This window comes from Mustela putorius, unplaced genomic scaffold (assembly GCF_011764305.1).
Source record: "Mustela putorius furo isolate JIRA1106 unplaced genomic scaffold, ASM1176430v1.1 tig00000788_pilon_pilon_pilon, whole genome shotgun sequence".
Taxonomy (NCBI): domain Eukaryota; kingdom Metazoa; phylum Chordata; class Mammalia; order Carnivora; family Mustelidae; genus Mustela; species Mustela putorius.
The window spans coordinates 11,064,065-11,319,172 of record NW_025421481.1 but is presented as its reverse complement, the minus strand read 5'-3'; the positions used below and the strand labels follow the sequence as shown (position 1 = coordinate 11,319,172).

The following is a 255,108-nucleotide window of genomic DNA, read 5'->3' as shown; positions in this document are numbered from 1 at the left end:
ATTAGTTTTTCAAGTAGCCAGCATTTTAGATTAGATAATTTCCTTAAGTCCCTTCCAAACTGTAGGATCTTTGATTCCATTCAGTGCTTTTGTATCTATTGTGTGTGTGAAAATAAAGTATGGGTACTCATTCTTGATGCATTACATAACACATATTAGGAAATTTTCAGCACAATTTTGATAACAACAATAAAATACAATTTAAAAAATCTTTAAGAGATTAGACATCAGTCATCACTTGCTGTTAACCACTATAGACTCAGACAAATGCTACCTATATCACAGATGGCAAGATATGGGTCAAAAAGAAAAAGAAAATGATTTCAACTTTCAATATTAGTAGAACACACACACATACACGATACAGTGTGTGTGTATGTGTATGTGTGTGTGTGTCTAAAGTCATGTGAGCTATACAGCATCTTGGAATGAGAACATATTTTCTGCAATCAGAAACATCAAATCTAGGAAATGGCTCCAGTTTCCAATTAAGATTTAAAGGTCATATGGTAAGTCTTTAAGAGACTTTCGGAGGTATAATTTTGGGAGATGAGCCCCTGATGTTTGCTGGGTCACTGGGACCAGGAATAGTTCAAGTGTGGATGGCCCTCAATTCTTAGGATTATCATCAGGATAGACCACAGGGTGGGTTATAGCAAAACTCACATTTACTGCTCAGCTCCTAGGAAAAGAAGAGGCTCTTTTCTCAATCAGACCCTGGATTCTGTAATTCACCAAGTCACCGCCCTGGCGTTATGCAGGGTGATGGTGGTGATATGATAAGGACCCAGAAAGTCCCTGAACTACAGCTGGCAACCAGGTTGTCACCTGGGGCTTCTACCATGTTTGTAGTTTCCTGTATGAAACAGGAAGGGCAACAGGTCCACTCCTCTTGGAAAGCCTTCCGCAGGGGCTGGTCTATAGACATTTGCTGGGCCAGCTTTTCTGGGTTGTCCAAACTTCCCTGGAGTGAAGTCCAGTCAGGATGTGGTCTGAACTGAGAAGCAGTACCAGTCTGCCTGTGCTACCGCCGAATCTACTTGGTCAGAGACCAAGTCATGGCTGCTCCCCGAAGCTATGAGAGTAAACACTGCCTCCTATTTTTAGTAGTTCACTGCTTGCAAAAATAGCTCCAAATCCATGGGGCGCCTGGGTGGCTCAGTGGGTTAAGCCGCTGCCTTCGGCTCAGGTCATGATCTCAGGGTCCTGGGATCGAGTCCCGCATCGGGCTCTCTGCTCAGCAGGGAGCCTGCTTCCTCCTCTCTCTCTCTCTGCCTGCCTCTCTGCCTACTTGTGATCTCTCTCTGTCAAATAAATAAATAAAATCTTTAAAAAAAAAAAAAATAGCTCCAAATCCAGACCTTTGAGTGTCGACAGCCTTCAGCTTCAGAGGCCATGCTGTGGTCACAAGCACCTCAACAACGACAATGTGGGCCGCCATTAACGTCTGCGGGAGTGGCGATGGGTGGGGAGTGTAAGTGCTTCACACACACTAGCTTGCTTCATCCTCGCACAGAGTAGTCACTGTTGTTACCTCTGGTTTTCAGGTGAGAAGACCAAGAGTCAGAAAAGTCAGGCCACCTGCCCTAAGTCACACAGGCCTTGAGATGCAGGGCCTGGTTCAGAACCCCAGTCAGTCCAGCCCAACGACACGGTTCATGTTTCTGATCCCTTCTTCTTCCTGCCTTCTGACGTTCCTAGGCATCTGTGGTGGGATGTTAACTCTGTGGGATCTGGTCCAGGTTCTTCAGAGAACTTTAGTCGATAATTGGATTCATGTGAAATAATCCAGAAATTATGTCCATCTCAATGGGAGATATTAAATACCATTTTTCTTATGGTTTTGTTATTCTTTTTTAAGCTGTTGGATTTACAAAGTTTCCCTATTCCCATCATGTTCTCTTCTTACGGAGAAACCTAAGTATTTTTCCAACACACTGTTATTTGGGGTAATTGCTTGACAGTTTAAAGGGCACCCAGAAGCTGTGGAGATCGGAGTCTTAAAATGGCCAGTGAAACCATCTGAGTGTGAGCGAGCTCCAAGGGCGGAACCCAAAATGTGGCTGCCTGTTCCTTGTTGACTGCTTTAATAGAAAAATCAAATTCATGATCTTGTGTTTACTGAGATGATTGGTGTGCATTATCAGAGAAGCTGCACATGGAAAATTTCTGACTTCCATCGGTTGATCTTATGTAAGTGGCATATGGAAAACAATGTGTTGGTTTGGTTACCAAATGAAAGTTTGGGGAACACCCACATGGAGACAGTCTACTTGTTTCTGATTTGACAGATCTCATAGGGAAAACACTGTGGTGCTGGCCATTTCCTGGCGAGTCCTCATTGGTGGCTGCATGTATAAAATCTCCACTAATTACATGGTGAGGTCGGGTAGCGGGCAGTGGCCTCAGAATGCCTGCCCTGGGAGTTGTAAGAGCCAAGCCTCTTCTGCTTGCAAGTAACAGAAACCTACTTGAGACTAGCTTAAGCAAAAATAAATGAACAATAATCATATTTGCATATATATGATGTACATATATTACATATGTATATATTATGTATGTGTATACATATACCATGCATACATGAGATAACACAACTAGGACAAGAGTTTTGCTCTGAGGATACAAGGTTAGCTCATGGAATCCAAGGATCGAGTGCTGGGGGCTTTGGGAGAGACCCGAATGCCTTTGGTCCCAAGGCAGCTGTCCTTCTGGGCACCTCCTCTCTGGGACCCACGGTTGCTTGTCTCTGCTTCTGCACCTTCTTATTTCTCTTTCCTTCTCTGTGGGTCAGCTCCACCCGTTTCTCTGTGCCCGACTGCCTCACAACTCACCATGTTCTCTGTCCTCGGCTTAAATAACCAAGAGGCCCTGACTCCGTACTTCAAGTCCCAATTTCGCGTCAGAGAGTCAGCCCAGGTCAGGTCAGCAACCCCAGTTGTCAGCTCTGGCCTGGGAGGTGGAACAATCGGGCTCACATGTGGCCTTAGGGGGGCTCTGCCTGTGGGAGAGGGGCCGATTTCTAAATACATCCCCTTCTTTCTGTTCTGAACACACAGATTCTCAAAAAGAAGTTGATTTTTTGTCACAGTGACTCCTCTAATAGTGGGGGAAGGTGTGAGGGGTAGATGTTATCCTTGCGCAAATAGGCCATAGATGAGTGAAATATGGGAATGCCTATTTTAAGAATTGATACCTCCAATAATCTGCATTTTTATTCCTCAGACCAACAAGAAATTACTCCTTTTATCCTGATCCAGTATTTTATGTTTAAAAGAGTTTCATTTAAAAAAAAATAAAAGAGTCTTATTGATCACCTATCAAAATTAACTGTAATAATTGTAATAAAGAAGTCATTTTGTCAGACATACTATTTTATAGGTAGTTATGCCTGGCAAATATACTTGAGTGTTTTATTTTTTTTTTTTAATTTTTTTTTTAAAAGATTTTATTTATTTATTTGACAGAGAGAAATCACAAGTAGATGGAGAGGCAGGCAGAGAGAGAGGGAAGCAGGCTCCCTGCTGAGCAGAGAGCCCGATGCGGGACTCGATCCCAGGACCCTGAGATCATGACCTGAGCCGAAGGCAGCGGCTTAAACCACTGAGCCACCCAGGCGCCCTACTTGAGTGTTTTAAGGAAAACTTATTATTGGGTACTTTAGAAGGTTATACTATACTAATCACTTAAGGTGATTAGTCATGTATGACCATATCACCATATCTATCAGCTGGGTAAGCTTAGAATATTTGCTTTTTTTTTTTTTTTTTTTTTTAGATTAATTGATCACACATACAGGGTAGAATGTTTAGGAAATGACCACTCCTACCTACCACTCCTGCCCACCACCCAAGTGGTCTTAGTGATGTTATATGTCAATACAACTTCTGAGTAATTCATTTAAATTCTCTTACTTTTTATTTAAAATTATGTTTATAATGTATTTCAAACACATGAAAAACATGGAGAATAAAATATGATTCCAGTGTTTCCCCCACATTTAACAAAGATGATGGTTGTAGTATTGTTTTCCTGTCAACCAAATGAGATAGTTACCAAATGTTAATGTATTATATAAATAATATATCAGATTAAAAATTAGCCAAAGCTGTACTATATATTATGAATACATATACTTATTAAGACATAAATATACAATGGGGAGGATACTCAACTACTTATGAAGGGTCAATACATATGAGAAGTTGGATGGGTGAAGTCAGGGGCTTCAACCATATCTGTGATGCTTTATTTTAAAAAATCATCTAAAGCAAATATGGAAAATGCTAACAATTGTTGATTCTTGGAGGGCTTGGGATAAGGCATAGGGTGAGACAATTTGACTTTCTAAGTAGAAGCTGGCCCTTTAGAAATGTTCTTCCTTCCCCTCAGGTGCATTTGTAAGTAACAAAGAGGCATTACATGAAATTGTCCTGGGTAGATGTCCTTTGTAAGCATATCTACTGAATGACTGTCCCTTGAATCAGAGAATGGAATCAAGGATAGGAAAGGAGATGTGCTTCCTATTTTTTACTTCTGGATTTTGTTCTAATTGTGTGATGGTCTTCTGAGGGGTGATAGAGGTAGAATTTGTATCCGCCACCATCATCATCACAGCTAGCATTTACTGCAAGCTTTATATTGTGTCTGTCCCTTGCCAAATATCTTGAATGAGATATTCATTAGGTTACAGTTTTGTTCACCATAACAGAGACCCGAAGTAATGGTGGCTTAAACAAGTTATAATTTTTTAAAAGATTTCATTTATTTATTAGAGAGAGAGTGAGAGAGAGCAGAGGGAGAGGGAGAAGCAGGCTCCCCACTGAGCAGGGAGCCCCACACAGGGATCGATCCCAGAACCCTAAGATCATGACCTGAGCTAAACTCAGATGCTTAACCAAATGAGCCACGCAGGCACCCCAAACAAGATATAACTTTGTCACTCACAAAAGAGTCTAGACATCAGCAGTCCATGGCTGATATGATGGCTCCACGAGGGTCAGGGATCCAAGCTCTTTCTATCTTGTTGTTCTGCTACTCCTACAATATTGCTCTTATATTCCTAGTCTATGATGGTTTTTGGTTCTCTCTCACTAGAGCTTCTCATCTACCCCCCCCCCACCCCGCCCCACCAGAATTTAACCCCATGAGCACATCTGGCTGCAAGAGAAGCTGGGAAGTGTAGTGTTTATTCTGCACAGCCATGCAAGGTGGCTGTAAATATTGGGGTTTCTATTCCTGCAGAATATTGCATATGGTGGGGGTGGGGCATAAGAAGTCTGTGCCGCAGTGAGTAGTTTCTGTTTAACCTTACAGCAACGTTGGGAGTCAAGCCCAAATCGGCCCATTTAACACCTAGCAAGAGAGATTGGATTACCTGCTGAAGGTCAGGGTGTGGAGCCGGGTGTGGCTATGTTTTTGTTTCTTTGTACATTTACATCTACTTTGCCTGGAAGTTCTATTACTAGGAACTGAGCGGGGAATTTTCTCCGCTTTCTTGGGACTGCCACACCTCATCAGTGTTTGGTGTTTCATGACACGGTTTAAAACAGTCATCCAGGAAGGAGTTTGTGTGCCCTGTGTGTTAGAATTGAAAGCAGGCACACATTTAATTTTTTCCAAGGTATTCTGTGATATTTATTGAGCAATGGGTAGTATATTGGGTGTTGTCTAATCAGAACTGGGAACACAGGGTGCCTGGGCAGTTCATTTGGTTAAGTGTCTGTCTTCTGCTCAGGTCCTGATGCCAGGGTCCTGGGATCAAATCCCAAGTGGAGGTCCTTGCTCAGCAGGGAGTCTGCTTCTCCCTCTGTGCCTACCCCTGCTCGTGCTCTCTCTCTATCAAATAATTCTTTAAAAAAAAACAAACAAACTGGGGGAGGAGTCAAGATGGTGGAAAAGTAGCAGGCTGAGGCTACATCAGGTAGCAGGAGTTCAGCTAGATAGCTTATCTAAACATTGCAAACACCCACAAATCCAACGGGAGATCGAAGAGAAGAAGAACAACAATTCTAGAAACAGAAAATGAACCACTTTCTGAAAGGTAAGACTGGCGCAGAAATGAATCCAAGGAGATGGGAAGATAGGCTGTGGGGGGAGGGGCTGGCTCCCGGCAAGCAGAGGCACAACGGAGCACTAAATCGGGACTTTTAAAAGTCTGTTCCGCTGAGGGATATCGCTCCAGAGGCTAAACCGGGTGAAGCCCATGCGGGGTCAGCGCGGCCCCAGGTCCCACAGGGTCACAGAAGGATCAGGGGTGTCTGAGTGTCACAGAGCTTACAGGTATTAGAACAGGGAAGCTGGCTATAGAGGCAGAGACGAGGAGTGAGCTCTCAGCTCAGGGTTACCTTGAACCAGTCGCAGCCTGGATGAACTAGGAGCATGGCTGGAGGCCAGGGAGACGGGAATTATTGGGCGCTATTCTCTGAGGGCGCACTGAGGAGTGGGGCCGCGAGCTCTTGGCTCCTCTGGGCCAGAGACTAGGAGGCCGCCATTTTCATTCCCGTCCTCCGGAACTCTACAGAAAGCGCTCAGGGAACAAAAGCTCCCGAAAGCGAACCCGAGCAGATTACTCAGCCCGGCCCCTGGTAAGGGCGGTGCAATTCCGCATGGTGCAAAGACACTTGAGAATCACTACAACAGGCCCCTCACCCAGAAGATCAACAAGAAATCCAACCAGGGGGGCGCCTGGGCGGCTCAGTGGGTTAAACCCTCTGCCTTCAGCTCAGGTCATGATCCCAGAGTCCTGGGATCGAGCCCCTCATCAGGCTCTCCACTTCTCGGGGAGCCTGCCTCCTCCTCTCTCTCTGCCAACTTGTGATCTCTGTCTGTCAAATAAATAAATAAATTAAAAAAAAAAAAAAAGAAATCCAACCAGGACCAAGTTCATCTACCAAGAGGTGCAGGTTCAATACCAAGGAGAGCAGCAGAATTCCAGAGGAGGAGAAAGGAAAGCACTGAACTCATGGCTTTCTCCCCGTGATTCATTAGTCTTGCAGTTCATTTAATTTGTGTGTGTGTGTGTTTTTTTTTTTTCAGTTTTTTTTCTCCCTCTGCTATGTGTTTTTTTAACTTTTACTCTTTTCTTTTTCAACGTTTTTTAACTAGTATATCTAATATATATATATATATATATATAAAATTTTTTCTTTGTTTTCTTTTTTTAATTGTTTTTTTTTTTTTCTGAACCTCTTTTTATCCCCTTTCTTCCCCCCACTATTTGGGGTCTATTCTGATTTTGTTAAAGCGTATTTTCCTGGGGTCTTTGCCACCCTTTTAGTATTTTACTTGCTCCTTCATATACTCTCTCTCTCTCTTTTTTTATACTTAAAGTATTTATTTATTTATTTATTTTCAGCATAGCAGTATCATTATTTTTTCACAACTCCTTCATATACTCTTATCTGGACAAAATGACAAGGCGTAAAAATTCACCACCAAAAATAAAAGAGCAAGAGGCAGTACTGAAGGCTAGGAATCTAATCAATACAGACATTGGTAATATGTCAGATATAGAGTTCAGAATGACTATTCTCAAGGTTCTAGCCAGGCTCGACAAAGGCATGGAAGATATTAGAGAAACCCTCTCGGGGGATATAAAAGCCCTTTCTGGAGAAATAAAAGAACTAAAATCTAACCAAGTTGACATCAAAAAAGCTATTAATGAGGTGCAATAAAAAATGGAGGCTCTCACTGCTAGGATAAATGAGACAGAAGAAAGAATTAGTGATATAGAAGACCAAATGACAGAGAATAAAGAAGTTGAGCAAAAGAGGGACAAACAGCTACTGGACCACAAGGGGAGAATTTGAGAGATAAGTGACACCATAAGACGAAACAACATTAGAATAATTGGGATTCCAGAAGAAGAAGAAAGAGGGAGGGGAGCAGAAGGCATATTGGAGAGAATTTCCCTAATATGGCAAAGGGAACAAGCATCAAAATCCAGGGGGCACAGAGAACCCCCCTCAAAATCAACAGGAATAGGTCCACACCCCATCACTTAATAGTAAAATTTACAAGTCTTAGTGACAGAAAATCCTGAAAGCAGCCCGGGAAAAGAAGTCTGTAACATACAATGGTAAAAATATTAGATTGGCAGCAGACTTGTCCACAGAGACCTGGCAGGCCAGAAAGAACCGGCATGATATATTCAGAGCACTAAGCAAGAAAAAGATGCAGCTAAGCATACTATATCCAGCTAGGCTATCATTGAAAGGAGGAGCGATAAAAAGCTTCCAGGACAAATAAAAACTGAAAGAATTTGCAAACACCACACCAGGTCTACAGGAACTATTGAAAGGGGTCCTCTAAGCAAAGAGAGAGCCTAAAAGTAGTAGATCAGAAAGGAATAGAGCCAATATACAGTAATAGTCACTTTACAGGCAATACAATGGCACTAAATTCATATCTCTCAATAGTTACCCTGAATGTTAATGGGCTAAATGCCCCAATCAAAAGACTCAGGGTATCAGAATGGATAAAAAACCAAAACCCATCTATATGTTGCTTACAAGAAACTCATTTCAGACCCGAAGACACCTCCAGATTTAACGTAAGGGGGTGGAAAACAATTTACTATGCTAATGGACATCAAAAGAAAGTTGGGGTGGCAATCTTTATATCAGATCAATTAGATTTTAAGCCAAAGACTATAATAAGAGATAAGGAAGGACATTATATCATACTCAAAGGATCTGTCCAACAAGAAGATCTAACAATTTTAAATATGTATGCCATGCCCCTAACGTGGGAGCAGCCAATTATATAAACCAATTAATAACAAAATCAAAGAAACACATCAACAATAATACAATAATATTAGGGGACTTTAACACTCCCCTCACTGAAATGGACAGATCATCCAAGCAAAAGATCAACAAGGAAATAAAGGCCTTAAATGACACACTGGACCAGATGGACATCACAGATATATTCAGAACATTTCATCCCAAAGCAGCAGAATACACATTCTTCTCTGGTGCACATGGAACATTCCCCAAAATAGATCACATCCTGGGTCCTAAATCAGGTCTTAACCAGTATCAAAAGATTGGGATCATTCCCTGCGTATTTTCAGACCACAATGCTCTGAAGCTAGAACTCAATCACAAGAGGAAATTTGGAAAGAACCCAAATACATGGAGACTAAAGAGCATCCTTCTAAAGAATGAATGGGTCAACCAGGAAATTAAAGAAAAATTGAAAAAATTTATGGAAACAAATGATAATGAAAACACAATGGTTCAAAATCTGTGGGACACAGCAGAGGCAGTCCTGAGAGGAAAATATATAGCGGTACAAGCCTTTCTTAAGAAACAAGGAAGGTCACAAGTACACAACCTAACCCTACACATAAAGGAGCTGGAGAAAGAACAAGAAAGAAACCCCAAACCCAGCAGGAGAAGAGAAATAATAAAGATCAGAGCAGAAATCAATGAAATAGAAACCAAAAAAACAATAGAACAAATCAATGAAACTAGGAGCTGGTTCTTTGAAAGAATTAATAAGATTGATATACCACTGGCCAGACTTATCAAAAAGGAAAGAGAAAGGACCCAAATAAATAAAATCATGAATGAAAGAGGAGAGATCACAACTAACACCAAAGAAATACAAACAATTATAAGAACATAGTATGAGCAACTCTACGCCAACAAATTTGACAATCTGGAAGAAATGGATGCATTCCTAGAGACATATAAACTACCACAACTGAACCAGGAGGAAATAGAAAACCTGAACAGACCCATAACCAGTAAGGAGATAGAAATAGTCATCAAAAATATCCAAACAAACAAAATCCCAGGGCCAGACGGCTTCCCAGGGGAATTCTACCAAACGTTTAAAGAAGAACTAATTCCTATTCTCCTGAAACTGTTCCAAAAAATAGCAATGGAAGGAAAACTTCCAAACTCATTTTATGAGGCCAGCTTCACCTTGATCCCAAAACCAGATAAGGATCCCAACAAAAAAGAGAACTATAGACCAATATCCTTGATGAACACAGATGCGAAAATTCTCACCAAAATACTAGCCAATAGGATTCAACAGTACATTAAAAGGATTATTCACCACGACCAAGTGGGATTTATTCCAGGGCTGCAAGGTTGGTTCAACATCCGCAAATCAATCAATGTGATACAATATATTAATAAAAGAAAGAACAAGAAACATATGATACTCTCAATAGATGCTGAAAAAGCATTTGACAAAGTACAGCATCCCTTCCTGATCAAAACTCTTCAAAGTGTAGGGATAGAGGGCACATACCTCAATATTATCAAAGCCATTTATGAAAAACCCACCTCATATATCATTTTCAATGGAGAAAAACTGAAAGCTTTTCCACTAAGGTCAGGAACACGGCAGGGATGTCCATTATCACCACTGCTATTCAACATAGTACTAGAAGTCCTAGCCTCAGCAATCAGACAACTAAAGGAAATTAAAGGCATCCAAATTGGCAAAGAAGAATTCAAACTATCACTCTTTGCAGATGATATGATTCTATATGTGGAAAACCCAACAGACTCCACTCCAAAACTGCTAGAACTTATACAGGAATTCAGTAAAGTATCAGGATATAAAATCAATGCACAGAAATCAGTTGCATTTCTCTATACCAACAATAAGACAGAAGAAAGAGAAATTAAAGAGTCAATCCCATTTACAATTGCACCCCAAACTATAAGATACTTAGGAATAAACCTAACCAAAGAGTCTAAGAATCTATACTCAGAAAACGATGAAGTATTCATGAAAGAAATTGAGGAAGACACAAAGAAATGGAAAAATGTTCCATGCTCCTGGATTAGAAGAACAAATATTGTGAAAATGTCTATGCTACCTAAAGCAATCTACATATTTAATGCAATTCCTATCAAAATACCATCTCTTTTTTTCAAAGAAATGGAACAAAGAACACTAAAATTTATATGGAACCAGAAAAGACCTCGAATAGCCAAAGGAATATTGAAAAAGAAAGCCAAAGTTGGTGGCATCACAATTCCTGACTTCAAGCTCTATTACAAAGCTGTCATCATTAAGACAGCATGGTACTGGCACAAAAACAGACACATAGATCAATGGAACAGAATAGAGAGCCTAGAAATAGACCCTCAACTCTATGGTCAACTAATCTTCGACAAAGCAGGAAAGAATGTCCAATGGAAAAAAGACAGCCTCTTCAATAAATGGTGTTGGGAAAATTGGACAACCATGTGCAGAAAAATGAAATTGGACCATTTCCTTACACCACACACTAAAATAGACTCAGAATGGATGAAGGACCTCAATGTGAGAAAGGAATCCATCAAAATCCTTGAGGAGAACACAGGCAGCAACCTCTTCGACCTCAGCCGCAGCAACATCTTCCTAGGAACATCACCAAAGGCAAGGGAAGCAAGGACAAAAATGAACTATTGGGATTTAATCAAGATCAAAAGCTTTCCCACAGCAAAGGAAACAGTTAACAAAACCAAAAGACAACTGACAGAATGGGAGAAGATACTTGCAAATGACATAGCAGATAAAGGGCTAGTGTCCACAATCTATAAAAAATTTAGCAAACTCAACACCCAAAGAACAAAGAATCCAATCAAGAAATGGGCAGAAGACATGAACAGACATTTCTGCAAAGAAGACATCCACATAGCTTACAGACACATGAAAAATTGCCCTCAACACTCGGCATCAGGGAAATACAAATCAAAACCACAATGAGATATCACCTCACACCAGTCAGAATGGCTAAAATTAACAAGTCAGGAAATGACAGATGCTGGTGAGGATGCAGAGAAAGACGAACCCTCCTACATTGTTGGTGGGAATGCAAGCTGGTGCAACCACTAAACAGCTTGGAGGTTCCTCAAAATGTTGAAAATAGAACTACCCTATGACCCTGGAATGCACTACTGGGTATTTACCCTAAAGATACCAAACGTAGTGATCAGAAGGGGCAAGTTCACCCGAATGTTTATAGCAACAATGTCTACAATAGCCATTGGAAAGAACCTAGATGTCCATCAACAGATGAATGGATAAAGAAGAAATGGTATATATACATAATGGAATACTATGCAGCCATCAAAAGAAATGAAATCTTGCCATTTGCGACGATGTGGATGGAACTAGAGCATATCATGCTTAGCGAAATAAGTCAGTTGGAGAAAGACAACTATCATGTGATCTCCCTGATATGAGGAAGTGGAGATGCAACACGGGGGGTTAAGGGAGTAGGAGAAGAAGAATAAATGAAACAAGATGGGATTGGGAGGGAGACAAACCATAAATGACTCTTAATCTCACATAACAAACTGAGGGTTGCTGCGGGGAGAGGGTTTGGGAGAGAGGAGTGGGATTATGGACATTGGGGAGGGTATGTGCTATGGTGAGTGACGTGAAGTGTGTAAACCTGGCGATTCACAGACCTGTACCCCTGGGGATAAAAATACATTATATGTTTATTTTAAAAAAGAATTATGAATAAAGCAAGTGGAATTAAAAAAAGAAAAAGAAAAAGTAGAAACAATCAAACAAACAAACAAACAAACTGGGAACATATAGCAAGAAATGTTATTCTTTAGTTTAATTCAGGTTATACCTGGCTTTGGGGTAGGCTAGAAAAAGTACGTCTATTATCTTTTTTTTTTTTTTTTAGAGATTTTATTTATTTATCAGAGAGAGAGAGGGGAGAGAGCGAGCACAGGCAGACAGAATGGCAGGCAGAGGCAGAGGGAGAAGCAGGCTCCCTGCTGAGCAAGGAGCCCGATGTGGGACTCGATCCCAGGATGCTGGGATCATGACCTGAGCCGAAGGCAGCTGCTTAACCAACTGAGCCACCCAGGCGTCCCTGTCTATTATCTTTTTAATAAGAAGGAAATACTTAATAAAATATGTGTTCTAACATCTTTTTCTCTGAGCTCAATGTTAAGATGATGGACTATCTCTAAGCATTAAATAAAAAGTAGCAAATTTAATTTCAGGGTGCCTGGGTGGCTCAGTTGGTTAAGTGGCCAATACTGTTTGTTTTTGTTTTGTTTTGTTTTGTTTTGTGTTAGTCACCATACAGTACATCATTAGTTTTTGATGTGGTGTTTCATGATTCATTGTTTGCATGTAACACCCAGTGCTCCATGCAGTCAGTCCCCTAATACCCATCTGCCCCTTAATGCCCATCATTGGGTTCACCTATCCCCCAACCCCTTCCCCTTTAAAACCCTCAGTTTGTTTCCTGGGGTCCATGATTTCTCAGAGTTCATCTCTTACTCTAATTTCTCCCCCTTCATTTTCCCCTTCCTTCTCCTAATGTCTTCCATGCTATTCGTTATGTTCTACAAATACGTGAAACCATATGATAATTGACTTTTTCTGCCTGACTTATTTCACTCAGCATAATTTCCTCCAGTCCCATCCACGTTGATGCAGAAGTTGGATACGCAATCTTTCTGATGGCTGAGTAATATTCCACTGTGTATATGGACCACATCTTCTTTATCCATTCCTCTCTTGAAGGACATCTTGGCTCTCTCCACAGTTTGGCTATTATGGACACTGCTGCTGTGAACATTGAGGTGCATATGGCCATTCTTTTCACCACATCTGTATCTTTGGGGCAAATACCCAGTAGTGCAATTGTAACTACTGGTTTTGACTCAGGTCACAGTCCCAGGATCCTGAGATTGAGCCCACCTTGGGCTCCATGCTCAGCAAGGAGTCCGCTTGAAGATTCTCTCCCTTGCCTCTCCCCCAACTTCTGCGGGGGGCACACTCTCTCTCGATAAATAAATCCTTTTAAAAAAAAAAGCAAGAGATTATCTAGAAGTGATTTTATTTTGAGAAACAAATAGCTGTGAAACCAGATATTGCTTCTTTACAACGCATCCAACCACCAGCATCTTCCATGCAACAAAATTTGGCAGGTGACCCTTTTCTTTTACCCGGGTCACAATTTCCAAGAGTTGGCATGTGCCAAAAACAGAATTTCACAAGCGCGGCCTGGTTCCTGAAAGTTCACATCTGACATTATTCAAGCTCATGCTGGACCAGAAGTCTGTATGGTTCAGGACCAGGGTCAGGATCAAGGTTAGGCAAGTGTGACGTTCACTCACTGGCAGCAAACTTTACAGAGGTGTCAAAAAAACTTAGTACAAGATCAGTAATATTTTAATACAAGTTTTGAAAACAGAAATAAGTATAAAATCAAGTTGTGATGAACAAATATCCAAATTTTTAAGTAAAGACAGGCCGTTGTTTGTGTTGCCACACTGCATTGTTGTGTGATGGGAACAGTCATTTCCAATCAGCCCCACGTTCCTGGCCCCGAGCTCCTCAAATCCTGCCAGGCAGGTTTATGAGGATTGACAATATGTGAGAAGAGATTGGGCAATGAATGTGGAGCTTTATATAGGGTCATATTTTGTTGCCGATAGAACGTTTATTAGTTTTTCTCCCTTGGTTCAAAAATATTCTGGAGGATATTTTGATGAGTGTATACAGGTGTGTACATTTTCCCTTTGTCCCAGGGTCCAGTAAGGCTCTACAGGGCATGGTCCAGGACTTCTGGGAACCCAGCTCTCCATGCTAAGTGAGCCACTGCTAGAGGAATTCTCAATTCTTGCGAACTCTAGTGGTTCCTTCTCTGAGACCATTTGCCCAAGCCTGTGACTGCTCTCCCTTAGAACACCAGGCCACAAATGCCCTTAGCCTTTTACATTTACACTGGATGGGAGCCTCTGCTTAGTTTGTCCCTCTGTCTGCATGAATACCATCTAACCTATACTGGAAAGGCCCTGAGCCCCATCCCCTAGTCCTTCCCTTCATAAATTTGGTTCCTCTTTTTTCTCTCCCTTTTTCATTCCAATTCCCATTTATCATTTGCATGGGTGTGTTTATTTCACATCTGTCTCCCCTGCTACAATGCCGGCTCTATGAGGGTAGGGAGCATATCTGTCTAGCTCGTTACTCTGGCCCTAGGACCTAGCATAGTGTCTACATATCGTAGGGATACATATAGACCTTTTAATAGGTCAATGAACTCATGAGTGCTTGGTCAGCATTATGCAATTCTCAGTGAAGCTTCATGTACTTAAAAAATGTTATTGGTAATGATGCTACAGGATTCTTTTTTTTTTTTTTTAAGATTTTATTTATCTATTTGACATAGATCACAAGTAGGCAGAGAGGCAGGCAGAGAGAGAGAGGAGGAAGCAGGCTCCCTGGGAGCAGAGAGCCTGATGTGGGGCTCGATCCCAAGACCCTGGGATCATGACCTAAGCTGAAGGCAGAGGCTTTAACCCACTGAGCCATCCATGTGGCTCCACCCATTGTACACCCACTGTAGCCCCGTGCTACAGGATTCTTTTAAAAAATTTAAAAATTTAAAGATGCCTTCAAATGTCAGAGAAATGAATCTCATTTTCTCTCTCTCTCTCTTTTTTTTAGAAGATTTATTTATTTAGGGGCGCCTGGGTGGCTCAGTGGGTTAAGCCGCTGCCTTTGGCTCAGGTCATCATCTCAGGGTCCCGGGATTGAGCCCTGCATCAGGCTCTCTGCTCAGCAGGGAGCCTGCTTTCCCCTCTCTCTCTGTCTGCCTCTCTGCCTACTTGTGATCTCGCTCTCTGTGTCAAATAAGTAAATAAAATCTTTAAAAATTAAAAAAAAAAAGATTTTATTTATTTATTTGAGAGAGAGAGAATGGCCAAGGGAGTGGCAGAGGGAAAAGCAGGCTCCTCACTGAGCAGGACGCCCTATGTGGAGCTTGATCCCAGGACTCCGGGACCATGACCTGAGCTGAAGATGGACCCTTAACTGACTGAACCATCTGGGTGTTCCTTGTTTTCTCTTTTTCAGTGAGGTCTTGAATAAGCAGTGTTTCTCCTCCCTGACAACTACGTTACATGTCAAGCCATGTTTTGCAATATCTGGAAGAGGAGTACTGCAAAGGTAGTTTGACTTAGTGGAAAGAACATTGGATTGGGAAATCAGGCAGCCTGGGTGTGAAGTGTAACTCTAAAAGAGAATGGGATGCTTTCAGTAGAGTGGGCTGGATTTTCCCCCAAACAGCCAAGTGGGCCACATTCTCCTTCTCTTTTAGGTCTTTGGCCATGGGTACGTTCCTGAAGCCGAATTCCCTGTTTTCTTTAGGTCTAGCCCTTCCCACTGATTAGATCTGACCGCGAACCCCAGTAGCAGAGGCTTCTTCACACCAGAGCCTACCCCCATCCAGTCTATCACTGTGCAGCCAGCCAAACCTCAGTGTCCTGAGTGCCTTCTCTTTGGAGTTTCTGGCTAAAATCAGAGGAATCTGGAAGCTACGTCCTTGAGGAGGCCAGTGGTTCAAAACATTTGCCTAACTCAGGTCATGCTTTTGCAGTAGGTACCAGACCAGGAGAAGAGTCTTGTAGCACTGTGTTCTCAGGTTGGAAGAGGCAGGATGGTGAGAGGAGGCCTGGATTTGGGGTCGGACAGACTGGGCTCTCCTCCCAGAATGATATTCACTAGCTAGGTAGTTTCAGTTTGAAACAGAGTGTGGAAAGAGAATCATAGCTCTACTTCATCAGTCAGAATTCTTGGTTCCACTCAACAAACACCTCAAGTGAACTCAAGTGAACGTAAATGGTTGTAAATAACTTAAATGGCCTAAATGGGAATTGACCAGCAGGGCTTACCTGATTTATTTCATAAAAACCCCCAAAGGGTAGGGTAGAGCTGGATTTCAGTGACACACGGAACCAGGCTCTGCAACATTGTTGGGGCCCTTCTTTCCATCTCTGTTCTCTCCTTGTCCCTCTGTGGAAAGACTATAGTTCCTAAGGAGTAACCGTTCTTCCAGGGCTGGAGAACACGACCCCCTATTTCACAGCTTCTCCCCCAAAGGGAGATTGTTTCTCTCCCCTGTGATCTCATTTGAAAAATCCTTGGAAGGATCTGATTGGCCTAAGTTGGATCACACTCTGACCATCGGACCAATCAGCTCTGGCAAGGGTGGGTGGTTTACTGTGATTGACAACCTACAGTAGAAGCACATGTTGGAGGGGCACCTGGGTGCTTCAGCGGGTTAAGTGTTGGACTCTTGACCTCAGCTCAGGTCTTGATCCCAGGGTCATGGGTTCAAGCCCTGAGTTGAGCTCCATGCTGGGTGTGGAACCTGCTTTAAAAAAAAAAGAAGAAGAAGAAGAAGAAGAAGAAGAAGAAGAGGAAGAGGAGGAAGAGGAGGAAGAGGAAGAAGAGGAAGAAGAAGAAAGAGAAAAAGAAAAAGAAAAAGAAGCAGCAGCAGCAGCACATGTTGGAGAAGTCCTCAAAGAAGGGAGGTTGCTTTTCCCAGGAAATGCAGCCATACCAGGCAGACTAAATCATAGACGTCTACCACACACATATTTCCCTCTCAGGGTTGTTGGTGAGGATTAGACATAATTGATATAAAGCATGAGTTGGGAAATGCTGCTGCTGCTGGTGATGATGTTGTATCCAGCGTCTGGATACTCGGGCTCCACATTTGGGGCCATAATATGTCACAGAAAGAAGTACACTTTCTTTGTTACTCTTTTGATCTTGGGACAGTCATCGGAATAGACTCTTACAAAGTCCCTTAGTTACAGATGGAGACCTAAAAAGTTATGTTTGCTCAAGGACATACAGTTTGTGGTACAAAGAGGCCTAGACCCAACCCTCAAGGCTCCCAGTCAGTACCCTACATTTTGTACACCACGTGGTGATTAAGAGTGCTGGCACTGAGCCAGCCTGCCTGGCTTTACAGCTCAGCCCCTCTTACCGTATGATATTGGGCAAGTTCCTTAACCTCTCTGAGCCTCAGAGATTCCCCCTGCAGAGTTGTTATGGGGATTAAATGAATTAATATGGGTTTATTGTTTATGATGATGATTCTGTTCTCAGAAACCATCACCTGGGTCTCCCGCCCTGGAGCCAGTCACCTCCAAGTAGGTCTGGGGACATGCCAGGCATTCTTATGGGGCTGCAGGTTGGTTCCACTGGTCACTGGGATTGGAGTGGGAGCAGTGTTTCAGATCCCCTCAGACTCTTGGTGACAATGAAGGCATCCGCTCTCTCTTTCCATCCTAGAGGTAGTGTATTATCAGGTGGTTTTTAAGATAAACAATTTCCCAACAGAACAGTGCTTCCTGAACCACTGATGCTGCAAGGCTGTCGCTGATGTCACAGAGGATGCTCAGGAAAAAACTCAATCCCCTTGTGTCCTCTTCTTTGAAAGAGAGCTGTGGCACTGCCTGTGATCCCAGGATCAGCCCAGGCTTTGGAGTCAGACAGGCCAGGGTTTAAATCCCGCCGCTGCCACTGGTTAAGTATGTGCCTTAAGCAAGGCGCTGGACCCTCTTTAGTGTCTAAATTGGGAACAGTATCAATATCTGCCTTGTAGAGCTGTTGAGAGGAGTCCCTGGAGGGCAGGCAAAATGCTTAATACAGAGTGTACTTGGTAGATTTTGGCTGTCATCAAAATTAAGTGTCTTGTGATGTGTATGTGTTTGAGAACACACAAAATCATTGAACGAATATAAAACCTTCTTTTTATAAAATAAACACACTTGCATGTGTATTTTTGCAGAAGGCTTAATTAGAGAGAACTTTGGGTATGAGATTTCCACCTGATTTTAAAAACAAAAACAAGAAAACATACTCTCAAAAATCGAAGTGTCTTCTTCTGTTATGTGAAAGGCTGCCAGGTTAATTCTGACAATAGAAACAAAAAGAACCCCTCCCAGAGCATTGAATGATTCCCACCCCTGGTTTAAGAGAAGGGTAAGGACTCCCACATTTATCTACCAGACTCATGCTGTGTCCGTCAATCAACCATGAAGTTGGAGGTGGGCCGGCTTTAAGCAAGGGATAGCTTCTCTAAAACAGAGTTGGAGGCATTCTCTCAACTTGCATTTGTACCCTTCCCATCTGTCCCTCACCAGCCCCCCCCCCCCATCCTGCGGGGGTCCCACTACACAGGGAGGACTTGCAGAAGGCTCAGGTCCTACCGTTTCAAGTAATCCCTGTTTACAACATCCTCTCGACCACTTCAGAGAGTTCCTTCATACGCCAGAGAAAATGACTCCCTGGCATGGACAGCACTTTCTAATACAATGAACACTATCTTGATGAGATATACTCATATTGCTCAGGATAGGCGAGATTAAATGGTAGGAAACCAAGTCCTGGATCCTCAGTGTGGCACAGAAAGGTTATTTTTTGCCCTCCTGCTCTGGATCCACCTCAGGTCTGATGCCTCTCTAGGGTAACTTTTGTCTGAGTGGGAGCTCAGAGACGGAATCTTCATCATGTGAGCGCACCATGGAGCTCCCAGGTCACTAGGACAGATGGAGAAAGCTTGGGGAAGGCACATTCCCTCTTACGTGTTACACATCACTAGTATTCTTGAGTCAGTGCAGAAGTAGGTCTCGTGGGCCCCCCTAATTTTAAGGAAACTGGGAAGCAGAGCTCTTGCAAGTACCCAGAAAAGAGAGAGAAGGAAGTATGAATGGACAGAAGTCTCTGTGGCAGTGTTTCCCCTTTTCAAATGCTGGGATTCTGGTTGTTGGATCAGGGCTCCTTGTGAGAAAAACCTGAAAAAGGCTTGAAAGAGCAGAAGGAAACATGGAGAGCCAGTAGTGAAAGGGGAAGATATTTTCTTAAGAATGCCGAGGACCAGGGCGCCTGGGTGGCTCAGTGGGTTAAGCCGCTGCCTTCGGCTCAGGTCATGATCCCAGGGTCCTGGGATCGAGACCCGCATCGGGCTCTCTGCTCAGCCGGGAGCCTGCTTCCTTCTCTCTCTCTCCGCCTGCCTCTCTGCCTGCTTGTGATTTCTCTCTGTCAAATAAATAAATAAAATCTTAAAAAAAAAAAAGAATGCCGAGGACCTCCCTGTCCTTGGTTCAAGGTTCCTGAATGTAACAAGGGAATTTAGAGAACCAAAGCAGCTTGAGAATGGAGACCAGTGGAAGCATCACGCTCAAACTGCGGCCACCTGTTCATGGCCTTAACATCGTGTTCCCTCATCCGGGTACCCTGCTGCCATGTACCACCATCACAATCCTCTCGGAATGACTATTACTGATGTAAGTTCTTTCTCTCAATAACGTACTTTTCCGTAGTGAAGAGTTCGGTATCATTTACCAAAGATAGAAGGTATCCAGAAGAACAAAAACAATGGCACCAAAACAGAGGGTTCTGAACCTGAGGTTTGCTCTCTTGGTTACAAAGAAAGACTAGCAGATGTTGGAAGGACAAAAAAGACAAGCCAGCTCTACACCTGAACTCCTTTCATGGAATCAGACAGATGGAAAGAATGATAAAGAGAGAGGTTGATAGCTCAGCAGGTGGACTGTGCCCCGATGCCTGGGTTCTAATTCTGGGGCCCCATCATTTACCAGTTGTGTAGCCTGTGTGCCTCAGTTTCCTCATCTGTAGATCTGAGGGTAATATTTCCTGTTTCATATATGGAACTCCTATAATAGGGTCTGACCACAGTGAGGGCTCTATAAGGAGCATTAGCAATTTTTAGTAGTATTTCTTACAATGTGATGTCTTGCTTAATGCCATCTCCTCTGCCTCTTAAAATTACTTCCTCTACCACATTAAATTATCTCTTACCCCTGGTGAGATGCTTCCTGCTCTTGGAGAAACATACATCTAATAACCAGCCCAGGCTCTGCAAAGCGACAGCCCTGAACTACAAGCCCGTTGGCTTCATTGGCGATGCTATTGGCAGGTTACTCAGCTTCTTTAAATCTCGGTTATCTAAGAGAGGTTAAAGATATCCGCCTCCTAGAAGATGCTGTAAGATCCAACAGGTAAAACAGAATCTATCCAAACTTTAGAACTAAAGCAGATGTTCAATAAATATTGGTTTACCTTAAACCAGTCATTCCTAGCTGTCCCCGAGGGATCTGTGGAAATCTCTGGTGGAGTCTTCAACTATGTTGCCCACTATATTATAGTAATTTGAAAACATGCTTACATATGTGAGAGCAGCGGTTCTCAGACTCAAGCAAACCTAAGAATCACATCAGGGGAGAGTCAGAAGGCACCGACAGTCCCTCATCCTGCCGTGCTCCTCACTCCCGGGCAAACCTGCAGGGGAAGGCTCTCCGCCTGGAGAATTGTTGGAACACGGATTCTTGGGCTCCCACCTCCAGAGATCCTGCGGCAGCAGCTGAGGGTGTGTGTGTGGTGGGGGCGCGGTGGGGAGGGGATATGGAGCCTGAAGATTTGTAAGTCTAACACAGCTCCCAGGTGCTGCCTTACGTCTGAGGACCACACTTCCAGAAGCTCTGTTTTCACGCACTTCAGCCTACCAATGCCTATGTTTCGTGTTCTGTTTCTGAACGTTGCTAATTGCTCAGCTTTTAGAGCTTCACAGATGTCCTTACCGTGCTCTCAGGTTGGTGAGATATATATATATATATATATATATATATATATATATAAAGATCTATGTTATTACCCAAAAAATTTTGAAAAAAAAAATCTTTTCATTATGATGTATTATTGGCTGCCTCAAGAGTCATAGTTGATTGATTTTTTTTTTAAGATTTTATTTATTTATTTGACAGGCAGAAATCACAAGTAGATGGAGAGGCAGGCAGAGAGAGAGGAGGAAGCAGGCTCCCCGCTAAGCAGAGAGCCTGATGTGGGCCTTGATCACAGGACCCCGAGATCATGACCCGAGCCGAAGGCAGCGGCTTAACCCACTGAGCCACCCAGGCGCCCTAGTTGATTGATTTTATGTTTCAGTACAGTTTACTTGATTTCTGTAACTCCCAAAATGCAGTATGGCTGAGTGAATGTGTGAATGAACCAAATCTAATATTTTGTTGAAGTCTTGTTACAATGATCAGCGCTATTATGTGTAAATCTGGTAAAAACTTGTTTTGGTGTTTGGTTTATACTGATTGTGTTTTTTTTAGGGTTCCCATGAAGGAGCCTAGTTCAGTTTGCGTCTCTATGTTCCTGCGAGTCCTCTCTCTGCTCAGAGAACTTGCTGGTTTGATCTCTGCCTCATTGCTTGGCTGTGACTTTGACTCAGTAGCCCGTCAGGTCTGTCATTTCTGGCTTCAGAGGGCTCCAGAAAATGATGTGTTTTGATCTCAAGAGATACTAGAAGGACCCTGGGAACAAAATGTACCTGGTGGGTTGTCATGGATCCAAACGAAGAGGCTGTGTCTAAAATGGGGAACGTGGGGCACCTGGGTGGCTCAGTGGGTGAAGCCTCTACTTTTGGCTCAGGTCATGATCTCAGGGTCCTGGGATCGAGCCCCGCATCCGGCTCTCTGCTCAGCAGGGAGCCTACTTCCCCCTCTCTCTCTGCCTGCCTCTCTGCCTACCTGTGATCTTTCTCTCTGTCAAATAAATAAATAAAATCTTAAAATAAATAAATAAATAAAATAAAATGGAGAACGTGGGTACCTGGGTGGCTCAGTTGGTTAAGCGACTGCTTTCAGCTCAGGTCATGATCCTGGACTCCCAGGATGGAGTCCCGCATTGGGCTCCCTGCTTGGCAGGAAGCCTTCTTCTCCCGCTGACCTCTCTCCTCTCATGTGCACGCTCTCTCTCTCTCATTCTCTCTCTCAAATAAATGAAATCTTAAAAAAAAAATAAAATGGGGGCGCCTGGGTGGCTCAGTGGGTTAAAGCCTCTGCTTTCGGCTCAGGTCATGATCCTAGGGTCCTGGGATCGAGCCCCGCATCGGGCTCTCTGCTCAGTGGGGAGCCTGCTTCCACTTCTCTCTCTGCCTGCCTCTCTGCCTGCTTGTGATCTCTGTCTGTCAAATAAATAAATAAAATATTAAAATAAAATAAAATAAAATGGGGAACATGGTAGGTAGCCGGCATGTGTGGGCGCTCAATCACGAACTGGCTATTTTACATTCAGAGACGCTCCCTGTCTCTTTCCCTTCACCCTCCCTCCCAACCCCGGGCTCTGTAGGTGTGCTTCCCCTAATCAAGGTTGCACTGTTTCAGGGTACCGTGTCCGTCTGCCTTGTAGCACGAGTGACAGTGCCTTTATACTTCCTTTCCATGATGATTTCATGGCAGGTTGCCTCTCCACTAAAGCATGGACTCCGTGCGGGCCTCGCAGATCCGCCTTCAGCGTGAAAGTCTGCCAGTGGGTCTCCACTGCTAGAAATGTGGCCTGTCAGCTGTCAGCCCCCGTGGCCCAGCCCCAGCTGAAGAGAGCTGCCCTGCCAAGACCCCAGCCCCTTCCCATGACTGATCTACATGGGGCTCTGCAGGCGTGGCTTTCTCCCTCATCCGGGACCAGCTCTGGCAGGTCATCCTATCCTTAGAACCCCCTGCAGGGCTGGCCCAAGCTTCTCTTGAGACTCTTTCATATTTTGACTGCATCCTCTGCTCAGTCCTGCTTCCTTCCCTTGCTTCCATGGAAGTTAATCCTAAGGGGACTCTCTAGTGCAACGTATGCCTTCTGATCGCCGCCTCCGAGGCAGCTTCCCGGGGAGCACAACTTGCCCTGTTGCCCCCTGTTTAAAGGTAGGAATTAAATTGTTGCTGCCAACTCTGCGTGTTCTCGGAGCCGACGGTAGTCCCTGGTGCGGGTAGAATCTCAGTAAACGCTTGTGGAATGAAAGAATGCATGAATGAATGGTAATAGCACGTTCTTGTAACTTCTGTGTTATGCTCCACCCCCTCTTCTTTCTTCAAAGGGAATGGGACTTTCACACAGGAATTTCTTGAGTTTCTATCCAGGGATCTGTTTGCTTCCTCCTCCTTCCCTCTCCTTTGGCTCTCCAGTCCCCTTTCCTCCCACCCCTCCCCCTTTCTAAAATCTCTGCCTAATGATGCTCTTCCTTAGCACTGGGGAGGGAGGAGAAAGCCTTGGGAACGCAGCTGAGAGACGGTGATGGGAAACAGCTAAATTAGTTTAGAGGCCAATTTAGTGACTCCAGGTTTTCTGGCTATCGGGAGTGTGTGTGGAGCCCTGGGAGAAAGGCTAATGCCAAGAACCGAGGAAATCAATATCTGAAGGCCCTTGCTAATTGCAGGGCTGTCAGAAGGTATTTTCTCATTGTGAATGAGAAGGGCCTTTCACAACAACAAAGCTCTTGTATAAGTAGGAAAAAAGAAAGGAGAACTCACATTTGAGCCCTTGTGAAAAATGGCTTCTTTGTTACCAATTTCTCATCCTCTTGGAAAGCCTCCGCGGCAAACGCGTTCTGTTCTGCCCTCGGCTTTTTAGTTTCGTTTCATTTTTTTGGCCTTTTCCACCCGTCCTAGAGAGAGCACTGTATTCCCGTTAGAAGTCTGAGTGGTGGGGCGCCTGGGTGGCTCAGTGGGTTAAAGCCTCTGCCTTCGGCTGGGGTCATGATCTCAGGGTCCTGGGATTGAGCCTGCATCGGGCTCTCTGCTCAGCGGGGAGGCTGCTTCCCCCTCTCTCTCTGCTTGCCTCTCTGCCTACTTGTGATCTCTGTCAAATAAATAAATAAAAATCTTTAAAAAAAATAAAAAAGGTCTGAGTGGGGGACCTCGCTCTGCGGCTTTGGTCACTGTGTCGTGGCTCTGGGCTTTGTCCCTTGTCTGGAAGGTGTTTGCTAGGCGACTCACACAGCAGGAGACAGAGACACTCAAGCGAGACAATGGATTCGAACAAGATTTGAAAACGCAAGGATGCTTTAGTGATTGTCCTTGTTGGTGCTATTGTCATTCAGTCTTTGGTGAACCAGAGCTCGAAAAGTCAAAGCTAGTCTGCCGTCCCAAAAAAGAAGGCACTTTGAAGCCAAATATGAATGTCTTTAAGAAAAATTATTCCTCGGGGTGTCTGGGTGGCTCAGTGGGTTAAGCCTCTGCCTTCAGTTTGGGTCACAGTCTCGGGGTCCTGGGATTGAGTCCCGCATCGGGCTCTCTGCTCTGCGGGGAGCCTGCTTCCTCCTCTCCCTCTCTGCCTTTCTCTGCCTACTTGTTATCTCTGTCTGTCAAATAAATAAATAAAATCTTAAAAAACAAAGAAAAAGAAAAATTATTCCTCCCTTTGCATGACATGTAGCAAAGGTCTCCATGGTTAACCCACATGATTACGATATGACTGTCAGTGCACTGAGAGTGTCAAATTTCTGTGTAAAAGCCACTTTTCATGTATTTTCATGTATTTGTGATTTCATGGCAGAATCAGGAAGCCACTTGTTCTCTAGACCAAGGTTTTGGGTGGATCAGGTACACGTTATTTTCGCAGATGCTTTAGTACTTTTCCTTGGTTCTCTCCCATCCAAGGCAGCCCTGCTGTTCCGGGACATGTCTGCTTTTCTTCCAGATATGTGAGGCTCTGAGGATTTATGCCATCAGGAATTGTCTCCTCCCCTCAAGCCTAGGCATGCAGGGACCCATGATTCCCTTTGCGTAGAGCAATTTTCTATAGAAAATTGGACTTTCTCACTTCTATAGAGGCAGTCCAATGAGGTGCTTTGAGCAGCCAGCAGAGGGTCCCAGATCTTCCCCTTTACTACCGATGGATTATAAAATCCTTATACTATCTGGGGTCTGCAGACATCTCGAGCTGTTCTATAATCAGATGTGAGATGTGGGGGATAGAGTCCAATTTTCAGCAGACACCTAGGGAGTATCTCTAAGCATTTTGGGAACAGGAATGGACTTTCTAAGTCTTCATTTCAGGTGCCAGCATTTTTCTGAAGGGTAAACTACATTCCACATGGAAAAAAGCAAAGCGTGAGTGAACAAACATACACAACACAAAAATGACAAAAGCAAGTGGACAGATATTGCACATGAAGTCCCTTTACCGAGAAGATGGCCTGATTATAGACTTCGTGAAGACAGCAACCTGGTCCTAGCTCTCTCAGATCTACAGAATACTAGCAGATCCTTTGATGATGTGTGGTCTTGCTCTCTTGCTGATCCTTCAGTGGCTCCCAGTACCTCCATGATTAATATTCGGTCTTCTTGGTTTGGTCCTTCAGTTCCATCATGATCAGATCTGGCCTCCCCTCTTGCCATTTCCCCCATTAAACTCCACAAGGCCACCGTTCAAAACATGTCTCCGACTATCCCCTCATCTCTTCATGCCTTAAACCCTGTCTCCTAGTGGTTCGGTGCAGCTTATCTGAGCAGCCTTATCCTGCCTTAGCCCTTGACACTCTAAATTGCTAATCAGTGGTTTATGTGTGTGTGCCTACCTCAAGAGTGTTGTCTTAGAGAACAGGGCTTATACCTTGTTCACTGTTCATTCCCAGAGCCTTGTAGAGTGCTTGGGATCCAGGAGGTGCATAATAAGTGCTGATTGATTTAAATCTTTTAATGAATGGCTAGTTCAAATTCCATCCATCCCTCTCCAGGGAGGCACCAGTCTTTCTGGCTTGCTGTTTCTTCTTTTTTTTTTTTTTTTTTTTTTTAAGATTTTATTTATTTGAGAGCAAGCGAGCAAGTGAGAGAGCACACAAGCAGAGGGAGAGGAAGAGGGAGAAGAGACTTTTCTGCTGAGCAGGGAGCCTTGATCCCAGAACTTGAGCTTGAACCAAACCTTGATGCTTAACCGACTGAGCCCCCCCAGGTGCCCCCTCTTGATTGTAGTCCCCCCAGCCCCCCAGGCGCCCCTCTTGATCATGACCTTGATCATGACCGGAGCTGAAGGCAGATGCTTAACTGACTGAACCCCCCCCCCCCAGGCATCCCTCTGGCTTGCTTCTTTAAGGGTCATTGGGCAGGGTTCCTGCAGAGTGGATGGAGAAGGCATGCACCGATAGTGGGATTTGTCTTCTCAACAGGCTTACCCTCTGCTCCGCTGTGTCTCTATTGTTCCCCCTTTTAATTGGATTAAGGAGTTATCTTCTGAGAGGTGAAAACACTACCTTGCATTCTCGTGAGGAATTCGGTAGAATTCTAGAATGTGGAAGTAGAAGGGTCCTGAGAGGTTATAAAACCCACATCCTTCTCATTTTGCAGGTGAGAAACCAGGCCCAGGGGTAGAAAGATTTGTTAAGCTTTCATGATCAATTAGTAGCTAAAGACATCTGTTGCTTTCACCTGCCTCAGTCCCTTTGAAGAACCAGTGCTTGCCACTCTCAGTCCCAGCATTTTGTGTTGTGCTGACTCTACGCCCAAATCCAGAGTGAACATGTGACTAGGGCTGGCCAATCAGAGCATCAAGACCTGTGTTCCTGGGAGGCAAATCAAAGCTGACGAGACTTGATTTCAGAATACTGGAAAAGAGAAGTTCGTATGATCAAGTGGGGTTGCTAAGAAGAGAGGACCTTTGGCAGCCACCTTGTCACCATGAGTGGAGAGCCCAGGAAAGCGGTACTAAGAGATGGAGAGGGTGAGTCTGTCCTAATGACATCATTGTAGATCCCGATATGACTGTGTCTGATCCTTGATCCCTGCAGGAACTCATTAATTACAGTGTGTTTTTATTTTTTGCTTAAGTTAAATTCTGTCACTTTCAACCAGCTAATCTAACTAACATAATGTTAGAACTAGAACCAGGCCTTTTAACTCCCAAATGCAGTGCTCTTTCCACTGAACCACATGGGGCATTTCTCGGATTAACCCAATGCCACCCATCATCACATAACAGAAGGCGGATCTGGGAAAGAATGGAAAATGACAGGGCTGCATTTTGATGGCTTGGGGGGTGGATATGCTTCCAGTGAGGGACCCTGGGGACTACTAGTGGGCAGTCCTTGCAGTAACAGGAGGGGTCGGGACTACTAGAGTGAACAAGAGAATACCTCAAAACCGGATTTTGCCTGCTTCCCTGGCTTGACACTGGGGTGGGGGACTGGTGGACTAGAAGCAGGTTCAGTGGGGTGTTTCTTCTAGATGAATGAAAACGCCTTTCAGGCTGGGACCTGGGGAAGCAGCTGGGGGTACAGACTAGAAAAGCAAGGATAAAAGTCAAGATATCACCATTTTACTCTCAACACGTCATGACTTCCCTAAGGTGTGGGAAAATACCGAGTTGCAGAACAGGCACGGGCCACAACGCACGAACATTCCCTAACCCAGCACTACTGATGGGACATGATGGAGCTGGCCGCATCTGTTCATGGGGACCCAGGCAAGCAGCGACACGGCTGTGATATGCTAATAAGATGGCTTCACCCCTTGAGGATAATTTGGTTTCTGTCTCTGAGGTCAGATCTTCATTCAGCAGAATGCCCAGGAAACATGGACTAAAACTGAGGGTCTGTCCCTGGTGGGAACCCCCACACTGCCCACACACGAGGATGGGAGTTTTAGAGGTCAGCTTCCTCGGCTCATGTAGCTCTCTTCTCTGCATTCACATAAAACTCAAAAGCACGAAAAAGTAAATTATGGTGTTAGAAGGCAGGGTGCCAATGGCTACCCTTGGCGGGTGGGCTGGAGGGGCTTGGAGAGTGAGGGAGAGAGGTTCCTGGAGTGTTGTGTTCGTTCTTAAACTGTGTGCTGGTTCCATGGAGAGGTTCAGTTTGTGAAGATTCGTGGAGCTGTATACTTGGGGGTGGTGTACGTTTCTGCATGTGTGTTGTCTTTCAGTGAAAACGTGGGCAGCTATTTGGCAAGGTGGAGATCTCAGGAATGAAATGACACGAGGCCACTGAAGTTACATGGTGACACTATTCTCTTATAAGGTGGGTCATACGCATGATCCAGAATATGTTCCTATTAATTTTAATGTATACAACAAAAATGAAAATACAAATTAAAAAAAAATATCGTAGAGGGCTCACCATCCTCCAGGGGCCTAGGAGGGGAAAACCGAAGTATTACGATACTTCAGAATCTTCTCCAAACCATTCATGTCTCTCCGCTTGGACTTCCACCACTCTCGTTCAAGCACCAGCAACTCTAGGCTGGACTGTGGCAATAACTTCCCACTCTTGCTGGTGTGTAATCCACAGTCCACACAGGAGAAGACTATAGCCATAAAAAAACAGCTCACATAACTCCCCTATCTGAAGGCCCTCCCAGAATTCCTTACAGTCTTTAAAAAAAAAAGATTTTACTTACTTATTTGAGAGAGAAAGAGAGAGAGAGAGAAAGAAAGAGAATGGGGGTGCGGGGAGCAGAGGGGGAAGTAGACTCTCTGCTGAGCAGGGATCCTGGTGCTGGGCTTGAACCTGGAACCCTGGGATCGTGACCTGAGCCAAAGGCAGGTGCTTAACCAACTGAGCCACCTCAGTACCCCCAGAATTTCTAACAGCCTTAAAGCTCAAATCCCAGCACACCAGCACCGACTGGTCCCTTCTGCTTCCCTGACCATCCTCCCAACACTCCCCCCCCCCCATCACCAATTTCCAGCCTTCCTGATCTTTTTTCATTCTTCCAGCACTCCACGCTTGTCCTTGCGCTAAAGCTTTCATATTTGCACATCTGCCCAAAAGGGGTCTCCCAGACCCTGGGACTGCTGGCTTCCCCTCGGTGTTTACATCTTGGCTCAAATGTCACCCCCTCAATTGGCCTCTTTCCGCCATTGTGCAATCACGTAACCTGATTATTTTCTTCATGGCACCTGTGGCTATCTTGTATATGTAGTTCTTTACCAGAATATATACCCCAGGAGGGCAAGGATTCAGCTGCCTTCTTCATCATTTGTACCAGTCAGTGTCCCAGCGAGTGGTGGATGGCATATTCAAAAGAGTATAACGAAAAAGAATTTATAAAAGGGACCCCATATAGAAATGAGGGCAGGGCTAAGGGATCCAGTGAGGCATGGTGAAGGTCCCAGGGAAGACTGTCCCTGCCCCTAGGTCTGAAGGGGCAAGACTCTCTTTTCCCAACTTTCTTTATCTGTAAAGTGCAAATTCTAACTATAGCTGCCCATGAGGTGGTTGTAAGACTTGGTTATACATGCGGACTAGATGGGTAGAGCAAGCAGAATAATGCCTGGGACGTATTAAGTGCTATGTGAATGTTTGCTATTATTACTGATCTTATTTTAAACTCATTTAATTTAGTTCCTATTACTGTCTGAGGTAGATCAGGGGTTGCAAATTGTCCGCCTATGGGCTGAACTTGGCTTCTAAATGTGTTTTGTTTGGCTTGCCCATATTTCTTTAACTTGAGCCAACAATTAAAAATCTGGAGTTTTATACAAAAATCTGGATTTCTGGCTCTTCTTGAAAACTCCTCATCTGGCAGCAACCGACAGGGGCCACATGCCACCCACTTCCTCAGAGGAGGAATGCATGTGGTAGCGCACCGCCGAACCAGCAGCAGGTAAGGGACACCCAGCTAATAGTCATTTCGAGTAAGGATTTATATCCTCAGTGAAGTCCCACGTTAGGGTAGTTTAAGTTCAAGGTTAACACCGTGGCACAAAAAAAGTTGTCCAGGACTGCTGCCTCACCCACACTGATGTTTCCCACCTTTCCTCTCTGATACCTTTTAGCATGTCCGCTGTGATGTTTCTCCTCATTTCTACCAGTGTTCCAAAGTCTCATCTGTCACCTGGAGACACACACACACACACGTCCAGAAGAGGAGAACATGCCCTTCCACTGGTTTCTTTTTCTTGTAAAGGAAAATCTTGGTGCCCCTGGGTGGCTCAGTTGGTTAAGTGTCTGCCTTTGGCTCAGATCATGATCCCAGAATCCTGGGATGGAGCCTCACATCAGGCTCCCTGCTCAGTGGGGAATCTGCTTCTCCCTCTCCCACTCCCTCTCCTTGTGCTCTCTCTCTCTGTGTCAAATAAATAAATAAAATCTAACCCAGCTCCTCCCAATCCCCGCTCCCACATGAGGCCAGGACTGGGTAATATTACCAATACCCTCGTGGCAAGGGAGCTGGGAAGCAAGTCTCGCACTTCCGGGTGTTCTAAGTGGGAAGGCAGGATCTGTTGGCAGGAGAGAAGAGGCATGGCTGGTGAGTAGGCTACCCCGAGTGCCAGGTACAGCTCACCAAGTAATTGCTCAAGTGCATTTACCCAGCTCCCACTATTTACTTAGCTACCAGTGGGCAACCAAATTTGTGATTTTTTCCCCCCCCAAATTTGTGATTCTTGAGGAAGGCTGTTTAACCCATGTTATAGATAAACTCAAGCTCATGGAGAGTACATAATCCACCCAAAGGGTACAACTAATCATGCTTAGAAGACCGCTTGCCATGTAATAGGCATTCAACAAATGATAGCTACCAATTTTCTGTCTTGTGGGAGGTTTGAGGCATGATTAATTTAGGCAAGGTTTTTCTTATTGTCATTGTTTCAAGTCACTCTGAGTTCTTTAGAAAGGAGCCCTATAGAGCTTGAAAGTGGCATGATGACTTTACTCTTCAGAGTTTGAAATTAAATTAAGATATTTACTCCTGCATGGATACTCCACAGCATCACGCCATATTTATTGTGTCTCCAGGTACACACACATGTAAGAGGCCATTTGAGATCCTACCCAGGCACATGGGTATAACCTTCCAAGTAGTCATCATCCAAACAACTCTGGAGGGCGTTGTTCTCCAAGAGAATACCAGAGCAAGGCATGAACGGTGGCAAGCAGCAGAGATTGTCAGCATTTCTTAATGGGGCTGGCATACCATTTCATGAACCAAGGAGAGGAAAAGCTGTAGTAAGAAGAAGTTTTGTAGGTCAAGTTGTTTCTGATTCCAAGCTAAAGGCAGAACCCCAAAACAAGACCCAGCAAGAGGTTTCTTGTTGGAAAGAATCTTCTTGAGTTTGCAATGACAGTGACAACTGTCACTTCTTACTGTTCTTTTCCAACTGGATCTTCTAAGCTACCTTTAGAACAAGCAGGTTAGAACCCAGCCCTTCGCTAATCCCCTGAGATCATCCTTTTAAAATTCTCAATAGCAAGTGGAGGTCCCACTTTTCCCCACCTCTGAGGTTGCTTTCAGCTCCTTTCACTGTTGGCATTTGCTCTTTCTGGTTATTTCCCATGCTGAATCACTCGCTGGCTCTCGGGCCATCTCCTGGGGGAGCCACATACTTTAAAACATCCTCAGTGACTCATGTGTCCTTACTAGTTCTTCTATTTATTTATTTTTGTGTGTGGATGTGTCACACACACATGCAAAATAAGACTCCAACAAAGAATTTGTATTTACTTAGCCACAGAATAGCAAATCTCTGCTTTCTCCGAGCGTGTCTTCACTTGTAGCTTTCTAGTTCATATAATTGAAATAAAAAAGGGATTATTTCACCTTTAACCAAGTCCTAGGTTTAGCCAAGAGTATTCAGTTCAGGATTCGGCTTCACAAAGCTTAAGAACCCCTTGATGAGAAAGAAGGGCATATTACTATTCTTTCACCCACTAGATCAGTCGTTTTGCTACCTTCTGCTCTGGCGGCGTCAAAACTCTATGTCTGAAATCATTCGGTAATGAGACTCACGGAACCAGTGGAGCAATCCCATTTTAGTATTTTAAAAAACCCTGAAAACAGGGGATGCTCAGTAACTAAAAGAAGAAATCCTGATAAAAGCAACAAGAGGCATGAGAGTCACCCAGGGTAGACACTCTAGCAAATGCTTAGCCAGGCTGTTAAGCTGTTCTGCCAGACTTGGCTCTTTCCGGCTTGAGATCATTGCTTAAGTCTTCCTCAGGAGTATTTAAAGTAAAACGAACCTCTTTTTGTTTATTGCATGGCTGCCATTTTGTCCTAACAACAGGATTCCTTGCAGGCTTCTTTAGGTAATACTGGGCTCTGCTGAACGCAGACGTACCTTTGCAGAGGAGGCTAAGTCCTAACTCCTTAGCATGGTGTGCCTCTCCAGCCTTATCTTGCGGACTTTCCTCCACCCCCACTGAAAACATTCAGCATACTCTGGGTTCCAGGCATACCTAACCAATCATGAGTTACCGAGCAGACCCAGTGTTTTACGCATCAGAGCTTCTGAGCATGCCCTTCCCTTCCTAGTATGCCCTTCACCACCTCCTCTACTAGGAAAACTCCTACATATACTTCAATAGCCCATCCAATTCAAGCATTTTTTGTTTTTTAATGTTTCTGGACTTCCCACCTCTCCAAATTGCCCTAGCTCTTTTGATCCACCACTGCACCCTTGTATGCACCTCTGGTATACACTTAGTCTCTCCACCTTGACATCAGGCTCTCTTGTGTCTGGAGGCAATCATTTATCTATGCTTTGCCTCTCTAGATTAGGCTCTTCTGGGCATTTCATATACACAGAATCACACAGTATCTGAACCACAACACTTTGTGTCTAGCTTCTTTCACTTAGACTGTTTTCAAGATTTATCCATGTTACAGGATATATAGTACTTCATTCCTTTTTATGGGTGAATAAAATTCCGTTGCATGAATATACCACATTTTATTTACCTGTTCACCAGTTGACAAATATTAGAGTTGTAATCACTTTTTGGCTGTTGTGAATAATACTGGTGCACACGTTTGTGTCCACCTTTTCCTGTGGACATGTACATTTCATTTCTCTTGATTGTAAGCCTAGGTGTAGAATTTCTGGGTCATGTGGTAACTCTGTGTTTAATCTTTTTAGGAACTTCTAGACTTTTCCAAAGGGGTTATACTGGTTTACATTCCCATCAGCAATATATCAGGGTTCCAAATTCTCCACATCCCCACCCACACTTTTTGATTATAGCTGTCTTGGCAGGTTTGAAGTGGCATCTCATTGTGGTTTTAATTTGCATTTCTTTGATGGTTAATAAAGTTGAACATCTTCTCTTGTGTTTATTGACCATGTATATATCATATTTGGAAAAATGCCCATTCAGATCCTTGGCCTATATGTAACTGGTTTATTTGTCTTTTTGTTTCTGAGTTATCAAATCCTTTTTATATTTCAAATACAATTTCTTTATTAGATATATAAATTGCAAATATTTCCTCCCATTCTGTGAGTTGTCTTTCCAGTTTCCTGATAGTGTCCTTTGAAGCACGAAAGTTTTAAATTGTGATGAAGCCCAGTTTATCTGTATTTTCTTTTATTGCTGTGCTTTTGGTGTCACCTCTCAGAAATCACTGCTTGATCCAAGATAATGATGATTTCCACCTATAGATTCTTCCAAGGGTTTTATAGTTTTAGCTCTATTTTTTTTTTAAGATTTATCTATTTATTTTAGAAAGACAGAGTACAGAGGGCAGGGGAAGATGGGCAGAGGGAGAGGGACAAAGAAATCTCAAGCAGACTCCCCGCTGGGCTTGGAGCTTCATGTGGGTCTGGATCTTACAACCCTAAGATCACAACCTGGGCCGAAATCAAGAGTCAGACAACTGACTGAGTCAACCAGGTGCCCCTAGTTCTTATATTTAAAGTTTTTTGATCCATTTTCAGTTAATTTTTTAAAAGATTTTACTTATTTATTTGACAGAGACAGGTGAAAAATAGGCAGAGAGACAGGCAGGGAGGGCGGGGAAACAGGCTCCCCGCTGAGCAGAGAGCCCCAAGCGGAGCTAGATCCCAGGACCCTGAGATCATGACCTGAGCCACCCACGTGCCCCAGTTAATTTTTGTAAATGGTGTGATACAGAGCTCCTTCTTTCTTCATGTGAATATCTGGTTGTTCCAGTACCATCTGTTGAAGAAATTATTCTTCCTCCATCTAATTGTCTGGACATCCTCATTGCAATTCAGTTGCCTATAAATGTAAGAATTTATTTCAGGTTCTCAATTCTAATCTGTTGGTCTATATGTCTGTCCTTGTGCCAATAACCACACTACCTTGCTTATTGTAATTTGTACTGTTTCATAATCGAATTTTCCACCTTCGTTCTTCTATTTCAAGATTGTTTTGATTATTCTGGGTCCCTTGAATTTCTGTATGAATTTTAGGATCAGCTTGTCAATTTTTGCAAAGAGGTAAGCTAGAATCTCAAAAGAGACTGCACTGAATCTGTGGATCAGTTGGGTTAGGATTGCCATATCCAACAATATTGTCTTTTGATCAATGAGCACGGGATGTCTTTCCATTTATTTAGGTCTTCTTTAATTTCTTTCAGCAGTATTTTATTAATACTTTGAACTTCCTTTGTTAAATTTATTCATGAGTATATATATATATAGGGTAAATACTTTGTACTTCCTTTGTTAAATTTATTGATGAGTATTTATTCCTTTGGTATTATAAATAGTATCATTTTCTTTCTTTTCTTTTTCTTTTTTTTTTTTTTTAAAGATTTCATTTATTTATTTGACAGAGAGAGACACAGCGAGAGAGGGAACACAAGCGGTGAGGTGGAGAGGGAGAAGCAGGCTTCCCACTGAGCAGAGAGCCTGATGTGGGTTCAATCCCAGGACGCTGGGATCATAACCTGAGCGGAAGGCAGGCACTTAACAATTAAGCCACCCAGGTGCCCCTATTTTCTTTTTTCTTTTCTTTTTTTAAAGACTTTATTTATTTATTTATTTTGAGAGAGTGAGCAAATGAGAGAGAGCATGAGTGACAAGGAGGAGCAGAAGAAGAGAAGCAGACTCCCTATTGAGCAGGGAACTGGACATAGGGCTCAATCTGGGACTTCAGGACCATGACCTGAGCCAAAGGTGGATGCTTAACCAACTGAACCACCCAGGTGCCCCTGGAATCATTTTCTTGATTTCATTTTCAGTTGTTCATTGCAAGAATATAGAAATACAATTGGTTTTTATATACTGATACTCTATCTTACAACCTTACTAAACTCATTTTTTAGTTCTAATAGTTTTTTAGTGGATTCCTTAGGATTTTCTATATATAAGATTATATAATTTGCAAATATAGTTTTAACTCTTCCACTCCCATCTGAATGCTTTTATTTTCTTGCCTAATTGCCTAATTCACTGCAGTACAGTGTTGAATACAAGTAAGAATGGATATCCTTGTCTTATTCCTAGTCTTAGGGAGAAAACATTCAGTCTCTCACCATTAAGTATGATGTTAGCTGTGGGTTTTTCATAGATGCCCTTTGTTAGCTAGAGAAAGTTTCTATTCTTAGTTTATGGAGTATTTTTTCAACTAATGAAAGGGTGTTGGATTTTGTCAAATGTTTTTCTGGATTTTTTGTGTCTTTATTCATAAAGGATATTGGTCTGCAGTTTTCTTTTGTTGTTTTATCTTTTTCTGGGTTCTGGGTCATACTGGCTTCATAGAATGAGTTGGGAACAATTCCTTCCTTTTCTATTTTTTGGAAGAGTTTGTGAAGAATTGGTGTTGATTCTTCTTTAAATATTTGTAGAATTCAGGGACACCTGGGTGGCTCAGTAGGTTAAGTGTCTGCCTTTGGCTCAGGTCATGATCCCAGGGTCTTGGGATTGAACCCCACATCATCAACAAACCCCACATTGAGTGAGCCTGCTTCTCCGACTCCCTCAGCCCTTTCTCATGCTTGTGCTCTCTCTCACTCTCTCTTTCTCTTTCAAAGAAATAAATAAAATATTTTTTAAAAATTTGTATAATTCACCAGAGAAGCCATCTGTATGTGGGGTTTCTGTGTGGGTAGTTTTAAAATTTCTAATTGTTTTAAAACATAGGTAGTATTATCATTCAAGTGTGGTAAGGCTAGTAGATCAAGAGATAATTGCCATTGAAAAGATAGTTTGTTACTCATAGTTCCCAAGTTCTTACACACATGAGGAAACAACAGGGTCAGTTGGGAGACAAAGGGATCAAGGGGAGCACTTTGGCAAGAATTTATTTTATGGTTTCCATGGAAGTCAGTGGAAGCAGGTGTAGGATTGGCTAATTTGAATAATTTCAGCTGGTTCTGGGGAATAGGGGTTGTTCCTAGTCACCTGGTACCCCTAACTACCCCTGGTAGAATAGTGAGAATAGTGGCCCAGAGTATGAGAGTCCAGTAGCAGAGATGGTGGGGGTATGGGCTTTGATTCATTAGTTTGCACTCACAGGTGAATAGGTTATTATCTGTAGGAACTGGCTGCTCTGGAAGAGGCAATCTCTCTATAGGTTCACAAGGCTCCAGATATCAAGGCATCAGACATACAGAAAATAAAAACACATGATTAATACACAAATTCCATATCTGTATTTATTATAGGACTGTTCAGATTTTCTTTTTCTTCTCAAGTCAGTTCTGTAGTTCGTGTTTGTAGAAATGTGTCCATTTCATCTATATTACCTAATTTCTTGATATTCAGTTGTTCATAATATTTCCTTACAGTCTTTTCTTAATTTGCTGGTATTCAGTTGTTCATAATATTTCCTTATAGTTTTTTTTTTTCTCTAATGTCCCTCTTTTCTCTAGTGTCCCTCTTTTCACTACTAATTTCAGTTAAGTTAAGCCTTCTCTCTTTTTTTTCCTTGGTTGGTCTAGATAAATATTGGTGATGTGGTTGATTTTCTCAAAGAACTGAGTTCTGGTTTTGTTGATTTTCTCTATTGTTTTTCTATTCTCTATCTCATTAATTTCCACCATGAGGTCTTAGTTATTTCCTTCTTTCTACTTGGCTTGGATTTAGTTTTTCTTTTTCTGGTGTCTTTAATGTGTACATTTGGGATGTAGCTTTGAGATGTGGTTTCCCTTCTTTCCAATATGGGTGATTATAGCTACAAATTCCTCTGTAAACACTGCTTTAGCTGCATCCCATAAATGTTGATATGTTCATTACATTCTTCTGAATATTTTTTTCACTTCCCTTATGATTTCTTCTTTGACTTGTTATTTAGAAATATGTTGTTCAACTTCCACATATTTGTCAAATTTACTAAAATTCTATTATTCTCTCTATTATGGGTATCTATTTTTATTCCTTGATGGTCAGAGAGTATATTTTATATGATTTAAATCCTTTTTATATTTATTATGACTAATATATATCCTGGAGAATGTTGCACAGTGCACTTGAGAAGAATTCATTCTACTATTGCTGAATGGTGTATTCTATAGATGTTAGGTATAGTTGGTTTATAATGCTGTTCAAGCCTTCCATTTCCTTGTTGATCTTCTGCCTAGTTCTGTCAATTATTGACAGAAGGGTACTGAAGTCTCCAGACATTAGTGTTGAATTTTCTTTTTCTTTTTTTTTTTAATTTATTTATTTGACAGACAGAGATTACAAGCAGGCAGAGAGGCAGTCAGAGAGAGGAGGAAGCAGGCTCCCTGCTGAGCAGAGAGCCCGATACAGGGCTCGATCCCAGGACCCTGGGATCATGACCCGAGCCGAAGGCAGAGGCTTCAACCCACTGAGCCACCCAGGCACCCCAGTGTTGAATTTTCTATTTCCTCCTTCAATTTTATCAGTTTTTGCTTTGTTTTTTTTTGTTCTTTTTGTGTTTTTTGGTTCTGTTGTTAAGTGCAAAGATATGTTTATAATTATTATAACTTCTGGTGAATTGACTCTGTAATTGCTATAATACATCCATCTTTATTGGTAATAACATTGTTTTTGGCTTTGAAATCTGGTATTATTTATTAATTTTGACTGGTATTGGTGCCTGATAGTAGCCACTCCAGCTTTCTTATGGTTGTCATTTGTATGATAGATCTTTTTCTATCCTTTTACTTTCAGCCTCTTTGTATCTTTGAATCTAATGTGTGTCTCTTGTAGACAGCATGTATTTGGATCTTGTTTTTTTTTTTTATTCAGTCTGACAATTTTTTCCTTTTGATTGGATTGTTCAATCTATTCACATTTACTGTGATTATTGAAATAATTGGATTTATGTCTGCCATTTTCCCTTTTCTTTCCTGACTCATGTCTTACTTGTTCCTTTAGTTTCCTTTACTGCTTTCTTTTGCATTGAGTGATTATTTTCTAGTATAGCATTTTAATTCCTCTAATGGTTTATCTCACTACATTTTTTGACTTATTTTCTTAGTTTTTGCTCTAGGTCTAACTATATATACTTTAGCTTATCGGAATAGACTCAAGATTGTCACTTAATTATAGTGACAAATAGAAAATGTACTCCTACATGACTCTGTTCCCTTCTTCCCCTTTCTTGTGCTGTTTTTGTGTTATATATTTATATATACTTCATATATGTCCAAATATTTTATAAGTGTGTCTTTCAACTTTTTTTTTTTAAGTTATATTTACTTAGAGAGAGATCACAAGTAGGCAGAGAGGCAGGCAGAGAGAGGGAGGGGTGAAGCAGGCTCCTGAGCAGAGAGCCCAATGCGGGGCTCAATCCCAGGACCCTGGGATCATGACCTGAGCTGAAGGCAGAGGCTTTAACCCACTGAGCCACCCAGGTGCCCCTAAATAATTTTTTTTTTAATTTAAAAAACAAACCCATAAGATTTTATAAAATAACAATGATAATGTATTGTTGAGTTTGTACCATATAAGATACATTTAAATATGTAATATATACATATACATATTATGTAGAATATGTTTATACCACAACTATGTATTTATAGAATTTATTATGTTAACCTTCTTATTTATCCTTTCTGGTTCTCTTCATCTCTTCACAGATGTGGGTTACTATCTTTACTCCGGTACAGCTTTGTTCCCATTTAGCTCCTCTGTGCTGTTGTTATCCAATATGTTATGTTTCTATATATATAGATATATAGAATATATATGTATATATAGTTTTATACAATTGCTTTTCAAATAAGTTCAGAGAAGAGGGTTGCCTGGCTAGCTCAATCAGAAAAGCATATGACTCTTGATCTCAGAGTCCTGAGTTCAATCCCCATGTTGGGCATGGAGCCTACTTAAAACAAAATAAAACAACAAACTTAAAAAAAATAAAATAAGAAATATACATTTATCCTTTCTCTTATAATTACCTGCATAATTACCTTACCTGCTTCTCTTTGTGTTTTGGGATCAAATTATTCTCTAGGGTCCCTTATTTTCAGCTTGAACAACTTTCTTTGGTGTTCCCTGTAAGATGAGACTATATATTTTGTGTTGAATCTTTGTTATTGGAGGTGCTGTTGTTTTTACTTGAAAATGTACCATGTCATTTCCTGTCAACTCTTCCTCAGAAAGCATCAGTTTTTATGCCTACATGATATTCTATAGCTAACACGTATCTAACCATTCTCCTAAGGGGTTATTTTCAGCTTATTATTTGTAATGAATGATGCTATCATTAACATCTTTACACACATCCTTTAGGAAACTTTCTTTTTTAAAGTAGGCAATTCATCTGAGAATATATTTATATCCAAAACCACTCAGACAACACAAAGCCCCCTTCATAGGGCATCCACATCTCCTTCTAGACATAATCCTTTTTATTGGCTTGGTGTATATACCTTCCATGTACTTGTATACATATTTATAAATATTCATTCACATACACGCATGCACACACATGGACAGAGAAACAGAGACACAGACAGAATATGTTTTTTATTTGTTTGGGTGATGGTTTTAGTTTTACATCAGTGGATGACCCTGTATGTCCTGTATACTTAACATATGTCTAGGGAACCTTTCCATTTAATAATTTGAATTCAGTCTTTTCTTAACTGTCACATAGAATTTCAGAGTCATTTAACTAACATTTGTTGAATCCCTGCTGTGTGGCAGGCCTGGGGGAGGCAGAGACTATGTTCTCCTGGAGTTTTACTGTCGCTGTATGGATGTACCAAATTTAGGATTCCCATTTTGATGAATGTGTAGATTTTTTCCTAAAGACAGATACTTTGGAGAGGAATTACTTAGTCAAAATATATGAAAATTTAAAAGTCTCTTGACATGCACTGAGAAATTGTTTTCCAGGAAATGGGACTAGTTTATATTCCCAAGAGGAATATATGAGAGCACTAGCTTGCTTATTTAGTAGATGGAAAATTTCAGTTTTAATTTGCATTTTTATATTGCTACTGAGATAGAATATTTTTTTCATGTTATTAACCAATTATATATTCTTTGTGGAATAAGATTTTTTTTCCCAACTCTTAAAAAGGGTTATTTTCCTGTTTGCCTAGCTATTTAACATACCGTGGATGTTCTTTTGTAGTTTTTGCTGCAAATATTCTCTTATTTGCCTTTGGCATCTGATTTGTCTAATATTTCCTTATTGGATGAAATGATTTTTCAAGGGTTTTATTTTAATGAAGTCATGAATCCATTTTTTCACTTTTCATATTTCTTTTACTGCATTTTATGCTTACAAAGTCCTTCCCTAAATTAATATAAGATAAATGATCAAACATTTACTCAGCTATTTGGTTTCTTTTTTTTTTTTTTAAGATTTTATTTATTTGACAGACAAAGATCACAAGTAGGCAGAAAGACAGGCAGAGAGAGGAGGGGAAGCAGGCTCCCTGAGAGCAGAGATCCCAATGTGGGGCTTGATCCCAGGATGCTGGGATCATGATCTGAGCTGAAGGCAGAGGCTTCAACCCACTGAGCCATCCAGGCACCCCTTTAATTTCATTTTTAACATAAAACGTTTTAATCTACCTGAAAAAAAAATTACCATAGGGAGTGAAGAAGGATTTGATTTCATTATTTTTCTCCCAAACTGTTCTTACACAAGTTCCAGAATGACTCTTTCTTTGCTCATTGTATCTGATGCCACAGAACTGTGTCGCATTCATCCACATGAGACCCGTCTCTTGATTTACATTTTTCACTTTCATCGCTGATCCCACTCTCGTGTCTTATGCATCATAGACCCCCACCGTCGTATGTTTGATATAGGTCCTCAAATAGCATGTGCATCCTTATGAGATATGTATTGTTTGTTTTGTGTGCTTACAATGCACACTCAGTATAAAATCCCACAGATCATTGTGTCTATTTTATTCATCTTTTCAAATAATTTGTTGTTGATTTATTAGCCTTCTCTATTTTATTTTTATCCCTAGCTTTATTACTTCTTTCTTCTTTTTTTCTTTCTTTTCTTGAGACTGTAGGGAGAGGGACAGAGGAAGAGGAAGAGAGAGAGATTCTTAAGCAGGGCTCATGCCCAGAGTGGAGCCTGGCTTGGGGCTCTAATTCAGGACCCTGAGATCATGACCTGAGCCAAAATCAAGAGTCAGCTGCTTAATCGCCGTGCCCCCACCCCGGGTGCCCCTCTTTTCCTTTTATTTCACTGGGCTTATTCAACTTCTTTCTTTCCAATTTCACAGATTAAGAGTATAGCTCATTTTCTTTCTTTCTTTCTTTCTTTTGTTTTGTTTTACATTTATTAATGTATTCAAAGCTCTAAATTCTCCTCTTGGTACTTCTTCATATTTCTTTCATGTAGTATTTCTGATGTTTTCAATTCCAAGCATTTTTAAATGCTCCTTATAATTTCTGCTTTAACCTAAGAATTACTTTAGTAGAATATATTTTACTTTTGAGGCATAAAGAATAATTTTTAATATCTTTTTGTTACAGAGTTTTTATTTTATTGGAATACGATTGGTAAGATATCAACTGTACTTTATTAAGGTTGTCTTTGTGATTAACTTTTGTGAGTGTTCTGTTTGCCTGGCAAGAATGTGTATTCTCTGCTTGTTCCTTGTTTGCTTATTAATTGGTTTTTCAAACAGTCCATACATTTGTGTATGTGTGTATATGTTGCGTTATTTTTTTTGGGCGGGTGATGTTTGCTTGAACTCACAGCTTATGATGAACATATGTAAAATATCCCAGCAACATTTATATCTCTGTTTCTTCCCATAATTCTTCCAGCTGTTGTTTTGTTTAGTGGAGAGGAGTCCAGAGTCATTATCTCATACTGAACTTGGTCTCTTTCTCTCAGGCATAATGTCCCTCTTTATCCCTTTTACTTTTGGTCTTGAACTCCGTCTTGTCTGACAACAAATATTTCTAAGTTATTTACTTTCCTTTATCTTGTAGCAGCCTTCTGTATTTCTCTTTCAAGAGTTTTTTCAGAAAGAGTCATTCTAGGATATGCTTCCTGAGTCTTTTTATTGTACACTCAGTTTGATGAGATACTTTAGCTGGTTATAAATTCCCATGGTCTTGTGAACTGAAAAGACTTTCTTCCATCTAGTAAATTCTGTTATCCTTTCAAACATTTCCTCCCGTCTATGTTTTCTCCTTCTGTGTTTCCCATTATAAAGCATGTTGACATTTCTATGTCTATCCTCCTATCTCTTAATTATTTTTTATATATTTTTCATCATTTATCCCTTCTGTGTGTTGATACAGTAGAGTTTCTTCAACTTGATCTCCCAGCTCAGCAACTTGGTCTTCAGGTGTATTTGTTGAGTTATTAATCTCATTTATTGAGTTATTTTGTTTCAACTATTACATCTTTTGTAACTAGGTATTCCACCTCGTCATTTATCCTGTTAGTTCAGTTGTCATGTTACCAATATTAGCTCTTATTCGTTTGAGGATTTTTATACTTATTTAGCATTGGTTATTTATTTACTCCATTAATTCTGTTTCTTCTCTTTTTGTTGTCTTCTTTAAATGATGATTCTCTTCTCTTTGGGTTTCTATTCCCTTGGGGGGGATTTGGCAAAATATACTTGTACTGGGGAGCTGTCAGGTCTTGGGGTGTGATGGGGTCAAGTCCTAGGAGGGGCCAGTTCTCCTCCCCTGGGATGGAGAGTTTCTTGTCTCCCACTCTCAGTCCCACAGTATGGGCTTGAGTGATCTTGGCCGTCTCCTGCTCATTGCATGTAGGGCAGGTCACCTGTTCCTTAGGGAAACTCCATCACTTATACCCCATCTGAGCCTTTTCCAAGAGTTTTTCCTCTCGTGGGCATGGGCAGGAGAGAAGGAGGGAGTACCTACTGCTGGCCAGTCCACCTGTACCTGTTGTTTGCTTCTTCTCGCCCAGCAAGCTCCAGGGCCTTCTGCCAGTGTGTTACCCTGCCCACGCTGGCACTCTGGGGCTGGTGCTACTGTTTTTCTGTTTCTCTACTGGCATCAGGCAGGCAAAAATCCACCCAGGGTCTTGGGAGAGAAAGAAGCCAACTGCTCCCAAGTCCTCTCTTCTTCCAGCTGGCCCATTCCCTCCAGAATTTCTTACCGTGTTCACATGGGTTTCACAGAGCTGCATAGGCCCCTCATGTTCTGGCTATTGCAAGCTCACACCCTGCTGCTCACCAGCCCCAGCCCCCCAGGCCCTTCTAGTTCCTTGAGGCATCAGACACGTTCCCTCCCAGAGTCTCTGTGCTTTTGCATTTTGCTCCTCTGCCTGGAGGAGTTTTCTTCCTTTAGGGATGTCTTCCTTGCCTCCTTCAGTCTCTGCTCAATGAGGGCTTCTCTGGGCATGCCCCACCAACACAGGCCTGGTAATCTGCCATCTTGCTCTGCCAATATGCTCCGGATAACATGAAGCGTCAACTTGTTAACTTGTTATCTTGCCCATTGTGCCAATCCCACTGAGGTTTTGAATAGGATGGCGGGTCTTAGGTTTTGATTAGAATTACATTGAACACGAGTTTGGGCTGAAGTAGCCATTTTTACATTAGACATGCTCTTGGTGAAGGAATGTGCTTAATGTGTTTGTTTCCCAAGGCTGCTATACCCAAGGACCACAAATAAGGTGGCTTAAAGCAACAGAAATTTATTCTCTCACAGTTCTAGAGTCCAGACATCTGAAATCAAAGTACTGGCCTGGCCATGCTCCCCCTGAAGGCTCAAGGGAGATCCTCTCCAGCTTCTGCGGGGTTACCTGTAATCCTTGGTGTTGCCTGGCTTGTAGCTACTTGACTCCAAACTCTGCTGCTGTTTTCAAGCGGCCATCCTTCCTCTGTGTGTGTCTGTGTTCCAACTTCCTTCTTATTATGATGCCAGGCATTGGATGACAGTCCATCTAATCAGTATGACTTCATGTTAGCAAAGACTTATTTTCAAGTAAGGTTCCATTTACAGGTTTCTGGTGGACATGAATTTGGGAATGGGAACACAAGCAGCACGGTTCAACCCAGTACAATGAATCTTTCTCTTCTCATGTCTTTGTGGCTGTTTGGAATCGGATACAGACATATATTCTTTAACCATCATAGTTTGGAGCTGGTAATTACTACAAAATAAATGCTTTTTGACAGTGGAAGTGGAAGACCCCACTAGATTCCTGTTGAGCACCCCTGTTAGTGGACTTAACATTCCTCCCAGTAGAGTCAGTTGTTAATAAAGACAGGGCTGTTGTCTCTACCCTGCAGGGGATTTGTTCTTTTGTCCTCTTCTGTTAGTTGAGAACTATGCATTACTCGATCAGATAAATTCTCTTCTAATGTGGCACACCAAAGTGCCTTTCTGGGCTTAATAGAAAGGACAAGTAAAATAATTTTGATGTGAGCTACTAAGAGTCAGGATTAGGTGGGGGGCAGGCCCTGGAGTATGAAGTTGACCCTGCAGGTGATGAAGGGAACAGTAGTGGGATGAGGGATTCTGAGATAAGGGGTTGTTTGCATCTCAGTTTCTAGAGCCATTCATTCTGCTTCCAGGCAGAGAGAGGAACTGGCTGTGGAAAGTAATGCTAAAAACACTTGCTAGTACTTAACTCTGACACTCAGCTATTGACCTCTGGACAAGGGTCTTACTGTCATTGAGCCTCAGTGTTCTCATCTGGAAAGCGGGGCCATAGTACCTCAGAATGTTGTTGTTTTGAAGTTTGTGATCTAATCTATATAGAGTTTCAAGCACCATGCTTGGTCCATAATAGGTGTTAAACAAATGTTAGTACCTTCTCCAAAAATACTTCCTGATTGATTCTATTTCCTTTGGAAATTGAAAACAATGGTCAAGAGAATGGATGCTCTAATTTTCAGGGAAAGTGAATATATATATTTTTTAATTTTTTAATTTTTTAATTTTCAATTTTTTTATTAACACATAATGTATTATAAGCCCCAGGCGTACAGGTCTGTGAATCACCAGGTTTACATGAAAGTGAATATCTTGATAATCCATTTACAATTCTTTTTCTACTTATAAAGCAGCTATGTATCTTTAAGTTATTTTTTTTTTTAAGATTTTATTAATTTATTTGGTAGAGAGCACAAGCGCAAGTTGGGGGAAAGAGCAGAGGGAGATGGAGAAGCAGACTCCCCACTGAAGTAGGGAGCCTGACCCTGAGATCATGACCTGAGCCGAAGTCAGACATTTAACTGACTGAGCCACCAGGCGCCCCATGTTTCTGTATGTTATTAGAAGCCAGGAACACAACCTTGAATTAACGTGGTGCAGAGGTGTCTGAAACTCATGGAAAACCAGTCAAAGAAAACACACCATATTCTTTATCTGCACAGCAGCCCAAGCCTTTGCCTTTCCCAGACTGTCTCATTTGGTCACATGCCCTGGTCCTAGGGTGTAAGCAGGTGGCAGATAGAGGTAATCCCCTTCATACAGAAATATGGCTTCTATTCAGAGTGCTGCCTGGTGTACTTCCTCTTGTTCTTTCACCTGTGTTTTGCGCTTTTGCAAAAAGTCTACTGTTGTTAGTACTTCTCAGTGTCCTTGTGAACATGGGGAGCCAGGCTGCTGTTAAAGTCTGTGCCGCTGGCTCCTGACTAGTATTTTATAATCTGTTCTGAAAAATGTACTAACCCCTGGTTTTTCAGGTGCATGTGTTCCCTGCCTTAGAGATAATTGTGAGCAACGGTAGAGGCTTGGTTGGTTCAGCAATGCCCTTTTCACATGTCTTGAAGAGGCACTTGGAATTCTGATTTTTAAGGCTGTTTCTATTTGGTATTATGACTTCTCTCGAAGGTGCTGTTATTTATTCTACCTCTAAGCACAGATTTGCCCTTGAAGTTTGTGCAATTTAACCTTCTGATATGTATAGGTATTTGCTCAGTTTTCTCCTTTGTAAAATCTGTGAATGACTCTTAAAGTGTTTTGGACTTTTGAATGGGTACCAGACTTCTCAATTCCATGGACCAACAAAAGAGACAACAAAAAACTTGAGAACTGAAATCCTCTGCCAACGTTTTATTTTGCCAGGAGTCTATATTTCTACAAATATAATTTTCTATCACTATCAGTTCATAAAAGGACATTTGAACACCAAAGCAAGCGAGGAAGTAATCTCGCAATACAGAACAGTCCTTGAAATGGAAAGCGTTTAAGAAGAAAAATGGGCTACACGGTCTTTTCCTCTTCTTGCCCGGGACCAGGGAAAACCTCTACAAAGACATGTGTGCACGGCAGCCTGAGGAGCCCTGTCCACCCTCTTCCCAATAGGCTCTGAGCACTTTCTGAACAACCTTCCTTTGTCAAGGTTATTCCTACCTGGCACTTTCCTCCCTCGCACAGCAGCGTTCAAATGCCCTTCCCTCTGGCGGAGGCCTCCCTGCCACACCGGAGAGCCTCGATCATCAATTCTGGGAGGCTGGATGTCCATGTTGCTGCTGGTAGAGAAAGCCCAGCAGAGGTGGCAGCTGTTAGCTCCGAGGAAACCAAGCAGCTGTTGACTGTCATTCCGGAGCTGGATCATCATTTATTGTGCACGGAGATGGATTTATAGTTCTCCCCCATCCTTGTTCTTCTCACCCAGGCTAGAAGAACCTGATGCCTTTCATCTTGGTGCCACGACTCAAGGACTTTGCCATTTGTCTTGCTCTCCTTCTGGGATGTTGATAAATATTTTATGTCATCATCTGGACAGTGTTCCAACACCAAGCACAAAATGGAGGCCTGCGTACCACAGGGGTATACAGCAGGGATTTGGCTTGGATCAGATTTTCTTTCCCAATTTGCAGTACAGCCTCTGCAAAACTGGGAAAAGCCGGTGTGTCTGCTGTTCCTGGGCTTTCCTCTTTGCCTCCCTTCATTTCATTCTCATCCAAGCATTCTGAGTAAGCTGCTAAAAACCACTTCCGGTAAGGAGCCGGGAGTGTGGTTTCCTTCCTCCCAGAGGTTCTTACTCCCAATGAAGAGGAGAGAGCTCAGCATTGGCGTCAGAAGGATTTGATTCCAGTCCCGACTGTACATGTTGTGGTGGAACTTGGGCAATGGATAGAATGTTCCCGAGACTCTGTTTCTTCATGTACTGTTACTTTGTTTCCTTGATGTAAAAAAATGAGATTGTGAGTGGTCAAAATGCTTTGTAATCTGAAAAGTGTTTTGATGATTTATTAGTCTTTTCCTTGGGTTGTAAATAGTAGAGACCAACTGAGTGAACCTGGGTAAGGATATTGGGTTTGACTAGCGAAGCCTCGGATAAGGCAAGATTGAGGGGCTCTGGGAAACCAAGAAGTTCTCTCTCTAGCAGATCCAGTGCTGACCAATATCTGGTTTGGCTCTCCTTCAGAGATGTGAAGTGAAGTTCTATTTCCTGGCCCTCCTGGCATCTGGATCGAAGTCATGTATGACTGAGTCGTGGCCAATGGATTTTGGAAATAACTGAGAGTATGCCTCTTGTAGACCTGGTTACAAAATGTCCCACATGAGTTTTCATGTTTTGTCTCTTCAATACTGGGATGGGATGGAACGATGCCAGGGGGACCTTGAAACCACCAGATTGTGGAGATGTGACGTGGAGTGTGTCCCTAGGCACCACTTGGAGAGGGCTATGCCTGAGAGCTGCCCAACAACATTTACATTGGACTTTCTTTGTGTGAGCAAGAAATATACTTGCATTGTGTTTATCCACAGAGATTTGGGACTGTTTCTTATTTGTAGTCTACCCTAATGCACCATACCCTGAGTCTGCTTCCCCCTGCTCCTGACTTGTCCGTCTCTCTAGCTGAAAACCAGCTTTCTCTGCCTTCTTATTCATCATGAGGGAAAAGGGCCACCAGCAATAGTAAAAAAGGTGATCTCTCTCCCTTTCAAGGGAACAAATTCTTTGCAACTAAAAACGTTTATTTCACATTTCAAATTCCTTTGAGAGAACTGGATTAAGTCTAGTTCATAATGGGTGTCAAATTTTTGAATAATCAATATAGGATATCTGTGTGATAAGAAAGAGGGGCAATTTCCAGAAAAGTGGTGCTTGGCAGCCAACTCAAAACATATTTACCCAGTACCCCATACTTGCTGTTAATGTGTAGGGTTTTTTAAAGGTTTTATTTCTTTATATTTTGAGGGAGGGAGGAGCAGAGTGAGAGGGAGATCATCTCCAGCAGACTCTGTGCTAATCACAGAGCCTGATATGGGATCCCAGGACTCTGAGATCATGACCTGAACCGAAAACAAGAGTCAGTTACTTAACTGACTGAGCCACCCAAGAGCCCCTTTAAAGGCCATTCCTAATTTGATAGGTGACAAATAGTTTACTATTGTCATTATAAATATCTTTGATTACTAATGGGAGTGAACATTTTTCAAGTATTTATCATTGTGTTTCTATTGTGATTTGCTGAATCACATTATTTCATATATCACACATGTATGTATATCCTTTCAAAAGTAACTTTTATTTTCTAAATCCTGGAGAGCCCAAGACTGTGTCTGCATATAGTTGGCCCCAAATGAAAGTTTGTCAGACAAATGAATGCCCACATATATATGTGCCTGCACACAGTTTGGTATATGTACTGTAGTAATAATAACAAGTAAGAGTAGGGGGGAGAGTAGTTCACAGTGCACTTAACCTCTAGAGACTGGAAAGTTAAGGGTTAGAGAATTAAGGCAGCCTGGGAAGAGAATAAGATTTTCCCAGGATAAGTCAATCAGTCATGTCCAAAGCTCAGCTTACTTTCTATTAGTTCAATATATTTTTCATTGGCTAGCTTTTGAGTCCGTTTTCCAAGGAACATTACAATGTCATCATTATTTAAGCAGAAAGTGGCTATCGAGAAAAAAATTCATCACCTGGAGAAAAAAAGCAACCCACATATTAATTATAGAATTGTTCATCTTGACAGTGATCCTTATGTTAATGAGTCCTTGTATAATTCTCATCCAGTTTCATGAGAATGAATTTGCAGTTGGGAGAAATTCTCATGGTCTCTTACAGAACTCGTGCGAGCAACAGCAAGAAGTATCAGTCTATTGCTGAAGAATTAATATGGTGAGTCATTGCTTTGAATCCTAGGTTTATGGGAACTGAGTAAGTGTGGGAAGGACCTTTTGAAAGCTTGTTTTGACAATGGGAGGTTTGGAAGTTTATCTTTCAAACCCAAGAGATTCAAGATCTGAATGAGAAAAGTACAGGTTTTTATTTCATGATTAAAAATTTTAAAAAAGAATCTTTGTTTAGGGACAAAAATTAAGAGTTGCCTTTTATGGAGACTTAAATAAATGACCAGGTGTCCTTTTTTAATGCAGTTAATGATGCCCATCCGCACAATTACGAGCAACATCATCTCCAAGATAATGAAAAATTTTGCACCCTTTGGTCCATCAATAAACCACTACCTGGTTATGTTAACATAACAACCTTCATGTGGAAACAGGTATTTAGATTTGTAAGTATTGACAATTCTATTAAATTGATTTTTACACTCATTTATCTAAATTTTTTTTTAATTTATTTGACAGATCACAAGTAGGCAGAGAGGCAGGCAGAGAGAGAGGAGAAGGAGGCAGGTTCCCTGCTGAGCAGAGAGCCCGATGTGGGGCTCGATCCCAGGACCCTGAGATCATGACCTGAGCTGAAGGCAGAAGCTTTAACCACTGAGCCACCTAGGTGCCCCAATTTATCTAAATTTAATGCTAACAATTTATGCTTATGGCAGGCTTTTTTTTTTTTTTTAAACCACAGGAAATGTGTGTATCAAATCACTTTTTCTTCGCTTTACAGGATTTTTCAATAATTAAAATATTGCATGAAGGATATGTGGACCATTGAAGGGCTGTGTAATTGATTGTGAATTCTGTAATTGAAAGCCAAATTCTAGAATTCTCCATCGTCTAGACATGAGAGCAATCAATGACAAGCCGATGAGAATTATGAGGTGAATCAATAAGTGTAGTGTTAAAATCCATTGGCACTCAGGTGTGGAAGAGATTTTAGAAATGTGTTACCAGGCAGAAGAAAACATACAGTTCTGCCACTGTTGGCCTTCCTCTCTCTGCCTCACCCAGACATGAGACTCTGAGCATGGTTGGTAACTCCCAGAGCCCACACCCTGCCGGCTCACTTTGTGATAATGTTCACAGGTGGAGTGTTATGTTTGGAATGACATTATGGACTAATGTTTGTGTCCATTCCCCTGCCATCCATCCCCAAATTTGTATGTTGAAGCCCTCACCTCCATGGTGGTGACATTTGGAGATGGGGCCAATTAGGAGATAATTGAAATTTACTTAGGTCTTGAACATTGGCCTTCATAATGGGATTAGTGTCCTTACAAGAAGACTGAAGAGACACCAGAACTCTGTCTCTGTCACGTGAGGACACAGTGAAGAGGTGACCAGGAAGAAGGCTCTTACTAGGAATCAAGTTGGCCTGCACCTTGACCTTGGACTTCTCAACCTCTGGATATGTGAGAAATTAACCTATCTGGACGTTTGTTGTTCAAGGCACCCAAGTCAAGACAAGCAGACTCCCTGCTGGGCAGGGTCCCCCCCGGATGCGGGCGAACCCAGGACCCTGAGAACATGACCTGAATCGAAAGCAGTCACTTATGGTGGCCTGAGATAAGACAGATTGAGATCTAGGCTTCTGCAGATCTGATAAATAAATTCGATTTCTCAGGTGTATTGTCACATGACTATACCTTTTTGGTATTAATTTCTTTTTCTTTTTAAAAAATTTAAAAAAGTAACATATGATGTATTATTTGTTTCAGGGGTACAGGTCTGTGGTTCATCAGTCATTTATACTATCCGTGCTCATTACAATATCATTACATCACGTGCCCTCCTTAATGTCCATCATCAGTTACCCCATTCCCCACCCCACTCCCTTCCAGCAACTGTCAGTCTGTTTCCTAAGACTAAGAATCTCTTATGGTTTGTCTCCCTCTCTGGTTTCGTCTTGCTTCATTTTTTCCTCTCTTCCCCTGTGATCCTCCGTCTTGTTTCACATTGTTTCCTCATTTTTATGAGCAGCCATTTCACACTTCATTAGCAATTATGGAAAATGAAATTTAGCCTCATTCTATAAATGCATGTGGAAATTAATATTAGCACTCTAATGTTGTAAACTATGAAACACATTAAATATACACAAAACACAGAAAATACTGTAACAGACTTCTGTGTATCCACAACCCAAGTGTAATAGAGTAAGCTTTGTTTTAAGCTTTTGTTTTAATTTAGGGAATAAAATGCAATAGTTACAGCTTAAGTTCTATTTTTCATTCCTTTATTTTTTTCTTATCTATCCTTATCTGTTAGAAGTAATATCCACCCCAAGATTGCTGGGTATCACCAGGCATATTTTGGAATGCTTCCTGCATAGGTAAGTACATATATAAATAATTTTTCCATGTATTTTCAAAATGCACATCATAGTATTCTTCTCAAATTTACCATCTTCAGGTAAGCATATGTATTTCAGATTTATGCACACCTAGAATGGTCGGTCTCCCACTCTTCTGGGAGGGACAGTATCAGTGATATAATAAACTTTCACATATATATCTCATTTGCACTTGAAAGAGTCTTCCCTAGTTTAGATGCCTAGAAATGGAGTTTTCAAACACCATCTTATAAATCGTATTTATTTATTTATTTGAAAGACAGCTTGAGCAAGGGCAGAGCGGGGCAGAGGCAGAGGGAGAGGAGAGGGACAAGCAGACTCCATGCTGGGCGGGGAACCTGATGCGTGGGGTCGAACCCAGGACCCTGAGAACATGACCTGAACCGAAAGCAGACCCTTAACTGAGCCACCCAGGCAACCCTCAATCACCATTATAAAGAAACTTAGACTACAGTTTTGTCATTTCAAGAGAGTGTTGTTTTAATCTAGGACATTGTTTTGTTGCTTGAACATAAACTGCTAATGCGAGCAGGAACAACGCAAACTAACACAGTCATTGTTTACTGAACTTGCTGTGTGCCAGGCACTGTTAGTATGGGGTTTCCATGAATTACATCTTTCACCTGTTCTTCTTCTTCCATTCTTTAAATGTATTTTTATTTCTTTATAAACATAAAATGTATTTTTAGCCCCAGGGGTACAGGTCTGTGAATCGCCAGGTGTTCTTTTTTTTTTTTAATGTCAACTTTAATGTAATGAAAATCCTTGTCCCTCGTTAAAGGATTTTAAATTTTAATGAAATCTAACATCCATTTTCCTTGCATGGTTCATGTTTTTAAAAATGACTACTGTAAAAAATGTGTAACACAAAACTATAACCTTCTTTAAATGTACAGCACAGTAACGTTAACTCTATGTACAATGTTGTACAACAGATCTCTAACATCTTTTCATCTGGCAAAACTGAAATTCTGTATGCATTGAACAGCTCCCCATGTCCCCCTCCCGGTAACCATATTCTGTTTTCTGTTTCTATGCATTTGGCCAGTCCATACCTCACTTAAGTGGAGTCCCTCTGTAACTGGCTTATTTCACTTAGCATAATGTCTTCACAGTTCATCTTGTTGCAGTATTTGACAGAATTTCTTTCTTTTTAAAGGCTGACTAATATGACATTGTAGGTAAATACCACCTTTGGTTATCTATTCATCCATTGTTGGACATTTGGGTTTCTTCCGCCTCTCTCCTATTGTGAATAAAGCTTGATGAACATAGATGTGAACATATCTCTTCAAGATTCTGATTTCAGTTCTTTTGGATATATACCCCAAAGTGGGATTGCTGGGACATAGGGTGATTTTATTCTTAATTTTTTGAAGAACCTCCCTACTGTTTTCCACAGCAGCTGAACCATTTTACATTCTCACCAACAGTGCACAGGGGTGACAATTTCTCTGCATCCTTGCCAGCACTTGTTGCTTTCTATTTTTTTGATGTCTGCCATCCTAATTGGTGTGGGCTATGATATCTCATTTGGTTTTGTGACCTCGAGCATTTTTTCATATGCTTGTTGGCCATTTGTATATTGTCTTTGCAGTTTGCAGTTTGTTCAAGTCTTTTGCCCATTTTTAAAAAGATTTTATTTATTTACTTGTCAGAGGGAGAGAGAGAGCACACGTAGGAAGAGTGGCAGGCAGGGGACAAACAGGCTCCCTGTTGAGCAGGGAGCCCGATGCAGGCCTCCATCCCAGGACCCTGGAATCATGACCTGAGCCAAAGGCAGAGACTTAACCCACTGAGCCACCCAAGCATCCTGTCCTTTGCCCCTTTCTAAATTCAGCTATTTGTTTATTTTGTTGTTGAGTTTTAGGAGTTCCTTACATATTCTGGATATTTCACCCTTTGTAAAATACATAGTTTGTAAATATTTTCTCGCATTCCACAGACTGCCTTTTCACTCTGTTGATGATTTCCTTGTTGTGTAGAAGAAATCCATGGGGTGCGTATGAGATTTTTAATTTCAGTGTATCCCAGACAGCACTGGACACTGTCAGATTTCTTCATTCTTGTCCCTTGCATTAGACTCTGAAAGCCTCAGAACTTGGACAGCAACAGTTCTGGAATCAAGATTCTTTATTTCCAACGCAGGGCTCAGTAGTAGCTTAAATATTAACCATTTATGCTCTTGTATTTCTACTTTCTACAGAATTTTCAGAGATATTTTAAGCTAATTGACAAAGCAGTGGGCCTGGAGTTTAGGTTTGCCCTGAGAAGCTCCCTCAACCTGTCTGGCCAAGAGGGGATGCAGCCATTTTTTTTTTTTTTTTTTAATTTGACAGACAGAGATCACAAGCAGGCAGAGAGAGAGGAGGAAGCAGGCTCCCCGCTGAGCAGAGAGCCCAGTGTGGCATCGATCCCAGGACTCTGGGATCATGACCTGAGCCGAAGGCAGAGGCTTAATCCACTGAGCCACCCAGGCATTTTCATTTCCAAAGCCTTCTGCAAAACATGACTACTTATCTTCTGTGTTTTTCTAAGTGTTTATGGGAAATAGGGGCAGAGTGTTGGGGGTGGAAGGGTACACCATTATTTGGAGAGTTCGGGCACTTTAAGACATATCTAGAGATAAAATTAAAGGAACAGTTAAGTTGGAAAAAGTTCATCAGAATAGGTCCGGGGAGTTGTTGATGGGATCAAAGAGAAACGTTGTTTGGACAGAGATGTTGAACAATTCAAATCTGGAAGGCTGATGGGATTCTGCTGTTACAAAAACATGGGGTGTGCATTTATAGGTCAACGTACTTACTTCTATGCAAATTATGCATCACTCTATGGAACTGATTGTTCAAAGACACTGTAAAAAGATATCCGTCTTCTATTACTGTTGTCCCAGAAGACTTTATTTTGGCTGCAAGGATAGGTATTTACAGTGGTTTACAGGCATAGATTAGAGCTCAGGTCTTTTCCCTGAGGACATAGGAATTGAGTCCTGCATTTATGAATCATGCAGAGAGAAGCTAGGGAAAAGGCCTGCATGATGGGTGAGCTTCTATCTAGCCACACTCCACCAAGCTCTCCTCTACTTAACCGAGACCTGGGTTTGTTTACTCGGAGCAAATTAACCTTAGTGTCCTCATCTGAAAATGAGGATAATAATCGTTCTGACTTCACAGGAGGTTGTAATCGTTAAAAGAGATAATGCTTTTGAAGTGCCCAGCATATAGGAAGCACTCCATAAATGCGAGCTCTTCCTATTAGTCTCTACTCTTCTCTGAGTCCTTAAAAGGCTTCTGGAGTGTCTCATAATTTAGTAGCTAATTGCGTAGTTTTATATAGTTCGCTACTGTTTCTTCCAAGCTAATCATCTCTTTCTTGTGCATCATGAATTTCATGAAGGAAACACCTTCTTTGTAATATGCAGACCTGCTCCTTTCCAGAATGTGTCCACAGATATCCTTTTATGTGTCTTTTGAATCTCCCACTTGCTCAACTCACAGATGAACATGGGCAAGGCCCTCTACAATGTGTATTAGCGGACTGCTCTTTGTCGGAAAGATAAATCTCTCCAGAAGTTACTTCAGTGATTGTGAATCAGAGAGCTTCACTTTGAAGAAAGAGCAAAGTGCATTTAAACATTCTAAAAGGAAGCTTCTCAACTTGAGAATTTTTAGGCTGCTGGGTTAAATACAAAATGATTATTAATCCTTCTTTGTGGGAGCGCCCTGGTAGAGGTTAGAAGTACCTGTGGCATGCTGTCCCTTTTTGAAGAGGAAAACACAATGCTGTGATGGTACGTGAAGCCCATTGCTAAGCAACAGAACCAGGTCTGGCCTGCACAGGAGTGAAAATTCTTCTGTGTTTGGTCTGATGAAGAATTATGAAGTGGAAAGTGTTTAATAGGATCTAACCTGCAGCAATAACACTCATCATCATCATTCTTCAGAGCACTAATCAGCAGTTGATAACTGATTTTCACAGAGCCCCTGACAGCAGCTTCCATTTTCTGTTGCTAAATGAAGGAGTTCAACAAGGTTTTGCATATTTGTTTTTGTGGAAGATATGGATCTGTGTTCTAGGTTTAATCCAGGAATATAAAAATCCACCTCGATCAATTTTGGGGGAGATTTTATTTATTTATTTGAGAATGAGCGTGCACACAGCAGGGGGAGGAGCCAAGGGGGAGGGAGAAGCAGGCTCGTCCCAGGACCCTGAGATCATGACCTGAGCCAAAGGCAGATGCTTAACTGGACTGAGCCACCCAGGTGCCTCTCAAGTAATTGCAATTCCAGTTAATATTCATGTATAAATGTTTATTGGAATAATTTAACAAGGGTCTCACCTGGAAACCTCACCTGGAAGTTACTAGAAACGCAAATTCCCAAGCCCCAGCCTGATTCCCCTCTGAATCAGAAATCCAGGCAGCAGGGCCCAGTGCTTCCCCTGCCCCCCCCCCAACCCCATCAGTAGCCTTCCTGGTGATTCTGATACCCATTAAAATTTGATAACCAGAGGCCTCAAAGGTTGGGATTACTGGGTGAGACACATCAAAGTTGATAGTAAAGGGCTAAATTCAGTTTAGATCAGCTGGAACAACTGGGGCACCCTTTGAACTGGGGAAGAAGTTAATTCAGAAAGTAACCATAGAGGGGAAAAAAAAGAAAGCATGTGTCATGGAAGAGATTTTTCAAGATAGCCTCCCTGTTGAAACTGGAGCCACTTACAAACACCTCTTACCCATTGTATCTATGAACAATCAGTTTTGGAAGAAATCATTTATCAAGAATATATAGTAGTTTCTTTGTTTTTGTTTGTTTTCCCCCATCAGAGGTAGTAAGGTGAAATGATCTCTGTTGCTTATAACACCAGAGACTGGTACCTGAGAAGTTTCAAATAAGTTAAGATATGAAGTCTAGAACAAAATACATGCACATCAATATCATAAACTTGGCCACATTTTGAAAGTTTGAAATAATGGGCATTCACTCAGCCAAAATGACTGACAAGGCCATTGCTCAGTTTCATATTGAGAATTAAATCTGTTCAGTGATGTAATTTCATTCCATCAGCTACTAGCCCTGCAACCCCAAATCACTTGTTCCTCCTGGGCCCCCTGTTCTACTTTTTGAAATCAGAACCATGTCTTAGTTCCTTTCCACATCCAGAATTCTGTAATGGGATAAGACCGCACATTCTGTGAAAGAGCTCATGTTGTTGTTGTTTTTTTTTTCAAAGAGATAGACTACCCACTAGCTCACTTGCCTTTTATGAGAACACAATCCTTTTGTACGGCAAAAGAATGTTTCTCTTTGGACAACTGTGTCTTAGAAAGCATGCAATGATCACTGCTGTACGTTCAGGAGAAGGTCGCACATTTGATAATGAACTGACTCTGGTAAATGCTGTTTTGGATAATGTAATCCTTGAAGGTTGGTCCTTGGGGGAAGAATGCTTTTGGGAAGCCAAATCTTGAGCTCCATGTGTTGTCTAAGTGAACTGCAACCTTCTAGGAATGATCTATGAGCTCTAAATGGAAGCTAAGCTGCCTCCGTTGGGTGAGTATTTCCAGGGAACCTGGCCAATCTGAAGGGAGCATAGTATCACTAGGGCAGTAATTAGTACTTAAACTTTGGTATCAGACTGACTGTTATTTGAATCCTAGCTTTGCCACTTAGCTGGTTGTACCTACTTCTTAAGACTGCAAGGATTGGGGCGCCTGGGTGCCTCAGTGTTAAGCCTCTGCCTTCGGCTTGGGTCATGATCTCAGGATTCTGGGATGGTGTCCCACATCGGGCTCTCTGCTAGGCGGGGAGCCTGCTCCCCCCCCCCCACACACACACCCACGCCTGCCTCTCTGCCTTCTTGTAATCTCTGTCAAATAAACAAATAAAATCTTTAAAAAAAGAAGACTGTGCAAGGATTGAAAAAAGTTAAATAAGATGATACGTGTAAAGAATGGCCACAGTTCCTGGGAGGAAGTAAACCTTCAATAATTATTAGTTTAAAAAGTTAGGTTTAGCACTGTTGAAGGAAATTGGCTCATTCAAATTGGTCTTGGTGAGTAGGTTATTTTATGTAAGAACCTGTGTTGTTTCGCATTTGGCTTATTCTTCATGTACGGTTGTGTCTTATTGGCTAATTGATTCACTGACTTCTTCATTTAGGAACTATTTAGGGACACCTGGTGGGCTCCGTGGGTAGAATGTGTGACTCTTAATGTCAGGGTCATGAGTTCGAGCCCCACGTTGGGCATGGAGCCTACTTAAAAGAAAAGAAAAAGGACTATTTATTAAGCACTGATGATGCATCAGATTTTCTTCTAGACATTGGAAGCACAGCAGCAAACAAGACAGCAAAGGTCCCTGCTCCTATGGATATGCATATTAGTGGGGAGAGACAGAAAGGAAAAGAAATGAGTAAGAAGTAGTAAACAGACAACAAACAAGAAAATTAACTGATGGTGATAAATGCTGAGGAAAAAAATGAAACCAGGTGTTGTGATAGAGTCTGAGGAAGCTTTAGATCAAGTGTTCAGGGAAGGCCTCTCTTGAGACGTGACATTTAAGATGACATCTGAATAAGAAGATGGAGCAATTTTCTAGAGTCTGAGGAAGATATGATAGTCATGTAGATGAGGGTAGAAGTGGTTAGGATGGAGAGAGATGTGATTGGGTTAGATGTGGCAAGAGAATCAACAGAATTCACTGATGGGTTGGATGGAAGATATAAGGGAAAGAGAGGAATCAGGATGACTCCTACCTATGGCCTTCGGGTTTTGGGGGTGGTGGTACCATCTGCAGAATTGGAGAAGTTTGGGGAGGACGGGACTGGCGTAAGAAGAAGAATCAGATGTCTGGATTTGGAAAAACTGAGTCGCCTGTTGAACTCTGAGTGGAGTTTTCAAGTAGACAGCTGGGTACATGACACCAAAGTTAAACATTTGGGAGCTATTTTATTTTGCCTTTAGATAATATTTAACGGAGTGAGCTAGATGAGAGTACTTAGGAAAAAAGTACAGTTAAGAGAAGAGATTGTAGGAGTATCCTTAAAATGTCAGGTACTTAGGACTTATAACAAAACTTGATTTTTATTTTTTAAAAAAGATTTTATTTATTTATTTAAGAGAGAGAGAGAGAGCACAAGCAGGGGGGAGCAGCATGCAAAGAGAGAAGCAAACTCCCCTGGGAGGAGGGAACCCCTTGTGGAGCTCCATCCTAGGACCCTGGGATAATGACCTGAGCCAAAGACAGATGCTTAACGGACTGAGCCACCCTGGTGCCCCATAACAAAACTTTAGAGTAAAAACATATAACTTATAGAATTATCCACAGAAAAATGAACTGAAAGGAATCTTTAACCTTCTTAGACTTTTTAGTGTATAAAATTGGAGACCAGAAAGAAGACTGGTTGTAATTCACTGGTCTTATATGCATTCATTTGACCATATTTTTGAGTGCCCACTGCCAAGCACCCTATTAGGTACTATATATAAAATGAAATCAAAAGAACCAGTCACATTATCTGCTAATTCTAAAAAAAAAAAAAAAAAAAAAAACAACAACAAAAAAAAACCAGTCATGTTGGCCAAAATATTTTCTGAACACATGATGTGTTCATAGTGCTAGATTATTTGAGTAGAGACCACAAAAATGGAAAATCAATTCTCCGCTCCCAAGAGAAGATAGTCCAGAGCTACCACTGAAAAGCAGAACAAACCTCTCAAGGTCACAAGGAAGGAGTGTTTCCTTTTCTTTCTGCATATCTGATGTTCTTAAATCGTTGACCATTAGGAAATCTATGTGGGTCAAAATGAATTTGGTGAAGTAGACCACAGTCTAAAACCATTTTGTCTTTTCCCCTCCCTTCTACTTCTGGTCAAAGGGAGGGCTTCCATGGGCAGTGAGAAGCTTATTTCAGTCCATCTCCTACCTGTAGCTGACTGGTGCTCCAAGCGCCCCAGGATTCACATCTCATTATCTGGGGAGAAAAGATGTAAAGAATCTATCATCACTTTAAAAAAAATTTTTTTTTAATTTATAAACATATAATATATTTTTATCCCCAGGGGTACAGGTATGTGAATCGCCAGGTTTACACCCTTCACAGCACTCACCATAGCACATACCCTCCCCAATGTCTATAACCCCACCCTCCTTCTCCCAAATCCCCTCCCCCCAGCAACCCTCAGTTTGTTTTGTGAGATTAAGAGTCACTTATGATTTGTCTCCCTCCCAATCCCATCTTGTTTCATTTATTCTTCTCCTAGCCCCTTAGCCCCCCATGCTGCATCTCTACTTCCTCATATCAGGGAGATCATATGATAGTTGTCTTTCTCTGATTGACTTATTTCGCTAAGCATGATACCCTCTAGTTCCATCCACATCGTTGCAAATGGCAAGATTTCATTTCTTTTGATGGCTGCATAGTATTCCATTGTGTATATATACCACATCTTCTTGATCCATTCATCTGTTGATGGACATCTAGGTTCTTTCCATAGTTTGACTATTGTAGACATTGCTGCTATAAACATTTGGGTGCACGTGCCCCTTCGGATCACTACGTTTGTATCTTTAGGGTAAATACCCAGTAGTGCAATTGCTGGATCATAGGGTAGTTCTATTTTCAACATTTTGAGGAACCTCCATGCTGTTCGAGAATCTATCAGCACTTTTAATGGCTGATTTCTTTTCCCTATTAAATCCGACACAGTCTCCCTGAAAAACAGTTCTAATGCTTCCATATTAATATCCACTATTTGTTCAAAATTCTGTGCTTCCTGTATAGCTGGTGGATGGCTTGGATGTACGTCCACTTATCAGTGCAAATGGGATGATGGAAGGGAAGCACCTCTTCAGGGCTAATGGTCGTATCTGCTTTATTAATGTTTTGGTGGATTGTTTTCAGAAAGAACAGCCTGGGATCAATTATGGGGAAACAAAAATCATTATATTTAGTAGTCATTGTCTAATTTTTAAATGGGCCTTATTAAATAAGTCCAGATAAAAGCTTAGTTTGTTCAAGTGCTTGGTACATTCACTGATCAATCATCCTGGCAGAACCATGACAATGATGAAGTTCTGCTTGGAAACAAACACTCAGGAAGTTCCACATATTTATTTATTTGTTTGTTTGTTTAATGTGGGCAATTGGTAATGGAAATACTTAGGGATTTTTTGGGGGGAGGTAAGGTCAAAATAATTTCTTGGTGCTTTAGGATGTCAAAATCTGTCGTCTCAGCCAAACGCTTGGCTATGTGCTTAACCAGCTTCAAATGTGTGGTTTCAGTATTGTTCCTTGAGCCACATCTTGACCCTTTTCCCGGCTGCCAGCATAGCTTGCTTCTATGTCACTTTCCTTGAACAAAAATAGAAGGTTGGTTACGAAACGTTGAGTTAATCCCTTACGTCTGCTATCCAAAGTGTATGGATTTCTCTTCAATCAACAGTACATAATGTGAGCCCAGTAGATACTCAGCAGGGAACTTAGCTATTAAGTTTTCCCATTCTGTAGACTGAGGTTCCGTTGTTAGCTAGTACTTGACAAACTCAAGGGCATTCATTTCTGGCTTCTGTAGGTCAGTGCATTTAGTTACCCCACCAGAAAGTAAGACCTAGATTGTACTATCTTCTGCTTTCTGTTGGGTTAATACTAGGGAGGTACATTTGAACATTTTGGTATCTTACACAAAATAACAGAAAAATCATGGGATTAATTGATCTAACATTCCTTATATAAAGAATCACATGATAAATTCCTGCTTGAAACCAGCATTGGAGAAATGTTAGCCTTTTTAGATGACTCAGTGTATTTTCTGAGATGGGAACTAAACACTACAAATGATTTTCTCTTTTTATTGTGAATACCATGGAACTGAGAGCTTATTTTAGCATGCTCTAATATCTTTAGGTGTCCTAATATCTTAAATTCTTTACTGGCTTCTTATCCATCTTTTAAGTGTATCTAGTACAGTTTTACAACTACTGCAAGCTTTTTGAATAAAAATAGGGGAATTCGCCTCCTTAAAGAGGCTCTCTGGAAACTCAGTTGAAATCAACTCCTCTCCCCTATCCCCCTGACTAGTTTTTCTTTTCAAAGCATGCCTCCTTCATTGTAATTGTAATTGCATTGTATCGTAATTATTAATTATTTTTTATTTCCTTGTTTATGTGTGTCTCCTCTAGACTCCAGGCTCTGTGAAGACAGACGCTATCTTTTCAGAATGTTAGCCCTAGCTGATCATAACACAGCAAATGTTCAATAAAAACTTGTCAAATTATTAATAAATAGCAGTAATTCTAGTACTATCAATCACTAAAGTGTTATAATACTTTAAACATCCAAAAATATTGTTGGGATATTATGTCAGATTGTGATAATTTGCATAATAATGCATGTGGCTCTTTTAAAGACGTGCTTATTTATATTTTATTTTATTTTATTTTTAAGATATTATTTATTTATTTGACAGACAGAGATCACAAGTAGGCAGAGAGACAGGCTGAAAGAGAGGAGGAAGCAGGCTCCCCGCTGAGCAGAGAGCCCAATGCAGGGCTCGATCCTAGGACCCTGGGATCATGACCTGAGCCAAAGGCAGAGCTTTTTTTTTTTTTTTAAATTTCTTTTCAGCATAACCGAATTCATTGTTTTTGCACCACAGCCAGTGCTCCATGCAGTATGTGCCCTTCTTAATAACCTCCACATGACTCCCCCAACCTCCCACCTCCTGCCCCTTCAAAACCCTCAGATTGTTTTTCAGAGTCCATAGTCTCTCATGGTTCACCTCCCCTTCCAATTTCCCTCAGCTCCCTTCTCCTCTCCATCTCCCTATGTCCTCCATGATATTTGTTATGCTCCACAAATAAGTGAAACCATATGATAATTGACTCTCTCTGCTTGACTTATTTTGCTCAGCATAATCTCTTCCAGTCCCATCCATGTAGCTACAAAAGTTGGGTATTCATCCTTTCTGATGGAGGCAAAATACTCCATAGTGTATATGGACCATATCTTCCTTATCCATTTGTCCGTTGAAGGGCATCTTGGTTTTTTCCACAGTTTGGCGACCGTGGCCATTGCTGCTATAAACATTGGGGTACAGATGGCCCTTCTTTTCACTACGTCTGTATTTTTGGGGTAAATACCCAGTAGTTGAAGGCAGAAGCTTTAACCCACTGAGACACCCAGGTGCCCCTCTTTGGCTCTTTTAAAAGATTTATCACTTGGGTTTTTACAAACTCTCCCAGAATTTTTACAATAAGCAATAAGTAACCTGAGAGCAAAACAAAATATTAGAGAACTTAAGGAATCATTAGAATTCATAACTTAGTAGAGAAAAATTAATTAGCATACATGATTCAGGTAATATTATTTACAGCATAATCCCTTTATCAGGAGTTATACAGAAAGAGGGAATATTCATGGCTGCACATTCCAAGTATAGTTTTAGGATTTACAGTTACAGAGATAGAGGCCTATATTTCCTTTAACAGATTCTGTCCCTAAGTCTTTTGGGGAATGGGGGAGGACGGGGAAGAAAAGCTACGTGAGACTCCTACTGCACGCTCAGAAAACAGCAAACGTGAAATGGGTAATAAGGATTCAGGTCCAGAAGTCTTCATATCTACCTGACATGGGCATGTCCTTTGCCATCTTCCTCTTCTGCTTCTTTCCTCCTCTCTTCTATTCCTTTCTTTGTCCTTTCCTTTAGTTGTCAGATCTCCTTAGTCTTCTCGGGTCTGTGACAGTTTCATGACTTTGACACTTTGTAAAAGAAATTGTCAGATATTTTGTGAAAGGTCTCTCAATTTGGGTGCGTCTGATTTTTCCTCACGAAAAGACTGGGATTAAGAATTTTGGGGAAGGGGGCGCCTGGGTAGCTCAGTGGGTTAAAGCCTCTGCCTTCGGCTCAGGTCATGGTCTCAGGGGCCTGGGATCGAGCCCCGCATCGGGCTCTCTGCTCAGCAGGGAGCCTGCTTCCTCCTCTCTCTCTCTGCCTGCCTCTCTGACTACTTCTGATCTGTCAAATAAATAAAAATCTTTAAAAAAAAATAAGAATTTTGGGGAAGGATAGCACAGATAGCCCTTCTGTTCACATCATATCTGGGCACATGATGTCAATATGATTTATTTCTGGTGATGTTAACATCAATCATTTAGCCCAGGTGGTGTCTGCCGGATTTCTCTGCTATAAAGCTTTTTTATCCCCCCTTTCTATACTCTATTGGTCAGGAGTGTGTGACTTTTTGTACCCATCTTTACTGAGATATAATTGAAGAATAAAAGTTGTTTACATTTATGCCTGTACATGTGATTTTCTGATATACGTATACATTACAAATTGATTTCCACAGTCAAGCTTATTTACATAGCTATCCTTAACATAGCTACCATTTTTTTTTTATGTGAGGTGAGAACATTTAAGATCTACTCTTTTAGCAGATTTCAAGGATGCAACATGCTATTAATGATAGCCACCATACTCTACATTAGAGACCCAGAACTTACTCATCCTGCATAACTCAAACTTTGTAGCCTTTGGCCAACATTTCCCCATTTTCCCCACCCCCAACTCCTGGCAACCATTGTTATAAATTCTGCTTCTGTGAGTTTGACTTTTTCAGATTTCACATGTTAAGTGCGATTATGCAGTATTTGTCTTTCTGTATCTGGTTTACTTTGCTTAGCGTAATCCCCTCTGTGTTCATCCATGTTGTAGTGTATGACAAGATTTTCTTCTCTCTCTCTGTCTGTCTCTCTCTCTCTAAGACTATTATTTTTAGAGCAGTTTAAGGTTCACAGCAAAACTGAAGAAAAGGTATAGAGATTTGCCATATATGCCCTGCCCCATACGTGTACAGACTTCCTCATTGGCAACATCCTCTAGCAGAGGATAATGTAATATTTGCTGCAATTGATGACCCTATATTGACACATCATAATCACCCAAAGTTTATAATTTACTTTTGGGTTCATGCTCGCTGTTCAACATTCTTTGGGTTTGGACGAATGTATAATGACATGTATCCACCATTATGACATCACACAGAGTATTTTTACTGCCCTAAAAATCCTCTGTGACTCCCTATTCATACTCTCCTCTTAGTCTCATGGCAACTACTGAGCTTTTTACTGTCTCCCTAGTTTTGCCTTTCCTAGAATGTCATATAGTTGGGACATACAGGGTAGTCTTTTCTGATTGGCTTCTTTCTCTTAGTAATATACATTTAAGTTTCCCCCATGTCTTTTCATGTTTTATAGCTCATTTCTTTTTTCAGGGATGAATAGTATTCCACTGTCTACATGTGTGATGGTATAAATATCCATTCCTTTTCTGAAGGACAGTGTAGTTGTTTTCAAATTAGGCAATTATGAACAAAGCTGCTATAAACATTTGTGTCAGGTTTTTGTAAACATGTTTCTGACGCCTTTGAGTAAACACCAAGGAAGACAATTGCTGGTTCATAGGATAAGAGTATATTTTGTTTAGTAAAAAACTGCCAAACTATCTCCCACTAGCAATGAATGAGAGCTCTTGTTGTTCAATTCAATGTCTTTATCAGCATTTGGAGTTTTCAGAGTTTTGGGTTGTGATCATTCTAATAGGTCTGATTTTCTTAAGAGCCAAATAGATGTATATTCAGAATTATATAGGCACATATACATATAAGCTCATATTTTTTTATCCATTCATCTACTGGTGGACACTTTTTTGTTGATTCCATATCTTGACTTTTGTGTATAATTCTGCAATGAACATGGGAGTTCAGATATTGGTTTTGGATACTGATTTAATTTCCTTTGGCTCTATACTCAGAAATGGGATTGCTGAATCATTAAAAGATCTACTTTTAATTTTTATTAATTTTAATTTATTTATTAATTTTAATTAACAAATTAAAAGATCTACTTTTAATTTTTTTATGAATCTCCATACTGTTTTCCATATGGCTGTACCAATAGAATTGATGTAACTTTTTTTAAATCAAGAATTTAAGAGTTATTTTTTATTTTAAAAAAGATTTTATTTTTTATTTATTTGACACAGAGAGAGAGCACAAGCAGGAGAGGGGCAGAGGGAGAGGAAGAAGGAGAAGCAGATGCCCTGCTGAGCAGGGAGCCTGACCCCCACCCACCCGAGGACCATGGCCGGAGCCGAAGGCAGACACTTAACCGACTGAGCCACCCAGGCACCACTTACGAGTTATTTTATTTAGTTTCTAAGCTTATGGGAATTACTGAAGCTATCGTTTTGTTAAAATTTCTAATTTTACTGTGAAATGGTGGAGAACATAGTTTGTAGTCTGTTGATTTTTGGAATTTATTGGCGTTTCTTTGTAACTTAATTCATGATCTATTTCTGTAAATGTTTCAAGTATGCTTGAAAAGAATCTGTTTTTCCCCATGGCTTAATTTCCACATTCATAAAACAGGAAGAACCAAAAATGTCTGACTCCTTTGATTTTTGTTTTGAAGTTTCCAGAACTAAAGACCAAACTGAATGACAGAAAAATAGTACATTTATTCTCTTCGGCTCTCTATTTTGCAACCTAACAATGGGTATACAACTTGACACAAGTAAACACCATAGGGGAAAGAGAAAAAGGAAAATATCTGTCCTTCCTGAAAATAGATTTGTTACCACTGGGTAACAGGTGCTTAATCCTCTGTGGGGGCACATTTCCAGCCTACAGAGAGCAAAGAAACACAGTGGAGGCGTAGTCCTCTGTGATAGTGATTCTGATCTGTGCTTGACTTTTCAGGCCCCTGGCTTTAGACATTTATATGAGTGAAGCTAAAGCTTTGTTGAGCTGCTCCGAAGTATCATTGTATGGTAATATGGGATGTTGATCCTGCAGTGAGTTGTCTGTGGCCACATGGTTAGTCGCTTAGGGACACCATAAACGCTCATCTAAATTTGCCATTGGAAGAGGAATTTAACGATCTTATGGGTTTAAGTCAGATCCTTAATAACCAGCCTCTTAAGTTGCTCCCCATCTGGACTCCATACCCCTCTCCTCCTGCACTAACTCTTCTCTTGCTGCCTCTTACACTCCTTTCTTCTCTTCTGTGAACTCTCATGGAACTCACTGTTGGTTCCCCTGACCTTCCTTGGACATCAGCAATGTCTCCTTCTAGTTCCCAGAAGATCTCAAGATTTCCAAATAGGACAAGTCATTAGGAAGTGTTTTAAGCTAGGTAGTTTTATATGGATGTGCTTTGTGCCATTTATTTCAACTTTGGTAAATGTTTGAAAATCACCAAAGTTTATAGCTGGAAAAATGACACCCAAAAGTCTATAATCTCAGGTATTGCTAGGATCGCAAGAGGTCTGCACTTTATCTAGATGAAGGCAGAGAATGTTGCTAATACCTGTCCACATACAAATGATAAATCTTGCCCAGGAAAGGAAAGCAGTTCCAGAGGAGAAAAAAGAAAAAAAGAGGAAGAGAGGAAAGAGAGTACTGGAACTCAGGAGTATCAAGTGGGAGGTGGCAACAGAATGATTTGCCAATGTTTTGACTGTCATTAGAACAACAGACTCTTGGGTGCCTGGGTGGCTCAGTGGGTTAAAGCCTCTGCCTTCAGCTCAGGTCATCATCCCTGGGTCCTGGGATCAAGCCCCACATCGGGCTCTCTGCTCAGCAGGGAGCCTGCTTCCTCCTCTCTCTCTGCCTGCCTCTCTGACTACTTGTGACCGCTCTCTCTGTCAAGTAAATAAAGGAAAAATCTTTTTAAAACAAAACAAAACAAAACAGACTCTTCACCACACATGTATGTGTGGTATACGGTGTATTGGAAAGGGCATGAAATTAGAAGGACCTGGTTAGAATTCAGGTTTTGCTATATAGTAGATGTGAAATTTTGGTTAAGACATTTGTCCACTTTGATTCCACAATCTTCACATATGTAAAATGCTAATAATAGAGGCCTGGGTGACTCAGTCTGTTAAGCTTCTGCCTTTTGGCTTGGGTCATGATCCCAGGGTCCAGGGATCAAGCCCCAGGTTGGGCTCCCTGCTCAGTGGGGAGCCCGCTTCTCCCTCACCCTCTGCCTGCCACTCCCCTTGCTTGTGCACTCTCTCTGTCAAATGAATAAAATCTTTAAAAAAAATAAAATGCTAATAGTAATAATTCTTGCCACCCATGTAAAAAAAATTGTCTCTACTGGCATAATAAAATGGTATATTGGTGTAGTAACACATTAAACTGGTCACAAAAATTAGGTTTTGAGGAGTGAGGTTTAGAATCATTTTCCATTGATTTGTTTACAAAGACTTTCATCCACCACTAGAGGTGTTGGTTAAGAAAACCTTCACAGAAATAATGATATTTGAGATATTTTTTCCGTTACCATCGACCAATTTTTTTTTTAAAGATTTTTTTTTTTTAAAGATTTTATTTATTTATTTGACAGAGAGAAATCACAAGTAGATGGAGAGGCAGGCAGAGAGAGAGAGAGAGAGAGAGAGAGGGAAGCAGGCTCTCTGCTGAGCAGAGAGCCCGATGCGGAACTCAATCCCAGGACTCTGAGATCATGACCTGAGCCGAAGGCAGCAGCTTAACCCACTGAGCCACCCAGGTGCCCTCCCTCGACCAATTTTTATCAGGTGTATGACTTTCGGCAGATATCACCCAATTGATTTAAATGTGAATCAATGAATGTGTTTATTGATTGCCTCATTTCATAAAGGCATTCAGGAATGACCCTCCTTCTGATATTCTGATATGTCTCTATATTTGGGTCCTGCATTTGTCTTGCCTTCTGAATGAAAAATGTGAACTCAGCAGGTCACTCCCCAGTAACAGCTGTTCTCTTTTTAGAATGTCTTTCTGTACTTCAGAAGCTGGAAAACTGCAAACTACATGCCCCAGACACCCTTGCTGCACATGGTCTACGTGCGAAATAGGTTTCACCAACTGCATACATCAGAGTAAGATTTGAGGTGCTGTTTTAATGCTGCTGGCAAATACAGCTGGGGAGACCTTGGTTTTTCTGCAGCAGTGTTTCAATGTCCAGTCACTTGATCTGTCAGTGTCAAGCAGTGGTAGGGACTGTGAAGTGATGGCTTCCCAACTCTGCTTTACCGATTGTGGTCAGTTAGGTGGTGGTGTGTAGGGAGCAATTCTCAGATGCACAGGCCTCTTCCAGGCTTTCTAAGGGTTGTGAATGTCCTCAATTCCTCATGACAAATCCTTTTCTTTCTAGAGTAGTTAGGTGGTTGCTGCCACTAAATCCTTAGGGACTTGTATTCACTTTGTGGGTAGAAACTCTGTGATATAAAATGATATAAACGACCCTGCATTTTAGCGGAGGGAAGCAGATGGCAGATAATTCAGTAAAAGTTTTAATAAGTTTAAAATTCAGTAAAAGTTTTAATGAGATGGTGTTAACTTTGTTATAAACAAAGTTGGTAAAGGGAAGGGGAGCGCAGGAAATGAATGTTTCAGTTTTAAATAGGGTGCTCGTGGAAGTCTTCTCTGATAAAGTGACTTTTAAGACCTATTATGTCAGTTGTGCGCAAGGCTGTGGCGGAGTTGCTGTGTTGATACTTCTTTCCTTAGGGGCGCCTAGGTGGCTCAGTGGGTTAAGCCTCTGCATTTGGCTCAGGTCATGATCTTGGGGTCCTAGGATCGAGCCCCACATTGGGCTCTCTGCTCAGCCAGGAGCCTGCTTCCCCCCACCCCTCTCTGTCTGCTTCTCTGCCTACTTGTGATCTCTGTCAAATAAATAAATAAAATCTTGAAGAAGAAAAAAAACAACAACAACAGCAGAAAAAACCCAAACTTCTTTCCTTAGATAACCCCCTAAGTGATGCTACTATTTTCCATCTCTAGGCCAGTATATTGTTTACCCACAGCAAACATGGCGGAAAAGGCTTCAGTTCCACACTGGGTTTCCTCTCCTCCCATAAAGATGGCTACAGCACTTCCTGTGTTTTGCCCTCAATAAAGATGGCGACAACACTTCCTGTTGAGGGCTTTCGCCTTCAACAAAGATGGTGGTTATGGTACAGGTTCCCTAACAGTCTGGATTCCGGTTGCGGTTTCTTTCTTTCTTTCTTTTTTTTTTTTTAAATATACGTGTTTGCAGACGTAAGTAACAGGAAACCAGCAACCCCGTATCCATTTTTTCACGAAGGCCCGCACCGTGGCGTCTGCGGCCTGGGCCCTGCGTGGCTCCCCCCGCCCCTTCCCCCATTTCCGAGCCGGCCGGGGTTGGGGTGGCGGTAGGGATGGTGCGGGGGTGGGGACCGCTCCCCCTTCGGTCCATTCTGAAATCATCCCCGACACCCACTTTTTAGCTTGTCAGATTGCCCCGAAAATCCCTCATAGTTCTTCCTGTTCGTAACACAACAGGACTTCAGCTGGCGAGGCAGGGAATAAAAAGTTCCAAATGGGCGTTGGCGGCCCAACGTGCACACCCTACCCCTCACCTGCCACCTCCCGGACTTCACCGAGGGCTGCTCAAAGGAGTGGGGTCGGGTCGCTGCAGGGTACAGCCCGATTGTACTTTCTGTGGGTTCCCGGAAGCCCCATCTGCCCCCCACACCCTTTCTTTGCCTTCATAGCCCCCACACAAGCGCTTTCGAACTCGCGCAGTGATCTTGAAAACAAGCCTTAAAATCGTGCCTGGCCCCTGACCACGACTGGTGTGTGGACATTCTTTTCTTGTAAAGAAAAAAAAAAAAAAATCCCCATTAAATGTCCCATACACATGTAGTCCGGGCGGTATTGTGAAAGAGATTCGTTATTCTTGGAAGCGGTTGAGTCTGTGACCATATATAAAGTTTATTGCAGAGGCACACACAATAAATATTTTTTCTTGGAGGTGATGGTATATAGGGCTTTTATCTTAGGGAGGAGAACCTCAAGCTTACTGGTACTTACCAGTTTCTGGCGCCCACTCCCATGGCTATGCTATGCAGGTTCAGCAAATGCCAACGGTCAGAAGGGCACCTGCATGCATGTTGGCCGTTTCTCTGGTATTGGGGTGTATCTGATGAAGGCTAAGTTAAAGCCACTGTTTCTTTTTAAGTATGTTAAAATGAAATGCTGCTCTGTAATTCTAAGATAATAGCTTCTTTTTAAGCAGGGTCCACGGCCCAGTTTTTTCCAAATCTCTTTACCAAGCAAGGAACGGTGCTAGGATTCCATTGTATGGAAAGCAAAAATAGAAAAGATGGTTCACATTCAGGTGGTTCATTATGTTTGGAAACATTCAAAAATTAATTTGCTTTGGCTTAACAGCTGTGTACTAAAACACCATGGCCTGGACTCTGCTGAGGTTCAAAGTGGTACCTGACCTTAAGGATCTTGCATTGCCTGTGGGACGCTGTGTTTAGGGGTTGATCAGCTCCCTGTAATCTGAGCTCCTATTTTGTCTCTTCCCAGGGAGAAATGGAGGCTAGAGACAAGCAGGTGCTTCGCTCCCTTCGGCTGGAGCTGGGCGCTGAGGTCCTGGTGGAGGGACTGGTTCTTCAGTATCTTTACCAGGAAGGGGTCTTGACAGAAAACCACGTTCAAGAAATCAAAGCTCAAGCCACAGGCCTCCGGAAAACAATGCTGCTGCTGGATATCCTACCTTCCAGAGGTCCTAAAGCATTTGATGCGTTCCTAGATTCCCTGCAGGAATTTCCCTGGGTTAGGGAGAAGCTTGAGAAGGCCAGGGAAGAAGCTGTAACTGAGCTGCCTGCAGGTAGGCATCAAAAGATCACTGCAAACCAGCCGCAAAATTGTTGAAACGGTGTCCTTTGGATGTGAAGTTGGGGTGTTAGGCTGGGAGTCGGGAAGAGTTTGGACTGAAGGCCCACGACATTGGAGGTACAGGATGAGGAGGTGGAATTAGGAAGTGCAGGGAAGGAAGAATGAGCCATGATCCCAAGGGTGAGGCGCGAGGTCATGGAATACACTTAGAAATGCTTCCAGGGAAACTTGGCAAGTCACTGGGGAGGCATGTTCTCATGTGAGAGCCAGGTCATATCTCAGCCCTTGGCATTGGGCGCCATTTGGAAAGTGCAGATAGGAAAGCATGCATTAGGCTTACTGGTAACTGATTTGTGGGGTGCCAGAGAGGCCGGATGGAGAAGGTCAGCTTCATGAAGGAGGAGACAGCCTCTAGGAAGGCATGCCTTGCACCTGTTCCCTAGGCTACCCTGCACGGCCAAAGGGGATTATTTAGAAAGCTGGTTAAGTAAGTTTTTAAAGGTTATTGATTTCAAGTCAGTCTTTTTAGTTTGGCTTTGTTCAGACGCCCAAAGCATTCAATGTTATAGGACTAGTAGTTTGGGGAGGGTTGCATTTTGACTTTAAAGAATGTTGGATGGGGCGCCTGGGTGGTTCAGTGGGTTAAGCCTCTGCCTTCAGCTCAGGTCATGATCCCAGGGTTCTGGGATCGAGCCCCGCATCGGGCTCTCTGCTGGGCAGGGAGCCTACTTCCTCACCTCTCTGCCTACTTGTGATCTCTCTCTGTCAAATAAATAAATAAAATCTTAAACAAACAAACAAACAAACTCAACATTAAAAAAAAAATAGAATGTTGGAAGCTATGGAGAAGAGAAACAGTCCCGGTGCAATGAGCCTGGCTTGTCTCAGGGTAGAGATGTGATGTGAAACATTTTCCCTCTTAAGAACTCCATGACTTTTACTGTCTTAAAAAGTTGGAGGAGCAGAGAACTGAGTTGGTTAATTAATTAATTAATTAATTAAAAATAAATACATAAATAAAAGAATAAAACATCTTTAAATAAAATAAAATTAATTTAAAAAGACATAAAATTAAAAAAAAAATTGCAAGTTGACTTGCAAATTTGGAACAGTTAGGAAATGAGCACGCTCCGGAGTGTTTGAAAGCAGTGATAGTTAGAACTCCTCTGGGACAGTGGTCCTCCGACTTCATTGTTGCAGTTGTAAAAATACCACCATAACCCGTTAGAAAACAAATGCCAGTAATAAAAGACCAGTTTTATTATTTTTGCCCCATGGAACCTCATATTTATTTTCATTTGGGGGTTTTCTTTTTTTATGGACCTTATATTTTGAATGATTTTTCAGACCCCAAGTGCTAACTAATCATGACGAATCCTTCTATTATTAACGACAGATGTCCGGATATCCGCTCTGCACGAGGTAACCCCTTAACTTAGGAAAGCTTGGTTAAATCGCAGGGGAAAAAACAAACACATTTTCATTTCCTAGCATGACCGAATTACAGGTAAATGTGTTTTAGGCTTTTTGAAATATTGAAAATAGCTGTCCTTTCAGGGCCCCAGGAATTCTCAAGTTCGAGTGTCCTTCCAAAATTAAGTACTTCAGATGTGTGAACAAATCCAAACTAAAGGAGCTAAGACATTTCTACCATTTCCCTGAAAGCAGAATAAATAGTGTAGAGCTGGGGACAGGTTAAGAGAAGTATTAGGGTACCCAGTGTCTTTTCCTGGTATTTGACTTCGAGATTCCTCTTGGCACCAGATAGTTGGAAAAAAAAAAAACAAAGGAAGCGAATCTAAACACCGTTACTACCAAGATATTTCATTTAATATTACAGTCATTTTGGATGATGTAACTAGTCCTGTTGTACGTTGTTCACAGAGGTATGACCCCCCCCCCATTTTCGCTTTTTCAGATTTATTCAGAGAATGAGAAAAAAAATTATGATTTTTTTAACCAAACAGTGAAAGTTACACAGAAGTTGAGGGAAAACTAGTTTTAAAGTAAACAAAATGAAACAGCGAAACATGAGAAAAAATAGTGTGTGTCTGTATGAAAAATATTGATTTGTTAGTTCTGTGGAAGTGTTCAAAGGGAAGGATAGGTTTGTTACCGTACGGATTTTAAGTACTCTTGCTTTACTTTTTGTCGGAGTAACTTGGCTATTGAAAAATGTTTTGAAGAAAGAGTTCGATTTACTCTTTATGTTTTCTATATACCTTTTGCAGTGATAATAACATAAACTTACTTTTAAAATAAGTTTTGTTGGGGCGCCTGGGTGGCTCAGTGGGTTAAAGTCTCTGCCTTCGGCTCAGGTCATGATCCCAGGATCAAGCCCCGCATCACGCTCTCTGCTCAGTGGGAAGCCTGCTTCCACACCTCTCTCTCTCCACCTGCCTCTCTGCCTGTCAGATAAATAAATAAAAATCTTTAAAAAAATTAAATATGCTAAGTAAAAAATACTTAAAATATTAAAAATATTAAATATTTTAATATTTAATTTAATTTTAATATTTAATATTTAATAAAAACATCAAATATTTAAAAAATAAAAAAAGTTTTGTTAATTATTGAGTATTTTCAGTAAGATTATAAAATACAAGTAAGGTATGGGGAATAATAGTGCAGGGAACACCTGTCTCCCCATCGCTAAGTTTTTAAAAAAAATATTTTATCTATTTATTTGTCAGAGAGAGAGCACAGGCAGGAGAGTGGCAGGCAGAGAGAGAAGCAGACTTCCTGCCAAGCAGGGAGCTTAATGTGGGACTCAGTCCCAGGACCCTGGGATCATGACCTGAGCCAAAGGCAGACACTTAACTGACTGAGCCACCCAGGCACCCCACCATCACTAAGTTTTTAAAAAAAAAATTACCATTGCCTTTGAGGACCCTGGGTGTTCCTTCCTAGGCCTACCTTAGCCACAACCCCTACTTATTGGTAATTCCTGAATTTGAAGTTTATCATTCCCTTCTTCACTTTGTATTTTTCTCCCTCATAAAAATCACTTTTAAAATCCACTTACGGAAAATCTGCAATACCTTAAGTTTTAGGAAGATATATAAAGATACAAGTAAAAAAAATTATAATGTGTGTGAGAGACTAAGCGATGGAGGAAATGATAGACTTAATTAAATTCATTAATTATTTGGGAAATGATACATTTTAAAGGAGTTTTTAGTTAACATCCTTCTCTTATTTGGGACCTTGAACAGTGTTTATTTAAGTTGATGGTGATATTTTAATTCTAAAATTTATTGAGACTTAATTAATTGAAAACCTAAGGGCTTTTTTTTTGGTGGTTTGTTTGTTTTGTTTTTAATGCTGGAAAGAGTGGAGTTTAATATTCCAGTACAAAATGCAGATGGATGCAGAGGTCTATTTCCCAGGACTCTGTGCTTCTCTAGTGTTTTAAGAGTAATTTAAATAAGCTTTTAAAAAATCCATTTATATTTTTGTAAAGGCATTTTTGAATTTTGAGGAACTAAACTGTAGGAAGATATGGTGCTTATATATTATGTGCATATATTAACCTTATCTGATCTTTTACTCGTTTTGATTGTCATTATTTATTAATTTGTGTAGGTTTCGTGGTCCTTTTTTGGGAGGTCTGAGAACCAATGGGCAGGAATGGCTTTCTCTTTGGCCAAAAGGCTGAAACTTCTCCAAGAATGAATTGATTTAATTTTATTAAGAAGTGTTCTTATTTTGGGCTCAGAGAATCATGGTTTCCTCTTTGCTTATTTAATTTCTGTGTTTCACTTGTAAATTTTGAGTTGTCTCATCAGGCCCTATTTGGTGACAGATTCTAGTTAGTTGCTTTTTATTAGAGAAGAATCCACTTGTATCTTAATCCTCTCTGGTCTCTTAAACCCTACACCCAGGAAATCCCAAAACATAAAAAACACCTTATACCTTTGTTTCTTTCAGAGTCTACCTAATTGATGGGCCTTCCTATTTATGTTAAAAAAAAAAAAAGTCTAAGATGTTAATGGATAATTGATTTTGTGTTTTTCTCACCCTCTAAAATATAAAAGGACTCTTACATTTTAGAAGAGAAATTCTGGCAACAATATTACTTAAGCCAGCTTGGCACTGTGGAAGGGACACTTCATAATGTGTGGCTTTCTGGCCAAGGTCACATAGTAGACAGTAGATCAGCTGGCAGTCCTCTCTGGGCTCCTGTTCTGTCTTTCAGGAGATGAGAACTGTGCTGGGTCTGGGTGTAGGCAGCATGTGCCCGCCTGCCTGGCTTTCTTATGCTTATGGGCCCTGTCTGTTGGCAGGCTCAGTGCCTGAGCTAATCTGGATCTGGAAAAGAGGTTTATGGGAGCCCAAGTCTCACCAGTTGGTGGGACTTAGCCTAAGTTCTGGTGGGAGTGATTCCTGGGCCCCAGGACTCCCTGTTCCACTGTGTTGGCCCTGTTTGTGGGACCCGGTCTCTGCTGTGATTCTCCCTTACCAGTCAACCTGGTGACTTTGCCTTTTACTCCAGTCTTAGGTTATGCTTGGGAGTTTTTTCCTCCTCCCTCCTCTGTAGGCTAGAGTCTGGCTTTATGTCCTCTTAGCCACTGGCAAGGATGAAGGACAGATGTCTTGGAACGCAGCTTGGTGCCTCATATGTTAGCATCAGACGCCTCGACACTCTAGCCTCCTGAGGCTCTTGGCTCCAGCTTTGCCTGAGCTTAAGCCGGTCCTCACCATGGACCCTGTGCCCTGACACTGGCTGCCCTCCATGGCGCGGGATGCAGGCCTGGTCTGCTTCCCCTCTGTACGAGGGCTCCTGGGCTAAGCCTGTTCCTTTTGGAGCTGGCCTTGTGTAACCATGCAGAGGCGTATCAATTACTATCTCAGGATCTCTTCTGGTTCTCAGATGTATACTTGGATGCATCTGAAGTTACTGAGCAATAATGGCAACAATCTTGGGGATTGTAATAGGTTTACTGGAGAGATTTCCAGCCTGGGATTCTCCAGTCATACCATGAATCAGCCCTACTCTGCATGTAATAAGTTTGGTGTTGATCTCCCCTTACCCAGCTTGTGGTCTCTCCAGGAGCTTCCACTGTGGCTGGGTAGAGTTCACTTTGTGGCATCCTGTGTGCTTGAGAGGGAGTGGTGGGTCAGCGTCCATGGTGAGACCCTTCTCTGTTGTAAGGGCAGGGGCTGCAGAGAGCCCCAGTGTGATTTCTCATACACTGCCTGGGGACCAGCTTGATACTGGGCACTAGGTAAGAAGGCCTGTGAAAGCCCTCCAGATCGATCGAGGGGATTCATTTATTCATTGAAGAAATATTGAGTATTGGCATTAGGTGCTAGGATGTCAGGGGAGACAAAGCCCCTGTCTTCTAGAGTTTACCAAATGCTGTAGTCTGGTGGGGACAGACAACAAGCAAACGAGTGAAAGTTAGCGCTGATGGTGAGGAAGGTCTCCGCACATCGTGCAGGGTGGCCAGAGAAAGCCTCTCTGCCTGAGGATGCGGAGCACAGACCCGGGCTCTGCAACAGAGAGGATGCTTGGAGGAAGAGCGTTTCAGAGAAAGGGGACCGCAGAGGCCCAGGGGCTCCAGCGGGAGCCTTCAGTGACAGTGTGGCTAGAGCCCAGTGTGGAGAACCTTCCTCACAGAGAGCGGATTCACACTGCACGTCAGCCAAGGCCCAGGCTCCACCGCTTGTTGCTGCACTTCCCAAAATGTGAGATGTGTGCACAGCCATGATTCTGGGTGGTTCTTAAAATGATTTCAGATGAAATGCAGCTACTGGAGTGAATCACGTGGTGAGAGAGTCATTTCCTGTTTCTTTGTGTTTCAATTGTGATAACCTTCAGGTGAAAGCTTCCCTTTGCTGTAGCATCTTTCTTGACACTGGCAGTTCCTTGACACTGGAAAAGTTCCTTATGCGTAAAGCCTTCTGTGGACAACAGTATTTAGCTGGAGTTGAGTTGTGTTGCCTTCTAATGATTTCCTTCCATTTATGGCAAGTAAAACTGTTTTCATTTATGAAGCTACTTTTGAAAATACATTGCTTTTATTTAGGTAAAAATGAGTCACATAAAAAAATACTATGAAAATAGTGGTATGAAGATGTGGCAAAAATTGTAAAGATGCTTTTCATGCATTTTCTTGTTTAAAAATACAGGAGTTTGGGGCAGGAGCCCCTGGTTGCATAGTTGGGGGAGGAAGGCTCCAGCTCTAGTTCAGATAGAAAAGGGTGCCAAATTCAAGGTCCTTTATTGTTTTGCTTCTTCAGATTATGCACAGTGGTTGGGAATTGGTTAAATTTAATAGTAGAATTGCCAGAATGATTTAATTTTATGTTTTCTAAATTATAAACATGTTCAGAGTCAGCAAGACAGAGACATATTCTGGTATCCCAGAATTTTAGGCCACGAGGGACTCACAGATCATCTAATTTTTCTCCGAAAAAGCTGAAACCTATGGAGATTAAGTCAACTTGTCCATGATTACATAGCTAGTTAATGTAATTTAATGCCAACTAGAATCCAGGCCTCCCAACTCTTGATTTAGGATTTCTTCTGCTGTGCAATCTTGACTTCCCACTGGGTTTGAAATGGAATTATATTATGCTGTAGTGTTAATAATTGAAATAAGCTTTAAAAAAATTGTACTAATGCTTTTTTTGTTTGTTTGAAGAGGAAAATTTTCAAGGGCTTTTAGAGTATACTGGGATAAGATTTTGCTAAAATATTTTATTTTTATTAATGCTAATTTTAATCATTTAAAAGGAAATTTTGATAGTTTAGTACTGCATTTTATTAGAAGAGTCCCGCCTGACCTCCCTCTCCCCACCCGGCTTCTGCAAGGCTGACATAAAGGAAGAGCGGAAGACTTTTATCAAGTATTTATGGGACTGATGAAATAATGCATCTGTTGGCAGCTAATTGTAGCTCTTTCTAGGAATAGCAAACCATGTGACAGGCCTCTCTCCAGCAGGGTTGCCTCCATTTCACTTTAAAAAATGGATTTAATGTTCTTTTCTCTTAGAAATTCTCACTGTGACTTTTTTCTTCCTTGGGTCGACATACACACCACTTGGCTACATTAATTACCCTACTGACTCTTGTGGTTGATTTTGCTTAGTCTTTCTCAGTGCTGGCTTTAGAAAAACTACTGATCCCTTGACTTTGACACAGGCCAGTTCATGCCAAAATCTGTGGAGGTGTGATCCTGGCTGTGGTATTAAGATACACACACACACACACACACACACACACACGGGCACACATGCAAGCACAGAGACATGCACAAACACCTCATAAAGTTATTTTAAAGTGCAGCCAGGGTTGGGAAGCTGGAACTCTGACCAGCTGATTAGGGGCATGGCTCCTTTGTCACTTGTTGCTCCCCAAGGATGAGTTTCCCATTGTTGTGTACTTGCTTGAAGAGTTGTTCTTGTTTTCTGATGAAGTGAAGAGCAAAAGGTGGTAGGAATGTAGATACAGATGGATACGTAGTTTTGTTTTGATTCTGTAATCGCAAGTGTTTTTAATTCTTTGAATGTTATTGCTCAAGAATGTTCCAGAATCCCAGACCCCACACAGGTATGACTCCACTACCAATACAAAAATCCATTAGGGCTCTTTGGGGATACACAGGCTCAATGTACACACAACAACATTGACTGGAGCGTTTTGAATTAGCAGATAAATTTGGATTTGAGGGAATTATTTTCATTGCCTCTTTACATTGTTAGGTAATTACAAACATCTGGAATATTTGGTGCTCTGTAGATCAAGTTGTCCAAATGGAGATAAACCTGCCCATGGAGAATGAGTTGGATGCTTCGTATCACTCAGATACGAAGTGAGTTGAAGATGGCTGGAGGATGGATGAGAGAGGAGAGAGACAATGTTGGGAAGACTGAAGATGGCTTAGCCAATAAAATAACTATCACAATATTTATTGGTGGCTTTACTTTGTGCCAGGTACTGTCCAGGTGAGACAGGTGGTCTTATTACTGTTACTGCATAGAGGAGAAAATGGAGGCACAGAGATGTTCAGTCGCTTGTTCAGGGTCATTCAACCCAGGAAAGCCAAATTTGGAATTTAGGTTTTCAGAGCCTGCTAATTCATAGCCTATGAAAACACATTTTCAAGGTGTGCTTTTCTTCCCCTCCTACTTCTGACAACCCATGGCTGCTCCAGAACCCATCATTTACCAGCCCCCAATTGTCTTCCTTCCCCTACTTCAGTCATTCCCAGATATGCAGCCCAAGAGGCTTCCCTGTCTTTCTCTTTCCTGCCTATTGTCAGATGAGTAAGTCCTGGTTGGTATCTCTCTCTCCCCCATCTCTTTTTAAAAATTATTTTTTGGGGGGGGGCGCCTGGTTGGCTCAGTGGGTTAAGCCTCTGCCTTCAGCTCAGGTCATGATCTCAGGGTCCTGGGATCGAGCCCCGCATTAGGGAGCCTGCTTCCTCCTCTCTCTCTGCCTGCCTCTCTGCCTACTTGTGATCTCTCTCTCTCTGTCAAATAAATAAATAAAATCTTTAAAAAAAAAATTCTTTTTGGGGGGCCAAGGTCTAATGTGGGGCCATTTGGGGTCAAGGAACAGAACCCTTGGGTTGCTTCTATTCCAACTTGCTTCTTGAGAGTAGAAAAAAGACTAAATCTTCTTGGCTGTGATTAGGAGCGGTGCTGGAATCAGGTTCCACTTTGGCAGCTGTTAAATCTTCCTATCGAAAGCCGAAAGCCATCAGTTCTAATAACTAGCTGTTCCGGTGGCACAACTTCAAGAGTTTAACCGTGCACTTAGCAAGGTAGCTTTCTCTTTTTATGGGTGTAGTTGAAACTTGTAGGCTGTTGTTGTAGCTAGCTGCAGGAATGTTTGCCTTTGCTTAATTTTAATAGGCAGCTGTGTTTATACTTGTTCCTCAGCTTGAACAGTAAGGAGTGTACGTATATGATTCTTTGGAGGACTTTTTCCCCAGAGGGAAAAAAGGGTACATTGTACTTTTCCAAACAGTAAATTTTAATTGAGAAGGAAATGTGACCTCTAAAAGAAGTTTAGTCCTAGGCTTTATTTTTGTTAATGTTACAAAAGAAATCTTAACTCCTTGTAAGAAGTGCCAAGTTGACAATTCCTGGAAATGTTCACGTTCTATTTATGCTCAGCACCATAGCAGAGAGCGTGGTGATGCTGTTACCAAAATAATACTGCTGAGATATAGTAAGTGGCAAAGGAGAGCTTTGTGGTTTCATAACCTAAATGTAAGACTTTTAATGCATCTCTCAGCTCCACCATTTGTGTATAAGGTGTATGGCTGCTGGGTGGTAATCGTTGTTACGGAGATCTGCAGAGTCAGCTGAGCACATCTGCTGGGACCTGCCCTGGGGTTAGAACTGTAGAAGCTTAGAGGTGGAAGGGACCTCAGAGACCCCCCACTGCACAGGTGAGGAAGCTCGAAGACATAAGTCAGCCTAACAGCGAGTATGTGGGCTCCTTTGTTCAAGCAGTAGATTTCTTGCTAACATAAGCAAAAATAGGAATTCCTCTAACATATATAGGGCTGTTCACAACCTTGAAGGAATTGCTAAAATGCTTGGGCTTGGTAAAGCAGGAATGAGGCAACTCAAGATCTCTGGCGACTGACGACCATCTCCAGCCGAGTTCCTCTGCTGTGCCTCATCTCTAGATTCAGCGTTTGACTGGCCTAGGTTGAGTCATGGGCCTTTCTTTAGGACACCAGAGTCACCTGTAGTGGGGAGGGGACAGATCTAAAAGGAAGAGGTGAAAGCTGATTAAAGGACAGCCTCTATCATATATCACACCCATTCTTTTTATATGGAACAGGTTCCACACTTGTGGGCCTGCAAAAAAATGATAGCCCTTTAAAGAGGGAGAATGTTCCACCTCTTAGTACAGCAAGGCCCTGGTCAAAGGTCAGACGTGATAGGAAAATTAGAAGAGGGCAGTATTTAGAGCAAGATAGGTATTCTGAAACCTTTCCAAAATCAGAAGATATTGGGGGAAGAAAACAGAATGAGGATGTTGAAGTCAAGAGGTGGTTAGAGAATTTAGATTGGGTTCTGGCTTTAGAGCTTTATATCCATAAACTCACTTTATCCTCATAGACCTTTGAGGTCAGTACTATTACCATCATTTGCATTTTACAAATGAAGGTATTAGACAAATTGCCCAAGGTTGCATAACTTGGTAGTAGCAGAGCTGAGATTTGAACACTGACAGTCTGGTCGACCAGTCTATGCTATATTAATTGCAAGGCTCTTCTGGGTCCCTAATACCAGTTCTTGGTTCTGGTCAGTGTCACATGTTTCAGAGCACCTGACCTGGGTTCCCTACAGCTTCTTTATTTGCTTGACCTTTTGTTTCCTTGGGTCTCACATGTAGCCAATGTTTTCACTGCGTTTTTAAAAACAGTTTGCCAAATGGGAGGTTAAAAAAACACTGAAGAAGATAAAAAACATTTTCTAAGAAATGTGATTAGACAAAGTAAAGATTCTGAATGAGATTGACTGGGCAGTTTTTCTTTGCCGAGTCTTTATCTCTTCCCTTTCAATTTCTTTTTATTATGAACCAGCCCTTTGATGGTGCTGTTGGCAATTGTCCTTTTTTGGGCCCCTCGTATTTGACCCCTTCTATTCTTTCGAGGGCCAGTCAGGATCCATTCAGGAGACAAAAACCACACAGTAATGTGAACAAGGAAATCTTAATATAAAGAATAATTAACTAGTAAAAGGTTCATTATGACTAACTACTGAAGAGGTGAAGAGGTCTGCTTTTTCTTGGGCTATTGGAGAAGGTGAAGGCACTAAGAACTTGCAAGAGTTTCCCCCCAAGACAGAATTTCAGTCCACTTTGGAGATGAAGTGACTGCCGGTGGCCAGTGAAGTTGCCAGAGGGTCCAGGCTGGGAGCTGGTCAGCCCACTAGGTGGAGAATCTTGGTAGATCATGTGGGTGGACCAGAGTTGTTCCTGAGCAGTCTGCTGAATGGCAGGGAAATTCCTTGGCGTAAGCACCCAAATGCCACTGGCAGTACACTTTAGAGGGGATAAAGCAGCCCAAACCCAGCGAAAAGCCCCTTCCTCTGCTGTGGCCTTTCAGTGTCCTTCCAGTGCCCTCTTTTGATGAAAACGAACACTGCATGATCTGGCAAAGGAGAAATGTTCACAGGGTCCAGCCCCAGTGTCACAAAGCAGGGCAAAGAGGGTGAATGTAGAGCTCAGAAGTAATACATCACTAATCAGTACACCTCATCTGTAAAAGGATGGTAGTATCTAATTCGCAAAGTAGTTCTGAGAACCTGATCCGTTCATTCATTTATTTAGCCAACATTTATTGACTCTCTACCACTGCTGGCTCTTCTGCCAAAGCTGTGAGATTATGGTTGTCATTGTCTATTTTTGTTTGTTTGTCTGTTTATCTGTCTGTCTCTGAAAATAGACTGTGAGCATCTCTAAGGCAGAGACTTTTTCCCTCTGTACCCGAAGCACCTAGCTAGCATAGTGCTGGCAACCCATTAGTCCCCGCATGCTTACAGAGCAAATGAAGGCAGGACTATGAAGATGAACCTAAAGATGGAATAATACCCTCAAGGAATTTAAATTAGGTAGAGGTAAACAAAATAGGATTTCTAGTTATCTGTTGTTGTGTCACAAGCTACTACAAAACTTAGTGGTTTAAAATAACATTTATTTTTACATGAACGTGCAATTTGGGCAGGGCTCAGAAGGGGGCAGCTCATTTCTGCTTCACCTGGTGTTGGTCACAGTGGCTTAAGTGGGGCTGGAGGGGCCACCTCCCAGATGTGTCACTCATATTTCTGGTAAATTGGTGCTGCGTGTTGGTTCCTCTCCATGTAGGCCTTTCTGCAGGTGGCTGGGGTTTCCTTACAGTGTGGTGGTTGAGTTTCAAGATGCAGGAAGTAGAAGCTGCCAGTTCTTAAGGCCTGGGCCCAGAGGCTGGCATAGTGTTAACTCTCACTGTATTCTTTGGTTAAGGTATCCCAGAGCCCAGATTCCAAGAGATGAATTAGAGACCTCACATTTTCTTGGGAAGTATGTCAAATTATCTTGGGCCTTGTGGCACTTATCAGATGTAGTGACTTTAAGTACATATATTTGTTATCATAAATGGAAAGTTAGCTGCTGTACATGAAAGTGACTTGTAAATTAATAACAAATGTTCTTATTGTTTAACAAAACATAGGTTTTAAAAAGTGAAAACAGCTCTTTTTCTCCCAAATATAAAAGCAGCACATATTTGTTGTTTTAAAAGGAAAGGCTCTAGAAAGATACTAAGAAAATGGAAGTCACCCATAATCTCATTGTTCAGAGCTAACACAGTTCATAACAAATGAGGAGTGAAATGCAGTATTTGGGTTTTTACCCTAGGATGTTGTTTTAGAAGCTCTCTCTTTTCTGAACTCCGATCGTTTCCAGAGAGTTGTTACTTACTTGATACCAACTCTTAAATCTGGAATTTCTCAATGTGATGCTAAATAAACAATAAAATTCAGAAGATTGTGTTTAAAAAATATATATATATGTGTAATATATATATATGCACAGACATACACACATACACATTTTCCTTTGAGAGTAAAACTTCCTGAGTCAACTTGAGGTAGTCTTTTCAAATTATTAAAGCTAGCCCTAGTTGTTTCATTTCAGTTAGCAGGGGTGGGGGAGTGGTGGACTGGACTGGTGAAATGACCTTCTCCAGTTACTCTTAAGGAACTAAGAGGAATATTTTTCACTCTGTTGTTTAAGGTATTTTTCTGTTTATCTTTCTATTAGTATTCTATTTCAAAGTGTTTCACTAAGCTATTATATAACCTGATTTTTTTCTAAGTCTCCTGTTTGTATGCTTTTAAATATTATGTTTCTAAATCTTTTCTTTGTTTTTCCCAAGCTGTTCCACTATAGGTGATTAAGCCTTTGCCTGTGGCATTTTAAGATCTATTTATATTCCTCAAATTGACTAGATTTGTAAATATGTGAGTGTTCTGGATAGTAGATTAGATTTTTTTCCTCCTTGCATTCGTAAAGACATTACTAATGACTTTTTTCACTAACTCATGGAGTGTATTTCAAAGAAATTGTTAAAACCTTTGGTGGATCATCATATCTCATCCCTTTCCTTATTACCAGAGTAAAGACCATAAACCGTTGTAGGAGGGGCTGTGTAAGTCAGAGGAAAAGAGCATACACGAGAAACTCTAAAACATTGCTTCCTGCATTATTTCAGGAAGCATTTATTGAATTTCCACTGTTTGCTGTGAGTTAGATACAGAAATTAATAAAGTTTAATACCATTGCTCCAGATAAATGAGATGATACATGTAAAGTGCTTAGAATGGAGCCTGGCATCCATTAAACATTCAATGACTGTGAGTTGTCATTATTATCATTAGAGGTAACCGAAGGGTTGTGACAGAGAGGTATGTGCAAGGGACAGGGCAGCTCCACACAGCTTGCAGTAAGATGGAATTGGGGAAGGGTTTAGAGAACATGTGTACAATACCTTCTGTTTGAGTTTTAAAGGGGAAGTAGGAGTTCATAAAGAAGGCAGAGGGGAAGGGCATCCTAGGCAGAGGCAACAAAGTGCCAAGGTGTGGAGGTGATGGCTGTACATTGTGGGCACCTAGTGCCTAGGGGCGGGGTGGGGTGGTGGCAGCCAAGTCTGGGGGCACAGGCCCAGGACTGCTCAGCAGGGGCCCTGAGTGCAGTGTAAAAATCCAATCTATGATAGAGCACAACTGATGACATTTGAGAAAGGGATCAACATGAACAGACTTGCATTTAGAACACCTACTCCAATGGAATATGGATGGGAAGCGGGCTGAAATAGGGGCAGGGAGCCCAGTTAGGAAGCTGTTGGAACAATCTAGATGAAAAATTGGGAGGACTAGATGCTGGCATTGAGGATAGAGAAGAGGGGAATGGGTTTAGAGAGATTTAGGAGGAAGGATTATTAAATGTGTTCTGCCTAGGGGGGATATGGTCCCCACAGGGCAAAAACTGGTTGGGGGGATGGTGTGAAAAAAAACTCAGATATTAAGATTCGAAAGGGCCACAGTACATAAACACATAAGCAGTTATCCATGCAATTAAAATTTCATGGGAGGGATGCATAGGGAAAAACCTGTCTGAAAAGTTGTAAGGAGATAATGATGACACGAAGTTTGAGAAGCACGGGCTTAGGTTGCCTGATTGAGCTGTGGCCAAGGGAGAAGAATTCTAACATGATACCTAGATTTCTGGTTTGGACAGCTATTCATAGGCACCCAGAATGGGTACCCAGTGTGTATGGCTGGCGTATGTGTTACGCTCCTTGAATGTAAGCCAATAGTGAGTCATATTCGTTGAGCGCTTATGGTGAGCTCGCCCTTTTAAGTGCTTTACTTATACCAACAGTGAGAGGTGGGGGCTGTTCTCATTCCCACTTGCCGTATGAGGAAACTGAGACCCTGCCCAGAGCCGCAAGCAGTTCACTCTGTGAGAGTGCTGGGTAAGCGTGTGGAGGTACTGGGTCTCAGCTCAGGACGGAGTCCGACTTCTACCTTTTCCTGCCGTGTGATGTTCGGTTAGATTATTTTGGTTAGTTTTCCTCTAAATTTTAATTTCTTCACGTGTGAAACAGCTGCCTCTGCTCTTCTCTAAGAGGAGTTGTTGAGATTAAATGAGAGGCTTTACGGCTGAATCTCTAAAACATACAGTGCCGTGTGAATGTAGGTGGTATTTTTCACGTAGTCAATAAATGCCAGTTTTCCAACTAAGTGTCCTGCTCTTGGTTTTGGCTCAGGCCATGATCTCAGGGTCGTGAGATGGAACCTCTGGACAGGCTGTGCCTTCAGCCCAGAGTCTGCTTCTCTCCCTCCCCTCCCCTCCCCCCACTCCACACTTTCTCTCTCTAAAAAAATAATAAAAATAAATAAATGCCATTTATTTATACCCTCGCTTCTGTCCTCCTCAGTCGGTGTTCAAGCAGCTCCCCGAAGACTGGGAGAGGAGAATGAGAGCCCCCCACCATCGTTGCTGCCACTGCCTCTGTGTCTTCTGCTCCCCCCACCCCCACCCCGTGCTTACCGATCCCAGAAGATGACTCAGGCAGCTTTTATTTCCTTGGGTTTTCATGCATGTCCTCCCATCAGAACATAGTGATTCACTTCTCAAGCTGTGGTCATTTGCTGCTCCTTGCAGCTGTTTTCCCAGAGGCCACCAGCGACCTTTGGTTAAGTCCAGTGGCATTTTTCCGGTTGCCACTTGCTGTCTTGGCGGCATGTCGGGGGCGGGGCAGGGGGCTCCTCCCTTCCATTCTGGATGTTGCCCCCTGCCTTGGTCCTGTTTTTCCTCCTGCTCCTCCAGCTCCTGTTTCTCAGCTTCTTGCCCTGCTTGTCTCTTCAGTGCTTGTCTTCTCCGGAGTTCCGTTAAATTCTTCTTCTCTTCTCACTGGCTCTGTTCTCCTAGGGCAGCGCCCATCTGCGCCCTTGCTGGATGACCTCAGTGTGAGCGGCTTCTGGATGGCTCTCTCTGGCCCCGAGAGAGAGCTGTGTTTCTGTCCTCTGCCTTTACGCGGCCACAAGAAAACCTCATGTTGCTCACAGCAAACACCCTCTTCCTCGAGGATATTTATTTTGTCCAGTTTGAAAATACAGTCCCAGTCAAATAATCCAAAGAAAGTGGTGGGTTTTTGGGTTGTTTGATTTGGTTTTTGGAAGCATTTAGCCCAGATATCACCTCACGTCTTTCTTGAAGCTTTGTGTACCCCTTTCATGGCTGGCTGAGAAAACCCTCTTCTGTGTTTCCAAAGCCCCAGGGGAATATTTCTCTTCTGGCACATCCAAACTATGGTAGACTTTTGTCCTCAAGTAGACTGGGAGTTCCCGGAAGGCAAGAACTCAGCTTTCCATCCTTGTGGACTCAGAACCTAGCACATGGCCAAATGCCTCCTGGTGCCAATACGCGTCGGCTGAGCGGGTGAATCTGTGGTGGCCTTATTTGCTTCCCTCCTCTTCACGTCCAAGCATCATAACTGTCCTGCTCGTCAGCTCGGGTTGTCGTAATAGAGTATGCAGGCTGGGTGGCTTGAACAACCAAAATTGATTTTCTCATCGTCCCAGAGTCTGGAAATCCGACATAAGTTTTCAGCAAGTTTGGTTTCTCCTGAGACGCCACTGGCCCTCACGCTGCCTCTTTACGTGGTCTTCCCCCCTGTGTGCGTGCATCTCCGTGTTTCTCCGTGTCCCCTGATAGTCTCCTCTTACAAGGGTACCAGTCATACTGGATTAGGGCCAGCCGAATAATGGCCTCATTTTAACTTAATTACTTCTTTAAAGACTCCAAGTAGAATCACATACCAAGGTACTGGGGGATCAGGGCTTCACCATAGGACTTCTGGGGAGGCACAGTTCAGCCTGTAACACTCTTACACTATTATCACCTTTTTTTTTGGACTTTATGTGTCAGCTTTCCTGGCTAGTCAGTGGAGAATAACTCTTTGGTTCTTGATCTTCCCTGAAAGTGATTCTTTGGCATTTCTTAGAGGTTGCTACTTACCGTGTGCTGGGTGCCAGGCTCTACCCATTCACTTCACCAAACTTAAAACAGAGTGCAATTTTTTTTTTAAGACTTTATTCATTTATTTATTTGACAGACAGAGATCACAAGTAGGCAGAGAGGCAGGCAGAGAGTGAGGGGGAAGCAGGCTTCCCCGCTGAGCAGGGAGCCCGTTGTGGGACTCGATCCCAGGACCTCGGGACCATGACCTGAGCCGAAGGCAGAGGCTTAACCACTGAGCCACCCAGGCGCCCCAAAACAGAGTGCAGTTTTTAACCTGCTTGGTTAGGAAACCACTTTTTCAGCATTATGATTAATTGTTGTAATAATGACGTCTCATGGAGTGCCTGGGTGGCTCAGTGGGTTAAAGCCTCTGCCTTTGGCTCGAGTCACGATCTCGGGGTCCTGAGATCGAGCCCCGCATTGGGCTCTCTGCTCAGCAGGGAGCCTGCTTCCCTTCCTCTCTCTCTGCCTGCCTCTCTGCCTACTTGTGATCTATCTCTGTCAAATAAATAAATAAAATCTTTAAAAAAAATGAGGTCTCATGTGGGAGGGTGGTTTTCTCCTCGTTGGTGAAAACTCTGCTCACGGACATACGGGTTCGCTATAGGAGTGGGTACAGCGGTCAGAACCTGTGAGCTCAGCTCTGCTCAGGGCCGCATCATTTTAAAGATGAGAGAAATTCTAAGACTGAAGATTTAAGGTTTTCACCATGGGCCCCTCTGAATTCATATTCCTAGGAACACTGCATAAAATAAAAGCAAAATGAAAATCACCCTCTTTAACTGGCACATAACCCAACAGCCTAGGAACAACAGAATTGCTCAGGCCCGCTGAGACAAGAATTTTGTACACACAGTAGCCTTGGTTCTTAAGTTCTGGGCTTCTGCATTAATCAGCCTTTTTCTGATGTTCAACTTTCTTACAGTTTAATGCACAGCCCCTCCCCTGGGCTATTGGCTAGCTGACTTCGCTTTTGCCTCTTCATTTTCCACAGATGCCCTAGAAACTTGGCCTCCTGCTTCTTTTTTTTTACCTCTCCCCACACCGCTCAGCTTTCACCACTTTTGCTTGGGTTTCTCTTGTCTTAGGCTGCAGTTTTCTTGATTTCTCCTGGGTGTCCTTTCTTCCTCCTGGATTCGTCTTTTCCTTTCCTCTTTGCTTCCCCAACAGTCTTCTTCTTTTAGAGGCAAGCTGGTTTCCAAGCTGATTTTGGCCTTTCTCTGTCACCTTGCCTTTGGTATAAAGCCGGGGGTTGGCCTCCTATGGCCAAGTCCCTGAGGTCATATCGGTTTTTGTGTGGCCCCTAAGTTGAGGATTTACCTGTTTATAGGGTTGGAACAAAAACAAGGGCACAGAAAGAGTATTTCTTAACATGTGAAAATTATGAGATTCAAATTTTTGTGTTGATAAATAAAGTTTTATTGGAACACAGCCAGGCTTAGTTGTTTATGTGTTGTCTGTGTCTGCTTTCACGCTAAACTGGCAGAGTTCGGTAGTTGCAATAGAGACTTTACAGCTCACAAAGTCCAAAAACTATTTACTGTTGGGGCCTTTACAAAGAAGGTCAGCCCCACACTTCATATAAAGAGTTAGAAAGGCCGGAAAATAGCTTTGCATGACAGGAATCAATTTTGTTTACCTTTCTTTTCTTAGTGCTTACCAGAGTGCTGGATTAAAGCTAATGCTTAGTTCTAAAATTGTTTTGAGAGTCAAAAGTGGAGAGGCCTTTCTTCAGGGCAAACTTTCCCTGTGAAAGTATGTTATTATCTCTGCCATTTCTTTTGAATTAAATTTTGCCAGAAGAGATTTGTCATACCAGGGCCATTGAACCTTTTCTTTCATTTCTAAAATTGTATTAAAGGGAAAAAAAGAATTAGGTAAACCAAACAGATAAAACTCCTTTGTACTCTGCACACTCACACGAGGATTTAATTTCAGCTTATCCCATATACTTACTCATGGTTTAGTCTCAAAACGTTTAAGTACTGGGGTGATGAGATAATGTTAGCATTTGAGTACTAATCACAAGAAAGAGTTAGGCAAGGTTTGCCATCATGAGCATTTGGATTTTGTTCTCATCCATTAGGTATTTTGTGTACTTTGTACAACCCTCTATCTTGTCTTTGTTTTCACCTTCTTTGAAGGAAATCATTTACCACTGAAACTCAAACCTCCAGACGTGTAATGCCAAGTAAGGGTAAGAAATCTCTTCCCATTCCCCGAGATAGCCATTGTGTTATTTCTGTCTGTTATTCAGAAATGTGGCTGGATGAGGTTTCTCAATCCCCTAAGGCATTTGTTAACTGTACATTTGGAGTGTTCACAGAGTGCTGTGGGCTGGAAAAGGCATCAAAGGGATCACATTAGAAATGGAAGGTAGAGCCCTTGTCTTTCAAGGAGTTTGTAGTCTTTATGGCAAGAGAAGGGTGACATGCATGTGAATTTCTGAACATTTAACAGTGGCCTGCAGAGAAATACCAGTGCAGTGAATGGAGTTTCACCCAAGCCCGCGACATGAAGAAGGGATCTCAGTGGGGAGGAGGGGTAAAGTAGGGAATGCTTGTTGGGTGACTCTGGGTGGTAAGGAAGGTAGTCATGATCACTAGGGAAGAAGCCAGTCCATACAGAGTAGATACTGAGTACTTCCTCCCAGATGGCTTCCCAAGATGCTTTGCTGGAACATTAAACCCTTAATGTTGCAAATGGAATAGTTTTCCCCCCAATAAATCCAGCTTCTCCCCTTGTCTTTAGGAATGTTGTCAGTGTCATTTTGTTTTCTGAATTATGTGCTTGCCCTTTTCACAAAGCAGGTCCTTGAATGAGTGGGTTCTGTGAGGGGAAGGACAGCAAACAGATTGTTTGGCTCAAATGAAGAACTGATGTGTTTAGAAAAGGAGAGAGAGAGAGACAGATAAGAGGGAGGTGAGCTGATGGATGATCTTGATGTCTAGGCATTGGTTTGGGCTTGAGAAGGTTGGGGAGCAAGCCTTGAATGTGAGGAAAGTGGCCCAGGGAGACAGAACATCTCTCCATCTACCATCTTCTGGGGCTGACTTCACCTGCCCCATAAGATTTCCCCAGATTTTAACTGAGATACAGACATCCATTCTGCTTCTCATTTTAACTTAGCATTGGCTTCAGGTGCGTGCTGTTAGGCCTAATAATGTTAGGCTTTGGGGAGAAACCGAGAATCCCGTGTTTCAGGTGGTATCTGACTATGACTCGGTCTGAAGCACAAGCCCACAGTTTCCCTTGCGAGAGGGAAATAGCTCAGCTTGGTCTTTGATGCTTTTCAGGGTCTTCTTACCTGCAGGCTCCCTAGAGCCTTGTTCACACCATGCCTCCACCCGTAATCTGTATCTTCATCTCTCCCATCCTTCCTCTTACTCCTTACAAAACAAGCAAACAGAAACCCCATAACTCTTTGCAGGCAAATGCAGTGGACCTTAGAGGTCCTGTGGTGAGGTCCTGTGGATGGGGACACAGCCGTGGGTGGTTGGGCACTGTTGATAGTTCCTGAGAGAGCAGTGGCCCTGAAGGCAGGGGAAGTCTCTGCTTTTCTAGCCCTGGTTTGTTCAGATTCGGTAAGCTCCATTCCAACTCAGTTCACAAGTGGTTTAAATCATTTATGTTATTTTTTTCAATTCACTTGGGAAATGAAAACAGACAGAAAATAGACATTTTCATTATTTTTAGAACAGTGTTTCACACCTACTACAGACTCCCCGAACTGGCCAAATGCAGATTTTGGCTCTAAGGTTGCTGATTAGATGCTGACTCTGTTCTTGAGGGCAGAAGTGAACACAAGGACAGATGCTTCCTTACTACCTTCCAAAGGGGCAAAAGGCAGTTATCTCTTTAGAAAGTAAACAGAAACAAAAATAAAAACTAAAACAGGTGCCACAAAGAAAACAGGGGCCAATCAGGTATTGTGTGTGTGTGTGTGTGTGTGTTTTCTTTCTTAAGGTCCTTTTAATTGAAAGCTTGGAGTAAAAATTGTGGTATACTTGGGAAAATGAGAAGTCAGTTGATCTAAGCTCAGATACTGGCTATTTCTGGCTGGTTCCCTATCCTTGGACAAGATTTTTTTTTTTTTTAAATAACTTTTTACTTTGAAATCATTTAAGACACGAAGTTGCAGAAGTAGTACAGAGAGTTCTGAGGTACCTTTCCCTCAGTTCTCCTCCCCACCAAAGAAAATATCTTCTACTTTGTCAACCAGGACACTCACATTGATACTATTAACTTAAACAGGACCTACTGGGATAGTTTTAACACGCTTTTTTTTTTTTTTTAAAGATTTTATTTATTTATTTGACAGAGAGAAATTACAAGTACACTGAGAGGCAGGCAGAGAGAGAGAGAGAAGGAAGCAGGCTCCCTGCTGAGCAGAGAGCCCAATGCGGGACTCGATCCCAGGACCCTGAGATCATGACCTGAGCCAAAGGCAGCGGCTTAACCCACTGAGCCACCCAGGCGCCCCTTAACACGCTTTTGAAGTATGTGTGTGTTCTATGAAATTCTGTCACACTTAGGTTCGTGTATGCTTTTGATTTTTAATGTACACTTGAAATTATTTGGAGTTGTGTGGGTACTTTGTAATAGCAGAATAGAAAAACTGGGGACTGTTTAATTTAGAAATCTCAATTTAATACTCTTGCTTTAAAAACTTCTGGATTAGGAAGTAGCAGGTCAGGTTCTAATTCCAGCTGCCCCGGCTAGAGGAGAAATGAGGGAGCTAACCCAGGCAGAAATACTGTTTTTCCCATGGTTTCAGGTGAAAACCTACAGATCATCGTTACTTTGATCTTTTGCTGTGCCAACCCCTGTCCACAGCATCTGTCCCATTAGCTAACCTAAAATAGCCTCAAATCTGTCTACTTACCTCCTTCCCTTGCCAGGGTTATTGCAGTAGCCTCCACACGGATTCCCTCTGCAACCCATTGTCCACACAGCTGCCAGAACACTCTTTTACAAATGGAAAGCAGATTATGTTATTCCTCCTTGTAAACCTTCCTCCAGTGGCTTCCATTGCACTGAAATGAAATCAGAACTCCTTATCAGAGCCCACGAGGCCCTTGTGATTGGCAGCTTCTGCTACTTCAGTCACATGACTCTGACTAGTCTCCCTCCTCACTGTGTGTGCTCTGGCCCTACGGGTCTCCTGGTGGCCAGGTTAATTCCCATTGAGGCCTATGTTCCAGCCGTCCCCGTGTCTGGTATGCCCTCCTCCTAGTTGTGCTGTAATGATTAGCTCCTTCTGTTAACTTAGGTGCCAGGCCTCTTCAGTAAGGCCTACCCAGTCTGTGCAAGTTAGACCCCTCCCAAGTCACTTTCTGGCGTATTGGTGTTGTATCTGTTTTCTCTCCTTGTCGCTTATAACACTCTCTGAGCCTGGCCTCTGCGCTTGACTGGGTTTGTTTTTACTTGACCAGTAAGTTATCCATCCTTAGACTATAAGCTGGTTGAGAAATAGTAACTGGCTGCTTCAGCCTTTATCCCTGGTGCGTAGGACATAGACTGTAAGCTGGTTGAGAAATAGTAACTGGCTGCTTCAGCCTTTATCCCTGGTGCGTAGGACAGTGCCTGCCCCACAGGAGGTCTCAGTTGTGATTTTTGGAGGAGGTGCTCCAGTGGACACATTGATGCAGGTGAACACAGAGGTTCTTGAAACCGAAAAAATGACTTGATTGAATGAAATAATTTGAGATTTAAGAATCATGAATTTTTTTCCATTTTGGGGGACTCTGAGGAAAACACCATTAAATTACTATATACTGTAGATCCTATTTTATGTACCCATGTTTACTAGCAGGCCTTTTTCTGAGTCAGGGCCACTTGAGGTGGGAAAAGTCAGTCTTCCATACCCTTGCAGACAGACTCCTTTCTGCTTGAACGTGTCAGGCCATGTTAGTGATTTGAAGAGGTAAAGTTGAAATATATTCATTTCCCCCATCAGTGGTGCCTTGACACTGCAGAAGACCACTGAACAGGATTCAACTTTCTCGGTAATACAGAAGGTACATGATTCTAAGTACAGAAGGTACTCAGAATCATGTGGCTTGACATTTAGCCAAACTTGCTTTCATTATTAACTTAAACACGTTCTTTTTCTTTTGCATTTCACGTGTAAGTAATGGCTCCCGAGGCTGGAAGACTCATAGCTGCTAATGTTCTCACTGAAATGAAAAGAGAATGATTTATGTCCTCTGCTGCATTTCTTAAATTCCTGTTTAACTTTCATTTTATTGATAGAGCCACATTACCAAAATGTCACTGTGTTTATTTATTTTTTTTAAAGATTTTATTTATTTATTTGACAGACAGAGATCACAAGTGGGCAGAGAGGCAGGCAGAGAGCGGTGAGGGGAAGCAGAGTCTCTGAGGAGCAGAGAGCCCGATGTGGGGCTCGACCTGAGCCAAAGGCTGGGGCTTAACCCATTGAGCCACCCAGGCGCCCCCACTGTGTCTACTTTTGATGGTATTTCCAGCTACTTGTGCCTTTGAAGCAGTTTCAGAAACATAATGCACTTCAGGAATAGAGATGCATGTGTTTTTAGACACGTGTTATGCTGACAATGCTTTGCTACTGCTGAAGGAATGGTTTCTGAGTGAAAGAAATCGTTAAGTATTTTTATCAGAGGTTAATACATTTTATCTAATTAAATTCTGGAGTTCTCTTTTGAAAAATGCATGTGCTCATCTAGCTTCTAGTAATGTAAATGATGACCTTTGGTTCCTTTCCTGGTGGTTTTATTGTTGTTATTGGTAATGCATTGTTTTTCAAGCAAATATGTGCTTATCAATCTGGAAGGTGGCATTTTCTGCTAAAAGCATTATTGCCATTTTCACATTGTTAGGCCTCTACCTTGTAGGGCGTTTTCTTGAGAACTTATTTTCTTTTATTGATTTTTAAAAATGGCACACCGGTGGTCAGTGTGAATTCATATTATGAAAAATGTGAGTGGCGGAATATGATTAGACATACTACAAGGTAGTCGTTTGTGTGAAAAATTGATGCTCTGAAGCATCTGCTACCAAAATTTGTTCTCTTTGTGTTACCCTTCCTCCCCGTCCTTGGGGCCACTTAATGGTTCTGCATTTTTTTTGAAGAGCCAAACAGGACTTGAGGGAGATAGTGGGGAGGAGGAAGAGTAGGAGGGGATACAATGAGCAGGCTCTTTTCCCAGAAGCCTCTCACTTGCAGCGTCTGAAATGACTGTTGTTGGGGAAAAGTGGTATTCATACTGATGAGGTAAAAATGCCGGCCCATTTCGAGGAGCTATTGTTTTCATACTAGGACTTCTTTGTACAAACAAAAGGATGTTCTAAAGGAAAAGGACCGTTTGCAGTTGAGTGTTTTCCATTCTGGTAGCGTCTGAGAATAATTTTCAGAAATTCCTAGTATTACATGCAATCATTGCTTAGCAGTTGGATCTTTTTATTTTTATGATGGCAGTTTGCATTTAATTTCTGTTTTAAGTCCCACCCACGTTTTTAAATAATGTAATACAGTTTACCCTTGAACAACACGGGGTTTAGTGACGCCCACCCTGTGCCTGGTCAGAAATACGAAAATAACTTTTCACTCCCCCAAAGCTTACCAATTGCTGGCCTCCTGTTGACTGGAAGCCTTACCAATCACATAAAGAGTCAGTTAACTCGTATTTTGTATGTTTTATGTACTATATGCTCTGTACCATATTGTTATAATATGAGAAGTTAGAGAAAAGAAAGTGTTATTGAGAAAAATCATAAGGAACTGTAAGTCAAGGAACACCAAAGATTGCCAGCAACACCCGAAGCTGAAAGTAAGAAATGGAACAGATTCTTCCCTGAGCCCTCAGAGAGAGCATGGCACTGTGAACACCCTGATTTTGGACTTCTGGCCTCCAGAACTATGCCAAATAAATTTCTGTTGTATTAAGCAGTCCAGTTTCCAATAACTTGTCACAGTAGCTATATGAAACTAATCAGGGTGGGTAGAACAGGGATTGACTAGAAAGAAGCATGAGGGAACTCTGAGGGGGTGAAGGAAATGTTCTATATTTTGATAGGGCTTTGGGTTAAAAGAATGAATACATTTGCCACAACTCATCTGCTAGTACACTTGAGATTTGTGCATGTTATTCTATGTAAGGTTTCCCTCAAGAACAAAAAGTGCCATAAATAAACATTGAATTCTGGTTATTCATATGCATGCTGAAGCATTTAAGGGTGAAGCGTACAGATGTCTGCAACTTATTTTAATTGGTGGGTGGAAGGATCTGCCGATATGTGAGAAAGCAAACATAGCAAACTGTTAACCACTGTAGAATCTAGGTGGGGGGCGTTTGAAGTTTGCTGTACGCTTCTTTTAATTTTTTTTTCTTTTAAGATTTTATTTATTTATTTGACAGAGAGAGACACAGCAAGAGAGGGAACACAAGCAGGGGAAGTAGGAGAGGGAGAAGCAGGCTTCCCGCTGAGCAGGGAGCCTGATGTGGAACTCAATCCCAGCACCCTGTGACCATGACTTGAGCCAAAGGCAGACGCTTGACGATTGAGCCACCCGGACACCCTCTTTTAACTTTCTTACGTGTTTGAAAGTTTTCATGATAAAATGATGGAGAAAAAACAAAAAAAAACAAAAAAAAAAGAAAGAGAAAATACATTTATAGTACTGCAGTGTGTTTACTGAAAAAAAAAAAAAAACAACCCAAAACCTTTGTTAAGTGGATCCACGTAGTTCAAACCCATATTGTTTGGGGGCCAGTTGTAAATTGTTTTCTTAACTGTTGGGTGACTAAGTGAAATATGTATAATTTGCCCAATAGCATAATTCTGTGACCTGTATAATCCATATGGGTGCTGTGGCTTTTGTAGGACTGCCTATAATTTTAGTAGTAAGATTGATTCAAAGTTTTCATTCAAAATCACCTAATTTGTCTTCCTCATGTCTATGAGTCAAATCTCTGGGAAGAGTAGTTCATTGGACATAGGACAAATATTGGACTGTGAGTATCTGTCATCTTTATAAATGTTTGGGGGAGGGGCACTTTTGTGAGTGGTGATGTTCTATGATTATTTTTTTAAATTAAAAATATTGTTAGATAACAAAGTGTTCTCAAACTTGGCAGATTCTAACAACCATTTGATTGCGTGGGTTAGGAATTCAGAAGGGATTCAGCTGTGTGGTTTGTGTCTGATCCATATGATGTCAGTTGTGGTGCCTGGGGCTGGAGGCTTCAATTCTAAGATGGCTTCTTCCCTCCTCCATCTAGTGCCTGGGCTGGGGGTGTGCTGACTGTTGATTCTGGCTCTTGGCAGGAGACTCAGCGAGAGCTGTTGGTTTGAGCACTGACACATGGTCTTTCCAGTGTGCTTGCACTACCCTCAGCATGGCAGCTGGGTTTCCAGAGGGAGTGTCCCCAAAAGGTGTAGGTAGAAACTTTAAGGCTCAAAGCTTCTTATGACCTAGCCCATAAGTTCCAGAACACTATTTCTCCCACATTTTATTGGTCAGATAAGACACTAGCACCAAGCTAGACTCAAAGTGAGGGGAATTATCCTCCATTTTGCACTAGGAGAAGCGGCAGAGATTTCAAGGCTATCTTTAATAGCTGGTGATGGGATCACATCAGGATTGCATTTACTTAATAGCAATTTATGCCTCTCCTGAAGTTCAGATAGCTTAAAGTATAAATACTAATAAGTAGTTCCACTTAAGGGGAACCTATTCCAAATGGTACAGCCTTCAATTAAAAAAAAAAAAAAGTCTGATGTGATTCATCCCAGTCATTTAATGGATGACTGTAATCTCAAAACATCTAGAAAGATGTCAGTCCTCTGAGTCATAGTGCAAGCTAGTTTGTTCGAAGAGTTCAAAGGAATCATAGATCTTACAGCTGGAAAGGACTCCCAAGGGATTACATCATCAATATCACCTTCCAAAAAGATTTATTGAGCACCACATAGGTGCCAGGCCCTGGAAATGCAGAGGAGAAAATGACACAATTCTTGCCTCTGAGACATAGTTGAGGAAACAGGACTGATGCATAATAGATGAATAGAAATCCATGGAATATAGTCTGGGTGGCAAAAGTACAGGTGATATGTGCACAGGAAGGAAGAGTCATCAGTAGAGGCTATTGGGGCTGGGGCGGAGGCTGGGAAAGGGCATAAGGAGATAGGCTTCCCATTACACTGAAAACAAAATCCAGAGTGTTGGTCGTCACCTTCAAGTCCCTCTGTGAACTCGATCCCTGCTTCCTCTCCAATCTCCTTTCCTACCTTGTTTTTCCTCCCTCACTGGCCCCCTCCCTTGAATATGCAGACATTTCAGGACCTTTGCTCTTGCTCATTCCTTGGCCTGGAATGCTCTTTCCCTAGATATTCCCGTGGCTTGCTTTCTGACTTCAGTCAGATCTCTGGTCAAATATGCCCTCTTCAAGCCTTCTCTGGCCACCCACCTCATCTACTTCCTATCCTTCATCACTGTTCATCTTCATGAAGGCAGGGTCATTGTCTCCCTTGTTCCTTACTGTACCTCAGCACCTAGAACAGTGCCTGGCAAATTCTTGGTGCCTGATAAAAAATGGCTGAATGAATCAATAAGGATGCACATGTAGAACTTGAGATGGGGAAGGATTTAGCAAAATGGAAGACAGGTGGTACTGCTGGCTGCTTGCAAGGTAGAATGAAAGAGAAGCAAAAGTATACCAATACATTCACAGGTCGTTTGTTTTAATGCTGACCTCAGGGTCCTCATTCAACAACTTCTGGGCCTTCAGACCGCCCCCCCCCAAGCCCCCATAGCTTCTTCATGTGGTAAGCACTACAATAGGGCTTACCAGGGAGTGATTCACTCAGACCAGATACACTGTGTCATGCCAGGTCTCGGTTATCAGAGAACTTGCCGTTCCTCAAAAGTACTCTGTACGATAGCGCTTCTTAGTCTTTGCTCCTGTTTGTATTTCTATCTGGAATATCCTGCTTTTTGTCTTGACATTTTGAAATTCCATGTGGATGACCTCTTTCCTCCATTGTACTTAATAGTTATGTGATTTGATATCAAATAAGCATATTCTGCTTCACCTGGAAATATTTATATACATGTAGTTCTTTCACTTAAGTATAAACTCTTTGCAGAGCCTGGGTCTAGTTTGCTTTTTATTCTCTGGTACAGAGCATTGGAGATTCTTTTTTTTTTTTTCATCCAGCACAAATCTATTTAATGGAGATGGATAGCAGATGTTCCACTATGATTAATTAGTCCAGGGGCCTGTTAACATTAGGTAGAGAAGAAGCCACCATCAGTCTTTTGGGAGTAGCCTCCATTGGTGGCTGCAGTGTGAGGGGACACTATGGATCCCTGGATGCTGTGGATAGACTCCTTCTTAGGGTTGATTCAGTATCTGATGTTAGACCGGGAAGTGATGGAAGGTCGTGGAGGAGGGGGTAAAAGTTCTCCAGGGAATTGGGTCTTGATGATTTCATGGGTATCCTGGGTAGTCTCCTGGTGTAAGAGTATCTCACTTTTGTTCTTGAATGTCCCTGTGTGGTGGTTGTACAAGGCTGCTAAGCGAAAATCCAGGTCATCCTTTGGTATCTCAGGATCAAAAAAATAAACATCCCACCTCATGGAGGTGATTGTGGGAGTTGAGCTGAGCCGACTCCAGGGTTCCTGTTGCTGAGCAAGGTGAGCTGGGTTCTTATATGGCAGTTTCTTGGAAGCCTGGAGTTTTCCCAGGTAGGTCTCATCGTTATCCAACGTAGGGTGCTGGAAAGGGTCTCGGGTGAAAGGCATGGTAAAATGTGGAGTGAGAAGCAGGTGTGAAGGATGGAAAGCCTGGAGATTCTTAATAAGAATGTGTTAAACTTACTTGAATATGAGAAATTAGAGTTCTTCAAGCCCTTAGTGTAAAATGAATACATATGTCTAGAAATCAGAAGAGGCAATGTTAAATTCCCAAGGAAACTAAACAGTATTAAAATTATCTTCATTAGTGGGCTTCTCTGGTTGGTGTGATCAGTTTAGCTTTCTCAGGTGACATTCATGGCTCACAAAGGGCCTGTAGAATCAACAACTTACACGTTTTTATATCAGGTTACTGATTGCTGCATAATATACCATGCCAACATTTAGTGGCTTTAAACAATAACAGCTTATTAGTTCTCCCAATTTTGTAAGTTGGCTGGGCTCAGCTGAGTGGTTCTGTTGCTCCACGTTGTGTCAATTAGTGTCACTAAGGCAGTGGATGCTTGCAGTTGCAGAGCCTGCCTGGTCCTAGAATGTCCAGTAAAGCTTCACTCACACATCTTGTGTTGGCTATAGACAGGAACAGCTTTGCTCCTCTCCACGATGGCCTCATTTCCTTGGGCAGCTAGACTGGGCTCCTGATCGCGTGGTCCCAAAACTCCAAGTGTGTGGGGGCACTGCCACATCTCTCAAGGTCTAGATCAGGACTTGGCACAGCATCCCTTCCACCACGTTGTCCTGGTCCAGGTGAGTCCCAAGGCCAGCCAAATTGGGGGGGAGGGCGTGGAAACGCCACCTCTTGGTGGGTTGGGTGGCATGTGTGTAACAGAGCTGTGAGGAGTTATCAGGGGCAATGTTTGCAGACAGTCCACATCAGCATGCTTCGAATTTTAATAGTTTTACCTCTTCAGTGGGAAGTAGAGCATTATTAGTGAAGTCACAGGTCTTGAGTATTAGTTGAGCCCCTTGTGTTTGAATTATGAAGTGTTTATAGAGAGAAGTGTTGTGAACATTTTGGGCTTAATTGAGTAGCAGCTGAAGATCGTTGGCTGTGTTGCCCTGGTTTTCTGCTTTCCTTGGCATTTATGTTGTATCGTACATGTTCCATTGGTTGGGGCGGAGGTTGGAATCAGAAGCCAAAGCCTCTGAAAGGCGGTTTGGGACTCTTGTCTAGTTCTCAGGGTAACCTAGACCGAGGGACTCTGTCTGCGGGTCAAGTAAGCCCAGGCCAAGAAGCAGAAGGGAACAAGCCTGTTGCTCTAGGCCAATGGTATAATGTTAATAGATGGCAGAGGAAAACTTGAACTATTCAACTGCTGTTTGGCTTCTGCCTTCTCTGTTTTAACTGGTTTCTCTGATTCCTTTCTTGCCTCCTAAAGTTCATTTCCCACAGAGCAACCAGAGTGATCTTTTAAAAATGTCAATCAGATCATGTACTTCCTCAGCTTAAAATAAACCAGTGGGTTTCCCTTGTACTTGTGATAAAATAGCTACTCCTCCTTAGCATAGATTGGCTCCTGCTCCCACCTCTGACACACACCTCCTACGACTCTCCCCTCCCTCTTTATGTTTCAAGCCACTTTTTGCTTGTTTCTGTTCCTGGAGCCCTCAGGTTTATCCTGCCAGGTTCATCCTGCTTTAGGGCCTTTTTCTTTTTGTTCCTTTTCTCTGGAACGCTCTACCCCTAGATCTCTGTGGCTGGCTCTTCATTCCAGGCCCAGCCCCAGCCCAGATGACCTTGGAGAGACCTGCCTGACCTCCCAGGCTATAGCAGTGCACCGGGCACTTCCCTTGTTTCTCTGTTCTGTTCTTTTTAGCACTGAACCTCTGTTTCTCATTTTTCTCATTTATAAAATGTGGTTGATAACAGTATGTACTTCATAGAGTTGTTACGAGGATTAAGTTAGTTAATATTTAGAAGGCTATTGGGTATATGGTATGCTCTCAAATGTTAGCTGTTATTATATCACTCTTTGCCACTTGGAATTCCCTGCTTATTTTTTTGCTTCTTTACTGACTTCTCCCATTACTGGAGTGTTAGCTCTTTGCAAGCAGGTACTGCCTTTGCCTGTCTTGTTCATGTTCCATCTCTAGTCCCATTGTGTCAACATATACAGTAGATCTTCAGTAAGTAGTCCTTTATAAAGTGAATAAATGAAAGGCAGGAATGGTCATCCTGAATAAGCCAGAAAAATCCTTGGTAATATGAAATTAAAGCTTGAGAAACTTGAATGGATAGGACAAGACTGTTTAATTGCTCAAAATGAGTTTAAGAGTTTTGATCCAGAAGAATTCTATTTCAGGACACTAAAAGAACTTGGGGATAATTTGTTATTAAGTATTATTTCATAGAATTTTGAAGAATGGAAAAATGTCAGAATTATGAAGGTAGGTAAAGGCAGTCCTAATTTTCAATAGTGAGGAATATGGTTCAAAAGCCATAGACCGAGAGAGAATGTGTTATCCTCCTCATGGGCAGAGTTCTAAAATGGATTAGTAAAAGGATGGTTTGTGAATGCTTATAACAGCATTGTTTAGTGGGCAGCTGGGGCACCCTTAGAGAAAAGAGGCCTGGAAAAATAGTTTTGTTTTGTTTTCCAAGTTACCACTTTAGTTCGGTGGTAGAATCAAGATAAAAATAAAGATCTCCTGATTCTTTTCCAACAGTGCTTTCAAACTCCTCAAATTTTTTACATAAAACAGATTTTCTTTTGTATGTTGTTATTTTGAGGATAAGCTTAAAAAAAAAGCCACTTTTGAAGGCTCTCTGGAGGCTCAGTTGGGGAACATTGATCCTTAGAAGTTCAAAGGCAGGGCGCCTGGGTGGCTCAGTGGGTTGGGCCTCTGCCATCGGCTCAGGTCATGACCTCAGGGTCCTGGGATAGAGTCCCGCATCGGGCTCTCTGCTCAGTGGGGAGCCTTCTTCCCCTTCTCTCTCTGCCTGCCTGTCTGCCTACTTGTGATCTCTCTCTCTGTCAAATAAATAAATAAAATCTTAAAAAAAAAAAAAGTTCAAGGGCATATTCTCAGAGATCCATGAGATTTCATTCCCTTTTGTTCTGCTTTAAAGGAGGTTTGTGCACTACTAGGTCCAGAAAGTTGCTACTATATTTTGCCAGGTTATTTGATTAACACAACTTTACCTGTTGTCCATCTACAGAAAAGAGTGTATGTTCTTCCATTCGACCTGTGCTGTTCAACATGGTAGCCTCTACTGCAAGTGTTGAACAGTAAAAATGTAGTAACTCCAAATTGATGTGTGCTGAAGTGGAAAATGTATGCTGGATTCAAATGCATACCATATTTTAGTACCAAAAAGTAATGTAAGCTATCTAATCATTATTTATTTTGCGTGCCTATTAAAATGATGTTTTGATATATTGGGTTACATAAAATTCATTATTAAAATTAATTTCATCTTGGGGGCATCTGGTGGCTCAGTCAGTTAGGCATCTGCCTTTGACTCAGGTCACGATCTCTGAGTCCTGGGACGGAGCCCTGTGTGGGTCTCCCTGCTTAGTGGGGAGTCTGCTTCTCCCTCTCCCTCTACTCCCACCCGCCACCTCATGCTCTCTCTCTTCAATAAATTAAAAAAAAATCTTAAAAAATTAATTTCATCTTGTTTTTCTTTTTAGAAATGTGGCTGCTAGGCCACTAGAAAATTGAAAATTATATGTATGGCTCAGATTATTGGATGGTAAGCCCTTAGAATTTGTTGCCTTTCTCAGATGCAAGGGTTGATGGAATTGGTTCTCCTTGTGTTAGCAAAATGGCTGCATCTGTAAGGCTGGAAGTTAGTGGGAAGGGGCAACTCCTGATGCATCCGTCACTTTTATCAGGAAAAGCAGTAGTCTTCCCAGAAACCCCCAGCCCATTTCCTTTTTTGTTTCGGTGGCTGGGAGTGTTGCATGGTTACTCCTTGCTGCAGGAGAGGCTGCACAGTGAATGTTTGTTCTTCCAGCCTCTAGAATGGAAATAGTACATGAGAAAGAAGTTGGCAGTGACAGTTGTGTTAGCCCAAAGAACAGGATGGCACCCTGCTTAGGTTGAGTTTTATTAAACAACTCCTATGTAGAGATGGGATAACTGAGGACCAGAGACGCTCTTCCCTTTGATTCTTATATAAATTATTTACACGGTAAGAGTAAGACTTCTCACTTTACCTCTTTCTACCTTTCTAACTTCATTAGCAAGAAGAGTGTATTCCTGAAAATGACAGGGCATGTTGGTATAATTGTCACTACTTTGCATCTTTTTAACATTGGTTTGGACATTTTCTTTTACTACAAAGTAATTTTTAGTAGTCTTATAAGGAATAGACATAATTTTTATGTTCATCTCCTCATTAACTTGTTGTATTTCTCTATGAGTGTTCCCTGTGCTTCTCTTTTTTAACCAGTGGCCCATTATGGGCATCATAATGTCTGAACAATGTATGTCTAAGAATAAAACAATTTTAAAACACCGTGATTACTGGCAGCATTCAGCTGAGTTTCTGATCGTCACCACCTGCTGTAGTGCTCCTTAGATATGAATTTGCATGTTCTCAAACCATTCTGCTTTGAAGAAAAAACTGTTGATTGATTTAAAAATACAAATTGAACTAGATGCCAAGTACTGCCTTTAAAGACTCAAGGCCCTCACCCCAATGTACCCTGCCCCACTCCTCCCAACAGAGTCCCTTGAGAACGACTTTGGGAAATGGTGGTGATGCGATGGTACTTGTATTTGTAAGAGCATGAAAATGAGAGTTTGGAAAAATATAAGAAATTCAACTTTTGCTGAAGAGAATTGACCTGTGGAATATTGTAATGCAAATGGGTTTGGTGTGTTTTAATGGAAAGAATTCAAAACAGATGGTCCCTGACTTGATTTTTCAACTTTATGACGGTGTGAAGGCTGTACGCATTCAGTAGAAACTCGACTTGGGAGCATAAGTCTTCTCCCAGGCAGGCAGGACACAGCCCGACACCCTCCGGTGACAACGGGCAGCAGGGGGAGCCACGGCTCCCAGTCAGCCATGTGATCGTGCAACGAACGCTCTCTGCTCAGACCCCCATTCTGTTCCTCACTTCCCAAGTGAGTACAGCTGTTCAACATTTTCTTACAAAATAGGCTTTGTGTGAGATGATCTTTTCCCACTGTGGGCAAACGTAAGTGTTCTGGGCAGTTAAGGTAAATGAGATTAAGCAATGATGTTCAATAGGGTTGGTATATGGAATGTATTTTCCGTAGGATATTTTAAACTTAGGATGAGTTTTTCAGGAAGTAACTCCTTTGTAAGTCAAGGAAGATCTTTATTTTAAATAGTTAAGTGTCTGTTGTGGGTTGAAAAGCTAGGGACATTTATTTTGACCATTTAGTGCCCAGAGAATTTGAATAGGAAACTAGCGAGCTGTGGAATGTCCTTCTGTCTATTCATTGTTGGGCTTTATATGTACCTCTCTCTCAAGCCTCAAAACCTCTCTCAATGAAGTAGGTATTTTCCCCATTTTGCAGAGAAGGAAGCTCAGAGAGATGAGCTTTTCCAAGGCCTCAAAGCTATACATCAGCGCACTGTTAGAAACCCAGAGGTGTCTCCAAGACCTGTGGTTCTCCTACTGAGTTAATCTGAACAGTTTGCAAAGTCTGCAGCTGTAATTGTTTTTGTAGTTAATGTTCTTGAACTGGCAACAAGTAAATAGTTTATTTAATGATACTCTCAATTTGCTTGGGCAAATTGAGATCATGTATTACTTATTTGGGTCAATAAATGTATTTTTTAATATTTAAGTATGCATTTGATTTTTTTCAGGTCTTGCTTTTTGTGGTAGGGAACAGACTTCACTAGTACTCTCTTTGGAGGGGCGCCTCTCTTATCAGGCACAGATCTTACCCAAATAATTAAATATATGCCGTGTCAGTTGAAGCACAAAGAACTACAAGCTACTGTTTTGTCCTTATTCTTTTCTGCTGTGAATCTCACCAGGTTAAAGTTTGGTTTTCACTTTAGGAAAGAACAAATGGCAACTTTGTGAATTGTGGCATTTGAGGTTTGACTGATAAGCAAGACTACTCCAGCACTCAGTAGGAATAGAGCTGTTGCCAAAGACATAGGAAAGTCTGTTGTAAATGAAAGGAGTGATCTTTGGCATTCGGCCATCTGAGTTTCACGATAACATGAAGCAGCAGGAACCTTGGAATTGTTCTTCTTTATATTCCGTTCCTGGATAATTACCAACTCTACTAAGATTTTGAAAGGTCCTTTTATTTTGTGATTGCATCTTTCGGCAAGAGCTCTTATTATCTTATTATGCAATTTGTCTCATTTATGATGCTCAGGTGGGAAAACTTTCAGCCTCAGCAATTGAAAAGATCACTGTGATGAGTGTTTTGTGGTGCTTTTGCTTGTTTTGCTGTTGAGCAAGCAGAGTTCAAGACAGGTGAATTCTTTCCAGATGTGTTTTTGAATAACTGGACAGATCCTGGGGTCTCTTCAAGAATAACAAGTGACTGTGTTCTCTCCCTCTTCCTCCATGCACAGCTTCCTGTGGTCACTCTGCTAAGGGCTCTGTAGTTGTGGGATGATTCCACAGTTAATACCGAAAAATAGTTCATCCAAGCAGCCAATCCCTGAGCTTGACTAGGTCTGCTTATTTGTTGCCAAAACCTGTCACTGTCCAGGAGACACAGCCGTTTTGCTTTCATTTGCTTTGTTACCATTTTAGGCATGAAATGAAACCATTTTCTGCCAAACATAATGTTTCTGTGTAGAAATAAATACTTCATGGGTTTTAAGGAGTTGAGAGTCAGGCCTATGAGTAACTGAAACTGTAATGACTCAACTTGACACTGATGGCCTTTTCCTGAGGTAGAGAGGAGGGGATGTGAGAAATGAGGCTCCACCCACAGTGCTCAGTGTCCAGCTCAGCCATAGGCAGCCAGGGTTGCTGAGCCAGAGGGTGAAGCCAGCAAGCTGAAGGGATGTGCCACCGTGATAGAGCGGTGATAGAGCACACTCAGCTCTATGTTAATGACATTCATTCATTCTGGAGGATTTAATGGAGCTTCTACATGGGCCCATGCCAGGCCTATTCAAGGGAGAAATGGGGACCCACCTCAGGGATCGGGGATCAGTTCTTTGGGAAGTTTTTCCTAACAATACCCTGTATTCATGGAAGACTCTGTGTTGTTTTCTTGGGCTCTCCTTGAACACAGGGCTTACGCTGTTACAGTATGCTTCTCTGTGTCCTCGCTTATCTCACTCTCTAGACTGTGAGCCCTTGAGGACAGGGATAATTTGTATACTTAGTGCCTAATACATGTTATATGTTCAATAAATGTCTGTTAAATAATGAAATGGCAATATTCAGCTGCTTTCTTCCACAGGTCCTCCATCCCTTCCAAGGAAAAGAAATATACCAGAAATTCTACCAGTTAAGCACAACTGGTAATCAGAACTAATGAAACATAGTAGTATGGACATGAACAAAGTTGAAAAATAAAGGTGATCATAAAATATGTAGCAATTGCACACAGCACGTATGAAGAATTCTTCCAAACTGGGCTGAGCCATATAAAGGAACACTTGAATAAATGGAGAAACATGTCATGTTTTTTGGTGAGAATTGTTAATGTAGAAAGTATATCAATATTGTTCTTATCTACATTAATCCAAAGTTTGAAGTAATTCCAGCAAAAATTACAGTAGGATTATTGTTCTATGAATTTGATAGAATAATTTTAAAGTTCAGAAAACTATTGTTTGAGATTAGGGAAGAATGAAAAAAACAGGAGATTTTATCTCATCAAATTTTAAAATATTATAAAATACAGTAAATAAAAAATAAAATAGTATATAAACTCAGAAACTAGAGGCCAGTATAACATACCAAAACATGACAAAGACATTGTAAGAAAAAATCAGACTTCATTAACATAGATGCAAAAATGCTTAACAAAATATTAACAGTTTATAGTAAAATAGAAAAATGGTAATATATCATTACCAAATGGGGTTTATCCCAGAAATTCAAGATTGGTTTAACATTTGAAAGTCAGTGTACTTTATCATAGTAACAGGATAGAAGAGAATTTAGAATGGCATAGCTACAACAGGAAGCCTAAAAGCTGGCCGGGTGGGATGCAGGCTCCCTGCTGAGCAGAGAGCCCGATGCAGGGCTCAATCCCAGGACCCTGAGATCATGAACTGAGCTGAAGGCAGAGGCTTTAACCCACTGAGCAACCCAGGCGCCCCAGTATAATGGGCTGTTGATATACAACAAATGAACAGATTAATAAACAACAAATGAATTCTCTAGCACAAAAATGGACCAAGGATATGAAAAGGCAGTTAGCAAGAGAAGAAATATGAATGGCTGCTAAGACTCTTCTACTACTCTGACAACAACCTGGACAACTACAACTAGCAACTGCCATTTACCGAGTGTTTATTGTGTCAGGCACTGGGCTAGGGCTTACATACAGTGCTTCAGGAGATACTGAGACAGGTGCAGTGATTTACATCTTACAGTGGAGAGAGTCCAACTTAGGGAGTCCAGATGCCTTGTCCTAGGTCACACAATTACCAGGGTTTCTGTAACCCAGGACTGTTTGCCCCCAAAGCTCTTAATCTTCAGTAGACACTGACCTCTATCTAGCAATGTACTTATGAAAAGAAAATGCAAATGAAAGCAACCTGAAGTTACCATTTGGTTTGTCTGTCAGATTGGAAGTGAGTTAAAAAAAAAATCTTATTGCTAGGAAAGTTTCCTCTAAAGAAAAGTCTGTACTCTCTTCTATAGTTGGTAGCTGTGTCAACTGACATATTTCTGGAAGGCAGTTTGGCAATATGTATCAAGAGCCACATCCTTTGACATAGTATTTCTACTTCTAGGAATTTGAAAGGATTAATTTGACATGTAGTCATATGTATAAGAATGTTCAATTCAGTATTTATAAAAGCACAAGTTTGAAAGAAACTTGTCCGTCAGTAAAGGACTAAATCGGTATGGGAGAATTGAAGATGTAGAGCTGTATTTATTAATTTTTTAATGTCCCTGATTTACTATTGGATGGAAAAGTAAAACAAAGCCAGTTGCAAAACAGACCATGTGGCGCAACCCTATATTTGAGAAACTCGGTGTTTATATACCCACACATGCCAAGAAAAAAGTCTGGGACACAGTGTTGACAGTGGTGTAATTATAAATGATTTATTTTCTTTATATTTTTATGCAGTTTTTCTGATTTCTTTTTGCTGTACAAATATACTCTGGTTTTTAAAAAGTATTTAAAAATACTTGTTATAATTTTCCCATACTCATGGAACATTCCAACTTGAAGTTTAAGTACAAAATTTAGAGATTTCATCCAGGTCTGTATATTTACTTTGCTTTTGTTAGGGAGTTTTTAGGTTTTCCCTGTACTTACATTTTACTCTTTGAGAGTTGGCATAAGTGTAAGTGCACACACACATGATTTCCCATGTGTTTTTCTAAGAATTGCCAGAATTTTTTCACTGATTGGGTTTAAAGTAATGGTTTGCCAGCTATTTGATTTACAAATCCAGTTATTGTGAAATTGACATGAGTAAACTTCTCAATAGATGCAGGGGAGTCCTATTCATGCTTGACCAGTCAGCAGTTCGGCAAGGTCGGGTTTTTCTATTGGGCACTTTTTTTTTTTTTTTTTAAGTTAAGTAATCTGAACTCCCAACATAGGGCTCAAACTCAGGACCCTGAGATCAAGAGTTACATGCTCCACCAACTAAGTCAGCCAGGTGCTCTGGGCTCACACCTTCTTAATAACAAATGGAATTTTTATTTTATTTTATTTTTTTAAGATTTTATTTATTTGACAGAGAGAGAGAAAGAGATCACAAGTAGGCGGAGAGGCAGGCAGAGGGAGAGGCGAGCAGAGAGCCTAATGCGGGGCTTGATCCCAGGACCCTGAGACCATGACCTAAGCTGAAGGCAGAGGCTTAACCCACTGAACCACCCAGGCGCCCCAACAAATGGAATTTTTTTTTTTTTTAACAAATGGAATTTTTAAAAAAATGGTCTTAAATATTGCTGAAGGAGTCCCCCTCAAGGAACCTCCTGGTTTAGAAAAGTATTCTTTCTGATAAGGAGACAGTCATGTTGGGAATATCTCCTGAGGCTTGATACATAACCTAGAATTTATTATGAAACTCTGAAAGCTGGAATTTTATATGGCTTGTGGGCAATTTGCACAGTGACTGTGAGCATCTTCCTAACCACTCAACATTGTTTAATGATGAGAATTGTAGGCTAAGTAACTAGGGTTCATTTTGGTGGTATCTCTGAAGATGTGGGTGCAGAGATATGAGTTCCATTTGATTGAGCTGGTGGTTTAAGAAATAAGTTTTTAACTTGCTTACCAAATGAAATCGGAAAACACTTGTAGTGGAAATACTGGGTGTAGATAGTTCCAAAGGCCATTCGGGGCAACCGAGCAAGGTGACAGTCACCACGAACGTAGTTAGTAATGGGCTTTTAGAGACAGTGTCTTAATGCAGTAGTTATTTTGAATAATCTTTGAAATGGTTTATTGACCCTGTTCTTCTATCTGACATTCTCTTTCAGAGGTGTACATGTCGCACTGATCTCATGTGAATAGTGGAACTCTTATGTAGCAGTTAAGAGGGTGCATTTTGGAGTCAGGTAGCCCTGAGTTAAATAAAATCCAGTCTCTACTATGGAGAAGTGTTGTTACTTTTGGAAAGTTACCCAGTCTCCTGGGCTTCAGTTTCTTCATCTCAAAAGTACCAACCTAGAGCATTACTGAGAGGATTCAATGAGAGAATTTTTGTTAAGAGTTCAATAGCATCTGGTACATAGGAAATACTCAGGTTGCTCTTAGCACATATAGTTCAATCTCTTTTAGAATATTTTGATAAGAAGTGATATATTGGAAAGGATGTATACTGTATTATCTCAAAGACCCAGACCGGAACCCTGGCTGTGTCTCTTAATAACCCTGTGACCTTGGGCAAGTCACTTATGCTCGGAGACTTAATTTTCTCCTGTGAAGTGGGGTCAGTAATGCTTACCTTTTCAGATGTGAAGATTAGAAATAATAGGCTAAGTATCAAACTCTGTGTTTGGAGTAAGTAGGTATTCAGTGAATGGTTACTATGTCATGGTTATAAAGCTGAATATCAAAGAACATCTTAAGGCTTTTTATATTTTCGCTTTCATCTTTGTGTTTTACCTTGTAATTGTAATTCTTTAAGAAATTGAGCGCACATAGCTAAGACTGTGCAATATAAGAAAAGTTTAAGAAGTTCTCTAAAAATTTATTATCGTAGTACAATTGGTAAAAAGAATAAGAATCTGAAGTGATGGATGGTATTAGAGAGAAGGATGTGTATGCAGGGCCTGGCTTTGGGCTCCTTGTCAGGGGCCGGTCTCTCAGGAGGAGGAAGCAGGAAGGGCAGTGGTTTCACTGCTCGCAGTCACCCCATCTTACTCCACTGCCCAAGTGGATGCCACAGGTTCCTGTTCCTGTGCTGGTGGGGGCACTGGCTGGTCCTCTAGGGTAGTTGCTGGAAGTGCGCCGGCGGCGAGGAAGGGCCTGGCTGGCTGGCAGGCATTTGTGATGTGATGCGATCTTATTTCCCTGTGCAGGCTGCCCTCCTGGGTGGGCTTTGTCCAGACCTGGGACCTCTGGCTTCGTGTTGGCACGGGATGGTGCTCAGTGCGATCCCTTAGTCTGCTTGTCCTCCCTCCCTCTCTTCTTCCGTCTTTCCATCTATCCTTTAGGTGCCAGTAATAGCGGTGGACAAAACAGATAAAAATCCTTGCCTTCAGGAGCTTATATTTCAGAGATTTATAGCATCCTCAGACTGTAGTGTCTCATTTGCTGGCTGGCTCACTCGATTATTTATTTATTTATAATTATTGAGGTATAGTTGGCATACAATGTTATTATTAGTTTCAGGTGTACAACACAGTGACTTGGCAATTCTATATATTACTCAGTGCTCACCACAGTATGTGTCATCACCATCTGTCGTTACGTAATGTTATAATATCATTGACTATATTCCCTAGTACTTTTCATCTCAGTGACTTCTTCGTTTCATAACTGGAAGTTTGTACCTCTTAATCCCCTTCACCTATTTTGCCTATAACCCCAGCCCCCCTTCCTCTGGCAGCCATCAGTTCTCTGTATTTATAATCTATTTCTGTTTTTCTGTTTGTTTTGTTTTCTTAGATTCCACGATATAAGTGAAATCATATGAAATTTGTCTTTCTCTGACTTATTTCACTTAGCATAATGCCCTCTAGGTCCATACATTTTGTTGCAAATGGCAAAATGTCATTCTTTTTTTATGACTGAATAATATTCTGTCCTAGATCTCTCTCTCTCTCTCTCACATCTCCTTTATCTATTCATCTATCAATGGAAACTTGAGTTGCTTCCATAATTTGACTATTATAAATAATGCATTTGCTTTTTACAACAGGTACGTGAATTTGGATTTTCTTAGTACTTTGCTTGGATAGATGAGGAAACAGAGATATTTTGACATTAAATAACCAGTGCAGGGTAATAGTGCTACGAAATAGAACCCATTATTTTTCATTCTTAGTTTTAGCCCCCTTTCTTCTGTGACAGTCTGCCTTCTATTCTAAATATGTTTTCTATCCTCAAAATGCTTTTTTGCACTGTGTGCCTTTTCCAGTACGTCAATTACAGGTAGCCAAGGGAATTGGAAAGAACATTAAATGAGTTCAGTGGACTTGCTTTAATCTTCGCTCCCATTGCTATTAGGGTGAGATTTGAAATCCACAAGGTCGTCTGCCATGCCCTGCGTCAGCTGGCTGTGATGACTTAACAGCTTTAACCTGGGACCCTTTTGCTCTCACTGCCTGTCTTCCAGACACACTGGCCTGCCTTCCTCACCTCAGAAGCACTGTGTTCTTTCCACATTCAGGCTTTGCTCATGCTGTTCCCTCTGCTTAGAATGCTCTTCTCTATTCCCCTTCCACCCCATCCACCCCCGTCTTCATCCAGCTTCACTCAACTCATAGATCTCAGCTTTCAAACCACTTCTAAGGGGAGGCCCTCCCCATCCCCCAGTCCAGGTCAGGTCCTTTGCCATATATGTTTTCACAGCACTCAGGTTTTCCTTCACAGCACGCTGATCCCAAACCATGGGTTTATTTACTGACTTTCTCCCCCCTTGGAATGACGAGAAGATAAGCTCCCTGAGGGCAGGAACCCTGGTTATCTAATTCCCACTACTGTCTCCTCAGCTAGCACTGGGCCTTCTAGCAGATGCTCCGAAAAATGTGAGCAAACAGATGAGTGATTACTCTAGCAGCACAGAACTGAGAGCAGCATGAGCAAATTTAAATTTAAATGATGGTTTGTTCAGTTTTGCTTCCCTCCAGAATGGGATTCTAGCAATGAAGGCAGCATACAAAATGGTGGAGATTTCTCCTGTTTTACTCATGTTTAAAATAAAGAATGGGAAAGCAACTACTAAGATTTGGAAAGTTAGTAAAGTGGCAGTAAAAAGTGACAAAGGGGGAAAACAAAACCCAATACAGAGCCTGGGGGAAAAGAGAATAAACCAAGTTATTTGTTTTTGTGTCTGTTTCCCACTAAGCTGTGAGCAATTTGGAGTCAAGTAGCAGAACTTTTTTGTGTTTATATCCTCAAAGAGAGTGAAGTGCCTGGCTCAGGTTAGCTGTGGAATAGATGTTGAATGAATGAATGAATGAATGATATATACACCTTTGTTCTTAATGCTGATATTAGAAATAGGAATAGCATGGTTTATGGAAAGAATACTGGAGACCTCGTCTTAAAACTGCATTGCAAGTGAGAACAAGGGACGCCTGAGTGGCTCAGTCGGTTAAGCAGCTGCCTTCGGCTTAGTTCATGATCTCAGGGTCCTGGGATCAAGTTCCACATTGGGCTCCCTGCTCTGTGAAGAGCCTATTTCTTCCTCTGCCTGCCTCTCTCCCTGTTTGGGCTCTCTCACTCTCTCTAACAAACAAATAAATAAATAAATTCTTTTTTTAAAAAAAGTGAGAGTAAGTATGCCTACCAAGTGGGCTTGTTGGGAGGATGGTAGGTAGATGATGCACATAGAATGCTTAGGAAAGTTGAGTCCTTTAATAAAGATATCAAGATACATCCAGGAAGAATCAAAACAACCTTCCTCGCACACACTGAGAATTTATAAGAACTCTCCCATCTTCTTCCCAAAAAAAAAGAAAAAAAAAAAAAGAATGCTTAGCAAGTGCTGGGCACATGTAATAGGTCCCCAGGAGATTTTGAGCTCCCCTGTTCTGCCTCTCTCCCTTCAGTCAAGTCCCAGAAAGGCTTTCAAGGAAGGTATGTACGTTGTTAAAGTAGAGAAAAAGAATCTCAAGGCAGAATCATAGCAACAAAGCTATGACAAAGCTTGGCTACTTGTGTTTGTCAAAACCAGCATGACGTCGGGATGCTTATACAGCAGTGCAGTACATTGTGTAGGAATTGGGGAATAATTATTCCTATTATTCTTTTCTATGGTCAGCCCATTACCAGAAAAGAGAGACCAAACTGATTTATAAAGTCCTTACATTCAAAACTTTGTTTTGACCTCCCATCATCTCTGTATTTCCCATTTCTTCTTACAAATATGGCCTCAACCCACCTCTTCCTCGGATTATTTCTTCTACTGCTTCCTATAGTAGTTTTATTCTGCTCTCGGCAGTAAATTCTTTTATTTCCATCATTGCCAATTCAAATGGTTACGATGGGCTGGATGGAGGGTGTGTTAAGTGTTGATGGATCCGCTGATTTCCTTCAGTTCTGACTTCTCTTAGGCTCTGACTAGGTAAGTCAGTTGTTCTCCAGTAACCCAGCCCTCCATGTCTTCCATCTAATGAGACAGAGAAGTGTGAAGTGTAGCGAGGTTTTTGTTTTGTTTTGCTCTAAGGCTGGAGTGAGAATAAATGATTTCTGACCATAACTTGACAGACTTAACATCAAGCAGCAGAGTCTATATGAACCTTGTTCTAGGCTCATTATGGTTGAAAACTGGAAGTCATTGTACAGCCACATCAATTCAGTGTTCTCTTTTTTAAATGTTAATTTAAATTTATTTTTATTTGGTGCAAAATATGCATGGCACTAGAGATTTAAAAACAATCAGTTCCTTCAGGGATGTGAGTCTAGCAGGGGAGATGGACACATGAACAAACATGGTCCTTACTGTCTGAGAGGGGTAGTGTAGGTCATGTACAAGCAACCAAGGAGACAGTAATGGTTTAGGTCTGGGACAGGTGAATGATGGTGGCATAGGCCAGCTGTGGGAAGAATATTAAGAGTTTGCTATATGAACAAGATTGGAGAGGGTATTCTAAGTAGAGGAAACAGTAGGTGGAGAGACAGGGAGCTATGGGCTAGCATATTTGTGCACAGAATTCCAAGTAATTTGCTATCTCTAGATTGTTGAGTATGAAGACTGTTGAAGTCTGGCAATGCAAGCTAGGTCATGGAATTTCTTTTTTTGGAGCCTTAAAAATTCAAAATAAAGCATACACGTCTGCTTAGGATGGTTTGAGCAATATTTTTGCCACAGGTAGAGACTTACATACCATATGTGTCAGATGAAAGTCAATGAGTCAATGACTATTATGTAAACATTGAAGTCGTATTAATTAATTTAAATAAAGAACTTAAAAACGCTGCACTTTACTCTGCTGTTCTGGTTTTCAGGTCACCTAACTAAGGTGGTCTCTTGTCTGGAACTCTGTTCCTTTTTGGGGAAACAAATGCATTCACAAAAAGCAGTACAACTTAGTGTCTACCTTTCTTCATTGGAAGGCTTGATTCTTTGGAGCAGCCCATGGAATCAGTCTAAGAGCTGAAGAAAAATGGAGGGTGGCCTCTCCTTGTCCACTCTTGGCCACCTCGGTGGAAAGAGGAACCTTTGATACGGTTTACCTTTCAGTCAGCCATGTTGCCTCTGTCACCGCCCTCTCGGGTGAGGGAATTGGGTCGTCATTCCACAGCCCTAAACCCTGGAGCAGGACTGCTGTGCTTGGAGTGCAACAGCTTTTTATGGAACAGGAGATGTTGTTTAGGGAATTTAGGCAGCTGGAACCTGCTGCATTAGCAGTTTGGACTAAGGAAGAGTTTTGGAGTGAGAAAATAAAGCTCATTATATAATTTCATTGGGGTATTTAGAAGGCTGAGAGGGGAGGAGATGACAGTATTATGAAGGCAAGCAGGAGAGTTTCGTAAACAGCTCCCTCTCTTTTCACTTTTACTGTAAGCGCTGGGTTCAAATAGGGTGATTATGTGGCCCATTTTGAAAAGGGCAGTCATGTTCTTCGGTGTTCTTAGCTGTTTTGTCAGTTGGAGGAAAACAACAGCGTGGCTCATTTTTTGCAGGGTTAGAGGAACAAGGAAGGGCTGGCAGAGGATGGGGTGGGAAGCTGGAGGAGAGAGGAGAGGCCAAAAGTGTCAGACTGTGGGGACAAGGACCTGAAGGAGGCCCGTTGGCCTCAGGGATGGAGCCTGGAACTCTGCCTTTTTAAAGCCTGTTGACGATCTCATCCTAATTTAGCCTTTTGTGGAATCTTCCATGAGAAGCAGTTGCCAGCTTCAGCCTTTCTAGAGAATAGAGTCTGCTCAATTCTGTTATGAGGTCTACCCAGAAGAAGTGGCAGAGCTGGTCCCCTCCTTAGAACCAGGATAGCACCTACTGGAAGTGAAAATCCTCTCTCCACTAAGAAAACACACCCAGTTGTTCACACCTGCCCCCCAACCCCCACCAAAACCCCACCAGCCCTCAGCAAAAACTAAAGTTGACATCACTGTAACCTTTGGCTATTCTTTTTTGTGCGTAAAGTGTCAGCCTCCTGTTTTATCTTCATTAACAATGGAAATCTTATTTCTCTCCAGAAAAAATCATGTAAGAAAATAGGGACTAGATTTAAACAGAATAAAAATCATTAATAAGTCAGAGAGTCTGACTTTAGAAAAGAAAAAAGGGGAGCAAAAAGAAAAAAAAAAGTGTGTTCTTGTTAACCTTAAAATGTGTCTTAAGGGGAAATCATTTAGGTTACAAGTGGTTTCTTTTTTAATCCTACTAATTACTTGATTTTGAAAGAATACAGGGAGTTGGAAGAATGAGTTTTATATTCTTTGTTTCTTCCCTTCTCCTCACAGTAAAACAGACAGATATGTGATTGTAGAGACACTTGAACTGAGTATTCTGACTTTGACAATGGTCAGGACCCAGTGGGTGCTGTGAGGTGGGGAGCTTCCCTGAGGAAGAACCAGGCTGCCTGTACTCTCTTTCCATCTTTCTTCTACACCCAGATGTGAAGGTTTTGAGCCGTGGTTAATGTAGCTTCTTCTTTAAAAATATGTGTACTCTGCCCGTTTCCAATAGTTTTGAGGTTGGTACCCACTAATCTTACTAGGACATACATATTGAAAGTATATAACATCTTATTTAAAATCAAGTACAATGTGTTATTTAGGTTTTAATAAATTATCCTGTTTTTATAGGGTATGCTGATGGTCTAAATAAATCTAATTTTTATTGGCATTGAAAGATTTCTTTAAAAACTATTAAGATTAAATATCAATATCATATAAAGCTTTCTAGGAAAATATAATCAAAAGCATCAAGGCCGTCTCCTACTGTTGGTGGTTTCACTTATCTTGATTCTCAGAGCTGTGACAAGGTCTGTGAATTTCAAGAGTTCAGAAAGATAAATAAGAATAACTTGTAGTTTTGAAATGGAGAAAGGGAAAGATTCTGGAAGTTGATTTCTATTTTTAAAGTAGTTATTCTCATCTTAAAAGTAGAAAAAAACCCAGAAAATTATTTTTCATATATTAAGAAAAAAATGAGGTTATACTTTTGATTTAAATGCAAAGACCAGTATTTGCTAGATGAACATTAATAATCAATATGGAGGCTACTAATTGCAACTCTGTTTTTGATTTATAATAAATATGCCTTCCGTTTTCTTCCTCATTACCACTCGCCGCCTTTAATTACAAGAGGGCTTTCACTAAAATACTTGAACCATTTATTTTGAAACCTCCGACTTCAGAAAAAGTTTACGGATTTTTATAGCATAAAATAGAAACATTTTTATTTTAGAATACAAATCATAAACTAAAACTTCACTTGGAGAGTTTGGCCAAAGATACAAAAATATGTAGAAAGAAAAGTATATTTAACTAATACTGCGCACATTTTTATAATAAAGCATATGACATTTGGATTTAGAGTTTTAACTCTAATAACCTCTTCCGTTTAGTAGTGATTTTTAAAATAGGGGGGGAAAATACTGAAGCGGACCAGGTGCTTACTGGATTTTTATCTTGGTTGAGCTGAAATTAGATAGAGAAGCAGGATGATTAGAATAACTTTTTTTTATCAACATCCAAATATTTCTCCTTTTAACATTTCACTTAAATGTAAAGAAATACCAGAAATGAGAGACCCATTAGCTGTGTGGAAGGAATTTTGAGGGTTGTAAGCTATCCATAGTTTTCTATGGCAGGAAGATTGTTTTGTTTTTTTTCAAAAATAATTTTGGAGGTGGATTTTAAGATTTGCTAATCTTCCCTAATGCACTTGCCAAGGGTTTTATTTTAAACAATAAAACATTTTTTAAAAGAAGCCTGGTCAATTCATTTTTGTTTACAGTCATCTCCATTTTAGTGTTGCTGTGATTGATACATGAAAATTAGATAGAATGGAATATATTTCTGTGAAAGCTATAGTTTTAACAGCAATATCTACCTAGAAAATGCAGGAGTCACCCTAGATCAATTAGAATCAGTTTGAAGTTCTCTGGTCTTCTTTTAAAAAGCCAGTGTTGGCTAATAGCATTGCGTGGCAAGTTATTTACTCTTGTCACAGGCAGTTTAGTTATTTTTGTATACCTGTAGCTTTTTCCTAATAGTTAGAAATAAGTCTATTTGTGATATTAAAAAAAAAACCAACTATGTACACATGATAATTTTGTTGTGCAAAATACTTAATACCTGTTAAAAGCTGCTTGAGTTGACTTTCAGTTTTAAAGCAGCTCGGTAGTTTGGGGACTCCTGCAAAGGATTCTGGCTTTCTCCGTGGCCTGCCAGCTAAATAATTTTTGCAGTATTTTCCTTTGCTTTCTTATAAACATTTAAAATTTTTACTTGCTTTTCCATAAGTCCAACCAGTAAGTTAGAAAGCACTGAAGTTACTATAAAATTGCCTTTTATTTTTTCATCCATCAGGGAGGAAAGATAGACTCTGTGTATCCCCTGTGAGTTGTTAAAACAGAAATACTTTGGGCTGCTGTTCTCATGGAGTGGTATACTTGCCTTGTTACAGATGAAATGATTTTGTCCAATTGCCTTGCTTTCAAATGAGTTTTGTTGCTTTCTTGCTTAGGCCAAGATATTTAATTTTATATTTGTTGAGAGTATCTTATAATACACTTCTCCCTCATCACATCCTCCCAAGTTTGGGATGAGCATAGAATCCTTTCAGGACTGCGCAGGTTAACTGTTTTTACTAGAAAGCAAGACCCATGTAAAATAGTGGCTCAAGATCATGAGTCTTTCTTTAAAGGTTATCAAGAAAAAAAGTTAAAATGTCAAGAAGGACGGTGCTATGACAATAAAAACCTTATTTTCTCCGTAACTAAAGTATCTCACAGGAGGCCTTGAATCTTATCCTCGGCTGTCAAAAATGTTTAAATATGAAAGTAAAGGTGGTTTGGAGGTGGGCGCCATTCTGTCCTGAAGGCCCACTCTTCTCGAGGCGTATAGTTATTAATCTTGTTTGAATTTACACATTCTAGAGGATGAGATTGATTTGCAGATCGTGTTGATGGAGGTTAGTGCCTGGGGTTTAAAATGAGGCGGCTGATGTAATATTACTCCTAAGCCTTTTTGCTTCTGTTTTTGACTTTCTGAAAATCCTGTTACATAGTTTTGCTCTTCTGTTTGCCTCTAGCTGTGGTTGAAGTAAATAGGCTTAGAAATCAAACATTTTATTTATTTGTAAAATAAGGGGCTGGACTGTACCCTTTCTAGGCTCTTTGCAGAGACAGGAATCTCCGATTCTGAACTCACATTACTCATTCTACACTCCACCTTTCTACTCTGCAAGCCCGGCTTTTGGTTATCTGATTTGCAAGTCCGTGTTATGGGAAGTTCTCTATTGTGATGCAAAACCCCTCAGCTTCAGGTCCTAGCTGATATCAACAACCCAAAGGCGATATTCAAACCACCTTGGAAAGAAAAAGCTTTTCCGAAGGCGGCAAACTTTGTTTTCATGTTAACCCAAAACGAAGTTCTCTCAAGTAGCAGCATTGGGCTCTGCATGGTAATCTAATCTATTTTAATGCAAAGATTTTCCAAGAAGGCAGGAAACAGTCAAGGGGAAGGCTTTCAGGCATCTGCTGTTTTGTTTCCAGATCCCTCGTGTTAATTTAATGTTTCTAGGGAACCAGTCTCTTTCTTTTTTCTCAGAATGCCTTCTCTAGGAACTGGGGAGTGCGGTGGCGCTGTGTGAACTGACAAGCGGAGAGTCTGGCTCCGGTGCTCGCCGGTCCAGTGTAGCCTTGTCTGGGAGGCGGCTAGTCACCCCGCCGCCCCAGGGGTGCACGGGGTATGATCTGCGGGTGACTGGGTCGTTTCTCCTCGTTCTCAGCATATTACGCAAAGGCAGTGCCAGGAGTGACAGAGGGATACTGGAAAGCCATGTTTATTTGCATTTGTTCAATTTGGTCTTAGTGAAGGTAAATAGGAAATGATTGGCTTGTCCTCACCCCACCAAAACCGGGGAAACTCAGCCAATCTCAAGGAAACATACCAAACCTAACACGAACCTGAGTGTAATGTGAACCTTGCAGAAACATTTGGCTTTGTGTTTGGGAAAGAGAATACAGGGGAAATGGGCATTCCTTACAGCAGCTCGTGGCCATCTTCAGTAGATGAGCAGACAGGGGTTGCTGGGGAGCTTCTTGCTGTGGTGTGATGATCAGGCTCCGCAGATTCCGTTTCGAAGGGTCAGACTGTCCTAGTCGAGTCAGGTGTTTCTGTACCTTGGGAATGGGAACACGTTTTGTTCTGAGTCCCTTCTCATGAGGGCAGGTCCACCGGGTCTCTGTCCCCTTTTCATCTTCCACTTCAGAACCAGAAGTTCCAGACTTCACTTTTGAAGAGGAATTCTGCACAATCAAAAACAAAAGGCTGCCCTTTAAGATAGTTTCATTTTTGTATACTCCTATGTTACTCCTGTTTAGACACTCAGAATGCTAGTAATTGATGTGAGAACGGCGGTGTCTGTTTTCTAGTTAAAGTTAAATGAGTTCACGTGCCCTGTTCTATAGAGCACTAGTGCCTTAACCAGCCCTCTGGTGAAGCCAGCATTGTAGCGGGCGGTCTGTGTAACTCTTGTTGCCAAATGGATGGAATCACAGAATTTTGGATTTGGAATGTAGAGGTCATTCAGGCCAATTTTTTTTTTTTTTTATGGAATTGTAAGAATCTTATAACATTTCTGATGGCTTTTTGAGTCAGTCCATTCGTAGCTGGAGAGCTCTAATTATGAGAATATTATTCCTTATATTAAATCGAATTCCCAGTGTAATTAAAATAATTCAGGATAATGTCTGTAAAATCAACTGATTAGTAACTTAATTACATAGCAAAGCCCCTTCCCAGCAGTACCCCATTTAGTGCTTGATTGAATCATCAGGGATGGGAATCTTGGGGGACATCTTCTGAATTCAGCTGAGCACACCCATCTAGGCACAGCATTCCTGTGATGCTAGTAATCATAATCTGTGGTTCTAAAGAGACTTTAAGCATCTTATGGCTCAGAATTTTGCAAGGTAAAATTAAAATTTAAAAAGGCCAAGAAATATGAACTATTGCTTAAGAATTTTTAGGGGTTTAATGAACTGATGAGGGAGCAGGAGGCTGGCTGAGGACAAAGCAAAAGCTGGCACCTTGCACACCCCCCTTCATCCACTTCCCTCCATATGTGTAGCATTCCTCAGGCACCCCTGACTGCCATAAAATGATAAATTAACTTGCTGAGATCACAATCCTGCAAGACAGGAGTCTCCCTTGGTTTGCAAATGTCCTTGAGATTACAACAAAGAAGTTACCTTATCAATAGCCCAATTTCCAAAGACACAGAACTCAGTTCCTCAAGCCCTAATGTCACCCCCCTCCATAAAAAACCGAAGGAGGCGGAGGTAGAAGGAAAAGCAAATAAAGTTAAATTTCTTCTAAACCTAAATCTCATTAACAAGGATGCTTGATTGCAGGAATGTAACATTCCACCAGGAGACTCCCAATTGTCTTTACTTGATAGTAACCAGGCCTTCAATATCCCTATAGTGCTTTTTTCCCATGCGTGGGCTAACCGGCCAGTTCTGCTTCTGTAAGATTGCTTTGTCTGCTTTCCCGCGCGGGGTCCCCTGACCCAATCCACTGACGCCAAGTACGCCTGTTCAAACTGTCAGTCAATCAGCTCAGCCCCACCCGAAACTTGTTTGTATCTGTCTATAAAAATCCTGCACCGACCCTGCTCCGGACCTCTCAGCGTTATGGGCAACGAGTGGCGCAGAGGTCCGGGTTCAAACCTGCAATAAACGACCCTTGCTGATTGGCTTTGACTCACGTGTCTGGTGGGGGTAATACTCTATTGGCATTTCAGAACCATTCACCTATAAATTTTTCTTTTTTTTTTTGAACTCAGACTCAATGTTGCAAAATCTTCCCCAATCTTCTTGTTTAATTTTGGTTTTGGCATCATATTGTGTAGTATCAGATTTCAGTTTATTCTACTAGTATAGTGTCGATCACTACATTTTAAAAAGAATAGTTTCTGCAGTCTGATTTCAGCCAGGGAGAGTTTTTGTTTTGTTTTGTTTTGTGTATTAAAGATTTTATTTATTTGGGAGAGAGAGAACACATAAGAGAGGGAGGGAGAGATCATGAGCAGGGGGAGAGGTAGAGGGAGAAGCAGATGCCTCGCTGAGCAGCGAGCCGGATGTGAGACTTGATTCCAGGACCCTGGGACCAGGACCTGAGCCCAAGGCAGACACCCAACCCACTGAGCCACCCAGGAGCCCAAGTTTTTTATCTATTCGAATAGAATTCTGTCAGAATCCAGTTTTGGGTAAGAAACTAGGTCCTGTGACCCTGCTGCCCTTTACTCATACCTGAGATGCACTGCATTATGGGACTTCTGTTCGTAGGGTCCATATAAACCCCTTTTTACTTCTTGTAGAGCTTCATAGTTAGAGTTTGGGCCTGGGGAGGGCAGGCTTACGTTATATATCCTGATTTACAATTTATGAATGTTGATTACTATTTGTTACTTAAATTCTAATTTTTCCCTTCAGAAACTTTTTAAGTAGACAACTCTTAAGAAGTATGGATTATTCACGGAAAAACTGAACCACTGAAAAGAAAATAAATGGTTGATCACCAGATGCAGCCGTAGAACAGAAAATGTTCAGCTCTTAGGGGTTTTATGAATACTCTTTAGGATTTCCCCCATCTTTCAGTAGCTCCATTGTCTTCCAGTAACTCCAGCAGTGGGGATTTCATATTCTCAGGCTCAGATGTGGTGCTGTGGGAAGTAACTGTGGTCTGGGGGTGTGGAGTAGAGAGATACATGAATGCTGAGACTTGAAACTCATGTCTCCCCCCTCCTTTGGGGTAAAGCAATGGTCAAATTTTAACTGACTGTGTATTTTTGAAACATGCAACGTTGCTGAGATGCTGTTTTTGCTTTCCCTAATTTATGATTATTTTCATATAATGGAAGATGCCATGGACATTTTGGCATCAGTGTTTGTGCAGTAATCAAGTAGAATGATTTAAAGTTCTGTTATTACTGGGGCGCCTGAGTGGCTCAGTGGGTTAAAGCCTCTGCCTTCAGCTCAGGTCATGATCTCAGGGTCCTGGGATCGAGCCCCGCATCGGGCTCTTTGCTCAGCAGGGAGCCTGCTTTCCTTCCTCTCTCTGCCTGCCTCTCTGCCTACTTGTGATCTCTCTCTGTCAAATAAATAAAAATAAAATATTTTTAAAAAAGGGGGGGGGGGCGCCTGAGTGGCTCAGTGGGTTAAAGTTATGTTATTACTGAAGCCTCTACAGTGGGGAGTGAGTGGATCCATGCCAGGACGTTATTAAGTATGCAATTACTTATCTTTTTATCTAAACTCCACCTTATTAAAAGAAGATTTGGGGGGAAATTTACACATACAAACACACCCGACTACCTCCACTACTACCACCACCACATAAAATAAATAGATGGAGAAACTGGGCCAAAGGAAAATGGGAGAAATACAACAAGGCTGGTGTGGGTAGGGTTAGTACAAAGAACATACAGCATAAAATACTATACAGGCTATAGAACTAGGCTAGAAATTTGGCTGTGGTTTTTCTACCAAACAAAGTGGTAGCTACAGGATTCATCACATTTATAAGATGATTATAAGATTGGAATTTTGCTTTGAACATATCTTGTGTTGAAAGGGCATTTGATGCTTTCTTTCTGCTGGAAAGGTAAACTTTGAATGTCAATAAAAACCATAAAAACATAATTTTGGCAGAAATATAAGTGAACAGAATGACAGGATGGAAGCAGTCAGCAGGATTTCTACTATTACCTCTCTTTTCTTTGGTCCACGATCTAGTATTCCCCACACTCTCCTCAGTGCACAGAGAGGTTCAAGAAGATTGGCCATATTTTTTGGAAGCTGAAGACTTCCTTGAAGATTGTGTGGGATTGGGAAACCGAATTTGATCTTTTTTTGCAGGATGAAAACCTTTTATCATGACGAATTTTTCTTTATTGTATATTTTTATATAGTTTCCAACCCATGAATTAGTGGTGTCCCAAAAGTTCATTTTTAAGTTGCTTGTTTGAAATTAAGAATATATTTTCCTAAAGAAATGATGTTGTCCATGACCTAATTTCAGACTTGTGATGAACCCAAGGTTCAAAGAGGTTAAATCTGAGTAAATACAGGTCTGCAATTCTGTGTTCAAAACCTTTGAGGCTGGATTTTGCTGACCCTGGATTTTTTTTTTTTTTGAAAGATAATATTGTGCATATACCAGTTATTACATAGCACTGCAGTGTGGTCTGCAGCATGAGCCTATAATCAAACACATTAATACTTTCGCCGTATAACTGATGAATATTCACACTCAGTGGAATAAATAAAAACTATAAATAACCTCATGTCAGTTCAGTTCAGGATCTGTTACCAAATAAATTCAGGCCAAATGAGTTCAGGTCAGGTCAGGTTTTGCTGCCAAATGAGTTATGAAAAAACTATGGTTTTCAGAGTGTTTTGGATTTCAGATTAGTGGATCTCTGTTATTCTTTTTCTTTCTTTCTTCTTCTTTTTTAATAAAAAGGCCACTGGTATTATAAGCCCTCACCACAATGTAATGTAACTTTATGGAAAAATGTGTTGAATTCCAATTAAGGAAGCCAGGAAGCCATCACTCTGTGGTGACCCTGAAGCAGGAGTTTCCATGATGTAGGAGTCAGAGCAGAAGTGCTGTCTTCTGTAATCCCAGCGGAGGCTCCCGTCAGGCAGGTGGAAAAAAAAGAAATCCCACCTGCTTCCTAGGATGGTTGAGAAGATTTTAGATTCTGAGGTCAGTGTGATGTTATTATCAAAGTGCCCCACACAGAATGGGTGTTTAATAAATAGTAGTGTCTGTCAGCATTGTTGTCCCCTCTCCTACCACCCTCTGCCCCCCAAACTGGCTGAGGTACAGGGAACCAGGACCCGGGTGGAGAAGCAGTGTATCTAGAAGCAGCGGGTGCTGAGGCTTCTCAGGGGATGAGCGTGGCAGCTGCTGTGGAGAAGTGGTCTGCAAGGGCATGAAGGCTCTAAAGTGTGGGCATTTGTATCTGGGCTGACCAGGGTATCCTGACCCTCTTTAGAACCTGATCTTGGCTTGGTAGACCTTTAGACTTGGAAGCTTTTGGAGGACAGAATATTCTGCAGGCTTTTCTGAGATTTAGGTTGGAACCAGATATCTTCAGGGCTTGCCCAAAGCTGTTTGTAGCCACAAGGTCTGATACTGTCTCGTGGGCCAGGGCCTAGTAGGAGTCAGAGTAGGACTTTCAAGAAGCCACAAGAAGTTGCACTACTATTCTAGGGCTCTGACATGGGCCCTGTTTGGTGGTACTCTAGTTCTTCATATTGACTACATGTATTCTTTCAATAATATTAAATGCTTAGTATATGTTAGGTACTGTTCTGTGGATATAATGGTTAATGATGTAGAAAAGATCCCTGCTGTCATGGAAACAAATGAAGATACTAAGTTAGAACATAATGAGATAGGTGGGTAGGTGGATGGGTGAGAGCTCTTTGAGGTGGGGTGGTCAGAGAAGATCTCCCTGAGGAGGTGATACTGAAGTTGGATTCTGAAGGATGGGCAGAGTGAGCCATGTCAGGAGAATCCTAGATAGAGGCCATCAAGTTTGAAGGACCTAAGATTGGGAGGAGCTTGGTGTTTTCCTAGACCTTCAGAAGCCATGTTGGAGTTTCATGACCAAGGGAGACAGCATCAGGGATGGAGGGAAAGACATGCTGGGACCAGACTTGCTGAACCTTGAAAACTCGAACAGAAGTATGGACATCATAAAAACAGGAGACTCCGAAGGTTTTTAAGTCGGGAAGGGGCATGGTTTGCATGAGTCCACTCTGCCTCTCAAGTGGACATCATGTAATATTAAAAACTGGCAAGGTGTTAGGTTCTTTTAGTAATATTCAGTATTTCCCTTGTTTTTAACTCAAATGTAAATAATTTGAAGCTGTGTGTCCCTCTGTATTTTTCACATTTTCCAGTTAACAATGATCATTAAATTGCTTTTTGGTGAAAGAATGCATGAGCAGCCAATTCCGTAATATTGAGCAATTCTTCTGTTACCTGCTTTTTGCTTCCAGCTCTGGCTGTTTTCGTTTCTCCACTACACCCATTGTTTGCTGCCAGCATTGACATGCTTTCTCTTCTCCTCCTTCCTCTTCTCCTTCCTGGGTTTTACAGTTGTGACAGATTTTTTTGTTTGTCTGTATCTTTCAGGACCTTTGGGGCTTTCTTTCTTGGCTGTACTGATTTCCTTTATAGAATTCGGCTTCGCATAAGAGACCTAATTAGCTCTTTGTACATAGTAGGCACTCAGTTGAGTTTTGTTACGTGAATGAAACAGCAAAATCTGCGGGGCCTTTGTGATAAGCATGAAGAAGGCTGTCATGTTTATGCCCTTAAGCAGACTGTTGTCTCAGCAAGTCCACTGCATGACTGAACATCATTGTTTGGCATAGGACCCTAATAATGGGAGGTAAGTACAATGTGGAAAGGGATTTTGGGGAGTAAATTTGACACCTGAAGCTCAGATCTAGCCTCTGTTTTGGTTAATTAAAACACTTAACTAAAAGTGTGTTTTTCAGGGAGAAAAGTATAGTTGTCATCATAATGGACAACTGAATCAGGATTTTATTCAGGTGAAGAAAAATATTCTGAAACTTGGTGATAGAATAACAAGACAAAGGGTCTGACCTTTAAGGTCACACTAGAGCATTGTATGATAAGCCCTAAGGGTGATCTGATTGTCTGGAGAATGTAACTATGTTTTACCTACTACATCTGCTTTTAATTAGTCCTCAAATGCTGTTAAAGTTAGAAGTTAACTTATAGAAAATTGTTAAGATCAAATGATTTCTCTCAGGTAGAAGAGATAACCCCAAGGGTTGTGTTTTATTACCCTTATAGCACATTAACTGGTTTTGTATGTGATTTAGCAATGCCGATCAAATATATTTTTTTAATTCACTAAAACCATTTCTTTTCCACCTTGCTGTTTTCCTCATTAATGAGTTGCATAAGTCTCTGACATGTGCTCAGTATATATTTGTATGTGAATTATATTTTTAGCCTTTTAAAAATCACATTTTGACATTTGTATTTAGTAAAGTCCTTAGACCTTAGTGTATACATCATTATCCAAATTACCTAATAATATGCTACCATGGAACTTCTGAATGGAAACATCATAGAGGTCACAGTAAGGGGAATTATGGTATGATACATAGATAAAATTTTTGCTTATGGTAGAGCTATATTTTAGGAGGTTCTCTGAGGGCATCTGCCCCTGTACAAGTTCAGTATAAATAATCATCATGAATTTTAGCCGGTCTCAGGGAAAGCTCTCATTGAATTGACATGGGACTGGACCTGTATTTACTGTGCTCTTTCTTGTCTGATAGCAAAAGAAGTAACTAAGTAAACTTGAGAGTCTTTCCACAGATACAGTCTTGCTTACTTTTCCCCCTGCTTACAAAAAAGAAAAAAAAAAAGCACGAACATAATTATAGGAAAAAGTGGATTCTGAGTTGTTTACCATAAAGAATTACTAGACCAAAAGCACAGGAAGTCACTAAAATCTCACCAGTTGCATCTGGAAGTTCAGCACTGTTTGGGATTTCTTTCCTCAAAGGTTCTTTGCCTACCATGAGGGCGGGCTGTCACCAGCTGATGCTGTTTTCATAGCCTCTTCATCTAAATAAGTTCAGTTAAAAGTCGCTACTAACTAAAACCTACATTAGTGTGTGGGGTGCCCAGTTGACTCTTTATTTGAACAGATGACACAGGAAGAGAAAAACTAAGGAAATATAATGTTCATTTGGTATCTTTTGGTAAATTATTTACTCTCCTTTTGGTAATTGTTAATTCTCCATCACTGTGCAAAGGCATCCTAAAACTGATCTCAGTCAAGGTTCTAGTATAATGCTTTACACACTTGAATCCTTTTTCTTTTCTTTTCTTTTTTTAACTTTAAAAAAAAATTGATTTGAGAGATTGAAGGAGAGGGAGATAGGGAGAGAGCATGAGCAGGGTGAGGGGCAGAGGAAGAAGCAGGCTCTCTACTGAGCAGGTTGCCTGATGAAGGGCTCAGTCCCAGAACTCCAGGATCGTGATCTGAGCCGAAGGAGACACAACAGACTGAGCCACTCAAGTGCCCCTTGACTCTACAGACTTAATTTTGACTGCTCCTCTCAGGATAGCTCAGGAATTTGAATCTTTTTTCAAGAGCTTTATTGTCATCTTCAACAGTTTTTGGTTTTTTGCCCCACACTGTAGTCACTTAAGGATGTTTATATACCTACTTTCCTAGGGACCGTGCTGTTTTAGGCCCGTTTACTCAACATGATTCTCAGTAAGGCTCCTTTTCAGAGGTATCTCTGTTTTTATGGTAAACTATATGGTCACACTACTTTACCATGGTTAGATGTGGATAAGTCTTATTGACCTGAATCTTGTCTGCCTGTTTGGTCTCTCAGCTTCTTTTTTTCCTACATGTTGCCTAAGCCGCAAAAAGAATCTACAGCTGAATGAATGTGTTTTCCCAATTCATTTTACTGTCATTTTTTATTCTTTTAAAAAGAATTGTCTCATTTATTTATTCACACATCAGAGTAGCTAGAATCATTGAACGTGTTCTACATTCCTGACATTGTTCTTTCCTAGGATTACTCAGTTCTCACAACAGTCTTATGAGACAGGTGCTGCCATTATCCCCATTTTACAGGACTGCACAGATGAGTAACTTGTCTCAGATCACACAATGTGGAGTATACCTTTGAAGCCGGTTGGTCTGACTTTTGAGTTCATGCTAGTGACTGTGGGTATGTATGTATTGTTTATGCAGATGTATATAGTAGCTGGATCTAGGATGGACTGATAGTGAACATTAAATGGTTCATTTGTCAGCTAGCAATTTAACAGTATGAAGTTTTATATTAGCTATCTATTGATGCATAACAAATTACCCCCAAACCTAGCTGCTTATAATAGTAAGCATTTATTATCTCCCACATTTTCTTCTGGTCAGAGATTTGAAAGTGCTGTGGCTAAATAGCTCTGGCTTGGGATCTCTCATGACATCTTAAGATGTCAGCTGGGACTGGAGTGATCTGAAGGCTGGCATAGAGCTGGAGAATACACTTTGAACATGTGGTGTTCCTGTAGTATGAATGCCTCGCATTAGATGTTTTGATTGTAATCTAAGTGCCTGGCATTAAGCTTTTCATTACTGATGCATTTACTTCAAAGAAACTCATCTTGAATCAACATATTTCTCGCTGCATAACACAGCTACTAGCAAAACTATAAGGAACCAGGCTACCCCGACCCATGAAGTTCCCCTTTTTAGAAAGACCCTGGTAACCTAGATAACTGACCACTTGGGTGGCCCTGCTTCTCCCTTCTCATGCCTTAATGCTTTAAATTTGCCAGTGGAGAGAGGACCCATGAAACTCTAGGCCCCAGCCCTTTAGACCCTAATAAAGGCAGAGCCTCAGGTTCTTCCTTCCCTCCTCTCTCTGTCTACCTCTGACCTACCTTGGTGTGTGACCATCGGGCATCCCCCACATCCTCTGGGGTTTGTGAGTAAAAATCTTATTCTTTGAAGTTCCCCGATGGTTTGCTGAAGTTGTGTCCTGCAGTCATAAGAACCACAAGGACACTGGCTTCGATCAGGGAAATGCTGGGACTTGCCACAAGTAATTGGGCCTAGGGGATGCCTTCCTCGCCCACACCATCACTGTCAGTAGACTGAGACTGACATAGCGCCTCACATGGGGTTCGCTGTTGACAGGTCTCCCTTCCCTCCCATCTGAGCTCCTTTATGAGCTTCAGGGTGGAAGCCAGCTTCCCCTAGAGCAAGCAGTCTCACAGAGCAAGGGGGAAGCCAGAATATCTTTTATGACTTAGTCTTGGAAGTCACACTCCTCTGTCATTTCAGGAATATCTTATTGGTTACGAAGTTCACCCCTAGTGGGGTCAGGTGGGAGGTTTATACACCAGTGTGAGCTGGGAAGCAAGAATTAGTGGGTCATTTTGTAGCTGGCTAACACAAAAAGATGAATATATTTTTAAACAGTTTTTAAAAACTTAGCATTTTGAAATCTAAAACTGAGGATTTTTACCCACAAATTAACAAAAAAGTTATTTTTTAAAGTATACCCATGTCGCATTGCTGTTCTCAGTTTCTACTAATAACAGAATAATTTTGTATTTGCATAAAAGCTATGGTTATTAATCTTCTGTGCAGTTTTATCCAAGGGGGTGAAGCAGGGCATTTGCTGAAGGTTTCCAGGTGGCATTCCAAAGTATAGTTAATATTAAGGACTGGAGATGGTGACTGTCTAGTTAACTAATAATGCAGAGAGGTCCTCCGGGTTCACTTTAAGGCCTTTCTTTCTATTTTAGACCTGCTAAGGATGTCAGCCATGTTAGTATTAAAGCCAGGGATTTTACATTGTGATAGTGGCCATTGAGGAATTTTGGTATCTTGTTTTGCCAACTACTGAGACCATATCTTCTATTAAGTCTTAAGGACAAAAAGACCGGTCAAACTAACTCTGTGTGTTTAACCATGAGAGGCAGAGTCCCCTGTAGATTTAGTGGGTTAGCAGACACAAGGCATTTGGACATAGACTTGTACTAAGGGCTGCAGCTTTTACATACCTCTGGCGAAAGATACGCTCTAACCAGTTAGGACAAGGGCTGTATCTGATGGTGAACAGATACAGTCTGGCATTTCCTCTGTGCAGGCTTTTATCTCCTTCTGATTTGGAAGGCCTTTCACCTGTGTCCTAATTTCATTATGTACCCTGCATGACAGTGAAGGCCTCGGGCAGAGCTGACAACAGCTGTCTGTTTCAGGGCATTTCTGCTCCACTGCTGCATCCCCAGTATCTGAAACAAGGCCTGATCTGTGACAGATGGTTAATAAATATTTTTGAATGAAGAAGGGCAAAGTCTTTCCAAGGAGTAGGGAGCCTTTGTATCTAGGAGTAGGACAGGGAGGAGCAGTCCAAAGAGGAAGTGGGTCCAACGGGGGACGGCGGGGGGAAGCTGATAGAAATGTGCCAGACGGGCGTATAGCCATAACCTCTTAGCTTGTTAGGGATCCAGGGAACTTCCAAGTGGTGAGAACACATGGCCTCCCTGCCTTCATCTGTCCTGGGATGCCTCCCTGCTCCAGCACACCTGCAGCGGGGGAAGCCTTGAGCACCCTCTTGAGAGGAACACACCACTGACCAAACCAACCCTCAACTTAAACAAGATTAATTTCTTTGCCAATCAATAATTTTGTTGGCTTTATTACCACTATCATGGAAGAATGAATTTTTCGTATAGGGGGTAAATGAATTGTAACCTTAAAGCACCATCGCTTAAAACTATTGCAACTGTTTTGTTGTAAAATTTACTAAAACATGTTGTTCATTTCCCCATCTTCTTCATGAAGTATTTGGAATACCATCTAATGTTTTCCTGTTACTCCAGGATAAGTTTGGAAACATGGCACTGCGATATAGTGATAAACTTAGGGTCTACTCCAGGTGGACTTTTCCCATGACACCAAACACCATATATAGTTGTTGATGTTTCTAATTCTCATGCCTATTTTTCATAGTTTTGCTGTCGCCTCCTCTCTGGCAGGCTATTAGTGTTCCTTTCTGATATTGCCACATGCCTTCTGCAAGAGCTTTAGTCCCCAACAATATATTCTCTTGGATTATATGTAGGAAAGTGGATGATCGGTATTATTAGGTTTGTCTAAAACATGCAGGTATTTTAATGTAGGGATTTTGTGTTATCTGTGAGCCTCCTTCCCTATTTCTGTAACCTCTGGTTCTTCTCAGTAGTATTTTAGAAAGTTGGGCTCATCAGACATGTGGCTTCTGGATAAGTGAGGTGTTCATGACTCTTGCAATTTTTTTGTTCCAAATTTTGAAAGTAGTAAGATATCATTACAAAGAATGCACTAATTTGGGGGACTAATTTTCTTAGCCCCTTCCCATCAGAGCTTGAGAAGGAGAAAACAACCATAGAATGTTGTTCATCTAATCTGCTCCTGTAGGAAAAGAAGTATAGGAGGAGGAAGAAGGGAAGAGAAAATGTGCAAGGGAGTGTCATGTTCTAGTAGATAGTTTTGAAAGATTCCAAGTGAGCGATGATAGTCACTTGGACAGGTGCAGAAGTGGTACAGGTAGCAAAGGGTGGTTGGACCCCGTACATACTGGGGCTAGAGCAGGTAATATGGTACACTGCTTCTTTTATTCAAGTTTAGTAATGTGTGTTCATACCCTACATTTGTATTTGCTAAGAAATTAAGTATATCAGTTACTCCTCATTGCTACTATTACTGCCTTACTACCATGGTTGATTTGCTTCAAAAGGTACAAAACCAAGTAAAGAATGAAGACCAGTCCCTACTCTGTGAACAAGCAATCTGGATGTTTGAGATTAGAATCCAGAATTTGGTTCTGAAGATTTATTAGAACATACATTTTTAGCAATGAATATGAGAGGTTTTTTTTTTTTTTTTACTCCTTGCAATTCTTACTGTAGAACTTATCAAACAGAGATAATGGATAATGTGGGGACTTGTCTAGAAACCGCACAGTTTTTAAGGGAGTAAACATAAGTCTCTACATCAATAACTTAAATATTTCTCATAGGATACTAAGACATATAATTTATAATTTGACTCATTTCTTTTAGTTAAAACTTATGTGGTTCTTTTATAGTTCATGGCAGCTTTATTTATTTATTTTTTAAAGACATGTTTATTTTAGAGAGAGCCCTTGCTTGAGTGGGGGGAGGGGCAGAGGGAGTGAAGCAGCTGCACACTCCCTGCTAAGTGTAGAGCCCCATTCATATCTCTGTCTCTGGACCCAAGGTCATGACCTGAGCTTAAATCAAGGAAATCAAGAGTCGGATGCTCAATTGACTGAGTTGAGGTGCCCCAGGTGCCCCAGTAGCCCCAGGTGCCTCAGTGGCAGCTTTAAATAAAATAAGATCATCTCAGTGTTTCAGAGTTTTAGTTACAGTTGAAGGTTTTACATTTGGCCTTATTCAAATTATTTGATTTGTCATTCATGTGATTTATATGATTTTTCATTAGTTTTAGATTTGATAGATTTTGATGTGATACTACTTTATATCAATTTATATTCAAAAGCTTCACTAAGATCCTGGGAGTATGTAGTTTAACTTCAAGAATCCAATTTTATGATATCATTTTATTATAAGAAAAAAAGTATGGAACCTTTAGACTGGGACTGTTCACAGCTAACTCTTGTGAAATCAGATTAAGTTCTTATCATTTTGTAGTTATTATTTGTTGTGCTTTTATAGTACCTTGTTTCTTTTGAGCTATCTTTACAGCTTTCTGGGAATTCAAGGACTAAGAAACATTATACTAAGAATTTGAAATACCAGGGCATTTAATTTTGGGGAGTGTACAGTGTTTTTTACTTTTTAAATTTTGAGGGCCAGTAGAATGGAGAACTGTATTGTGTTACACAACATGAAATATTATAAGTATGTTTACTTTTATTGCACATGATGTAACTGGACTGGAAAAAGACCAAAGAAGTAATAATTGTTGATATAATCTTGCCGAGGAGGTGGGGGGAGGGCACAGGGAATGGGGAGTGTTGCATAAGAAGAGAACAAATCTTTTACAGTTAAAAAGACTTGCATAGATGAATGAATAATAATAAAACCTTTACCTAGCTTTTCTGAAATTTATAAACTTCTGTATTTCTTTGCTTAGGTACTTGAAAAAGGGAAAAAATTCCTCTTGGGTTCTTTGGATGAAAAACCGATTCCATTATTTTGTTCTCTGAAGCTCTTCATCTTCATGCTAGTCACCAGAGAATACTATTTGACTATTTGGAAATCATTTCTGTTTCCAACTTAGCTTGCACTTTGCCCACTGAGAGCCTTTCCTCATCTCATTCTTCCTTTTCCTTTGCCCCACTACTGGCTTTATTACCACCTCTTTTTCCTATAGCCAAGGAAGGAACTTGTTAACCACAATTTTCTCTTTTATGAACAGACTGAAAAATCCCTTTGGTACAATGTATTCATAGGCACACTCCCTCCGTCTGATCCCAGAAAAACAAGCAACAGGAAGTCAGGAAAACACGCAGCTCAACTCTACGCAGATAGAAAAAAGTGGCCAAAGGAGAATGAGAGAACAACAAAGACTGTTCATTTGATTTCCAGGAATGGAAATTATTGGTCATCTACTCTTTTCAAAACAAATTTTCATCTAGAGGTGCCTGCTTGTTAGTTACTCCCCTTGATGCCGAGGAGTGCCAGCTATCCTTGTTGGGCTTTCAAGGTCGGACTGCTAATAGTAGACATACTGGGCTGACGCAGCCCCAAGAGAAGTGGAGAATAGTCATCACTTGTCCATCTGGGCTCCAAGGTAAAATCAGCACAAGGGTGTGGGGCAGATGTTCAGTTGAAATGAAAAGCACATAGAAAAGAGGATAGGGAAAAATACAGAAATGTTGGCCAAAAAATTACAGAAGAAAACCATTACCTTACTGATCTGTGTGTTCTGTTCTGTTCCCTATGATTCCTTCCTTCTGTTCTTATCTCTTTCTTGTGATTTCCTACCCTTTTGCCCTCTCCTTTTTTCTCTCTTCCTTCTTCCTTTCCTCTCTCCTGATCCTCTTTTCTTTTCTCCTTCTTCTTCTTCTTTTTAAGATATTATTTATTTGAGAGAGAGAGAGAGAGAGAGAGAGAATGAGAGAGAGAGCATGAGAGGGGAGCAGTCAGCAGGAGAAGCAGACTCCCTAAAGAGCAAGAAGTCCAATGCGGGACTCGATTCTGGGACTCCAGGATCATGACCTGAGCCAAAGGCAGTCACCCAACCAACCGAGTCACCCAGGGAACCCTATCCTTCTTTTTTGAGCTTACTGTGGTCCTCTGGTGCAAACAAAGATGATTAAGAACGAATCTAATTGGTCGATGACAAGTTCACACACAGGTAACTGTAATACAAGGTCCTCCATGAGAATAGGACGACTAGAGAGATAGAAGGTGAGGTTCTGTGGTGGGTTTGAGAAAAATGACTTCATCTACCTGTGGAGGCTCACAATTAGACATGATTTTTTTTTTTTGCATTCATTTGTTCATTCATGCACACATACATACACACACACACACACACACACGCGCGCGCGCGCGTGTGCGCGCGCCCTGGCTATACACCAGGCATTCCGTCAGGGACTGAGGGGACAATGTAGTAGTGGTGACAAGGCAGGTATGGTCACCATCTCCTGGGTGCTTATGTGCTAATGGAGATGCAGAGAAGGTTGTAAAAAAAAGGCCATGAAGGGAACAAAAACTCTGCAATGTCAGCAGAGGGGGAAGCTGTCTTCCCCCTCTGGGGAAGGGTAGGCTAGGAAGGCTCCTTGAAGAGGGCTATTGAGGAGACATCTGAAGGATGAGAGGAAGCCAGTCTTGGGGAGTGCCAAGAGAAGAGTGTCCGGGTCAGAGGGAGAAGTAAAGACAAGGGAAAAGCACCCTGAGGGGAAGAGTGCCGAACTGGCAGGAGTCAGGATAACTTTGGCAAGCAAGATAGGAGTGTCCGAGATGAGATCCAAGAGGGAAGTGGGCCTGGAGTTGGGGTTGGAGGTGCAGTGGGAAGCCATGGTAAGGGAGTACTTGGTGGGATTTTATGTTTTAAAGTTCAATCTGTTTGATGTTTGGAGAGTCTATTTTAGGGAGCCAGAGTGAAAGCGTGGAAATCACAATAAAATCTATACTACAGGGGAAAGAATGGAGTATTGAGGAGTTCAGTGATTAAGAAATGTGTTATAAACATTATAATATTTTATTTGGTCTTTGAAGAATGGTTGGAGTTTCGACAAATGGAGATTTGGAGAGAAGGGAATTTCCAGAGCCAGAGGAAGGATGATGAAGGTATGTAGGATGAGAGGCATGAAGTGAGTCTGGAAAGGGGTCAGCCTTCTTAGTGTGACTAGAGGGGAGAGTGTACGTAAGGGCAGGAAAGTGGACCTTTCCGCCTTGTAATAGAAGGTCTTGAATATCAGGCCGTAATTTTAGGAGTTTGGCTAATACATCTAGAAGATTGTTTATTTCATTTAGGCATTTTTCCTTTGCTGTGAGAAATCTTCCTAATTCTTGCTTTTGTTTTGTATAAAAATTAACCAGATTAGCAATTCTTACTGTCTGTCTTTAGAACATGGGATGTCTGAGCTATTAGGCTCTTTATATACTCTGCCCTACCCCATAGTCACTGGCATTGACTATCTCTCCACTCACAGTGTATCCCCCCCAGAGTCCGAATACAGCATGGTGTCTCCTCAGTAGGAACTCACATTTGAGGATCTATGTCTTTGGTGGTTTGTTTGCTTATTCATTAATTCAGCAGGCATCCATCGAGCACCCACCCTCTGGTGGGTATGAGGGGCTCCCTACTTTCCACATGACTTGCTGTTTTCTACTAGTTTCGTTAGTGGTGGGGTGGGGGATACCATGCACCGAGATAGGCAATGTTCTCCAAGGGTGGAAAGACCTCCCTGGGGAAGTGACATTTGCACTGAAAGCTAAGTGACGATCAAGGGGAAGGTTGGTCCCTACACAGAGCCCTGCAGTGCCCACGCTGTAAGGCTGAGCTGAGCATGTGAGAGAGGGGGAGGAGGCTGCTGTGTCTGGGGTTTAGGGAATGAGGTGAGGAGTGGTGGGAGATGAGACTGGATGATTGGTGGGGTCCTAGCACTGCCTGCAGATTTGCGGTGCCCTAGCTGTCTCAGGCCACACCCTAGAATCTATGTGGTGGGATCGGGCATCAGCATTTTTGAAAAGCTCCCTGGGCAACTCTAACGTGAATTTGGATTTATTCTGATTGTAATGGGAAACGTGTGGAGGAGAGTGAGAACATCAGGCTGTCATTCTTTAAAAGATCACTTTGAGGCTGTGTGTAGTGTGAGGGAGGAAAAAGATAAAGGGTGTCATCTGGAAGACGAGTTAGCAGGCTTTAATCATGCTTTAGGCAAGAGATGATGACGGCTTGAACTAAGGTGGCATTGGAGGCCACCATGAGAAGTGGTTACTTTTAGGAAGTGGGGAGTGGGGCTAAGAGAGAAGTCAAGGATGCCTCCTAGTTTTGCGGCCTGAACAGTTGGGTTGGTGAAGTGGCTGTTAATTGGGTTAGGGAGAGTGAAGGAAAGCCAGGTTTGGTGCTTTAGGGAAGCAGGAAGGGGGGTCAGTTGGCCTGGATTGTCATCCCTTTATCCTCTGGCAACTTAAACTGCTCCTGTAAGACACAGCTCATGCGACTTTCTAAACTCTTAAGTTCATACCCTCATTATAGCACTGTTATGTTGACTGCCTCGTATGGACTCGCATATTTTCAGCAAAATTCACTGTGTGACCAAATTGGTCTTATGAGCACTTATTCCATTTTATCAAAAATAGAAAGAGGGAAAATTCTCAGTGACTTCCCCAATTATAATTCTCTATTGCTCAGTATGCTTTGGGCCCTGATGTATTTCTTGCTGATTTTCAGAAAAATTCTGTCATGCTTTCATATAAAGGAGGGGCAGATGAATACTGGGAATTCAAAAAATTGTGGTATCTTCTTGGAGAATGAGCCTTGCTTTTCTGCCATCTTCTGTGTTTTTGCTTCTTCCTAACATTAAAGCAGGCACAACCCTACTGCAATAAAAACCTAAAACAAAGATCCAACCCAGCAGAACGTAAAAGCTTAAAATAAATTTGAAAAGATTAATAATTTGAAACCTTTTTTTAAGCTCAAGAAAGGATTGTCTGTAAAAAATTTATTTATTTATTTTGGTGGGGGTTGGGGGGAAGAGAGACTGAAAGTGAGGGGGGAGGGGTAGAAGGCGAGGGAGGGAGAATCTCAAGCAGACCCTGTGCTGAACGTGGAGCCCAGCCATGGGGTTCAGTCTCACGACTGTGAAATTATGACCTGAGCCAAAACCAAGAGTTGGATGCTTAACTGCCTCTGCCACCCAGGTGCCCCTGGATTCATTGTCTTTGAAGTGATAGTCTGCCCCTTTGGGGCTCCATCACAATGTAGTCTGAATAAAGTTAACCTGAAGATGGTGTGATCAGTTTTAATTACTGCTCTGGGTTATGTTAGGCAAGTGAGTAATCATTAAATATTTACTGCCATCACTTTTGGGGTGAGGCTGAGAACAGTGAAGAAGCAGAAGGCTTGTTCCTTGCTTTTAAGGGATTTGCATTCTATTGCAGAAATATGCCCAACTGACTTACTGACTTTGTTTCCTCCTGCCTCCCTTCCTGCTTTGCTTTTCTTTCTTTTCCCCTTCCCTTCCCCTTCCTTTCCCTTCCCTACACTTTCCCTTCCTTTTCCCTTCCCTTCCCTTCCTTCTGCCACAGCAGCCAAGGAGGGGAGAATCTGTGACTGTCCTGTTTTGGAATTTGCACCCAGTGATTCTGGAATGATGTATTTGGGCATGGGTGAAGACCTATGCAGACTTCCATTCAATTCTCTTTTTCATTTCATTTCATTTCATTTCATTTCATTTCATCATGATAAGTGTACTCTTTAATCCCCATCACCTATTTCACCATCCCCTAACCCCCTCCCCTCTGGTAACCATCAGTTTGTTTTCTATAGTTGAGAGTCAGTTTCATGGTTTGTTTCTCTCTTTTTTTTTCCTTTGCTGGTTTGTTTTGCTTCTGAAATTCCACATATGAGTGAGATCGTATGGTATTTGTCTTTTTCTGACTGACTTATTTTGCGTAGCATTATACTATCTAGCTCTGTGTTGTTACAAATGGCAAGATTTCATTATTTTTATGGCTGAATAATATTCCTCTGCATGTGTGTGTGTGTGTGTGTGTGTGAGAGAGAGAGAGAGAGAGAGAGAGAGAGAGATAGAATGGATATAGAGCGTTCTATATCCTCTATATCCATTCTATCATATCTTGAGGAACCTCCATACTGTTTTCTGTTGTGGCTACACCAGTTTGCATTCCCATCAATAGTGGAAGAGGCTTCCCTTTTCTTCACATCCTCACCAACACCTGTTGTTTCTTGTGTTGTTGATTTCAGCTATTCTGACAGGTGTGAAGTGACATCTCATTGTAGATGGTTTTTTTTTTTCCATTGTAGTTTTGATTTACATTTCTGATGACAATTGATGATATTGAACACCTTTTCATGTGCCTATTGGCCATCTGTATGTCTTCCTTGGAGCAATGTCTGTTCATGTCTTTTGCCCATTTTTAAACTGGAAAATTCTTTTTTAGGTACTGAGCTGTATCAGTTCTTCATATATTTTAGATACTAACCCTTTATTGAATATGTCATTTGCAGGTATCTTCTCCCATTCAGTAGGTTGCCTTGTAGTTTTGTTGATTGTTTCCTTTGTTGTTCAGAAACTTTTTGTGTTGATGTAGTCCCAATAATTCATTTTTGCACTTATCTCCCTTGCCTCAGTAGACATATCTTAGAAAAATGTTTTTATGCCAATGTCAGAGAGATTACTACCTATCTCTCTTTAAGGATTTTTATGGTTTCAGGTCTCACATTTAGGTCTTTAATCCATTCTGAGTTTATTTTTGTATTTGATGAAAGAAAGTGGTCCAGTTTCATTCTTTTATATGTGGCTGTCCAGTTTTCCCAACACCATTTGTTGAAAAGAAATTTGCATTCTATTGGAGAAATATGCCTGATGGACTTACTGACTTTCTTTCTTTCCTCCTGCCTCCCTTCTTCCTTGCTTTTCTTTCTTTTCTCCTTCCCTTCCCCTTCCTTTCCCTTTATTTTTTCCATTATATTTTCATTACTCCTTTGTTGAAGATTAATTGGCCATATAATTGTGGGTTTGTTTCTGGGTTTTCTGTTCTGTTGTATTGTTTTATGTGTCTATTTTTATGCCAGTACCATAGTGTTTTAATTATTACTGCCTTGTAATACAACTTGAAATTCAGAATGTGATACCTCCAGTTTTGGTTTTCTTTTTTAAGATTGCTTTGGCTCTTTGAGACCTTTTGTGGTTCCACATAAATTTTAGCATTGTTTGTTCTAGTTCTATGAAAAATGCTATTGGTATTTTGATAGGGATTGCTTTGGGTAGTATAGACATTTTAACAATGTTTATTCTAACTCATGAGCTTGAAATGTCTTACCATTTCTTTGCATGATCTTGAATTTCTTTCATCAGTATTTTGTAGTTCTTAGACCTTTATCTGTTTGGTTGAGTTTATTCCTAGATATTTTATTGTTTTTGATGCAGTTATAAATGGGATTGTTTTCTTCATTTCACTTTCTGCTGCTTCATTTTTAGTGTGTAGGAATGCAACAGATTTCTGTACATTGATTTTGTGTCCTGAGACTTTACTGAATTCATTCATCAGTTTTAGTAGCTTTCTGGTGGAGTCTTCAGAGTTTTCTGTATATAGTATCATGTCATCTGCAAATAGTTAAGAGTTTTACTTCTTCCTTACCAATTTGGATGCCTTCTATTTCTTTATGTAGTCTAATTTTTCTGGCTAGGACTTCCAGTACTGTGTTGAATGAAAGTGAGAGAGGACAGCCTTGCCTTGTTCCTGACCTTAGGGGAAAAGCTCTCAGTTTTTCACCACTGAGTATGATGTTTATGACTGCCTTTCTTGAACCAGGTAACAATTATATGAGATATAATTGGGAGCTAAAGTAGGGAAATGAGAACAGTGGATGTTCACAGAAAGGGGAGGTCATCCCAGAAGAGCCATGAAGTCAGGAAGGGCCTTATGGGCCATATGGCTTGGCTCTCAAATGTTTGGTTGAATCAAGGGTGGAAGTTGAGCTGGAACTCAAGTGATACATAGAACTTTATTTAATGTTGGGTTAATATTTAACATTTATTTTGAACTGTCAACAGGTACACAAGTTACACATACTGAAGGTCTCTTCCCTTCTCCTGTCCCTAGTTCCTCAGTCCCCTTCCAGAGGCAGTGCTCAAAAGTTTCTTCCAGATATCATGCAATATTTCCCCACATATAGATAGCATTTATTATTTGGATTGATGAAATAGTTTCTTTTTTTAAATGTATTCCTTCCCAAGTGTTAAAATAGTAAAGAACATGTACTCTAGAGCACAACAAAACAAAAAGAATCCAATTAATCATTTCCCTGTTGGGAGACCCCAGCTATGCTAGTCTAATTTATTGGTGGTGAGCAACACATGGGTGAGAATTGCTGCCCCGTGATGTTTGCTTCCATGCCCATTGGAATATTGGTGCCTGGAAAGTAAGCAACTGTGATCCCTCAGCTGCTTGGAGAATGATGAGAATATTGTCTTTAATGCTGTGCTGTGCTTGAACTTCACAATTATTTTCTCTAGTCTGTACCACAACTCCACCAAGTGGGCCTTTTCCTTCTTTTATAGATGAGGAAGCTGAGACTCAGGCCATACTGCAAATAGGAGGTCTGGTCAAAGTCTGAGCTGACTTGAGCTGGAGTCACTTCAGCTGGTCTACTTTATTCTATGGCTTGAAGTTCTGAGACATTGTTGTGAACTTGTGGTGACCCAAGAGGAAAAAAAATGTGCAGAAGCTTTGTTCCTCTCTATTAAAAAATATCTGCCAATAGGAAAAGGGAAAATTCATAGCTCTGTTACAGGGAACTGTAGGTCAAGGCAGTGTGCATGTGTATATGTATGTATATGTTTATGTATGTATGTGTGTGTATATATATATACATATATGTATATGTATATATATGAATGATACAGACAAACCTTTCTCATTTTGAGTTTTTGAACCTGGGATGATGAGAGTCTCATGAATCATAAACATGTACTTTGAATTCTAATTAACTTTTTGGATTCAAGTTTAGAAATTCTTTCTGTTTTTTTCTTTTTGTCCAGCATCTCTCTTGACAAAAGATTGTTGGCCACTTTTAAAGGCAAAAAAATAAAATTGGAGGACAATCATTGTCTTCTTGCTTTTTCACACAGGCGCCATCTTTGTTAGTGTGCTCATGTACACCTGTGGTCCCAGGTGGCGAGTGTGATGCCAAGACTGTGACAGGAGGTGATGCAAGGCTCCACCCACTGCAGCAGCTCAGCAGCCATGCATGAACTGGTGTTATGTCCAGGGTGGTGGATTGTACAACCCGGGGCTGGAGAGAGAGCTCCCTGGTGGCAGTTCTTTGACAGGCTGTTTTTATTTGTTTGGGGGAAGCTGATTAGGTCTAGTTAGAGAACGTGGACTCTGAGTCTGAATCCTAGATCTTCCACTTACTAGGCATGGGACCTTGGGCAAGTTATACTTACACAATGGACAGGTTATAATGTCTACCTTACAGCTTTAAGTGAATTAAGTGAGTATAAGTAAAACACTTAGAACAGTGTTTAACTCAAAGTAAGCATACCCTTGGCTACTGTTACTGTTTTGTCTGCCCCACCCGGTTCTCTAGTCTCTTTTCCTCCTCTCTTTGTGCCTGGGATATGAATGCGGCATCCATGGCTTCCTATGTGTATATGGAAGAGGGAGAGGGCGAAGAACAGCAGACTCACTGGCTCTGAAAGCGATGGGATGTTCACCAGTGTCTCTTCCTGACTTGTGCCCTTGTTAAATGAGAGGAATAAGCCTTATTTCTTTCAGATGCTCTGTTATTTCTACAGCCCAAAAGGAGAGAGAAAAGATGACCCATTCAGGGTGTTTTAAGGAGTTTGGTATGGTTAGCAGGCAGAGTGAGAGGGGTCAGGGAGGTTGAGAGGTGACTCCAGAGCCATTGCATATCTTAGATTTTGAGGGGTTTTGTAAACCATATTATGGACTTAGGACATTTTTTTTTTTTTTTTCCTGGTGAGTTGTTTTAATCAGGGGATCAGACATGATCAGAGTTTTGGCTTAGGAAAAATCACTGGCCACTTTGTGAACAATGAATTGGAAATGCCAAGACTGGAAGCAGGGAGACCTGTTTGAAGGTTATCACAGTAACCCCAGGGAGTGGTGATCATGGCCAGTGGGGATGGAAGAAAGTGACAGAATTCTAGAAATGTTTGGGGATAGAAAAGAGGGAGATGAAGGGCTTGAGTAATGGGAATTTCTGGTTTGTGTGGCAGGTTGGATGGTGGTGTTCTTTGAGGACCCATGGCATACAGAAGTGGTACTTCTTAGTCTTTCCTTTATCAATGGATTTAATAAGGTCATCGCAGAGTTTCAAATATCACATTTCTTCATGCTTCCTTTGTGGTCTCCTCTTTCCCCCACGTCCTTTTTTTTCTTTCTTTTTAATTTTTCATGGAGGGAGGTTTTGGGTCTTTGTTGCTCAAGAAATTCACCTTCATGCTAGGAAAGCATCTGTGATATCCTTAGAACAATTTTCTCCCTAATTGTAGAATTATTTATGATATTTGGTAAATACTATTTCTTTGACTGCAGGGAATGGAATGGAGATCATTAGTGTTTAAAAACTCCTTTTGTCTCTCTTAATTTTTTGATGTTACTTTATGAGCAAGGAAATTATGGAATTTATGTGAAGGTGGTAAACAGGATAAATACCTCATATAAACCAAAGGCATCCATCCAATTTGGAATTGTTTGGGAAAGAAATCCCCATGGACAAATGAAAGTAGGGTATCATTAAAGTTTTCTGATTCAGAAATTCAGAAATTGAGATATGGCTGAATGGACATTTTAATTTTTGAGCATGGTTGTAAGTTAGAAATGTAGGATGTAGGCTAGGTCCAATCTAGAGAAAGAAAAAGGCTTAGTGTTTTTGAAATTATTAATGATTAGAATGTGAGCTTGATATGCTTGAAGATAACATCATTTTAGTGCTAACTGCCTGCTTCTCAAGAAATAAAGGGCTTTTTGAACAGTTACTCAGAGAGAGGTCATGAGGGACTTGCTGGTTTTCGTGTGTGTGTGTGTGTGTTTTAAAGATTTTATTTATTTGAGAGACAGAGATCACAAGTAGGCAGAGAGGAAAGCAGAGAGTGGGGGTGGGTGGGGGAGCAGGCTCCCTGCTGAGCAGAGACCCCGATGAGGGACTCGAGCCCAGGACCTTGAGATCATGACCTGAGCCGGGACAGAGGCTTAACCCACTGAGCCACCCAGGCACCCTTCCTTTGTGTGTGTGTGTGTGTGTGTGTGTGTTTTAAGATTTTATTTATTTATCTGACACAGAGAGAGATCACAAGAGGCAAAAAGGCAGGCAGAGAGAGAGGGGGAAGCAGGCTTCCTGCTGAGCAGAGAGCCCCATGCGGGGCTTGATCTCAGGGCCCTGAGATCATGACATGAGCCGAAGGCAGAGGCTTAACCCACTGAGCCACCCAGGTGCCCCTTCTTATATGTTCTTAACAAAGGTTTAAATTAATGATGATGATGATGATGGTGATGTTTTATATTTGTATAGCACTTTCCAGTTTATACTGCCCTTTAAAAAGCATGATCCATTTCACCTTCGGTGAAGTAGGCAGGGCAAATCTCTTCACTTTAGAGGAGAGGAAACTAAGATCCAAGGTATACCTCAGGCCATTTGATTCCTAGAGCACTACTTTATCCTGTAAACACCAATATTCCCTGTGCCTTGCAATGGTATGCACAGTGCAGTTGTGTGGTGAAGGGGAGCCTCTTTAGGGAGGGTGAAGGAATGAATGGCCTTTTGGGTGTGCTCCCCCTACCCCACTATTGCCTTAGAAATTTGCAGTATAAAAAGCACAGCTCCAATAATACCCAGGAATGGAAACAAAACAGATGTTAGACTAAGCATGATTGGCTATTTCTTATTTTGTTCCTCAATAAAATTTATCGTTTTTTGTTCTCTTATCTTTCTCCAGCATTTTTTAGGAGAACATTAAGCAGTGCGGTAGATTTAAGGGGAAAAAAGTAGGTGCAAGATACTTAACATGGAGAATGTTTTATTTATTAACTTCTTTTCTGCGAATTAAGAGAAGACTGCTATGTATGATTTTAGCAGAATATCTTGGTCCAAACTGAGGAACTCTAACTGGTAATCTTTGGGGTCATAGTTTGAGAACCACTAATAAACATTTTGAAAGTGATTAAAATGGACATTCCTTGAAAAGGTAGTTTACTGCCTTCTGAGGAACATTTGTACAGCTTTCAAAATTATTCATATTTGAAAGAATAGCATTATAAAGAAAGGTAATTTTTGAGAGATAGCTAGTGACTATCTAATGGAAAACTCTAAACGCCTGCCTGTTGCGCTTGACATCCTCATCTTCTGACAGCTTCAACTAGCCAAGTTACTAAATCTCTGGTTATTTTTGAGACTTACCCTAAGCCTTCCTTAGTGAATCTGAAGATTCTGGGGCCAAGCTGAGTGGACCGACGGTTCCTTATGCTGTGTCTTCTCCCCCCTCCACCCCATTATAGTGTCTTCTGCTACACCTAATTTAGTTAAAAACGTGCAGTCTTTTAATGGGGGTGTAATAAGGGAATACTCAGTGTAATTCAAGGTCCTGCTTTTTCTGATGGAAACAAAGACTAAAAGACTCCCACTTGTCACCTATCACAATATACTTTTTCTGGGATTTTCGCACTGGGCTGTATCATCTAATTTGAAAGGTCAGCTGCCTCTGGCCTCTCTGAGACTATCTTCTGATTTTTTTCTTTTTTCTGTCCTGCAGTCCCCTTATTGAATTGGCAAGGCTTCTAATGCTTCTTTCTTGTTCTCTTCTACCTTTGGTCTTGGTTAAAACTAACTCTAAAATGTAACTGGTGCTGGTGAAAGTGGTCACGTGTCATTCTTTCTTAGGTAGTCCCGTTCTCAGAAGATGGATATTTGAAGTGTAAATGGCATCAACTCTCCTTTGCTGGGTAGTGGAAAGTCAAACCTAGAATATAAGCTCTGCAAGGGCAGTGAACTTGTTTTATTCATCTCTCTCTTCCTGGGCCCGGGACAGTGCCTGGAACATTGTAGAGGAAGATTGGCTGGTTAAAGGAATGAAACTTTCCTGTGGGGCTCCCTGGAGACAGCTGGCTCAATTTTACAGATCTGTGCATCAAGTCTCGTGGTTGCAAGTGACAGAAACAGAATGCACTTGGCCCATTTCTATGATTCTCTTCCTCTTACTTGTACACAAGCAGAGACAAGGCCCTTGTTCTTTCTGTAGTTCTAGGCAGAAAGCCCATTGCCTCTGCTCTCCAAAATATTAAATCTCACATTCACAAAGAATCTGGTTTCTTTGGGTTTATCTATATGTCCAAGCTCTAGCCATATTTAAAAGGTCTCAACAAATTTATTTGTGATTTCTTCCCATCCCTTCCCTTTTCCAGATCAGGTGAAATGTTAAACTCTTGGGTTCTATTCTTCACTTCCTTAAAGCCTTAACTGGACCCCCTTCTTAGATAAGAAGCCTTCTCTGATTAACCTCATCTCCCTAAGATCCATCATACCTACCTCACTTGGTGTTTCCTTAGCCAATAGGTTGTGCTGTTTTGCCTTGCATCTATCTTATTACATTATGTATATGTTTTTTTCTGTCCACCACTTTTTAATTTAAAAAAACTCATCTATTTTATTCCACAACACATAAATTATAGTCTCAATTTAACAGTACGGATACTACCACTGACAGAATGGTGACTGAGAGCAACTTGAGATTTTTTTTTTTCAGTTTTGTTTTCTTTCTTTTTTTTTTTTTTTTTTTTTTTGTAAAGGCACTCAAGTTCTACCCGCTTAGCAAATCAAATTTCAGTTATAAAATATAGTATTATCAACTAGAGTCATCATGTTACACATTAGATCTCCAGATCTCACTCATCTTATAATTGAAAGTTTCTACCCTTTTACCACTCTCTCCCCTTTCCTCTCATTCTGCAGTCCCTGGCAACCACTATTCTACTTTTTTATTTGAGTTTTACTTTTTTTTTTCTTATATTCCACATATAAGTGATATCATCCAGTATTTGTCTTTCTCTTACTTACTTAGCGTAGTGCCCTTCAGGTTCATCTGCGTTCTTTTGCGTGGCAGGATTTTCTTCTTTTTATAAGGCTGAAAAATATTCCATTTATACACATACACACACTTATGTGTGTGTGTATAAGTGTATGTGTGTGTATTATATATTTGCATCTATCAACAGACACTTAGGTTGTTTCCATACGTTTACTGCTGTGAATAATGCTGTAGTGAACATGGGAGCCAGATCTCTTTTCAAGATAGTGATTTCAGTTTCTTTAGATATATACCCAGATGTAGAATTACTGGATCATATGTAATTTGTCTTTTCAGTGTCTTGAACCTCCATACTGTTTTCCATGTACCAGTTTGCCTTTCCCCTGGCAATGCAGGTGTTCTCTTTTCTCTACTTCCTCACCAGCATTTGTTATCTCTTGTCTTTTTGACACATCCTAACAGGTGTGAGGTGGTATCTCCCTGTGGTTTTGATTTGCATTTTACTGATGATTAGTGATATTGAGCACCTTACAATGTACCTGTTGGCCATTTGTATGTCTTCTTTGGAAAAGCATCTATTCCAGTGCTTTGTGTATTTTTAAAATTGGGTTATTTAGTTTGTTTTGCTATTGAGTTGAGCTCCTTATGTATTTTTGTGTGGGGGGGGGCTTCCTTTTTTTATTTAAATTCAACCAATTAACATATAGTGTAGTATTAGATTCAGAGGTAGAGTTCAGTGATTCATCAGTCGCATAGAACACCCAGTGCTCATTCCATCACAGGCGCCCCCAATGCCCATCCCCCAGGTACCCCATCCTCCACCCATCTCCCCTGCAGCAGCCCGCAGTTTGTTTCTTATGCTTAAGTGTCTCTTTATGGTTTGTCTCCCTCTCTGGTTTCATCCTGTTTTATTTTTCCCAGATTTGTTTCTTTTACTAACCAGAATCATGCTGTATGTATTGTTCTTTGATGGGCTTGTTGGAGATGTTCTCAGCCTAGCACACTCCTTTTCTCCATGATATATTCCACAGAATTAGTGTCACTGTTTGGGTTGCTTCATTCTGCTGTTGCTAATTACGTCCACTTTTGTGCACAGACTTGAGCACAGGGGCTGAAATTTGAGGGGAAGAGTGTCAGTTTGAGTCCTCGTCAATCTGTGGTGAAGGCGTGTTGACTTGGCACTGAGCAGGTGGCAGGCCGTGCACGTTCACTTGGGCAGGGGAGCGGCTGCATTTTAGATACTAACCCCTTATTGGATATATGGTTTGCAAGTATTTTTTCCCACTTGGTATGTTGCCTTTTCATTTTGTTGATGGTTTCTTTGTTGTGCCTTTTAGTTTGATGAATTTCACATGTGTATTTTTGCTTTTTATTGCCTTTGATTTTGGTGTCAAATCCAAAAACTTACTGCCAAGACTAATGTCAAGGAGCTTACCCATGTTTTCTTCTGGGAGTTGCAGAGCTTATGTTCAAGATTTTAATCCATTTTGAATTGATTTTTGTGTATGGTGAAGATAGTAGTTCAGCTTCATTCTTTTGCTTGTTTAGTTTTTCCAGCATCATTTACTGAAGAGACTACCCTTTCCGCATTTTATATTATTAGCTCCTTTGTCAGAAATACATTGACCATGTATGCATGGATTTATTTCTGAGTTTTCTATTCTATTCCATTGATCTATGTGTCTGTGTTTGTGTCAATACCATGCTGTTTTGATTATTATATCTTTTTAATGTAGGTTGAAATCAGAACATGTGATGCTTTCACTTGTTCCTTTTCAAGTTTGCTTTGGCTGTTTGGGGTCTTCTGTGATTACATACAGTTTTAGGAATTTTTTTATTTCTGTGAAAAATGCTATTGGAATTTTAATAAGGATTGCACTGAATATGTAGATTACGTTTGGTAGTATAAACATGTCAACAGTGTTAATTCTTCCAATCTTTGAACACATAGTATCTTTCTATTTGTGTATTCTTCAGTTTCTTTCATCAAAATCTTAAAGTTTTCAGTGTACAGGTATTTCACTACCTTGGTCAAATTTGTTCCTATGTATTTTTTGATGCTGTGGGTAAATGGGATTGTTTTCTTATTTTGTCTTTCTGATAATTTGTTGTTAGCATATAGACATGCAACTGATTTTCTATATTCATTTTTTATCGTGCAACTTACTGAATTTGTTTATTCTAACAATTTTTTTTTGGTGGGGGGATTCTTTCATGTTTCTATATATAATATCATGTCACCTATAAACAGAGACATTTTAACTTTATTTTCTATTTTGGTTGATTTTTTATTTCTTTTTCTAATTGATATAACTAGGACTTACAGTCCTATGTTGAATAAATGTGGTAAGAATGGTCACTGTTGCTTGTTTCCCATTATTGAAGAAGAGCTTTTAGCTCTTTACCTTGAAGTATGTTATTGGCTATGGGCTTGTCATATGGCCTTTATTATGAAAAGTACCTAGTTTGTTGAGAGTTTTTATCATGAAAAGATACTAAATTTTGTCAGGTGCATTTTCTGTTATCTATTCAGATGAAAACATAATTTTTATCCTTCATTTTATTAATGTGATATATTCACATTTATTTGATTTGCAAGTGTTGAACCATCCTTGCATCCCAGGAATAAATCCCACTTGACCATGTTTTATGATCCTTTTAATGTGCCGTTGAATTCAGTTTGTTAATGTTTAGTTGAGGTGTTTTGTTTTATTGAGTTTGTTTTAACATCTATATTAATCAAGGATATTGTCCTGTTATTGTCTTTTCTTGTGGTGTTCTTATCTTTCTTTGGTATCAGGGTAATACTTGCCTCATAAAATGAATTTGGAAGTATTCCCTCCTTTTCTGTTTTTTTGAAAGAGTTTGAGAACGGCTGGAATTAATTTTTCTTTTAATGTTTGGTAGACTTCACTAGTGAAACCATCTGCTCCTGGATTTTTCTTTGTTGGAGGTTTTTGATTACTGATTCAGTTTCCTTACTAATAATTGGTCTGTTTGGGTTTTCTCTTTTTTCATGATTCAGTCTTGGTTGTATGTTTCTAGGAATTTATTCATTTCTTTTAGGTAATCTAATTTGTTGGCATTGTAACTGTTCATAGTATTTTCTTATGATCCTTAATGTTTTTATGTTATCAGTTGCAATGTCTCCTCTTTCAATTCTGGTTTTATTTATTTGAGTCATTCTCTCTTTTTTCTTAATCTAGTTAAAAGTTTGTCGATTTTCTTTATCTTGTCAAACCATCAGCTCTTAGTTTCAATGATTTTTTTTCTATTGTCTTTTTACTCTCTATTTCATTTATTTCTGCTCTGATTTTTATTGTTTTTTTTATTTCTCCTTTGACCCATTGGTGGTTCAGGAGCATGTTGTTTAGTCTCCACATATTTGTGAATTGTCTAGTTTTCTTCTTATAATGATTTATAATTTAGTCCATTGTGATCAGAGTAAATGATTGATATGATTTCAGTCTTTTTAAATTTATTAAGACTTGTTTTGTAGCCTAATATATGATCCATTCTGGGGACTGCTCCATGTGTGCTAGAGAAGAATGAGTGTTCTGCTCTATTGGATGGAATGTTCTCTGTATGTTAGGTCCATCTGGTCTAACGTGTAATTTTAAGGTCAGTGTTTCCATTGATTTTTTTTTTGTCTGGATGATTTATCCTTCATTGAAAGTGGGGGTATTGAAGACCCTTGCTGTTACTGTATTGCTGCCTCTTTCTCTCTTCAGATGTGTTAATATTTGCTTTATAGATTTAGGTACTCCAGTGTTGAATGAATAAATATAATTGCTACATTTTTCTTGATGAATTGATCCTTTTATTATTATATGATGTACAGTTTATCTCTTGTTGCAATTTTCTTTAAAGATTTTTTTTTTAAAGATTTTATTTATTTATTTGTCAGAGAGAGAGCGAGCGAGAGCGAGCACAGGCAGACAGAGTGGAAGGCAGAGTCAGAGGGAGAAGCAGGCTCCCTGCGGAGCAAGGAGCCCGATGTGGGACTCGATCCCAGGACGCTGGGATCATGACCTGAGCCGAAGGCAGCTGCTTAACCAACTGAGCCACCCAGGCGTCCCTAAAGATTTTATTTTCAAGTAATCTCTACACCTAACATGGGGCTCGAACTCACAACCCTGAGATCAAGAGTTGCATGCTCTACCTACTGAGTAAGCCAGGTGTCCCTCTTGTTAAAAGGTGTCCCTTTTAACTTAAAGTCTATTTTGTCTGATATAATTATAGCTAACCCCTGTTTTCTTTTGGTTTCCATTCGCATGGAATATCTCTTCCTATCCTTTCACATATGGTTTATGTGTGTCTTTAAAGCTAAAGTAAATCTTTTATAGGCAGCATATGGTTGAATGTTGTTTTTAATCCATTTAGCGTCTTTTGTTTGGACAATTTAGTCCACTTCCTTTTATAGGAGTTTAGATAGGTATGGACCTACTATAGCCATTTTGTTCATTGTTTCTGGCTGTTCTGTAGTTTCTTTTCTTGGTAGTAGTAGTTTCTTTTGCTTGGATTCTTTTTATTTTTTTGTGTATCTGTTATAGACTTTTGCTTGGTGGTTACCATGAGATTCACATAAAATATGTTTATAACAGTCTATTTTAAGTTGATAACAATTTAACTTTAAATGCATACGGAAGCTCTACATTTTTACATTCCCTTTCCCCCACATTATATATTTTTGGTATCCTATTTTATATCCTTTTGTATTGTGTATCCATCAACAACTTATTGTACTTATAGTTAGTTTAATACTTTTGGTCTTTTAACCTTTATACTAGAGTTGTGATTTACCCACTACCATTACACCATTAGAGTATACTGAACTTAACTATATGTTTACCTTTACCAGGGAGTTTTATACTTTTATATTTTCCTGTTACTAATTAGTACAGTTTCGTTTCAGCTTGAAGAACTCCCTTTAGCATTTCTTAGTAAGGCCATTCTAGTGGTGACAAACTCCTTCAGCTTTTGTTTAAAAAACTTGAGCTCTCCTTAAGTTTTGAAGGACAGCTTTGCTGGATAGAGTATTCTTGGTTGGTAGTTTTTCTCTTTCAGCTTTGAGTATATCATTTCACACCTTTCTGGCCTGCAAGTTTCTTTTGAAAAATCTGCTAATAGTTTTATAGGGGTTCTCTTGTATCTAATGAGTTGCTTTTTTTTTTTTTTGCTGTTTTTGCGTATCTCTCTTTGTCTTTAATTTTTGACAGTTTAAATATAATATTTCTGAGTCTTTTAGATTAATCTTGTTTGGTACTTTTTGGGCTTTTGCCTTTGCATGTCTGTTTCTTTCCCCATGTTAAGGAAGTTTTTAGCTGTTACTTCTTTGAATAAGTTCTCTGCCCTTTCTTTCTCTTTTTTCCTGGGACTCCTATAATGCACATATTGGCTGGCTTAATGGTGCCCCATAAGCCCCTTAATCTGTCTTCATTTTTTCCCCCTTTTTCATCTGATTGGATGAAGTCCCCTGCCCTGTCCAGTTTGTTGATCATTTCTTCTGCTTGATTTAGTCTGCTGTTGAACTTCACTATGGAATTTTTCAGTTCAATTATTATATTCTTCAGCTCTATGAATTCCGTTTGGTACTTTTTGATATTTTCTATCTCTGTTGAAGTTCTCACTTTGTTTGTTCATTATTCTCCTGACCCCAGTGAGTATTTTTATGACTATCAGATAAATCACTTATTTCCATTTCATTAAGATTCTTTCCTGGAGATTTATCTTGTTCTTTTTTTGGGAATGTATTGCCCTGTTTCTTCATAATCCTTGACTCTTTGTGTTGGTTTTTATGCATCAGGTAAAACAGCTGTCTCTCCCCTTCTTGACAGACTGGTTTCATGTAGAAGATGAACCTTGTTAACCAGCCTGGCCTAAGCTCCTGGCTGTCTCTCAAACTTGTGATTGTCCAAGCTGCCATCTTTGTTCTTGGTGGTTCCCAGTCATCGAGTATGTGCAAATGTTAGGGGTTAGTTGGACAATGAGGTAGTCAGTACCAGGATCACCAACAAGAAATCAGGGAACTAGGAGAGCTGAGACAAGACCTCACTAACATCCTGTTTTACAGCTTAGACAAGACCACAGTAGTGTCCTATCTAGCAGCCTCTGCAGAAGTGACTTTTGCAAAACATCCCGAAACAAAACAGTTAACCATAAAACATTGGTCATTATCACAAATTGAGGCAGTTGGTCTCCAGATGTCAGCCCAAAAGACCATCAACATGTGAACAATAACCCAAGTCTTGACTGGCATACCTTTAACAGTGAGGCCGCAGAGGGCCTGCACTAAGCATGCTCAAGATAGTTCCGCCAAAGAGCTTATAAATACCCCTATATTTGAATGCCAAAATGGCAACCCTCTCGGGTCCCCTCCATCTCTGGGAGCTTCTGTTATTGCTCAATAAACTTAGCCTCACTGCCTACCACTCTTTGTCTTGTCTACCTCTTTATTCTTTGGAGCAGCATGACTAAGAACTGTGGGCACCAAGGGAATAAAAATTCTGTTACCCTAAAGACCTATCAGTCTTAAAAGAGTTGGGGGAGGTTTGCAGTCAGCACCTGGTTGCAGGCTTATGTCAGGCAGCAGCTGGGAAAGTATATGTGCTCTACAAATGTGCACTTTAAACCCCTTCCTGATCCCTCTGCACCGAGCCTGGGCATATAGCTCTGTGTGGGGCCGGGGTGCGGGGGGAGGTAGTCCTGCTCCTGTTTAAAACCGCTTCTCTATCTGCATAGTTCTGTAGGACTCACGAACGCAAGCCACCTCTACTATCAAAACTGCATCATCTGTGAGCTCATGCCTAGAGCGAGCTTAAAAGTTGGGGAACTAGATGTAGAGAAGCTCCTTCTAAGCAAATACTAGTGACTTGGTTTTATTATTGGGGTGGGCCAGAGGCAGGAGGAGAAAGGCCCATTGGCACTTTTGGGCTCCAGGGAAGTTTGCAGTTAGCCCCACAAGCACACTAATTAGAAATGGATCCTCAGGGAGGATTAAATGTAGTTAAACCCGCTTCCAGTGAAAACTAGGTGATGGCATTTTTGCCTGTTCTTTTTGTGTTGAGCCCAGGGTGTATAGCCACAGTGAGTGCCCCTGGGTGCCTGAGAAAAACTGCTTCCCTGTTTGCTGTAGTCCTGCAGGACTCAGGAATGTAAGCCCTTTTGGCTCTCAGAGCTAGGCAGTCTGGGGGCCTGTCTCAGGTGGCAGTCCCAAAAGCTGGGGTGCCAGACATGTGTTTAAGCTCCTTCCGGAGAGATGCCTGTGAGCTGGTTTTATCACTGGAGTAGGCCATAGTGTGAAGAAGGGGAAGTAATCACAAGCTCCCACAGGCTCTACAGCAGATTGCTGCCAGCCCCTAGATGCAGGCCAAATTAAAGTCAGGCCCTCAGGCAGTGGCTTGTAAAGTGTGTACATAGATCCCTTCTAGGTAAAGACTAAGGGGTGGATGTTTTTGCCCCATTTCTCTGCACTGAACCCTTGGGGGATAGCCTTGGTGAATGCTTCTGTGCCTATTAAGAACTACTTCTTTGTTTGTTGTTATCTTATGGGTCTTATGGGTACAAGCCCCATTGGCTTTCAGAGCAAGGTGTTTGGGATTAATTATTTAATTACCAGAAACCCCTCCAATCAAGATAAACCAGTATTGATGTTTTGGAATATATAGTTTGTATTTCTTATGCAAAGACTTAAATATATGTATTAAAAGTGCTCTTAAGGCTTAATGCATTCTGTTAACAAAGGTCTCTTTAGTGTGCTCAAAATTGTGTGCTTACTAAGAGCCTTTTGTGTTTTTTCTTAGCCCTGTTCATACCAATTGAACTTACTACTGCAATTATGTAATCTAAATATTACATAAACAGTGAAATATGAGTATAAAAATAGAGCAGTTTTCTCCACTAAAATTAGGTTGAATCCTCTAGCAAATTGTGAGCAAGCCCGATCTCTGAAACAGTTGCTCTGGAATTCATAGTGGGTGGGATAACTGTAAAAGATTTGAGAAGCAATGTTAAAAGTCGTGAAGGATTCCATATTCGTATTGCTTCACAAGTGTATTTACATTTTTGTTCCATGTTAGCAAAAGTGAAACTGCAAATAGAGAAGATGGATTATGGATATGATTTATGCAGGAAAGATGATGTGGAATTCTAGTAAGCAAATACTCAAGTCCTTAGCATTAAGTGAAAAAAAATGAGATGTTTTAGGCAGCAGGTGTTTTTTTTGTTGTTGTTCATTTGTTTTTATGAATCCTCATTTTCACTCGCTTTCGAAATCAAGCAATTAACTTCTAGTCCTAGATGTGTTAGATAAGAATACTTCTATTCTATATATCTCAAAAGGGGAATTAGATCTAATTTGCTAAGCTACTTTTTTCCATTTAATAATTATCGACGTATTTCCAAGCTGATAAATACAGAATAAAATATTTTATGGCAGTGTAACATACATTTAGGGGAGTGCGCAGATGTAAGTATACAGCTCAGTAAATGATCACAAAAGCAAACACATCAGGTAACCCCCACCTACGTCAAGCAACATTTCTAGTACCCCAGGAGCCCTCCATGACCTCTTCCCCAGCAGAGGTAACTGCCATCATGACTTCAAACCTATAGCGACTGTTTTAAACTTTGTGTAAGAGGAGCATATGAAGTTTTTTGTTTTTGATTCTTTTACTCCATGTTTGTTTCTGAGCTTCATCTATTTTATTTTTAAGATTTTATTTATTTATTTGACAGAGACTTTACAAGTAGGCAGAGAGGCAGGCAGAGAGAGAGGGGAGAGCAGGCTTCACGCCAAGGAGAGAGCCCAATGCGGGGCTCGATCCCAGGTGCCTGAGAGCATGACCCAAGCTGAAGGCAGAGGCTCAACACACTGAGCCACCCAGGCTCCCCTTCATCTATGTTTTTAACCTGCATTATTATTTGTTCATTCATTGTGGCTGTTGAATATTTTTTCATTGGGATGAAATGCCAAAATATTTACTTACTCAGTTGTTGATTGCCTTTGGGGTTGTTTTCCAGTTTTGGGCTGTCATGAAAAATGTTGCTATGCGCATTCCTGTACATGGCTTTTGGTATACATGAGAAGGTTTTAATTCTTGTCGTTTTTTTGTTTGTATGCCTAGGAATGGAGTTGGTGCGTTATAGGATATGTTTGTGTTCAGCTTTAGGGCATACTGCTGAAGGCGTTGCCCCAGTTTGCACCCCATGGATGTGAGTCTCTGTTGCTCTGTATCTTTGGCAACACTTGGTGTCTTTGGCAACACTCGGTATTGTCGGTTGTATTGATTTCATCCAATCTGATAGGTGTATGGTAGCATCATGTGATTTTAATGTGCATTTTTCCTGATAACTAATGAGGTTGAACAACTTTTCAAATTGGCCATTTGGGTATCTTTGGTGGGGATAGAGGAGGTTTCAAGTGCTTGTTTAAGTCTCTTGGTCACTTTTTCTATAGGATTGTCAGAATTTTTCTTATTTATTTGTGCTTCATATATTCTAGATATAAGTTCCTTCATTAGTTACATGTGTTAAAAATATCTCAAAAAAAAAAAAAAAGAAAAGAAAAAATATCTCCTTCTACTCTATGGTTTGCTTTTCTTACTCTTTTAATAGAGGTTAGTGGAAATTCCTAATTTTAATGTAATCCCATTTACCAATTTCCCCTTTACTATTAGTGCTTTTTGAGTCCTACTTAAGAAATCTTTGCTTAGTCTCAACCCCAAGGCCCTGAGGATACATCTGCCTGTGTTATCTTCCATCAGCTTTATTGTTTTACTACTTATAGTTAGATCTACAGTTCAATTGGGTTTAATTTATGCCTATGGCGAGGAGTTAGACATTTATGCGTATGGCAAGGAATTAGACTTCAGTTTCATTTTGGAGCATATTGATATCCAGCTGACCAAGCAGCACTTACCAAAAAGACCGTCCATTCTCCATTGCTCTGTGGTGCCATCTTTTTCATAAATAAAGTATATATATACACACAGATCCAGTTCTGGACTTTGTCTTCTCTTCTGTGGGTATACTTCTTTTGTGCTAATGTGAGTTTTGATTATTGTAGCTTAATTAAGTAAAGATTAATTCTTCTTTGTACCAATTCCTGATGATACTCTTCAGTTCTTTGCATTTCCGTATAAAGCTTAGAACCAGTTTATCAGATTCTACAAACATACACAGAGACATACTAAGACTTCAAGGATTTTGATCAAGATTTCTTTGGATTAAGAAAGGTAGTGTAAGAGGGGCTCCTGGGTGGTTCAGCTCAGGTCATGATCCCAGGGTCCTGGGATCAAGCATCGGGCTCCCTGTTAAGTGGGAAGCCTGCTGCTCCTTCTCCCACCCTGCCTGCTTATAAACTCTCTCTCTCTCTGTGTCAAATAAATAAATAAAATCTAAAAAAAAAAAAAAAAAGAGAGAGAGAGAAAGATTGCTTTGGATTTATAGATCAGATGCTTTGACATTCAGGTCTGTGGGAGACTTGACATCTTTATAATTTTTAGCCTTTCAGTTCATGTGCATGGAATATCTTTCCATTTGGTCTTCTTTACTTCACTCAGTGTTTCATATTGTCATTATTCAGCTTTATAATTTCAGTGGCTAGAGAATTGTGTGGGTAACACCAAAATTTATTTAATCAATAACTTTATCTTGTAAACTTAGGTTATCTCTATTTTTTCACTGTTATAAACAGTATTACTGTGAACGTTCATGTATATACGTTTTTTATTACCTTTCTATCACCTTATACTTTACTCCTGAAACTGGAAAACTGGAATTTAGCTTCCCCTGCAAATTGTGCCATTTTAAACTCTCTCCCACTGATACGATAGTTTCCACTCTCGTCAACCTAGGGAACTAGTGATTTTTAAAAATATTTTTAAGGGGTGCCTGGGTGGCTCAGTGGGTTAAACCTCTGTCTTCGGCTCAGATCATGATCCCGGGTTCCTGGGATCGAGCCCCACTTCGGGCTCTCTGCTCAGTGGGGAGCCTGCTTCCTCTTCTCTCTGCTTGTCATCTTTGTCAGTCAAATAAAAAAATAAAATCTTTAAAAGAAATATTTTTCAGTTTGATGGGAAAAAGTAACAACTGATTGTTCTTTGAATTTGCTTTTTTTTTTCACTAGTGGGATTGAGCAAACCATTTGTAGGTCTCTTGTGAGTAGCCTCTTCATAGCGGTGCATATTTTCTATCAGGTTTTTTTTAGTCTTTTTCTTAGGTGAAACCCTTTGTCAAATATATTTACAAAATATGAATCTGTACAACAAATGAGTTAACCAGCATCCTTTTGTTACTGGAATGGGCCTTTGCTGAAGAGTGAAAAAACAAAACAAAACAAAACAAAAAACAAACCCTATTTCAAATTGGATTACTCCCCAAATCTCTATGTCCTTCACATAGCAAGTAATGTCTTAGTGATAATGTTACGGAACCTGGACTGGGTCCTGATGGAAGAACCAAGCAGTTTTCACAGGCTTTGGAGAATCGGAAGTTTATTTAACACCGGCAGGCTCAGAGGAGAATGATCTCCAAAGGTCTGAGCCCTGAGCACATGCAGGGAGGGTAATATATACCCTTCTACTTCCACACACTTGGTACTTCTGGCACCCATGGGAAACGGGGTAGGGAAGAAGAACCCAGAAGGGCTTTGACACAGGGACTAGAACTCCCTTGCTGGTTTGGTCAGCCATCTTAGAGTACAGGTTTTCCCTTATCATTCATTCACCACTTTGATGCCCCTCTAAACACCTAATTTAGAGGGACATCATTTTCATCTACTATGGGCTGATAGCCCTGCAAGGCTAATATCTGGGTGGTGGCTTGCCTGGTAACAGTGTTTTCTATGAACTTAGCAATCCATCCTAAGGTTCCTAAGTTTGCCCAATAAGCAATAACAATAGCAAGTTTCTGGGAGAAAGTCCAGTCAGAAGGGGCAGCGGCATAAAGTCAGACACCTGAGGTGAGGGATATTATGCCGATGATAGGCAGGGACCACGGCAAACAGATGTCCATCAGTCAGTGGGGTCTCGCCGAAGGTGAGGCTACAGTGGGTCTGTAGGGTCTGGTTGGGCTTTCCACTGGAGTGATTCCTCTTCTGACTGGTGAGCCGCCTTTACTCTGGATTGGTGGACCAACAGGGTGACACCCGAGACCTTGAGGACAGTAGGGGTGATTAGAACAACAGTGTGGGGCCTTGTCCACTGTGGTTTGTCCAATCTTTGACTCAACCTGAGTTTCCTGTTTGGAGTGAGTATACCTATGACCCTTAGGAAATTGGAGCCCTTCCGGTGGCATATTTCTGTAGCTTATTTAGGATGGGCCCCAGTGCCTGAAGCTTTTCCCTTATTTCCTTATCTCCAATCTGATGTAGGTTCCCTGAGAGGCTTCTAGGCACGGGGGAGGCTGTCCATACACCAGTTCGGAAGGGGAGAAGCCTATTGCTGCAGGCATGCAGCGAGTGCCTGGGAGGGCTAGGGTAGCAGATCTGGCCATGGAAAGTTAGTAACCTGGCTGAACTTTGCTAAGGTTCCCTTGAGACTGCGATTCATCCATTCTACTTTCCCTGAGCTTTGAGGCCGGTAGGCCATGTGGAGCTTCCAGGTGATGTAGAGAGATTTGGTTAAGGTCTGTACAATATCTGCTGCAAACAGAGGTCCCTTGTCACTGTGGATTGTTAATGGCAGACCGAACCTGGGCACAATCTCTCGCAGGAGGACTCTGGTTACTTCCCGGCTCTGTTCTGTCCCGGTTGGGAAGGCCTCAGTGCAACCAGAGTATGTGCACGCTGTCACTAGGAGATATTTGTACCCCTCGCTGGGCTGTATGTCTGTGAATTCTATTTCTAGATCTTCAGAGGGGGTTGCTCCTATTCTCTGGACCCCAGAGGGGGCTGTGGTGTAGATCGAGCATTATTCTTAGCACACGTTATGCGCCGTTCACTCGTTGCTCGGCATAGTGCCGGCAGCTCGCTGATGTAGGAGTGCTTCTTGAGGAGGGCCTCTACTGCAGTTTTTCCTAGATGAGTGAGTTGGTGGTACTCCTTCACTAGATGCCCTCCTGTTGCTGTTGGAACGAAGACACACCCGTCTGGCATCACCTCCCATCCCTTTTTAGTCAGGGTGGCCCCTCAGCCATGGCCCATTTTCTTTCTTTTTCAGTGTGACTGGGCAGAGGGGCTTCTTCCAGGGGTGTCAGGGCCATCGTGAGGGAAGGGATTTTGTCCCTCCTGGCTGCAGTCTTGGCCGCTTCATCTGCGGTCATCTGGGGTCATCTCCTTTCTGGTGTCCCTTACTGTGCCTGCAGAAAGGCAGAAAGATTGCTGCTTCCTTTGGAAGCCAGACATCTTCGAGGAATTTTAGTATCTCCTCCTTGTTTTTGATAGCTTTCCCTGAGGCAGTAAGGATATGGCCCCATGCATGTGCACAGTAGTGAAGGCAGATGAGGAGTCAGTGTAGATGTTGACTTGATTGCTTCCCTGAGGGTGAGGGCTCGGACTCAGGCATACAGCTCAGCCCATTGTGCTGACCATCCAGCAGTTAATGCCTGGGCTTCTAGGACTTCAGTGGTTGTGGTCACTGCATAACCCACTTTCCGGGTACCCTCTTTTAGGTAACAGCCTCCATCCCTGCATAGCGTGAGCTCTGGGTTCTTTATGGCTGGATCCCATAGATCCGGATGGCTTGCATGGACTTCATCATTTACCTCAGATCAGTCACGGTTTGGCTCCCCATCTTCCATGGGGAGAAAGGTTGCTGGGTTTAATGTCCTTACTGTCTCAAGGCTGACCTGTGGGTTTTGGCAGAGGCGCCCTTGGTATTGTGCTAGCCGAGAGTTGGAAAGAAAGCAGTGCCCCTGTGTGTTCATGAGGGACACAACCGCATGAAGGACTTTGATGTTAAATTCTTGTCCCAGGGTGAGCTTGTTGGCCTCCTTGATGAGTTGGAGTGTGGCTGCAAGCGCCACAGTGGCCATCCTGCTGCCACGGGGTCCAGTTTCTTTGACAGATATGCAACTGGCTGTTGCCAGGGCCCAACAGTCTAGGTGAGTACCCCGAGCGCTATCTTTTCTTTCTCAAGTACCAAGGGATTTGAAGAGTTTTTCTATATCTGGTAGGGCCAGAGCTGGAGCCTGCCCCAGAGCAGTCTTTATCTCAGTGAAGGCAGCTTCTGCTTCCTCATTCTGGGCAGGGGGTTTGCGATCTGGACCTCCTACAAGATCATAGAGAGGTTTCGCTATTGCTGAGAACCTAGGGATCCAGATGCGGCAGAATCCTGCAGCCCTCAGGAATTCTTGTACAACTTTTTTTGTCCAAGGCCAAGGCAGAAAGATGATGACTCTCTTTCTCTCTGGCCCTAATTCTGTCTCCCCTTGGGTGAGGGGGAAACCAAGGTATTGGATCTGTCTTTAGCAGTTCTCTGCTTTCTTCCCTGAGACCCTGTATCCCCAGTCTGTCAGAAGCTGTAGGAGGGCCTTGGTGCTCTTAGTACAGTCTTATGTGTCACTGGCAAGAAGGAGGTCACCCATGTACTGGAGGAGGGTGTACCGTGTGGCCTTTCTGGGAAAACTGGTGAAGTCTGTGATCAGTACTTCGCCAAAGGGGGTTGGTGAATTCTTGAGCCCCTTAGGGAGGTGTGTCTAAGTTATTTGCATATGATGGCCCATATAGGGTTCAGTCCATTCAAAGACAACTAGTGGCTGGCTCTGGGGAGCTAAGCGGAGACAGAAGGCATCCTTCAGGTCCAGGCAAGTGAACCATCTGGCTGATCCCGGGATTTGGCTGAGGAGGGTGTATGGATTTGGGACCATGGGGTGCAGAGGCATGTCCACCTTCTTGATGGCCCGCATGTCCTGAACTGGTCGGTATCCCACTCCTGGTTTCTTGACTGGCAAGAGTGGGGGTATTCCAGGCTGATTGACACTCACCGGGATGCCTGCCTCCTTTGAGTTTGGCTGGGTGTTCTTGGATGCTGATCTCAGCTTCTTGCGGAAGGGGATATTGCCTTTGTCTTTGGGGTTGGGCTCCCGGGATCAGTTCAACAATGATAGGGGCCCAATTCTGGACTAGTCCAGGTGGGTTGTCCTCAGCCCATACTGTAAGAAAGGGAAGTCTGAATTCCGGCGGGCTGTTCGCTTGTGCCCGAGCACAAAACAACTTTCATTCTTCTTCTCTTGGCATGGTGGTCGCTAGTACCAAAGACCCGCCTCTTCTTGTCTTGGGTTTAATCAGAGGCTAGTATGCCCGGTGGGTTCAAAAGTTATTTGAGCCCCGAGCTTAGAGAGTTATGTCTCTGCCCAGGAGGGAGATAGGGCAATCAGGCAAATAAAGGAACTCATGTCGGACCTTGTGACCCCTGAGTTCACATTGTTGTGCTTGGCAGAAGGGTTGCTGTATTGCTTTCATCCCAGTGGCTGCAATGATAGTCGCAGTTCTTGTGCCAAAGGGGGCCACCAAGGAGGGGACAACAGAGTGTTTGGTCCCAGTGTCAACCATGAAAGTCATTGATTGGCCCCCTGCTTTCATTCTGACTGTGGGCTCATGAGGGCCAAAGAGGAATGAGCCCGGTTCCCTACTTCTGCCAGGCCTATGAGGTCCTCTTCTTGGGGTTCTTCCTTGTAGTGGCTGGGCTTTGGAGCCTTTCCTCTGTCGGGACATTCATTTTTCCAGTGTCCCTTTTCCTTACAGCAGGCACACTGGTCTTTTGCCAAGGGGCTTCTGGGCTTCCCCCCTTTTGGTGGAGGGAGCCTTCCTGTCTTTGCATTGTCCTTTTCCCTCAGGGACGAGGAGAGGAAGCTGACTTTTTTCTTCATTTTCTTTTCTGCTTCCCTCTCGGCTGTGACCTCTCTGTTCATGAAGAAGTTATCAGCAACCTCTGTTAGCTGGGTGATGTTCATCCCTGCAAATCCTTCCAGTTTCTGGAGTTTCTTCCTGATGTCTGGGGCGGCTTGAGCCATGGAGGAGGGGTTTACCGTTTGTTGGCTGTACCGTGCCTCGGGGCTGAACGGAGTGTACACCTGATAGGCTTTCGTAGTAGTCCCCGGGGGACTCCCCTGGTTGTTGAGTGACTGTGGATACCTGGCCATGTTCGTGGTTTCTTTGCTGCTGCTTGGGTTCCCTGGAGGAGGGCTTCTTGGTATCGGCGGACATGGGCCTGTCCTTCATCCTTGTTCAAGCCCCATGTGGGGTGCTCCTTGGGTGCTGCTGTTCTAGCCCAGGCAGCAGAGTCAATAACTCCCACTGGTGCGCATTCCTCTAGGTACTGTTGTGCTCCTCTCATTATGCTTCTTTCCTCCATGTTGAACAGGGTGCACGGTAACTATTGACAGTCCTCCCGGGCTGGCCAGTGGGTCTGGAAAAGGGATTCCATAAGGTCTATCATAGCTTGTGGCTTTTCAGAGTAAGAAGGGGTTTTGTGCTTCCATTTGAGAAGGTCAGTGGTGGAGAAAGGTTGACAGTACATCATGGAATGTCCAAGTTGGACCGTCCTGTCTTCGTCACGCCTTTCAGTTTCCTTTGCTTCCCATACCAGCATCTGGAGGGCACTTGCACGTGGGGCACAGTCTCGCTGCCAATCCTGGAGAAAGTCATCCTTTGGGCCTGGGGGCGCTGGTGGATTCTCTGGACCTGAGTGTGTCAGAGAGACTGGTGGCGGTGGATTGTCTGGAACTGAAGGGTCCGGTGCACTGGGCTTGGGGGTTCATACGGAGGGGGCAAGATCAGTTCATCATCAGGATCTCTGGCTAAGATCTGCGGAGCCTGGGACTTCTGTCGGTTCTCTTTGGGCCACTTAGATGCGGCAACTAAGACCCTAGCCTGTTCCTGTCTGTTGCAAGAGAACAGCTCCCAAGGGGGAAGGGTCTGGGTAATTTCCAGCCAGGAGTCGATGTATGGAAACTGATCAGGTTGTCCCGGGTCCCTGGTTATAACTTGCCATACTCAACAGACTGTTGGGACCTGTTGGGACATCCATTGTCCCTTCTGAAGGCATCCAGCATCAAAGGTAGACCACTCTAACTCACATAGGGTTCTCAGCTTGCCAGGATACATCTAACTCCATAGTCTCCCAAACACCCCTTCTTGAAATTGTTGATCATGGTTTCTAAGACTGTCAGTTTGCTCTGCCCTGATCCCATGGTGATGTTTCCCATGTGTGGTGGCATAGAGACATACAAATGGTGGGTACCCCTCCAAAAGAGAGACCAGTTTGATGTCTGTCTCTGCATTCCTGTAGGAGACTTGGGTGCTTCTTGGCCATAGCAAGTCTGTATAATCCCTGGACTGGCATCCCGAAGGGGCTTGTCTTAGATATTATGAGGTCACTGTAGAAATAGGTTAGGGCTCATTTGGACTCTGTAGGCTTCTGGGATCCTTTAGGGTGCCCGCCTGTGGAGCCACAGAATCAGTCCACCTGACAAGGCCAGATAAACTGCACCTTCACTTATGCATTCATTCCAGAAGTTATTATAGTCCCCCCACCACCACCCCAGGAGGCCCTGAACTGTGGAATCCCTTTCTTTTTGGAAATTCATTCCTGTCCCCCTTTTTGTGGGGTTCTAGACCTGAGGGACCTCCTTCCTTCTCCCCCCTGGGAATCTCTAACTGTGAGACCACTAAGAGGACTCTGGGAGGTGATCAGTCTTCCCTTCCACCCTGACAGGTGGGCCTGACTGGGTCCTGGGGCCCCAGGCCTCACCTGGAATCCTAATTCTGGACCAGGTCTTCACCTGCCAAGTTGCCTTTGAGTCTCGTGGGAACAATGGAGTGGGGCTGGTCTGAGGCGACCTGATGGGAGACTGCTGAAGATTAAGCAGGACATGCCTTTTCTGTTATGATCCCTCATTCCATCACTGGCCCAGCATTGCCCCCAAACCGGTGGCAACAATGGGCGAGTGTGGTTGGGTTTCCCTGTCAGGGAACCAAATGTTACGGAACCTGGACTGGATTCTGGCAGAAGAACTGAGTGGCACTTAGAGACCTTGGAGGACTGGAGGTTTATTTGACACCGGCAGCCTCAGAGGAGAATGATCTCCAAAGGTCAGAGCACTGAGCACAAGCAGGGAGGTTAATTTATACCCTTCTTTTTTTTTTTTTTTTTTTTTAAAGATTTTATTTATTTGACAGAGAGATCACAAGTAGGCAGAGAGGCAGGCAGAGAGAGAGAGGAGGAAGCAGGCTCCCCGCTGAGCAGAGAGCCTGATGCGGGACTCGATCCCAGGACTCTGAGATCATGACCTGAGCCGAAGGCAGCGGCTTAACCCACTGAGCCACCCAGGCGCCCAATTTATACCCTTCTATTTCTGCATACTTGGTACCTTTGGCATGTGCTGGAAATTGGGTAGGGAAGAAGAACCCAAAAGGGCTTTGAGACAGAAACTGGAATTCCCTTGCTGGTTTTGTCAGCCATCTTAGAATACAGTTTTTTTCTTATCAATAATGTGTGTAGTAGGAGGGATTATTAGCAGCTAGATATAATAGAAGAAAGATCATGTAATAGAGTAGTAAGATCATTGAAATTAGAGCCAGAAGCCTGGGTACTAATCCTACATCTTTACCTCTGAGATCTCCCTGAGCCTTAATTTCTGTATCTGTACCTAGCACATTTTATATCAGATATCTTACAGGGTTAAGATGAGTTCATACACGAAAAAAAGTATTGTAGACAGTAAAAGTTACATAATACAAATTATAATATACTAATATGTATGGTGTAACTGTAGCAAGTTGAGTATATACTTCATTAAAATTACCATCTTCTCTGGCTGGCTATAGCCATCCTGGTTGGCTCAGTCAGTGGAGCATGCAACTGTTGATCTTCAGATTGTGGGTCAAGACCCATGTTGAGTGTAGAGGTTACTTAAAACTAAAATCTTAAAAAAAGGGTCATCTTTTTATTTTTTTTTAAGGGTCATCTTTTGAGGTAGCCTAAATTGTAAATTATTCAGCCTCTTTCTGAGTCTGTGGTTTACGGGATTGTACTTATTTGCATGATTCCTTTAAAAAGAAATGTTAAAAAAATTGAAGCTTATGTTCTTTGTGACAGTTCAGAGTGGGTTTGTGGTATATGTGGCTTCTAGGGCACTGAGCTGCTGTCTTCAGTATTGACCGTCTTTTGTGAGCTCATTAGCTACCGTTTTGGTAAAAGCAGCTTTGATCTGTGATGAGAGTACTGCATTAAAAGGGCATTAATGTTGGAAATCTACACTTTGGTCAGTTCATTAAAATGCACTCTTCACAAAAATGCAATATGAATTTGCATTGCAAAGGATAACTTATTTCTTTTTAAAACTCTTGAAACCAGGTAATTTAATTATGCCTCTGCCATAGCCTTTTATCTTCCTCTGCAAAGGAACTCTGTCTCCTCTGACACCTCATACTGGAAGCTGGTCTTCTGATCCTCGGAATTAATTAACATGCAAATACTTGTCTAGAGATGTGGAAACACTGCTTTTTGATTAGCATTTAAATGTCATTTTTAATGGTGTCAAATTGACTCTTTTTAAGGGAAAATTAAAGTGGTATAGTTACTTCATGATTATTTCCTAGACCATGTTATTGGTATTTCTGATTATCTGGTCTTAGTGGGAGCTTTAATCTTCTACTGTTCAGGCCAAACTTAGTCAGATACAAGACTATACTTGATGACTGCACAGTCAAGCTCTGGCCTTCCAGTGCCTACAGTTTCTAGATAGGCTTATTTACCATATCCTGCACTGCTTCTCAGTAACAAGTTTATTTATGTTGGAGTAGCACCTGCAGGAACTGTTAGCAACAAGTCCAAGGTACCTGGGAGCGAAGAGGGGTGCATAGAGGGGCCTTGATAGCAACTGTGTGATAAAGAATAAAGAAGATGAGCTTTGGAGTTAGATATTCAAATAGGTTTAAAAATCTTGCCTGTGCCACTTTGAAGCTCTGTGACCTTGATACATTACTTCCCTTCTCTGAGACTCAATTTCCTCATCAATTTCCTAAAATGTAAATAGTAATATCTACCACTCAGGTTGTTGGGAAGGTTAAAGGTGATCATGTATCTAAGGTTCTCCAGAGTGAGAGTAGACTATCTGCTCTAACCGAGAACCCCCAAATCTCAGTGATTTGACTTAGCTTGTTTCCTGCCATGTGAGGGACGGAGGAAGGGCCCTACTCCACGCAGACATTGAGTGACCCGGACTTCATTCATCCAGTAACCCTGACATTCCCCAAGGCCTTGGAACCCGTCATCGGATCATCTGTCTCCAGCTGGCGGGAGAGGGAAAATCCTAAGCCTGGGAGTGACACAGAAGGCTTTATGGGCCAGGCTGGGGTTGGTGCACCTCACTTTTACTCATTTCTCAGTGGCCAGAACTCAATTCCTTAGACACACTGACTTTCAGTTTAGCCCAGGAAATGTGTATGTCAGAAGGAAAACAAAATGGGTCTGTTTGGTGAACACATAGTCCTCCACTTCAAGCATCCAGTAACATTTGTTGAGTAAATGACAGAAGGAAAGAATCGATTTTCTGTGGACTCTGAAAGCGTGAGAGCTAATAGAGAGCCTTAGCAGTGATCATGTTTTACTCTCTATTTCTGTAGAGGAGGAGTCTGAGGACCTGGGAATTTAGTGGTCTGCCCAGCTCTTAGTGACAGCACTACAACTTAAACCCATTTTTCCCAAGTCCTGTTATTTATTCTGCATTTAATTATTTGGAACATCATTCTTTATTTTCTGCCACAGGGTTGCCCTTGTCTTTTGGCATATGAAGATGGAGATTTAAAATAGGTGTTATTCTGGGGATGCCTGGGTGGCTCAGTAGGTCAAGTGTCTGTCTTCAGTTCAGGTCATGAATCCCAGGTCCTAGGGTAGAGTCCTGCATCGGGCTCCTTGCTCAGTGGGGAGCCTGCTGTTCCCCCTGCTTGTGCTCACTTTCTTTCTCTCTGACAAAGAAATAAATAAAATCTTAAAAATATATGTTATTCTGGTCATTATTGTAGACTTCAGTTTTCTTTGGAAGGAAGAATTTGCTACTTTAGGGTAATGGGATGGATGGCTAGAGGCTCCAGAGCTTGTCAGTATTTTGTACTGACAGTGAATTAATCTTCACTCATGCACTCCTGTGTTTGAGCTGTCTTTCTTTAGTCCCCTTCTATGTATACGGAGTTCTGCAAGGCGGTGTAGATGGAGCAGTGATTAAGACAGAAACATTCGCAGCCTAAGGAAGGTGTCAAATATTTAATCAGTAATTAGTATATAAAATGAGAGCTCAGTGGAAGCAATAAGGTAGAAGTGACCAGCTGCTGGGGTAAGAGGGACAGGGAGTAAGGACAGCTTCATGGAGGAAGGAGGTATTTGAACTGGATCTTAAAGAATGAGTTCATTTATTGCTCTGATCTGCTCTGAAACATTCACATTTGTATTTCTGTAATCTGTGTAGATAATGCCGGCTGGTGTTAACTAGTCAGTTACACCATTAGAAAAAATGGGGAGAAGAACTCCAACACACAGATCAAAATCCTGACCAAGTCTCTTGTATAAAATGAGCATTTAGCACCCATTTTTGCCATTCAGTTATTATTTTGCCAAGTTTTGATGAGTAGATAATTATGTAAGACAATCTTTGGTACTGGTCAGTCATCATCAACAAATAGTTTATTGTTTGCCAGCAGGTTCATCCTTCTATGCCCGATGGGCTTTGCATAATTTTTGGTTAAAAGAGTTTGTAGAGGCAGGGGTGAGATGCATGAAATATCAGAAAATGGAATCAGTGAGAGGAGCGGGGCACACACTCCCACTATAGAAAAGGCACAAACATGGATATAGGTTTGGATTTGGGAGTTGGTTTTTGAAAGTTTTCTCTGACAGAAAGAATTCAATACATAAAGGATATAAAATGCAAAGTAAGTGTCCCTTTCCCAAACCTTTGAGCATCATGAAAATAAACAGATCTTTCTGGACATTTTATGTGAACAAAGAAACACACACAGATACATGCTTTTTTATGTAAGTGAACTTATTACACATATTCATTTTTCTGTAATCTCTTATTTATGAAGGACAGCTTTTTATATTACTATATAGTTCTACCTTATTATTATTATTTTAACCAATGGCATAGTCATCCATACTGTATTGCTTTTCCATGATTCTTATTGAACCATTTTTAAGTTTTTTTTTCCCCCTTAACCCTTTGCTATGTATTGTACACTCTGCTTCAGACAACATCCTTGTAGCCACCCACAGACTTTTTGTAGAGGGATTTTTTTTGTAGGGTACTTGAAATGGAGTTCCTAGATCAAAGAGTACATGTATTTAAAAGTTTGATAGATGTTGGTGAATTGTCCTCCAGAAAGGCTGTACTTATTTTCATTCTATCCGTGGTGTATGTCAATTTCTTTCCCTAGTATTTTTCTTTTTAAAGAGGACCCTGGTCTCTGGGTCAGAGAAGAGGCAAAGAGGAGAGAGCCTACTAAAAATAAGTGGTAGCCAAGGAAATGAAAATGTTCACACAATGATTTGTATGTGACAGCATTATTCATAACAGCCAAGAAGTGGGAACAAACCAAATAGTCAGCAACTGTTGAATCTAATAACCAAAATGTGGGATATACATATAATGGAATATTATTCAGCAATAAAAGGAATAAGGTACTACTGTACACTATAATGTGGATAAACTTTGAAAGCATTATGTTAAGTGAAGGAATCAGTCACAAGCACCATGCATAGTTATTTATTTTTAAAGATTTTATTTATTTGAGAGAGAGAGAGAACATGAGCAGGGGGAGGGACAGAAAGAGCAGCAGACTTCCCGCTGAGTAGAGAGCCCCCTACAGGGCTTGATCCCAGGACCCAGGGATCATGACCTGAGCCGAAGGCAGACGCTTAACCAACTGAGCCACCCAGGTGCCCTTACATACTTATATAAAATGTCCAGAACAGGCAAATCGATAGAGGCAGAGAGTATATAAGTAGTTGCTTAGGGTAGGGACATGGGGGCAGCAAGATTTGGGAAGTGACTGTTAATAGTTACAGGGTTTCTTTTTGGGGGCCTTGAAAATATTCTCTATAATTAGATTGTGATGGCTGTACAACTCTGTGGGTATACCACAAACCACTGAATTGCATATTTTAAATGGGGGAGTTTTATGGTATGTGAATTAATTTATCAGTAAAGCTGTTGAAAATTGAGTGGTTGCCGAATTCATGGAATAGGCGGAAAAGGATGGTGATGTGGTTATTATCGTGGGCTTATGACACAGGCAGAAAGACCGAGTTGTAGCAGTGTAGCAGGGAATTTGGATGGGGAGAGTATTTCTCGGGACGATGCTGAAGTGTGTTCAGGTGGCTCATGCTACAGAGGTGGATGGTGGGGTTTCTCCACCAGCAGAATGGAGACAAGGGGCGGTTAATGCCATGCCCTCGTTAGGGTGAGAATGGGGATTAGTACACTGAATTACTGACTCCTTGTCCTTGTTTAGTCCTTCCGAATATACAGAAGATACTGTTCTTTGTTGACCTAGAAAAGCCTGCGGCGCTCCAGCATTTGGAAAAGGAAGGTCAGAGAGAGGAAGCTGAGCTCAGCTGCTGAGTCAAGGAGAGGGGAGGAAGCCCTAGGGTCAGAAGGACAGCGAGGCCCTCCTTTGTGAATAAGAGCAACTAGTCCATTTTAAATTCAGCAATTAAGCTTTTTCTACATAGTGGAAGTGACTGTTCTTTTGGAATGTGTTTGCTAACAAATATCACAAGAATATTTAGAAGGAATTTATCATTTAAGTGGCCTCTGAGTTGTGCTGATTGATAAAATTGAGCTTCAGGGAAAGATAGTTAAACTTACAGTAAACACTGGAAGTTAAAGGTAAATCAGTATACCAGTTTTCTTTGTAATCGTGGCTTTTTTAATGCCTTCTTTACTTCTCTTAGTTCCCCCATCATCATGGCTCTGTAGCACAGAATAGATTAAAATGTAACATCCCAGAACCTTCTTAATTACTCGCAGGTCTGAAGTAAGCATCAGAGAGAACTGAGGTAGGTCTCCATGGTTCCATTTTGGAGGGTAATCTTTTCAGGTAGCTACTACTGGTTTACCAACAGTTTGCTTTTAGAAGCCCAGGACAGCCTATACATGGGTCAGGACTGACCTAAGGGCAAAATTATTTTGTATCAGTCTGAAGTATGGGGTCTCCCGATCGGGCAGAGACTGGTGGCCCTGGTGGTGAGAGAATTCACTCAAGACAGAACAAAAGAGATAGAAATTGTGTTGACTATCCCACAAGGGAGAGGAGGACAGGACAGCAAAGCAGAGATTGTCTGCCAGGAGGAAGTGGTGGGGTCATAGTTAAAGGGAAGGTGAGGAGGTATGGGAACATGGAATTTTCCTCTTTTGGTACCTGTGTCCTGGTGTAAGCAGCCCAGTGGTCAGCTAGGGCTTATGGATATTTTGAGGTAGGTTGCCTAATGGGCCTGTTTTCAGCCAGGGGGTTGGAGTCAGTGTGGGCCTTTCTTCCTTATTTAGCTTTCCATTGTTCAAGCTTGTTGCCTAAAAGCTGCTTCTTCAAGAAGGCTTTTTCTTGGTCACTCTATTCCATTCACTGCACAGAATAGGCTTTATTCTCTAAAACTTCATTTAAGAATATACCATAAATATGAAACTATTAGCCTTTGTACTTGAGTAGGATATTAACGGGAATCTTAACAACTTGTCAGCCTTTGCAAGAAATAACTATTCTTCTGATTTTATTTTGACTTGCTAAAGAACCTTTAGCACTGAGAGAAATTTCACTTGGTAATTCAGAGCATGAGGGAAGGAAGAGACTGATTCTGGCACATGCACACTAGTTGAATAACTAACTGGTGGATATTTTTATTTGTATTTCTCTTCTTAGACTATAGCCTGTAGTTAACTAGGGAGTAACTAAGCTCAGTTAGTTGGAGATCTTAGTTTGAATACGTTGGTATCTAGACCTCTAGACCTCTAGGAGAACTTAAGTTATGTTTAGTTGATTATTGAAAGGCACACCCTCTTCTTAAGGAATTCCCTCTCAGTAAACAAAGAATAAAATTTGAACAGATTAAAATGTAAGATAATCAAAATTGCTCTTTATTTCTGACTGTGAGCTAAATCTTTAGCTACTATGCATAGCCACAGAGAGTTTTTGGTTGGTTTTGGTTTGCTTTACTTTTTGGGTTGTTTCTCCTAAATACGATTTAAAGGTAACATCTATGGCATGTATTAGAATTCCTCCTTGTGTTCTTGTGGTAGGATTCTGGAAGTTGTAATGAATTCACAGGAGCACTCAAGAATGTAAGAAATTAGATGCCAATCATATCTCCATTTTAAAAAATAACAAAAAACATACAAACAAAACAAAACAAAAGAATGTAAAAGCAAGGTTTCTACCATTTGCTGAGTTGGGGGTATAAACTTTGATTCCATTGCCAACCCTCTTAAAATTGTGACTGTGAACTGTGATGACTTAACTTCAGAGCACAGCTGGTTCTTTTGGCAGTGGCACCAAAACATTTTAATTCTGCCTGAACAACTGTTATCGTTCAGTGTAGACAAGTGAGTAAGCGTCTTACTTTGCTGGTGGTGATACTGCACATGCTTAGATTTAGTGAAATGTCAAAATTGCCACAAGCCAAGATATAGTCGTGGATGAGAACTTAAACTTTTTCTGTGTCTGCTAAATGTTTTAATCCATGGAAAGCAAAAGTCTCTGTCATTTTCTTTTTTTAAACCACAGATGGAGGAAGCAAGGAGATAGAAATATTACTGTGAACTTAATTCTAGCCAACTGTTAGTGAAGTAGAATTGATTAAAATCTTGGGAGGCAGTTGCCGTGATCGTGTTGTTTTGTAACTACAGAAGAAATGAGAGTTGGATATAACTAAAGAGTTAACGGTAGCTTCTGGAAAATATAGAGAAAGGGTAGTTATTTTTCAATGTCCAGAGCCTTGAAAAGAGGGCACTACAAAAAGAGAAAGGGAGAAAGAGAGAAGGAAAGAAAGAAAGGAACAATCTGAGGGCAAAAGCACATTTTTTTTTTTTTTTTGGATGAAGAAATAAAAGGGAGGGAACCACTTTAAGAACAAGGAATTTTTTAGTGAGCTCGGATAGTAAGAGAACATGTACCCAAAGAGAAGCACATGCTCAACAACAATTCAGAAGAGTGATATAAAACTCCTAAGAAAATATCTGTAATGCTCAAGTTCAGACTGAGCTAAGGCTGGAGAAAATGCTACAGACAACAGAAAAGGGCTCTTGAAAAGCTGTGTTCAAAACAAGAAGAACAAGTAAAGGCTAAGCTTGTTGCTCGGGGCGAATGGAATAATGTTAACATGACGAAAAGCAGACCTACTCAACTATTTGGCTTCTCTCTTTATCTAAGAGAGTGATCTTCAAACTGGAATGTGTAACATAAACAAGGCTCAGAATAAATTGAAGCACACAAGATTGGGGATGATAATGACAGTTACAACTACAGTTTGTTGAGTTTCCACTCAGGACTGAGTACCAGGAAGGAGAACTTAGTTATTTTTCTTCCTAGTGCTTACAGCAGCTGTGTGAGGTAAGTATTGTTTTCAACCTTATTTCAGAGGCAAGAACACTGAGGCCCAGGAAGATTTAATAAGCCTGAAGCTACACAGCCATGAAATGATTAGCTTAGACTCCGCTCCAAGCCTGACTGGCTTCAGAGTTTGGCTCTTGACTGGACCCCCTGACTCCCATGCCAACAGCACCTAAGAGTTTTCAACAGGATTGTGTCTTTGGCTTAATTTATATCGTAAGACACAGAAAGAAACAAACAAAACCTCGTAGATGTTAGTGAAGAGCCATAGTGTGTAATCACGGGGAAAAGAAGGAAAATGGAATATCAAAATGATAAAAAAACAGATAAAGACTGTCTTGATTTCTTTTTTAAAGGCTCACTTTGAGCTGTCTAGAACAAATTGCTTGATACTGGCGGTTGGGATTGTACTATGCAGGGAAACAGCTGTAAATGAAAGTATGGATCCTTAGAAGGCAGCGTGCCAAAGTAGACCCTAACCTTCTTCCTTTCCTTTCTTCCTTGCTATTTTTTTATTTTTTAAAGATTTTTATTTATTTATTTGACAGAGAGAAATCACAAGTAGATGGAGAGGCAGGCAGAGAGAGAGAGAGGGAAGCAGGCTCTCCGCTGAGCAGAGAGCCCAATGCGGGACTCGATCCCAGGACTCTGAGATCATGACCTGAGCCGAAGGCAGCGGCTTAACCCACTGAGCCACCCAGGCGCCCCTTCCTTGCTATTTTTAAAAAAGATTTTATTTATTTGAGAGAGAGAGAGAGAACACAGGGACGGGTAGAGGAAGACAGAGAATCTCAAGCAGACTCCCCGCTGAGCACCGAGCCCCATGTGGGGGCTTGGTCGCACGACCCTGAGATCATGACCTGAGCTGAAATCAAGAGTCCAACACCCAACTGAGCCATCCAGGCGCCCCTCTTCCTTGCTATTTAACTGGTAACACTAGCATTTGTTAGAGGATTCCGTATAGCCTATAAACAAGTTGAATTAATCTAGGCTCAGCTGGGGAGATTCATATTTAATTGAACTACTTTATGCACATTATTGACTTTAGATAGACAGGCTTTATTGAAATCAAAATATCACGTTTGCGGTGTTCCCCCTATCTGTCCATATAGCAACTCTGTCAAAAAAAGGAAATGAAGTTTTTTGGCCCGAGTTATTCGTGGTAAACCCCAGGCAATTCCTGGTATTTATTGCCTTGTAAGTGATTATGAATTGTCTGTGTCAGCATTCCTCCAGCTGTTTTCTGAAGAACTCTGAAGATGCTGGAAAAGTTAATAGGTGTCACCTCCTGAGAGCACAGTTTGGGAAATGCTACTCTGTGTAATAATTTGTTGTTCATTTTTGCTGGGGGTAGGCATTAAGTTCATTATCTATGATTTAGGGAATCAGACATATCCATCCTTTTCAAAATGTGGATTGTTTTGGATTGCTTTGTCTTTAATTTTTCAGAGTATTCTACATCTTTACATATAGCTATCAGTTAATTTAGCATCCTAAATAGAATTCATCTTGGCTTGGTAACCTGAACTTCTTTAAAGGAATCAGGCATATTCTTTCTTGTTTTATATTTAATCTATATTTTATACTTTATTTTCTGGGATTTGAGAAGGAATTAGACAGTATGTATAGTGTCCAATAGCTTAAGTTTGGAGCAGTCGATTTGAAGTTACATCTCGTGATTTTTCACATCAAAATAATGAAGTACTTTCTAGTAATTTGGAAGGTTCAAGCAGAGATTATATTATATCTGTTAGGGATATAAAGAGGAGATTCGTATGCTGGATGGATTTAGAGAAGATGACCTTCTACCTCTAAGAGTCATGATTATAGACATCTCTGTTTCATACATAGTCAAAAATAGAGTAGCTCTTGGGTATTGTCAGAGTCTTGGAAGTCAAAGACTATTTTGTTATGGTACCATTATTATCCAAGAAAAGCAGGAGCAGTCTCCCTTTTTGAAGAGTAATTGCTGACTTGGTTATTCAAGGGGGAATGGGTGGTTGGGCAGTGGATCTATTTTATGGAGCCTCTGGTTTATTCTAGTGAAATGATTAGTTGTCACCACCACCTGCTCTTCCAATAGCACTATTTTAAGTGGTTTTTATTGATTTTCAAGGAAGAGAAGTTAAATTTTGGTTAGAAAACTGCATATAACCTGATTGTGCCAAGATTAAAACTCTGTAGAAGTTGGAAATAAAATGAAATTTTATTTCAATTTTGTTCTATAGGTGGATTGGAAGCAATTCTTGTGAAATTTTTGCCAGGACAAAGAGCTACAGTGTTCACTTTTTCAAAAACAAGCAGTGGTTCTTTGAAAATAGCTCATTTCCCCACAGTAATGAATAAATCAGTAATGGGATTAGCAGGATTGTATTTTATTGTTGAAACAAAACATTGTCAGAAGTTATAGCTGGTATTCAGGACCAGACTGAATGAACTTAGTGACAACATCAGCATTTTAAGAGTATAACAGCCCCCCACCAAAACAAACAAAAAAACCCCTTCTTGATCAAGTACATATAAAATATTTTACACAGCCAACCCCAAAAAGAATGTAACGGGGAATAGTTTTATGTTTAGAACACATGTGGTGTTTAACAATATGAAATGAACAAGGGACTGGCAAAGTATGACTGTTGAATAAATTGGACAAAGAATAATGTAGGGGAAAACATTATATGGTCTTGTTTTACTATAAAATTATGGGACATGATTATGATGGTACTGAAGTTATGAAATCTTTAATAGGATTTTGTCACCTTTCATCCCTATTCCAAACTACTTCATAGTGGTGATCATATGAGTGTTATAAAAATGTGTTCAGGTGTCTCCTTCCTAATAGATTGTAAGGGATGCCATTATAGGCTATGTCTTAGTCACCGCTGTGTTGTTCTTATGTAGCCATTAGGCTGATGATCTCAAAGCTCCAAGGGGACCACTGTGTCATGATGGTCCCCTCTCTCACATCTCCTCAAAACTCTGCAGTCTTCTTAGCCAAGTTCTGTGGCAGTAACATGTTGAATGAACAAAGGGAGGAATAAATGAACAGGCAAAGCATTTTGTACTGGCAGACCCTTTTAGAAGTAGGACTGGCCAGTACAGGCATTGGTATCCTATGTAAGTGTGGCACGCAGGCACTGTTTCCTGGGACTTGTGATATGACTGCAGTCTTGCCTTCCTTTCTGGCTGCTTTTGAAGCCTTTCCTGGGGTCCTCCCCATTCTAAGATACAACAGCTGGTGGTTGGTCTCCTTTTCTCTCTTACTCTCTTTCGTCTCAGTATTTTTGGACTACCTCATACATGCCAAGTATATAACATATCTAATCATATATGATGCTCTTAGTTTAAAAAAAAAAAAAAACACTTTACTGGTATAAAAACAAAGACACAGAGAACTACCTTACACGTGCTCACACACAGATAAAAAGAAAGTACCAGGTTTTGACCCAATTGTCCATGGTTCTAAATCTCGCATTCCTTCTGTTATACTCTGCAGCCTCCCTCGATTGTGCCCCATCTTTGCCCTTTCATTTCTCTCTGACATCCCTGTCCTCCCTCATCTCCTGTTCCCTCACCCAAAAGACAGACTGAGGTAGATCCTTGGCATACCACTTTTCAAAGGCTCCCCAAACTGTGCTCATCCTATATGATGTCCCCAGTGATCAGCCCTGTTTAACTGTTTGGTCAACACTAGGCCATTTCCCACTTTGCTTATCAGACCTTACTTGGTCTTTGTGTCTCCTGTTTCCAGAACAGCTCTGAACACTATGGAGGAATTCATCTTTCTACCAGGCCAACTGTGCCATTCTCCTCTGATATATTTCATGGTAGCTCCCCCCATTTTCTTCCAGAGAGGCAGCATTGAGCAGTGGCTGAGATCATGGGTTCTAGAGTCAGAATGTCAGGGTTCAAATGCTGACTTTTCCTTCTCCTGGCTGTAGGACCTTGGATGAATTACCTCAGTGTCTCAACTTCCTCACCTGAAAAGGGAAGATGAGAAAGTACCACCCTCACCGGATTGTGGATTGTAGATTTAATCCACAAAAAAATGCCCTTACAGTTAAAAAGTCCACAGTCAAATCCTTGATAAATGTCAAGTGTTGTTTTGAATAAAGACCAAGAGCCTCACTCATAGTTTCATGCTCATTCCCGAATTGCTTGGGTTTTCTCCATCTTTTGATTTCTTTTTTCTTTCTTTCTCTCTCTCTCTTTTTGAAGATTCTATTTATTTATTTGAGTAAAAGAGAGAGTGGACTAGTAGGGGGAAGTGTAGGAGAGAGGGACAAGCAGACTCCCCACTGAGTGAGGAGCCCGATGTGGGGCCCAGTCCCGGGATCCTGAGATCATGACCTGAGACGAAGTCAGATGCTTAACTAACTGAGCCACCAGGTGCCCCTGAACTTCTGATTTCTATTCATTCCTCCCTCCCCTCTGGCCTTCTGTGTCCTGCCTGTTCCTCCAGTCTGTGGTAGTCTGTGACATAGGCTTTGTCCACTCCCGAGGCTGGACCTCATCTTCCACCTGCATCCCACAGTCTGGATTGGGTCGATCTTCCCTGTCCACTTATGTCTGCTGGTCTCCCTTACAGAGCTTTCAGAGCCTTCAAAAGTCCCTTTCCCTTCGTGAAACCTTTCTTACTAAGAGGGAGAGGAGTGAGTAATTCCCCTGCTTGTACGTTTTCTGAACATACCACATCACCTCACCAAAACATAGTATGTATCACTGTGAAGTATGTTTGTGAAAAGAAAATCATTTGATTTCCCTCTTTGTCCTGTACCTGATTATGTGCTTAGAAGATCAGTGTTCATTTAGGACAGGGTACTTTTCTCTGTGTCTGTTCTGAGCCCACAGCTCGCAGAGAATATAGGCTCTGACTTCACAGGCCACTCTCTCAGTGGCACTTGCACCTGTGATGAGTAAATTCCTGACTCGGAGAAGAGGTCATGTAAAATCACCTATCCACTGAAAACCTAACCCCTAACCTGCATTCTGAAAATCGGTGTTTAATGCTTTACTCAGATCCAACATTTGAAAAGTCCCCTAAAGCTTGCTCATCTTGCATCGGGGATATTTAATTTCTGCTAACTAAAGATCTTTTTTCTCGGGGTAGATGTAGAAAACACTGGTGCTTCTTCCCAGCCTTCCCCTTCTTCTCTCAAAAGCTTTCATATTTACCCCTGTATATTGTTTGACCATACCTTGCGCTTCAGGCCCTGTGTTGGAGGAATGACTTTCCTAGTCACATGGTAGGAACTGTTCTGGATCCTTAAGAAAAAACTGCTACTGAATAGTGCCTAGTCTTCTCCTTTGAAAGGATGACAAAAATTATAGTGGTTTTGCCTGTCATTTAAAAATAAACAGACTCTGAACTTGTCTGGATTTATTGGCTTTATGGAACCAGACTGAAAGTACACCATGCACCAAATTGTGGCAGAACAAATTCTTCTTTAGGACATTTATGGTAGGTTGGGCTTTTCTTTCTTTCTTTGTGTGTCTCATTACTGGCAATGATTTCTGAAGTATCAAGCACTTTCCACCTTTGTATAAAATTAAGCAAAGGCAGACTCTTAGTGGCCTTGAATTACTTCTCCTCTCTGTGTTGAATCAAATCCTTGTTGTGACTGCCTTATGGTGTCCTAGACAGAGGTGGGTGGGTTTTCCTAAAGAGCAGGGAGTAGTCTATAAAGCATGTATTTTGGATGCCAACTGGCCAACTTCTTTTACCTCAGTGAATAAATCAGTTCCTTCAATGAAGGAATGCAGGCATTTAAGGAAAATTGTGTGTCTGTAAGATTAGTTGTGAACATAGAATGTTTGTTAATGGAGAAGATGGGGATATTGCTTGAGCAGCTGCCCTTCCTATTACTAGATGTTAACATTTTAATTTTACTTTAGTGTTCAAACTGGTCTCTCAAACATAATTGCATTTGAACTACACAGCAATCATGTGAAGTCGGTATGGAAGGTATTTATTATCATACAGGGAATCCGTCCCAAAGAAACTGGAGCTGATCATGTTGGCTTTGATATCCTGACTAAACCAAAATGGTGGTCTTTCCATTCTTTTTTTTAATTATTTTTTTAAAAGGTTTTTATTTATTTATGTGACAGATAGAGATCACAAGTAGAGAGGCAGGCAGAGAGAGAGAGGAGGAAGCAGTCTCCCCGCTAAGCAGAGAGCCCAACATGGGGCTCGATCCCTGCACCCTGAGATCTCAACCCAAGCTGAAGGCAGAGACTTTAACCTGCTGAGCCACTCATGTGCCTCTGGTCTTTCCATTCTAAACACAGTGATTTTCCTCACTAGATTAGGGAGTCTCACACTTAACTATTCAGAAGGCCCGGCATTGGGATGAGAAATTCCCATTTTTGTCACACACCCCAGGAGACTGATGGTGATACAGGTGTGTGTTGGCCCACACTTTAAAAAACCCACTCTATGCCATGTATCTTGGGTTTCAGCCTCTTTTTATTAAGTGTAATGCTTGGAAAATATCGGTTTTAAGGTGGCACATTTAACATGGAGGATTGAAAAGTTCATTTAAATGTGTCAAAATCCACAGTGATACACAAAGTTATGACAACATTGTTCATAATAGTTGAAGACTGGAAACCTTCCAAATATCCATTGACAGGGGAATGGTTGAATGGCCAAATGGTACACTCATAAAGAGGAATAATATACATTTATAAGAAGGAACAAGGAAAACCTGTATCTTTCCATGAAGTAATTTTTAGGGTCTGTTGTTAAGTGATAAAAATAAAATGGAAAAAGTATTTATAGAGTATGCTACTTGCAGTGTAAGGAAGAAAGGAAAATACAAACATATTTATGTATAATAAATAATATGTAATTATTAATATAATAAAAATAATATTTACCTCCATATATGTATAAACACACACAGCCTGTACCTCAGGGTGTTTGGTTTCTTTTGGTTTTTGGGGTTTTGGTTTTTCCCATGGAGTGTATTTGGGCACATCTGGGGCAAGGAGGCTCTGCCTCTGAAAGAAAGTGTTGGGCCTCTTTGTGGTGAAGTGGGGCTTGTGCTGGGAGGGGGATCCTGTGAGGCAGCGGGAACTTGACCTTCCTGTCTTGGAGCTGCATGACTGCCAGTTGGTGGCGCTTGCTGGCTGCAGTCTCCTCCTGCTTCGGGATCTGGATCCAGTGGGCCCAGGAACTGTGCCCATAGTGCAGGTCTCCATAGCACTGGGGGGCAGTGCCTGCTGTGGTCAGGTCCTTGGACTCCTGGTGCACGCCATGGGTGTTGTTGCACGGGGCCTAGAGTAGCTGGGCACTCAGATTCTTCACCCACAATGAGAATTTCTCCCACACCCACCCATAGCAGTTCCCCTGAAGACTTTGTCTTCTTCAGCAGAGACACAGAGTACCAGAAGCAGAACTCGGTGACAACATGATTAGGTGCAAAGATTGGCAGGTCATGGAGGGACAGAGTGTGGCCTCTGGGGGTGGGCAGGCAGTGCCCAACTACCTTGTTCTTTTGCGGTGTGCCTGAGGCCCTCAGGGCACCCTCTCTGCTCTTGCTGCCACCCAAGAAAGGAAATGCCAGAATAGGTTCTTTATAGATAATTACAGCAAACAAATGCAGAAGGATGCTAGAAATAGAAAACCACTATTTTGCAACATCTACTGAAATAATGGAGGCAACAATCATTAATGGATGCTAAAATCTGAACTGAAATTGAAGCTTTGTAATTGAGAATCAGTGTGACATTTGAACCCAGTGAACACTAAAAGTAGACTAGCCAAACATTATACTCCTCCTGATGTGATCTGATTGAAGAGAAACAGTACCACTTATGCAGTATTCTGCCCACATCTCTTCTACACAAATTTGAACCAGAATCTCAAAGTTCAGTATCCACCTATTAGTTTACAGGAAATACAGGAGACAGAGGCACATATTCTACAGCACCACAAGGGCATAAATTGGCCAAATCTAGAATGTGGGAGTTCTTTGTTGTTGTTTTTTTTTTTTTAAACATTTTATTTATTTCAGAGAGCGAGCAGAGAGAGAGAGAGAATGTGGGGGTGGGAAGGGACAGATGGAGAGGGAGAAGCAGGCTCCCCCCTGAACAGGGAGCCCCATGTGGGACTCAGTCCCAGGACCCTGAGATCAGGACCTGGGCTGAAGGCAGATGCTTAACCAGTTGAGCCACCCAGGTGACCCCTGGAGTGTGGGGAGTTCTTCAAAATTAAGGACCCAATTTCTTCAGCAAATAAATGTATGGGGAAAAAGTAGGAAGGGGAATAATTAGAAGTTAAAAATCTTAAGAGACCTGTAAATCAAATGCCATGTCTAGACTTTATCTGAACAAAAATCATATAAAAATACCTTTCTTTTTTTTGAATAGGAAAATGAAACATAACTCTATTACATGTTATTAAGAAATGATCAAAACTTTATTGATCTGCTAGTGGTATTGTGATATATATATTTTTTAAGTCTTTACCTACAGAAGCACTTGCTGTTGAATTGTTATGATGCCTAAGATTTCCTTTAAACATATCACATCAAAAGAAAAAAAGTGTTGAGGGAAGCAGATGAAATCAGAATGGTAGGATGTAATAGTTACTGAGATTTGGTGGTGTGTCCTGGGAGTTCCTTACATTTTTCTCTCTACTTTGTTGTATGCATAAAATCTGCATAATAAAGAAGATCGGGTGCCTGGGTGGCTCTGTGGGTTAGGCCGCTGCCTTCAGCTCAGGTCATGATCTCAGGGTCCTGGGATCGAGTCCCGCATCGGGCTCTCTGCTCGGCAGGGAGCCTGCTTCCTCCTCTCTCTCTCTGCCTGCCTCTCTGCCTCCTTGTGATCTCTCTCTGTCATGTAGATGAATAAAATCTTTAAAAAACAAAAAAAACAAAAAAAAGAAGATCAACTTGTGCTGTTTTAGAGGCCAAATCCTGGCTAAAGGCCTGGATTGTAGCCATTGTTTGTATAACTCAGGGAGAGTCATGGATACTCCCTTTTCTCCTACCTCCCTGCCATTTTGCATTTCTTTCATTCCTTCTGCTTCACAGGTTGTTCACTCCATCACATCTTGTACCACCACTGTGGTAAATCTTCCACCAGAAAGGTGTAGACACTAACGTTCTCACTATCTGGATGAGGAAACTGAAGTGTGGGGGGTTGAAGTTTCTTTTATCTTTTTTTTTTTTTTAAGATTTCATTTATTTATTTGACAGACAGAGATCACAAGTAGGCAGAGAAGCAGGCAGAGAGAGAGGGGGAAGCAGGCTCCCTGCTGAGCAGAGAGCCTGAACTGGGGCTCAATCCCAGTGTTAGGGTCCGTGATCAAAGGAGCGAGACTGATACAAAGCAAAGGTCAGGCAAAGCTTTATTTCGTGCCAGCACTGAGAATCAAACCGACCGCTTGGGGCCGCTTCCTACAAAGAGAAAGCGACGACCCCCAGCCTCATAGGCCAGCTTCTACAAAGCAAAGGCCGTGTGGTTGAGCCTGGCCAATGAGATTGTAGCACACAAAGAAAGTTACACAGTCATGCTAGGTCACACACAGGTGGCCATTTGGATTACAATTTACCCTATAATAGCTGTTTGAACTAGCCTATCACTTTGGTCAGAGTTGGCGCCTTAGTTTGGCGCCCGAAAGACAGGGTTTTCATTCTTTGGTGGTTAGGGAGGTGTAGGTGCGTTTTACTGATTGGATGTCTCCACCTGGCCTAAAAACATCCTGGTATCTGGGCTCTGTTATCTCTGCCTGGCCTGACATGTCCTGGTACCTGGGCTCTGTTATCAGGGGCTGGTCGGCCATATTTTACTGGTTTCCCAGACCTCTTTCTAAGTAAGTTCCTCTGGGGGGCAGGGTCAATCTAAGATCACTGCATAAACAACAAAATGGCTGTTCTACCGAGATGGGGTTGCTCTGGCTAAGTAGGCCCTTACACCAGGACCCTGAGATCATGACTCGAGCAGAAGGCAGAGGCTTAACCCACTGAGCCACCCAGGCACCCCAGGGTTGAAGTTTCTTGTCCACAAACCCATGTCCCTCTGTCACCAAAATAGGAGCTCTTGTGGATTATTTCTTGCTGCTTCCCGGAAATAATCCTTTGATTTTATAGTTTTTCAATTTTTATTTTTAATTTTGTTTATGGATAAATTTTAAACACTGAGTAAATAAGGATAGATGAAATGGAGTAGCATCTGTGTATTCCTTGTGTGTGAGAAAGATGTAAGGTATCTTTCTGACTGTGATAATTACAAAGGCCTAATCAGAGGCAAAGCAGTGATGGGACTAGAGTATGTAGCAACTTTCTTCATACCCATAAAAAAGTAAATCTCTGCAAATTGTAACTTAAAGCCACAAAATAAGGTTTCCTTATGCTTGTTCTTCAACAACAGTATTTGATCATCCTTCTACTAAAGTGGAGGCCAGAGAAAATTGGCTGATTTAATTTCTCTTGTGTTTGTAAAATGCTTTTAGGACTATCACAATAAAGAAATGCTCTGAAACAAACAAATAAAATCCTGAACCTCCCCTGAGCCACGATTTGCTTTATTTTCTTCCAAAATTATTTTGGCATTTGTCAAACCCAGGTGTGCCGATGGGCAAGTGCAGCCCTGTCATTGTCATCTGTCACGCGTGATGCTCTAGATGTATGAGATAGCAGCCATCAGTCAGGGAGTGCTAGCAAGCCACATCGCCGAATTCCTCCTGCAGGGCATGTGTGAATCATACCCTCTGCTTTATAAGATTTAGTGTGACTTTCCAAAATACCTGCAGCGTGGCACTTCATGGCTAATCCCATGTAATTTATGACCCAGAGATATCTGACTGCAATCTTAGGAAATTATATTAATGGGTTTGACATTGTTGTTTCCTTCAAGAATCAAGGCACTAAATATAGTCAAAATGAATGACAAAAATTTACCAGGGCATGCTGGTGAGGGCATCAAAAATGGATAAATAATAAATAATAAATATTGAGTCTTGCTGTTTGCCAGAAGCTGTACCAAGTCCTCTAAGCATATACTAATGTTTAACTGTCTCAGCGATCCTGTTTTATAACTGAGGTGGCTGCAGCACCGAGAGGTTAAGTGACTGCCCGAGGTTGCACACTTAGTAATGGCAGAACTGGGCTCTGAACTCAGGCATTGTGAGTCCTAAGCCTTTGCTGTCTCACCATTGGGCAGGCTCAGAGCCCCAGCAGAAAGTAATCCCATGCGGTAATCCATACCTTTGGATTGGTACGGTAATCCATGCTATACATGTGCCTTTGCAGACATTAGGGCATGGTAGAAACCTGGATCACGTGCCAGAGCTCCATCTGACAGTTTGACAGGTATCTAAAGCTAAGCAGAAAGAAATGAAGAGATTGATCAAGCACATGTGGCAAATCTTCTGTATGTGATACTCGATACACAGAGTTGCTATTAGAACACAGGATTCCAGAGTGACTTACTGTCCAGTGGGAAAGCCAGTTGGCCTGGTGGCCTTGTAAGACAGTTAAAGGACATAGAATGGATATTCAGGGATGCCTGGGTGGCTCAGTTGATTGAGCGGCTGCCTTTGGCTCAGGTCATGGTCCCAGCATTCTGGGATCGAGTCCCACATGGGGCTCTTTGCTCAGCAGGGAGCAGGCTTCTCCCTCTGCTTCTGCCTGCCACTCTGTCTGACTGTGCTTGCTCACTCTGGCAAATAAATAAATAAAATCTTTAAAAAAAAAAAAAAGGATATTCATTCAAGATTATCAGAAAGAAATTAGGTCAGAAATGAAATGAAAACAAAGGGCAAAGAAATACCATTTTGACATAAATAAAAGCATTTCTCCTGCTTAGTGAAGGGAGTGCATTTCATTTCTGATTTGTTGGAGAAGCATGGATCCTGCTTAGTTTGAAATCCTAAAATCTCTTTAGGCCCAACTCATTATTAATGCGGTATACTTTCCTCAAAAGAGTGATATTTTCACAAATGCTGTTTCTGGCTCCAGCCTTGTATAGAAACATTGGAATGAGTCCAACATGGTGTTTTGCCTTAAACAACAACAACAACAACAAAAATAACTGTATTTGATAATGCATATGCTACAAACACCTCTAAAAATAATTTGCAGTTGACAAGTTATTTCTTTGATATTTTTTCCAGGCCCAGGAGAGGAAGGCTTAAAATTTAAATTTGATTAACCTAGTACCTTTGAGAGCAAGGACAAGAAACTTTGCCAGCTTATATGATTGAAATATGCTTTAGTATTTATATAATGATTGAGAATGACTCAAACTGGTTTTCTCTGGTAAAGAAAGAGAAAACAAAAAACAAAAAAATAAAATTAAAGCCTTAAATATATCTCCTCCGGAGGGTAACAGGCTTAAGTCAACCACTGGTATATCATCTTTTTCAACTTCCCAGTCCTTGACCTGCGAGTTAGAAGGCAAGGGTGCTTCTTTGGAACTTCCTTTATACCTTCTTTTACCCTTCAGTATTCAACTACAACTGTTGTTGGCAGCTCCTGGCAGAACAGGAAAGGAAGCCAAGGAGTGGATCTATAAAAGCAGAGGGATTTGTTCATAGAAGCCCTTTGGTGAATAAATGAAAATGGATTTGAAATCTTGGCAGTACCAGCAGTATTTATTAAAAATGCAATGATAGTAATATCAAACAGCATTATGGAGGAATAGTGAATACCCCACTTCACAGGTCATTAACTCAGATGTATATTTGGCTACCGAAGAGAGCAGACACGATCAAGAACATGTGAGATCTAGTCCTATAGCTTGTGACCATGAACTGTTCACTTAATTCTTTGGCCATAGATTCTGTATAAAAGACTTGTACTTGATCTCAGTGATTGTTTTCTACTTCACCAAAATGGTATGATTCTAAGTTCCTATGGGATATCCAGGTAAGATGAGGCAGGTGGAACATTAGTTTTGGGTTTTGCCTTAAAAGGAAGTGTTGGGGAGGCAACAGAGAGTAGCAGGGGTCATAGACCCAAATGCCTGTGTAGGCAAATAAGTGAAGTGAATTTGATATAGGGGAGGTACATATCCATATTTTATGTAAAAACCCCATATTTTTAAACATTGACAGTTTTTTTTTTTTTTAATACCTAGAAGTTGAATTGCTGGACCATGTGGTTCTGTTTTTTGTATGTCTATATGTATGTGTGTATGTATATATTTAGGTTTTTAGTTTTTATTTAAATTCCGGTATAATATTAGTTTCAGGTGTATAATTTAGTGATTCAAGACTAACATTCAGCTCTGGTGCTCATCACAGCAAGTGCCGTCCTTAGTCCCCATCACCTACTTCATCCATCTCCACAACCCAAAAGTTGACAAGTCTTTCCATTTTTATCAACTCACTGTTGTTGGTGACACGTGGCTGTCAATCACACGTGGCTGGCCAATGGGCCTTTGGCTTTTGGACTTCTGGGATAGACTCCATTATTAATGGATAAAGGGCAAGGTTTTAGATTCTGACAAACCTGAATTTGAACCTTGGCCTTGCCCTCTAATAAATATGTTAGCTTGTATATCTATATTTCACTTCCTAAAGTTTCAAGTTTCTTTATTTGTAGAAATAAGAATGGCAGTACCTTTTTTGTGGATTTCCTAAAGATTACATGTAGCACCATACTTAATACAGAGTGGGCACATTCTAAATGTTAATTCTGTTACCATTGCCATGGTGGTGGACCGTCTATAATTTTTTCATTTTTACTTTGAGGGCCAGTTGCTCAACATTTAGAAAAGAATGATAGATGCCAGTGCTTCTTCATAGACTCTGCAATTGAAATCTCTTCAACCTGCAGTTCAGTTGTTTAAAAATACAGCTTTCATATTTAAAAGACCCCATTTAGAAGGATACATTTTCTTTTTGCCAGGGGATACAGGAGGCAGTAAAATCAAGATGGTTGGTTACTCTCAAAACCGCTTTTGACAGTGAGGAAACACAACACCACATTTCCTCCTTAGGAAAAATCTAGTGTCTGGGGGCCCTGCTGTGATGATGGTAGTTTCATAGTTTGGTTATTCCCAAGGGAAATCTATTTTGAAGAGAATTTGCTATATGCCCTACTATGTGCAGGGCACTATTCCAAGGGAATGATATAAAGACAACTAAGACCTAATGGAATCATTATGTACAGGACGGCCTTGAGAAGCGACACAGACCTTCAGAGATATGCTGTTGTTCAAGGTATCTTTGAAGTCTCCCTTTGGAATTCTCCTTTAGAGATCTTGGCACATTTTGCTGAAGATTTTTCTACTGATGGTATTCATTCTTGGAAGGTGGTTTTGATTTGGGAGACTTGCCAAGAATTCTAACTGACGAAGTCTTCCACGTAGGCGTTGATCAAACTGGCTAGAGTAATTTTTGGTTAGAAATGGGTTAGGACCAGGTGCCTGGGTGGCTCAGTGGGTTAAGCCGCTGCCTTCGGCTCAGGTCATGATCTCGGGGTCCTGGGATTGAGTCCCGCATCGGGCTCTCTGCTCAGCAGGGAGCCTGCTTCCCTCTCTCTCTCTCTCTCTCTCTGTCTGCCTCTCCATCTACTTGTGATTTCTCTCTGTCAAATAAATAAATAAAATCTTAAAAAAAAAAAAAAAGAAAGAAATGGGTTAGGACCATAAAGTAATATGACAAGTTTCTTGTATGACACATAAACTAATCTTAGAGATAAAGGCAGTTCCACAAGAGGCATTCTGCAAGATTTTTGCTCAAAACCAGTATCCCTGAAATATACTTGTAGCTTCCCACTGGGGTTACTTTGAAAGGAGTGGTGCTCATCTGCCGGTGTGGTATAGTATGTCTGCATAGAGAACCTTATACTTACCTCTTAGCAAACTGAGTTTTGTTTTTCCCTTTATAATATTGTAGCATTCTGTGAAGCTCTGGAAGAGATTTTCTCCAAGAAAATGAAACAAATTAGATCCATTCTCAGAAGACGTTAATGGAAAGAAATACAGGTTTATACCAAGTTCTTTAAAACTTATCTGAACTGGAAAGGATTGCCTCATTGTTGACCATGATTATTCTACCATGATTTAGAGACAAATAAGTTTCCTGTCAAAGTGTTGAACAGTAGAATTAGAGTTCCGTGTTGTGGCCTGTTGAGCTCATTCATTGATTCCACAGATATCTTACAGATATCTTTTGAGGCCGAATATATGCCAGGCATAATCAGTCACTTATGATGATGATAATGATGATAAATATGTTTGCTTCACCTCCTGGAAGTCTGCTATGCAAGAATACAAACTTATTCAATAACTGACCTGAGTATACTTAATAGTAGTATTATCAATTATCCTACTTTTTCCTTAAGGGATAATTTGGAGTTTCATGGAGCGGTGAGCCTTTCTGGTACCTTTGAAATATTCTTCATTTTAGGACCATTGGACCATGTATATACTCTTGAGGAAATACATCTCTGGCATGGCACCTGGTCACCATGTGGGTGGTCCCTCAGGTCCAAGGATCCATCTTAGACCACTTTTTTTTTTTTTTTTTAAGATTTTATTGATTTATTTGACAGACAGAGATCACAAGTAGGCAGAGAGGCAGGCAGAGAGAGAGGAAGGGAAGCAGGCTCCCTGCTGAGCAGAGAGCCCAATGCAGGACTCGATCCCAGGACCCTGAGATCATGACCTGAGCCGAAGGCAGCGGCTTAACCCACTGAGCCACCCAGGCGCCCCACATCTCAGACCACTTCTTAACCAAATGTGTCACGGAGCCCTCATTAGAATGATGTTCTTGGTTGTAGGAGGAGGCAAGGCTCTGAGGCTCTGAGGTGGTTGTCATGTTCCATCACTTCTTCAGGGTGCTGTATGGGGAAGGAGAAATAGCAGTGGTGCTGGAATCAGAAGATGACACTTTCCAGTCCCAGCTCTGCTCTCCTCAGCGGTCATTAGCTCATCTACCTAGACCTCAGTTTTCTAACCTTCCGGAAGAAGGTTATTCTGCTTATTCCCAGCATTGTTGTGGGGCTTTGTAGGAGACCGGGTATATAAAGCATTGTAGGGATGTTAGTCCTTGTTGCTGTCATCCTCTTTCTGACTCAAGGCTACAAAGTCCACTTCAACTGCAGGAAGAGCTTTGCTTCCCTGGGTAGAAATAGTATGTATCATCTTTTCTGAAAATGTAGATGCTGTTTCTTTCTTCCCTTTGGCCCTCAAGAAGCTCAGAGGTAAACCCGAGGCTTATCTATAACAACCATAGTCTGCATAGTGTGTTATATTTTCATTGGTCTTGAATTTCTATTTTACTTGTATTTTCCTGGCTTAGACTGTATAGTTTTTGAATATTAATAATTTTGTGTGTTCTTGATGGAAATCCCCTAAAATCTTTTCTGTGGTGAATTGGAATGAAATCTGTGGCTTAATCCACTAAGTTTACTTTGGGCAAGGGACGTTTGTGCTAGAAAAATCAAAGATTATAGTAAATTTGAAAAATCAATGTGGTTCTTCAGGTTTAAACATACTCGGTAGGAATGTCCTCCCCTAGGTCTCAAATTTTGACTAGGTATGAATTCATTATGAATAATACTCATATTTTATACTTCCCCAGCAAGGAAAAGAAATCAATTAACAATGATTATTAAGTATCAGCTATCGCCCTCGCCCCGCAAGGACGACAAGAACCCTTGTTCGGATGCATCTTCTCTCTCTTTATTTCCGCAAGTCTACACACTTATATACGCTTACATGACCAGTCAGCGAGCAGGGTACAGGAGGGAGCGAATCAGGCTGCGCACCTAAACGAACAACTTCGCTAGCAACCAATGCTGTTTACTTCCTCTTTGGGCGTTCCACTTAGTCTCACGAGGCAATCCTAACCTGGCAACTAGCCAGGCGCCATCTTTTAATGGCGGAGGCCACCCTGGCCAGGGGCCTGCCTCCAACAATCAGCATCTCTTTCAAGAAGTAAAATGTTATTTTATATACACACACGCTGTCTCTCTCTTTCTGGTTGTGCAAAGTGAATCCCTCCCTCTCCCCTTCTTTTCTTCTCTCCCTTCACTCAAACATTGGGGTTTCTGCTACCCACAGGAGCTGTTGCAGAAAAAAGGTTAAATAAAACAACATTTTTTTAAAGTCTTTTTTTTTTTTTTTTAAGATTTTATGTTTTATTTATTTGAGAGAGAGAGAGAGAGCATGAGTGGGGTGAGGGGCAGAGGGAGAAGCAGACTCCCTGCTGAGCCACCCATTTGCCCCTAAACAAAACAACATTGTTTCAAAATAGAACAAATTGTTAGAATAGTGCTAATGGATTTTTTTTTTTTTTTTAAATCTCAAGGCTAGCTTTCCAAAATAAGCTTTGTGGTGTTGTAGACTGCTTGAATTTTTTTACTTAGCTTTCTTACTCTGCCTAAATTTTCAGTAATTAGAACTTTTGATAAGAGCTTTCTTTTAAGAATAGAAATACTTCTGAGACTCTTCAGAAGTTAATAGCTATATACAAGTAATTGCAAATTTCTTAAAAGCATTTTTCCCCCTACTTACACATAGCTGAGGTTAGAAGGTCCTAGAGAAGGAATTCAGTTTTGAAGAACTGGCCTGGTTAGTATTATAGTAAAGGACTTAGAACAAAATAAGGGTACTTGGGGCCTTGGAGAGCATGTAGTTAGGAAGTAGGCGAGGCTTGCAGAAAGGTGTTGAAGGATGTCCAAGGCCTTCCTCCACCTGTTTTATAATGTTCTCTAAGGCTGGCCCAGCTTTTGTGAAAGGACCCATATCTTTTCTCTGCAATCTGCCCCAAGGAGTTCCAAGATCTGGAATTCAGATGAGGACTCTTAGTGAATAGTTTGGTTATATTGTAGGTTAAATAGGTTTGATAATAAAGCTTGCCACCATTTATGCTATTATAATTATCACTTATATAGGTCTCAAGCTAGGTGTTACTGATTTTCACAGTGTCCTCTCATAGAACCCTGGTATAACAAACTGTAATATTGGTAGCAATTATTGTAGCAGGTGTAGTAGTAATATTTTCTGTGTTAAAATACAGAACTTGGTATGTGCCAGGTATAGTTCCAGTTATGGCTGCTCACTCATTTAAAGATACAGGTTGTCCCTGTTATTACAAGTGGCAGGGTTTGAGTACTATACGTGTTGTGCTACTATTATCCCCATTTTACAGATGAGGAACTACATAACAGAAAAGTTATATGACTGAATTTCCCAAGGTCACACAGCTACTTAGTAGCAAAGCCTTGATTTGAACACAGAGTCTGGAGATCCAGTTTCTGATCTTAACTGTTATACTGTCCCCACATGACTGAGGTTTTCCACAACTGAAATAAAATTATAAAGTCCCCCTCAATCCATGGAAGTTAACAGTTATAGAATTTTCTCAGTTTTAGGTTTTGTGTCTCAAATCTTTGTACCCAGTACAGCAGATAACCAATGAGAGAATAAGGGGCAAGTTAATATCAATGATACAGTTATGCATCACTGTATCCTGAGAGTTTACCCAGACAACCCGCATACGCTAACTGGCGATAAAGCTAAGCAGTTTGCAGCCAAAAAACAAGAACAGAAGAATTGCAACCATAAGCAACTGAAGACATGCATGGGTGATGAGGGTAAAATTCCTTCAATTTACAGACATTCCAAGCACAGGTATATGTTCTGCAACAGGACTAGGCATCGTGTGGCAGTTGGACTTCTTAGCATAATTTCAAATGAGAATCATCTGCAAACTCTCGGAATGTACTAATTTTGGCAATCCTAAATAACTTACTTAATATGTTATACTACTTAATCATGCACAAAACCAAAACCAAAACCAGAAAAAGCAAACAAAAGTTCTTAGACTTTCTCTTCCGCCCTTAGAATGGATGGAAGAGTTTAGATGTTGTCATCAGTTTGCTGCTTACCAGTGAACCCCTCATGGCCCTGCAGCTGGCAGTGGGTCATATTTTGAGAATTCCTGCTTTAAAGAAAAAAATAGAGTTCATACCTTTTCCTGAAGTCAGTTAAAGGAGCCAGCAACAGCACAGCAAAAATCCTTCCTTGACCCCTAGCCAACCTATTTCATTTTTCTGCTCTCCATCACTGCAGAGCTTCTAGAAAGAACTCTCCGTGCTCATTTCTGTTCCTCATCCTCCACTCTCTTCAGCCCACTTCATTAGGCTTTCATCCCTACCAGTCTACTGATGGCGCCTCTGTCAAGGGCACCACCGCTCACATCCGTCTGGCCATATGCCACGGTTTATGACGGTCAATTCTTTTTTCTCATGTTACTTTTAGCGACATTTGATATAATTAGGTCACTTCTTTTATGGAATATTTTCTTTTCTTGGCTGATGTCAACCCATATTTTCTTGTTTTTTTTTGTTTTTGTTTTTTTTCCACACCTCACTGATGTTCCTTCTCCTTCTGACCTCTGGCTATTAGGAAGCCTCCAAGGCCTGATCTTAGAACTTCTCTGTCCTCCTTTTCTGGGTAATCTCTGTGGGTCCTGTTGCTTCATATATCTTCTTTTTGCTAACTGACATTTTGAAGCCTGACTTCGAGGCTTGAATGTCTGAGAGCAGCTCGAATTTAACGCACCTCAATCAGAACTCTAAATCTCACTTCGCTTTCTCCATGAGGCCAATCCCTCCTCGCTGTCCCCCTCTCAGAAAGTAACTCTGTCATACACCCCACTGTTGAAGCCTCACACCGAAGCAACATTCTGGGTTCCTCTTTTCCCCTCATCTCCCACAGCCAGTCTGTCAGTATCCTGTACTGAAAGGCCTCCTTAGTCACCCACATCCATCAATTTCTCTCGTCTTTTCTGCCACCACCCGAGTCCAAAGCTCTGACATCTTTCACTGGACTCCCACATTGTTTCCTGACCTGTCTCTCTGCTTCTGTACTCACCCCTGCAGTCTGCCAGAGGTAGCAGCCAGAGCAGTCTTTTAAAACATAAATGTCACTCCTCTACTTGAAATCCTCCATTGGCTTCCCATTGCACTTAGAAGAAAATACAAACTCCTTCATGCTGTAGCTCCTGCCTATATCCGTACCTTCTCTCCTGCCTCTCTCCCGCCTCTCTCCCATGGCTCGCGTCCCTGTTTTGTTCTTCACATATACCAAGTGAGTGTCAAACCTCAGGGTCTTCGCAGTTCTCTTCTCTCTTGTTGGCATATAGATCATTTTATACGGCTGGCATCCGCTCATTACTTTGGTCTCAGCTACCGAGCTGAGAGAGATTTTCCCTAACTTTCCTAGCCAAAGTGCCCATATGGTCCTGGGTTATACTCCTGCCTACAGCCCATTTTCTTTGAATTTATAGAAAGGCATGCATGTGCTTTTGCATTTGTTTATTTATTTGTTTTGCCCCTAGACTGTAAACTCCAGAAGAGTGGATTCCTTGTCTGTCTTGTGTGTGCTGTGTCCCCAGTACCTAGACTAGTACCTGGAACATAGGGGAGGTTAATACTTACTGCATGAAGGAACACATGAATGACTTTCATTTCTGATTCAGGATCAAAGAACTTTGCTCCCAAGGACTAATCTGTACAGTATTACCCCCATACTTCTTCCCCTGGCCTCTGCCCCCTGCTTATTTGAACTGTGTGCTTGTGTACTGTGTTAAAGCGTGTTCAGCATTTTTAAACAGGTTTAAAGACATATATTGTACTATGGGTTCTTTGTCATTTCCAGTAGTCAGATTCTGTCCGGGGCCCCATCCACAGGGGTCTTGTACAATTTCCCAGTTTCTCAGAAAGGTAGTAGTATTTATGGCTGCTTGCATGTCCTCTCTTCCAGTAGTATTTGAACTTCACACCATTCATCTGCAGAGCTGGACCCCTTCCAGGTCTGAGCAAAGAGCAACTGAGATCCACCAGCTCCACGCGCTCTCTGATCTAAGGCACCCTTGTTTCTTCTTAGCTTTTCTTTGCTTGTCTTTGGTTGTCAGTTTGCTCCTTCCTTTCCTTCCCCTCCATTTTTCTTTTCCTACAGCAAACAACTCATAAATTTCTAGTTCAGTAAGATCAACTGCGAGAAAGGCCCTTCCCCAGTTGTATTTATATAACTAAAAACTATGTTTAAATCTTAATTTTAGTGTGATAATTGAGCAGCCTTCCAGAAAATAGCTAGGGCCTGTGCATTGTTACCAATTTGATTGTTATACTGGGATCAGCCAGGGCGTCAAAAGTGAAATCCTTTGTCATGTCTCCAAGTAGGTTAGTACTTTGGGAATCTTCTTGACAGGGGGTGAATTGGAATCAACAAATTTTATCAATTTATCTCATGGGTGTAATTGTACCTATGTATGTGTCTACTTGGTAGAGAGCTTGGGTAAGCTTGTTTTCAAGGACTTTTGGGTTCTTTCTCAGAGAATTGTATCTTAAGGAAAAGTTGAAAGAAAAGTAGGCTGTAGGGATTTTCTTTTCAGTCATAACTAACAGATTTGTTACTGATATTCTTTTACATGTAGATAGAAGTCTGTTCTTTCTGCCAAAATCAGTCTTTTTTTTTAAGATTATATTTATTTATTTGACACACAGAGAGAGACAGTGAGAGAGGGAGTGGGAAGGGAGAAGCAGGCTTCCTGCTAAGCAGGGAGCCTGACTTGGGGCTTGTTCCAGGACCCTGGGATCATGCCCTGAGCCAAAGGCAGACGCTTAATGATTGAGCCCCCCCGCACCCCTGCCAAGATCATTCTTTATGAACTACCATATAAGTCATTGGAATATCACTTCTAAATATCAAGTATTTACTTGTGATCAGCAAAAACATTTCTGGGGCTAGACTTTTCCTTGTTATGGGTATACTTTTTCTAAGGAGTTTTTTACTATAGGCCCCGTTTCCTTTGGTCTTAGGGTTAATGGGTCTCTTTGATGTTGATAATCTTCATTTTGCTTGTTCTCACCCCTTCTGCTCTAATAGAGCTTTGGCCCTTTGCAAATCTCTCCTTCGCCCTTGGCCTGTCTCACATGCTCACAAGCGGCCTAGGCCTGAGGTCACGTTATATACCTGGTCCTACCTCCGCCATTCGCACTGGCTGGTCAGATCTGGTTGGCACTCTTGCGGCTTCCACTGGGATCAGCCCTCCTTTTACATATGAATGGTAAGAGCTGGGGAAAATGGAAATGCTCTTATCTGAACAGCTGGCATCAGAATTTGCTCTAGTAAAGAAATGATCTTGGAGAGAACACCTTAACGAATGCTTGAGGAAGAATATTAGGCCCCAAAGGCCTGCATGTTGGCAAAACTACTCTGCCTGGAGCCAAGGAGAAGCACTTACTGCTTGTTCCAAGAGTATAAGGGCTAGTGCAAGAACAAAAGAAAGGGGAGGGTGGAGGAGGGACAGGGCCCCAGCTAGGTGCTGAAGATTGTGGGGAGGACCCTGATGGCACCATTCCATGCGGTCCCCTGACTTCTCTGTGAAGTCTGCATTGCTGGTATATGTCTAGCATGGGGTGGACTTCTGGAGGGGAACCTGGAGATGTAGACATTCGCATCTCAGTCAGCGCAGGATGGTGTGGAGACCACATCCGCGTAGTCGGGAGCCCAGGAAGGTAGGGAGGCCCTGAGAACTTCATCTCACCGAAATGTCGAGAAGGGCTTTCGATTTCCAGAGGCTGTCAAGTTGGTGGAGGATTGAGCCCATTTTCCGTACAACTTGAAGGACACTGAGAGCCCCAGCAAACACATGGGTTCCATCTGGAGAGTACCTGGCATGATTCTGGTGGAAAAATTTTCACACCACTGCCATTGGTTGCTCCGCTGCTAATGTTGTATTTTTATGTGTGCTTGGTATGCTTACATTTCTGGAATTCTGTTAAACATTTCTTCATTGCACAAAGGATATTGTAACGTGTAACTGTGTACCCAGAACACAGAGAAAGGAATACATTCAGCTGTGTGGATGTGTGTGGAACATGTGGCAGACAGGCGGTCGGAATGGAGCTGTGTGAGGAAACGTCCAGGAGGAAGCGACCACTGTTTCTAAGCAGCCTTCACTGTGGAGCTCCCAATCTCCACACCCTGTGCATCAGCTATTTTTGTTTTTCCAGTCCAGTCGCTCTTCCAGGCTTTGGATAATTGAGGAAGGGGAACCAGGAAAGCTTTGCTCGAGGCTAGAAACAGTCTCTTTCCACATCACTGAGGCCTCAGTTGGAGCATGGTCTTCTCACCTCCCTCTCCAAGCTTCTCCAGGCTTCCCCCTGCAACACTCACTTGTCTCTCCTCCTTGTTCCTACAGCACTTTGTACATTCCTCAGTTTCTATACCTGGCATATTATTTCTTTTTTTTCAGTAACCAAGGTTTTATTGGACATAATGCTAATAACAGAGATCTACTTTTCTTCTGATCTCTAATATATTTGATAACAGTGCTTTCTTGTTCTTTTTTTTTTTTAATTTTTTATTTTTTATAAACATATATTTTTATCCCCAGGGGTACAGGTCTGTGAATCACCAGGTTTACACACTTCACAGCACTCACCAAAGCACATACCCTCCCCAATGTCCATAATCCCACCCCCCCCCCTCCCAAACCCCCTCCCCCCAGCAACCCTCAGTTTGTTTTGTGAGATTAAGAGTCACTTATGGTTTGTCTCCCTCCCAATCCCATCTTGTTTCATTTATTCTTCTCCTACCCACTTAAGCCCCATGTTGCATCACCACTTCCTCATATCAGGGAGATCATATGATAGTTGTCTTTCTCTGCTTGACTTATTTCACTAAGCATGATACGCTCTAGTTCCATCCATGTTGTCGCAAATGGCAAGATTTCATTTCTTTTGATGGCTGCATAGTATTCCATTGTGTATATATACCACATCTTCTTGATCCATTCATCTGTTGATGGACATCTAGGTTCTTTCCATAGTTTGGCTATTGTGGACATTGCTGCTATAAACATTCGGGTGCATGTGCCCCTTTGAATCACTACGTTTGTATCTTTAGGGTAAATACCCAGTAGTGCAATTGCTGGGTCATAGGGCAGTTCTATTTTCAACATTTTGAGGAACCTCCATGCTGTTTTCCAGAGTGGCTGCACCAGCTTGCATTCCCACCAAGCTGGGAAGGAGGGTTCCCCTTTCTCCGTATCCTTGCCAGCATCTGTCATTTCCTGACTTGTTAATTTTAGCCATTCTGACTGGTGAGAGGTGATATCTCATTGTGGTTTTGATTTGTATTTCCCTGATGCCAAGTGATATGGAGCACTTTTTCATGTGTCTGTTGGCCATCCCTGGCATATTATTTCTAATCGATCATATGTATTTTCCTTTGTTTCCCAGGAGAGTATAATTTCCTGAATGCAGGAAACTGCGTCTTGTCTGTGTTTGGTGGTTCCCCACCAATATTCACTGAATGAATGTTGTTGGGGACATGAATAAAGAACCAGAAGTGTTTTTGATTGGTTGGTTGAGAGAGAGAAAGAGCTGCACAAGTGGGATGGGGAAGGGGCAGAGGGAGAGAGAGAATCTTAAGCAGGCCCCACGGTAATACAGGGCTCCATCCCGCAACCCTGAGATGACAACCTGAGCCAAAACCAAGAGTCAAATGGTTAACTGACCAAGCCACCCAGACCCCCTGAAATGTTTTTATTTTTATTATTTTGTCTTTTCCCAGGTGTAGAGGGTAAGTGAAGAGGCAGAATGAGAAGTTTGTGGTGCTAGTAAAGAAACTGAGACACAGAGAAGTCAAGTGACTTGCTCAAAGTCACACAGCTAGTAGGTGGCAGTTGGGATCCAAACTCCACAGTCTGGGCTTTTAACAATTATTTGTCCTCTCTAAGGTTGGAAGACACTGAGAGAATTCAGATCCTACGTGTGTGAAATCTGCTAGGTCACAGATTTACTGTCCTATTGCTATATTATTTTAATAACTATTACTGTAGTATTGCTAAAGAGTTACACTGAACATGTGACCGATTCCTTTCACAAGCTCATCTCCTCCAGATGCTCCCCTGCTGAACTCACAGATAGCTGGGACAGGCAGGTCCCAGAAAGGCGGGGCAAGGAATGCTGAGGAATTTCTCTCTGTGGTTCTGGGAAAATCTGTCCATGTCAGCCACCAGCTCACCCCAAGTGTAGTAACCTGGCCCTCTAGACAGGGGCCCATCCCTCCTATAGCCTGTGGAAGGGAAAGGGATTCCCGACACAGCGTTCTTACAAAATAAGGTGAGGGATAGGGAGAGGGCATACCTGTTTGTGTTTGGTACCCTTATCTTAGTATGAGGGACTTGAACTACATTATTCTTTGTCAGATTAGGGTCTAAGAACCCAGGGGATCTAAAAGTCCTATGAGAACTAGGTATTTTTATTTAAACACTAACCAAAAAAATAATATTGCCTTATTTGGGATCATTTCTAATGGGCCCCCTGCCTCTTGGTCAGTTCCTCAGGTTGTATTGGTCACCGTGACTTTGACAGGAGCAAGTACCAGTCACTTATAGCGTCAGGCCTTTTGAAATACATGTTATAGCCCAGCAGACACAGCCATGTGAATATACATGCAACCAAAAGCTTCCTGAAATATCGTTTACCTTCTCTATCCAGGAAGTTCCCTGTTGTTCCTCTACCTCCTAGTCGTGACCATGACTTCAGTTAGAGGAGTCACAGCATTGAACAGTGAGCATGGCCAGGCTGCTATGTTTTGTTTTGTTGTTTAAATTTTATTTATTCAAGAGAGAATGAGAGAGAGAGAGAGCAAGAGATCACAAGCAGGGGGAAGAGGCAGAGGGAGAGGGAGAAGCAGGCTCCCCGCCAAGGAGGAAGACCAGTGTGGGACTCAATCCCAGGACTCTGGGATCATGACCCAAGCCAAGGGCAGATGCTCAATCGACTAAGCCACCCAGGCGCCCCAGGCTGCTATGTTCTTTTGCAGTGGAAACTTTCTGCTGGAAGACATTTTACAGAATAAATCTTTAGTTTCTTCAGTTACGTAATAAATTGAGTCTTTCCCTTGGGATCGTGAGAACAAAATAAAGGTATAAAATAATGACTATTTCGTCTGGATTACTGAAAAAAGTATACAGGTGGTTTAATCCATGGATTAGAATTACACCAGGAAAAGGCCAAATCAGAGTCTGTGTGGGACGGGCCCCTAAGCAGCTGCATCAGAACAACAGTGCCCCAGCATTCGGGGCTGTGTTTATGATCCTGTCTTTGCATACACCAGCTCACAGCAATTCATCTGCAGAAAATGCATTAACCAGTAGATGGTTCTTTCTCATTAAATTTAAAAATCTTTGTCTTATTTATTTGGGGAAGCACTGTTAAAGTGGGTATATCATTTAACTTGTACAATTTCACACATTCTAGATTTGCGTGATTTTATTCTTGTGGTGGTGTTTAGTATGTTTTTCCTTCACCTGTATTTCCTGTAAGCTAAGTAGTTGGATCTGGAGGCTTGATGAAATTTAGGCTAAATATTTCAGGCAATAATACTTCATAGGTGCTACTGTGTGCTCTCAAATGTATCGAAGAGGTTCACCAAGCTTGGCAGTCCCGTCTGTGATGTGTGGAAACTACCCTTCCATCCTCTTTGCTCAGCCAGTACTGTTTGGGAGCAAGAAGAGAAATATCTACTGTATTTGAATCAACTTAATAAATACAGTTTCTCTCTTAAAGCCATTCCACATCCACCTTTTGGCACTGAACATCTGAAACCATCCAAAGAACTGTAAGTACCTTGCCTCGCCAGTAAGCTGTTAACAAGTCTGAACTCAGGAGATCTGTCTCTTCTGGCATTCTGAGAAGCAGAAGTCTCAAATTGCTTCCAGCTGAAATGGAAAATAAACAAAACAAAAGCTCATCTGTGGTTGCCAGAATAATGCCCCCCGCCCCAATTTACCCTTCTTAACTGCGGAACCTGGGATTATGTACCTTATATGGCAAAAGGGACTTCAACTGAGGGTACTGATTTTTGAGATGAAGGGATTATCCTGGATTATCTAGACAGAAGCAATCTAATCATGTGAAAAAGATGGCAAAGGGAGACAGAAGAGCGGGTTGGAAAGATGTAACTGGGAGGATTTGATTTACTGCTGCAGCCTTTGAAAGTGGAGGAGGGGACCGTGAGCCCAGGAATGTGGGCAAGTTTCGAGAAGCTAGAAGAGACAAGGGAATGGAATGTCTCTCAGAGGTCCCAAAGAAGAACACAGCCTAGCAGATGCCTTGATTTTTAGCTCAGTGAGATTTATGTTGGTCTTTTGACTGCATAACTAAAAGACAATAAGGCATAATATAGATAAATGTTGTTCTAAATCATGAAGTTTGTGGTCATTTGCTACAGCAGCAATAGAAAACTCATACCAAAAAGCACTTAAGTTTTTATCCCTTTATCTATCTATCTAGCTCTGTACAGTAGAAACACTTGAAGGTTCTTAATGCCTCATATTTATCTCTAGAAACGTGGGTGCTTAATGAATGCATTTTGACAAGAGAGACATGGATGAGGATATTCTTCAGTAGCTGAAATATATTCAGGCTAGTGAAATGATGCTGGACATTCAGTCAGTCCTATGTGTGACTCCAAATATCTGGATGTTGGAATTGTACAGCCAGGTGTAGACCAGCTACTGCTGGGGGCAACTTTTCAGTTTTCATCTGGATATCCAGCAAGTACGGACACGTCCAGATCCTGTGAGGTCTGGCTGGAATGGACATAGTTCCCATGTGGTGGAAGAACAATGCAGTGTGGCTCTGGAGGTCTGCTGCACTTGTGGTGCTTTCATCAGGACAGGCCAGTGAATGTTGTGGTCAGGCCCTTGGGCAAGTGATGCCACTGAGATTTTCTTTCTTCTAAATCACCACCCCTCCTCTACTGCTGAAATGTGGCTAGCTGCTTCCTCTGTCAATTAGGGTGTCACCCTTCTAAGTCACACCAAGCAAAACAGTAGGAAAATAAACCCTCTTGGCTGGGCTGAGGGGCTGGGAGGAGAGGGAGGGAACACACAATTAGGAACCAAAAGCTGAATGAAAGACTTATAGATTTGGATCTTGTCTTTCGGCCATGGATTCAGTTTTGACCTTGATTTAACCTCCTTGGTCCTTAACTTCCCAGAACTCTAAAAAGTGATGAGTGCAGAGGTGGAGAGAACTAGTAAATGGTAGTTAAGGGTGATGAGTAAGCCAGATCTAACAGCTACTGCTTTTAAGATTTCTCAGGATATATTCAAGTTGCTTTTGTTTTAAGGACTGTGAAGAGTTCAAGAAGACATTTCTGAGTTGGGTACCATTTATCTTTTTGTGCTAAAGATTCTTAAAGCTGCAGGAATTTTCTTGCCAGAGCTGCAAAGCAATTCTGAAGATCAAGTCATGTCTTCTTTGTGCAGAGGAATTTGGGATTTGTCTCTCTTAGCATATGTGGAATCCTGTGATACAGATATCAGCCTCATACTGAAGTGGATCGAGGTTTAAAGATCTCTCTAGGTCATTTTTTTCCTTGACAAATATGTGATGTAACTGAAGTAACAAGAAATGGGGTATGTATAGTCTAAATCATTATTTTTAAAAATATAAATAAAAATACATATTTAAAAAAGCACATTCTAAAAAATAAAAAATAAAGCTCATTCTAGATAGCAAATTATATTCTTGTACAAAGTAAAAAATAACAAAAACAAAAAATAAAAATTTTAATAAATTGTTTTAATAAATTTATATTTATTAAAAAGATTTTACATGACTTTATAGTCAACCCCCCCCCTTTTTTAGCTAGTCCTCAGAGTCTGTTTGTGGAACATACTCTTTTCCTCCCCAGTACATTTTGTCATTCAGTAGAAAAGAACAACACAGTGTTCTGTGTGTGTGTGTGTACATATATATACATATATGTATGTATAATACATACATACATACATATATTTTGTTCCATAGATATATGGAACAAAAATATATGGAACAAAACTAACGCTTACTAATGTAGGAAAACTCCCCACAAATTCCCAGAAGAAATGTATCGGCAAGACTGCTAGAAATCCACATTAATTTGTTATGTGAACTTAGGACATTGAAACCATATCCACCTGCTTCTTGCTTCTTGGCCACTGAACAGTGTGTAGCAAGTGCCTGTGTGATCATATGTCTGCCAGAGGGAAAGAGGAGAACATGGGTCATATTAACACTACAAAGTACTCAATTCTTCAGAAATTACCCAGAAATACTTGGCTGGCCGTAATACAGTAAGCCCCTGAAGGATGCTGTGGTTTCTCTGGCCTGTTAGAGGAAAGAACACTGTGTGCATGAGTCGCTGTCTCCTTAGACACTGGCAATGGCTGCATGCTGGGTAATGAGCTGATTAGGTATTTCAGCATATTTTCTCGCCTTGGGAAATTTTCCCGGTACACCTCTGTTTTCTTTCAGCTGCTAAAAATGTCAGTTACCATCAGACAGGTGTAGCTGGCCTTTTTAAAAAACAAAAAGGTGGACAGACACACTGTCATTCTTTGTTCTCCCATGGTTTGAACACTAACAAAGTGCCTTTACCCATTGTGTGAGCCACTTCTGCATCTCTGCTGCTCCCCCACTCTACCCCTTGCCCATTCTTGCTGAGAAATGCTGTGAATACAAAGCATAGTGGTGGCTTTATCCCAAGGTATGACCTGTTATGTCTCTAAAAGATCAAGATCAGACTTTTGGATTACTGACAGTTTCACCATGCAGGCCAGATAATGTTTTTTTTTTTAATTAAGATTTTTTTTTTTTTTGACAGAGATGACAAGTAGGCAGAGAGGCAGGCAGAGAGAGAGAAGAGGAAGCAGGCTCCCTGCTGAGCAGAGAGCCCAATGTGGGGGGTGGGGGGGGGGTTGATCCCAGGACCCTGGGATCATGACCTGAGCTGAAGGCAGAGGCTTTAACCCACGGAGCCACCCAGGCGCCCCCAGATAATTTTTTAAATGGTGGTTAGTGCCTGAAGATAGTCCTCTGACACTCACTCCTATCCTTCACGATAGGTAAAATAAGAAATATTTTGCTAAGCATTGGAAGTCAGAGAAAGACACTATTTGTCAGAAACATGAAGGAGTTTCTAATAGATATAGTACTGCTGGTTCCAGAGAATTCATTTCCAACTCAACTTCACAGAACAGAAGCCTTGCCTTGAGAGAAGTCAGTGGTCTTCTAACTTCTTTGCTGGATAACCCCTACAAGGATTTTTTTTTTCTTTTAATTGGTGTACTTTCTTGAGTTCTTAACTTGACATCTATATGTTCTCATCATTTTTTAAAATAGAAAGTAGAAAACATTATACATCTCATAAGTTGAAAGAAGGTGAAGATTATGCATGGAATAAATTATTTTGTGACATGATTTTGATAAAATAAGCTTTAATGTTTTCACTGAGTAACATATTAAATCTGAAAGGAGTCAATAAAAAACATATGTAGACTATACCCAGCACATCTGGTGGTTTCAGACCTTTTAAAAAAATACTATAGTTACTTTAATCCACATCACCACTGTGTTACTTTATTCAGAACTTTGCAGCAGTGGCCTAGCTCACCCCTACAGACCTGTTTAGAGAACAGAGAGAAATAAAAAAAACCCGAAATTTCCCCAGGCCAATATTTGGACTCCTATAAGGCAGCTCACTGCAGTGAGATTTGAGATACATGAATAATATGACTTTCTTCCGTAGAGTGGAAGAAAAAATGTCACTGCTAAAAAGCTGTCAGACACTTTTAGAAAAGAGTACATATGGAAGCTGAAGATACAGGAACTCATTTCCATGAAACTCTCCCTTTGGAAAGTCCATTTGAAGAGTGCTGGAACAGAGAGGCTGCTGGGATTCCTCATGGACCTGATGTACTCTGTGTGTAGTAGGAAGACTATGGAAGGGCCAGTTAAGGCAGACAGAGGGAAAGAATGAGGGTGCTCCATTTAGATGCGTTTTAATGTGGTGGCTCAGGTCCTTTGAGGGTGTGCTGAGTCCATTGTGGGTGCAGGCAGTTACCTCCAGAAAAAGGTGACAAAAGAGGTGGAGGAGCGTCCCCCAAATTACCGAGCTCAGATTACTCATGAGGCTGCTAGATGTAACTAGTCTTCCAGCTTGTGATCTGAGGCATTTATCGAGTATCTATCACACACTAAACATTGTCTTAGGTACCAGAGATACTCTGGTAATGAAAGCAGCTAAAGTTTTATACATTTGTAAAGGTGGGGACCAGGGAGATGGAGAGACAGAGAAATAAATCTATGAAAACATTTCAGATAGAGGGAACGCCATGACAGAAATCACTTGTGTGATGTGGCTGGGATGGTGACTCTAGCTTGGTTGATCAGAAATGGCTTCTCAGAGGAAGTGGTGTTTAACTTGAGACCTAAAGTCATCCACATAAAAAAAAATTGAACAGTACATCTAAAATCATCAAATATTTGTTGGGTGCCACTATATGCCAGGCTTGTTTAGGTACTTGGTTTATTTATACTGGAAAACAGGCAAAGATCTTTGCCTGGATATCTTATATCCTACCCTGGGTAGGAGGGGGACACAAAATAAACAGTAAGTATTATAGTTAACTACATTATATGGTACGTTAGAAGGTGGTGAGCATTCTACAAAAATAAAAGGTGTAGAACAGTCTAGGGAAAACAGGTAACATGGGAACAGTGTGTAAGTTTAAGTCGGGTGGTTGGGGTAAGCATCGCTGAGCCGGTTAACTGTGAGTACAGCCTTGAATGAGGTGAAGGAATTAGCTCTAGATAAGGGACCGTAGAGAGGAGAACTAGAGCAAAGGCCCTAGGCTGAAGTCATGGCTGACATGTGAAAAACAGCAAGAGTGTGGCTGTAGCAGAGTGAATAAGGCTTAGCACTAGGACAGGAGATCAGAGATGTCCCCAGAGACCTATAAGGCCTAGGTGGCCTGGTCTCTGGGGTGAGTCTGTGTTTTCACTCTGAGAAAAATGGAGATCCATTTCAGAGTTTTGAACCAACTTTGATTTCAGCAGGGTTACTGTGGCTGCTGTGTGAACAGATGTTCAGGATTAGGAGTGAAGAGGGCAAATTTAGTACGCTGAGTGATCCAGGTGTGAGGTGACGGTTGTTTAAAGCAGATGTGTTGGAGTGGATGTGGTAGATGTGATTGGACTCTGGATATATATTGAAGGTAGAGACAACATGATCTCCTGTCAAATTAGACTAGAGTGTGGGACAAAGAGAAGACACAAGTCTGATTCCAATGTTTGGCCTGAGTAAGTGGAAGATAGAATTTTATCAGTGGAAATAGGAAGGCTGTTGTGGAGCAGGTTTTGAATTGAAGATTGGGGGAAAGCATAGAGGCAGAAGGAAAATTTTTTATTTCTTCCTTTGTATGTTAAAAAGTATTGCTGAATTTTATACATTTAAAAATTCATCTGGGGCTTAAATAGTTTGTGATTTTAAAAATGGGTAAGTGGCAGAAATGTGGTAAAGAGAGGCAAAGAAGGTAGAGGGAAAAAGGGAATTCCACAGATACTGTTTTGCTCAGGGTAGTATTAAATATACTCTAATGGGGCACCTGGGTGGCTCACTGGGTTGAGCATCCAACTCTTGATTTCAGTTCAGGTTATGATCTCAGGGTTGGGAGGTCAAGTCCTGCATCAGGCTGCACACTCAGCTGGAGTCTGCTTGAGATTCTCTTTCTCCCTCTTCCTCTGCCCCCTCTCCCGTGCACATGCGCACACCCCCCCTCTAAAATAAATCTTTAATAAGTAAATATCCTCTAGCTATGTATTAAAGGTCTAGTTTACCTGTGTATTTAAAATTTATCAGTAGACTAAAATAGAATACATGCTTTTAAGAAATAGAGTGGAAAAAGTGACAGAAAATTATTTCACTAAAAATCAGGAAGGAAAAAAATGACAAGAAGAAAGGATATGTAAAAACTGAATGAAATGAATCAAGTCTTAGTCTGAGAAATGGGTAGAGGGTAATATCATTTACTGGTATGAGGGAGTCTAGACAGGGTAGTTTGTGTTAAGAACTGGATTTGGGATAGAGAGTAAAGAGAGAGAGAGAGAGAAATCTAATTTGGTCATGTTAAATTTAAGATTGCTATTTGACATCCCAGTAGGAATGTCAAATAGTTAAATACGTGGCTGAAACTCAGGTAAGGGATCTTGACTGGAGGTATATCTAAGGGTCCTTAGCAAATGAGTGAGTGATATTTGAAACCACAGGCATGGATGATGATGGTGCTGGTGGTGATGATGATGATGATGATAGCAGCTACCATTTGTTGAGTACTTAAGAATAAAAACTTCCGGGGAAGTAGATCTCACATGCTGTTGAAGGTATTGTGGCCCTGGGAATACTGACAATTTGTATCTTGATACTGCTGGTCTTGCTCTTGGGATGGAGGTAGGGGCTAGGGTTCTTGATGATTAAAGATCTGGGGACAACCTGTTTCTCCCTTAAGTGTTGAGGCATTCAAGAAGAGAGGGATCAGTACTTGGTAGGACTCTTTATTCTGAAGACTCATGACTTTCTTCCAAGTCAAGAATTTTAAAAATAGTATTCTTTTAACTATTTCCTGTCCTCCATTCTTATTGTCCTCTTCTAACGTCTGTTAGATAGACATTAGAACTTCTGAATCTGTTTTCCATGTCTCTCAACTTTTCTTTCATACCATCCATCTATGTCATTCTGGCCCACATTCTTCCAGAATGGAAGGAGGATCCTTTGTCAGTCTTCCATCTCTCAAATTTCTTACTTCCACTACGTCTATTCTGCTCTTGGTTTTATTTCAATAATCCATTTTTTTTTTAATTCTCAAGTTTTGTAGTCCGTTCAACTTTTTTAATGAATCTGATACCTTCTTGAGTCTCTTTGATATTATATACTTGTTTTAACTGAGCAATACTAAGTATACTAAACATATTAAATGTTGTAAGGCTTTTGTTTGTTTTCAAAGCTATTTAGCAATACATTTATAAACTGTGGAGACTACATTGTAGTGGTAAGATATAAAGGCAAATGGCAGAAATACTATCCGTTATAGAATTTGATTCAGGTTTGTAGAACTCAGAAAGAAATGGCGAGAGATATATTTCTTTATTTCCCAGATGAGGTTAGATATAGCAAAATTTAGTTTTCTTAGCTCCAGCAAGAATAAAATTGAAGCTCTGGTTATACCAAAGAATTTTGACAAACATAGGAAACTATGAGATTAAGGTATGGTGTAACAAGTGGGTGACCTGGAAAATGTTTTTGCTTTGGTAAAGTAGGTATTTAAACTAACTCAGGTTCCTGGGTAGCTCAGTCGGTTAAGCATCTGCTTTCGACTCAGGTCATGATCTCAGGGTCCTGGGATTGAGTCCCACATCAGGCTCCCTGTTCTGCAGGGAGTCTGCTTCTCCCTCTCTCCCCCTCTTATGATCTCTCTCTCTCTCTCTCAAATAAAGAAAATCTTTAACAAAATAAAAAAATAAACTAACTCATGGTGGTCAAGCTTGTTTTTCCCATACAAATTTCATAGATTCCAGGAAACCAGTAATTAAAATACAGTAGTAGTGTTTGTCTACTGATTTTAGTGACCTTAATGTTTAGAATTTAATGTTTAAAATTTTAGAAACTTAAATGTTTCTCCAAAATATTTGTGTTGGGATCATTAAAGATGGGTTTTGCAACTTCAGTATTTACTATAAGACCTTTTGGTATAAACTTGATGTTTCCCATCATCTTAAGAAATACGATTACTAACTGTTGATTAAGACAATAATAAAATTATTTAATGAGGCTCTTTGATTTGTGTTAGAATAGAAGAAATATAATTTCTGAGGCCTGAATTCTACCTTGAGAGAAGGTGGAATATGATTAGAGTTGGTTGGGTCTTAGATAACCCATCCAAAGCAGCCCAGAGAGCCATAGGGTTGAACACAGCCATGGTCTTTTAGAGGGCACAGGTATCAAGAGGTGGGGGAAACCAAGATCATGCAGATGCACAGAGCTTGGACTGGCAAAAACTAGAATGGAATAGTCATATGCAGATCCAAGGAAAGAAAGGGATGGGGGTGCTCTGAAAATCAGACTGACTCTTGCTTTTAGTGTCTTCTGGGGACAGATGTGTCAGCTAGTCATCTGGGCTTAACAGTACAGGTGTGCCATGTAGAAACTGAGGAATTAAGACATATAACTATTTGCTCCTATTCTATATAACTAGAACAATCTCCCTAGGTAATTTCAATTTTAACCACAAAATAGGACCCAGAAACTTCTGTAGTCTGGTGTGGTCTTTCAAGAAAATGAAGATAAGATAAGAAAGTTTGTATTTGCTCTCTAAAAATGTTTTCTGAATCTGAAACAAGGTAGTGTGCAGTCTTTAGGGCATGTCATCTCTTTAGTATCTAAGGTTCTAAATAGGCTAGGCTATAGCCCCATAATTTGGAAACTAAGGTGTTTTGTGTTTTTTTTTTTTTTAAGATTTTTATTTATTTATTTGACAGAGGGAGAGAGATCACAAATAGGCAGAGAGGCAGGCAGAGAGAGAAGGGAAGCAGGCTCCCCACCGCGCAGAGAGCCCGATGTGGGGCTCGATCCCAGGAAACTGAGGTCATGACCTGAGCCGAAGGCAGAGGCTTAACCCACTGAGCCACCCAGGCACCCCTGGAAACTAAGTTTTTAAAAAACTTTTAAAAACTTTTAAAACCTTGGTATTAAAAAACAATTAAAAATAATAAAATAAATCTTTGTGCTAACAATGATGATTGGCTCTTTTCCAAGTTCTATCATGGAGCTAGTTTGGTTCACAAAACTCAGAAAAGAGTTTGAAACAATATATCTAATATAAGTTATTTTATTTATAAATTTATTAATTCAAGTTGCTATTTTTTATTAATCTTTCATTCATTTCTGTGACAACTTTGTAAGGGAGGAGTGAGAAAACTAGGAAATATAGCAGTCCTGCCTTATCCCTGGGGAATACATTCCAAGACCCTGAGAGGATACCTGAGACTACAGATAGTCTGAACCCAGATATACCAGATCTTCTTCTATACATATGATAAAGTTTAATTCATAATTTAGGCACAGTGAGAGATTAAGAACTACTAATAGAGCAGTTAGAACAATATACTGTAATAAAAGTTATGTGAATGTGGTCTCTCTTTCTTTCAAAATATCTTAGGCTTCACTTACCCTTCTTCTTGAAGGGTATTTTGAGATGATGTGAGAGGATGAAATGCCTACAGGAGGGATGAAGCGAGATGAATGATGCAGGCTTTTGAGCTAGCATTAGGCTACTGTTGACCTTATGAAGTGTATGAGAAGGATCATCTCTTTCCAGACCACAGTTGACCATGTGTTACTAAAACCATGGAAAGCAAAACCAGTGGGACTACTGTAGCTGATTTAGACAAATTAGTCAAGAAGTTTTGTCAGAAAGGGAGGAGAGAAGGTATCCTGATTGGGCAGTATCAGTATTCAGTTCCTTGGGGGAAATGACATGCCACTGTAGATTTGTTTCATTTTATTATATCTTGAATTTATTCATCTCCCTTTCATTCCAACACTGTTCCTACACAGTTCCTTAAGGAGGCCGGTGAGACTAGAAGGTGTTAGCAGGTTAACAGTATTTTGGACTGCTCTGCATTATATTGTTTCAGTTCTGCTCTTTGTGACTTTCGTTAATACATTTCCAGTCCCTGGTCATCTGTGAGTGAACCAATGTTGTAAAATAATTGAACCCCATGATCCATACTCTAAAGCTTCTCCCAAGTTTTCTCTGAAGAACCCCTACTGCAGACTGACCATGTTCCCAGGAGGATCTGGGAGGGCAGACCATAGTAACTCATCTGAAGCACAAAATCTTCATGGAATTTTCTTTTTATCCTATATGGGTTTGTTGTTGTTGTTGTTGCTTTGCTTCTATTCCAGAATATATTAATATTTGTTTTAAAATAAAAAATGTTTATCATTTAACAAAATCATTCCTCCAAGAAAATACACCATGTTTATCTTGTTGCTTGTGCACTGCTTGTACCCCAGGAAGTGGTTCTTCCCCAGTTTGAGGAATTGGAAGAACACTAGGTTGGGGGTGGATGTACTTGGACAGCCCTATATTTGGCCATAAATTTGCTGTGTTACCTTGGGAAAATCATTTAAAGCTATTGTTTTCCATTTCCTTTGTATTAACAAGGAGAGATGAGTGGTCAGACTGGATAATTTACAAAGTCCCTTCCTCCTGTCATTCTGTAATGATAAGGAATCTGGAATGCCAGACCCATGACCCCACAGGGCCCAAGTGGTTGCATATTATTGACCGTAAGATCCAGTTTTTACAACTTGCAACCCCTTTTCTCTTTACTACTTCCTGATTACAGTACAGATTTTTTTGATTATTGAATGCATAAAGAGTGAGTGGGCATTGTGGCATAGTTGGTTTACATACTTATCTTTCCTTTTCCTATCTATATGGAAATATGAATTAAGTCCATAGCCCTCCTTTGGCAAATAAAGAGATAGGCCTAAGGTTTTCATGAATTTAGTCTGCTTTCACACTCAACAGTTTCATCTCTTCCCCTCAATTTGTATCTTCCCTGACAGAAATCTAGCTACTTACACAAGTGCCAGCCAAAGAGATATTCTCCTATAACCTCTACCAACAGCTGAAAAGTTATATAAACTTTTTAAAGAAATGATTACCAGCAAAGGGCAGTGCTTCTAGGCTTGTCCAATTGCTGTGTACAGCACACTCTCTAAATTAACGAGATCATATTATCCATGAGAACAAGCATCACTCTTAAGCTTCTAATCTGTTTCTCTAGGCTGTACCAAATTATGCTTCCTCTTAAAGTGGGACATTCTGTGCCCATGTGTGAAAGCTGGTGTGACTAATGTAGTTGGAATTGCTGAAAAGAAAAGAGAGAAAGAGAGGGAACTGAAATGGTTTAAGAATAGGGAATTTCACAAGGCTCTTTGCTGAATACAATATGGCTGATATGTATATTATTACGTGGAAATATTATCCCCCACCTTCTACATGGCGGAATGGGCTCTGCCTCAAAGTCATACTGCATAAGTGGCAGGGCTGGGTCCCAAACCTAGCAGGGAACATCGGCTGGCCCTAGCCTCTGCTTTGCCCAGCCATCACTGCCTGTCACTTCTCCCCAGCACCTACACTATATGTTGTGGTGATCGAGTCACTGATGTACAGTTATATCTGGATTTCTGCCCCGGTTGAAAATTAGAAATATCTCAGATCACACCTCAAGGATGAAATGTAAGGGGTACCTGGAGTGGCTCAATCCGTTCAGTCTGTAAGGCGTCTGACTCTTGATTTCGGCTCAGGTCATGATCTCAGGGTTGTGAGATGTAGCCCTGTATGGAGCTCCATGCTGAGTGTGGAGCCTTCTTGGGATTCTCTCTCATTCTCTTTCTCTCAAAAAAAAAAAAAAGGCAATGTAAAACTCCCTGATCTTGAGCTAAAAATACATTTTTAAGTGACTAAATCCCTTAGCTTACAGGTCTTAATTTTTTTTTTTTTTTTCCCTGTCAAAACAACTTAGAAATGGCAGCCAGTGACATTTTCTCCCGGCCCTGTTGCAGCCTAGAATAGCCAGCTGCTGGTGTTGTAGATTTTTGAAAAGATGCTTTGAATTCAGAAACCTGATGCTGGGATATTTGGTTAGTATTTACATTACTCAAAGTGCTTTTATGGACTGACAATGCGAAGGTTAATGATAGCAAACCCGTTATCTACAGCTGGAGTTGTCTTAGGTGTGGTTCCTTACACCTGCCCTCCGCCCCTTTCACAGGCAGTGTAGCCCTTCCCTGGAGCTGCGGCCAAGGAAGAGGAGGTTCTGCCGAGGAGGCGGGTCATAAGGCTTGTGTAATCAGACATTTCCCTGATGTTTGACTTTAGACTCAGGACACAGACACTGACATTTGCCGCAGAAACTGGCTGCATGTGCACGCACCATGGAAAGACCCCGCCTTGGCTGAATGTTTGGTTTGCGTGGGGATGCAGCAGAGTGTAGTAGAAAGAGCACCAGCCTGAACTAGAACTGCAGAATTAGGCTTTACTCTGTTCTGTGACTTTGGGCAAATTATTTAACTTCTTGGAATCTCAGTGTTCTCATCTGAGTCACAGGTGTAAAACACACACATTGAAGGACTGCTAAAAGATTAAGGAATGGGAACGCATAATGGCCACTTTGGGAGCCACTTTGGTGTTTTCCTAAGAAGCTAAACATGGTCTTAACATGTGATCTAGAAGCCCTGCTCCTAGATATTTACCCAGGTGAGCTGAAGCCTTATGTCCACACAAAAAACCTGCACGCTGTTATAGCAGCTTTATCTGTTAACTTACCAGAAGTTAAAGTTGCCAATCTCGAAGTGAGCAAGATGTCTTTCAATAATTGACTAGATAAACAAACTGTGGTACATCCATCTGATGGAATCTTTTTCAGCAATAAAAAGAAATGAGCTATCAAGGCATGAGAAGAGATGGAAGAAACATATGCATATGGCTAAGTGAAGGAAGTCAGTCTGGAAGGGCCACATACCAGTATGATTCCAACTGTATGGCATATTGGAAAAGTCAAAACTATAGAGACAACATAAAAAGATTGGTGGCTTCCAGGGGTTTGGGGTAAAGGGCTAAGGGATGAACAGGTCAAGCACAGGGGAGTTTTAGGGCAATGAAGCTATTTTGTAAGATACTGTAATGGCGGGTTCGCGGCATTAGGCACTTACCGAAACCCACAGCATGTACACGGCAAAGAGGGAGCCCTGAGGTAAACTGTGGACTTTAATAAACAAATAAACAAAGTTTCCTAAAAAGATCAAAGAAGAGGATGTATATAAACTGCCTAATCTACCAACTAGTACATGCGAGGCTCTAATAAATGGTAGATATTATTTTTATTCTATTCTAAGTTCCAATGATGTCATTTAGACATAGTTTCTCTTTGGGTTAGATGTATCAATTTTAGCTAAAAGTGATATTTAAAAAATCTAGCTGGCTACCAAATGAGAATTAGTTGTGTTTTATAATCATGGATTGGTTCAAAGAAATATAATGTTTTCTCCCCTGCCCCCCATCCTATGCAGTTAATAATTTGTTGCCAAATCCCAGGAAAGCAAACTCTGGTTCAGGCATGAGTTTCATTGAGTTTTATTTCAGTCCATGAATTACAGTTAGTGTAAAATTTGGGCCTGGATTTGCTTAGTTATAACACAATTGCAATAGAAGACGTCTTGAGTTGATTTTGCCATATCCTGTATTGTTATGTAAAATACTAACTTTAATCAAGAATTGCCTCAATACAATATCCTTATTTGTCTTGCATGAAGTTTCTCCTCTTTGTAAGTTTTTTTGTATGTTTCAAATTAATGTGGGAAGGGTAGGCAGGAAATATAAATTCAAGTGACACATGTTAATCATGAAAGAACTATATGACCAAGCATAAAAACAGAGCACATTTTAATTTTGCCAACATCTGATAAAAGGGATTGTATAATTAAATAAGAACGAATGTCTGTTCTGGAACTGGAACTTGAATGTATCAGAGACCCTTTTCCTTTTTTCACTAGATGCTAAGAATCTAGGCGTGCAAAAAATGTCCAAAGTGGCCAAATCCCACAGAACTTGAATCCAACACAACAATGCAGAGAAGTCAAGAACATGCAATAAATAGTCTTTGGGCTTTTACAAAGTGCTAAACTCAGTGTTACATTTATGTCCAAATCCTCTACCTCTTGCTTTGTAATTTTTCTTGGCTCCTTTCAGAGGCAAGAACTGCAAGCAGTCAGGGGAAGTTGGGATAGAAACATTGTCTCTCTTTCCTTTTCCCTTCACATATGTGTGCCTTTGTACCTTCTCTCGCCTTTATATTATCCATGCCTTTTGGAAAAACCTTAATGACCAGTCCAGTTGGTTTCTTTTGTCCCACTTCTGTAACTATTGGCCCATGTCCTGGAGTCTGTGTGACAGATTATCTCAAAGTCAAAGGGAACTCGGTGTCCAAGTGTCAGCAGTAGGGGAACTTGCTGGCGTAACTTGGGATCTGTGGATTTGGGGGAACCATCGGTCTGTGGATGAGTGCGGAGGTGAGCCAGGGCAGGAAGCAGGGTAAGCTCAGAGCTACCCAGGAAAGAGAAAGAATCTATGTTTAAAAAATGGTATTTCTGGGGAACCTGAGAGCAGATTGTAGTTCGGGGCAAGCCAGAACCACCCTCTGCCCACCTGCTGAGGGTATCACAGAAAAGAAAAGTTGGCCTGGAGCCAAAGAATATTGCCTGCAGCCCAAATGCTCCAATTGAGGGGTCAGACAGAGAGGGGAAAGCGGGTTGCCCAAACCTGGTGGTCAGACTAGGTTTCTCAGCTGCCTGTCTCCCCTCTGGTGGGTGGGGCCCCCACAAAGTACAAGCCATACTTTGGTGCTGGTTGTAGACACACTGTTTCCTCATAACTACTGTCATTCAAACAGGATCTAGTTTCCTAGCATGAGCAGGTCATTCCCACAGAGCATACACACTCTGCAGTGAGCTCGGCTAGGCAACTCCTGGGAGGAACTGGATGGGTTTCTCAATCTGAGATAAGGACAGAGATGGAGAGGAGCTGACTTTGCCTTCTGTTTATGCAGGTTTTGAATGCTCCCTGCAACGTAAACAAAGTTCAAGTGGGATTACCCAATTACCCAGTGGAAATCTGGTCTGACTGTAGTTTGACTTGTCTGATGCATCTAAATATTTAATCTACCCTCATCATGCATCCTAGAGTCACCTGTGAGTGCTAACGACCAAGGCTCTGAAAGCAAACACTGCACTTGGAGTCAGAAGTGTTGCAAGTAGTACAATGGCTGTGACATTCTAGAAACGTCTGAGGACGCCAGAGGAAATAAGCCTAAAAACATGGAGCTGGCAGCCAGGAGGCCCGAGTTCTCCAATTTAGTCTGAACCTCTGGGCTTTTTCTGTCATGTAAGGACACGGGCAAAGCATCTCAGAGGACAAGTCATTTTTTCTAAGTTGGAACATCACAGGACCAACAGGGATGCAGCAAATTAGCCACATTGGTTGTGAAACCTAAGTTCACAGTTCCATTCGTTCTGTGATATTGTATTGATAAAACAGTTTCTTCAAAATAGAAAGTGAACTTACCATCACTGCATCTAACATCTGTGCCCCCCACATTTTATTCAAATTATTCCAGTGATTAAAATGTTTGGCCTATTAGGAGTTCTCTACAGACATTAGAATCACCCCCTTGGGTGCTTTTAGAAGGCTATGGGGGTGTTTTTTAGATGTCACTGTGATTGGGGGTGAGGTGCTAGTGATATTTGATGGGCACACCTTGCTCAGTGCAAGGCTTTTGTCACACAAGGCTAGTGGCTTCCGCATTGAATAGCGCGGTGCTAGTGAAATAGCTTTTCGGGGCTCTTTCTGCTTCTACCCAGCTCAGCCATCCGAACGCTCCCATCCACGACTTCTCATCCCACACAGTGATGCCCATCTAGAAGAAGCCCTCATGTGACCTGATAGTGGGTGGGGTACAGGGGCACTGTGGTGGCCTTTGCTGGCCCCTCCCCCTCCCTGTGCTAAAGTCAAGGCATCAAAAATACGGAGGGTTTGTTTGAAGTCTTGCTCACACAGTGCAGCGTGCTACTGTGCCAGCCCTGGAGAGGTGGACTGATGGTCAGAACAGAGCTCTGGATTTGGAGAAGTGGCCTAGTGCCAGGAATCGAAGGGCTCAGGGCTATAGAACTTTACACAGAATTTCACAAACTTACTATTTTTTAAAGTAATTTCTTATTTCTTTTCATCTTCATTTGCTCATTTAGCTCACTTATGGAATGCACATACAAAGGGACTCGGACCCAGGGATTGTCTAAGGCCCTTCCCTGTCCATGGTACTGCCCCCTGATTTGGAACAGGGTCCATCAGAGCCTCTAACCTGGTCCCTCAAAGGACTGCAACTCCTGGCCAGGTTTCCCCTGTTCTTGAGGTATTTGAAATATGTTTTCATAATGCCTAAGAGCTATGTTCAAGGATGTGTGTAGGGGGTGGTGTGGAGGGTGTGGGGGGCAGAGGATGTGGCATCTGGCTGGGCAGAGTGCTTTACTTATGTTGTCCTACTGAATCAGTAGAACTGCCATTTGAGGAACGTGCTATAGTTATCCTCATTTTCCACAAAAGGAAATGTAGGCAGAAGAGGTTAAATAACTTGCCCCAGGTTCTAGGAGCTGTCATCATCACATTCTTTAAGGTTGCCAGGCAGAATTTTCTTTCTTGGCATTAAGCTGTCTGCCCCTTCTTACTCATCCTTCATCCTTCATTTCCATGACATATTCCCCACCCCCCACCCCCGGCAAATGTGCTTCAGGCGAGGAGCCCCTCATTATAAAACAAGTTGAGGACTTATAATCCACCATATGTGACCCTCAGACTTCTAAACTGGTTTTCCATTTGATGGCTCAGATTCCTTTTTTAAAAAGCTCAATCTGGGAATGTGTGACATTCAACTTTTGTCATGCCATTATTCAGCCAATCAGGAATCCCATTTGCCTGTCATCTCTTGGGGGTTCCAGACCCAGGAGCAGCTGGTGCTGTTGCTACAAGCCTTAGGGTTTTATAGGAAGAAAAGCTGCTTCCTAAGACCAGAAGGGGGCTGTCTGGCCACTCAGTCAGGGCCTTGTAGATGGGTAGAGCTTTGCCAGGATCCCTCCTCCCCAGGTCTGTTCCTCAGCTTTGCAGATCAAGGGTAACCTTGGACCCAGGGTGGGCAGAACAGGCTGGGAGAGGGTGTGGGGGAAACTGACTCATGACAACCAATCTTAGAAAAGACTAATGTATAAATCACGATACCTGTTCATTACTGGGCTAGAAGAAAAATTTCTTCCAAGAGGACACAGATATTTATGTTTGCAGGGGTTGTGTGTGTGGGTTTTTGGTTTTTTTTAAATTTTTATTTCCACAGAAGGCCTTGTGTGAGAAGCCAGGCTTTTATCGGAAGGTTGTTTAACACACTTGGAATCAGAAGTAGGACAGTTAGATTATTGTCGAAGAATTTCAGTATTTGTAATTGAAGCAGAGGTGATGCAAAAGAGATTTAGTGAAAATTTAGTCAGCTTCTCTTCTAGGCCATGCCCCTCAGCACTTTGCCCCTTCCTCAAAGGTGACCCATATTCCCGATTTCTTCCACAAGTTAGATCGTCTGAGGCCTGTATTTCCTGAATAGGGATGTACCTGCTGCACAGACCAGGTAACTTGTGTCTTCTGGGCGGTCTCCCTTCCTGGACCTGTTTTTTTCTTTGGCCCATTAGAGGATGGGAAGTGGGAGGCGGTAGAAATGATAGAGGCCCACTTTGGGGGAGGAGCACCCAGGGTTTGTCGAGTAAGAAGACCTGCCCTCTTGGACGGTGGGTGTGTGGGGGGAGGGTGAGCTGGGAGCTCCCCAGTGACAGCTCAGAGGAGTGTTCCCAGGCCCCTGGTGGGGAGAGGATGGGCTCTCACTGCTCCCACGCATCTGGGGAACAGGACAGGAAAGGGAACCACAGAGCTGGAGAGACAAAGGAGGGCTCTCTGCTCCACTGCCTTAAAGCGGGCAGCCACTCTGGTCCAGGAGAACACCGGACAGAGACAGGGCAGGACCAGAAACGTTGTGAGAGATTGTCCGGCCCTGGAGCAGCCGTGCCATCCGCGCAGTCAGTCATATCTTGTGGTGCAGCCAAATAAGGTGCCTTCCAGCTCCAGCGCCGGATCTCAGAGACAGCGCCGGAGAAGGTCTGCAGCGAGAAGGAACAATTAGCCAATTCATTATGTTGACATTTCTAGCCACAAGATAAGGTCTTTCCCCTTAATTAGGGCTGTGACAGATAAAAATATATTCCCAGCCAACTCCTGTTATCCACACGGGCAGACCTATTATCCTGACTTGGTCTGGCCCTGTCCTTATTTGAGGGCTGGCCTTGTGTGCGGGCACTTGGCAGATTTGTAAAGGGTTTGGAAGGAATAAACACAGTGCCTGTTCCTGCCCTTCATCTAGAAGAGAAGACTCATTCATCCACATGGTCCATGCCAGCAAACTTTGGTGGTTCAAGAGCAGGAAAATAAAACTAATGGGGGGGTGGGTATCTAGAAACCAGTTCATGTGAGGAAAAGGAAGCGAATGAGGGATTTAGGTGCCAGTTCAAGTGAGGAACCAGGAGTATTTAGTGTGGAAGAGGGGGGACTCAAAGAAGCCATGAACACCATGTCAGCTGTTTGAGAGGCTGTTTGGGACTTAATGTATGGTGGGTAAAAGCCGAGTGGCCTGAGTTCAAATTCTGCTGAAGTCACTTACCACCTCTGTTTCACCTCTCTGTGCTTCTCTTTCTCCACTTCAGAAAGTGAGGACAGTATGGTACCCGTGGCTGATGCAAGAACTGGGCAGGTTGATACACAGTAAACACTTAACAGTGGCTGACGGGGGAAGCACTTCATAAGCATTTTTTGCTGGGCTTAAGAAAGCAGGGAGTGGATAATGGGTTGTGCCAGGTAACCAAAGCAGAATCCGTGATGGAAAATCGACCTCAATATACAGATTACCTTTTTTTAAACTGGAGTTACCCAACAAGTGGACCTTGAAAAACAAAGAGCAAAGAACACCCTAGAGTTTGAATGGGACCCAGACCTCTTTGAGTTCTGTTTATCTATCTAGTCATCTTCTTGACATTTCCACTGGGGTATCCCCCAGACGTCTTCTATTTAACATGTCCAGAATTCATCTTTGGATCCTGCATTTTCCTGCTTCCCCTTCAGCCCTTCTCCATTTCAACACCAGCGGTGGCAAATACCAGCTACCTGGCCTCTCAAGATAGAAACTGGACACTTTTCATTGATGACCTCTGTCTGTCCTGGTCCTTATGTTTAATCAGTCAACCACAGATGTCCATTCTACCTCTTCAGTATTTTTTGATTCCATCTACTTTTCTCCATAGCCACTGTCTAGTGACTAGTTTCTAGTTCAAAGAATCATCATCTTTCCCCCGCAGTAACTTTCCAACTGGCCTTCCTGTTTTACCTTTGTCCCAGGGCCAGAAAGCCTGCAGGCAGCTTGGGGTAGCAAAAAATACACTGCCCATAGAAGAAGATGCAGCTGGGGCCAGGCCTTTATGAGCAGACCGAGGCTGGATTTCATCCCTCGTTTGCTCCCTTGGCTGGTGTCCTTGTGCCTCAACACCTGCTCTACCATGTGCACCGGCCCTGCTTTCCAGTTCATTCTTCCAATGGTCACAGTGATTTTATTAAAATGTAAATGGGATCACAAGAAACTTCTTTCCAATATCACCCCCACCCCCCGTCATTCATGGCTTCCTGTTTCCCTTGAGCTTTAAATCAAATCTGGGTTCCATCTACAATGATGTATCACTAAACATCGTATTAATATGTTTAATTGGTATTAATAGCCATGAATCAGATAAGAGATTTTACTGTAAAAACTAGCTCTGGGGTGGATCAGGAACTGTTAGCTAGAAGAGAGAACTGAGAGGCACTGTACTTAGTACAGAGGCCATTGACTGAACCCTTGAGGACTGGAGCCAGCCTGCAGACAGGACTCATGGCATTTAATATGATATTTAGCCGAGCCTCATTAAAATCAAGATGTCACCTAAAATATGGACTCTTGGCTTCTCCTCAAAGTTTGGAAGATGCAGAGACATTGGGTCCTCCTCCTCCCAGGGTGATAGTTAGCTAATGTGGAGCACTCCAGCACCCCACTGCTCTGTGTTATACTCATTTGTGACCCCTGCCAGGTCTGGGTGGATATTTGCATTTGGAACCCCTGAGTTCTTCAGCCCCTGCATTTGGCAGGGAGGAAGCTGAGGCTAGGAAGGTGGCCCTTCAGTCTCAGGGTCTTGTACTGGGGCTTGAACTGTCTCATGGCTTCTGCTGTCTCTACTGAATCACAGCTGCCTCTCAGTTGAAGACTGAAAGGAAATCCACTCTGCAACTGCTTAGTTATTCTTTCTGTAGTGATTGCTAGCCAGTGTGTCCTTTAGTTGTTTTGCTTATATCTGTAGCAACGTGAAAATTAGAACATACAGTCTGGAGGACCAGGGTGGTATTCTATATCACCTACAGTGCATGAGACTCAAATCAGAAAAGTGGAGAAATAGAGAGGATTGAAAAGGACGGGGAAAATAAAACCTGGAGAGCTTTTGAGAAGGGAACAGCCACTTCCTTGCGGTGCTGCAGAAAGCCGGCTGGGTTGCTACCTTGCCTGGGATGTGGAAATGGAGATGTAGACGCATTGAGTCAGTGGCAGGAAAAGGACCAGAAACCAAATCTTTGTTCCCAGTGCCCCATACCGTGCTGTCACACCCTGAAAATTACTGTGGACAGATGGATCCCTGCAGGAAGGGCAAGTTTGCAGATTACCTTGACAAACAATGGCTTTGACCAGTCAAGAGGAACTGGGATGAATCATAACCCCAGAGCCTTGAGTCCAGTAGTGTTCTTGTGTTCTTCAGAGAAAGAGGCCACATCATGCATAGGGAAATTAGCCATGACAGCTATCAGATCCTCCGGGATACTGCCTCTTTTTGTCCCACAGTGAATCATTGCCATGAAGCTGTTCTGAGTCGTTAGCAACTCAAGACCTCATCCACATGGCAACTTTGGGCTTTTTTTTCCTAAGCTATAAAGAGGCAGGCTGTGTATGAGGAGGAAAATGGAGTGACAAGACCTATCCCTAAAGGCAAGCCATGTGGATAGCGTGGTGTGACATGCTTTTACCTTCCGGGCTTTGTGTCTCTTGTATTATTCTCTTTTTTGTTTCCCACTAGAGTCTAAAAATGTTTAATGGTACTTAATTATACTTCTTTTATCTGTATTCAAGTGTATCTGGGAACTTGTGCATACATTACCACTCTCTTTTGATTAAGCCAAGGCAATTAGAATATTTTATCAGTAGGAGAAATATTTTCCTCTAGACATAGATGGAGAAATCAAATCCTCTCTTTCAAATCTCTGAGCCACTGCTCAAGAATGGAAATCAGATTTACGATTTCATAGTCCTCTACTTTCGATGGCAGACTAATGGACATAGTGATTTATGCAAACGAAATGTGCTCATTGAAGAAGAGGCTCCTATTGTTGATTCCATTTCTTAAATTCCTGGGGCTTTTATCTGTTTCTCCCCTAAAGAAAATACTTTAAGAGTGAGCATTGGATCAATAGGTAAACCAGGGGAGGCTGGTGGGGGAGAGGGGTGAAACAGGTGATAGATATTAAGAGTACATGTACCCTGATGAGCACTGGGTGATTCGTAGAATTGCTGAATCACTGTATTGTACACCAGAAACTAATGTATCACTGTATGTTAACATACTGGAATTAAAATAAAAAATAATACCACCCCCTTCCACTCCCTTCTCTTAGACAAAAGGAATTTTTAAAATTCAGACTAAATTATTTCCACTAAGGATTTATTTCCATTAGTTGGTTCGATCGAGAAGAGTAAAAAGCACTTCTCCTTCTATGAAGAATTCTCTACCACCAGGTCCTTTCTGCTTAAGAAAAGTTCCTTCGTTACAATACCTCTTCAGTTCAGACATTTACTTTCTTCATTTGAATTGTAAATCTGTTGCTGTTCTCATCTTTGTCTAAACTGGTCTTTCTAAACGTGAGGAATTTTCCCGTTCCTGGGGTTCAGGCAGAAGTAGAGATTAGGATCAGATTAAAAGTGCAGTTGTGGGGGGGGGAGCGTAGAAGGAGGTAATGGGAGTAGGGCGTGAAGGGGGGATTGTCACGGGAGAAAGAAGTAGGGCTGTTGGAATGGAGTGGCCCAAAGAGACCCTGCTAGAAAGGGCCACCATCCTAAAAACCCAGCTGCACGAGGCTGGGCAGTTATCAGCTCGCAGAGAGCCTGCTGTCCAAGCAGCTTGGGGGCAACTGCTGTGTGCAGTGTAAATACGGAGTTGTGGAGAACACAGCAACCCACACTGAGACAATAATGAAATGGATGGCGATTCCCCAGTGGATGGAAATTTACTTTTTGCCATGTTCCAAAACACTGGCTCCAGTCGGGTGAGTGCCGTGTTTTTTTTTTTGTACTATCCGGCACTCATGGTTCCTGGAAACTCTAGCGGGAGCCTCTGACTTTTGGTGCAGGCTCTAAAGCAGCATCACCCTACCTCTAGGTCGCTGTCAGGGCACGCCCTGGGTCTCATTTTCAGTGTCTCAGCATACTTTCCAATGCTTCCAGTAATTGATTGTGCAAAACACAAAACCAAAAGCAGATGGGACATATGTAGATAAGCTGTCTTGTTTTTCATCTCTATAATTTCCTAGGTTTGATAGCACTTCAATTTTCTAACCATAAAAGCTGTTTCTTTGCTTTTTGGAACACACACACACACACAAGCACGTAAGGACACTAAAAGAATATTACATGCGGTTTTCTGTTGTTGTTGTTTTGTTTTTTTCTTCTTTCTTTTTTAAAGAGTACCTTGCTGCCAGAGAAAGAAATTCAGAAAAATTACTTGGAGTGTATTTGCCAGAGCTCCGATTACCTACGCAACTATTGTGTCACCACTGAAGGATACTTTCGAATGTCGTATCATAGCTGAAGTTAAAAATCTAGCCTCTGCAGAGTGGTGTTCCTAGAGGTGCTCACTCTGGGAAGTCACAGTCTTCATTTACCAAAATCGTAGATGTTGGTTGTCGTGTCTGCATCTCCTGCATTGCGCGGTGGGGGAAGGGGGGGGAGTGGTTACTGTTCTATCCAAGAAGTGTGACTGGGCGGCAGGAGGCGAAAGCTGCATTAAGATGGATGGCACCTGTCGCCAGGTCCACCTTACAGGAGGTGTTCCTTTGGACCCACTTATCTTTGCAGTCAGATAAACATTACCAGGGCCTTGTTTTAAATTAATCATGTATTACGTATTAAATAAATTTTTATTGTTGATGTTATATTATTTATTAAAATGCAGCTTTCCCTGAAACTCACTCTTCTTGGCCAGCCGTCTCCAGGTTGGCTCTGGGCTCCACCGTTTAATAGATGTCTTTGGGTATCTGGGAACCTCAGAACCAGCACAAAATTACTGCCCGGTAATCTTTCTTTCTCAAGGGATTTGTCGTCACTCATCTACTCAGACAAAGACAGCAAAGCACAGAGACTCATCGGAAGAGCAGACTCTGGGGCCAGACAGACCAGGGTTTGAAACCAGGCTGTGCCTTCTTATGAGTGACTAGGAGCAAGTTCTTTAGCTTCTTCTAAGAAAAACACCCTTGTTACAGAAAGAGGAGCATGATCACACCTATCCCATGACGATGGCTGTAAGAGCAAAAGTGTTTGCCTTAACCTTCCCTTCTCCTTGTTTTAAAATGATCCAGGGAGGGAACACGCTGGTACGCTGGTACCAGAACTCTCTGCACCCGCCCAGGGCTGTGTTTGAAAGCACTGATAAGCTTAGAGCTGGGCATTTGTCACTTTAGTCCTAGCAGGGAGTGAAATGACTTATCTCGCTTCTTTTCTCTGTCATCCAGCCAGTAGCTAGGAGGGAACATGTGGGGGCTTCCCCAGGCGAGGATGAGGAACCGCGCAGAAGGCCAAGAGAACCTCCTTGGTGCGGCCTTTTCCCAACCCCTTTCTGGAAGGGAAAGAGCCACTACCGCAAGGAGGAGCGGCTCTGCCCACCTCTCAGACCCTTTGCTGCCTGGGACCCCGGCCACGCCGGAGAGCAGGCAGGGCAGCAACCTGTCCTGTCCCCTCTCTTCCTGCCCCTCCAGCCCGCCTAATGCGGTTGTTTTTTCCAGCAATAAAAGTAGAGCTCCTCCGCGACGAACATGTAGTGAGGCAAATACATCCCCAGAGTCTGACACGTATTTATGGAGCTCTGTGTTTTTATGTTCTGTTCTGCCTACAGAACGCAGACATGGAGGGGCTTGGTTGTCTTCGGGAAAATCTGAAAGCCAGGAGCTTACTCACAGGCTTCACACCTGCCTCTGCGAGGAACTTCTGAAGCCGGAGATACTCTTCGTAACTGAGGTCCATCTGTTGCACAGCTTTTTAATTCCCATATTTTCCCTTCTCAAGCCAAGACAGAGAGAGCAGCCAATTTTGTGGAAAGATCTCTTTAATATGAAACGAGTAAAACTACCAATGCTAAATAAAATAGACCACTGTGAAACTTGGGTTCCACCCCACAGGGAAGAGGCCGTGCGATTACTGCGTTATATAACCAGACCGGCCCTACCAGCTGGCACGGCTCTCTTTGTTGTTCCAAGGGAGGGGGCCGCCAAGGCTGGGGCCAGAGCACATGATGCTATTTTAAAGTACTGCAGCCTCTGGAGTTTTCCCTCACAGACATGTGCGGCATCCGAGTTTTCCTTTGATTTATGGTTGCTTTCAATGTTTAACACTTTTTTTACATTTTCAAAGCTACCTCCTCTGCCTCTAGCACCCAGGGGTGCGCTTCTGTTCCTTTGAAAGACACTTTTCAAAAGAGAAGTTTTCAAATTATGCAAAAAGGAGGTTTTGCAGTGCGGAGCCTTCGAGTGATTTTAAGTGGATGAGGGATGAGGATGTAAAGGCAGGAGCCACCCCGGGGCCTTTCTTCTCGGCTGCTTGTGGTGATGCAGCAGAGAGGGGCTCGCTGGAGGGACAAGGATTTCCAAAGTGGCGGTACATTCCCTTAGCAGATGTCCTTGGGCCAGCCTGTCCTCCAGCCTCAGAGGACTCCCCATCAGGTCTGGTTGACAAGCGAGCATTTAGGTCAAGCCATGTGAGACTACCATTTCTTAGGTCAGAAATTGGCGGTTTGTCAGATGAGAACGATACACAGTGACCACGGCCGCAGTGGGGCCAATGGGCAGCGCTCTGGGAAAGTCTAGGGAAGAGGACTCAGCACAGTGTTGTGGGGTCAGGGTATAAGAAGAGGACAGCATAGCTGAGTGGTGTTGTTCCATTGTTGTTGTTTTTTTAAACAAGTCACTTTATTGAGGTATGATTGGCATGCAGTAAACCGCACATATTCTTAGTGTAAATTTGATAAGTTTTGACACATGTATATATACCCATAAAACCATCACTGCAATCAAATAATGAACATATCTATCATCCCCCCAAATTTCCTCATTCCCCTTGGTAATCCCTTCTTCCTGTCCACCCCATCCCCAGGCAAACATGCTTTCTGTTACTAGCTTCATTTTGTAGAATGTTATATAAATGGCCTTATATACTACCTTTTCCCCCTCATTCATGTTGAAGTATATATATCAATATTTCATCTCTTTTTATTACAGAATATTTCATCATACGGATATACCAGAGTTTTTTTTAATTCGCCTTTTTAAAAATTCTTTTTTTAAGATTTTATTTATTTCAGAGAGAGAAAGAAGATGAGAGAGAGAGCATGAGAGGGAGGGAGGGTCAGAGGAAGAAACAGACTCCCTGCTGAGCAGGGAGCCTGATGTGAGACTCGATCCTGAGACTCCAGGATCATGAACTGAACTGAAGGCAGTTGCTTAACCAACTGAGCCACCCAGGTGCCCCTCATTCACCTGTTGATAGACACTTGTATTGTCAGTTCTTACAAATAAGACTGCTATGAACATGCATGTACAAGACTTTGTATGGACATAGGTTTTCTTTTCTTTTTGGTATGCACCTACGAGTGGAATGGCCGTATTGTGTGTATGTTTAACTTTTTTTTTTTAAGATTTTTATTTATTTATTTATTTGACAGACAGAGATCACAAGTAGGCAGAGAGGCAGGCAGAGAGAGAGAGGGGAAGGGAAGCAGGCACCCTGCTGAGCAGGACCCTGGGATCATGACCTGAACCAAAGGCAGCAGCTTTAACCCACTGAGCCACCCAGGCGCCCCTATGTTTAGATTTTTAAGAGACTGCTGTACTGTTTTCAGAAGTGGTTGTCCCATTATATGTTCCCATCAGCCATACCCGAGAGTTTTAATTTAATTTCTTCTACATCCTTGCCATCATTGTGTATGTCTTCTTAATTTTTCTCATTTCAATAAGTATATAGTGGTATCTCACTGTGGTTTTCATTTGCATATCTCTAATGACTAATGATGCCGGACATCTTTTCATGTATTTATTTGCCATCTATATATCTTCCTAGCTGAAGTGTCTGTTCAAATCTTTGGCATTTTTAAATTGGGTTATTTTCTTTTTTTTTTTTTTTAAGATTTTATTTATTTATCAGAGAGAGAGAGGGGGAGAGAGCGAGCACAGGCAGACAGAATGGCAGGCAGAGGCAGAGGGAGAAGCAGGCTCCCTGCTGAGCAAGGAGCCCCATGTGGGACTCGATCCCAGGACGCTGGGATCATGACCTGAGCTGAAGGCAGCTGCTTAACCAACTGAGCCACCCAGGCGTCCCAAATTGGGTTGTTTTCTTATTAAGCTCAGAGAATTCTTTGTGTGTCCTTTCTAAGGTATATGACTTGTAAGTATTTTCTTCCAGTCTGTAGTTTGTCTTTTCATTCTCTTAGTAGTGTCTTCTGAAGAGGAGAACTTTTACATGTTGATGACATCTTGTTCTTCTATGGATCATGCTTTTGGTGTCACTTTTAAGAAATCTTTACTTAAGCTAAAGTTGCACATGTTTTCCACCTAATGTTTCCTTCAGGAAGTTATGTAGTTATGGGTTTTTCATTTGGGACTCCTGAAGTTTATATACGGCATGAAGTGTAGATTGAAGTTCTCTCCTTGTCATCTAGATAGCCAACTGTTTCCGCATCCTTTGTGGAAAAGACTCTCCTATCTCTGCACGATGTCCTATGCGCCTTTGTCAAAAATTCATACAGGTGTAGATCTCTTTCTCGACTTCAGGCTATTGCATTGATCTAGTTCTCTATTTTTTTCATGAATATCACACTGTTTTCATTTCTTAGGAATGAGTCTTGAAATCAAGAAGTATAATTCTCCAACTTTGTTCTTTTTTGCAATTATTTGGCTCTTCTGGTTCTCCTTATAAGGAGATCCTTCACGTCTCCTTACAAGTTTTAGAAATAACTTGTCCATTCCTATTTAAAAATATTCTGGGATTTGAATTGAGAGTGATTTCGACTGAGAGTTGCTGGGCTTTCATGGGGCTGTGTCCATGGGAGGAAGGTATTCAAACATCATTTTTATATCTGAACAACTGGAATTTTGAGACCAGTACAGCATTTAAAAAATTTTCCACAGCCTCACTTCCAAGTTTATTGAAAACCCACCTGTGCAAAATGGTGTTATTCCATGCCAATGGATACAAAGAAAAATAAAATGTTCTAATTCTGGCCCTTATTTCTTATAAATTCACCCTTTTAAAAAATCTCCTCCCAGAGACAGAGAATAAGATGATTATCTTGGGTAGTTTTTCACCTCTGTGAAAAGATCACAGATAATTGGGAGAATCTGTGCTTTCTTCAGCGAGAAGGGTCCCTTTTGCTCTTCTTTTCCCCGGTGGCTACAGGCTCATTCACCAAGCAGTAGACTGTTGTAGCCTGTGGCTTGGTGCAGGAGTTGCAAACCAGACACATGTAGGGCCTGAGAGATCCCGGACAAAGGAGAGCAGCCCAGCCACTGGGCTTTCAAGTGCATTGCGGGAGAGAGTGGATGTTGGGGACTAACCAGCATGAGGATGACTCTGGTGAGCTGACAGGCAAAGCCACAAATCTGGAATTTTGTGAAAGCTCCCAATTTTCAAATGGAGTCGCTGTAGTTTTTTGAACAGCATAGGCCAAATGAAACATATCTGTGGGCCAGATTAAGTCCACTGGCTACCAGTGTGCAGTATGCGATGGATGGGTTCTTTTATTTGCTTTCAGGGTTGGCTCTTTCATCAGCTCCCCAAAGGATTCATTAACAATTGCTTATAGAGTACTCATAATGTGCCAGGAAGTGCTCAGTACCCAGGAAATCGATCAGTAGTAGGAGGGACCCTTTCGATCTCTGTGCTGGCGGGGCTCCTACTCCAGTGTGGGGCTTAAGGGGATATAGAGACATTCCCGTGCCACCTCCCGGGCCATTCTCTCCTGAATCTGCCCCTCCCCTGTATTCTGTCACTCTTTTCAGGCCTCCTGGAAGGCCATGGTTGATGGTAATTGGAGGAGTCCCGGAAGGCTTCTCTGAGGAGGTAACAATGTGAGTTACTTATTGAAGGTAGAGTGGAAATTGGCCAGCTGAATGTACACTAGAACAACGTGCATCAGATTTCTGGTCGCTGCCCATTTGTGGGACATGAAGTCAATTTAATGATTGAACTCGGAATTAAAATAAAATAGCATATCATATAGTAAAGGTCAGTATTTTATGCTTTGTGAAACTTCTCTTTCGGTTTTAACACACACATATATGCATGTGCTTCTAATACATGTATTTTTGGTCAAAAGCCAGAAAAGCATAGTCTGGAAACATTTCCATTTTTTGAGAATCACAAGGAGATTAAAAGAGTCTTTATTAAGGATGACCCCATGTTATTTCTGAGATCCTTTCATGAATTGTTAACTTCAGCTGTGACGTGCAGCTCTGAGTAGGCACAGAATACCCACTGGGCTAGGCATCGATGCCAGGTGATGGGGAGAATGAGCAAGTGACTTTCATTCCTCCGATTTTATTTCCTGCCTTGTTTTCCTGGTCAAATAAATGAATTCGTCTAGATTGGTAGTGTTCACACCCCAAGTTCCACAGAGGTGCTCTTGGCACACTGCAGACCCTTTCCGTGAATAGCTAAATTTGCTCCCTGCTGGATCATTAGCCCTGAGCAGTGCCCCTCAGCCTAGTAGGGCTCAATTCATATTTGCTGAATTAGCATAACTGTTTTCAGACTACCATCCCATTTTATGGAAAATTAGGCGTATTTGAATTAATTGATTAAAAGTATTATAGAAGTTTCACTATAGGCACAAAATCTGAAACCATGCAAATCCAAAGGAAATTAAAATTTTGTCAAGAGTTACAAAGTCCCAAAGCAAGATGGAACTCACTGTGGTACTCAGCTCTTGCTAACTGGCCGCACTCCCCGGCTTTGCCCGGCTACTCTGGCCTTATGTGAGGTGTTCAGAATGTGCCCCATACCTGAGTTGCAACTCCACCATACATTTTTTTAAAAATTTATTTATGTATTTATTTGAGAGAGAGATAGAACGAGAGAACATGAGAGGGGAGGTCAGAGGGAGAAGCAGACTCCCTGTGGAGCTGGGAGCCCGATGTGGGACCCGATCCCAGGACTCCAGGATCATGACCTGAGCCAAAAGCAGTCACCCAACCAACTGAGCCACCCAGGTGCCCCTGCCATATATCTTTTTAAACCCAAGGTCTTAAAAGACATTTGTTGGGAGATGTTAGTACCGTGCACTGTGTCCTTACTCTGAGTAAGACACAGTTTCTGTCTGACTAAAAATCACGCTTCACCCATGCCAGGTGCTTTCCACAGACCATGTGTGTGCTTGCAGGTTAATAGCTTTCAAGGTCCCTATAGTCTCTGAGGTTCAGGGTCCTGCATCTCTGTCTTTAGATTGTGCCGTCAGGTCATCAGTGTGGAAGTGGTCTGTCTGACCAATGCTAGTTCTGTGAGACTGTCATCTTCCTTCTCCCTGATTCCAGACGGATGTGTTTGTCTGTCTGTCTGTCTACGCGTGTGTTGTGCATGTGCTAGGTTCCCACTGCGTTTGTAGGCCATTAAGGCATCTGCACTTTTCCTCCTGAGCTGCATTTAAGACAAGCCGAAAACGTTCTGTGCCGTCATGCTTGATTTTCTAAGCTTGATAGGATGACCCATTTATCCCAACACAAATTAAATCTTGTTAGTATCATTCCATCGATCTATCCGAATTATTTTAATTCTTGATTATGTCAATCACCACGTTCATCGTCCCTCCCAATTGTGGGAAGAAGGCAACTTAAAAATCATGCCTTCTATCCCTCTCCCCCAGTTGCTGGTAAGAGGACTAGAAGTTTCACTTTTGAAATTATTATGGTGTCATAACTTTGAAAGATTTTGCTAGGCAAAATCATTGTCTTCTTTTACTTCTTTGGGCTTATCGCTCCGCTGTTCAGCCTGGTGGAGCTCCGTTGCTTCGTGCGGGTGCCTGGAGTCACCTGTCTGTAAGCACTCATTAGTGATTGTATCCTTCCTCTGGGCAGGTTTAGTACTGATAAGGAGAGCGTATCTATCAGAGTTGTTATTTTATAACTTATATGCAGTCAAAACTTTTTTAAAGTAACTCTCTTTCACTCTTTAATGACCAGGAACCAGTGACAAAGATAATGTCAAAGGACCCTGGGGGTACCTTGTTTCCTTCCGTTTGGGTATCAGTTTAAATATCGATGTTTTGATCTTGAAGACTAAAATAGAGTTACAGATGTTTTTAAACAATTTTGAAACGTCTGAAGAACAGTCATCCGTGGGAAATAATGTCATTAAAGAGTTCATTTTACCTATTTAGAAAAGGGGAATACCCAAAATTTATATTTGTATAATAGAACTTCCATATAAAGAAATCTTTAATGTCATTTGCTTGTTGCCTGTTGAAAAGCAGTGTCGTCATTAGTGTTGAGAATTTGCAATTAGTCACTTATGCACGCTGGGTAATATACAAGGCACTGTGGAATTTTGTCTCTCAACAACTGCACTCTGTTTTTAATTTCAAAAGGGTAGTTTTGAAGCACGTTTCAATAAACCAAGTAATTTTTGCCACCTGCCAATAAGTTTGTGACTTAGAAATACTAGAAACAGGGCTGCATTATGACTTGCCTGGGCTGGAGGCACTCTTGCCTTTGTGGCCCCTTCCTCCATAAAAAAATATTAAAAATGACATTTTAGGACTCTATTGGTATAAAGATGAATATATTAATATTATATATTCAAACATTTTCTTTGACTGAAGTTCATTTTTTTCTTCTCATTTTGAAAGAAATTAAAACATTTTCATGGGCTTCAAAAAGTTATGTGGGCTCTCATCCCTGTCCTCACTGTGCTTAATGGATAAATAGACTCTGATTAGAAGTTATTTTTCTGGGACACCTGGGTGGCTCAGTTAGTTAAGCGGCTGCCTTCAGCTCAGGTCATGATTCCAGGGTCCTGGGATCGAGCCCCGCATCAGGCTCCCTGCTCAGCAGAGAGCCTGCTTCTCTCTCTCTCTCCCTCTGCCGGCTGCTCTGCTTACTTGTGCTCTCTATCGCTCTGTCAAATAAATAAAATCTTTTTAAAAAGTTATTTTTCCTTTTTAGTTTATTAATTGTTCTTTTGTGTTTAATGTCCATATATATATATATATTTTTTTTTTTAAGTGGGAAAAAACAACTTCTTTTCTGTAGAGCATCTCTTTTAAACTCAATAAGCAGCTGCATATTGGTGGGAGTAACCTGTATCAGCCCTGACATTTCTCAACAACTATTCTGAATTAAGGTATAGAAGACTTCAAGAAAGTGGTGAAACAGAAATGTAGGTCTTTTACATAACTGATTGAAACCGGCTACATGGTCCGAAGCTATCCGCATTTAACCATTTTGTAATTTCAAACAGAATATAATGATCAAGAAATACAACACTTACTGCTCCTTTAGCCCTCTTCCTTTCCTATAGTACTGTAAAGCCATGTTTCTCTGTTTTTACTATCTAGTGGTTTTAATGTTTAACAGTGGAAGATCAAGCGTTATTTCTCATTCATTCATATTTTAATAATTATTCTGCTATGTTTATAAAAATGATACATGTTCATTATAAAGAATCCAAGGAGTAAAGAAGAGAATAAATAAACAATCAAAAATCCTATCACTTAGGGGCGCCTGGGTGGCTCAGTGGGTTAAGCCGCTGCCTTCGGCTCAGGTCATGATCTCAGGATCCTGGGATCGAGTCCCGCATCAGGCTCTCTGCTCGGCAGGGAGCCTGCTTCCCTCTCTCTCTCTGCCTGCCTCTCTGCCTACTTGTGATTTCTCTCTGTCAAATAAATAAATAAAATCTTTAAAAAAAAAATCCTACCACTTAGAAATAAGCCTCAACAACATGTGAATGTCCCCATTTGACATCTCTTTAAGCATGTTTGTAAATGGGAAGATGGACGGATGGATGGATGGATGGAAGAAAGAAAGAAAGAAAGAGAAAAAGAAAAAGAAAAAAAGGAAATGCTTTTACAAAAGTAGGATAACATGATACATACTGGTTTTTAAATTTAAAGACCATTACATTTAATTTTATTTGAATTAAAGGAAAAGAAACTAAGTGAAAAGAAATTAAACTTTGAATAAACAATTTTTTTTCACAGTAAGAAATGTACTTTTTTTCCTTCTGTGGTTAAGAGATGATGAAGAACTTGATGTTTTGTTTTTGTTTTTTTCTTCTCCCCAGTTAGGTTTCTCAGTAGACATTAGTGCTGTTCACACAGGTCTCTCCCCATCCTGGGATACAGGAGTATCCCACATTCCCTTCTAGTTAGGTATGACGTTGTGACTTGCTCTAGCCACAAAACGTGAACGGAAGTGAGCAGAAGGTCACTTAGGGATTGATGTATTTAATTGCCAGATCTATTATTCTTATCCTTTCTTTCCATCTTGATAAACACGGGTTCTCATGTGATTGTGGAGAAGTGTAATATCAGTGCAGCCTAGAATGCAGAACTAGCTCATGGGTGTGCTAAAGAGCCATGTGGACCTGCAGTGGTGGGCTTGTGAGAGAGAAATGAAATCTGTTCTGTTAAGTTACTGAGATTTAGGGCTTCTTTCCTACCATAGATAACAGTCTCTCCTGACTGCTGCCTCCCCATTTGAGAAAGTGTTAATTTCAGAACACCTGAGTGGCTCAGTTGGTTAAGTGTCTGCCTTCAGCTCGGGTCATGATCCCAGGGTCCTGAGATCAAGTCCCACATCGGATTCCTTGCTCCATGGGGAGCCTGCTTCTTCCTCTGCCTGCCACATCCCTGCTTGTGCTCTCTTTCTCTCTGACAATTGAATAAATAAAATCTTAAAAAAGAGAGAGTTAATTCCTCTCTGCTATGATAAATGAGATCATTGACACTCTCCCCGTCTTTCTTTCTTCCCTTCTGGATTTTGGTTAGTTACATTGCTATATCACAAATTCAAGATACAATATTTATATTCTATTCTATAATCTAGCTTTAATTTTGGTCACTTGTATTATTTTAATATAGTCAAGGTTAATACAGCATTGTATTCTCTTCAGTTACTTTTTTTTGTGGTTTTATTTATTTATATATTAACATTTTATTTATTCATTTGGCAGGGAGAGAGAGAGAGAGAGCACGCAGAAGTAGGCAGAGCGGCAGGCAGAGGCAGACAGAGAAACCTGCTTGTCTGGATCACAGAACCCTGGGATCATGACCTGAGCTGAAGGCAGATGCTTAACGACTGAGCCACTCAGGCATCCCTGTTCAGTTGTTTAAAATTAGTTTTATATTTAAATGAATTCAGTGCCCTGTACTAATCTTTTTACATGTCTTTCCTATTACTGATACCAAGAAATAAGTCAAGGGGCTCAGGGCAGACTATCTGACAGGGGAGCATTGTACCCCAGAGAAGAGAAATATTTTATCATTTGTATTGATTAGAATTTTGGGCACATGTTGATATGAAAAAGCAGATTTTTAGAGGTTTTATTATTGTTTTTAAATTATCTGTAAACCGTGCATCCTTTATTGCCTGCATCTAAAGCAAACATTGCCACCGACCCACTTTTGGTATGTCAGTGCTAGCGTCTTCATTTTATTCACTGCACTTACTAGATGGATTTTCAAGACTTTCAAGGCACCTGGATGGCTCAGTCTGTTAAGTGTCTGCCTTTGGCTCAAGACATATTTGCAGGGTCCTGGGATTGAGCCCCAGATCAGGCGCCACTCAGTGGGGATTCTGCTTCTCCCTCTCCCTCTCCCTCAGTGCTCTCCCTCTCTCTCAAATAAATAAATAAAATCTTAAAAAAAAAACAAAAAACGATTGTTCTGAGCCTTCTTTTAAAAGTCTTCATGGCAAGTTCTTGAGTTTTTATCACTAATTTCCTACCAATTACCTATATATTTGAAAACCATCTTGGCTAAGAATAGTATTCATAGACTTTACTTTATTCCCCTTAGAATTTTGGAGGAATTGCTTTATTATCTTTTGCATTTAAAGTACTGTTGAAAATTTAATGGACTTTCTCCTCCTTGTAGCAACTTGCTTTTTCTGCTTAAGGAATTATTTTATTAGAACCAGAAACTCAATTATTTAGCCAGAATATGTCTCACTATTGATTTACTCTCATTAGTTATTCCTGAAACACAGTATTCTCTTTCATTTTAGAGATTCTGTTTCTTATTCATTTTAGGGATATTTTCTTGTTTTAGATCTTTGAATTCTTTGGGCTGGGTTTTCTACTTTCGGGATGCCCATTAACCTTTCAATGGATTATATTTTTCTCTCCTCCACAGTCATCATTTTTCTCCAGTTACTTTAAATTCTGCCTTTTATCTCTGTTTACCTCAAGTCTTTCCTGAATATAGATAAATTGAATCATGTTAATTCTGTTCTTTGGTACTTCCAGTTTATGAATTTCATGATGATGCTGTTTTGGTCCTCAATTTATCGTTTTGGTATGACAAGCTGCTTTTAAAATCTCATTTTGTTATTTGATTATCTCATTGTTAAGCTCTTGTTTACTGTATTCATGTTCCTATTATACCCTTATTAAGTTGTTCTATGACAAAATGCTTTCTCTTATTTTGGCATCTGTGGATTTGTCAGGGTTCCCCCCCCCCATATAATGTTTTCCTTTTTAAATCACTTGTTACTCTGATATGTTACTCATTTGCTGTGGAGGCCGGGTTTAGCCTCAGCGGAAGCACAGCCATCACAGACCCCTGTGCCCAAGGGCTGAACTTTCCCCTACTTTACTTTAGTCCTAGGAAGCCCAACCCTACTTTAGTTCTACAGACCCCCACCCTACTTTAGTATCAGAAAGCCCCACCCTTCTTTGGTTCCAGAAACCCCCTCCTTGCTTTAGTAACAGGAACCCATAAATACCCCTGCCTTAGTTAAGCTCGGGATCCAAGTCCCTACTCCGCTGTGTCGGGTGTACTTGGGCCCAAGCTTAAGCTTGTCAAATAAACCCTCGTGTGATTGCATCGGTGCTTGGCTCCTTGGTAGTCTCTCGGATGCGAAAACTCGGGCACAACATTGCCATTCCATTTCATTCCATCTTGTACCTGATGGAGCAGCTGGATTCTGCCTTTGGTGCTCTGATACACTGGTGATTTCTCCTTGACCCCCTTCTGACCCCTCGGAGGACTGGCTGTTTCCTGTTCTTTAGCTTAAGGGCACATGTAGGCAGAAGAGTCAGGGCAGGGGACTGAGCTCAGTTGAATTGTTTGTTGTGATATGGAACACCTGTGCCCAGCAGTCTTTACCATATGAAATGTCTTGTCACTTCTGCTAGGGATGGTCAGTCCTGATTGTTCACATTTCTGATCTTTCCATACCTCAATGTAGGAGTTACCATCCTCACTCTACTAAAGTTAGAAGAGAAAAAATAACCAATTCATTCCCCTCCAGATTTGGGGATAGGAGAGTGAATCTTTCAGTTGTTTGTTGAATAATCAATACAGCTCAGGGAATCAGGAATTGGAAGGTGGCTCTGCCATCTTTTTTCATTGGCTTATTTTTATTACCCTTTGTTCATTTCCTTAAGTATTGGAGAGAGTGAAGACTGGAACTGGCCTCAGTTTGCCGTATTTACCCAGAAGCCGTCTTGGAATCTTTCTGACTCTTCAAATTAAACGTGGATGTGGCCCAGTTAAGTATAGAAAGCGAGTAGCTGCCTATGCTTCACCTTGACAGTATTTTATTATTATGGAGTCATGCCCTCTTTTTATTTTCTATTCAGTCCCAGATTATGCACTATAATTTCTTTGGTTTCTGAGTGCTAAGTAACTTAAAAGTGGGAGCATTTGGTAACACTCTAGCCATAGAATAGACAGCAGAGCTAAGTGAATTTATTATAATTGTAATGGATCATTGCTTTTAATTTGTTTATTTGTCTAACAACATTCATTTATGTAGTGAGTGCTGACTATGTGCTAGGTACCATTTTAGGTGCCCGGGATACCTCATTAAACAAAAACCAACATGGTTCTCCTGCCTGTGAGGAGCTTCCATTCTAGCAGAGACAGGATGAGTGTGTGGGGTAAGGACAGATCGCAACAACAGACAACAGTGCGTTGGTGAGCTACAGATCAGAAAGTACTATGTAGATATGGGGGATCACAGAGTGGAATGGGTGCTGTGATTCAGAACAGGCTGGTCAGTCCGTGGGGGAGGGAGTCAGCGGAAGAACATTCCAGAGAGAGGGACCAGCTGTGCAAGGTCCTACGGTTCCAGGTTGGTGGGTGGTTTCAAGGAGCACAGTGAATGGCAGGTTGATGGAGTTGAGTCAGGTCTGTGCAAGTACGTGAGAAAAATCAGTGGCCCAGAAAGTTGTAACATAAACTTTTAAAGTTTTTGTACTATTTTGAAAAAGTTGATTCTACCAGTATTCACTGGGTGTTTTGTTTGTTTGTTTGCTATGGGAGGATAAGTTTCCATCTGTGATCTTTAAAAAGCTGAAGCAAATTAGCAAAAACTATAATTAAAACCACAGAAGTCTTTGTTTTGTCTAGAAGACATATAGGAAAAGTAATGCAACAATAAATGAATAGTTGTTCCCTAATGAGAAATAAAAAAGAAAAACAAGATCTGTAGAAAATAAAATTGCTTTTTAAAAAGGTAGTATAATTTGTTGTATCTAAATGAGGCTTTGGCAGTCATCTGGTTTTACTTTTTACAAATGAGAATACAATCCGAGAGAGGCTAAATGTCTTACCCCAAGTTATATGGCTAATTGATGGCAAATTCAAATAGGGATAGGGCTCATGCCTGCTGATTAATTCTTCGCCCGGAGCTGTGGTCACCCTGCCTCAGGCCTTTTATTTCAGGGAGAACTCCATTATTGCTAATAGTTTTGTTGTTGACCTTCCATGGACTTGATAGTCAAATCAAGTTTTCCATGACAATAAGTATGATTTACTTGTATTTTGCAACAGGGCCTTGTTATTTGAAGTGGGCGGTCAGTCTCTTCATCATCCTGGAATCAGTTTTTGAAAGACCAGTTTATTTCTTCACCTTTCTGTGAGGACCACATTGTTCTCTGTGATGATCTATCAGAACAAGTGGTTCTAATTAGTTTTCTTTCCAAGGTGCTTTTCTTTCATTTCCCGGCAGCCAGTCCCTCCGCCAAAGGGATTTCTGGGCTGAGCCACTGCACTGGGGAACCAGGGTTCACGTGGGCCCTGGGAGGCGGCCGGTCAGGTTGGCTTTCTCAAGCTGGTAGTATCCCCAACCTCTCCGTTTGCTACCCTCCCACAATAAACTGTTCTTTCTGTCTCAAATACATTCTTTCATTTGTGTGTGTTTTCACTAATGGTGTTGTTTTGAAATACATATTTTAGAATTTGCATTGGTATAGGTCTCCTTCTTTTTCTTACATTTCTGCTTTATCCTGACTGTCCAGCATTCCCTTTGTGCCCCCTCAAGTTTGTCTCTTCCCGTAGTAATGAGCTCAGATACTGCTTCCAGCAGATTTCTTCCCATAGAATTCTGACATGACCCCTCATGAATCTGTGTGAGAAGGTTTCTGGGATCTGTGAACCCCAAAAGATGACAACTGGGTTAAAAGGTATATGCATACTTCCTAGCACAAACAACACGATTTGTATACAAACAGCCTTCTCCGTGTCCCTTATGGGACATTTTCGGAGTTTTTCTGTGGTACATATACATAGGAACAAGATCATACACCACGTTCCAATTTACTCCCATGCCTGCTTGCTTATGGAATGGCTGCCCAGTCCTCATTCCCACCAGTGAGGAATATAGTTCTACATCTCCACATCTCTGTCAGAACTTGGTATTGCCTAGATTTCTAGGCACAAAAGGGGATTCATCATGATTATTTCCATTGTTATTTCTTAAATTTCTGGGTTTGAGCCTCTCTCCGAGTTTCCTCAAATTCGAGTCACCTTGTCGTAACTTCATCCTTTTTTCTGTGGAGGTGCTTATCTTTTTCTTCTTGGTTTTTGGGGGTCCTTGTACATCCACATAGTCCTGACTCCTGGGCTTTAGACATTGACAAGTATCTTTGTCCATTCTGCTCTGTCATCTGGAATAATGGTCTCCTTCACTGAGCAGAAATTTTTAATTTTGATGGAAAAAAAAACCTCATCTTTTGGGGATTCATTGAAAAAGACACTTCCCACTGCTGGTAATAAAGATAATCTCCATTATTTTTATTAACTTTATAGCTTTATCTTTTATGTTTTACCTTTATCCATACAGACTCCATCACTGGGTAGGGTGTGGTGTAAAAAAGTATTGTTTTACATTTCCCTGTATAATTAGTTTTTCCCAGTTTGGAGAAAGCCTCTCCTTTCCCCATTATAAAATTTTAATTGTTATTATAAGAATTGTCATGTTTATATAATAATAATGTCATCCCACCCAGGGCACGAATGACTCTCCATTTATTCAGATCTTGCTTTATGTCTTTTAATTCGTGCTTAAAACTTTCCCTGTTGAGGTCTTATGTGAACTTTGCTAATTTAATTTCTAGATACTTTATGGTTTTTAATGTTTATTTTTTATCATATTTTGTGTTTGTTGGTTTTTAAGTTGTTATCTGGTGATTTTACTCAACCCTCTTAATTATTCTAGTGGATTATCCTTTTTTTTTTTTTTTTAAGATTTATCTGTTAATTTGAGAGAGAGACAGGCGGCGCAGAGGGAGAGCAAGAGGGAGTCTCAAGCAGACTCTCTTCTCAGTGTGAAGGCCAAAGGGGGGCTCAATATCACAACCCAGAGATCACATCCCAGGCTGAAGCTGAGTCAGACGCTTAATGGACTGTGCCACCCAGGTGTCCGTCTAAGGGATTATCTATTGATCCTGGCCTTTTCTTACATATTAGATCAAATGATGTGAAAATAGTGATGGTTTTATCTCTTCCCCTCAAATGCTTATACCTAACTTCTTTTTTTCTTTATACCTCTGGTTAGGACCTTCACTATTATATACAACAGTAGTGGTGACACCGGGCATTCTTGTTTTGTTTCTGCCCTGATGGGGAAACTGTTTAAAAGATATCTATTAAATCAAATGCTTATTGAAGACTTTCATAATCTTCACCAGGTTAAATAGGTTCCCCATATTCCTAATTTTTAAAGAAATCATAAATATGTGTCAAATTTTATCAAATACTTTTTTGCATCTATTAAGATAATAGTGACTTATCTCTTTGGACTACTGAGGTATTGAATTAATTGTTCTAGTGATATTAAAATTATTGTAATCCTGGGATAAGTTTTATTTGTTTCTAATATATTATTTTAAATAGATGGTTTTTACTCAATAAATACTTAGGATTTTTACATATGAAATAATCATTGAAAAGAATTTGTAACTTTTCTTATATTCTCCTTATCCTGTTTCAAACAAAAAGTAAAGCAGCCTAATAAAATAGGCTATAGAACTTCTGTTATTTTTCAATTTCCTAGAACAACTTACAGAAGATAGGAAATTCAATGTTTCATGAACATTTGATATAGCTCACCTGTAAAACTGTCTGGGCCTAGGGCCCTTGAGCAGGGGAAGGCTTTGATTGCCATTTCAATGTATTTAATACTTAGGTCTATTCAAGTTTTCTATTTTTTCTTGCACCAGTTTTGGCATTATATATATCCCAGTATTAGTTCATTTAGATTTTTAAAATGTATCAGTATACTTGTGAGTGTTTATAAATTATTGCTTAGCAAATTTTTACTGCTACTGCCCTGTGAGAACATTTAATACACTGTCCTGGTGGTCTTAGACTTGGCCACATGCGTTGCTTTGGTCAATGGAACATCAGTGAACTCAGCTTGCAGAGGCCTTACATGTCCTTGAGGCAGGAGTTAGCCTTTTGCTCCTAAAAAGTGGCTGCACTAGAAAGGGGCAGTCTCTTAGTTCAACTTTTTTTCGGTCCAGCAAATCTAAAGCATGTGATACTCCCACCAGTGACAGTGGTTCACTGCAGCAGTGAGTTGAGAAGGGTAATATATTACCAAATTCTGCATAGGAATGTATATAGTTTTTAAAAGTGCAACCCCATATCCAACTGAGTCACTGTTACAAGGAACTCATATGTACTTTATATCTCCGGCTATATCACAAAGTAACTGAAGTTTAAAAAGGAATTTTATGGGAGCCTGGGTGGCTCAGTCTGTTTAGCATCTGCTTTGGCTCAGGTCATGATCCCCAGCGTCCTGGGATGGAGCCCAATGTTTGGCTCCCTGCTTGGGGAGAGCCTGCTTCTCTCTCTCTCCCTCTACCCCTCTCCCCTACTTGTGCTCTCTCGCACATGCTCTCTCTCTCTCAAATAAATACATAATATCTTTTTTTTTAAAGGAATTTTATAGTTAAAATCCTTTCTGTTATTGTAGATTCCTGAGCAGAGATTTATCTGAGTCTCCTAGCAGCTGTTTATGGGTCTGCTGCACCTTTGCTTTACTCCGTAATCTTCAGTCTCTGAACTGTGCTTTCGAATCCTGTACAGTTCCTCTTTTTTAGGTCACCGTTAAGGTGGCCTCATATTATAGAAGAATATAGATCAGAAAGGGGAGGTTGACCAGACAGGAAGATGGGCTTGCAGACTTTTCCTTCACTTGGAGATTGCACACTCAGCCAGGATAGACCAAGGGGTGCTGTCCATGCAAAGATTTGTTGGAAGAAATGACTTCTTTTTCTGGAACAAATAAAAAAGTCAGAAGCACATACCTGTGGAGATGATGAATTAGAAACTTGACTTGGAAGAACTTTTTTAACAATATGATGAGTTTTTTTTCCCTTCCTTCCCCTATGTTCCTCTGTTTTGTTCTTAAATTCCACATATGAGTGAAATCATATGATACTGTCTTTCTCTTAACTGTGGGAAACAAGCTGAGTTCTGCTGGAGGGGAGATTGGGGGCGAGGGGTAACTGGGTGACAGGTGTTAAGGAGGGCATGTGATGTGATGACCACTGGGTGTTATATGCAACTGATCAATCACTGAACTCTACCTCTGAAACTAATAATATACTATATGTTAATTAACAGAATTTGAATAAAATTAAGTTTAAAAAAAGAGTATAATATAGTACTATACATTGAGTTCCATATTGTGCTCAGCAAGGGGCTAAATCTTGGAGGAGGGCAAGAAGTAGAAGACGTGATTTCTACCCATGAGAGCTCAGGAGACAGAAGAGTCTTAAAAGAAACAAAAAAGTTAAGTATGAAACTTTTAGACTGGACTCTAAATGCAATAAGAATGGGAAAGGAGATTTTTGGTGGTTAATTAGGTATGAATGAGGGAGGAGGAGATAGTTGGAGATGTAATGACCACAGGGAGGGGAGGGAGGAGGGATGGGCGTTCATAGGGAGATGGGGAATAGGGTATTTATCCCTTCAAGTGGATGGCTTCGTTGTGGTAGAGGGGTTTGGTAGAGAATGTTGTTTTGTTTGAAACATAGGAGTTTTCACTTCACTGAGAATGGGATTACAGAGTTGCATGCAGGATTTAGAATCTGTATGAGAGAGAACATTCTGGCAGGATAGAAGGAGCTAATTCCCCATCTAGAATATTTAAAACCAGTTAACACTTCTGTCACAGTATCTGGTGGTTCGTAACCAGGCACAGTGCTGCCTCAGCCCCAGGTATGTGGACTTATGTGCTCAGGCTGGAGTTACTAGCGCGTCGGAGGTGCAGGCCATGAACAGGTGCATGGACAGCCCTGCTTAATGGATGGCCCACTTCAAAGGCTTGTGATGCTTTTGGTGAGAAACACCAGACTTCCCACACACCAGTCATTTGGCTTCTGCTGGTACAATTTTTGCTCTCTCTTTGTACCACCTGTACTGCTAACTCCTTGCTTGTATTTAAATTTACTTTTTATTTAAAAATCTACTTCTCTTTTTTGTTACTTTTGTGTCATTCTGGATCTGCTCTTTAACTTTTATTATCTTAATTCTTGTAGTCATGAGTTTGAAATGTTATTTATACTTTTCTAATTGTATTAAAATAGATACTATTTTAACAGTAGGACTGTTGGGGCGCCTGGGTGGCTCAGTGGGTTAAAGCCTCTGCTTTCGGCTCAGGTCATGGTCTCAGGGTCCTGGGATCGAGCCCCGCATCGGACTCTCTGCTCAGCAGGGAGCCTGCTTCCTCCTCTCTCTCTCTGCCTGCCTCTCTGCCTACTTGTGATCTCTGTCTGTCAAATAAATAAATAAAATCTTAAGAAAAAAAAAAACAGTAGGACTGTTTATTTATTAGATTACTATTTGTTTAATAGATGACTATTCTAATACAGAATGCTCACCTGTGGACCTCTGGATATCCTCTTGTACACTGCTCGTGGTATGCACATCAAGCTCTGTGAACAGTGGCCAGATGGTCACAGTGGATTAATTTATAGCTTGACCTGATTTTATATAGTATATTCTTGGGTGTTGACACTAAAGCCTTGGGACTCTCATTTTTTAAATTTATTTTTTTAAATTTTTTAAAATTTTTATTTATTTATTTGATAGAAATCACAAGGAGGCAGAGAGAGGGAGAAGCAGGCTCCCTGCTGAGCAGAGAGCCTGATGCAGGGCTCAATCCCAGGACGCTGAGATTATGACCTGAGCCGAAGGCAGAGGCTTAAACCTCTGAGCCATCCAGGCTCCCCCCTTGGGACTCTCATTTTTTCAACTTTGCATTCAGCAGAATTCACACGTTGGAAGGGCCTCGTGAGGATACTACTCCTGCTCGAGATCAGATAGCACAAACAGCTGTTATGGTCTCCTCATGTCTGGAAGGTCTCCTTGGAAGGGTTTGACATGTTCTTGGATGAGTAGTGCTTCTGTGCCTAGTTATTTTAGCTCCGGCCTGTGTCCACAAACTGCTGGCCATCTCTGAGTTCCAAGGCAGTATTCCCAAGGGATATGTGATCCTGAACATGCAGAGGAATGAGAGCAAATACTGCCCTCATTCCCAATAATTGACCCAAAGCCTATGTTGCATTTATAGTTGGCCAGGAGTCAGAAAGGTGACGGTGTAGCAGAACCACAGAGGCTCCCTCCCCATCACCTGATGAACTGATCCAAAACATTCGCCAGCATCAACCAACCAAACAAACAAAAAATCCAATCACAACTTTGATGCCATGTACTTTGAAAAATGGCAGGCCCTTTCCAAAGGAAGGAAACACCCCACCCTGAACCTTCAGAAGCAGTCCTGGGGACAAAGAGAAGGGGACAAAGTCCTCAGGACCCCTACTAAATTATGAAAGAAGCTGGTGGAGGAGGTGAGTAGATGATCTTGGTTGATGTCAGGAGACATTGTGAGCAGAGGCTGGAAGGCAACCCAGGGCAGGCCATCTCTGTGCTGAGCTACGGGAAAGAGACCGCAGGAGTGCGTGCACCCTGGCTAGGCAGAACAGGCTGCAGCATGAGACATTTCCTTGGCATCCAAAAGAGAGAGCAGCACACTGGACCCCCAACCAGGGCAGGCCTAGTGTGTCCTGACTTTCCTCTGTGGCAGAACGTAAAAAGCATCAGCCAAGCACAAATTGTAGCTCAGAGGGAGAGAGTGTTAGGGGTACGTTGGCTTACTGTAAAAGAGCAAACAGAAGCTCAGGATAGAGACGCTCGTGTTAAATGTGAGCAAGATGAAGGTGAGTGTCACGACAGCTACGTGAGAATGCTACGCAGAATAAAGAAGGGAGCGGGGATTGCGGAAACAGACATACAACCTGTTGGGCCCGAGCAGAAACCCAGTGCAAGGAAACAGCCTCACAAGTATTTCGTGCTGTCAGAGAGCTCAGGATCAATTCAGTGGAAATAAAAACTCAATGTAGTTATGAGAAGACAACAATGAGATTTTTAAAAATTTTCATTTTTAATTGTGATAAAATATAACATGAAACTGGCCATCTTTTCCACTTGGGGGAGTACAGTTCAGTAGTGTTAAGTACATTCACATTATGCAGCCAACCTCCAGAACTCCTCTCACGTTGCAGAACTGACTGCCCATGAAACAATTCCCCATTCCCCCCACGCTCTCCCCTGGTCACCACCGTTCTTTCCATCTCAGTGAATTTCACTAGCATAGGTACTTCCTAGAAATGGGTTCATAGAGGACTTGTTCTTTGGTGACTGGCTTATTTCACTTGGCATAATGACTTCAAGTCTTACCCATGTTGTAGCTTGAGACAGAATGTCTTCCCTTATAAGACTGAATAATATTCTAATGTATGATCGACCACGTTTTGTTTCTCCTTCCATTCCTTGATACACACTCGGTTGCTTATACTTTTTGGCTACTGGGAATAATGCTGCTAAGAAGATGGGTGTATAAATAACTCTTTGACTCACTGCTTTCAGTCCTTTTGGGTGTATAACCCAGGAGTAGAACTTCTAGATTGTATGATATCCCATGTCTTGTTGTTTAAGGAACCATCACACTCTTTTCCGTAGCAGCTGTGCCATTTTATATCCTCACCAATACATGTTATTTTGGTGGGGCTTTTTTGTTTTGTTTTGTTTTTGTTGTTGTTTTGTTTTTGACAATAGCCATTCTAGTGGAAATGAGGTTGAATGGGATTTTTAAAGTACACGTTGATGAGTGGGCTATCACCTGGGTAGCCCACGCAGTTAAGTGTCCAACTCTTAATTTCAGCTCAGGTCATGATGTCAGGGTTGTAAGATTGAGGTCTGTGTTGGACTCTGCCCGGGGCATGGAGCCTGCTTGGGATTGTCTCTCCCTTTCTCTGTCCCCTCACCCCTGCTTGTGTGCATAGATTCTCTCTCTTGCTCTCTAAAACAAAAAAAGAGAGAAAGAGAAATTATATAGGCAAGAAATGAGGAAAGGAAGAAGAAACACCAGGTGTTAATTATACAGCATTAATGTAAAAATATGTAGTTTAGCTCTTAAATTTTCATATATTTTTTTCTCAGCGTTAAATCTTGTGTGTGTGTGTATGTGTTGCTGTTGTTGGTTAAATAGTTAACTATAAGTCAAAAAGCCATTTAGTTTTCACTTCTGTTTCTTTTTTTTTTCTGTTAAATTCAAGCAAAATTAAATGACCCTTATCAGAAAAAAACCAATAATATAGTATATATGCTTGAAGAGTTATCCAGAGTAATGTTCACCAACTCTAAGTGGTGGGTTATTGGAGGACTTGCTTTCTCCTTTGTACTCTTTTATGTGGCTTGAATTTTTTTTAATGAGCCCACATGTTTATGAAAGTGCCCATAGTTTTATAAAAGCCATAAAATTGTTACCATTAATATAAAATATTGGTCCGTAGTATCATCATTATTCTAGTTGGGTCTTAATCATTTAAAAAAATTACGGTCTTGTCTGGACAAACACCAGAAAGAGCCCTTGACAGTACTTTTGCAACTCGTGCCTCAGATATTGGCAACTGCCTTGGGGCGAAAGGCATGTGCAGTGGAAAACATTAGCTATTCTAATAGGATGCTTTTTGACTTCTTATTGAATTCATAAATCTAAACAATGAGCTGGTGAGTGTGAAGTGGGATTGACTCAGATTCCCGTGATGCTGGTGACAGAAAGCGTGGTACAAGTGTAGTGCGGTTTGTTGTGCACATGGCTGAATGAGGAATATGAAAACCGCACTTCTAGTTTGGCCCTAACCAATATGCAACACCAGAATTTTGGACGTTTGGAGTGCCTCTCACTCTCTGCACTTCCTTACACTGAGCTTCTTTCTTTTCTTGAATTTGCCATGGTCTCCTGCCTCTGGGCCTTTGCACAGGCAATTTCCTCTCCTCAGGCACACTTCCTGTATTGGGTTCTTTCTCCAGTTCAGGGCTTAGTTTTAGCCTCCTTCCTCTAGAAGGCCTTCTGCATTGTAACTGAAGGTACTTCTTCCTTGATATGCCTGGCAGTCTATAGTCACTCACTTGGTGTCAGAGTTCCACAAAAGCCTGGCCTGGGGGCGACTGGATCTAGGAAGGGCAAGGTCAGGTTCTCTCATTGCTCTTCCATAGCACAAGTTTTGTTTTCTTCCTCTGGTCTCCACCAGGGTGGTAACTCTTCCAGCTACCTTGTGGTCTCTGGGTTTTCTTTTTTTCTCAGCAGGCCTCTTTGGTTCTGCTTCTGTTGGAAACTGCAACTTTTCTTGGTAATGTTCAAGTTTATCAGGAGAGAGTAGCTGTTCTGTTTAGCCCGTTTCCCTCCAGCACTAGCCATTCCTGCAGGAGAGGGCATCACCCCTGCACCCACAGGCCTGTGCCAGAGGGAACTGGGGCCCAGGCTGGCATTCTTAATTCCCTCTGAACCCCCTGCTTGGCCTCTCTGGTAAAAGAGATGGAGGGAAGAAAGCCTGTTATAGTTATTTTATTTTTATTTGTCTAGTTATTTTTATTTTCCTGTTTTAACCTTTTCTTTAATAAACATTTTCATAGACGCTAAATGGTATTTTGTAAGCTCCTCTATGTGTCCTTTGACTGAGCAGCCCTCAAGAAAACTAGAGGAAGCTGGCCCTGCCTGATGAAGCGTAATGCTGTTCTAGTCACTTTTTTCATCTCTGCCCCCATCTGATGTGTTCGTTTGCTCTTTCCCCCATGTCTCTCCTTTCTCCAGATGACCAGATGACTGGCATCCCGCCACACATCCTCAACAGCTCGCCGTCAGACCAACAGATCAACCAGCTGGCCCAGCGGCTGGGCCCCGAGTGGGAGCCTGTGGTGCTGTCTCTGGGTCTGTCCCAGTCAGATATCTACCGCTGTAAGGCCAACCACCCCCACAACGTGCAGTCACAGATGGTGGAGGCCTTCATTCGCTGGCGCCAGCGCAATGGGAAGCAGGCTACCTTCCGGAGCCTGCACAGAGGCCTCCAGGCCGTGGAGGTGGACCCCTCAGTGCTCCAGCACATGTTGGAATGATGGGGTCTCCCGACCCCATCCCATGGGAGAGTGTGTCCCCAAGTTGCATGGGCGGAATCCTGACTTTCTCCCAGGGCAGGTAGTTTCTGGGCTTTCCGGAGGTGGGGGTAGGAGTGGGAAGGGGGGGGCGGGGGGCGTCTTTTCTTTTTAATGATCTGTAAATGAAAGGAGAAAATGAGATTTCCAGTTGGCGTTACTTGAAAGGCCAGATTACTCAGTAGCTCTACCACATCAACTTGACAATTCATTGTTCTTAATGTCTTGGAGATTGCGTTGTTTTAATTGTGCAGGTTTTAATTGTGTGAGTGCCTATTAATAAACTGGTAAATCATAATGGCTCAAAAAATTACTGGCTTATCGTATTACATACAGATGTCCTATAGATAGATAGAGATATCTGTCTATCTATATCTATATATAATATCTACTTTGATACTGCCTGGGAACTGAACTGTGGACTTTGCTATTATCGATGATAATAAAAAGTCAATTACTGTACAGAATGTGGCCTTTCATGAGACAGTATTATTTGTTTTTTCTCATTCCTGTAGTGCATAGATTAAGGGTGTAAAATTACAGTAGTCCTTTTTTTGGAACACAATTACTAGTAGTGACAAAATGGTTACTTTCTCCAGTCAGGATAAATCGCTCAGAGGGGATGTCTGCATTACGTTTAAGACACTGAAGCTCTAAGGCCAGTTCAGGTACGAGCATCCATCCCTGAGCCCTTCATCTTTGAGAGATTGCTTAAGAAAATCCTGTGTTTAAAGGATTTAGTTGGGGGACAAAAGAGGGTGTGGTCTTTCCGTTGACGTTGCAGTGATTGAAGTGTTACACTCCCAAGGAGTATGACTTAGTCTTCTGTCTTTTTATTAATGACACATGGTATTTGTCAAATGCTTTTTTGTTTTCAATCAAGGGTTTTCATATATGTGATCTCATTTGGGCCTCACAAAAATGCTATGAAGTAGCTGGTCAAGAGAGGTGAGCCTCCTTCTGTAGTGAGATTCAGTGATTTGCAGGTGGTGAATGAGCTAGAATGTGTCTTTGGAGCCCTGCTCTTTCCACCTGGTCCCTGCTGCTTCTCCTCCTCTCTCTCCTGTGCTCCTCAAAGAAACTTGAGTCCCGCTCTCCTCTTGCTAACAGCATCGCTGTGGACAAGCTGCCCCTCTTCTCTGACCCTATACAAAAGAGCCAATGATTATCCTCTCCTCCTAGATTTTTGTGATAATTAAGGGAATAATGTCTTCCAGCGTCTCATCCAGTGCCTGGCCCTTAGTCAGCTCTCAGAAGTGGGAACTGTTTGCTTGCCGCTGTGGCTGCATACGGATGAAGTTCACAGGCAGAGCTGGTTGGTAGCTAGAGCTGAGGGCCCTGCAGGAGGACTGGGACCGTGTTTCCTGCTGAGCTTTAACATGTGATGTAATTTACTAACAGTACCGTGGGTCCAATAAAGAGAGGGACAGGCGAACAGTCCCAATCCGTGATCTGTTCTTCTAAATAATTGGGGAATCTATTTCCTCATCTTAACCTAACTCAGGATTTTTTCCAAAGGGAAAACATTGTACTTTTTAACTCTATTCCAGGACAAGTATATAGAACAGCTGAGTTGAACATGATATGAGTGCTCCAAAAGGTGACAGGGACATGTCAATCACATCCTTGTAGATGTCTGGCAACCATATTCCCTTTACTAAAGAAGATCAATTACAGGTCAACAGACAGTTCAAAAGGATGGTCTGCTGGCCTCGTCAGCTCTAATTTTCCATTTTGTAGACCAGCCATTAATTCATTATCTTGTAAAATTCTCATAGACTTTGGCCCCATGACTACACTAGTGATAGATTGTACTTCTGTGGCATCTTCCACACTGCCTGTCATTCTGAATCTTGGACTTGTTACTTCGCTATTTGTTCCCCTGAGCTTGCTAACAGAGTTCCTTTGGCTTTTGTTCTCACCACATTTATGGCCAAGGACATATGGCTGGGCTCTGCTGCATCTGACTAGATGGCATTTTAGAAACGGGTGTGATGATTAGCTAGTTCATCTTCCCACCGTTTGCTTGGAAAGCTGAATCCGTCATGCACAAAGACACTTCGGTGCTCTGTCCATCACTGGCTGCCGGGGCCGGTAGAGAGCTCTGACTTGCTGCCCTTAATGAGCGGGTGTCCCCCCCATCACATGGCAGCCACAGCTGCTGGGCCTGTTCACGTTCTTGCAGATTTGCAGAATGCCAGAAACAGAGCATCTAAGTCACTACCTCATCTCTGCCTCTGGCTGTGGAGAGTGATGCCAAAGGCATTTGCCTGCCTCCCAGGAGAATGGGGTAGGTGACGTGCCTGCAAGGAGTCCACGTGTTTTTGCCTGGTTGAAGATTCTACGGTTCCAGAGGCTACCTACCTCCAAACAGAATTCTGAATGAGTACAGGGCAGTGGTAGAACGTTTGCAAGCACTGTCCAGAAAAATATGACGTCTTACTCCACTCTGCTTCTGGGTGCACATGCGTGTACATTCATGAGTATGCCCTCTTACTTTCTTTAAAAAACTAGAACTTTTAGGAAGTTTTACTCAGTACAAAATAGTGCATGCCCATTATAGCAGTTTAGAAAATACCAGTGACCAAGAATAAAAAAATAAAAATTACCCCTACCCCGTCTTCCAAAGATAACCACTAGGACACCCCAGTTTTAGTCTCTATCCCCAGTTACTTTCCTATGGCTGCATATGCTTTTTGTAATGAAAACGAGATTGTATCAAAGCAACTGTAACTATAAGATGTAGTTAAAGGATACACAAAATTAAAAGATCTGATGTAGGTATCCATAATCCCAGTTTTCAAGATCTACTACAAAGCTGTAGGAGTCAGAAGTATGGGCACAAAATAGACACATGGCTCAATGGAATGGAATGCAGAGCCCAGAAACAAACCCATGCACTTATGGTCAATTAATCTATAAGGGAAGAGACAAGAATATGTAATGGGGAAAAGACAGTCTCTTCAACAAATGATGCTAGGAAAAATGGACAGTTACATACAAAGGGATGAAACTGGATCAATCACACCATTCACAAAAATCATCTCAAAACGGATTAAGGAACTAAATGTGAGACCTAAAACAAAAAAAGCTCCTAAAAGAAAACAGAGGCAGTAATCTCTCAGCCATCACCCTTAGTAATGTATTTATGGATATGTTTCCTCAGGCAAGGGAAACAAAAGCAAAAATAAACTACTGAGACTGCATCAAACTAAAAAGCTTCTGCAAAAGAAGCCATCAACAAGATGAAAGGGCAACCTACTGAATGGGAGAAAATCTTTGCAAAAGATATATCTGATAAGGAGTTAATGTCCCAAATATATAAAGAACGTATATAACTCAACACCAGAAAAACAAATAATCCAATTAAAAAATGGGCAGAAGACCTTAATAGACATTTTTCCAGAGAAGACAGGCAGATGGCCAATAGACACACGAAAAGCTGATCAACATCACTCATCATTGGGGAGATGCAAATCAAGACCACAGTGAGATGCCGCTGCACGCTGTCAGAGTGGCTAAAATCAGAAAGACAAGAAATAAGTGTTGGTGAGGATGTGGAGAAGAGGGAACCCTTGTGCATTGTTGGTGGGAATGAAAATTGGTGCAACCACTATGGAAAACAGTATGGAGAGTCCTCAAAAAAACAAAAATAGAACTACCATACAGTCCAGCAATTCCACTTCTGGAAATTTACCCAGAGAAAATGAAAACACTAGTTTGAAAAGCTGTCTACACCCCTAGGTTTATTGCAGCATTATTTACCATAGCCAAGAGACGGAAGCAACTTAAGTATCCATCTGTGGATGAATGGATAAAGAAGTGGCATATGTTTACAATGGAATATTCCTCAGTCATAAAGAAGAATAAAATCTTGCCATTTGTGACAACATAGATATAATTTTAGGGTACTAGGCCGAGTGAAATAAACCAGACAGAAAAAGACAAATGCCATAGGATTTCACTTAGATGGGGTATCTAAAAAGCAAAACAAATGAACAAACAAAACAAACAGGCTAATATGTACAGAAAAGAAAATGTTGGTTATGAGGTGTGGGGAGGGGATGTGTTGGGTGGGCAGGCAAAATAGATTAAGGGGATCACGAAGTATAACCTTCCAGCTATAAAATAAGTAACTCATGAGGATGCAATGCACAGCATCAGGAACATGATATTGTAAGAACTTCGCATAATGACACATGTTAACTGGATTTATCATGGGGATCATTTCACAATGTGTAAAAACATCAAATCACTATGATGTGCACCTGAAATGAATAGGATGTAGTATGTCAATTATACTTCAATTAAAAAATGGGATTGTATTGTACATGGTGTTTTACAATTGGCTTCTTTTATTTAACATATAGCTGTCTTTGCATGTCATTAAAGATTTTTCTATACCAGTGATTTTCATTGTCCTTTGTGTTTGGAGCACACTTTCAAGTCCTATAATTTTCGGCAACATGTTTGAAGACATTAAAAAGACTCGAGCTACTGAATGTAAGAATGTCTTTCACTGTCAAAACATCCATTTTCCCACTATTTGTCTGACGCCCCCCTTTAGAACCATGTCCTTCCTTGCTTGAGTAGAGCTTTTGGCTGCTCTCACTACCGTACACTCATATCCTAAAAAAGCAAAATTGAGCACTTTCCTATAAACATTCTGGGCTTAATCTGAGCTTTTTATTTATTCCTCAGAGCAGGAAGCCCTCTCCTCTGCTCTGTGTGACCCCCTCTGCTCCGTGTTCCGTTTGTATACGCTTGTGCCGTGGCCGATCTGAACCGGTGTGTGTGGCTCTGTTCTCCACCGTCGCATTTAGCGGTGGCATACTTGCCCACGTAGGCGTGCGTCATGATTTGTTAACCACTCTCCTATGACATGAAAGGGACCTGTAGGTGGTTTTTGCTCTGTCACTTTTATAAGCAGTGATGTGGTGCAAGGGAGTTCCTCGTTGTTAAATGTTTACCTCCTGCAGAAGCTACAATGAGCTGGATCCCTCTTTTGTTTCGTTCCAGACATACTTAAAATTTTATTATCAGTTAGTTTTATTATATAGCAAACTGCCCCACCATGTGTTGGCTTAAAACTCAAATCCTGGCTTAAACTTAAGTTCACAAATCTGGGAGCCAGGTGGACTGTCTCCACTGGACTCATGCAGCTGTGGTCAGCGGGTGGGCTGGCCAAGGCCAGATGATCCAGGATGGCCTCGTTTGCATGCCTGGCAAGTAGCTCGTGGCTGCCTGCAGCAACAGAGGTGTCTTGGTCACACCTCTCCATCCACGAAGTTTGCCCTGCCTCCTTCGCTTGGCAGTGGTGGCCAGGGTCCGGCGGGCAGCAAGAGGAAAACCCTAGTGGGCAAGCACTTTTCAAGCCTCTGTTTGCCTCCATTTTACCAATAATTCTGTTGGCTGAAGCGAGTCCTAAAGCCAGCCCAGAGTCAAAGTGGGAGGGCTCTACCGAAGGGCATTGAGAGAGGGAGGGCAATAATTTGGGTCCATTTTTTGCAATCGGCTACAGTCAGTATTTTAAAGTTGAGATTTCTTGGCCCTATCGACAAAGTTTGGCCACCCGCAATAATGGGCAGGCCCCTTTGCGGAGTGCTGCTGTTCTTGCCTTGGACAGGATCTACACTTCTTACCCAGCTCCTCTGCCTGCTGTGTTACCTGCTCAGCCCCCACAGATTTTTACACCTGCAGCCTCTAGCCATACAGCCGGGAAGATTCTTAGGATACACTCCCAGAAGTAGAATTGCCCAGTTTAAAGTTGCACATATTTCTAAAAATGACTTTGACTTTTTAAATTTTATAAAAATTATTTTTAAAAACTACTTTTGCTTGGAGTGAGCAATGGGGTTGGTTTTAAATGCCAGTTAATCCCCCCCAAACTTCAGTGATCCCTGAGGAAGTTCTTGCTGGGGCACACACCCACGTAATGATCCTACCACCACACACATGCGTGTATGTACACACACGCAACTGAGGCAGTAGAATGAGTCTGTCTTCATCGCTTCTTCTGGAGAATGCCCCAGAAGTGGCTCTGTTTGGAAAGGAGACTCTCCTCATTCAGTTATTCAGCAGAATTATGGAGAAGCTACTATAAACTAGGCCCTCTGCTAGGTGGGGAAGCCAAAAGATGACCAGTAAGTACACTGTCCTCCAGGAACTCACTATTTGGCCAATGAGACCAGCATGGACTGGACTGTAATCGCAACATGGTACAAAAAGGTCCACACGTGAGTGCCTAGTCTCTGGGAACACAGAGGAGAAATGATTCATCCTGCCTTGATTCAGAGGTGGGAGGCCTGGGGCTTATTTGCATGAGACTCCGTCACTTGGACACATCTCTGTGCCATTTTCCTCGCATGTAAAATTGCTCTGATAACCATACCTGTAAGGTTTTACAGGCGAGATACACAGGACACCAGGCGAGACAGGCGCAAGGCAAGTTTTATTAAAGGCGCTCTTGGGCGAAGTTCCGCGACTCAGGAGAGGAGAGCCCGGGAAGTCACGCCCGGGAGGGGGTCGAGTGGGTCTTTCATTTGGCTTAAGACAGGGCATAGGTTCACAGCCATATAAGGTAAGGTATTCAGGGTGTGGGTTCAGAACAACTATATATGTTAAGGTATTTGTGGTTGGAGGGTAGGGGGAGTCCTGATGTTCCTGTTTCCTTCATAGGTATCCGTTTACTTATGGTGACCTGTCCTCAGCATACGTCCTTCCGGCGGGTGAGTCATGGGTAAAGGAAGAGGGCGGCCTGGAAGATGACGGCCCGGCGGCCATTTTTATTGTCCCTCCTACATTCCTGGAGCCGCTGACCCAACTATACCCGCCTATGGCTTCAGTGAGGATATAGAAAGCT

The 255,108-nt window shown here is 41.6% G+C and overlaps 2 protein-coding genes and 1 long non-coding RNA gene across 3 annotated transcripts; 2 read left to right on the top strand and 1 right to left on the bottom strand.

Annotated features, from left to right (window-relative positions):
• The first annotated feature begins 48,848 nt into the window (after positions 1-48,848).
• Positions 48,849-66,577, top strand: LOC101679338. The gene is made up of 4 exons (XR_199143.3): positions 48,849-49,738; positions 49,996-50,135; positions 52,012-52,075; positions 66,141-66,577. It is a non-coding gene; the product is annotated as an uncharacterized LOC101679338 (long non-coding RNA).
• Positions 66,578-70,033: 3,456 nt separating this feature from the next.
• CRADD (CASP2 and RIPK1 domain containing adaptor with death domain) lies at positions 70,034-248,544 on the top strand. The gene is made up of 3 exons (XM_004748541.3): positions 70,034-70,188; positions 71,488-71,791; positions 247,909-248,544. Exons 2-3 carry the CDS (start codon positions 71,494-71,496, stop codon positions 248,208-248,210), a joined length of 600 nt encoding a protein of 199 aa, XP_004748598.1. The 5' UTR covers positions 70,034-70,188; positions 71,488-71,493; the 3' UTR covers positions 248,211-248,544.
• Positions 99,547-100,163, bottom strand: LOC123393293 (protein C1orf194-like). The gene is given in 1 exon segment (XM_045084843.1): positions 99,547-100,163. A coding segment is annotated over 1 exon segment (516 nt). The 5' UTR covers positions 100,128-100,163; the 3' UTR covers positions 99,547-99,611.
• Positions 248,545-255,108: the final 6,564 nt, after the last annotated feature.

What these genes read in the sequence shown, in the direction of transcription:
- CRADD (XM_004748541.3), top strand. Translation starts at nt 71,494, where the DNA reads ATGGAGGCTAGAGACAAGCAGGTGCTTCGCTCCCTTCGGCTGGAGCTG. An exon ending in TGTAACTGAGCTGCCTGCAG is followed by an intron (nt 71,792 to 247,908) that starts GTAGGCATCAAA and finishes TCCTTTCTCCAG; the next exon opens with ATGACCAGATGACTGGCATC.